Below are 288,358 nucleotides of genomic sequence, written 5' to 3' on the forward strand. Positions count from 1 at the left end.
GAAAGAAATATAGGGTGAGGGGGTAAAGGCCCCCGCGTCCAGGGACCACTCCATCCCCTCCTCCCATGTTATTTAATTGCAAGCGTGGCCAACCTGTGCAAATGTGCTTAATTTTTGCAGACTCTCTCCTCTTAAGTGCGTGTGCCTTTCGTTCACCACAATATCTGACCCCATTATTTATTGTAAACCCCCCTCCCCTCCCTCTATTTAACCTGCCCCCCTCCCCCCCCCCCAACTTTTGCCTGGCCCAACCCCCATTCCCCCACCCCCCTTCGTGTTCCCCCCTCCTGCCTAACTAGGCTAGTCCTAGGGGCTATACATGTGACCTTTTTACTCCCTTCCAACCATTCAAAAAAAAGAACCTCTTCACTCACGTACTGACCAAGTGCTTCGTAACACACTTCCAAACTCCTCCCCCCCTCTCCCCCTCCCCCCACCCAATTCCAAAACACCAAAACACTACTCAAAAAATATAAACCTAGTGAGATCACATCCTTCATCCGTGCTTCCATCCAACACGCCCCCCTCTTGCCCTCCCCCCCCGTGCCATCCGCTATATGATGCAAACAAAGCCCAAAAAAAAAAAAAAAAAGGAAAGAAGTAAATAAAATAAAACATAATAATTCAGCCAGTCCTACGTGACCCCTAGCTCTGCAGGGTCATTTTGTTATCTTCAAGCCATTTTGTTGCCCCTGTTGTTGTGTCAAAGAAATGAGTAGCCCCTAGGGCAGTGATGCGCAGGCGTGCCGGATATAGCAGGGCATATTCAATTTTATAGTCCCGTAATTTGTGCTTAATGTCCCTAAATTCGGCCCTACGTTTCTGCAGGTCTGGGGAGTAATCGGGGAAGAATAGGATTTTCGCCCCGTTGTATAGAATGTCCCCTTTCTCTCTAGCCCTGCGCATCAATGTAACCTTGTCTCTGTAGTTCAGAAATTTCATGATTATTGGTCTGGGATATCCTCCTGATGGCGGGGGCCTAGTTGGCACTCTGTGGGCTCTTTCGATAGAGAAAAGGTGAGAAAAGGTTTCGGTACCAAAAATTCCCCTGAGCCACTTCTCTATAAACTCTTCGGGGTGGGGACCCTCGCACCTCTCCGGCAGGCCCACCACCCGCACATTGCCCCTGCGAGACCTATTTTCCATTTCCTCCATCTTAGCTTTATGCAGGTCGATCTGCGTTTTCATTGCCTTAAGCTCTTGCTTCAATGGGAACAGATCGTCTTCAGCCTGGCTCATCCTCTCCTCTAGTGTGGTTGTTCTAGCAGCAGTCCTTTGTAATTCTTGGCTTACTGTACTTACCTCTTCCTTTAACCCCCTCAACTGATCACATAATTCACTTAGGGAGGCTTTACAGGAATTAACAGCACATAAAACATCTTTCAATGTCGGCTCCGCTGTTAAGAGTATATTTAGCTCGGCGGCATTGCTAGTAGCCATTCCTGAGGGTTCACCCGCTAAGCCTTTACTACTCGCGGATTTTATCGTGTGTGATACCGACGACCCTTTTCCTAAGCTCTTCCTGTCCCCAAGGCCCCCCGCGTAGGATTTCTCCTGCTGTTGGAGGGTGCTTTTGGATGGTGATGAGGCAGAGGGGTGCGCAAATTTTTCCAGCTTGGCCGCTGCTGCTGCTGCTGCCTGATTTCCCTTTTCTTTTGATGCACGGGTAATTTGAGAGCTATTGTTCTCCTGTTGCTGCGGCTCCTCTCCCTTTTTTCTAGTCATGGCTTAATGTATAATCCAAAGGGGGATGAGTGTGGGGTTTTAGCGGCTTATCAGATTAACCTTCCCCTTCCCTTTCCCAGGTCAAAGATATTAATACAGTCCCAGTTGTATCTTTCAAGTACTCGGTTGCAAGCAGGGCTAGCACCTAGCCTAGCAGAACGCCTAGTACAGCGGTTGACGGGTGATTCAATATTATCGGACCTTTATTTTCTCTGTCATAAATAGACGTTTGCTATATTTATACTTCCCAACTCCCGCCAGCACCCCCCTCCCCCACAGGGACAAGCCGCTTTTTCATCACCAGATAGAACCCCTCTGCTTCAAGCGGCTATTCAAGAAAAGGGAGAGAAAAAGACCAAAAAAAAAAAAAGAAACAGTCTGTCTCCTTTATAATCAAAGCACTCGGTACCTTAATACTGCCAGGCTATCTGGGCAGTGCAGGGACGTTCCCCACTGATTACTCCCGCCGCTGTTTAGCAAGCGCCGTCAGAGCCACTAGCGTCGGATCCGTCGCCCCGGCAACCCTCCGATCACGGCCGGCGTTACACACTCTCCTCGCCGCTCCAGGGAGGGGGGTCACTGGGGGATCGCTGGCGGCACTTATCTTATGGGCTCCGGTGGCATATACAGCCTGAGCTGAGATGAGGGGAGCCAGGCAGCTAAACAATCTTTGCAGCCGGCGAGAGAGCTTCTGGTTGGGCTAGAGCCATAGGGCTGGTGCGGATAGTCACGGAGGCTTCAGGCCAGAGGGAGGCCGCTAACACCGCCTCTCACTCCGGCATCCGGTCACGCCCCCACCACCATACAATGCTCCGGTTTCGCGAGGGAAAATTATTAATTGGGCCCAGTTTGGATATTTTCACTTAGGGGTGTACTCACTTTTGTTGCCAGCAGTTTAGACATTAATGGCTGTGTGTTGAGTTATTTTGAGGGGACAGCAAATTTACACTGTTACACAAAGTGAACACTCACTACATTGTAGCAAAGTGTCATTTCTTAAGTGTTGTCACATGAAAAGATATAACAAAATATTTACAAAAATGTGAGGGGTGTACTCACTTTTGTGAGATACATACATATATAATTGTTTTTTCTTTTTTTTTAAATTAATGTGGGGGGGGGGTGGAAATAATTTAATGATGACGAGCATATGTTTATTGGAAATATATTATATTTTCCCTTTTATAGTTTATATTGCTGGTAGGCAAAAAATATGTTGCTTCATCTTTTGAAACTGTTTTCAAAAATGTTAAAAGATTGTTTTTCCATTAATGTGAGAATATTTTCATATTTCTGCATACAAATTCTACCGCTTTCATGTCTGTCTTTAAGTCTTTGTCCTAATTACAAAACAAGCACTGAGTAGTGCACATTTTAGTAATGACACATCATTAATCATCAGATGAAAGAGAAAAGGTCTCTAATTAAGTGGCCTTAAGGGACATCACAATTAATTGTTTTCATGTTGAACAGGACCAGGTTGATTTTAACCTGCTGTTTAAAGATGCACAAAATCAAACAGTTCCATTTGGAATGCGTCATGTCACCCGAAGATACGTCCCCAAACATTTAACTGCATTTTTTATAGAGCATTACGTGATCAGTTTTGTTATCTGTGCATTTAATTACACACCTGAAGACATCAATCTCACCTAAACTGGACTTCAAATTAATAGTTAGGTAACATATAATCTAGTTTACTTGGGGAAACTTGCTTAGAATAATGTTAGATGGGGAACTTTAGCTGACATTGACAAGTATACACTGCTAAAAGTTTGGGAGTTTTGTGGTCTGATGGTGGCCAAAACATGTTTTGGTTTTTTCTTTATCTGATTCAGTGGCGTATCATCCATGGGTGCAAAGTGTGCAGTGCACATGGGCCCCAAACAAAGGGGAATGGGGCCCACTGTGCTCTCACACCCTCTACACCCATGGATAGTGGTTCATGGAGATGCAGCCGCGTCTGTCACTTCCATCTCTCTGACTCCTGTCATGGGATCTGTGGGCCTCCATTCTCAGACACACACAGATCCTGTTGGCTCAAGCTGGGGGCAGATACTGCTTCCCTGGGGGGCGGGGCACTGATGTCATCCACTGGAGCCCGGTGGAATCACATATGCCAGCCTGAGAGAGATGTGCCTGAGCCTGGTGAGGTCTGTGAATTTGAGTGGGGGAGACTGTGCAGATGAGCTGGAGAGGGCAAGAAACACTGAGGTTGGGGAGGGATGTGAGGCAGTGGATGGGGGGTACTGTAAAGCCAGAGGATGAGGGAAGTGTGAAGCCCAGAGGATGAGGGGAGTGTGAAGCCCAGAGGATGAGGGGAGTGTGAAGCCCAAAGGATGAGGGGAGTGTGAAGCCCAGAGGATGAGGGGAGTGTGAAGCCCAGAGGATGAGGGGAGTGTGAAGCCAGAGGATGAGGGGAGTGGGAAGCCCGAGGATGGGGGTACTGCGAAGCCTAAGGATGGGAGGACTGTGAATGAGGGGGGACTGTGAAGCCAGAAGTTGATGGGGTGAATCCTGAGGATGGGAGGGACTGTGAAACCTGAGAATGGGTGGGCTGTGAAGACTGAGGATGGGGGGTACTGTGGAACTTGAGGATGGGAGGAAACTGTGAAGCCTGAGGATAGGGGGACTGTGAATGAGGGGGGACTGTGAAGCTATAAGATGAGGGGGTGAAGCCTGAGGATGGGAAGGACTGTGAAACCTGAGAATGCGGGGCTATAAAGACTGAGGATGGGGGGACTGTGAAGACTGAGGATGGGGAGGACTGTGAACCTAGAGGATGGGGAGAAACTGTGAAGCCTGAGGATGGGGGAAACTGTGAAGCCCGAGGACGGGGGAAACTGTGAAGCCTGAGGATGGGGGAAACTGTGAAGCCTGTGGATGGGGGAACTGTGAAGCCTGAAGATGGAAGGGACTGTGAATGAAGGAGGACTGTGAAGCCTGGAGATGAGGGGGGGACTGAGAAGGTTGAGGATGGGGTAGGAATGTGAATGAGAGGGAACTGCAAATTCTGAACATGGGGGGTTGTGCAGACATACTCATTCCTGCGTTATCTACTCGATATTGTACATTACATACATCTCACAGGCCCCCAGATATTGCTCCTCCCCCCATGTAAATGAGTAACAGGTATGTAGCGCACCCCCTAAGGAGCCACAGATGAACTGGATCCCCCACTCCTGCACAGTCAGGCACATCAAATTCTTACAGGAACTCCAGAGTTTGAGAACAGTCTTTGTTTTTGTTATTAATTGTGGGTTAATAACTTGTATAGGGATAGGAGGTTATGGGATGCCCACTTGACTTCATCAAAACTTCAGCAACAACTTCAGGGACATTTTCCTATATACAGTCTCCTGTACTTTCCTTCTGCACACACTTGCTTGCTGGCTCCAGCTGAATCACTGTTAGTTGATTTGACAGGCTCTCGGTCTGATTTAGCTATGACCCTTTACAGGCAGGAACTCATAGCCCCTTACAGATTACAGTGAACAGCTTGCACTTCTCTTCTGTGGCCACTGATCCCAGAACCACCTCTTCAGGCACTGCCAACCCACCTGGCTTTAGCTGCCCCTTTCAATAGCCCTCCAGGCTAACTTCTCCACATCAGTCCTCCAGACTGACTTTTCACCAGCCCACCCGACCGATTTTCACCAGTCCACCCGGCTGACTCTCAGGAGATCTCCCGAGGAAGGATGAAGACTTAAGCACACCGCTGTCTTCAGGGAGAATGGCTACATGTGGCAATCCCCCCCCTTGTTAGTCCCCAGTAGTGCTGATATACTCACGCTGTCCCCATTTGCTCCCGTGCCACCAGGAAGGGCTTCCTTCTGTGTGTTATGGCAGGACCCCCCCCAGATTAGGGGGCACCCCTGAGGGTCACCGACAGCCTCCTTAGCACTGTATCTCCATCTTCCACCTGACTGCCCCTGCTGGCATGGCCCATGTCTATTTATGGAGTGGTCTCAGCCTCCTTCCAGCCAGCCTCTGGGGATTGGCTGAGGCTCCATAAATATTAAAGGCAGCTCCTCCTAACCTCCACCCACTAATTCTAGAAGATTCTCTAACCTTCTAGACTAGGGGGAGGCCCTAGAGAGATGCCAGTATGAGTCACCTAACCCGGCACTCTAGTAAACCCTGACCTAGATTCCATAGCTAAGGGTTAGCCCTGAGCTAAACTAAATTTACCTACTCTACACTCTTATGCCCCGTACACACGGTCGGACATTGATCGGACATTCCGACAACAAAATCCTAGGATTTTTTTCCGATGGATGTTGGCTCAAACTTGTTTTGCGTACACACGGTCGCACAAAGTTCTTGGAATTTCCGATCGCCGAGAACGCGGTGACGTCAACCACGTACGACGAGACTAGAAAAGGCCATTTCAGAACCAAGCGCGGCACCCTTTGGGCTCCTTTTGCTAATCTCGTGTTAGTAAAAGTTTGGTGAGAGACGATTCGCGCTTTTTCAGACTCATGGCTTTCAGATCATTTTCTGCGGTTCAGTTTGTGCTTGTGGGTTTGTATCTGCTCTTCAGTGTGTGCAAGCAAGCTACGCGTGACTTTCATTAGTCATTGTGTTCTTGTTCGTTCGTTGCTGTTTTTCAGGTAGCTCTTCACAGGCCTTGCTGTTCTTCAGTGCGTTCTGTTACTTCGTTCTGAGCAGCCGACCATTTTCTAGCCATGTTGTTTATACGTACTACTCGTAGAGTTTGTGCTGTGCGGGGGCTTGGTTTTGGGGTCCTGACCTTGACACAAGTCCAGTCCATGAACAGGGTGGGGAGGAGTTCATGGACCAAGAATTGGTTGCTTCAGCGTGACCAGTTCTGTCATATGCCATTGCTCCGTGAGATCCGTGAGAATAATCCTGATGATTTCAGGAACTTTCTCTGGATGACGGGCCCGTATTTCACCGTTTGTTGGCTTTGCTGACCCCTTATATTAGCAGGCAGGATACCTGCATGAGGCAAGCCATCACTCCGGAGCAGAGGCTCGTCGCCACCCTGCGGTACTTGGCGACGGGGAGAAGCCTGCAGGACTTGAAGTTCTCGACAGGCATCTCCCCCTAGGTTCTGGGGATCATTATCCCAGAGACCTGTTCTGTCATCATCCAGGTCCTGCAGAAGGAGTATATTAAGGTAAGATTTTTATCCTTTAATATCACATTTTATTGTATATAATGTTTGATAATATATTGTATTTATTTCCTCATTCCCTAATTACCATGATTGGAATATGCTGTGAATGTCCCCTTTGTCCTCATTCATTCAGACATGAGTATTTAGGAACTGTGTTTGATATTGCATTCAGATGGGGTGAAGTCACCCCAGGAAAAGCCAAATTTTGAAGATGCACACCAATTTACGAATGTCAACATGTGCTAGCTGCCATCACGGGGGATCAAGGGACATGTTTTGGGGGAGCAACCCCTTCCTCTCAGCTACTTTATTATTGAGGAAGGGGTTGCACCCCCAAAACGCGTCCATTGATCTCCCGTGATGGCATATAGCACATATTGACACACTGTGTGCATCCTCAAAATTTGGCTTTTCTAAAAATCGCTAAAACATTTTTAACATTGTAGCACACAAAAAAACCAAGGGATTTGGAGGGGTTTTAAACTCTCCCCAAAACATCAATGATGTTATTATTTTTTTGAATAACATCATTGATGTTTTTCTTGAGGGTTTCCAATGCTAAATTACACCCCATGATCTCCCCGATCAGGATCTGTGCACTTTCCAAGGTGAAAGGCCCTGGAGAGTGAAAGGCCATGATCTCCCCGATCAGGATCTGTGCACTTTCCAAGGTGAAAGGCCCTGGATCCACAACATCACGATCACCTAAAAAGAGAGAAACCAAAAAAAACCCAGGTATTATAAATATGCCGGCATCCATCTCTTACCTGAGCCTGTGGTCGCAGACACTCACCTGTTGTGGTGCCTATTTCCACCATGTCTTCCTCCTCCTGCTCTGCTTGTGTTGGGGTATTTCCCCTTCTTCCCGAGGTGGGGGGTCTCTGGTCTCCTCGGATGAGTGGTGTCCTCCGAGTCTTTTCTCCCCTATGTAAAACAAAAATGGTATACTTAGCACACAGATATTTGATGGCAGAACTATAAAGATGAAACATTGCTTGGAAGTGGTGTACAATTGTCTATTTTTGCAGAGTTCCAAGACGTAGAATTTTTAGTGTCCTTTGTTAAGCTTCAATACTTTACCTGTTTTGTACAAGCTTCACAGATGGAGACCCCCATATAGTATCCACTGGAGCACCTGTGTGGGCCCCCTAATATAAAGGGTGTTCTTGTGTCCCACAATAGTGCTCCAGCGTCCAGATGTGAAAACAGCTGCTGAGTGTCCTCTCCTTACACAGAATCTAGTTTGCATTTCATTCTAGTAACAAACCCATCTACACAACCAAATATTTTCATACAAGTAGGCCCTAAAAAATGTGGGCAAATGCATATGGCCAAAACAATGGTGTTTTACAGGCCGAAAGAAAAATTTTTGATACGAACTAATAATGTGCCCATGAACATGAAAGTTGCCATTTTAAACTGTACAACACTTAAGAAAAGCACATGGAGCAGCACAAACGTAATAAAGACAAAAAGAATAGGAACACAGCACAACTACTTACTTTTTTGCAGCACTCTCTAGATCTTTCTGTACTGCTCGGGCTCTCTTAATTTCAGGTCCGACCACCGCTTCCTGAGCTGATCTTTCGATCGTCGTACCCCGAAATTCCGGTGCAGAATTTTGACCACTTTCGCCATGATCTTGGCCTTTCTGATATTGGGGTTGGAGTAAGGTCCATACTTTCCATCATAGTCGGCCTTCTTCAGGATGTCGACCATCTCCAACATCTCACCAAAGGACATATTTGAGGCCTTAAATTGTCTCCTTCTGGATCGGGACCTTTCTGGATCCGAGCTTTCCTCCTCCTCCTCCTCATTGCTCTGACTCCGCCATATGCTCTTCACCCACTGCGCCGAACAAAAAGGGGCGGGGAATAGACTAGAAAGAACGTCAGGGGTGGGCGCAGTGTGTATAAAGCGTAACACGCGTGCGTAGTACGTACGATCTGTGAGCGGAGGAAGGAGTATCGGAGGCGCCGATCGTGATAACGAAGGTAAGAGCCAAACTTGGGCCTATACTGCTTCTAGATTGAGGCCTATATTGTAACTAGATTAGGAGAGTTTTGCCTGTCATTAGGGTTTGTCTTGTGTTGCAGTGAAAATGGATATCTTGAAAGATACCGACTTTATGGCAATCTTCATAGATATGTTCAGGGAGCTGCCTTGTCTTTGGGAGATAAACCACCCACATTATAAGAACCAAACAAAGAGGAAGGCAGTACTGGATCAATTGCTGGAATTTGTGAAGACGGTGATCCCCACGGCAGACATGACCTATTTGAAGATCCTAATTGGTGGCCTGAGGAGCACTTACCTAAGGGAGCACAAGAAGGTCCAGGATTCCCAGAGATCCGGAGTAGCAGATGCCATCTATGTCCCCAGGATGTGGTACTATGACAGGCTGCAATTTATGGCAGGCCAGACTGAACCCAGGTCATCACTCTCCAGTCTTCCTTCCACGCTTCCTTCCCCCCCCAGCTGAGGCTTCTGACGCCCAACCTGGGCCTTCCAGGCAGCAACATGTGGAGGAGCCCAGCTTGAGCCAGGTATAGAATTCCTCCAAATATTTCTGCTTGTCCAATCAATGATATTAACTAGATGTTAGTTTGGAGTACTAATTTATGATTGTGATTGATGATGCAAAAAGTAAAACCATGTCCCTTTTTCATACACAGGGAAGTCTCAGCCAGGAGGTGGCCAGGCCAAGCAGGCTGCCTGATATCCAGGTCCCTCCCAGCCACCTGCAAAGAGAAAGTGGCAGGAAGAGGAGTACCCTGGAGGAGGCTGCCATAGGCCTCTTTTGGAAGGCTACAGAGGCCCTGACAGCCCCCCACACTGTGGAGGAGGACTTTGCTGGCATAATTGCCTGCAAAATGCAGCGCATGGAGGAGGGCCAACAACTCATGTGTGAGTCCTTAATGTTGGAAGCTTTCAATAAGGGGTTGAGGGGCCAATTAACATCTGCTACCCACATTTGTGACCTCACACATGGTCCTTCTCCTCCTCCCGGTCCTACTACTCCTCCTCCTGCTCCAGGTCCTACTAGTCCTCCTCCTCCTCCAGGTCCTACTCCTCCTGCCACATCTCTAACAGCAGAGCCACAGCCAGGAAGGAAGCGTGGAAAGAAGACCAGAAAGTGATGACCCTGGGTCCAGTCTGGTCTGGCAAAAGATGCAGGCTCTTGTAGTACCACAGCCTGGGGACACAGATGTCATCTGCTGCTTTCCGGATCTCGGGGACTTCTGGACCAGACTGCACTCCCTAAGGACTCCTCAGGCCACCAATTTTGATGTTAAAGAATTGATGTCTGCCCTGGGGGTCCAAATCTTTGCCAATTTCTGCTGTTTCTCCAGCGTTGCCTCCCTGTTTGTTTGGTTCTGAGCCCTTAATAAAGGAATTTTTGTTTCAATTATGCTGGCCTATGTGTTTTTTCCTTCAAAAAGGACAGTTTGTTTGTAAGGATTCAGGTACAATTCTAAAGTACAATGTGAAATTAACAAGAAACACCAACACCAAGCAATCTCCTTGAGATTAAATAATACAAGATATCAATGGTGTTGTGGTAACTTGACACACAAAACACACACAAAAATATTCTGGAGTAAAACTAAAAATAAAATAAAACAAAGATCAGCCTTAAAAAAAAATACAAACCTAAAAACAAAAAAAAAAATATGCCTTAAAATAAAAAAAAAAATAAAACAACACAAAAATCATTTTGTCAGATGTGACAAATCAAAATATATTGAGGGAATCCGGATAAATAATAAAGAAAGAAGTTTGTGAGAAGTCTGTGTGAATATGAGCAGCAAAACGACTTCATTATTCTCACATTATAAAGAAGAGAGTGCGCTGTATTAAACCATTTTTAACATTGCACCGTGACGAAAGTGTTGTATCCATTGCGAACGCTAATTTTACCAGACTGAGTGGTTCCGTCTCGGAATTTCTTTTGAGCATGCGTGGCACATTGTGCGTCGGAACTGGCCACACACGGTCGGAATTGACGCGATCGGATTTTGCTGTCGGAAAATTTTATAGCCTGCTCTCAAACTTTGTGTGTCGAAAAATCCGATGGAAAATGTCCGATGGAGCCCACACACGGTCGGAATTTCCGACAACACGCTCTGATCGGACATTATCCATCAGAAAATCCGACCGTGTATACGGGGCATAACACTACTTCTAGCACACAATAGAGGGTGCTACATGTACATAGTAACCCTACTCATTAAAAAATACAATAATATAAACACAATGACAGTTTTTGATAAGTCGCACTAAAAATGAACATTCCCATTTTAATCCCACATCCCAGTTACTAAAGCTCACAGAATGGATAAAAAGAGAGCTGTATTAATTTAGGACAGATACATTACTTCAGTGATCTTTGAAGAATAAATGCAGCACATGAAATGTCCGGTAAACAAAACCAGAAAGTAGTGATGTGGGAAGTTGTGAGTTCTGGATCATCTACAGATTTGGACAGAGTGCTATGTTTATTTTAATGGATTTTTTTAGTTGCAATGCCTTTTCATCATGCTTTTTAAAGTATAAGTGGAAAATAGGTCTAAAGTTGTTCAAAAAGCCATTTGTTTTATTAATCTTTGAATAGAGTAATGAAGGTCTACAACCTTTACATGCAAAAAGATGTGCATTTATTTTTTTAAAGGTGAACTTATCCTTTAAAGTGGCTGTAAAGTCACAAGGTTTTTTACCTTCATGCATTGTATGATGCATGAAGGGTCGTGGGTCGGGAGCATGCCTTCTTGGGTGCCACACAGCAAGCTGCTTGCTCTGGGGGCACCCAGCAGGAGGGAGGGGCCAGGAGCACCGAAGAGGGCCCTGAAAATAGAAACTACTGCACATAGCAGGTAAGTATGACATGTTTATTATTAAAAAAAACAAAAACACAAGACTTTAGTATTCAGTTGTGAGCAGAACAGGAATGGAAGTGAAATCTTCCAACAACGAGACTTGTTGCAGTGACATCCTCTAAGAGGGGACCTTCCTTCCTTTAGAGAGATTTCCTTTGAAATTCTTGTTGTTCCTATGGGACAGGACATCAAAGGGAATCTCCCAAATAGGACACAAAAAGTAAAAAATGGAGATTAAACCCTTTCCTACTCTATTCAAAAAAAAAAAAAAAAATTCACTCACAATCATCTCTAGGGTTTACAGAGAATAGTCTGAAAAAGATAAAATATCCAGTGAGCGCCGGTTGTATGGATGAAAATGCCTTGTTGATGTTAGAGGAGAATGGGCCGACTGGTTTGAGATGATAGAAATGCAACAGTTACATCCAAGGTATGCAGAATACCATCTGTGAATGCACAAAACATGGATCCTTAAAGAAAATTGGCTAAAGCAGCAGAAGACCACTCCGGGCGCCACTCCTGTCAACTAAGAACAGGAAACTGAGGCTACAATTCGCACAGGCTCACCAAAATTGGGCAATAGAAGATTGGAAAAATGTTGCCTGGTCTGATGAGTCTCGATTTCAGCTGTGACATTCAGATGGTAGGGTCAGAATTTGGCGTAAACAGCATGAAAGCATGGATCCATCCTGCCTTGTATTAATGGTTCAGGCTGCTGGTGGTGGGGTAATGGTGTGGGGGCAGTGGCGTAGCGTGGGTTGTCAGCGCCCAGGGCAAGGCAAGTAATTTGCGCCCCCTAACCTGCGGACAAATTCGCACTCCCTGAGTCCCTTCCCTTCCTACAATAATACTGACCTACCTGACCACTAATCTGATTCCTATACTGACCACTACACTAACCTCTACACTGATCTACATGATTCCTATACTGACCACTACACACTGACCACTACACACTAACCTACCTGATTCCTATACTGACCACTACACTATACAATACACTGACCTATCTCATTCCTATACTGACCCTTACACTGACCTACCTGATTCCTACATCGACCACTACACTACACACTGACCTACCTGATTCCTATACTGACCACTACACTACACACCACACCAACCTACCCGATTCCTACATCGACCACAACACTATACAATCCACTATAAACTGACCACTACACTACACACCACACCAACCTACCTGATTTCTATACTGACCACTACACTATACTACTACACTACCCACTACACAATACACTATCCACTGACCACTACACACCACACTGACCACTACACTAAACACCACACACTGACCTACCTGATTCCTATACTGACCACTACACTATACTACTACACAATACACTACACTATCCACATAGTTACATAGTTACATAGTAGGTGAGGTTGAAAAAAGACACAAGTCCATCAAGTCCAACCTATGTGTGTGATTATATGTCAGTCTTACATTGTATATCCCTGTATGTTGCGGTCATTCAGGTGCTTATCTAATAGTTTCTTGAAGCTATCAATGCTCCCTGCTGAGACCACCGCCTGTGGAAGGGAATTCCACATTCTTGCCGCTCTTACAGTAAAGAACCCGCTACGTAGTTTAAGGTTAAACCTCTTTTCTTCTAATTGTAATGAGTGGCCAAAAGTCTTATTAAACTCTCTTCTGCGAAAAAGTTTATCCCTATTGTGGGGTCACCAGTAGGGATGAGCCGAACACCCCCCGGTTCGGTTCGCACCAGAACCCGCGAACGGACCGAAAGTTCGCACGAACGTTAGAACCCCATTGACGTCTATGGGACTCGAACGTTCGAAATCAAAAGTGCTCATTTTAAAGGCTAATTTGCATGGTATTGTCCTAAAAAGGGTTTGGGGACCCGGGTCCTACCCCAGGGGACATGTATCAATGCAAAAAAAACTTTTAAAAACGGCCGTTTTTTCGGGAGCAGTGATTTTAATGATGCTTAAAGTAAAAAAAAAAAAGTGAAATATTCCTTTAAATATCGTACCTGGGGGGTGTCTATAGTATGCCTGTAAAGTGACGCGTGTTTCCCATGTTTAGAACAGTCCCTGCACCAAATGTCATTTTTAAAGGAAAAAATCTCATTTAAAACTGCTTGCGGGTTTAATGTCATGTCGGGTCATGGCAATATGGATGAAAATCAGTGAGACAAACGGCATGGGTACCCCCCAGTCCATTACCAGTCCCTTTGGGTCTTGTATGGATATTAAGGGGAACCCCGCACCCAAATTAAAATAAGGAAAGGTGTGGGGCCACCAGGCCCTATATACTCTGAACAGCAGTATACAGGCGGTGCAAACAAGACAGGGACTGTAGGTTTGTTGTTAAGTAGAATCTGTTTGTAATTTTGAACATTTTTAACGTGTTTAGCTCCAGCCAAAAAATCTTTTCTAAGCTTTTTGGAAAACATAGGGAAGGGTTATCACCCCTGTGACATTTGTTTTGCTGTCTTTCCTCCTCTTCAGAAGATTTCACCTCACTTTTTTGTCCCAATGAAAAATGTTTTTTGAAAATTTGGGTTTTTTTGTGGAACAAGGATTGGAAAGCATCAGTGGAAAGGAGAACTTGTTTTCCCATATTAACTCTTACAGGAGAGAATTTCCCTTCCTAGGGGTAGATTTCATCTCACTTCCTGTTGTCTCCTTCCGTTTGCAAGTAGGAGTCGTTTGTAAGTTAGATGTTTGAAAGTAGGGTCCTGCCCTATATACTCAGCAGAAATTTGGGCCTTAGGTGTTGCTGTGGCCACAACACTGTAAGCCCTCACAGGGCCCTGCTGTGAAATATTAGATCAAGAATTGTAATTACATGCCCCTGTTGAACAGGAGCTGAAAAATTAGGCCTTAGGCACTGGTGCTGGTGCCACAACACTGCAACCCCTCACAGACACTCTAGTTGGAACGCAGGAACGAGCCCTGCTGCAAATTATTGCTTCAAAAATTGTAATTACACGCCCCTGTTAGACAGGGGCAGAAAAATTGGGCCTTAGGCACTGGTGCTGGTGCCACAACACTGCAACCCCTCACAGACACTCTAGTTGGAACGCAGGAACGAGCCCTGCTGCAAATTATTGCTTCAAAAATTGTAATTACACGCCCCTGTTAGACAGGGGCAGAAAAATTGGGCCTTAGGCACTGGTGCTGGTGCCACAACACTGCAACCCCTCACAGACACTCTAGTTGGAACGCAGGAACGAGCCCTGCTGCAAAGTATTGCATCAAAAATTGTAATTACACGCCCCTGTTAGACAGGGGCAGAAAAATTGGGCCTTAGGCACTGGTGCTGGTGCCACAACACTGCAACAAGCTATCAGCGTGATGATTGAGGAGGAAGAGGATAATTACTCAGGGATAGTCACTCAGCATCAGCATAGGCAGTCTTTGAAGGGATCTGAGATTTCAAAAAAAATTATTCGGTTACATCAGCATCAGGTGCTTGGTAGCTGGTGGTGATCCAAGACTCATTCATTTTTATGAAGGTCAGCCGATCGACCGAGTCGGTGGACAGACGCACCCTGTGATCGGTTACCACGCCTCCAGCAGCACTGAATGTGCGTTCCGAAAGAACGCTGGATGCAGGACAGGCCAGTAGCTCAATTGCATACTGTGCAAGCTCTGGCCAGTGATCCATCCTCAAGACCCAGTAACCCAGAGGATTTTCGGTGGGAAAGGTGTCCAAGTCTGATCTTGCCCCTAGGTATTCCTGCACCATGTAAAACAGACGCTGGCGATGGTTGCTGGAACCGATCATACCTTGGGGCTGCGGACCAAAAAATTGTCTGAACGCATCGGTCAGACGGCCACCTTCTCCACCGCTCCTTCTTTGACTGACCGAAGCCTCAGCAACACGTTGTCCAGAAACAGGAGTTTGTAACCTCCCAGTCTCTGGGAACGCGTTGCACAGATCTTTCTGCAAGGCCTCCCGAAGATGTTTCATCCTCTGCTCCCTCTGCGATGGCAAGATAAGGTCCGCAACCTTACCCTTGTAACGTGGATCAAGGAGGGTTGCCAGCCAGTATTGGTCCTTCTCCTTGATACCACGAATACGAGGATCCTTACGCAGGCTTTGCAGGATCAGGGAGGCCATGCAGCGTAGGTTTGCTGAGGCATTCGGTCCGGAGTCCTCTGGGTCACTAAGAACGACATGGTCCGCAGCCACCTCCTCCCAGCCACGTACAAGTCCATGTGTTTCTTGGGACTGATCCCTTAAAGACTGCTGCTGATGCTGAGTGCCAGGCTCCACCTCCATACTGACACAATCTTCCTCCTCCTCCTCTTCCTCCTCGTCCTCTTCCTGTGTGATCGGCGGGCACGCAGGAACACTGTCTGGATAAAGGGGGCCTTGAGAGCTAAGGAAGTCCTCCTCTTCCTGCCTCTGTTCTGCCTCAAGTGCCCTGTCCATTATTCCACGCAGCGTGTGCTCCAACAGGTGGACAAGGGGGACAGTGTCACTGATGCATGCACTGTCACTGCTCACCATCCTCGTGGCCTCCTCGAATGGTGACAGGACAGTGCATGCATCCCTGATCATGGCCCACTGGCGTGGGGAAAAAAAACCAAGCTCCCCTGACCCTGTCCTGGTGCCATAGTCGCACAGGTACTCATTTATGGCCCTCTGCTGCGTGTGCAGCCGCTGCAGCATGGCCAACGTTGAGTTCCACCTGGTGGGCATGTCACAGATTAGGCGGTTCTTGGGCAGGTTAAACTCCTTTTGGAGGTCCGTCAGCCGAGCACTGGCATTATATGACCGGCGGAAATGCACACAGACTTTCCTGGCCTGCCTCAGGACATCCTGTAAGCCCGGGTACCTGCCCAAGAACCGCTGCACCACCAAGTTAAGGACGTGAGCCAAACAGGGCACATGGGTCATTTGTCCCTGTCGGAGGGCAGAGAGGAGGTTGGTGCCATTGTCGCAAACCACCATTCCTGCCTTAAGTTGGCGTGGCGTCAACCACCTCTGAACCTGCCCCTGCAGAGCTGACAGAACCTCTGCCCCAGTGTGGCTCCTGTCCCCCAAGCACACCAGCTCAAGCACCGCATGGCATCTTTTGGCCTGCGTACTTGCGTAGCCCCTTGAACGCCTACGGAGCACCGCTGGTTCCGAGGAAGAGGCCATGGAGGAAGAAGAAGAGGAGGGGGTGGAGGAGAGAGGTGTGTCACAATCAGCATTTTGGAGGCGTGGTGGCGGAACAACCTCCAACACTACTGCACCTTGTCCTGCATCCTTCCCAGCTGCCAGCAGAGTCACCCAATGCGCCGTGAAACTTAGGTAACGTCCCTGTCCATGCCTGCTGGACCATGAGTCAGCGGTAATATGCACCTTACCGCTGACCGCCCTGTCCAGCGAGGCATGGACATTGCCTTCCACATGCCGGTAGAGAGCCGGAATCGCCTTCCGTGAGAAAAAGTGGCGTTTGGGTACCTGCCACTGAGGAACCGCACATTCCACAAACTCACGGAAGGGGGCAGAGTCTACCAACTGAAAAGGCAGCAGTTGAAGTGCTAGCAATTTTGCCAAGCTAGCATTCAACCGCTGGGCATGTGGATGGCTGGGAGCAAACTTCTTTCGGCGGTGCAGCAGCTGGGGCAGGGAAATTTGCCTGGTACAATCTGACGTCGGTGTACCAAAAGCAGATTGCCCACAAGTACTTGGCTGTGACACACCTAATTCTACACCTTCATTCCTCTCACTGCAGGTCTCAGAGAGGACTGAAGGTCTAGTGGGGTTGGAAATCTCAGCTGATGAGGAGCAAGGAGAGATCCTCTTTGTTCTTTGGTGTGGGTCTTTTAGATACGCTTGCCAACGAACTGCATGGCAGGTCAACATATGTCTGGTCAAGCATGTGGTACCCAAGCGGGAGATATTTTGGCCACGCGAGATACGCTTGAGACATATGTTGCAAATAGCAGCGGTGCGATCTGATGCACTCGTCTCAAAAAAGGCCCACACCAAAGAACTTTTTGAATAACGCGCAGAGACTGCAGCGCCCTGCACATGTGGAGCTTTGGGGTGTGATGCAGTCAATGTGCTGCCCTTAGGCTGGCCCCTGGAGGGCATCCTGCCTCGTTGGTGATGTGCTGCCGCCTCCTCCTCCTCCTCCTCCTCCTCCTCCTCCTCCTCCTCTCTCCTATCAGGCACCCACGTTGAGTCAGTGACCTCATCATCCCCTCCCTCCTCATCACTGGAGCAAACCTGGCAGTATGCTGCAGCAGGGGGAGCATGACTGCCAGATTGCTGTCCTTCTTGGGCACCCCCTCTGTCCGCGCTCATGTTACTGCCTTCATCGAGCTCAGTATCGTCATCAGAGCCTTCCAAACACTGGGCATCCTCCTGGAGCATGTACCCAACACTGTGGTCAAACAGTTCGAGGGAATCCTCATGAGGACATGGTGGAGCTAGGGAAGGAGTCACTGATGACATTGAGCTGAGGGAAGAGGCCGCTGCTTTGCCAGACAAAGCACCCTGGGCATGGGTGAGAGAGGATGAGGAGGATGAGGACGGCTTGGTCATCCACTCGACCAAGTCTTCCGCATGTTGCGGCTCAACATGGCCAGCTGCCGAAAAAAAGGCCAAGCGTGTCCCATGGCCACGTGCTGATGAGGATGCACCGTCTCCACGACCAGCACTAGACACAGAGCCTGCTTGCCCTCTCTTATTGGCTTGTGACTGTCTGCCTCTCCTTCTTGGCCTTCCAGACATACTAATGGCCTGTAGCTGCACTAAGCTGGGATAGAACACCTGTAATTTTCTTCAAGTAGCTTTATATACTGTAACCAGACAAGCCTGCCTGTCAGTAGGAAGATAAGAGGAACGGATCTAGCTGAACACTGTGAGCAGGACGCACTGTACTAAATGTAAATAGTCTAGCTGCCTGACCGTGGTACTAATAGGATCAAATAGAACACCTGTAATTTTCTTCAGGTAGCTTTATATACTGTAACCAGACAAGCCTGCCTGTCATTAGGAAGATAACAGGAACGGATCTAGCTGTACACTGTGAGCAGGACGCACTGTACTAAATGTAAATAGTCTAGCTGCCTGACCGTGGTACTAATAGGATCAAATAGAACACCTGTAATTTTCTTCAGGTAGCTTTATATACTGTAACCAGACAAGCCTGCCTGTCAGTAGGAAGATAACAGGAACGGATCTAGCTGTACACTGTGAGCAGGACGCACTGTACTAAATGTAAATAGTCTAGCTGCCTGACCGTGGTACTAATAGGATCAAATAGAACACCTGTAATTTTCTTCAGGTAGCTTTATATACTGTAACCAGACAAGCCTGCCTGTCAGTAGGAAGATAACAGGAACGGATCTAGCTGTACACTGTGAGCAGGACGCACTGTACTAAATGTAAATAGTCTAGCTGCCTGACCGTGGTACTAATAGGATCAAATAGAACACCTGTAATTTTCTTCAGGTAGCTTTATATACTGTAACCAGACAAGCCTGCCTGTCAGTAGGAAGATAACAGGAACGGATCTAGCTGTACACTGTGAGCAGGACGCACTGTACTAAATGTAAATAGTCTAGCTGCCTGACCGTGGTACTAATAGGATCAAATAGAACACCTGTAATTTTCTTCAGGTAGCTTTATATACTGTAACCAGACAAGCCTGCCGGTCAGTAGGAATTTAACAGGAACGGATCTAGCTGAACACTGTGAGCAGGACGCACTGCATTAAATGTAAATAGTCTAGATAGAAGATAACAGGAACAGATCTAGCTAAACTGAATACAGTGTATATATATATATGCAACACCTGGGATGCATATATATACACAATACACTGTAAGTGCAGCTAACTGACTGACTGTTCTGCCTAATCTATCTAACTCAAATCAAATGACACTGTCTCTCTCTCTCTCTATCTCTCAGCACACCGGAACACACACTACACAGGGCCGCCGTGCAGGCGGCCTTATATAGTGTGGGGTGTGTACTAAATCCCCTGAGCCATAATTGGCCAAAGCCACCCTGGCTTTGGCCAATTACAGCTCTCTCTACTGACAGCGCTGTGATTGGCCAAGCATGCGGGTCATAGTGCATGCTTGGCCAATCATCAGCCAGCAATGCACTGCGATGCCGCAGTGAATTATGGGCCGTGACGCGCCACACGAATTTAGCGCGAACGGCCCATAACGTTCGCAATTCGGCGAACGATCGAACAGCCGATGTTCGAGTCGAACATGGGTTCGACTCGAACACGAAGCTCATCCCTAGTCACCAGTACAGTATTTGTAAATTGAAATCATATCCCCTCTCAAGCGTCTATTCTCCAGAGAGAATAAGTTCAGTGCTCGCAACCTTTCCTCATAACTAAGATCCTCCAGACCCTTTATTAGCTTTGTTGCCCTTCTTTGTGCTCGCTCCATTTCCAGTACATCCTTCCTGAGGACTGGTGCCCAGAACTAGACACCATACTCCAGGTGCGGCCGGACCAGAGCCTTGTAGAGTGGGAGAATTATTGTTTTATCTCTTGCGTTGATCCCACTGACCACTACACTACACACCACACTGACCACTACACACCACACCAAACTAACCTACCCGATTCCTATACTGACCACTACTCTACACTACACACCACACTGACCACTACACACTAACCACTACACTACAAGCTGACCACTACACACCACACTGATCACTACACACCACACACTGACCACACTACACACCACACACTGACCACTACACACTGACCAGACTACACACCACTAACCACTACACACCACTAACCACTACACTACACACTGACCACTACACTACACACCACTACACTACACTACACATTGACCACACTACACTACACACTGACCAATACACAATGACCACACTACACACTAACCACTACACTACACACCACACTGACCACTACACACCACTACACTACACACTGACCACACTACACACTGAGCACACTACACTACACACTGACTACACTACACTACACACTGACCACACTACACACCACACTGACCACTACACTACACACTGACCACACTACACTACACACTGACCACACTACACACTGACCACTACACTACACACCACACTGACCATTACACACCACTACACTACACACTGACCACTACACACTGACCACACTACACTACACACTGACCACACTACACACTGACCACACTACACTACACTACACACTGACCACACTAGACTACACACCACACTGACCACTACACTACACACTGACCACTACACAATACACTACCCTATACACTAACTTTCTGGCTGTTCCCTCTCACCATACCATATCTTCACCCCCCGGGCCGAGTGAGTGTCTTACCTTTTTTTCTTCCATCTGCTCTGCCTCTGCACCGTCGACTGTCACACTGCCTGCCCCAGCGGGGACATGATGATCAGTGACCCGGGCCAGAGAGGAGGAGAAGACAGCGACCGCAGACTGCCTGCCGCGACGGGGACATGATTGGTGACCCGGGCTGGAGAGGAGGAGCAGGAGAAGATGGCGGCCACAGCGAAGGCCAGCTCCGCTCCCCGCGATTGAGGACAGGCCAGCCACACCTGCCGTACATGACCCCTTTCGCCCAATCACAGGGAGCCAGGGGCCGGCCTGAGAATTAACATGGCGGCCGGAGCGCGGGGTCACAGAAAATAGAATTTAGATGTATGCCACTGTGTGGGGGAATATTTTCTTGGTACACTTTGGGCCCCTTAATACCAATTGAGCATCGTTTAAACGCCATGGCCTACCTGAGTATTGTTGTTGACCATATCCATCCCTTTATGACTACAGTGTACCCATCTTCTGAAGGCTACTTCGAGCAGGATAATGTACCATGTCACAAAGCTCAAATCATCTCAAACTGGTTTCTTGAACATGACAATGAGTTCACTGTACTCCAATGGCCTCCACAGTCACCAGATCTCAATCCAATAGAACATCTTTAGGATATGGTGAAATGAGAGATTCGCATCATGGATGTGCAGGCGATAAATTTGCAGCAACTGTGTGATGTTATCGTGTCAATATGGACCAAAATCTCTGAGGAATGTTTTCCAACACCTTGTTGAATCTATGCCACAAAGAATGAAGGCAGTTCTGGGGGGGGTCCAGCCCGGTATTAGCAAGATGTATCCAATAAAGTGGCCGGTGAGTATATGTCCTCAGTCCCCATTGAATGTACTTGCTGCCCATTTCCTCTGTCATTTACACCCATTATAGCCTATGGAATCAAAGTTCGCATGAGCCAAATTAAAGAGGATGTTGGCTGCACTTCCTTTCTAGTTGGGGCAGTGTACAGCTGCCTCTGGTCCTGAGGTTTGACCATTTTTACTCTTTAAGGATATGAATGTATGAATGATCATATAAAGTAAATCTTCCAAAAATATATTTCAAGTTTCTGTTGATCTTTAAAAGAGTATTCAAATTTCAACAACACTGGCATTTTCTTCCCTTTAAAAAAAAGCTTTACATTTTACTGTGAAAAATCATATTGTTTTTATTAACAGAATGAAAAAGTTGCTCATAATAAAGAAACCTTTATTACTTTAACCTGAAGTTTCCACTACATGAAAAATCTTTATTAAAGTATTGGAAAGAAGTCATCAACAGGACGGATGGTTTTAAGTTACTGAAGGTTGTAGCCTATGAACAACTGGAGAGATAAAAGAGGACAAGAGATGCTGAACGCTGAGTAGGAAGTATCAGCTTTTCAAATATAAATTTGAAGCAGGGGATTATCAGTGGGAAGAGACTATGGAATTTCCTGAGAGATGATTTGGGTTTTTCTTTAAAAACACTTTGAACAGATGATTTGTCTTTGGGGAGAAGCACCAGCAGATACACTAGACACTGGCTGTTGTCAAAATGAGTCACAGATGGACAAAATAAAATATACTTGGGAAATATTCAATCACAAAAGGCTAAATAGAAATAATTTATTAATTTTGTTTTTTTTTTAATTTTTGTACCCTTTATTAGACATTTTTTTTTTCCTTTTTTTTTTCTACAAAACAATTACACATAAACACTTTACAACCACCAACAATTACAGTTATGCCCTGTACACACGGTCGGTTTTTCCAATGGAAAAAGTGCGATCGGATTGTGTTGTTGGAAATTCCGATGGTGTGTGGGCTCCATCGGACTTTTTCTGTCGGAATTTCCGATATAAAAGGAATATAAAATTTTCCGACAACAAAATCCGATCGTTTAAATTCTGATCGTGTGTACACAAATCCGACGCACAAAGTGCCACGCATGCTCAGAATAAGTTTAGAGAAAGCTATTGGCTACTGCCCCATTTATAGTCCCAATGTACGTGTTTTCCGTCACCGCGTTCAGAACGATCGGATTTTCCGACAACTTTGTGCGACCATGTGTATGCAAGACAAGTTTTGCCCAAAATCCGTCGGAAAAAATCCAATGGATTTTGTTGTCCGATCGTGTGTACAGGGCATTACAGTTTTGATTGTCTCCACCTATCATAATAATTCCCATACACCCCTAGTGCATTATAAAATATATATATATATATATATATATATATATATATATATATATATATACACACACACACACACACACACACACACACATACCTTGTGTATATACATATACATGTATATATATATATATATATATATATATATATATATACATACACATATATAATACATATACACATACACACACATACATACATACACACTATATCTCACACACATACACTATACACACACTCAAAAGAAAAAACAAATACAATTTTGTTTTACCATCATTGTGCAGAACGTGTTGCAACGGTGTTGATAGTTAAAAGGCAAATCTGGAATTTTATGAAACTACATATAAAACATGGATTAAATTGTAGAATTTAATGTTTTTCTTCAGCAGTGCCCACATACTACATGAAACTATGTAAAAAAAATGTTATACAGGCATACCCCACTTTTAAGTACACAATGGGGTTTTTTTACTAAAGCTGGAAAGTGCAAAATCAGGCTCACTTCTGCATAGAAACCAATGAGCTTCTAACCCCAGCTTGTTCAATTAAGTTTTGGTAATAAATAAAACCTAGAATCTCATTGGTTACTATGCAGAAGTGAGCCTGATTTTGCACTTTCCAGCTTTAGCAAATAAACCCCATTGTGTACTTAAAAGTGGGGTATGCCTGTAGGTTCCATCGGCCCACTATTATTAAACAGGAACATGTTCTGCTCTGGTTTAGCCAGATTCACATTAACCCAACATCTGAAATGAGTGCCATTGACCCTCTACCCCAAATATATCCCTATTGGGTTACCTTTCTTAGTAGTGGGGTTTGCATGGCCAATTGACCCTGAGAGCTCTACCAATGATAGAATAGCTATCAGTAGGAACACCCTTTCGAAGCCAAGACAAAAGGGGTCTCATGCTCTAGGCTTGTTATTGGCAAATTGGTTTAAAAACCACATTCTATAAAAAGTATAAAGCCAAAATCAGAAGACCACCCAGAGGTGTGGGGGGCTAGATTCTCCCTCCCTTTATTTTTTCTCTCCTATTTTAAATTAAAAGAAAAAAGGTGATGCGGTTACTGCACACCATAGTGTATGAGGCAACAAGCTTCTATTCAGTTGGTCTGCCTGACTTTGTCAAACCAGGCCATTATATTGGCTTAGGTCTTCTCTGAAGGATTGCTCAGATGTTTCTTTTATGGATGGTGTTAAAGCCTTTGCCATTGTACTTCAGTCCCCCAGTTTGATCATAATGTTGCCAATGCTATGTGTGACCTCTGTACTGTAATATCTTGTTAAATAAAGAACAAAAGAAAAAAAAAGCCGGAGAGCACTGTGGCATCATGGATTAAATATGGCTATAAATGTTCTGACACTTACCAGCCATTAAAGGAGGGTGAACCCTCAAAGCAACCCAAACACATTTTTTTAACCTACATGTCAGCTCCACCTGTATTGCATCTGCTTCCATTTCCTGTAGGGCCAGTTCACACCAGAACGCAGCCCGGGAAAGGTGCGTCCCATGCACATTTTCCGTACCAAATGCACAGCTTTTCCAATCTGCTGCAGGTGGCAATACATTGTTAACGGCACACCCCAAACACAGAGTGCAAATGCAGTGCGTTTGCAGGCACCAGATTGCATGGTAATGCAGTGCCATGCGATTTGGTGTGGCGCTTTTTTCAAAAGTAGCACATACACTACTTTCTGACTTTTTGTGTGATCCAATGTTATTTCAGCCCATTAAAATGAATGGCCTAGAAATCACTCTGCGGGAGAATGCACAGGAATGCACATTGTGTTCCTGTGCGATTGTAATGTAAACTGGCCCATAAAGTTAGCATAAGAGCCTAGCTCAGAACTGTCCCCGATTTCAAGGGACTGTCCCTGATTTGGAACAAGTCGCTCTTTACTCCTCATTTGTCCCTCATTTTGCTCTGATCTATATAATTGTAAATAAAATACACTATTTATCTTTCACAAAGTGTTTCCCAGTGCTAAACCTCTCATCCAATTTCTAAATTTCTGCATTTGTAAGTTCCAAAAGCCAGTATAAAGGAATAGTAGTGGTAAAAAAGCACTTAGTATGTGACACTTTTGGTTAGGGGCATGTGTGCGCGACACCAGAAACCTGGCTGTGCTGTGGGTAAACACAGCAGATATTGATCACCGGGTGCTGGATAATGGACTACCGCCGGCACCTGCCGATCATCATGAATTCACACAGGACAGGGCTCTGCCTATGTAAACAAGGCAAAGCCCTGTTCTGTCAGTGGGGAAGTAATAGATTTTATTTCCTCGCAAAGTAGGGAATAAAATCTGTTATTTACTTTAGTGAAAGCACCACACAAAGTACACATAAACACTGGCTAGGCACACATTTAACCCTCTAATTGTCCTAGCTGTTTAACCCCTTCCTGACCAGTGTCATTAGTACAGTGACAGTGCATATTTTTTAGCACTGATCACTGTATTAATGTCACTGTTTCCCAAAAAGTGTCAAAAGTGTCAACATAAAAAGGCTTGGACGTCCACGGAAGACAACAGTGGTGGATGACTGCAGGATCCTCTCTATGGTAAAGAAAAACCCATTCACAACATCCAGATAAGTGAAGCACACTCTCCAGGAGGTGGGCGTATCATTGTCAAAGTCTACAACCAAGAGAAGACTTCATGAGAGCAAATACAGAGGAATAGAAAAGCCAGATTAGAATTTGCCAAAAAGCATCTAAAAAAGCCAGACCAGTTCTTGAAAAGCATTCTTTGGGCAGATAAAACTAAGATTAATCTGTACCAGAATGACGGGAAGAAAAAAGTGTGGAGAAGGCACCGGACAGCTCATGATCCAAAGCACACAATGCCATCTGTAAAACATGGTGGAACTTGCAGTGTGATGGCAAGGGCATGCATGGCTTCCAGTGGCACTGGGTCATTGGTGTTTATTGATGATGTGACAGAAGACAGAAGCAGTCTGATGAATTCTGCAGTGTTTAGAGACATACTGTCAGCCCAGATTCAGCCAGATGCAGCAAAGTTGATTGGACGGCGTTTCACAGTACAGATGGAAATCATCCAAAACACACTGCAAAAGCAACCCAGGAGCTTTTAAAGGGAAAGAAGTGGAATATTCTGCAATGGCCGAGTCAATCACCTGATCTCAACCCAATTGAGCATGCATTTCACTTGCTGAAGGCAAAACTAAAGACCCACAAACAAAGAACAACTGAAGACAGCTGCAGTTAGAGTCTGGCAAAGCATCAGAAAGGAGAAAACCCAGTCTTTGGTAATGTCCATGGGTTCCAGACTTCAGGCAGACATTGCCAGTAAATGATTCTCAACAAAGTATTAAAAATCAACATTTTATTTATGATTATATTAATTTGTCCAATTACATTTGAGCCCCTGAAAATAGAGGGGGGGACTGTGTATAAAAATGGTTGCAGTTCCTAAAATTTGTACTTGATATTTATGTTCAACCCCTTGAATTAAAGCTGAAAGTCTGCACTTCAAATTAATTTGGATTGATTTGTTATAATTTTATTCTGGTGGCATAAATTGTATGAAAATTGTGTCTGTGTCCAAATACAGTTGTGCTCATAAGTTTACATATCCTGGAGCATTTATGATTTCTTGGCCATTTCAAATGTGCAGTTCATGCAAGACAGCCTGAGAATTTACAGGAACTGGAGGCTTTTTGCCAAGGGGAACGGGCAGCTTTACCATCTGAGAAGATAAAGAGCCTCATCCACAAATACCACAAAAGACTTCAAGCTGTCATTGATGTTAAAGGGGGCAATACACGGTATTAAGAACTGGGGTATGTAAACTTTTGATCAGGGTCATTTCGGTAGTTTCCGTTGTGATCATGATTTAAAAAGAGTAAACACAGTTGATTGATAATTAATGGCTTCAGCCAAACACTAACCATGAGTGAAAGAAAAGTTTTCGTGTTATCATTCATATTCTCTGAAAAATGACCAAGAAATCATAAATTCTGCCAGGGTATGTAAACTTATGAGCACAACTGTATATATGGACCTAACTGTATATCCCATAGTTTGTAGACGCTATAACTTTTGCGCAAACCAATCAATTTACGGTTATTAGGATTTTTTTTTTTTACCAAAAATATGTAGCAGAATAATCACTGGCCTAAATTTATGAAGAAATTAGATTTTTTTCAATTTTTTTTTATTGGATATGTTTCATAGCAAAAAGTAAAAAATATTGTTTTTTTTCTAAATTGTTGGTCTTTTTTTTGTTTACAGTGCAAGAAATCAACATAGTGGTGATCAAATACCACCAAAAGAAAGCTCTATTTGTGGGAAAAAAAGGACACACATTTTATTCGGGTACAGTGTCGCACGACCATGCAATTGTTAGTAAACTAACGTAGTGCTGTTTAACAAAAATGTCCTGGTCATGAAGGGGGATAAATGTGTGGTTAATTAATCATTTTTTTGTATAATTCTCCTTCAAGGAGGCGTGGCACGGGGGTGTCCTATGCCTACATACATTTGCTAATGGTGTCCCTCATTCCCATCTGAAAATGTTGGGGAGGTATGCAAGTCAGTGATCCCCGGTTCAAATGTATTGTAGGCATGATGTTTACCTGTCAAAGCCTTGCTTGTATAGACATCCTAAAGCTCTAATGCCCCGTACACACGGTCGGATTTTCCGACGGAAAATGTGTGATAGGACCTTGTCAGAAATTCCGACCGTGTGTGGGCTCCATCACACATTTTCCATCAAAATTTCCGACACACAAAGTTTGAGAGCTTGCTATAAAATTTTCCGACAACAAAATCCGTTGTCAGAAATTCTGATCGTGTGTACACAAATCCGACGCACAAAGTGCCACGCATGCTCAGAATAAATTAAGAGACGAAAGCTATTGGCTACTGCCCCGTTTATAGTCCCGACGTACGTGTTTTACGTCACCGCCTTCAGAACGATCGATCAATTTTCCGACAACTTTGTGTGATCGTGTGTATGCAAGACAAGTTTGAGCCAACATCCATCGGAAAAAATCCATGGATTTTGTTGTCGGAATGTCCGATCAATGTCCGACCGTGTGTACAGGGCATAAGACTGTCTAAGCAGTCCCAGTGCTGTCACTCAAGTGACACTCTATTGTACTTCCCCATGCCTTGCTCCCCTGGCTGCTACAGTACATAAAAAGTTAACTAGTTGCGACCAGCTGCTGTTATACGGCGGCAGGTTGGCTCCCCTGTGCGAATCGCCATAGTTGTATGGTGGGCACTTTAAGGGCTATAGGGGGCGCCCGCGGCGTGACCCTGGAGCCAATGCACATGGCTGGCGGCCGCGATGTCCGCCGGCCACCAGCGATCGTTTCTCAGAGAGCCAGAACGGGGATCTGTCAATGTAAACAGACAGATCCCCATTCTGACAGGGGAGTAGAGAGAGATCTGCTGTTCCTAGTGATCAGGAACAGCGATCTCTCTCCTCTCTCTCCTCCTTCAGTCACTACACTCCCCCCACAGTTAGAAAACACCTCTCTAGGGAACACTTAACATCTTAATTGCCCCCTAGTGTTAACCCCTTCCCTGCCAGTGACATTTATACAGTAATCGGTGGCTATTTTTAGCTCTGATCGCTATATAATTGTCAATGGTCTCTAAGAAAGTGCCAAAAGTGTCCGATCTGTCCGGTGCAATGTCGCAGTCCCGCTAAAAATCTCTGATCACCGCCATTACTAATAAAAGAAAAAATAATTAATTAATATTCCATAAATATATCCCCTATTTTGTAGATGCTATAACTTTTGTGCAAACCAATCAATATACACTTTTTGCAATTTTTTTTTACCAAAAAATATGTAGAATACATATTGGCCTAAACTGATGAAGAAATTTTTTTTTTCTTTTTTGGGGGGTATTTATTATAGCAAAAAGTAAAAAATATTGTTTGTTTTTTTTTCCAAATTATCACTCTCTTTGTGTTTATAGCGTAAAAAATAAAAACCACAAAGGTGATCAAATACCACCAAAAGAAAGCTCTATTTGTGGGAAGAAAAAAGGACCTCAATTTTGTTTGGGTACAATGTCGCATGACCGCACAATTGGCAGTTAAAGACGATGCAGTGCCGTATCGCAAAAAATGGCCTGGTCATTAAGGAGGAAAATCTACCGGTCCTTAAGCGGTTAAACAGTGGTTCCAGGGAAAAGGTGAAAGCATTTGGTAAGCTACGAATTTTATCCAGTAAACAACATAACTGTGCTTAAATCAGAAAAGGTCACACCAATAATATTTCTCTGCTGCAGGACAATATCCTGGGACAGAATTCTGTGTATGTACATTCTTTGAAGTATCTGCAATTCTGTTCAAGTCCATGCATTTGGTAGCAATGATGTTGTGGACTGTGTATGTTACAGTGGCATAGAACTGGAGTGTGTAGGTCTAAAACGTGACCTTTAATAAGTGTCAGCAGTCTTCCTAACATTGGGAACTTTACCTTTCCGGTTTCATAGTGTAGTCATATTTGCACTGCGAACAAAGAACAGTTCGAGGTTGTAGTTCACCATCTAGTGGACAAACTGTAATCATACACCTAACTGTGTTAAGCAACATGTCATAATTATTGCACTGCATATTTGGCCTCAGTCACTGAATGTTAAAATATGTTTGCATGTCTTACTTTGAAATATTTTTAATTCCTTTTTTCCCCATTTAAATTATATTCACTAAAATCTTAGCATTACACTTACATCATTTTTTTGTACATGCAAAATGGATGCACAAATGTATGTGCAAATGTGTGCTCTTGCAAATAAATGCACATGCATCATGTGCATTTTTGTAGTTGAGTCATTAGTTTGTTTCAGGTGCTAAAGGGAATTTGTAAGTGCAAAAAAAAAGTAGCAGCTGGAGATAAAGGAAGTTAAAGGGTAACTCCAATTTAGTGGGAAAAATATAGCAAATGGAAAAAAAATAATATAAAGTATACAATTGCGACACAAGTCGTATTATTAAACCTTAGCATACTGCGCTAAATATCTCATTCCCCTTTAATTAATGATTTGATGTTGCTGTATTCAACTACAAATACCTATGCCACATGTCTGTGTTGCTCACAGGTTGCATAAATCACCCCTACAATGTATACATATCAACCAAAACAAATCACTCTTTTTACATATAAAGTACTACAGTGCATATACAAGTCATAGTGTAATTAAATGTTATTAAAAATTACCTTTTTTCTTTTCAATCCGCAGCGCTGTCATTTTATGTGAAATGCAATGCAATTTGGCAAACTGGAAGCGTTCTGCACACAGATGGTGTACAGAACGCCTGCAGAAATTTAATTTCTTGCTTCTGTGATTGGTTCACTGATTTTCCCAGAAGTCTACATTAAGATACAAGTTAGATTTCTGGCATCCTCTGCAACAAAAATGTAATTTTGGTGGGTGACATGCTCCCAAAGGAAAATCATATATAAATTGATGCAGACCTTGCCACTTTCCTCATTGGATCCATGCAAGTGCAGCAGCCGATTATTATGAAACCACTCCCATTTGCATTTACTTTCATAATGGACACATACAAACAGCTATTTCTTCAGAATACCAAAAGGTAGGAATCTGCAACAAAGTTTATTAAAAAATGTTTTTTTTTTCTCAACAAAAGTGGAGTTACTCTTTAGGAATAGCCAGGTGGCTCAATCTGTTTCCCAGCAAGTTAATTTCACTATTAAATTAAATTACCTTGAATATTTTTGTTATATTCCCAGATGAAACAAGGAGGGCAATGCAGCATGGACACACATTCTTCATATGCAAAATGTTAGACTCTTTTAGAATAAAAAACATGAAAACAAATTGTATTTTTTTTTTTTTACTATTGTTTCCATCATTTTCTTTCCAAATGACCATGCATTCTGTCATTCTAGCACATGAAAGTGTGTAAAACAGCCCCGTTTTCGTGGCAAGTTGTTGCCAGTGGAATGTGCACAACTTTGTGTTATATCGCTGCATGCCAGTACCATTAGGTTAGGCTAGAAATCATGCAAAATTTTTAATACATACAAAATGTATGTAGTTTAATTAATAAATTAGGAGGATTAACTGCTTGATGACAAGGAGCAGATTATACATTAGGGATCAAGACTTGTTATCTGCTCTTGTCTATTTCTTACATGTTCAAGACCTAGCAAGCAAGTTCTGTTTAGATGTATGTTTTTCAGAAATCATGATTCTATATATAAAAATGTATATATATATATATATATATATATATATATATATATATATATATATATAAATGCTGCAACCATATGCCATTATTCTTCTATATATTGGGTTGCCGGTGTTCTGCCGAGAAAGTTACGCTCGGCGGATAAGTTCCCCCCTCTACTGCGCAGGTGCTGCGCCTGCGCAGTAGGATCCGGCGGAAATAGCCTAAGTGAAAATCAGCTGTACACGGCGCCTGTAAGAGGGCCCCTCGCGTGCTCGCTTCGCTCGCCACGCTTTGGGCACGGCCTCGCTTCGCTTGGCTCTTTTAGATTCCCCCTCTAGGTCCACTTGGATGGTGGGGAAGGAACCTGGACCTAGGGCGCAGGCGCCGTGTACAGCTGATTAAAGCGTTTGAGCTTCGGCTATCTCCGGCGGCTGACAGTAGTTCGTACTGCGCAGGCGCTGCGCCTGCGCAGTACAGGGGGGAACTTATCCGCCGAGGGAACTTTCTCGGCAAGACACCGGCACTTTGTTTACATTCAGGCATGCTATCTACCTTGTTTGTTTTGAAATATACAGGTATATTATACATAAATTATATCATACTGTGTTATAATATATAATTTTAGTACAGCTCCTGCAGTGTATTATATTATAACAGTCTCCAGCACACTTTTAAGCTAGCCTGCAAAAAAAACAAAAAAACAAAACTAACTAATCAGCATACATTTACAAATACATGTGGAAGCCACATTGCCATGTCAAGACACCTCTGGTAAATGTGATCCCTGACTCTGAACTGAGTTTCCCAACTATGGAAACACATGTAGCAAAGCAAATGTTTTCAAACTGCAGTGTGGCTTTCATACGTATTTGCAAATGTATGCAACGAAGTAAACTGAATATTTGAAACAGACTAGTTGGTGTTTAACCACTTGGCCAATGTGCTATAGCTGATATACGTCTCTCCAGTTCTGGGATAGCGTCCCGGGATGTCCTCCTGTAAACGTGTTCCCTGCACGCCCCCTGGAGTGCGCATTGGGAAGTGTCTCCAATCGCTGTGTCCCTTGGGCACAGCGGATCACAGATCGCGTAAAAGAACCAATCACAGCGGCCCTTTACCCTGTGATCAGCTGTGTCCAATCACAGCTGGTCGCATGTGAACAGTGTTACCATGTTATCGGCTCTCTTCTCCTCAAACCGAGACTGTGTATGAGGAAAGGAGAGCCAATCTGACAGGGCACAGTGAGTACAGCATTTACATAATCCGGGCACTGATCATCAGTGCAGTCCCATCAGTAAATACCCCCAAAAGAAAGCTCTATCTGTCTAGAAAAAAATGATAAAAATTTAATTTGGGTACAGTGTTGCATGACCACGTAATTGTCATTCAAAGTGTGACAGCGCTGAAAGCTGAAAATTGGCCTGGACAAGAAGGGGGTGAAAGTGACCAGTTAAATAGAGAGTTAGATAAAGATAGCTACTTCTTTATAGTAGTATTATTTGCAGTTATGGTGGGAGTTTTTCTGTTTTTTTTTTTTCTTTTTATTTGCAATCGTTTTGTTCAATGTATCAAGCTGCTTGCAACAATTCATCAACAAATGTTTACATATTTTGGCAATATTCCAACAAAAATGTTTTTTGTTTTTTTTTTTTCGCCCTTTTATCAAACATTTAGCTGGTTATGTTTATTATTTTGTTAGGTTATCTGTATTCTCTCAGTTTGACTAACTTTCCCATTTACTGCGACCTCAACATCACAATTTTCCATTTATAAATTTGCTGAAGAAAAATTTAATGAAATAGTTTTGCCGCAAGATAAAAGCAAGTTTTACAATCTTTATAATGAGTTCCCCTAATAAGGAAAAAGGCTGGATATTTGGATTTTATCCACAGGAGGGAGCTCTTTTATTATTATCAAAAGCCAGAACTTGATGTAGAAAAGATAATACAAACCTATTGGCTGTGCAAGTACTTAGAATTCCAGTTTATTAGGAATTGCGCTTCCTTTGTCCTTACAAATCCCATTTCTAACTGTATTTCTATTTTAGAAAAAATACACACATTGGTATATATAATTTTCCTTTTTTTACTACTTACACATGAAGAAGAAGACAAAAACTGCAAGTGCTCATTCACACTACCTGCACTGCGGTAACCCACGGTAAAATGTGCAGTTTAAGGTTGGGTTCACACTGGAGAACACAGGGGCTCACAGCAGGAGTCCGGTGCGTCTCCATGCACAGTTTCAGATTTGATTTCAGCCCAAATTTTTGCCTGAATTCGGACCTGAAACGGACCAAATGATGCACAGGACTTCTGTGCAATTCACACCGGTGCCGCTGCAGAGATGTGTGAACCGGCTCCATAGAGAACCAGTCACACTCTCCTGCTATGTCAATTGTATGCGGGGGAAAACCTGAATCCAATTCGCACTGGTGTGAACCCAGCCTCAGTCTCTGCAATCCCATTTTTTGTTGATGACACCTCCAACACACATCATGAACACACTTGCATAGCTATGCACCATAACACATGATGTTTGCTGTGGTGTGCTGCAAAAAAAAAAAAAAAAACACAGTATGAATTTTCTTTTTCATGCAATAAAATACATTGGATTTATTATGCTGTACTGAAAAACGTAAACCATTAAACCTAAATCCACTGCAAAAATGCACGTGAACAGGCAGCAGCTTCAGCTGCCCACAGTTAAAATGGATGCCGGCACATACAGAATCACAGTATGCATACCTCCCAACGTTTTGAGATGGGAATGAGGGACACCTACTAGAAAATGTATGTGGGCATAGGACACGCCCCTGCCACGCCCCTTAAAGGGGACATAACCAAAAAAAAGGGTAAAATAAATCCACAAGTGATTTTTTTTACCACCAATATTCCTTTATATTAGCTTTTAAAATTGACAAATGCAGCAATTTAGAATTTGGATGAAGAGTTTAGCACTGGCAAACACTTTTTGAAAGATAAAAAGTCCTTTTTTATATACAACTATATAGATCAGACCAAAATGAGGGACAAATGAGGAGGAAAGAGGGACAGAGGGACATTGTTCCAAATCAGGGACAGTCCCTCGAAATCAGGGACAGTTGGGAGCTATGCAGTATATACAAAATAATATGCAAAGTGGTTGGAGGGAAGCTTCAGAATGGCAAAGATGTTTTTATTACAAATTATGTGAGCAGACTGCAGTTACTCTTTCAGTACTCTGCAGTTTTACGTCGGCTGTTTTGAAGGAGGATATCATTGTTATGGCAGCAGCTAGCTGACATAACCCCAGTATCCTCTTCTTCAGTGGGCGGTCCGCTACAAGATAAAAGTGGTCTCTGTGACGGATTTGCCGCAAGATCACTTTTATTGGTGGCGGAAGGGGGCAGCCCTCCCGCCACACTCCGGTGCCTTCCCTTGCTTACCGGAGCCATCGGCAGCGGCGGAGGCAATGGCGTGTTGTCTTCTGTTAGGTATGGAGATGAGTGAGGAGAAGATGGCCCCACCCATCTCCATCCAATTGCTGGACGGAAGTGACATAAAAACGTTTTAAATTACATTTTTTTTTATTGCATTTTAGTGTAAATATGAGATCTGAGGTCTTTTTGACACCAGATCTCATATTTAAGAGGACCTGTCATGCTTTTTTTCTATTACAAGGGATATTTACATTCCTTGTAATAGGAATAAAATTGACATTTTTTTTTTTAAACTGTGTAAAAATAAAAAAATAAAAGGTAAAATAAATAAGAAAAAAAAAATTTAAACGTGCCCCGTCCTGACGAGCTTGCATGCAGAAGTGAACGCATACGTGAGTAGCGTCCGCATATGAAAACGGTGTTCAAGCCACACATGTGAGGTATCGCCGCGATTGGTAGAGCAAGAGCAATAATTCTAGCCCTAGATCTCCTCTGTAACTCAAAACATGCAACCTGTAGAATTTTTTAAACATCACCCATGGAGATTTTTAAGGGTAAAAGTTTGTCGCCATTCCACGAGCGGGTGCAATTTTGAAGTATGACATGTTGGGTATCAATTTACTTGGCGTAACATTATCTTTTACAATATTTAAAAAGATGGGCTCACTTTACTGTTGTCTTATTTTTTAATTCAAAAAAGTGTATTTTTTCCAAAAAAAAAGTGCACTTGTAAGACCGCTGCGCAAATATGGTGTGACAGAAAGTATTGCAACGACCGCCATTTTATTCTCTAGGGTGTTAGAAAAAATGTATAATGTGTGGGGGTTCTAAGTAATTTTCTAGCAAAAAAAATGCTTTTAACTTGTAAACAACAAATCTCAGAAAGAGGCTCGGTCCTTAAGTGGTTTATGTAGGGAATGCATTAAGGTTAAAACGGTTTAGGTTTAGAACCACTTTAATACTGTTGGTGTTTTATTCATAAGAGGTTTTTGCTTGATGGTTGCAGCTAATTGTAAAAACGTGCATGAGATTTTATTTATTAATAGCATTAAAATACATTACAGCTCATTCATTTTGAATTGGCTGTCTAACAAAGAGCACTGCAACGCAGCTCAATGCACAAAAGCTGCCGCACATTGCATTCTGGTGTGAATAAGCCCCTTAATGCTTTTCCCATATTGATTTTCGTTTAATGTATAAGGTTAAGCCCATATCATTCAGACTTGACCTTTACTGCAAATGTCAGGCAGTCCGATCTACATGTGGTGCGGTTTGTTTACAGAGCGGCTACATTTTTAATGAAAAAAATCCAGCCTCCCCCTCTCCCTAGCTCTTAACTTAATCTAAGTTAAAACCTCCCAGTTAGATGCGTTTTTGGGTTTTTTTTGGTGTTTGGATTTCCCCCCGAAGCCCCTTTGGAAATGAATGGGAAATGAATGGTCACAGGCATAACAACATGCAACGATGCATCAAACGTATCACACATAGGTGTAGACAGGCCCTAATGCCAAATTGATCACCGCCTGTTCTTAAAGCTGGTGTACTTGGATCTCGGGTCTACATTTGGATGCATGTGAAATGCAATGTTTAATTTGACCTGAAACTTGTAAAGCAATGTACAAATTTAAAATGACTCACAAAATCAAAAACATTAAAACAGAAGTAACCCCAAAAGAATCTTCACATCCAAGACATACACTATATTGTCAAAAGTATTGGGACGCCTGCCTTTACACACACATGAACTTTAATGGCATCTCAGTCTTAACCCTCGTACACACGATCGGACTTTCTGACAACAAAACCGTGGAATTTTGTCCGAAGGATGTTGGCTCAAACTTGTCTTGCATACACACGGTCACACAAATGTTGGCCAACAATTATGAACATAGTGACGTACTACGTGGTTTTTCAGCTCTTTAGCGCCACCCTTTGGGCTCCCTCGGCTAATTTCGTGTTAGTAAAAGTTTGGTAAGTGTTGATTCGCGCTTTTCTTTTCGTGTTTTTCATTTATCGCTTTTCATTTCGTGCTTCTCAGTTTCTGAATGGCTGTTCGTCAACCAGACATGTTGCGGAATCGGAGGAGATAACGTGTTATTTATTCTTTGCCTTGGAGTTATTGCTTTGACATTATTTTTTTGGTTGAATCATGATTTAATTTGGTAAATTTTCTATATTTTGCATGTCTATTTTTTTTTAAATGCACAATAAAATAATTCTGTAGAATAATACTTGGCTATGTGTTTTACTTCAAATGACAGTTTGGGAGTAGGCAGTTACATTTTAAAAATACAATGTAAAATTAACAAGCAACACCAACATAGTTGTATCTTTGATCTTAAAAACTACGGGATAATGGTGTTGTGGTAACTTGCACAAATTTAAAAAAAAAATAATAATAACATTATTCTTGATATCACAAGAAAAAAGCCTTTGAAAATTCATTTGCAATAACTCCATCAGTATCACCAGCAAAGCAGCTTCATTATTATCTCATTAAGGAAGAAAAGAATGTGCGCTGCATTTGGAGATTTCATAATTTGCCGCGTCACGAATGTTAATTCTCCATTACAAATGCTAGTTTACAAGACCGACCGCTTCTGTTTCCGAGCATGCATGTTTGTAATTTGGACTTTTGTCCGACAGACTTGTGTACACGCGCTCGGAAAGTCCAACAACACACATTTGTTGGCGGAAAATTTGAGAACATGCTAGCCAACATTTGTTGGTGGAAAGTCCAACAAATGTCCGATGGAGCATACACATGGTTGGACTTACCGCCAACAAGCTCACATCAAACATTTCCCGTCTGGAAATCTGATCATGTGTACAGGGCATTAGTCTGTAGGGTTCAATATTGAGTTGTCCCACCCTTTGCAGCTATAACAGCTTCAACTCTTCTGGAAGGCTGTCCACAAGGTTTAGAAGTGTGTCTATGGGAATGTTTGACCATTCTTCTAGAAGGGCATTTGTGAGGTCAGGCACTGATGTTGGATGAGAAGGCCTGGCTCGCAGTCTCCACTCTAATTCATCCCAAAGGTGTTCTATCGGGTTGAGGTCAGGACTTTGTGCAGGCCAGTCAAGTTCTTCCACCCCAAACTCGCTCATCCATGTCTTTATGGACCTTGCTTTGTGCACTGGTCCAAATCATTTGGTGGAGGGGGGATTATGGTCTGGGGTTTTTTTTGGGGGGTTGAGCTTGGCCCCTTAGTTCCAGTGAAGGGAACTCTTAAGGCGTCAGCATACCAAGACATTTTGGACAATTTCATGGTCCCAATTTTGTGGGAACAGTTTGGGAATGGCTCCTTCCTGTTCCAACATGACTGCACACCAGTGCACAAACAAGGTCCATAAAGATATGGATGAGCGAGTTTGGGATGGAGGAACATGACTGGCCTGCACAGAGTCCTGACCTCAACCTGATAGAACACCTTTGAGATGAATTTGTGTGGAGACTGCGAGCCAGGCCTTCTTGTCCAATATCAATTGGGCTTCTGCGCTTCTTGAAGAATGGTCAAACAGTGGAAAAAAGTGGAAAAAGAGTGGGAAATATAAAAGATCCTTCGGGTGGCTTTACTCAACCCGATTCTACAAATGGGCATTGGGACAGGTAAATCTAATGGGATTGATTTACTAAATGCAAATAGGCTGTTCTCTTTGCAAAGGAATGTTCCCTTCTCTTAGTGAATGTGGTGAAATTTCATTTGCAAATAATACCTAATCGTGTGCAAGAAAAATACAAGAAATTGTATTTTTGCTTGCAAACGATTGGATGATGGAAGTCAGCAGAGTTTAACTTTTTTTCACTAAGCTAAGGGTAAATTCCCTTGCAAAGTGAACAGCCTATTTGCCTTTAGTAAACCAACCCTAATGTGTCTTGTTTTACAGGTGCATTGGCTTTTTATTTTTGAATTTAGTGACAAAACGTTTTAATCATGTACTAACTTTGGTTTTCTACGCTTTATGATCAAATAAAAGCAGCAAGTTCTAATAATAAAAGCAGCTCAAAAGCTTTGAAAGGCTAATGTATATAGGCTTTTGAGATCAGAAACAAAACATCTATGTAAAATGTCATATACTATAAGTGTAATGTGAAATGCTGATTTAAAAATAATTTTATATTTTTAAAACTTCAATCTCTCATTAAAATAATTATCATTGCAAAAATACTTGATGATCCTTCCATGAAGGTCCTTGTTCAGGAAATTCCTGTTATAGGGTGACGACACTCTGTCTCTGATGTCACCCTGTCACATGGGTATCCAATGGAGATTTCAATGGCTGGTTCAACACACATTACATGGAAATGGTCCACTATTGTTATCATCAGGACACTCGTGAGAAAACAAGTATTTAAAGTGGAACTTCACCCAAATGGGGAAGTTCCGCTTGTTTGCATCCTCTCCCTCTCTGCTGCCTCATTTGGCACTTTTGGTGGGGGGGGAGGGGGTACCTGGTTTTGACAGGTACCCGCTCCTACTTCCAGTCATTAAACTGTGGTGAAAGGAGGGGGGCTGTACTTCCGACTCATATCTACGCAGTTTTTTGACTGGAAGTGGGAGCGGATACCTGTCAAAACCAGGAACCCACTCCCTCCTCCTCCCCAAAAAGTGCCAAATGTGGCAGCGGAGGGGGAGAAGATGCACACAAGCAGAACTTCTCCTTTTGGGTGAAGTTCCACTTTAATTACTTGTTTTCACATGGGTGTCCTTCTGGGACACAGCACAGGTCCCAGGAGACTACCGGACCATTCATAAGGCACAGTGCGGCTCGCGCATGGGCAGTAGGAACCTGCTGTGAAGCCATAAGGCTTCACTGCCTGTTTCCCTTACTTGAGATTCCGGCACCTGTACCCGAAGCCAATTGAAGATTCGGCTTGGGCGAGGACATTGCTGGATCCCTGGACAGGTAAGTGTCCCTAAAATTAAGACCCCTTTCACACCGAGGGCGTTTTGCAGGCGCTATAGAGTTAAAAATAGTGCCTGCAATCTGCCCTCAAACAGCTGCAGCATTGTCTCCAGTGTGAATGCCCTCGGGCTTTCACACTGGAGCGCTGCGCTGGCAGACGTCAGAAAAAGTCCTGCCAGCAGCTTCTTTGGAGCGGTGAAGGAGCGGTGTGTTTACTGCTCCTCCACCGCTGCTCCCCATTGAAATCAATGGGGCAGCGCTGGGATACCGCCGGCAAAACGCTGCTATTGCGGCGCATTGCGGCGCATTTCGGGTGGTTTTAACCCTTTCTCGGCCACTAGCGGGCCGAAATGCGCCACAAATCCAACGGTAAAACGCCGCTATAAATAGCGGCGTTCTACCACCGACGCTATGGGCAGCTCGGTATAAAAGGGGTCTAAAAGTCAGCAGCTACAATATTTGTAGCTGCTAACCTTTCATTTTTTTTGGGGGGGAGCCTGGAGCTCCTCTTTAACTAAAAAAAGGCAAATGTTTATGACACACACGACTATAGCGAACTAAATGTTATTCAGTTAGACCCCTTTTACACTGAGCTCACAAAAACCTATTTCCATTAAAATCAATGAATGCTTTCACACTGGGGCAGTGAAAAAATGCCCCTCTCCATTGAAATGAATGGAGAGCTCTTCAAAGGCGCCTGAAAAGCTCTTCAAAAGCACTCAGTGTTTTACTGGGAGTTTAGAAGCGCCTCAGTGTGAAAGGGGCCTTAAGGTTAATATCTACTTTACTTAGAGCCCTTTCACACTGACAGCGTGGGGGCGTCGGCGGTAAAGCACTGCTAGTTTTAGCGGCACTTTACCGTCATCTTAGAAGCGCTTTTCAGCCGCTAGCGGGGCACTTTTAATTCCCGCTAGATTGCTGAATAAAGTGTTAAAAGAGCTCACAAAGTGCCGCTGTCGAGGCGCTTCGGCAGCGCTGCCCATTGACTTCAATGGGCAGGGGCGCTTTAGGAGCGGTGTATACACTGCTCCTAAAGCACCCCAAAGATGCTGCTTGCAGGACTTTTTCTAGTGTCCTGCCAGCACAGTGCCCCAGTGTGAAAGCACTCTGGCTTTTACACTGGGATTGCAGATGAGGCATTTTTCAGGCGCTTTATAGGCGCTATTTTTAGAGCTAAAGCGCCTGAAAAACGCCTCCAGTGTGAAAGGGGTCTTAAAGTGATTGTAAGACTGACAATTCAGTTTTAAATAGAAATGGAAGGCAAAACATTTGTGTATAGATATAAAAAAAAAGTATAAATAATTTTTTTTCCCTTTTTATAAGAGATCACATTCCTTCTGTTTTCAGCTGCATAAGAGCTGGGGGAGGAGAAAAAACAGTACACTGATCTTCCCAGGGAATGGCTGCGTAGGGGGTGGGGGCATGTCAGGATAAGTCTGATCTTTGGAGGAGAGCAGGCTGAGGTGCCAGCACAGCTAGAGAATTGACCATGCTGTGTCCTCCTGCTTAGCATGGTCAGTTTTTAATAGGAAAGCAGAGAGAGAACACCAGATATTTCACACAAAGGAAGCAATACAAAGAGAACAGATTACTTTTTCATGCACGTACAGCAGGCACATATCAGGAATATGAAATGTTGGGTTTATATACTCTTTAATGCCAGGCATCTCTCACTAAGCATATTGTATTATAATGAAAAAGTCATCATCCTTCCTTTGTCTCTGCTAGAACTGTGTGTTGCGTGATGCATTTAATCATACCATAAACTGGTTACATTCCACTCAAAAGATATTTTAAAAAAATAAAACACAATTTTTTTATCTGTTACATTTTAACCTATAGGAAGGGGCAAGTGCATGCTCTTTGTTTCTGATTTGTTTCTTTATTGTTATGTATATAGACTGAGTATGGCAGTACATTACTCACATCCCCCCAACACATGGAGCTACAAAGAAAATAATGAAAAGCATCTGGAGTCAAGAAATCTATAACCATCTCCATTGCTGATTAGCTGCCAGTGCATGCTAAGATCTGATTGTTCTGTACAAAATCACCATCAGAACTCCACATGATGCTTTATTCACCTGATATTACAGAAGGACCCTGTTTCTGAACAAAAGATTTTCCTTCATTTGTAAAGGAAGAGAGTTGATTATTTCTCCAAAAATGACCTAATAATAATTTTGTTTCTGAGGCAAAAAAAAATACAAAATTTGAAGCACCCCTTCCTTCCGAGCTCACGCACAGAAGCGAACGATTACATAAGTCACACCCGCATATGTAAATGGTGTTTAAACCACACATGTGAGGTATCGCCGCGATCGTTAGAGCAAGAGCAATAATTCTAGCCCTAGACCTCCTTTGTAACTTAACAACCTGTAAAAAAAATGTAAAGCACCGCCTATGAGGATTTTTAAGTACCGTAATTTGTCGCTATTTCACAAGCGTGCGCAATTTTGAAGCATGTTAGGCATCTATTTACTCAGCGTACCAACATCTTTCACCTTATACCAAAAATATGGGGCTACTGTAACTTTACTGATTTTATTTTTTTTTATTCATTAAAGTGTATTTCTTTCAAAGACATTGCGTTTAAAAGACTGATGCGCAAATACAGGGTGACATAAAATATTGCAATGACCGCCATTTTATTCTCTAGGGCAGTGGTTCTCAACTCCTGTCCTCAGGACCCACTAACAGGCCAGGTTTGCAAGATAACTGAAATACATCACAGGTGATATCATTTGCTGCTCAGTGATTGCAGTATTCTAGTCTGCATCTCCCCAAGGTAATACTTAAAATCTGGCCTGTTGGTGGGTCTTGAGGACTGGAGTTGAGAACCACTGCTCTAGGGTCTCTGCTAAAAAAAATAATGTATGGGGGGTTCTAAGTCATTTTCTAGCAAAAAATACAGTTTTTTACGTGTAAACAACAAATGTCAGAAAAAGGCCCAGTCAGCAGCAAGTGGCTAGAGAACAGAAGAACCAATTATAACTAGATACTCCTCAGGGGGTAGCGCCAGAAGTCTTTTTTTTTTTTAGTCCTGTGAGAGGCTGCCCACTGACATCATGGGTAAGAGATCTCACCAGACCTCTTATTTGCCTACCAAACACAGCAGAACAGCTTCTACCACTAGACGATGAGAGGCAGACTCGGAAATTAGATTAATGTCATGATTTATGGTGTCTGAACAATTTAAAATCTAAAAGGCTGCAGATGGCAAAATATGCATGAAATTGGAACATAGATAATGTGTATACTTGCTCAGCTCACCTTTATTTGAAGGTTAGTTATATCAATATTTAATTGTTGAATATAGTCACATTGTATATATCATTTCATACAATAACTACCGGAATGGCATACTCCCACATGCTGTTGCTTAAAGATCATGAACTATTTCAGGAACAGCATAAATAACTAAGTTTGGAATGTTTTATAGTGCACTTGTCATTTATTGCTTTCTTAAAACACTACATAAAGGATTTAACAGAGCTGAAATAATATGCCTTTGCTTACTCTAACATGTATTTACTTTGATTTATGTTATAATGTTTAGAGATGACAGTTACCTGGAGGTGTAACTGAAACACTGCAATACCTCCTCCATACTGCTCCTCAGCTTTGCAACTTGACAGCAGGGACAAAATAGCTAATCCGTTGCTGGGGGTTAGTCCATAAATAGTGATTTTACTATTCATTCACTGTTCCTGCTTGACACTGTTCACACTTATTTATCTTTTACATCCATGCTTTTGCTTTAACCCACAGACAAGCTCAATACTGTGATGATAGGTTTCTCATAGTGACCAACAACAGATCCTAAACAGAACTGATCCTTGACACTACAGTTCCTTGAAAAAGTATTCATACCCCTTCACATTTTTCATATTTTGTCATGTTACAACCAAAAATTTAAATGTATTTTATTGGAATTTTATGTGATATACCAACACAAAGTGGCGCATAATTGTAAAGTGGAAGGAAAATGATTAATGGTTTTCAACTGGTTTTACAAATAAATATGTGAAAAGTGTGGCGTGCATTTGTATTCAGCCCCCCTGAGGCAATACTTTGTAGAACCACCTTTCACTGCAATTACAGCTGCAAGTCTTTTTAGGTATGTCTCCACTAGCTTTGCACATCTAGCTGTATGCTTAGGGTCGTTGTCTTGCTGGAAGGTGAACCTCCGCCCCAGTCTCATGTCTTTTGCAGACTCTAATGGGGCATACACACGGTCAGACTTTTCGTCTACAAAAGTCCAACGGACGCCGACGGACTAAAGCTGGCTGGTAATCCGAGCGTGTGTGGGCTTCCCCGGACTTTCAGCTGACTTTTTCAGCCTCAAATCTGACGGACTTTAGATTTGGAACATGCTTCAAATCTTTACGTCGTAACTACGACGGACCCCGAAATCCGCTCGTCTGTGTGCTAGTCCGACGGACAAAAACCCACGCTAGGGCAGCTATTGGCTACTGGCTATGAACTTCCTTATTTTAGTCTGGTGTACGTCATCACGTACGAATCCGTCGGACTTTTGTGTGGTCGTGTGTAGGCAAGTCCGTTCGTTAGAAAGTCTGCCACAAGTCCGCCGCAAGTCCGCCGAAAGTCCGCCGGAAGTCTGTCGGACAGGCTGTCGGACTTTTGTAGACGAAAAGTCCGACCGTGTGTATGCCCCATAACAGGTTTTCTTCTAAGATTGCCCCGTATTTGGCTCCATCCAACTTCCCATCAACTCTGACCAGCTTCTCCATTCCTGCTGAAGAAAAACACACCCACAACATGATGCTGCCGCCACCATATTTCATGGTGGAGATGGTTTGTTCAGGATAATGTGCAGCGTTAGTTTTCTGCCACACAGCATTTTGCTTTTAGGCCAGAAAGTTACATTTTAATCTCATCTGACCAGAGCACCTTCTTCGACATGTTTGCTGTGTACCCCACATGGCTTCTCGCAAACTGCAAATGGGACTTCTTATGGCTTTCTTTCAACAATGGCTTTCTTCTTGCCACTCTTCTATAAAGGCCAGATTTGTGGAGTGCACGACTAATAGTTGTTCTGTGGAAAGATTCTCCCACCTGAGCTGTGGATCTCTGCAGCTTCTCCGGAATTCCAGAATTACCATGGGCCTCTTGGCTGCTTCTCTGATGAATGCCCGGCCTGTCAGTTTAGGTGGACAGTCATGTCTTGGTAGGTTTGCAGTTGTGCCATATTCTTTCCATTTGTGGGTGATGGATTGAACAGTGCTCCATGAGATGTTCAAAGCTTGGGATATTTTTTTATAACCTAACCCTGCTTTAATGGGGCATACACACGGTCGGACTTTTCGTCTACAAAAGTCCGACAGCCTGTCCGACAGACTTCCGGCGGACTTTCGGCGGACTTGCGGCGGACTTGTGGCAGACTTTCTAACGAACGGACTTGCCTACACACGACCACACAAAAGTCCGACGGATTCGTACGTGATGACGTACACCAGACTAAAATAAGGAAGTTCATAGCCAGTAGCCAATAGCTGCCCTAGCGTGGGTTTTTGTCCGTCGAACTAGCACACAGACGAGCGGATTTCGGGGTCCGTCGTAGTTACGACGTAAAGATTTGAAGCATGTTCCAAATCTAAAGTCCGTCAGATTTGAGGCTGAAAAAGTCAGCTGAAAGTCCGGGGAAGCCCACACACGCTCGGATTACCAGCCAGCTTTAGTCCGTCGGCGTCCGTTGGACTTTTGTAGACGAAAAGTCTGACCGTGTGTATGCCCCATAACTTTCTCCACAACTTTATCCCTAACCTGTCTGGTGTGTTCCTCTGCTTTTGTGAAGCTGTTTGTTCACTAAGGTTCTCTAACAAATCTATGAGGGCTCCACAGAACAGCTGCATTTATACTGAGATTAAATAAAACACAGGTGGACTCTATTTACTAATTAGGTGACCTCTGAAGGCAATTGGTTCCACTAGATTTTAGATAGGGGTATCAGAGTAAAGGGGGCTGAATACAAATGCACAATACACTTTTTAGATATTTATTTTTAAAAAATGTTGAAAACAAATTTTGAAACATTTTCCTTCCACTTCACAATTATTTGCCACTTTTTTTTTTGGTTTATCTATAAAATCCCAATAAAATACATGTACGTTTTTGGTTGTAACATGACAAAATGTGGAAAATTGCAAGGGGTGTGAATACTCTTTCAAGGCACTGTATCTCCGCACCGGGACAAGGTCATCCAGTAGTACCTACAGTAAAGATGGGAAAATGTTTCCTTTTGCCATCCCACCACCCCACAGCCCCCCTCCTATCAGACCCCCAAATGGGAAGAGGATGGGGTCAATAGTGGCACACAACAAAATGTTTGTAATGTTTCTGGTACACTGCAGCAAACTGAAAAGTTTAAGATCGGTGCATAAACACTAATTTAACAATAGCGGGAAAAAAAATGTCCCTGGGTTGGTGGTGTCACTGAAATTAAAAAAATGTCCCTGAGCTGGTGGTGTCACTGGAAGGAAAAAATGTCCTGAAGTTGGTGGTGTCACTGAGAAGCAAAAAATGTCCCTGCATTAATGGTGTAACTGAACAGAAATATGCCCCCGCATCGGTAGTGTCACTGAAAGGAGAATATGTCTCTGTGTTGGTGATGTCATACCACCAACCCTTCTGGATTCACCGGGACCATCCCGGGAGTTTAAATAAATCTCCTCAGCATCACGGAGGCCGTACATCTCCTCCCTCCTCCCCCTCCTTCCTCCTCAAAGGCCAATAGGATGGCTTCTCCTTTCGGCCAATCGGGAAACGGCTCTCATGACCCACTTCCTGATTGGATGGGAGAAGAATCATTGTGACAATAGCGAATATTCATTCCCCGAGCCCACCCTTTTTTGAAGCCTATTAGAGCCTCTGGCTCTAATCGCGTGCTTAAAAAAAAAAAAAACACTCATTGAAATCCATGTGTCTGGCACCCTGCATGTAGATTAGGGGGCCGGATGCACAGATAGGGGGGCAGCGCCCCTAATGGGCAGATCGCCACTGGCTGAAACCCTGAACCTATTTCCACCTTTTTCTCCAATTTTAAACAAGGACAATACCTTGCATATGTGTGGTTCCAAGATTACATAAGCAACTCCAAACCCTGAATTACATCATTCCAAATTGAACACCCAATGCTACCCATAAGAAGCTGTTACTCTAATGAGGAAGAAACAGAATGTAAGGAACCTACATGGTTGCATAGCAATAAAGAAAGTAGATTGACCACCTGTCATGAATACAAATCCACACTACACATCTCCGATCTAAAAAACTGCACACTAAAATCAATGGCAGTGAAATATCACAAATTTGGAATAATTCTTGTAGATGACTTGTAGGTTGTCAGAACATTGCACCAAACTTGTCACCATAATCAAAGAAAAAATGTAATTGTTAATTGTGGTTGCCTGAAATATAAATCAATGCATATTTAACCATATCAACCACAAAAAGGCCAAAAAAGAACCTTTTCCGCTGCTACTGTTTTTAATAGATCCACCGTCACCAAAGGGTCTATGCATGAATCGTTCACTGTACAAATGTGAAAAACCTCTGTACCGTCTATTTTCTGTCATGTGGATAGTTCTTATATTGTCAGTGGCATCCAGTAGCTGTAATGCGTTTTTTTCCTCTAAATACCTCTTTCAGGAAACAAACACTTTATGGAGACTAGATGAAGCTGACGATATAGGAACTACACGCAATACATACAATACAGAGGGGTTTTGTTCTGACTATGCGAATGTTTGTCACATTCATATAGTGAATAGAGACTTTTTTCTACAGAGACTCCTAAGCATTACCATTTTTTTAGCTCTTGAGATTAAAATCTACTTTTATTATTAAGCACAGGAGACACATTTTCCCGCTGTAAATTACAAGTGGGTACAGGAGATTAGGAGAAAGAAAACCTATTAACTGTATTAGGAAGTGGACCAGTATCTCTTTCAAAACCTGACGTTATTCAAGCTTAGATACTCAGACCAAAATCAGCAGTGTCAATCAAGACCAGTTACAGTAGAACTTTAAAAGGCAAACGATAGGGGTACAGACAGCAATAAAAAAAACCAACAGATGTGCAAAGCCCTCTCCATGCTCTCCAAAAACTAAAAAAAAAAATGTTTGCCTTTAAATATACTTTAACTTGTCTATAGCTTTGTGACTTATTTTTTAGACTAGGTTTTGATGTGTGGCAGCCCTTGCCTCTCCTTGTATAACAGTGTAAGTTTGCTGTCCCCTCAAAATAACTCAACATACAGCCATTAATGTCTAAACCGCTGGCAACAAAAGTGAGTACACCCCTAAATGAAAATGTCCAAATTGGGTCCAAGGTGTCAATATTTTGTGTGGCCACCATTATTTTCCAGCACTGCCTTAACCCTCTTGGGCATGGAGTTCACCAGAGCTTCACAGGTTGCCACTGGAGTCCTCTTACACTCTTCCATGACAACATCACGGTGGATGTTAGAGACCTTGCGCTCCTCCATCTTCCATTTGAGGATGCCCCACAGATGCTCAATAGGGTTTAGGTCTGGAGAGTGGAGACCTGCTTGGCCAGTCCATCACCTTTACCCTCAGCTTCTTTAGCAAGGTAGTAGTCGTCTTGGAGGTGTGTTTGGGGTTGTTATCATGTTGGAATACTGCCCTGTGGCCCAGTCTCCGAAGGGAGGGGATCATGCTCTGCTTCAGTATGTCACAGTACACGTTGGCATTCATGGTTCCCTCAATGAACTGTAACTCCCCAGTGTCGGCAGCACTCATGCAGCCCCAGACCATGACACTCCCACCACCATGCTTGACTGTAGGCAAGACACACTGGTCTTTGTACTCTTCACCTGGTTGCCGCCACACATGCTTGACACCATCTGAACCAAATTAGTTTATCTTGGTCTCATCAGCCCACATGACATTGTTCCAGTAATCTATGTCCTTACTGTTTGCTTGCTTCAACCTCTGTAGCAATGCTGGCAGCACTCATACGTCTATTTCCCAAAGACAACCTCTGGATATGAGGCTGAGCATGTGCGCTCAACATCTTTGGTCAACTATGGCGAGGCCTGTTCTGAGTGGAACCTGTCCTGTTAAACCGCTGTATGATCTTGGCCACCGTGCTGCAGCTCAGTTTTAGGGTCTCGGCAATCTTCTATAGCCTAGACCATATTTATGTAGAGCAACAATTCTTTTTTTTCAGATCCTCAGAGAGTTCTTTGCCATGAGGTGCCATGTTGAACTTCCAGAAATCAGTATGAGAGATTGAAAGTGATAACACCAAATTTAACATGCCTGCTCCCCATTCACACCTGAGACCTTGTAACACTAACAAATCACATGACATCGGGGAGGGAAAATGGCTAATTGGGCTCAATTTGGACATTTTCACTTAGGAGTATACTCACTTTTGTTGCCAGCGGTTTAGACATTAATGGCTATGTGTTGAGTTATTTTAAGTGGACAGCAAATTTTCACTGTTATACAAGCTGTACACTCACTACTTTATATTGTAGTGTATATTGTAGTGTCATTTCTTCAGTATTGTTACATGAAAAAATATAATTAAATATTTACAAAACTGTGAGGGGTGTACTTACTTTTGTGAGATACTGTGTGTTTGTGTGTGTATATATATATATATATATATATATATATATAATATATATATATATATATATATAGATCCTTCTGCCATGATTTGCACCCTGAACGTTTTCCTTTACCTTCCTCTTAGCCACACTCCTCTCTGCACCATTCTCCCGCCCTTCTATCCACCACCATTTCCCTCTCTGGTCACTATCCTTTTTTCTATCAATGCCTACTCTACTTTTCTATGATCTTTGCCTCCGTACCTTCTCTCCTTTACTCGTCTGTCATCGATCAAAGTCCACTGCCATTTCCTCCACACACAGCTCCCAGCCTGTGTATACATTGCATCTCAATGCTGGGGTGGGAGATGTTCATCCTTCTAGTCTCCTCCTCATCTTCTCTCATGGGGCACATCAGAGTCAAGGAGGAGCCTAGGGGAAGCTTCCCCAACTCTGTTTGACTAGCATGATAGACGGCAAGGGATGATGCGAGTGCCGACGACTGAAGCAGGGCAGGGGTAGGTGTCCTGCGCTAGCAACGCCACTGGTGCCCACCCCTCCACATTACACCACGTTCCCTCTCTACCCACCCCTTGTCCCTGCCCTGGGACATGTGTCCCCGTCCCACTGGGCAAATGCTCAGCATGCCCTGTGGTCAGTCCGGGCCTGGCTGCCCCACAGTAAATGCAACCGCATTCACTGCACACAGTTTCAGGGCAGTATATGACATGCCACCATTTACTTTAATAGGTATAATTATGGGGTATAATTTATTTGTGCCATGGCATATGTACAACGCCATCTGGCTGCCTTTGCAGCTTAATTGGCAGTGGGGAGGGGAGTGTAAAACACAGCTCACCCACTTATTTTTAGCACCCCTGACTGCAAGTATATAGAGCCCTAAGAGCAAACTATGAATATACACAGGTGTGCATTCTTTGTTCTCTACTGTTACATTAATTAACATTCTCACAGCACACAGCATTGTGTTTGAAAATGTAAACAGGTGTATCGTTATTACAAAGTGTGTATGTATGACAGACTACAGTATTTGACAATCTTCTTGAATATGAAATTCAGTTTTGGGCACCAACTGAACTGGACAGAAAGCAGAGAAGGACATGAAGGACCTCAACTGCAGGAAAGTTAAATTAACTGAATTTATTTTCTCTTGAACTGAATATTAAGTGACTATGAACCCCTTGTATAAATATACAGTATATAGACAAATATAAAATGAATTGGTTAAGTGTACCAAAAAAAGCTACAAAAGTGTCCGCAACTGGAAAAGAGGAGGTTTAACCACTTGACCTCTGGAAGATTTACCCCCCTCATGACCAGGCGATACGGCACTGCATTACTTTAACGGACAATTGCGCAGGCAACGCTGTACCAAAATAACAGTTATGTCATTTATTTTCACACATATTTGTGTGAGCTTTCTTTTGGTGGTATTTGATTACCACTGCGTTTTTTATTTTTTACTCTATAAACAAAAAAAAAAGACACAATTTTGAAGAAAAAAAAAAAAAAAAATATTTTTTACTTTCCGCTATAAAACATATCCAATAAAAAAAATAATTAAAATCTAATTTATTTATAAATTTAGGCCAATGTGTAATCCCAATAAGCCTGTATTAATTGATTTGCGCAACAGTTATAGCATCTACAAACTAGGGTATATACAGTATCTCACAAAAGCGAGTTCACCCCTCACATTTTTGTAAATATTTTATTATATCTTTTGATGTGACAACACTGAAGAAATGACACTTTGCTACAATGTAAAGTAGTGAGTGTACAGCTTGTATAACAGGGTACATTTGCTGTCCCCTCAAAATAACTCAACACACAGCCATTAATCTAAACCGCTGGCAAAAGTGAGTACACCCCTAAGTGAAAATGTCCAAATTGGACCCAAAGTGTCAATATTTTGTGTGGTCACCATTATTTTCCAGCACTGCCTTAACCCTCTTGGGCATGGAGTTTACTAGAGCTTCACGGGTTGCCACTGGAGTCCTCTTCCACTCCTCCATGACGACATCAGGGAGCTGGTGGATGTTAGAGACTTTGTGCTCCTCCACCTTCTGTTTGAGGATGCTCCACAGGCCTGGAGACAGGTTTAGGCCTGGAGACACGCTTGGCCAGTCCTTCACCTTTACCCTCAGCTTCTTTAGCAAGGCAGTGGTCGTCTTGGAGGTGTTTTTGGGATCGTTATCATGTTGCAATACTGCCCTGCGGCACAGTCTACGAAGGGAGGGGGTCATGCTCTGCTTCAGTATGTCACAGTACATTCATGGTTCCCTCAATGAACTGTAGCTCCCCCAGTGCCGGCAGCACTCATGCAGCCCCAGACCATGACACTCCCACCACCAAGCTTGAATGTAGGCAAGACACACTTGACTTTGTACTCCTCACCTGGTTGCCGCTTGACACCATCTGAACCAAGTAAGTTTATCTTGGTCTCATCAGACCACAGGACATGGTTCCAGTAATCCATGTCCTTAGTCTGCTCGTCTTCAGCAAACTGTTTGCGGGCTTTCTTTAGAAGAAGCTTCCTTCTGAGACAACAGCCATGCAGACCAATTTGATGCAGTATGTATGCAGTGCATATGGTCTGAGCACTGACAGGCTGACTGGCTGCACTCAAACGTCTATTTCCCAAAGACTACATCTGGATATGACGCTGAGCCCATACACTCAACTTCTTTGGTCGACCATGGGGAAGCCTGTTCTGAGTGGACTGTATCTGTCCTGTTAAACCGCTTTATGGTCTTGGCCACCATGCTGCAGCTCAGTTTCAGGGTCTTGGCAATCTTCTTATAACCTAGGCCATCTTTATGTACAGCAATTATATTTTTTTTTCAGATCCTCAGAGAGTTCTTTGCTATGGGGTACCATGTTGAACTTCCAATGACCAGTATGAGAGAGTGAAAGTGATTACACCAAATTTAACACATCTGCTCCCTATTCACACCTGAGACCTTGTAACACTAACGAGTCACATGACACCGGGGAAGAAAAATAGCTAATGGGGCCCAATTTGGACATTTTCACATGGGGGTGTACTTACTTTTGTTGCCAGCGGTTTAGACATTAATGGCTGTGTGTTGAGTTATTTTGAGGGGAGAGCAAATTTACACTGTTTTACAAGCTGTACACTCACTACTTTACATTGTAGCAAAGTGTAATTTCTTCAGTGTTGTCACATGAAAAGATAATAACATATTTACAAAAATGTGAGGGGTGTACTCACTTTTGTGAGAGATTGTATACTGTAATTTTTTTTTTTATACTAGTAATAGCGGTAATCAGCAACTTTTAGCTGGACTGCGATATTGCAGCAGACAATCGAACACTAACTGACGCTTTTGACACTTTGTGGGACCCAGTGACACTAATACAGTGATCGGTGCTGCAAATATGTACTGTCACTGTACTAAGAACACTGGCTGGGAAGGGGTTAAACATCTAGGGCAATCAAAGGGTTCAATGTGTGCTTAGCCAGTGTTTTTGTGTAAATCGTGTGCTGCTTTTACTAATGGAAGTGATGGATTTCATCCCCTGCTTTGCAGGGACACAAAATCACTTCCATCACTTTCCCCTTGTCAGAACAGAACTCTGCCTTGTTTACATATGCAGAGTTCCGCCCTGTGTCTCTGCCCAACGATCGGTGGGTGCTGGCGGACATCCATTTCCTGGCACCCACAGATTGGCTTCTGCTGTGAGTAATTACAGGGGAATTAAATAAAATTGTTGGGACTTTATATGAGACAAACGGCTGCTACAGAGTTCGAATGTCTCCATCCCTAAATCATAGCGAAAAGAGAGGAGGAAGGGGAATAGTGGGACTTTGTATGAAGCACAAAACCAGAACCAATTGAATCAATGGTAGATACTATTTAATGGTGCACATGGATACATGTGGGACAATAAATAACATATAAGTAACATAATAAATGCACATAAATGTATACATAAACACATGCTATCTTTTATCCCATCACCCAATCTATGGTGAGTCATTCACCTGTTTCTACTTTACACTCATGTTCTGGTCTGTTTTTCTTCCGTTTGGTAATGGCTTTCATATATTCACCAATTATTTATTGTGTACTCACTTTGCTAATACACTTTATTTACAATTTTTCCACAGAAGCCTTATGGGCCCAATGTAACGAGCCCCTGCTCACTCGGTTCCACTCTCCCGACACTCCTCTGCTGCTATAGAATCAGATTGCAGATCGCAACGTCTGATCAGTCATCCGAGATTTGAACTACAGCTATGTGCCATTCGAATCCAGTTGTGATAGCTCAGAACAAACACCAGGCAGGCTGTATGTAAGTTCAAACAGGGATCTCTTTTATTGAAAGGAATACAGGCTCTTTTATACAGTAAAAGAGGAGGTGCCTACCTGCTCATATACCTGCTCATATTACTCTGAACATACACCTGTGATCAGAAACCTAATTAACATGGGCTAATTAACTAATCCCTTTAGACAGCCTAGATGACTCAGTCATGACCTTTAGGCCAGACTGGCCGACTTGTAGCTCAGAAAACCCAATCAACATTATCACAAATCAACACAGAACTCTTCTTCACACAATATCAGAGTTAATTAACACAAACAACAATGGGGATCTAATGACTCTTAGATCCCATACTAGACTTATTTACAATAAACACATTCTAGCAGGCAACAGACAGACAGGTGGCTGGAATTGACATCAGCATCTCCTAACAGTATTTGTCCCAGCATTATGAATCAGACACTATTTCTAATATGGCAAATCCAGGGTCCCCAGAGTCTGTGTGTCCTGGGGGACCAGGACCCGAATTCACCATAATACCACCTCAAGGGTCCCCAGGCATACAGCTCACAAAGAGCACCGTTCCCCCAAATGCCAGGGCCCATAATCGGTCGGCAAGAGGCTTGCATTCAGTCCCCTCCAAAAGCCTCTATCACGGGTGAGTCTGTCACAGGCCCCTATTCAGCACTTATTACAACCACAGTTACTTATTGGAGACAACATCTCTATTGATGCTCACTTCTTGTTCTCTGTTCACTGCTGTGCTGCCGCAGTTACTGTCACCTCATTTTCTGTGGTGTTCCTATGGTGCTTCCAGCTACTAATACTACCCATGTTGTTGAATACTGTAGCTTACTTATAGGTAGGGATGAGCCCGTTGTTCGAGTCGATCGTAAGTTTGACTCGAACATTGGGTGTTCGCCCGTTCGCCGAATTTAAAACATTATGGGGCATTGGGGGGAAATTCGAGTGCCCGTGGAACACCCCACAGTGAACGCCGAGACCGTCAATCCACTGCAAGATCACAGTGGATTGATGGCTGCTGATTGGCCAAATCATGCACCTGACCTGCATGCTTTGGCCAATCACTGCACGCTCTGCTGTAAGAGCCATGGCTGCCTTTGGCCAATCATGGCTCAGTCCACGTCCCACACTATGTTAGGCTGCTTACATAGTGGCCGTACATAGTTTTATGAATGAGAGCAGCAAAATTACATTTGTAAATGAAAAAAATGTAATTTAAAACTGCTAAAACTTATTTTGGGGGGACCTCCACATAATTTTGTTTTCAATTTTGGTTCGGGGTTCCCCTTAATATTCATACCAGACCCAAAGGGCCTGGTAATGGACTGGGGGGAGAACCCATGCTGTTTTTTTCAATGATTTTTTATCTATATTGCCGGGATCCGACAATACATTACAGCCGCGAGCAGTTTTAAATTACATTTTTTCCTTTACAAATGTCATTTTGCTGTAGTACTGTTATAAACATGGGAAAGATGCACTACTTTACAGGCAGACAAAGGACACCCCCAGGCATGATATTTAAAGGAATATTTTATTTTTATTGTTTCACTTTAAGCATTATTAAAATCACTGCTCCTGAAAATAACTGACGTTTTTAAAACTTTTTTTTTGCATTGATACATGTCCCCTGGGGCAGGACCAGTGTCCCCAAACACTTTTTATGGCAATAACATGCATAAAAGCCTTTAAAATTAGCACTTTTGATCTTTCATGCTCATGTCCTATAGTAACGGTGTTTGCGTGTTCGCACAAATTTTTGGCCTGTTCACAAGTTCTGGTGCAAACCAAACCGTGGGGTGTTCGCCTCATCCCTACTTATATGTAAGAGTGTTGGGATTTAGATGTAGTTCCCCCTCTTCCTGCTATTTTTAGTTACTATATTATTTGGTATTTATATTTTATTACAGACATACATTTACTCCTGATGAGTGGAAGTTATCCATAAAACATGTGTAGAGCTTTTTATCAATGTATTGTCACAGCTACCATGCGTCTGCTATGAGACTACCTGGAAGAAATTTAAATCAATTTTAAATTATCGTGTGTGCAATCAATCATGTCTATATGCAAGCTTGGGCTACATTTGATACATTTTTAATATATATTATGTACTATGTAGGAACACCTTTGCGTGTGTATACATTTATGTGTATTTATTATGTTACTTTTTATCTGTTATATATATATATACACATATATTAATGAAAGCCATAACCAAACGGAAGAAAAACAGACCAGAACATGAGTGTAAAGTAGAAACAGGTGAATGACTCACCATAGATGGGGTGATGGGATAAAAGATAGCATGAGTGTATGTATACATTTATGAGTATTTATTATGTTACTTATATGTTATTTATTGTCCCACGTGCATCCATGTGCACCATTAAATAGTATGTACCATTGATTCAATTGGTTCTGGTGTTGTGCTTCATACAAAGTCCCCCCCATTCCCCCATTCCCCTACCCCCTCTATTTTCTCTAATCACAGGAGAAGTGGTGCGCCCCCTAGGCAGAAGGGCACAATCATGTATATATAGATATATATATCTATATATACGTGATTCTATACAGAACGGCCGCCCTGTAGCAGTATATCTGCTATGGGAGGGTCGGGAAGTGGTTAACTGCGAGCCATGGAAAAGGTTCTTTACTGTAAAATTGTGATAATGTGGAATATTCTTCACCACAAACTTGTTTTAGAAGCTACATTAGATTGTTGCTTTCCAAAAAGGACAAAATAAAGGTCAAGTGACTTTAATCATTATCACTACTAGTTTATTAGCTGCTTTGGGAGTCTCATCTGAGGGAAATAGTGAAAGCATGACCTGCTGGATGTACTTGAGGACTGAAATTAATAAAAACAGACCAACATTTCTGAAAATACACAGCAGAGGTCAACAGAGGTCAAAAATCATTTTCTTTTCTTTTAAAATAAACTGGATAACAACGGATTCTTGTGCTCCTCTTGATTCTTTGAGGTTGGAAATTATAAACAATTGGACATATGTCTTTTAAAAAACGAATTATGCAACCAAGGGTTCTTTGAGGTAAACATGATGGACATATGTCTTTTTTCAAACCTAATTGTGTAATAAATGCTTTACTTATTATTATTTGATAGGAAAATATGGAACATCAAAAAGCTGGAGAAGAGTGTAAGCCCCTGTGATTTTAGCCTAGGATTTCATACATGATCTGTCTATAATAAAAAAAAAAAACTATCTACACCTTGGCATAACTTTGACCATATGGGAAGATTTTTAATCAATTCTGTAAACAATATTTTGTGTTATTTTAATCTGACTACATTACCAGTTCATTTAATTATTTCATCACTTTTAATTTAAATTACCCATTCATTGTACAAATAAACTCTGTCATTCTATATTAACCACACATTTCACGCGTGTATGTAGCCAACATACCTCATTAGCATAATAAGAGAGATAATTACAGAACCTTAAAGTGATTTGTATCTGCATCCCAATTATATATATGTTGTGCCAGTGATTTTGCGTTTGGCTCAGTGGCTTGATTAGATGACTGATCATAAGGTTACCCACGTAACATATGTCTAGAAGATCTGTTAACCTGTTAAAAAACACTCCCAATTTAGACTATAATACAGATAAATAGATAAATAAAGGAAAAAATCATTAAAAGAGTACTAAAGTTACTAATGAAATATCACCTCATGGCAGTTCATTGTTCTCATGAAATATACACTATATTACCAAAAGTATATGGACGCCTGGCTTTACACACACATGAACTTTAATGGCACCCCAGTCTTAGTCCGTAGGGTTTAATATTGAGTTGGTCCACCCTTTGCAGCTATAACAGCTACAACTCTTCTCTCTTTTGGGAAGGCTGTCTACAAGGTTTAGGAGTGTGTCTATGGAAATGTTTGGCCATTCTTCCAGAAGTGCATTTGTGAGGTCAGGCACTGAAGTGGAATAGAAGGCTTGGCTCACAGTCTCTGCTCTAATTCATCCCAAAGGTGTTCTATCGGGTTGAGGTCAGGACTCTCTGCAGGCCAGTCAAGTTCCTCCACCCCAAACCCACTCATCCATGTCTTTATGGACCTTGTTTGTGCACTGGTGTGCAGTCATGTTGGAACAGGAAGGGGTCATCCCCAAACTGTTCCCACAATGTTGGTAGCATGAAATTGTCCAAAATGTCTTGGTATGCTGACGCCTTGAGAGTTCTCTTCAATGGAATAATGGGGCCAAGCCCAACCCCTGAAGAACAACCCCACACCATAATCCCCCCGCCACCAAATGATTTGGAACAGTGCACAAAGCAAAGTCCATAAAGACATGGATGAGCGAGTTTGGGGTGGAGGAACTTGACTGGCCTGCACGGGTCCTGACCTCAACCAACAACTTTGGGATGAATAAAAGCGGAGACTGCGAGCCAGGCCTTCTCGTCCATATAAGTGCCTGACCTCACAAATGGGCTTCTGGAAGCATGGTCAATCATTCCCATAGACACACTCCTAAACCTCATGGACAGCCTTCCCAGAAGAGTTGTAGCTGTTCTAGCTGCAAAGGGTGTGGCTACTACTGTTGTTCTTCTGAGCTCAAGTGAGGCCTATGGATCCAAAGGAGCTTAATTGATTTTTATACCCAGTGTGGATGCAGGAGCGTTGGGTGGACCCAGGGGAGGATCCCTCGACTGGCCAAAGTGCAGGCCCTCCCATATCAGTGTTTGAGGACCTGGGAAATGGCCCAACTAAAGGTGACAGCTGGCGACCTACAGGAAGAAAGTTTGTGCAAGGATTGTGAGAGTTGCCAAGAAGGAGGAAGTACTGGCAAAGTTAAGGTTTGACTTTAAGCATAAAAAACTTGCTACTGACCGGCTTCACAGTTCTAAGAGAAAGCAGATGTGGCCTGAGTTAATGGCTTTGGAGGCTAAAGTGGAGAGGCAGAGTTTGCTGGTGGGCAGGCTGAAGGAAACCAGTGGAGCTTTCAAAGAAAAATATAATAATGAGGATCGGTTCCGTGCAATGCTCAGAGGGCTCATGGAGGCCAGTGGAGAACAGGCATCATCAGAGCATAAGAAACCACCGTCAGTATCCTGGAAAAATGTTTCTGTGGTAATGGATCAAATTTCTTCCCAGCACGCTGGAAAATCTTTGCATCCTGCACCAAATGCTGATATGCTTGTAGAAAGTGGTGAAAGTTCTGACAAGCAGGCTGGGATTGATTTAACTAACAGTCGAATGATTTAACCGGCAGTGTGCCATCAGGTCCAGAAAAATCTGTGCCCTTATCCCCACAACAGCCTATGGAGCAAAGTGACCCATCTGAGCCTGTGGCAGGATCAGGTATGCTAAAATTTATTACGGAGATGGAATTACCTTTACATGGTTGCAAGTTTTCCCTGTTGGGTGTCGCCGAGGATGAAGAAGAGGATAATGATGTTGCCCCAAAGCCATTAAAGTGAAAGATGAAGGAAAAAGCTATTTTTGTTTATGATTTACCTGTGCGGCAAAATTGAGATGTAATTCCTCCGGATGGTGCAGCAGAGGGCAGTGGAGAGCAATCTTATCTGGCTGAGGCTCCCACCTGTGTGCAGCCAGTCAGTGAAGGGTGTGCAGACTCTGCTGTGAAGAGTGTTGATAAGGACATCGCAATTGTGGGTAACCCTTTAGGTACTGGTAATGAAATAAGAATTACCAAAGGTAATGTAAATTATGTTTCTGTGTCAGGAGCTTCTGATCCATCTGTTTCTGATAATAATGTTGTTTCTACCTTATCTAAAGAGGGGTCTGTAACTAAAAGTGATGTGCAGGATGTTGCAAGGAGTGTGGTTATTTCCTATGCTGCAGCGGTGGCTGCACCCATCCTGGGGGTGAGTAGGGTCAGTTATTCTGCGGTCACAAGAGGTGATGTCAATGAAGGTTAAGCCAATCTGACACCATCAGGTAGCTCTTTTAAATGCTGCAATGTGGTCCAATTGAGGTGGACTGCAGAAGGCCCCCCTCCAAATAGGAGAGATGTGGTGGACCATATTCTGGGAATGGGTTTATTTTTATTTATTTATTTCAGGTACTTATATAGCGCCGTCAATTTACGCAGCGCTTTACATATACATTGTACATTCACATCAGTCCCTACTCTCAAGGAGCTTACAATCTAAGGTCCCTAACTCACATTCATACATACTAGGGACAATTTACACAAGATCCAATTAACCTACCAACATGTCTTTGGAGTGTGGGAGGAAACAGGAGTACCCGGAGGAAACCCACGCAGGCACAGGGAGAACATGCAAACTCCAGGCAGGTAGTGTCGTGGTTGGGATTCGAACCAGCAACCCTTGTTACTGCTAGGCGAGAGTGCTACCCACTACACCACTGTGCCGCCCTTCATTGAGAAGGAGATTTTTGCCCTTATCAGCCTAATTGGGTCATACGAGTATGACCTCTCCTTTGTCAAGGCGGAAGGATTAGATGTCTTTTGGGAGAGGTATGAGCAGAGGTGGAAGGAGTCCCCAAGATGGGCAGATTTATCATCCAAAGCAGTCTCTCGCCAGCCGTTATACAAAAATGGCAGCGTTTTAGTCAGTGGCGGTGCGTCCATAGAGGGCGCAGGAGTGCCGCCCTCTCTATCCTTCACCCGTCAATCTCCAATAGATAAATTCATGCATTGCATGAATCTATCTTTTGTCACCGCTGCCGCCCCCTATTCAGGTGTCCAGCCCCTTGTCGGGCACCGGGCATCTGAATTACAGCGGCGGGGGTGTTTTTGGAAGTGCCTGATTAGAGCCGTCAGCTCTAATAGGCATACTGATTAGAGCCATGGGTTCTAATAGGCTTCCAAATTTGTAAACAGCGGACGCACTGCTGTGCGTTCACTGTTTACACAGTGTTGTGTTAGGAAATCAAATAAATTGCTTCCCTAACACTGACCTGCCCCTCACCCAATCAGGTGCACCGGGTCTGGTTACCTGTCACTTGATTAGCTGAAGTGACAGACGCTGTGATTGAATGCCTATCAAGCATCCAATCATAGCAGAAGAGGATGGGAGAAGAGACTTGGAGGGAGCGTGGAGGACAGCACTGACCCGAGGCAGGTAATTGCCGGGCGGGGGGGCACACTGGCAGCATTTGATGGGACAAACTGGCAGCAGTTGATGGGGCACACTGGCGGCTATTGATGGGGCACACTGGCAGCAATTGATGGGGCACACTGGCGGCAATTGATGGGGCACACTGGCGGCAATTGATGGGGCAAACTGGCGGCAATTGATGGGGCACACTGGCGGCATTTGATGGGGCACACTGGCGGCAATTGATGGTTACAGTAGCTGCGTTTGATGGCACAGTGGTCGCAATTTATGGGTACAGTGGCTGCGCTTGATGGGCACAGTGGCTTTGTTTGATAGCACAGTGGCTGCGTTTGATGGGCACAGTGGCTGCGTTTGATGGCACAGTGGCTGCGTTTGATGGCAGAGTGGCTGCGTTTGATGGGCACAGTGGCTGTGTTTGATGGGCACAGTGGCGGCAATTGATGGGCACAGTAGCTGCGTTTGATGGGCACATTGAGGCTGCAATTGATGGGGTTTTTTTTTTCAGTTTGTTTGCGCCCCCCCAAAATTTTGAGCACCAGCCGCCACTGGTTTTAGTAAGTAATGAGTCCATTCCTGCTGGGGATCTGGTGGTGTGGTTGGGGAGATATGCGTATGTCCAAGCCCCCTTGAGGAAAGTTGTAGATGATAGGGGGATATGGACGAGAGGATGGACAGTGTTAGTAAAACACAGGTAATGTTGTTAAAGCAGAGTTCCGCCTAGGAAAAAAAAATTTCAAGTCAGCAGCTACAAATGCTATAGCTGCTGATTTTAATATAAGGACACTGACCTGTCCAGGGAGCCCACGATGTCAGCACCCCAGCCAATCTTCGGATCGACTTCTAAATGCTGCTGCCGCCATTCCTGGTAAGGGAATCAGGCAGTGAAGACTTTTCATTTCACTCCTGGTTCCCTACTGCGCATGCGCAAGTCGCTCTGCGCGTTCTGAATGGTCCCTGCTGTCTTCTGGGACCTGTGTGTCTCCCAGAAGACAGCGGGGGGGGGGGGGGGGAGGAGAGGCTGGATAAATACCTGGATTTGACAGGTATCTGCCCCCCCTGAAAAGGTGCCAAATGTGAAACCGGGGGGGGGGGATCCGATCAGTGGAAGTTCCATTTCTAGGTGGAACTCCACTTTAACCACTTCAATACCAGGCACTTAGACACCTTCCCGCCCAGACCAATTTTCAGCTTTCAGCGCTGTCGCAATTGGAATGACAATTGCGCGGTCATACAACACTGTACTCAAACACATTTTTTATCATTTTGTTCCCACAAATAGAGCTTTCTTTTGGTGGTATTTGATCACCTCTGCGGTTTTTATTTCTTGCGCAACAGATAAAAAAAGACCGAAAATTTAAAAAAAAACACGTTTTTCTTTGTTTCTGTTAAAAATTTTTGTAAATAAGTACGTTTTCTTCTTCAATGATGGGCACTGATATGGCTGCACTGACGGGCACTGATACGGCGGCACTGATGGGCACCGATGAGGTTGCACTGATGAGGTGGCACTGACGGGCACTGATGATGGGCACTGATAGGCGACACTGATGGGCACTGATAGGTGGCACTGGTATGCGGCACTGATGGGCACACATAGGTGGCACCGATGGGCACTCATAGGCGGCACTGATGGGCACTCGTAGGTGGCATTGATGGGTACTTATGGGTGGCACTGATGGGTACTTATGGGTGGCACTGATAGGTGGCACGGATGGGCGCTGATGGGCACTGATAGGTGGGAACTGATAGGCACAGATGGGCACTGACAGGTGGCACTAATGGACACTGATGGGTGGCACTGATGACACTGATTGGTGGCACTGATGCCCCTAAGGGTGGCATTGCTGGGCATCACTGCAATATACTGGTGCCAATCAGTGCCCATTTGTGGGAACTGATTGGCACAGATTGGGCACTGACTGGGCACATTGGGCACATGTGGATGGCCATGGGGTACATACCTGGCCATCCACATGTTGCCCCTCACCCTGGTGGTCCTAGTGGTGATCCCTGGTGGTCCAGTGTGGTGATCTGAGGGGGGGCTGCGCTGATAAACAATTAGCGCAGACCCCCCTGTCAGGACAGCCGCCGATCGGCTCTCCTCTACTCGCGTCTGTCAGACGCTAGTGAGGAAAAGCCTATCAACAGCTCTTCCTATTGACATAGTGATCAGCCGTGATTGGACACGGCTGATCACGTGGTAAAGAGCCTCTGCCGGAGGCTCTTTACCAAGATCGGTGGAGCGGTGTGTCAGACTGACACACCGCTCCACCGATCGCCGCGATGCGCGCCCCCGCGGGCACGCGGCGGCATGTTATCCTGCTGGACATCATATGACGCCCAGTCAGGATAACTGAACCACCGCCCGGCCGTCAATCTGGTATGGGCCGGGTGGGAAGTGGTTAAGCACATCCCTTCACCTGCCTTTATAGGTCATGACCGGATAATTACTTTTTGTGCAGAACAACTAAAAAACTGTCATCGCTGTGGTGAAAAGGGGCATTTTTCAAGCTCATGTTCTGTGCAGAAATGTTCCCTCTGTCAGGGCTCAGGGTGTGTTGCAAATGACTGCAATAGTATTCGATGTAATCTCTGTAACAGATTAGATCACCCCTGTAGCCTTTGCCCTGGAGTCTACCATAATCAACCGGAGGTGGTGGAAGAGCTGCTGAAGATGAAGGAGGAGGAGGAAAATAGGGGGCAAAAAGGGGTTGGTGGGGCTGTTTCAGCTATTCCTGAGGCCCCCCCCAGGTGTCAGTTTCCAAATCTGCATCAGGGCCCTCCGTAAGACCTCTAGTGGAGGTTCTAAGGTGGAGAAGGGGAAAGTTGCCACTGCTAGTTATGTACATGAGGCCTTTCAGGGTAATGCTTCATCAGGGGAGGAGGGAGAGTGAACCAAGGTGGGGAGAAGGGGAAATAAGATAGTCCTATCCTCAGTCTCCTCGGTTCCATCCTTAGAGGTAGATGATCTACCTTATCTGAGGGGGAGTAGGAGTCTTCTAAATCCTTGTCTCAGATGGGGGAGGATGGGGTAGAGGGTTCTCTAAAGAGGTCAGGGTCTCCAGTTAGGGGGGAGGTAGCTCAGGCTAAGAAACGCCTACCTCAATCACTCTGATGGCAGTTCCCACTCTGATAAAGGTGCCAATGATTAATGTTGCCAGCATAAAATCTGTAAGGGCTCGTAATACAGCCTTATTTTTGCTCAGTAAGATGGATGCTGATATTTTATTTTTGCAGCTAAATAGCTTTGCAGATGTCCACCTGGCAAAGAGGGAGTGGAGGCGTGGGCCCTCCTTCTGGTCTCTTGCGACTGAGCCTTACAGCAGAGTTGCAGTGCTTTTTACTGGCATGGTAACGTGTCGGCGGGTTATCGAGGTAGAGATTGGAAGCTGTGTGGTCGTGGACATCTCTATGAAGGGGCATGATATACGTTTTAATAAATATTTATGGACCACAATCTAGGTGGAACAGGAAATGCCTCTTTACAAAGATTAAGCCTATCCGTTTTACATCTCTACAAGTTGTCTTTGGAGGTGATTTTAACACTGGGCCCAAAGACAGAAAAGGCTCTACTGACAGCCTGAGATGTGATAGCATCTTTCTTGATATGATAGACAGGGAAGCAGGTCTGGAAGATGTGCATATTAAGCATTGCCCAGACAGCACGGGTTAGACATTTAAGCGAGGCGGCTGTGAGAACAGGATAGATCGTTGTTGTTTTTTTAAGGGGGCTCTGCCTTTTCAGCTCCTGAGTGTTGTATAGTAGAGTTCTCTGATCACTTTATGCTGTCTGTTATTCTCAATGCTTCAGATATGCCACCTAAAGAAAGGGGTATTTGGAGGATGAATTAGGCTCTGCTGGGTGACAAGGAGGCAAGACAATCTTTTGAGGATTTTTTTCAGGCTCAGGTAACCATCCTCGATTTCTGCAGCAGTAAGTCAGAGTGGTGGGAGCTTGCCAAAAGCCGGATCAGTGGGTTTTTCAAGGCCATAGGAAAAAAGAAACACCTTGGTAAGTACATTGCCTACCAGCAGCTACGGAGAAAACGTGATAGCCTTGTTTCAAGTGGTGGAGATTCAGGGGCAATCTCTGAGGTGAAACTTCTCCTTAGGAACTATCAGTATGATCGGTACGCTTCTTTGGTTTTGGATAGGGCCTACGGGAATAATCACTCGTCCGACCCATATCAGAACTGCAAACAAAGCACAGCAGTTAAGACAGTTGTTGGGTTAAGGAATAGTACAGGCTCTTTAACGAAATCCAGGTCAGGGATCCTGGAGGTCTTGAGGTCTTTTTATGTGTATCTTCTGGGGGAGAAGTTCCTTGATCGGGCAAAGATGTCAAGTTTTCTGCACTCTACACCAGGTCTGGGAAATGACATTCCGCTGGCAAGTTTGCAGAGGGAAATCACAGCAGAAGAAGTAGTCAAAGCTATAGACGGTCTAGCTATTAAGAAAACACCTGGGCCAGATGGAATGATGGCTGAATTTTATAAGACTTTCAAATCCAGCTTGGCATCTTATCTTGTGGAGGTATTTAACGGTTGCCTGCAAGAGAGTTTGCTCCCTCCCTCCATGAGACAATCTGTTGTGATTCTGTTGTCAAAAGGCAAATGTAGCAAGGTCCCAGTCCTCCTTTGGTCTAATGAGAACCTCCAGGGCCAGAGATAGCTGACATCCTTCTGTATATGGTGGGTTGTGAGGTATAGTGGGTGCAAGGTGATTAAAGTCATTAGGCGCCAGACACTTCTTGAATGCAAAAGAGATTTTTATTTCTCTTAACAAACTTTTTGGGGAAAAGAGGGTTAGGGCCAGAACACCCTTAAGTAGTTGCAAGTTCAAGTGGGAGACTCTGAGACAGCCATGCAGGGAAAGACATCCAGCCAGACGCCACATCTGCACATGCAGGAATGCTGTCTCTTATGGTAACAGTCTTTAACAGATCCTAACACAAAACATAACAGTTGCTTTCACTTCTACTACAGTTTCTCCTTGTAGTTCTTCAGCCCACTGAGCTCCTGGTCTCTCACTAGACCTGCTGATTCACTGCCACTGAATCCCTTGAGCTCCTCCAATCTTCACGGTGGTATGTTCCTCAAGCTTCACAACCATTTCTCCACTGGCCTGCTCGGTCCCTAGCTTGACACACAAGGCTGCTCTGCAAGAGTCACCTCTGCTGGCTGGGTCCCTGGCTTGATACCCACTGAAGTTTCCCGATTCTTCACCATCCCTGGTTGGTGAGAATGCTGTTCCGGTACTTGCTTCCGTTACTTACTGTGGTCCCTGGTAATAAGATGGTTGCTCCCTTAGTGGTGACAGCTTCCTTTCTACCTCCGACCACGAAGATTCCTACCTTTCTGTATGTCAGCTTTGTTTGCATCTTACCAGAGTCCTTCTATACCAGGATTTATAGTTGTTTCTTTTAATTGTTTTAGGAGAACAGGCTGAATCCTGTGAAGCAGAATGTGACCCATCTAGGCGGAAGGGTGGCCTAGGGGTGGTCTTCTCTCTGATGTTTTTGAAACATAATTTTGCGAAAAAAGACTGAAATATAGCCTTGGGACTTTAAATGAGGTGGGAGAGATTGGCACACGTGCACACAAACTGCAATAAAAATTGATTTATTGATACAGAGGCTGTATAAACAAATGGGAACAACAATGAATGTGCGTTACCCGGCATAGTGGCCTAGTTAACAGCATAGGTAAAAAACAAATACAATTACACTGCAATTAGTTTGTACATCCATAAAAAGTAGCAAGATCCATAATAACATTAAAACTAATGAATGCATATACATCATCTAACATGTAAAGGTACACATGCATGAGTTGAGACAGTATATGAACAAATGGATCGGGGCAGAAAAGGTGGTTGGCAAGTGAGGTCAGTGATATAAAGACCTCATACTCACCACTCAACTGGGCTGGGTCACCAAAACACTGGATGTCACTGGAGATCCTGACTGACTCACCTCATTTAAAGTCCCAGGGCTATATTTCCCTCTTTTTTCGCAGTTTTTAGGGATGGAGGTGTTAGAGGGGCCTCTCCAGACCATAACTCCCCTTTCTCTCAAATTACCCGGGTGGCAGACACCCATTAGCCCACAATTTGGTCTGCTTTGACCATTTATTCACGTTCACTTTTACATCCAGCCAGCATCGGGACCCACTCCTGGGCTGGCTTGGCCCCTTTTCACTGTGCTCTGCCTGATGGTGGCTTTGCACTTCCGGTATCGGGAGCTGCAACATGCACAGGGGAGGTACTTCTGACCTCCCGCTGTCCTCATCTGTCCCTCGGGGGGGGGTTTGGCCACCTGCATGTCGGCGTGATGTTCTCCACGCCCACTCTATGATGTCCTCTGACCTCACATTCTGTGGGCTGTGTGGAACATCCCGGATGGACGAGGGGTTGTTGCTATGCAAACCTGGTCCTGACGGCCGGCATCCTATATGTTTGTCCGTCACCATCTGTACATGACGCTGGGGGTGGAGTTTCCGGATCCGCCTTGAGTATATCTGGATGCTCGGCGTGGCTGCAGCCTGCATTTGTGTTCTGATGGTCTATCGTGACGGTTAGGTCTGGGAGTGTTTATCACACATGTTTGGAACTTGCTCAATACATTCAGGTAACACTGTTTTTCTTTTTCCATCCATTCTATACCCGCTGTGTAGGTGATTCCTTCTCATCATACACAATACCAATTTTCCATCATTGTCGGTCCAAACATTCCTTCATACACAATTTAGGTTCGTTTATACTATATTTTTTGTTTTCTTTTTGTTTTTACCTACTTGTGATGACTTCTTTTCCGCTGCGGTTCCGGTTGCAATGCCCCCTCAGCTCCCGAACCGGCATTGCTCGTTGCCACCATCCTGACATCCAGTGTTTTGGTGACCCAGTCCAGTTGAGTGGTGAGTATGATGTCTTTATGTCACTGACCTCACTTGCCAACCACCTTTTCTGCCCCGATCCATTTAGTGATTTACATATACTCACTACTTTAATATTTCTGTTATAGAAAAACCCAGTATGCATCTGCCCCTGATGAGCGAGAAGACACTCGCGAAACGCGTAGGGAACCATCGATGCTACCCGCATGCCCATTCTGCTGGGTATCCGCAGTTGGCCATACCATGTTCATACACTGTCTCAACTCATGCATGTGTACCTTTACTTGTTAGATGATGTATATGCATTCATTGGTTTTAACATTATTATGGATCTTGCTACTTCTTATGGATGTACAAACTAATTGCAGTGTAATTGTATTTGTTTTTTACCTATGCTGTTAACTAGGCCACTATGCCGGGTAACGCACATTAATTGTTGTTCCCATTTGTTTATACAGCCTCTGTATCAATTAATCAATTGTTATTGCAGTTTGTGTGCAAGTGTGCCAATCTCTCTCTCACCTCATTTAAAGTCCCAGGGCTATATTTCCCTCTTTTTTCGCAGTTTTTAGGGATGGAGGTGTTAGAGGGGTCTCTCCAGACCATAACTCCCCTTTCTCTTGAAACATAATTTTGGTAACATGCTAGCAGAGAGATGACCTGGAAGGGTAGGTATTTTCCAGATCTGGTTTAGGTCTTTTCTGGGCTGTTGGGAGAGTGGCGGGCCAGTGAAAAGCCTAAGGGTCAAGCATGGTAACCTCCTGGCTTATGTTGCCTCGTGGCTGAAAATTCTTAGATGGTGGCATGTAACAGCGGAGCATATCGGGTCCCTCCCTAGGAGACTCCTAGGTGATAATATCGTGGGTACTGTCTTTCATGTGCCACTGGCCTTAGGGGATTGCCCAGGTCATATTATGAGGTAGGATTTATGTTTGATAAATTCTGAGCGAATTCCCTTGAAGTTTAGGGATCAGGCCTGGCTCGCTTTTCACGGTAAGCTCTATGTGAGGGAGAATGTGATGTGCCTCTCTTTGGACAACTGTGGTTGTCCGAGAGCAGAGTGTCAGGGTGAAGTGGAAACCATCTTTGCCCTTTCGATGTAGAAGTCTATAAAAAGGGAGGGCTCTGATGTAATGATGTGTAGAATGTTGAAGATGTCCCTGCTTTTTAGTTAAAATATATATATATATATATATATATATATATATATATATATATATATATATATATATATATATATATATATATATATATATATATATATATATATATATATATATATAATTTATTTATTTATTATGTATACTTACAAAAAGTAAATATTTAAAACTTTTTTATTTTTGTAAAAAAAAAAAAAAAAGAGTTAAGATGTGTTTCTTGTTTGCAAGATTTTCAAAAAAAAGAAATTGCAAACTCAATATTGAACCCTACAGGCTAAGACTGGGATGCCATTAAATTTCATGTGCGTGTAAAGGCAGGCGTCACAATACTTTTGGTAATATAGTGTATATGAATCCAGATCTCGGACATTTGTCTTTTCTCATTGTTCTGGCCTAGGTAGGGCTGCCAATGTCCTCATCCTTCTGCTCCAGCCGTGGCAGGGCTGCCAATGTCCTCATCCTCCTTAACCAGCCTTGGCAGGTCTGCCAATGCCTTTATCCTCCTGCTCCAGCCTGGAAATGGCTGCCAATCTCTTTATCCTCCTTCTTTCGCCTAGGCAGGGCCACCACTAACCTTATCCTCCTACCTCAGCTTGGACAGTGCTATTGTATTGTTGTTATTGTTATCCTCTTGCTCCAGCCTAGGAAGAAGCAACATCTCCATGCCCTTAGCAGCCATCAAGTTATGTTATATGGTGCAAAGTTCTGCCAACAATCATTTAGAATGGGGCCTGCCAATTTCTATGCCAAACTAAGCCAAATTCCTTATCATAGCTAAGCATGCAAAGCTGACAACTTAAAGTGTAACTAACGCCTTTATTTTTTTGTTTCATATTGAGTTCAAGTACTGAAACCACTATCAGATTATTACTGTTTGTGTCTCCGTCTCCATTCTAGTCCTGGTGATCTTTCTTTTTGACCACTGTGGAGGAAACTTATGAAAAACTGATGAAAAAATTTACATTTTACAGTTGTCATAACAGGAATAGAGGGGAAATCTTATAATGGGGACACCTGTTCCGATCAACCCAACTGTCTAATAGATTTACCTTTGGAGAGATGTGCTTATTTCCTGTTGTATCTTAGTGGAAAAGGAGAAACCCCCCAAAAGGAACTGGGACTTTAATGGCAACAATTATACAAAAATACAAATTTTATTAAATATACATATATACAAAAGTGTCATACCACTAAAAAATTAGATGACAATAATGATGAATTCCCATGAGGTCCAGACAGCTCGACGTGCTTCAGGACACAAACGTCCCTTCGTCAGGGGCAAAAAGTCAGGAAGGAATCACACTGTGTAAAGATCAAATACATAAATGAAAAACAGTAATTACAAAAAATTATTTGCATGTTAGGACATACAGCATGAAAATGACAAAAAGGCATACCCTGAATGGTCACCGTGTAGTTACACTGCTGGACTGGGGGCAAAAAAACGGCATTTGCAGATATGCACTAAGGATGTCACAAGGACATAGATGTACCGAATGGGCCACCAGTCATCTGCATAAATCCCACATTGAGGCAGCAAAGCGTGGCATATAAATGAAGATAATTCTCCGAATCTCTTAAGAGAACGCTCCAACGTGCACAATCTGTCAAACAATTAAAAAAAATAAAAATATATGAAAAGACAGTATTTCTATATATATGGACATTATACCAAACTGTACCCTGTCCATAAAGAGCTTAGACCCTTCTATAATGCATCGTGCCTTGATGTGATCCACAGTGGGAGTGGGGCAGAGGAGTCACGGTAGTCACAGGCAAAAAGATGTCTATCACTGCTCCAAGGTTAGAGGTGAATCTAAGAGAGTATATAAGAACCAAAAATATCTCATAGTAACCAAACATTTTAAGTACAGATTATGTCAGAGGGATTCCTCCTCTACAGACATAGGATCTGCCAGAAGTAAAAAGAGAGAATTGCAAAACAGGAGCTTAATGGAGCAGACATACCTTGAAGAGTATTGTTGGGCATAAAGTAGCTCACTCCATGCGGGCCTCGGAGTGTCAAATACATGCTCCCGCCGTCATAGCAGTGACAGGGCATGTACAGATTTGATGGATCCCCACCACAGAGATCATGCAAGCCTGAACAAACTCCTCTCGGGGTCAGGAACAGCTGGTCTTTGAGTAGAGACAGACTTCCCTCCACGCCTGGTAGTTGAAATTTCAGAGGCGGCAATCAGGAACACTCTCATCAATTAGCTGCTCCAGCAAGACCACTCATAGCAGAAAATAGTATATTTTAAAAGAAAAAGAGGCGCTTCATTGTGCAGTAGTTTAAAATGCTTTAATCCATGAATGGACAACTGACATCAAAGCATTGGCAGGGTAAAACACTGTAGCAATTAAAAAACACAGCCGACGCCGAAGCCGATCAGCTGAGAGTGTGGTGACGTCAGGTCCTCTGGCTCCACCCCACCTCTTTGTTTACCGGTTGTCAAAGCAACCGCTGTGCACTCTCCTTCGGCAGTCTTGTTTACACGCTCGAGCTGTTAGAACACTGATGCCTTCATGCTGTACGTCGCCCTTCCAACTGGGTGGCGTTATACCCGTTGCCATGTTTACGTGGTGCGCAGTGATGTTCTTACGCCGAACCCCGCCCCCTCCAGCTGACGCCTGTCTTTATAAGGCTGGCGTCAGCTGTACATGCCCTGTCACTGCTATGACGGCGGGAGCATGTATTTGACACTCCGAGGCCCGCATAGAGTGAGCTACTTTATGCCCAAAAATACTCTTCAAGGTATGTCTGCTCCATTAAGCTCCTGTTTTGCTATTCTCTCTTTTTACTTCTGGCAGATCCTATGTCTGTAGAGGATGAATCCCTCTGACATAATCTGTACTTAAAATGTTTGGTTACTATGAGATATTTTTGGTTCTTATATACTCTCATAGATTCACCTCTAAACTTGGAGCAGTGATATACATCTTTTTGCCTGTGACTACTGTGGCTCCTCTGCCCCACTCCCACTGTGGATCACATCAAGGTACGATGCGTTATAGAAGGGTCTAAGCTCTTTATGGACAGGGTACAGTCTGGTATAATGTCCATATATACAGAAGTACTGTCTTTTCATATATATATATATATATATATATATATATATATATATATATATATATATATATATATTTTTTTTTTTATTATTGTTTGCCAGATTGTGCACGTTGGAGCGTTCTGTTAAGAGATTCCGAGAATTATCTTCATTTATACGCCACGCTTTGCTGCCTCAATGTGGGATTTGTGCGGATGACTGGTGGCCCATTCGGTACATCTATGTCCTTGTGACATCCTTGGTGCATATCTGCAAATGCCGTTTTTTTGCCCCCAGTCCAGCAGTGTAACTACACGATGACCATTCAGGGTATGCCTTTTTGTCATTTTCATGCTGTATGTCCTAACATGCAAATAATTTTTTGTAATTACTGTTTTTCATTTATGTATTTGATCTTTACACAGTGTGATTCCTTCCTGACTTTTTTCCCCTGACGAAGGGACGTTTTTGTCCTGAAACGCGTTGGGCTGTCTGGACCTCATGGGAATTCATTGTTATTGTCATCTAATTTTTTAGTGGTTTGACACTTTTGTATATATATACAGTCAGGTCCATAAATATTGGGACATTGACACAATTCTAATCTTTTTGGATCTATACACCACCATAATGGATTTGAAATGAAACGAACAAGATGCGCTTTAACTGCAGACTTTCAGCTTTAATTTGAGTGTATTTACATCCAAATCAGGTGAATGGTGTAGGAATTACAACAGTTTGTATATGTGCCTCAAACTTTTTAAGGGACCAAAAGTAATGGGACAGATTAACAATCATCCATCAAACTTTCACTTTTTAATACTTGGTTGCAAATACTTTGCAGTCAATTCCAGCCTGAAGTCTGGAACACATAGACATCACCAGACTCTGGGTTTCATCTCTGGTGATGCTCTGCCAGGCCTCTACTGCAACTGTCTTCAGTTCCTTCTTGTTCTTGGGGCATTTTCCCTTCAGTTTTGTCTTCAGCAAGTGAAATGCATGCTCAGTCAGATTCAGGTCAGTTGATTGACTTGGCCATTGCATAACATTCCACTTCTTTCTCTTAAAAAAACTCTTTGGTTGCTTTCGCAGTATGCTTGGGGTCATTGTCCATCTGCACTGTGAAGCACCGTCCAATGAGTTCTGAAGCATTTTGCTGAATATGAGTAGATAATATTGCCCAAAATACTTAGGAATTCATCCTGCTGCTTTTGTCAGCAGTCACATCATCAATAAATACAAGAGAACCAGTTCCATTGGCAGCCATACATGCCCACGCCATAACACTACTACCACCATGCTTCACTGATGAGGTGGTATGCTTTGGATCATGAGCAGTTCCTTTCCTTCTCCATACTCTTCTCTTCCCATCACTCTGGTACAAGTCGATCCTGGTCTCATCTGTCCATAGGATTTTGTTCCAGAACTGTGAAGGCTTTTTTAGATGTTGTTTGGCAAACTCTAATCTGGCCTTCCTGTTTTTGAGGCTCACCAACGGTTTACATCTTGTGGTGAACCCTCTGTATTCACTCTGGTGAAGCCTTCTCTTGATTGTTGACTTTGACACACATACACTTACCTCCTGGAGAGTGTTCTTAATCTGGCCAACTTGTGAAGGGTGTTTTCTTCACCAGGGAAAGAATTCTTCGGTCATCCACCACAGTTGTTTTCCATGGTCTTCCGGGTCTTTTGGTGTTTCTGAGCTCACCGGTGCGTTCTTTCTTTTTAAGGATGTTTCAAACAGTTGATTTGGCCACACCTAATGTAATGACAGCTCTTTGGATCTCGTATTGAGAGTCCTCACAGGACCGAGCAACGCTGATCAGCGGAGCTGCACTGGCTGACAGCATAATCAGCACACTTGCGGTAGTAGTAGCAGCAGGTGTTTCATCCTCCTGCACACTACTGGTTAACTCACTCTCTCCCCACTTTCCTGAGTAAGACAAAGTGTCCGAGAAGAGTTCTGATAGTCCATTAGACGGAATGTCAGAATCTGAGATGGTCGAACACTCTTCGGCCGGGAGATAATTTCGCTTGGCTCGCGCCTTGACTGGCACCTCTATGACATCCCCCTTCACGGCCACTGGTATAACTTTCCCCACAGGCACACCATGCTCACTTCTCGCTGACTTACCCAGCCCCCTGTGCTTTTCTCTCGGATGGCTCAGACATCAGAGTGAGTAGTTGGGCTCAAACTCAGCCTCTAGGAGCGATCAGTGCGCTGCGTCCTGGGGTAGTCGTTGCAGCAAGGGTGACAGCCTCCTGAACAACTTGGGTGACAACCCATGGGCTCGGGGCATCGCACTCCGATGGGATGGCAACATTCTTATCAAAATGGACTTGTAGGATCTGTGGAGGTAGAGTTGGAGGGACAACCTCAAACAAATGCTCTTCACAGTGTCCACAGACAATCCAAGGCCTCAACTGCGTAGTCAGGCCAGAACATTTTCCACAAATCAGTCCTAGAGACTCATAGCCTCCATCTGTATACAGGGCAAGCTCGCCCTGCGGTGTGTACCACACTCCGGTGTCAGTCAGGACAGGTTTTTCCGTAACTTGGACCCAAATAGGCACTCAGTGCATACTTTTGCCAATCCGCAATCTCACTCAGGAACTGCAGCATCTCCTTCATTAACCCACAATCAGATGCACGTGGCAGCACTTCCTTATCCTCCTCTGCAGAGTGGGGACTCCCCCCCTGCCAACGGATTGGTGCGAAGGATTTTTGGGAACTGTGGCACCCACCTTTTTCCAGCTGCGGCGCTCCAAAACTGTAATGGAGACCATTTTTGAGCCTGTATTAACCCCCACTGCGCTGGTGCGAAGTGTCAAAAGACCAGGCTGATCTTCTCCCTCGAGCAATGAGACTTGATGGTTCTTCCCTACATTGATAGTACACACAACAACACAGTCTATAAGAAGGGTAAATGTTACTTACCACCTTCCCACAGAGCTAGATGAAATCCCAATGGAGCTGAAGCCGGTTGCTATGGGCGACTGCTGCAAGGACTACGCCTTAGCCCCATGTCAAATGTAGCAAAGTCTTTAGCCTCTTCAAGTTTAATGAGGACCTCTAAAGCCAAAGATGACATCCTTCAATATGTAGTAGGTTGTGAGGCATAGTGGATGCAAAGATGGTGAAAGTAATTGGGTGCCAAACACTTCTTGGATGTAAAAGAGGTTTTATTTCTCTTAACAGTCCTTTTTGTATTTTTGGGGGAAAGAGGGTTAGGGCCAGGACACCCTTAAGTAGTTGTAGTTTCAAACTGGCATACTCCAAGACTTCAGTAGGAGGACAGCCGTGCAGGGAAAGGCCCCAGTAAGGCGCCACATCTGCACATGCAGGAATGCTGTCTCCTATGGCAACAGTCTTCACATTTCCTAACTCAAACGTAACAGTTCCATCAGCTTCACTGCTTCTTGTAGTTCTTCAACACTGAGCTCCCAGTCTCTCACTAGACCCACTGATTCCCTGACTATGAATCCCGTGAGCTCCTATAATCTTTGCGGTGGTATCTCCCTCGAGCGTCACCCATGCTTCCCTGCTGGGTCCCTAGCTTGGCACTTCAAATACTTCTCAAGTTTCACCCCCACTGACCAGCTCGGTCCCTGGCTTGACACACAAGGCTGCTCTGCAAGCGTCACCTCCACTGGTTGGGTCCCTGACTTGATCACCACCTGAAGTTTCCTGATTCTCCACTGTGCCCGTTCGGTGAGAATACTGCTCTGGCGCTTGCTTCAGTTTCTCAGTGTGGTCCCTGGTAAAGGTGGTTGGTCCCTTAGTGGCGACAGCACCCCTTCTACCTCCGTCCACGACAGGTTCTCCGCCCGGCGGAACCGTCACTTTTGGTTGGACTGCAAGCCACAATCCCAACCCTGTACTGCCCTTTTACTTCTGGATAGATCCTCACACAGCCTGGCAGCCAGATGCCCCCAAAATAGGCCCGATCTCCAGCCTAACAGCCCGGGGCATTTGACACATGTCCACCCAGACAGCCATCCAGGTGGCACAGAACAGATCACCTGACTCCACCCAAATATATAGGTATTCCCAGCAGGCCAAGGGATTCAAGAAAACCCCTGCCCATTGGCTGAGATACCCCATATACCCATTAAGCTGACCTTGGGTTGTGCTTCTCATATTTAGTACCACCAAGTACCCGGCCACCTAGTGGTAGAAGAGAAAAGTGCAACAAGGCCAAACTTAAGGAGAAATCAATGGATCTCTATCAATCAACAAAAATAACTTACTCCTGGTAAGTAAATTTGTGAGGAGCTCCCTGCCTAAGCTACAGGGTGCTACATCAGTCATCTCAGAGTTTATTTAACCACACCACCTACCACCTTTAAACCATGCCCATTATTTAGTGCACTCTAAACCACGCCCACTTTTCACTTACTGTGCGCGCCGCATTTCTTCATTTGCCGGTGCCTGGGGCCCACTCTTGATCTTGCACATGGGCCCACTCATTTCATGATACGCCCTTGCCCCCATGAATACTAAGCCCACAGCATTAAGCTTTCTTCACCATGTCACAGGACTTGCAGTTAAGAGTCAGAAGGATCAAGGTGCTTTCTATAGCATACCAGTCTCTTTCCGATGTCAGTTCAATAGCTCTGGCCAGCTGGGCATTCTCCCTTATGACATCTATTCCCAGGTCCCACTATCACTCACATTTAGAAGACTCTATCCAGGCCTTTTAGGCCATCTGCGCCACACTACAGGACCCGCAGAAGAAGATCAGGGGTAACCAAGGCGACTACAGCTGTCCCCACACAATCTGTGCCACCTCTCCATGGAATTTAGCCCTGCACAGGGATCTTTAGATAAGCTTAGTACAGGATTATATCTGCTCAGAATGGTGATAGAAGGGGAGGGGTGGCTCACACACAGGAGCTGACGGAGTGAGGAAGAGGGTAAGGGGAGAGAGGAGTGCTGCAAGCTAAAGGAGGCACGTAAACTGACCACGGCAATCAGGGTTTAGCAGCTATGATTGCCGCGGTCAGAACACATGGGGACAAAGGAACTGGCAGGATCAACCAGGTTTTTTATAGTTTTGAATAATTACACTGCACAAGCATATGCAGTTTACCATGCTTTAAAGGAACGGGATCATTTTTATTTTTTAGGGTTAAAACTACTTTAATGCAAACACATGTTCACAATCTCTTATCACCATGAACCACGAGAGTAAGACTCTATCAAAATCTGGCTGGCTTCTAAATATTTCTATCATACATCAGACAGAACTATAGCCATCTGTGAAGATGATTATTCACTTCCATAAACATTATTTTATGTATACCATAGTGTACCATAGTCTATACTAGCCTTTCTTAAACAGAGTTCCTTCTAAGGCCTATAGGCATTCCTTGAGCAGTGGTGGATTGATCTCCCACTTGACAATCCATATGTAGTCCTGGTACTGACGTCACAACTGGGACAGTGACCACTGGGTCAGTGGTATTTAACAGTGACCATCAATGTAGGGGGGCACTGCACTGATCACCAATGTAAGGGGCATTCTACCTACTGACTGCCAGTGTAAGGGCCCCTCAGCCACCGAGCACCAATTGACTCTACTGCTGCTATGATTATTACTGAAAATAATAGTTATATAGGGCAAGAAGTGTTAAAAAATATTCTGCTCTGTGTGTTAAAATCGACATGTACCCCACATTCTATTATTTGCTCTTATATTTATAACTTGCCTATCACATTAATGTTCCAAAAGCTGTAGATATAAAAATTTTCAGCAAAAATTCCTTGAGATTTTAAAATTATTTTGAGGTTCCACTGTGGTAAAAGGGTGAGAAATTCTGGTCTATCTTATATAAAGCTTGACAATTCCTTCATTATGGCTTAGATGCCTTCCTCTTTTTTTTTTCTCTCTCTCTTTCTCCCTGTATAATTTGCTAACCAATAAAAAAATAAATAAAAAAATGATTTTTTTGACAAATTACTGTTTGTAACACTATCTGTGAAAAACTGTCAGCTGGTCTTTTGTGATAAGGAGTATGAAATGCTAGCGATAAACAGAAGATAAATCATTTGACTACTGTATGTGACTGTACCTAGTCATGTGCACATATACACAAACTAAATATGGTGGCTTTAACTCCTCTATAGCCAAGATGTGGATAACATTAATTACCTTCGACTCATAGATGGGTGGTCTAGCCAAATCTTACTCCGTTACACACAAAGGGGTAGGGTAGGTACACACCAAGGGGTAGGGTAGGATTTATGGGTGCACACTTGCAAGTGGCTTTGTAAACCCCTGTGAAAAGAGGTAATATAGGGGTATATACTTACCTGTCCTCCGATCTTTGCTTTCTTGAAGCTAAGCCAGGTGATGACTCTTCCACATCTAACTTACCTGGAAGTGTCAGCTGGTTCCCTGACATGTGTTATGGTGCCACTTGCCAGCAGCTACATCACTACAGGAAACAGTAGTGGTGAAGAGCAAAGATCAGAAACACTGGTGGTGAGACGGATTACTAAATTTACGTACAGTATGTCATGGGGTACTTAAATAAGTGTAGCATTGGGTTGGATTCTCTAAATCCTACCCAGCAGTGCTGAGAATAAACAGCAGCAAGGACATGTTTTTCTCTTCTCTCCTGTTCCTAGCAGCCTTGATGTAGGAGGACTTCTGACTGGCTACTGGTCATGCTAAGCCCCACCCACCACAGGAAAAAGAGCAGAATACCCTTGGGGGGGGGGTTGAGAAAAGTCTCCAGGGACATGGAGGGGGGTGGGGGGGGGCTGGCTAAGGACGTGCGGAGAAGTGACCCTCTGTGCTTCAGAGGCATATGTGTGTGTCCCAGGAAGGGTCATTAGAGACTGATGCCTTGCTTATTGCTGTGTGCAGCCTGGCCTGAAAGTTCCAGGAGCCCAGTGCTGCTGTGCTGTGAGCAGTGTCCTGTGTAGGGCATTGTTATTACCTAGAGGTGCTTCAGAATCTTTACAGGTTGGAGAGGTAAGCTCAGGACTGTGGACCACATTTAGCCTGGGACCCTGTCCTATTCCATGACCACCCTGAATGGGAGATCAATCTTATGCCGCGTACACACGATCAGACATTCCGACAACAAATGTTCGATAGGAGCTTGTTGTCGGAAATTCCGACCGTGTGTAGGCTCCTTCAGACATTTTTTGTCGGAATTTCCGACAACAAAAATTTGAGAGCTGGTTCTCAAATTTTCCGTCAACAAAATCCATTGTCGTAAATTTTGATCGTGTGTACACAGTTCCGACGCACTAAATTCCGCGCATGCTCGGAATCAAGCAGAAGAGCCGCACTGGCTATTGAACTTCCTTTTTCTAGTCCCGTCGAACATGTTGTACATCACCACGTTCTTGCCGTTCGGAATTTCCGACAACATTTGTGCGACCGTGTGTATGCAAGACAAGTTTGAGCCAACATCCATTGGAAATAAATCACAGGATTTCGTTGTCGGAATGTCCGATCATGTGTATGCAGCATTTAGACTGAACAGTGACCAGAAGAACCCCACCATATTTTTGGATTGATGAGAGGTTTCTTGGTCACCTTGTTTAAATACAGCTGTTGTTGAATGTTGCTGCCTGAGGGGAATGTTGCTCCTATCTACCCTGGCAGTACAGACACTCCCACTGGGGAGTAAGCGCACCACTGTAAGGACCCCAACATCTGCAGGACTTTATTTAGTATCCCACTGGCCAGCAGTAGACAGATTTTTTTTTAGTTAGACTACACTGCTGTTGATATTGTCGCCATTTCTGTTATTGATGAAACATCCTTGTCTCTTTACTTCTGCCTGTTTAATTCTAACTCAAGGGGAACAATGGGCAAGAGAATACTCTGACTTGGAACACATGTAAATCTGTACTGGTACTACTGTTACTCATTGTTTTTTAACCAATCTTTCCTTTCCAACATTTCCCTCTTGTTAATAAAGTCCATTTAAAATGCAATACAGGTGTGTCTGTGTTTTAAGGTCCAAGTGTCATCACTGCTGCATGGCAGAGGGACTTTTACTAAGGCAGCCTACATTTTGAAGTATAAACATTGCAGCTTTCTTGCAGTTTTTTTAAATGAAAATAAAAAGGGCATAATTTAGTTGCAAAAAAAACACAATTTTGTACTCTGCATATTAGGTCCAAAATTACTTTTTGGAGAAACAGCCTACCTGCCTGCTATACACATGTAAACAGAAATCCAAGCTAGAGATGAGTGAATTATTAAAAAAAAAATCTGTACTTCCAGGAATTCAGTGAATACTGAGTGAAATCACTGATTTAGTAAAGAAATACACTTCATATTACAGAAACACCTAAAAAGTACTATTATTCCTTATTAGGTTGCTGATGTCACAAGGTATAGGCATTATACCCCTAATAAGCTCCGCTAACCTTAAAAATAGGATCCCCCCATTGGAACCCACTAGATGGCTAGAGATGACGCATAGGAGCAAAGAGCTCACAATGCTAATAAAGCATGGGCTTCCTATTTGGGGAGGAGTACCTGCTGTCACTCTTGAAATACCTCAATAAGAGCCATTTTTGAGCCACTCAACCAGCTCTCTTGAACAAATCTTATTTACGGGCAAAGTGAAAAGTTGCTTCCCAGTAACCCTGAGCAAGAGACCATAATACACTGCAACAGGCACAAATCAGTTTGTTCATTCCCAATGAACACAATTGATGCAAAAACAACAAATAATGTACTAAAGAAATAGGTCCCAATACCGAATGGCACAATGAAAAAAAATCTACAGTAAAGTAAGAAACAAAATCAGTGTTGACTATTCAAGAACAGGATCAAAAACACTTGAAAGACATCTGTCATGGAAAACATGGGGGATCAGCATTACTGAGCAACAAAGGATATTTGTTGAAATCTTGATATATAGAGAATAGTAGGAGTGGATGTACATATATATACACCAAAATGTACCTTTATTTATACAGTATGCATATTTATGTGTACAGTATATGTTTATATTTCATGTATATGTATATTTATTTATGTTTTACATTTATGCACAGTAGATGTTTTTAAGCATGTTGTCAGGGTTAATTGATGAATTGATGACTTCCTTACAAAGAAAATATTGATTTAGATATTGTCTTTATACCCAAGTATTTATATTTCCACATGGTTGGGGTAGGGGGTTATGCTATTTTAAAATAATTGTGGTAAAATAATTACAGCAGCATATCATCATGTAATGTGCCCTCAGTGTCTAAAAAGCCTAATTGCACCGCTCAGCAAAAAATTAAGTTCCCAAAAAAACATATATATAGAACACATACAGTATGTCACAAAAGTGAATACACCCCTCACATTTTTGTAAATATTTTATTATATCTTTTCATGTGACAACACTGAAGCAATTAACACTTTACCACAATGTAAAATTAGTGAGTGTACAGCTTGTATAACATTGTAAATTTGCTGTCACCTCAAAATAACTCAACACACAGCCATTAAAGTCTAAACCGTTAGCAAAAAAAGTGAGTACACCCCTAGGTGAAAATGTCCAAATTGGGCCCAATTAGCCATTTTCCCTCCCCGGTGTTATGTGACTCATTAGTGTTACGGTCTCAGGTGTGAATGGGGAGCAGGTGTGTTAAATTTGGTGTTATCACTCTCACTCTCTCATACTGGTCACTGGGAGTTCAACATGGCACTTCATGGCAAAGAACTCCCTGAGGATCTGAAAAAAAGAATTGTTGCTCTACATAAAGATCACATAGGCTATAAGAAGATGGTCAAGACCCCGAAACTGAGCTACAGCACGGTGGCCAAGACCATACAGCGGTTTAACAGGACAGGTGCCACTCAGAACAGGCCTCGCCATGGTCGATCAAATAAGTTGAGTGCACGTGCTCAGCGTCATATCCAGAGGTTATCTTTGGGAAATAGAGGTATGAGTGCTGCCAGCATTGAGGCAGAGGTTGAAGGGGTGGGGGGGTCAGCCTGTCAGTGCTCAAACCATACGCTGCACTCTGCATGAAATTGGTCTGCATGGCTGTCATCCCTGAAGGAAGCCTCTTCTAAAGATAATGCACAAGAAAGCCTGCAAACAGTTTGCTGAAGACAAGCAGACTAAGGACATGGATTACTGGAACCATGTCTTGTGGTCTGATGAGACCAAGATAAACTTATTTGGTTCAGATGGTGTCAAGCATGTGTGGCGGCAACCAGGTAAGGAGTACAAAGACAAGTTTGTCTTGACTACAGTCAAGCATGGTGGTGGGAGTGTCATGGTCTGGGGCTGCATGAGTGCTGCCTGCACTGGGAAGCTACAGTTCATTGAGGGAACCATGACTGCCGACATGTACTGTGACATACTGAAGCAGAGCATGATCTCCTCCCTGGGCTGAGACTGGGCTGCAGGGCAGCATTTCAACATGATAATGACCCCAAACACACCTCCAAGACGACCACTGCCTTGCTAAAGAAGCTGAGGGTAAAGTGATGGACTGGCCAAGCATGTTTCCAGACCTAAACCCTATTGAGCATCTGTGGGGCATCCTCAAATGGAAGGTGGTGGAGCCCAAGGTCTCTAACATCCACCAGCTCCGTGATGTCATCATGGAGGAATGGAAGAGGACTTCAGTGGCAACCTGTGAAGCTCTTGTGAACTCTATGCCCAAGGGGGTTAAGGCAGTGCTGGAAAATAATGGTGGCCACATAAAATATTGACACTTTGGGTCTAATTTGGACATTTTCACTTGGCTGTGTGTTGAGTTATTTTGAGGGGACAGCAAATGTACACTGTTATACAAGCTGTAAACTCACCACTTTACTTTGAAGCAAAGTGTCATTTGTTTTGTGTTGTCATATAAAAAGATATAATAAAATACTTAAAAAATGCGAGGGGTTTACTCACTTTTGTGAGATACTGTATATTTAATGTATATGACACAAGTCTATGTACATAAAATCAGCCACTAAATAAAACAAAAATATACACATAAGTAAAAAAAGTCCTTAGTCCATATAGGCAAAGTTCCAATACTCAAAGCAGCGCTCCAATCAAAACACACGTCACTTCTGGTCACACTCTGATGCATTCCATCATCAGGACTTTGGACGGGAACAGAGACGCTCAGAGCATGACATTACAGCAACCAAAAGTGTCGTGTGCGTGTCACTACCAGGAAGGAACAGCCAGATACTTTCAATGCAGTGGATGGCAGAAGGCATTCCATACCGATTGGTGATAACACACAGTTTGATTATTCAACCAAATGCCTGTTACCATTTATGTTGTGTAAGTGTATTTTTAAAGGGGGGGTCATCTTGAATAAACTTATAAAATGGTATCACGCTATGTGGAGCCTTTTTTTACATGATTAAACCACCCTGATTGATGAGCTGTTTGAGAAAACCAGACCAAGCGGGAGACACCTGGTGTGTTCAAGGCTTTTGAATTACATCCCTTTGGTGAGTGTAAACCCCTAGGGGAGTGTGTTTCATGTGGTGTGGACTCTAGTGGATGGTATATGCCTATCAACCAATGAGTAGAATCCTTCACCTATCAATTGAACTGTCTCATCACCTATCAACATACTACCGATTTCTTATATGTTTTTACATGTTAATGCTGGTCATACTTAATTTATTTGATTGGAGCGCTGCTTTGAGTATTTGAGTTGCCTATATGGACTAAGGACTTTTTTTCTTACGTGTATATGTAATGTGCCCTGCTGCCTCCCATGTAATGTGCCCTGCTGAGTCCCCCATGTAATATGCACTGTTGCCTCCATGTAATTTGCCCTTCTGCCCCAATGTAATGTGCCCTGCCGCCCCCCCCATCTAATGTGCTCTGCTCCCCACCCCCCATGTAATGTGCTCTGGTGTCCCCTCTGTACTTTGCCCTCCTTCTCCCCTGTGCTCTGCCTGATAAACCCCTTTGCTCTGCCCTGCTGACCTTCTATGTTCTGCCCTGTTGCCCCCCTGTACCCTTCTTATCTCAACTTTGACCTAGAATGTGAAGCACAAGCCTCACATTTAAAACTGTAGGTAAGTTGCATATTTATTCTATTATTTAATGCTTTTTCTAAAAATAATTGTTGTTATATCAACAGCTCGCTGATCACACCAATGTTCTGTTAGCTGTAGCTCTGAACGCTATAGCAGGGGTTCCCTTAGATCTCAAACTTTTTGCCAAGGGTTCCTCCAAGGTAAAAAGGTTGGGAAACCCTGCACTATATTGTACATTACAGACTCCTGCACTATATACACTATATTGTACATTACAGACACCTGCGCTATAAACACTATATTGTACATTACACACTCCTCCTGCACCATATACACTATATTTTATGTAGCGCTGGGATTTTTGCTATCTAATGCTATGTAAGTATGTAATGCTATTAGATTAGTGTGTGGCTCCCTCTATTGTCCAGCTTATCTCTGTGAAATAAGACTTTGTTTACACATCAGAACATGCTGTAATGTGCAGGAAGTGACTTAAAGGTTTACCTGGAAAAGACTTACTTACCCACAGTGCCTCACTTACCTACCTATGAGGCCAAGTTAAAGAACTGCATGCTGGGTAGTGAAATAAAAGGCCTAGCGCGACCATGCTTTTTCTCTTCTTCCCGGGACGTGTGACCTGCCTGTGGGGACCAGTGTGGGAGTGTTTAGAAGAGCGCGGCCTGCTTGGCGCAGAACGAAGTTGATGCCACCAGAGAGGTGTTGGACACAGTGTGCTGGAGGCATGTGTGATTGGGTCGGAGGATCCAGGGAGCCCGAAGGAGCCTAACGGCAGCTATAGTTCAATGGACAGAGCAGTGCGGTGTACTGGAGCCCACTGGGCGCGGGACTGAGATCGCGGAGACTTGGCAGTACAGCTGTCCGGGCCTGGTATGGTGAGAGGGCTGTTGCCCAAGATTTATATAGAGCACTAACACGGTATAGACTAATAGCGAAGTGTTGCTGAGACCTGTAGTCCTACGAAACAGTCTCAGTCAAATAGACTGTGTTTAACCAGGCCTCAAAGACTGTACTCCACTAGACATTAACTGATGGTCCGGTTGCATTCTCACAGAAGAAAGTTACAAGTGTGTTGCATAATTGAGTTCACCGTTATTTACCACTTTATATTACTTTGTCATCTGTTCACTCACTGGAATACAAATACTGCAGTATAATATGGCTAGCTGAAGAAAGAAGAAAAGAGACTATACCATTAATTGTAAGGCATTGTGTTTCCGTTACATGCTCTAGGAGCTGCATTGCAACGCAGGGGGAGCTCTTGAGCATTTATACTGTATTGTATTGTGTTTTCTAGCACAAGATAGTGTGCTGCAAGTCCAGTGTGTGTTTGCGTGGTCGCACTGGAAGTGGGAAGGTGCCCAGTGTCAAGGTCTTACCACCCTGAGAACTAGTCCCACTTGGAGGCGCGCCTGCATGCATCATTCAGGTAATCTTTTAGTGACAATTATTTACATGCACCTAGTTTATTATTGTCCTGAAATTGTGTACCAGGATTGTTATTGTAATTACTGTATTAAAACCAGTTTTCAGTAAACTTACAGTCTGGTTAAAATATAACTGGTGTGAGGCTTTGTTCATTCTAATAGCAGGTGGAACAACGGATACCCAGTTTATAATAGAGGTACAATATATGGTTATTCCTTGTTATTGGGTTTCACACCAACACTGTTACACAGCTGTGTCAGGTGGGTTGAGCCAATTCATTGGGGGTGGAAAAAGAGTACAGGCCCGATTAATTACCAGCAGCTCCTTTGGGGGTAAGTGCTACATTTACATTACAAACTTCTCCTGCCCTGTATAAACCAGTGGTCATCAACCCTGTCCTCAGGGCCCACTAACAGGCCAGGTTTTATGTATTACCTTGGGGAGATGCAGACTAGAATACTGCAATCACTGAGCAGCAAATTATATCACCTGTGATGTATTTCAGTTATCTTGCAAACCTGGCCTGTTAGTGGGCCCTGAGGACAGGAGTTGATGACCGCTGGTATACACTATACTGTACATTACAGACTCCTGCACTTTATACACTATATTGTACATTATATAAGTATGACCAAAGTGTTCATTGTCTTAACAGTTTAAGCCAATCCCACTGTGGCCACACCCACTTTTCACCACAGTGTGCTGCTCTACATGAACATCTCTGACACAATGGAAACCATGCCCATTCATTACTGCAGCTCACTATGCACACCACATTTTGTTTATTTTTTATCAAGCAATGGGGCCCACAAATCTTGCACACAGGCCCACTAATTTCATGGAACACCCATGTGTTGTTATGTTATATTAGTTACAAATGGTGCTTAGTAGTACCAAAGTACAGCTCAGAAAAAAAAATTCTTATAGTTTAGATCCTCTGTCAGGTTTTTATTGAGATTTGTATCCCCATTGGGTAGATTTTCATGTGAACTCCTGTATTCGAAATAATGCATTTTAAACATCTACATACCAGATAAGATGGAGGAAAAAAGTAAACTTTTTAACTGGTGGCTGGAATGTTCTAGCAGTTGCTAAACAAAGATAACAGATAAAATGATGTCCTCAGATGCCTTGTGAAAAAACACATTTTCTAACTTACAGTCTAAACAGAACAGTGACATTAATAGAGAAGAAATTAACCTTGAGTATTCTCTTTATATTACACATGCATGTTTATGAAAAAGCATTTAAAACTTTTGACCGAGAAAAAATTCCATACAGTGACCCTGGATGATTTTACAGAAGCACAAAATTCAATGCGTATAAAAGCTAGGTTTAACTATCTAGTATCTGGCACATATATTATCAGGTTTGTTTCACAGAATGGAACAGACTTGGTTTGTAATTATAAGCAAACACATCTTGTGAAATCATTATTTTGCAAAAAACTGTTTCAATTGGTTTTAAAGATGAATTTGGGGATAATTTAAAAACTACCCTTGCAGTGCCTAGGGTACCAGTAAGAAGCAGTTTTACATATCTTTTTCCTCTTTCCCCGGCAGCCAGCACTTTTGTCTTCCCTCAGATGCTCTGGTTGGTGAAGGAACTAATGCCGCGTACACACGGTCGGACTTCTTGGCTACAAAAGTCCGACGGCCCGTCCGACAGACTTTCGACGGACTTGCTGCGGACTTGCTGCGGACTTTCTAACGAACGGACTTGCCTACATACGATCACACAAAAGTCCGACAGCCTAGTACGCGGTGACGTACACCAAGTCCGACGAGACTATAAAACAGAAGTTCAATAGCCCGTACGACACCCTTTGGGCTCCTTCTGCTAATCTCGTGTTTATCTCGTGTTTATCTCGTGTTAGCAGAAGTTTGGTGAGAGACGATTCGAGCTTGCGAGACTCGTATTTTTCAGTTTGTTTTAACTGTTGTTCAGTCTGTGCTTGTGAGGTTTGTATCTGCTTTTCAGTGCGTTTGGTCAGTTGGCATTGAACAATCTTTGTTTTATTGTCCGCTCGTTGCTGATTTTCAGGTCGCTCTACACAGGCCTTGCTGTTCTTCAGTGCGTTCTGTTAAGTGCGTTCTGACCAGCCGACCGTTTTCAAGCCATGTTACCTGTACGGACTCGTCGCAGAGCTCGTGCATTGCATGTGCTTGGTGCTGTAGTTTATTCTTCAGCCCAAGACCAGTCCATGAACAGGGCGAGGAGGAGTTCATGGACGAAGAATTGGTTGCTCCAGCGTGACCAATTCTGTCACATGCCATTTGTCCGTGAGATCCATGAGAATAATCCTGAGGATTTCAGGAACTTTCTCCGGATGACGGACCCCGTTTTTGACCATTTGGTGGCTTTGCTCACCCCTTATATCAGCAGACAGGATACCTGCATGAGGCAAGCCATCACTCTGGAGCAGGGGCTAGTCGCCACGTTGCGGTACTTGGCGACAGGGAGAAGCCTGCAGGACCTTAAGTTCCCGACAGGAATCTCCCCCCAGGCTCTGGGGATCATTATCCCAGAGACCTGTTCTGCCATCATTCAGGTCCTGCAGAAGGAGTATATTAAGGTAAGAATTTTATCCTTTATTAGCATCACATGTTATTTTATTTAATGTTTGATAATGTAATGTATTTCTTAACTCAAACACTACTTACCATCATTGCAATATAGTGTGAATGTCCCCTTTTTGTCCTCATGCATGCTGTAATTTTTTCATGTTCTTTTTTGTCCTGCATGTATATTTGCCTTCACTAACCTCCCCACTCACTTTGAATGTATTTTGTTAGCTGCATTGTAGTTTTTTTACCCTAAACTCCATCCAAATGGTGTGTGTGTCATTAACTCGATTTCCAATCCCCCCCCCTAAACTCCATCCAAATAGTGTGTGTCATTAACTCGATTTCCAATCCCCCCCTCTAAACTCCATCCAAATAGTGTGTGTGTCATTAACTCGATTTCCAATCCCCTCCACCCCCCTAAACTCCATCCAAATAGTGTGTGTGTCATTAACTCGATTTCCAATCCCCTCCCACCCCCTAAACTCCATCCAAATAGTGTGTGTGTCATTAACTTGATTTCCAATCCCCCCCCTAAACTCCATCCAAATAGTGCGTGTGTCATTAACTCGATTTCCAATCCCCCCCCCAACTCCATCCAAATAGTGTGTGTGTCATTAACTCGATTTCCAATCCCCTCCCCCCTAAACTCCATCTAAATAGTGTGTGTGTCATTAACTCGATTTTCAATCCCCCCCCCCCAAACTCCATCCAAATAGTGTGTGTGTCATTAACTCGATTTCCAATCCCCCCCCCCCCAAACTCCATCCAAATAGTGTGTGTGTCATTAACTCGATTTCCAATCCCCTCCCCCCCTAAACTCCATCCAAATAGTGTTTGTGTCATTAACTCGATTTCCAATCCCTTCCCCCCCTAAACTCCATTCAAATAGTGCGTGTGTCATTAACTCGATTTCCAATCCCCTCCCCCCTAATAATTTGCTATAATGTTCTGTGGTGTTGATTTTAAAAAAGCAAATATATGTTGCACTTTGCAAAATGCATTTGCACTCTGCAAGTGCATTTGCTCCAGGGCTTTAGTAAATGAGCAGAAGTTCTGCTGATTTCCATCATCCAATCATGTGCAAGCAACAAAGTGTTTGGATTAATTGCCCTTGCATGTGATTGGGTACTCCTTGCAACATGAAGCCTTTTTACCTTACCTTATTTACTAAGCTGTGGAGCAACTGCACTTGCAGAGTGCAACAACTGCACTTTTCAAACTGCACAGTCTTGTAGCTTTTAGTCAATCAAACCCTGCGTGTCCTTAAACTTAATTTCTAATTTCACCTCCCCCTAAAATGTAATAAAGTGCCATCAGAGGGGGTGAGCAATCTGATAAGTGTGCCTTTCCATATTATTTATTAAAGAAGATTTCAATTATTTAATGTTATACTGATGCTGGGCAATATTGTTTTAAGTGTAATGTTCTTGCAATGTTCTTTTCAAAATTACTGATTTTTGGTTTCCTGCTTGATTCCCCAGTTTCCTTCAACGCCACAGGAATGGCAGACTGTGGCATCCCATTTTGCCACCCGTTGGGACTTTCCCAACTGTGGAGGGGCTATAGATGGGAAACATGTCCACATCGTGCCACCACCCCATTCGGGGTCATACTATTTTAATTATAAGGGGTTCCATAGTATTGTCTTAACCACTTCAGCCCCGGAAGGATTTACCCCCTTCCTGACCAGAGCACTTTTTACAATTTGGCACTGCGTCGCTTTAACTGCTAATTGCGCGGTCATGCAATGCTGTACCCAAACGAAATTTGCGTCCTTTTCTTCCCACAAATAGAGCTTTCTTTTGATGGTATTTGATCACCTCTGCCGTTTTTATTTTTTGCGCTATAAACGGAAAAAGACCGAAAATTTTGAAAAAAAATGATATTTTCTACTTTTTATTATAAAAAAAATCCAATAAACTCAATTTTAGTCATACATTTAGGCCAAAATGTATTCGGCCACATGTCTTTGGTAAAAAAAATGTCAATAAGCGTATATTTATTGGTTTGCGCAAAAGTTATAGCGTCTACAAACTAGGGTACATTTTCTGGAATTTACACAGCTTTTATTTTATGACTGCCTATGTCATTTCATGAGGTGCTAAAATGGCAGGGCAGTACAAAACCCCCCCAAATGACCCCATTTTGGAAAGTAGACACCCCAAGGAAATTGCTGAGAGGCATGTTGCACCCATTGAATATTTATTTTTTTTGTCCCAAGTGATTGAATAATGACAAAAAAAAAAAAAAATTACAAAAAGTTGTCACTAAATGATATATTGCTCACACAGGCCATGCGCATATGTGGAATTGCACCCCAAAATACATTTAGCTGCTTCTCCTGAGTACGGGGATACCACATGTGTGGGACTTTTTGGGAGCCTAGCCGCGTACGGGGCCCCGAAAACCAAGCACCGCCTTCAGGATTTCAAAGGGCATACATTTTTGATTTCACTCCTCACTACCTATCACAGTTTTGAAGGCCATAAAATGCCAAGATGGCACAAAACCCCCCCAAATGACCCCATTTTGGAAAGTAGACACCCCAAGCTATTTGCTGAGAGGCATGTTGAGTCCATGGAATATTTTATTTTTTGACACAAGTTGCGGGAATGTGACAATTTTTTTTTTTTTTGCACTAAGTTGTCACTAAATGATATATTGCTCACACAGGCCATGGGCATATGTGGAATTGCACCCCAAAATACATTCTGCTGATTCTCCTGAGTACGGGGATACCACATGTGTGGGACTTTTTGGGAGCCTAGCCGCGTACGGGGCCCCGAAAACCCAGCACCGCCTTCAGGATTTCTAAGGGCGTAAAGTTGTGATTTCACTCCTCACTACCTATCACATTTTTGAAGGCCATAAAATGCCCAGATGGCACAAAACCCCCCCAAATGACCCCATTTTGGAAAGTAGACACCCCAAGCTATTTGCTGAGAGGCATGTTGAGTCCATGGAATATTTTATATTTTGACACAAGTTGCGGGAAAGTGACAATTTTTTTTTTTTTTGCACAAAGTTGTCACAAAATGATATATTGCTCAAACATGCCATGGGCATATGTGGAATTACACCCCAAAATACATTCTGCTGCTTCTCCTGAGTACGGGGATACCACATGTGTGGGACTTTTTGGGAGCCTAGCCGCGTACGGAGCCCCGAAAACCAAGCACCGCCTTCAGGATTTCTAAGGGCATAAATTTTTGATTTCACTCCTCACTACCTATCACAGTTTTGAAGGCCATAAAATGCCAAGATGGCACAAAACCCCCCCAAATGACCCCATTTTGGAAAGTAGACACCCCAAGCTATTTGCTGAGAGGCATGGTGAGTATTTTGCAGCTCTCATTTGTTTTTGAAAATGAAGAAAGACAAGAAAAACATATTTTTTTTTTCTTTTTTCAAATTTCAAAACTTTGTGACAAAAAGTGAGGTCTGCAAAATACTCACTATACCTCTCAGCAAATAGCTTTGGGTGTCTATTTTCCAAAATGGGGTCATTTGGGGGGGGTTTGTGCCATCTGGGCATTCCATGGCCTCCGAAACTGTGATAGGCAGTGAAGAGTGAAATCAAAAATTTACGCCCTTAGAAAGCCTGAAGGCGGTGCTTGGTTTACGGGGTCCCGTACGCCGCTAGGCTCCCAAAAAGTCTCACACATGTGGTATCCCCGTACTCAGGAGAAGCAACAGAATGCATTTTGGGGTGTAATTTCACATATTCCCATGGCATGTTTGAGCAATATATCATTTAGTGACAACTTTGTGCAAAAAAAAAAAAAAAAATTGTCTTTTTCCCGCAACTTGTGTCACAATATAAAATATTCCATGGACTCGACATGCCTCTCAGCAAATAGCTTGGGGTGTCTACTTTCCAAAATGGGGTCATTTGGGGGGGGTTTGAACTGTCCTGGCATTTTATGCACAACATTTAGAATCTTATGTCACACATCACCCACTCTTCTAACCACTTGAAGACAAAGCCCTTTCTGACACTTTTTGTTTACATGAAAAAATTATTTTTTTTTGCAAGAAAATTACTTTGAACCCCCAAACATTATATATTTTTTTAAAGCAAATGCCCTACAGATTAAAATGGTGGGTGTTTCATTTTTTTTTTTCACACAGTATTTGCGCAGCGATTTTTCAAACGCATTTTTTGGGGAAAAAACACACTTTTTAAAATTTTAATGCACTAAAACACACTATATTGCCCAAATGTTTGATGAAATAAAAAAGATGATCATAGGCCGAGTACATGGATACCAAACATGACATGCTTTAAATTTGCGCACAAACGTGCAGTGGCGACAAACTAAATACATTTTTAAAAGCCTTTAAAAGCCTTTACAGGTTACCACTTTAGATTTACAGAGGAGGTCTACTGCTAAAATTACTGCCCTCGATCTGACCTTCGCGGTGATACCTCACATGCATGGGGTAATTGCTGTTTACATTTGACGCCAGACCGACGCTTGCGTTCCCTTTGCGCGAGAGCAGGGGGGAACAGGGGTGCTTTTTTTTTTTTTTTTTTTTTTTTCTTTATTAATTTTTTAATTTTTTTTCTTATTTTTAAACTGTTCCTTTCATTTTTATTTTTTTTTTTATCATTTTTATTGTTATCTCAGGGAATGTAAATATCCCCTATGATAGCAATAGGTAGTGACAGGTACTCTTTTTTGAAAAAATTGGGGTCTATTAGACCCTAGATCTCTCCTCTGCCCTCAAAGCATCTGACCACACCAAGATCGGTGTGATAAAATGCTTTCCCAATTTCCCAATGGCGCTGTTTACATCCGGCGAAATCTAAGTCATGAAATGCTCGTAGCTTCCGGTTTCTTAGGCCATAGAGATGATTGGAGCCATTCTGGTCTCTGATCAGCTCTATGGTCAGCTGGCCGAATCACCGGCTGCATTCTCAGGTTCCCTGTTGGGCCAGGAGAGCCAGAGAAAACCATGGAAGACGGTGGGGGGGATCCCTCCCACTGCTTGTAAAAGCAGTCTAGAGGCTAATTAGCCGCTAGGATTGCTTTTACATGAAAGCCGACCGCTGGCTGAAAAGAATGATACCAAGATGATACCTAAACCTGCAGGCATCATTCTGGTATAACCATTCAAAGTCCAGCAACATACCAGTACGTTGCTGGTCCTTGTATTGTAAACTTTTTTTTCATGCAGCCTGTGGGCTGAACGAAAAAAAGATATTGATCGGTGGGTATGCCCACCATTAGAATACCTCCCTTCATCCGCCCACTTCTAATGATGGGCATACATGCACCATTTATATATGCCGAAGCATGGGGGCATCCTCCCGCAAAAGGCAGGAGCAAATCGCTCCTCCACCCACTGCTGCCCCCACGCTTCGGCATATATGCTGAAGTATGTAACTGTGGTGGTGAAATCACCTCCAATAGCGCTGGAGTCACGGCTTTATATATCGTGGGAGCAAACGCTGTTGCTGTCAAGATAAATAAATCCGCGCTGCAACTGAATGGCGTACCTGCTAAGCAAATGATGGTTAACAAAAAAACAAAGTAACATTACAGTATAACAGTAATACTTACCATACCTGCAAAGCAAATACAAAAAAAAACATAGTAAAAAATAAAACATTTAACGCAACCTGTGCCTACCTAAAATATATATATGCCGAAGCATGGGGGCATCCTCCCGCAAAAGGCAGGAGCAAATTGCTCCTCCACCCACTGCTGCCCCCACGCTTCGGCATATATGCTGAAGTATGTAACTGTGGTGGTGAAATCACCTCCGACAGCGCTGGAGTCACGGCTTTATATATCGTGGGAGCAAACGCTGTTGCTGTCAAGATAAATAAATCCGCTCTGCAGCTGAATGGCGTACCTGAAAACAAAAAAGTGGTTAACAATAAAAAAACAAAGTATAAAAAAATTGCATACCTATAAAGCAAACATGATAAAAACATAACAATAAAACATTGCAGTATAGAATGCAGAACAATAGAGAGAGAATAGAGAGAGAGAACAATAAAACGACAACTATTTTTGGTTTTTTTTATTTTATATTTTTTTTGTATTTTTATTTTTTTATTTTTTTTTTTTTTTAAACACTTTTTTTAGTAACTTTAACTTTTAACTGTAACTGTACCAGGTTTGGGTCTCTCAAAATGCGATGGCATCTTGGGAGACCCTGTGTTAGTGTGTCTAGTCTGTGCCGTGCTGAACCCTACGCTAATACTCCACTAGTGTATGATAGCGTTCAAAACATTCACCAATGCATAGACCAGGATTGTCAGGACAGGAGGGACAATAATACCGAGTGTCACGCCTAAATCCGCGCTTGCTGCAGACACGACATCTTTTTTGGGGGGCTCGTTGGGTAGGGGTACTCGGGAGGACATAAGGAAAATGCCTCCCATGCAGCCGGCTTACTGCATCTGGTTGGGGAAGGTGAGGTGGAGCACCGTCTGGATACAGAAGGGCTCTGACGATCTCTTCCTGGAATTTAAGGAAGGATCCAGTCCGTCCTGAAGCTCTGTATAGCACATGAGCATTCAGCAAAGCCAATTGAAATAAATAAACAGACACTTTTTTGTACCAGCGTCTGGCCTTACGGGCAATTAGGTACGGCGCCAACAACTGGTCGTTGAGGTCCACCCCTCCCATATTAAGGTTGTATTCGTGGACACAGAGGGGTTTCTCCACAACACCAGTCGCCGTAGTAATTTGGGTCGTCGTGTCTGCATGAAGGGAGGTAAGAACGAAAACATTCTTATTGTCCCTCCACTTCATAGCGAGCAAATTATTATACTGCAAGCAGGCTCTCTCCCCCAGCCTAAGAAGGGACTCTACAAGCCGCTGGGGAAAGCCCCGGCGATTAGGTCGCACAGTGCCACATGCTCCAATCTGATGATCAAACAAGTGACTAAAAAGTGGCACGCTCGTATAATAATTGTCCACGTACAAGAGGTACCCCTTTCCGAATAAGGGTGACACCAAGTCCCACACTATCTTGCCAGCGCTTCCTATGTAGTCAGGGCAGTTTATCGGCTCTACGTGACTATCTTTGCCCTCGTAAACCATAAATCTACATGTATAGCCTGTGGCCCTGTCACAGAGCTTATACATCTTGACCCCGTATCTGGCACGCTTGCTGGGAAGGTACTGTTTGAAGGACAAGCGGCCAGAAAACTTAATCAGGGACTCATCAACGCAGACAACTTTATGGGGGGTAAACAAGTCTGCAAAACGTTGGTTGAAGTGGTTTACGAGGGGCCGAATTTTGTAGAGCCGATCGTATGCAGGGTCTCCACGAGGACGACAGAGTTCATTGTCGTTGAAGTGCATGAACCGCAAAATCTGCTCGTATCGTGCCCTGGCCATGGAGGCAGAGAACACGGGCATATGGTGAATTGGGTCAGTGGACCAATATGACCGCAACTCACTCTTTTTGGTTATGCCCATGAGGAGGGAAAGGCCCAGAAAGATCTTAAATTCGGAGACCGTAATTGGTCTCCAATCTCTGGCAAGGGAGGACTGGGGAATAGTGGCGATGTGTTGACCAGCGTACAAATTGCTTTGGTCCACAATAGATCTATAGAGATCTTCGGTGAAAAACAGCGAATAAAAATCCAGTGGCGTAAAGTCAACTGTTTCCACCTGAATTCTGGGTTGGCCAGTGAAAGGGGGAAGTACGGGTGCTGCAGAAGTGGTGGGTTCCCAATTCGGATTGGCGAATGCAGCAGGAAGGGCACTATGGGCACGACGGGCCTGTGTTCGTCTTCTTGGTGGCAGCGGGATGCTCGCCAGCTTGAACTGCACTTATGGGACTCGCCACGTCACCACGTGATACTGCAGTGCTGGATGTACGACCAGGGTGTACTAGGCCGCTGGTGCTTGCCAGTTCACCAGAAGGAGTAGCGGCACTAGTACTTCTCTGCTCCATACGAGAGCCCTGCGGTTCTTGCACTTCAAGGACAGAAGAAGTTCGGGGTCTGGTACGCCTGACCCTAGCAGGGACCACAACTCCGTCGTCAGAGCTATCTGTCATGGAGCCGTTGTCCTCTACAGGTTCGTATTCTGAGCCCGAACTTGACAGATGAGTGACTTCCTCTTCACTATCTGTCATGCTCAGAAACGTGTAGGCCTCTTCACTAGTGTACCTTCGATTTGCCATTTTGGCCTCTAAATTTAGGGGTACACTAGTGAGACTCACAGGCAAAAAAGCTCCTGACTGTTAGCGACTGATTCAAAACGCTACCAAAAAACTGTTAGCGATCGCAGGGATCAGGCCTGACTCTGCGAACGCTGCAGTTATGTGTGCTTAGTGTTTTGTAAGTGTCAGTTATCGATCGATACTGCACTTGGGTGGGCTGGGCAGGGCTGGGCCGAGGAGCAAAACGCAGGTGCTAGCAGGTATCTGGGCTGATCCCGCTAACACTGCGTTTCAGGGAACCCTAAACTGCTGGGGAGTATAGATCTGATCGGATCAGATATCGATCCGTTCAGATACTATAGCACTAAGGGAGGTGTATGCTGCATGCGTGGGTTTTAGCGGTACTGGCGCTAACCTGACACTGCCTGGGGCGACGCAGACCTAAGCTGACCCTAAAAATGTAATTTATATCACCGCCGGGCAATTAGGGGGTTAAACCTTTATAGGGTAATAAACAGCGGGTGCCCTAAAACTATAATAAACTGTAATAAACTGTAATAAACTACAAAAAACAAACTAGCTAACCAGCGTCACCCGTAACACTTATACGGTGATCGCTGGTGAAAGGGTTAACTAGGGGGCAATCAAGGGGTTAAAACCTTTAGCGGGTAGTATATGGGGGTCCCTGTCGCTATAAAACACTGACAGCGAACCTATATACTTACCTCCCTAACTAACTTCACCTGTGTCACTAATACAGCGATCAGAAAAACGATCGCTTAGCGACACTGGCGACGGGGGTAATCAAGGGGTTAACTTTTATTAGGGGGGGTTAGGGGGGTACCCTGGACCTAAGGGGGGGTACCCTAGACCTAAAGGGGGCTAACCTAACTGCCCTAACACTTCTAACTGACACAAACTGACACCAATGCAAAAAAAAAAAAAAACTGCTATTGGTGACAGAGTGACAGGGGGTACAGGGGGGTGATCGGGGGGTGACAGGGGGGTGAAAAGTGTGCCTGCGTGTTCTACTGTAAGTGTAGTGTTGGTGCACTTACTTGGATGTCTTCTCTCCTCGGCGTCGGATCAAAAAGACCGACTCGAGGAGAGATGACATCACTTCCTTTCCCTCTGTTTACATTACAGAGGGAAAGGAAGCATTTTCATTCGCCGGGAGCGATCGGGAGGGGGTGGCCAACAATGGATGGCCTCCCCCTCACCTCTCATCGCCCGCGAACGAGAGCCGACCGCCTATGGCACCGGGGGGGGGTCCGATCGGACCCCCCACCCGCGGGAGGCAGATCATGTACAGGTACGTGATTCTGCCTGCCCGTGCCATTCTGCCGCCGTATATATGCGTTAGGCGGTCGGCAAGTGGTTAATGGCGGTGGTGTCGGCACAATATGACTTTCTGTATGTGGACGTGGGGAAGAATGGCCGGATGGAGGATGGAGGAGTATTTGCCCAGACAGAGTTCTACCAAGGTCTCCAGAGTGGTGGCCTGGGATTGCCACCTGATGCGGATAACGTGGAAGGACTCCCCTTTGTCTTCATAGCAGATGAAGCCTTCGCTCTGAGCAAGCACCTCATGAGGCCATTCCCCCAAAGGACCCTCACCCCGGAGAGGAGGGTTTTTAATTTCCGGCTGGCCAGAGTAAGAAGGGTTGTTGAGAATGCTTTTGGGATTCTGGCCAGCCGGTTCCGCCTTTTTCAGACATCGATAAACCTTGCAGAATACAAACTTAATTACATAATTTTAGCGTGCTGCATCCTGCACAACTTTTTGAACAAACATTCCCCAAATTATATTTTGCCAGTTGGGCCTGAGGCCGGACTTATTTTTAGTGACAATCTGATGGGCCCGGATACTGTCTGTACTGGCTTGGCCCCCCAAAGTGCCCGTCAAGTTCGTGATCAATATGTAGATTATTTTATGGGTAGGGGGGCCATTGCAATGCCCCAGAATATTTAATTTGTCAAAATAAAAAATCTTGATCAAATCTTGAATTATATTTATTGCTTGCCTTTCTTTTTGGCTTTCTCCTAGGTTATCGTAGAGCACTTGTAGTGCCAAGTGTATTTTCATTTATTAAATAAGCACCATTGTCACTGTAAGCAACTATTTTAACTTTAAACAAACTGATACTGAGCATTGAAAGAAGAAACCACACATTTTGTTAATTACTACACAGATTTTTTAATATTCGGTGTACATTCCCTTATGAGTTTGTTAAAATTTTTGATAGTCAAAAATATATCTATATTTAGACATTTTTAACAATATAATTAGGTCCTTTTTTTCTTACAATATTTTCTTTTCTTTTTGAACAAACAGGCCTCTTTTTTTTTTTAAAAACAGGCCTCTAATTTTTTTTTTTTTTTTTAAACAGGCCTCTATTTTTTTTAAATTTTTTTATTTTATAGAAACAGGCCTCAATTTTTTTAAAAAAAAAACAGGCCTTTATTTTTTTTATGTTTTTTATTTTATAAAAACAGGCCTCTATTTTTTTTTTTTTTTTTTTTTTGGGAAAACAGGCATATCATTTTTACAAGAGAGAAAAGAATGCCCAGAATGGGGTCAGCAAACAAGGAAATGAAGAACATGATCGTTTTTTTTTGGTTGAAAAAGGGCATTTAGATTCTCCCCAAAACATCGATCATGTTCTTCATTTCCTGCTGCATACGGTCCAGCTGATGCCGCATTAAATCAATCTCCACATTCCAGGCCATTATCTGACCAATTAGTCGTTGTGCACTGTCTGTGCTAAAATGTTCACCCAGACCTAAAATTGAATGAAAAAAAGATGTGTTTAGAAATATGCAGCCATACATAGATTACCTTACCATAAGCTGGTGTCTCAGACACTAACCTGGTGGGGTGCTCATACTTCTGAAACATCCTTGGGGGTGGCGCTGTTGCTTGATTCAAGCACAACCAGATCACCTAAAATAGAGTAGAAAATGTTATTTACAAAATATGCAGCCATACATAGATTACCGTAAGCTGGTGTGTCAGACACTCACCTGGTGGGGTGCCCATGTCGGCCACCTCTCCTTCCTCTTCAGTGGGGCTTGGGCTGATTTCCCAATTATGGTGTTGCGGTTGGGGGGGACTGGGTTCATCTTGTCTTTTCTCCCCTATGTGAATGAAAAAAAATATATACTTAGCACACAGATATTTTAGTACATAGTAATCTTAAAACATTGTAGTGAAGTGGTGTACAAATTGTCTGTTTTTCTGTAGAGTTCCTAGTTTAATACATTTTTCCAATTTCTAAAGACATATCTAGATATATCTAGTTATATATATATATATATATATATATATATATATATATGTATATATATATATATATGTGTATGTATGTATGTGTGTATATAGATAGATAGATAGATAGATAGATAGATAGATAGATAGATAGATAGATAGATAGATAGATAGATAGATAGATAGATAGATAGATAGATAGATAGATAGATAGATAGATAGATAGATAGATAGATAGATAGATATAGAGAGAGAGAGAGATTAAATATAGATAGATACATTAATAAAAGATATAGGTCTGTATATATGTAATGAGGTTTATTAAGATCGTTTCAAGCGATATCAACTCGTACATTAAAGAAAAGCACATGGAGCAGTATACAAGGTAATAAACAGAATATGAACACACGACAAGTACTTACTTTTTTTCAGCACTTTACGGATCCGTCTGTACTGATCCGGCTCCCGGAGTTTGAGGTCGGACCATCTTTTCCTAATCTGATCTTTTGAGCGCTGTACCCCAAAAGAAAGATGTAATGTCTTCACCACCTTCGCCATTATTTTGGCTTTTCTAAAATTAGGCCGAGTGTACGGTCCATACTTCCCATCATAGTCATTTTTTCTCAGATTTGCCACCATTTCCACCATCTTTTTAAAGGGCATATTGGAGGCCTTAAATCTCTATTTCCCAGATCGGGATGTTTCACACATGCGCAGTGTATAAAGAGAGGTATTACGCATGTGTCGTACGTACGTTCTGTGAGTAAAGACAAGGGGCTGAAAATATGTGTAAAGAAAAAGAACGTCGGGGCGGGCAAAGCAGGCGGAATTTTACGCATGCGCAGTGTATAAAACGTTATTAAATGATAGTGGACCGGGACGCTAGAAAACGAAGGTAATTTTAAATTTTGAAATTTGGTAAAAACTTTATAGCAAGCAGCCTATATGGCTTGACAGATTGATGAGGCCTATGCTTTGATAAGATGATGAGGGTTTAGCAGAAATACTGTATAAGTGTTTTTTGTCTTGTGTCTTTATCTTATACAGAAATTATGAATGCAAAATTTAAGGAGCCTGAATTTCTGTCGGCTTTTATCGATCAATACAGAGAGATGAGAAATCTGTGGGAGGTCAAACACCCTCAATATTATCTTAAGCATGTAAGGAAGTCAACGCTGGAGAGACTTTTGACATTTGTCCAGACGTACATCCCAGAAGCAACGATGGAGATGTTGTTATCGAAAATTGGGATCTTGAGGAACATGTATAAGAGGGAGCATAACAAGATCCAGAATTCCCTGAGATCAGGAGCATCAGCAGATAATGTATATGTACCAAGGCTGTGGTACTACAATAAACTACGTTTTCTTGATGACCAGACTGAAGCCAGGGCATCACTTTCAACCCTTCCCTCCACCCTTCCCCAACGCTGTATCCTGTCCTAGGCCAACAAGGCCCAGGCCTAGGGCAGCATCTTGCAGGGGGGCAGCACAGAAAGAGTCCCCGCCAGCTTGCGCTACACTGTTAGTGTAGCGCTAGTCTTATGGGGCGGACTGGGCTGAGAGGCAAATTAGTCTAAATCAGCCGCGCTGCTTCCGCTATGCAGGCAGCCGGCATTCCGCCACTGGGGGGGGGGCGCTTCTAATTTTTACTGTCCTATCATCCTGGACCACAAACCTTCCTCATTGAGCTATATGTTTTCTGCTGCACCATTGGCATGGTTATATTTTCTTAGTCCTCTCCATAAAATTATCAGAAATTTGTGCTTAAAGTAGAACTATAGCCAACACTTTTTTTTTTCATCTTGGATAGAGTAAGGGAGGGTTACAGCCCCTGTCAGGTTATTTTTTTTTTTTTTACCATCCCTGTCCCATTGCAGAGATTTCCCTTCACCTCCCGCCCCATAGCCAAACAGGAAGTGAGAGGAAATCTATGCAAATTAAGGGAATCCATTGCCCCCCAGGCCCTCAGAACTAGTGTCCCCACTCAAAAATTTCAGGGCAGGTCTTAAACAGCAAGGGGTGTGGCCTTGACAGGAAGGGGTGGGTCATATTTAAATTAGGGGGTTTACAAATTTAGTCAGGCCTAAGGCAGCACAAAACCTAAATACACTACTACCCTTCCCTCCACCCTTCCATGCACTCTTCCATGCACCCTTCCCTCCACCCCAGCAGAGGCTGATGAGGACCAAGCTGGGTCTTCCATCCTGGAAGAACCGGATGTGACTATCTGGAGTCAGGTAAATTAATTTCAAAAATATTTACTGTCCTAATATTAATGATGTTAACTAGATGTTATAATTGATTAAAATAATTTTCTCCTAAAAATGATGTATACATATCAATTGACAGTAGTGGCCAAATATGTTTGTCACCTGCTTTAAAAAATTATGGTGTCTGATTTCTAGACTCTTTTATTAATAGATGTATTAACACTGAATTTGCAAGTCATGAGAAGCAAATTGGGTGTCATTGATGAACCAAAAACAAACAACTAAAACTATGTCCCTTTTTTATACACAGGATGAGGTCAGCCAGGAGGAAAGTGGGGAAAGTTGCAGGCAGGATGAGGCCGGGCCCAGGAACAGCCAGGAGGTGGCAGGACCCTGTGTCATCCTGGAGGAGGCCGGACCCAGTGTCATCCTGGAGGAGGCCGGACCCAGTGTCATCCAGGAGGAGGCAGGACCCAGTGTCATCCTGGAGGAGGCTGGACCCAGTGTAATCCAGGAGGCAGGACCCAGTGTCATCCTGGAGGAGGCCGGACCCAGTGTCAGGCAGAAGGTGGCTGGGCCCAGTAGGAGCCTGACCCAATCCCAAGTGGCTCCCCTCCGCCTTCCTACAAAAAGGGCCAGGAAGGGGACGGTGACACAGGAGGCATCCCTGTGCCTCATGCGAGAGGCCACCAATTTTTTGAAGAGCCCCCCCGAAGCTGAAGAGGCCTATGGGTGCTATTTAGCCAGCAGGCTACTTCAAATGGAGTGGGGCCAACGCCTCATTTGTGAAAAACTGTTTGCTGAAATGATACACAAGGGGCTGAACGGCGAGCTAACTGCCAACACGCAAATAAATGAGGCAGCCCCCCTCCTCCTCCTCCTACTCCTCCTGCCACAACTCAACCACCAGAGCCACAGCCTCCAAGGAAGGCTGCAGGGAAGGCTGCAGGGAAGGGGGCAGGGCAGCGTTGAGGGAAGGCTGCAGGGAAGAGAAGAAAGTGATGACCTGGGTTCAGTCTGGTCTTGCAGAAGACGCAGGCTGTTGTAGTACCACAGTCTGGGGACATCTATATCATCTGCTGCTGCTGTTGATCTCTGGGATTCCTGGACCAGATTGTGCGCCCTCTTATATGGACTCCTCAAGATCCCAATTTTCTTGTCCACAGACTTTTGCCAGCGTTGACTTCCTCTTTATTTTCTTTTTACCATAAATAAATGGATATTTTAGTTTATGAAAAGACTTTATGTGTTTTAATTAACATAATTGATTTAGAGACAATGTCAAATTAACAAGGGACAACAATCTCCTTGAGGTTGCAAAAACACCACAAAAAAAAAAAAAATGTTCTAGTGGTAACTTTAAAAAAACAAAAAAATATATACATAACCAAAAAAGGTTCTTTGTGTTAACTTTATATACAAAGAAAAAATCCAAATACAAAAAAAAAATGGTTCTTTGTGGTAACTTAAACCAAACAAAATTAAAACAAAAAAAAAGAAAAGAAAAATGTATTTGTGTTCAATTTAAGAACTACAAAAAAAAAATGGTTCTTTTTGTTAATTTTAAAAACCCAAAAACGAAAAAAAAATTAGATCAAGATAAAATAATTTCGACAATAATCATAAAAAAATTTCTGGATAAAATCTAAAATAAAAGATGACCCCTCCCCCCCCCCAAAAAAAGTGTAAAAATTAGTATTAGTATGGAGATATGGCTTTTAAAAAAAATACTATATCATTTATGAGATCAAAGAGAAAAAGAATCTAGAAATCAGTTTGGGAGAACTCTGTGTGAATAGGAACAGCAAAACATCTTCATTCTTATAGCATTATTAAAGAAGACATTAAATGCGCTGCATTCAACGATCACAGAATTTGCAGCGTGAGGAATGTGCTACCTACAATACGAACACTAGTTTTACTAGACCGAGTGCTTCCGTTTAGTTTTTGCTTCTGAGCATGCGTCGTTTTTTTGTCCGACAAACTAGCATACAGACGAGCGGATTTCTGGGTCCGGCGGAGTTACGATGTAAAGATTTGAAGCATGTTCCAAATCTAAAGTCCGTCAGATTTGCGGCTGGAAAAGTCCGCTGAAAGTCCGGAGAAGCCCACACACGATCGGATTGTCCGCCGGACTTGATCAGTCGGCGTCCATTGGACTTTTGTAGCCGAAAAGTCCGACCATGTGTACGCGGCATTACTGTGTCCTCTGTTACATTGCAGGACTGTTGGTCCTACATTGTGCATGATAAATTCAGAGTGCAGCCAATGGACGGAGCAATGAAGATAATCAGCTTCAATGGAATGGTTGCATTGGAGAGGAGGAAGCCTACAGGAGCAAGGTATAAGATAAGTAAAATAGTTTTTTAATGGTACCCTAGAGAAAAATGAACATTTCATTTCTGCAGTGTGGGGCTGCCCCACTGCAAGGGTAGTTATTTATTTATTTATTTATTCCCAGAGTTTAGCTGGGATTTTGTAAAGCCAAAATAATTAACAACTATTTCACTCTATATTTGCCTGATTTGGGGACTTGACAAGCTCCCTTTAGACTATGACTAAGATGTTCTTGAAGCCTCAGTTGGGTCTTCTTACCCATTACATGGAATAATCAGCAGGACTCAGGTACTTAGCCACTTTTCGAATATAAAACCATTGACTTTCCCCAGAACCAAATTTTACATGGCAGAAAGACTGCTTCCCTATATTGTATTAATGCCAAATATTTTTTCCCATCTTCAGTGGAACTATATTCATCCAATGTAATCCTGTCTAAATATTGCAACACAGGTAGTCTAAATAGAAGGGTTATGCTTTGGGAGCCAAAGGTTGTGTGCCTGCATGGTTTAGTAGTGAAAATTTAACCCTCAGTCTCCCTGATTTAACCATTGCACGCATTCTTTAGGGTCAAAATATATATCCGGCATAATAAAGTGGGTTTTTTTGGGCCACATGTGACCCTCACTCTTTCTTTGCAGCTCAGTATTTGCTTAGTGGTATAAGCATTTTAGCTGAAAAGGGGTCCATCTGATCCCCAGTTGACAAAAGCTACCCTTCCATGTGTAACTTTGCTGCCTAATACTTCAAGAAATTATTTATGACTTCTTTTTTTGGTACAGCATGTAAATTGCAGTTGATACTTATATAGTTAATTAACATTTTTTATCTGTTATTGCCCGGGTTCGTATTGTATCACCATTTGGAGATAAACAACGTCTATGCCATGCTATGACTTTTCTGTTTATTAAAGCGGGTTCCACTTAAATTTTTAATTTAATCTAACCCCCTTCAGTTAATTGCATAGATGTTCAAATGCCGCACAAAAAATTTTTTTATAGCTGTAATTACCTTTATATTGTACTTTATTGTGGCACTTCCTGTCTCTCCTCCCATGGGAGTAGGCGTGTTTATTGCCTTTTCCCGGCGCCGCACTGTCTCCTGGGAGCTTAGTGTCAGGCTTCCCAAGATTCAGTGCGGGAATAATGATCATGCGCCTGAATAAGCTGTGAATGAACAGCATTCACCGCATCCAGGAAATCAATGCTTGTGGGCTTCACATGCCCACAAGCAAGATAGAAACAGCCAGCATCACATTTTTTAAGTTCAGTACGAAAACAGACAGAGGCGGAAATATTACACCCAAACTGTGAGTATTATTTTGGGATTAGAAAAGTGTCTCAATGACCTAAAAAAAAAAAAAAAAGATTGGTCGCCGGACTCCCACTTTAAATGTTAGGGTTATTTGCTATGTAAATGATTTCTCAAGGACAAACTGAAGTGTACTGTAATAATTGTTTTGATATGCTTCCTACTTTGCAGTAAAAACTTTTTGATATAAAAAAAAGCAAAAAAAAATGTTTTATCTGAAATGTGGCCCTTGAAGATTTGCTCCACATACTTCAGCCCAATATTAAATTTTTTTTTTTTTCATGATAAAAATATTTTTTTTTTATGACACTATTATTATTATTTTTAATGTATAAGTAGAGGGTCATAGGCATCATGCTGCTCAGACTCATTATTTTACACAATTTAAATTAGCGCCGCTATCTCTATCTGTACACATGTGAGAGGTATAGTTTTGGGATTCTGATCAATTTACATATTTATTTAAGTGGCAGCTTTTTTCACTGTACACTGTGTATGTACACACATTTTGTATTCATTTACACATCTTTTATACAGCTTTGCACTTTTCTTTGGCGCAGTGGAGTAAGAGAGATTCAGGGGCGGTTTATTTGTATATCTCTTGCTACAAACTATTTATTTACCACCTGCAGCCATGGATGCCATTAATTGTCTGTCTAACAGATATCTTCTCCGCCAATCAGATAATTACTGATGGCGAGAAGGATGTCTCAGGGTCTTTAAAGAAGTTGGAAAATCTTTTGGAGAAACAAGTTAAAACTTGGTGGGATATTTTCACGTTTGAACATTTAGCAAAGGAGAATCTCATTTTTAGAAGCCTGAGATGGGAGGTGTCCCCTCAGGATGGTCGTACTGAATAAGTATATGGATGAATGGCTTGAAGTAATTTCTATTCATTGACTACTGATGATATATTACTATTTCCCTTTTTTTAGACTCATTTGCAGCCATCCATATTTTTTATTAATGGGATCAGATTTTGTTTCAGTCATGGTTTGTCCTATACAGCTGTATGATAGTATCATGACTAATATATATAGCTTATATTTTAAACTAGACAAATTCATTATCTCCTGTTGAAATGTTCATTTTAATGTAATAATATTTTTGCATTTTTACTGGTTGCTTTTCCACATTAGCACTGTAACTAATGGTGGATTATAGGTTAGGATATGTCATATGTCATATATATGGTAATTCTGGATGCAGCATTCTAACTTCACACCGTAAAAATGTTTATGATCCAATATTTTATTCAGTCTTTGTACCTGTGCTTCACGGTCAAGGGGACACGACATGTGAGCATGTGCAGAGCAGGAGGTCACATGACTGATGATGATCACATGACTGATCATAGATAGTATATAAGGATTGATGAACCGTCCGTGTAGCCAATCCCATTTGAAGAAGTCTTTTTGACGAAACATGTCTTGGGCATGGTTACACGGCTTTCCATCGCACTGACATTAGACGCCGCTGTCTGAGGAGGACTACACCGATCGGATGGCTGGGCCTTAGAAGGTTTGGTGAGAGATACACCAGATCATACTTTAGGTCCGCTGTGACCGCGGTGCACTGTTGGATCACTGATCCTGTTGCTTGCTGTGCTTGCTGTGGATTTTTTAAAGGCTTTTATGTTTCAGTTTAAAAGTGAGTGTAACCATTGAAGTGTGTTTGGAGTGATTTTAATAAATCTGTCAAAATGGTATCACGCTATGTGGAGCACTTTATTCATTTTTTCAAATATGGTGCTGGCTTGATTGGAGTCACGGTTCATCACATGCAACCCAGGTGTGGTTCAATTGCTGTTTTGCCGAACACGAGAATGGGAGGCTATACAATCTGGTAAGTGCGCTCTTCAGAGGGAGTGGTGTCACTATCACGGTGGTGTGGTGGAAAAGTAGAAGATTTTTCACACAAGAAGATTGAAAAACAACTGTTGAGCTTGATCATTCATTTCTTGTAATTTTACATTATAGGATGCAGCAAAGTCTTTAATTTGAGCTTCATCTCCAGGTTCCTGCTTTCCAAACTGATTGCAGGGAAACCCGAGGATGTGTAAACCTCTCTCAGCATATTTGGCGTGAATTTCTACAAGCTAAGTGTAGTTTACAGGTGTTTTTTCCTCATTTAGATGCTACATTGACAATGACTCACACATAGCCCCTGTATTTCTCCAGGGAAACTACATTGCCATCGATGTCAGTAGCAGAAAATTCATAAATGGTCTTCGCACTCTTCCAGTCATCCACCTGGGCACACATAGTTCTATAGTGACACTTTTCACTGGGTGTTAAAAAAAATTTTTTTTTTCATGATAAAAATAATTTTTTTCACAACACTATTATTATTATTTTTATGTATAAGTAGAGGGTCATAGGCATCATGCTGCTCTGACTCATTATTTTACACAATTTATATTAGCGCCGCTGTCTCTATCTGTACACATGTGAGAGGTATAGTTTTGAGATTCTGATCATTTTACGTATTTATTTAAGTGGCAGCTTTTTTCACTGTACATTATTGCCCCGTACACACGGTCGGACTTTGTTTGGACATTCCGACAACAAAATCCTAGGATTTTTTCCGACGGATGTTGGCTCAAACTTGTCTTGCATACACACGGTCACACAAAGTTGTCGGAAAATCCGATCGTTCTGAACGCGGTGACCTAAAACACGTACGTCGGGACTATAAACGGGGAAGTGGCCAATAGCTTTCATCTCTTTATTTATTCTGAGCATGCGTGGCACTTTGTCCACACAATTGGAATTTCCGACAACGGATTTTGTTGTCGGAAAATTTTATAGCCTGCTCTCAAACGTTGTGTGTCGGAAAATCCGATGGAAAATGTGTGATGGAGCCTACACACGGTTGGAATTTCCAACAACAAGGTCCTATCACACATTTTCCGTCGGAAAATCCGACCGTGTGTATGGGGCATAAGTATGTACACACATTTTGTATTCATTTACACATCTTTTATACAGCTTTGCACTTTTCTTTGGCACAGTGGAGTAAGAGAGATTCAGGGGTGGTTTATTTGTATATCTCTTGCTACAAACTTCTGTGGATGTAGGCTGCCTCAAATCCTTCTGTCTCTTCACATAATCCCAGACATGTTCTTCTTTAATCTGACAATAGCTCTTAATGACATTGGTTGTATGTTTGGGGTCATTGTCAAGCTACAGAATAAATTTGGGGCCAATCACATGCCTCCCTGATGGTTTTGTTGCCTCACAACCTGGAATTAACATGGATTGTTTGAGTATTTACATCATTTAATTTACAGAACATGCCCACAACTTTGAAGATGTTTTTTTTTTTTTTATTATTGTGAAGCAAACAACAAATAAAAAAGTCAATGTGCATAACTATTTCACCCCCCCCCCCTAAAGTCAATACTTTGTAGAGCCACCTTTTGCGGCTATCACAGCTCCAAGTCACTTTGGATAAGTCTCTATTAGCTTGCCACATCTTACCACTGGGATTTTTGCCCATTCCTCCTTGCAAAACTGCTCCAGCTCCTTCAAGTTGGATGGTTTGCGCTTGTGTACAGCAATCTTTAAGTTTGACAACAGATTTTCTATTGGATTGAGGTCTGGGCTTTGTCTAGGCCATTCCAACACATTTACATGTTTCCCCTTAAACCACTCAAGTGTTGCTTTAGCAGTGTGTTTGGGGTCCTTGTCCTGCTGAAAGGTGAACCTCCATCCTAGCCTAAAATCACACACAGAGTGGTACTGGTTTTGCTCAAGAACATCCCTGTATTTAGCACCATCCATCTTTCTCTCAACTCTGACCAGTTTCCCAGTCCCGACTGCTGAAAAACATCCCCACAGCATGATGCTGCCACCACCATGTTTCACTGTGGGGATGGTGTTCTTTGGATGATGTGATGTGTTGGGTTTGCGCCAGACATAGCGTTTTCTTTGATGGCCAAAAAGTTCAATTTTAGTCTCATCAGACCAGAGCACCCTCCTCCATACATTTTGGGAGTCTGCCACATGCCTTTTCGCAAACTCAAAACGTGCCATTTTTTTTTTTGCTAAAAGTAATGGCTTTCTTCTGGCCACTCTGCCATAAAGCCCAACTCTATGGAGCGTACGGCTTATTGTCGTCCTATGTACAGATACTCCAGTCTCTGCTGTGGAACTCTGCAGCTCCTCCAGGGTTACCTTAGGACTGTGCTGCCTCTCTGATTAATGCCTTCCTTGCTCGGTCCGTGAGTTTTGGTGTGTGGTCGTCTCTTGGCAGGTTTGCTGTTGTGCTATGTTCTTTCCATTTGGTTATGATAGAGTTGATGGTGCTCCTAGGGATCATCAAAGATTTGGATATTTTTTTATAACCTAACCCTGACTTGTACTTCTCAACAACATTGTCCTTTACTTGTTTAGAGAGTTCCTTGGTCTTCATGGCAGTGTTTGGTTAGTGGTGCCTCTAGCTTAAGTGTTGCAGCCTCTGGGGCTTTTCAAAAAGGTGTGTATATGTAATGACAGATCATGTGACCCTTAGATTGCACACAGGTGGACATCATTTCACTAATTATGTGACTTTTGAAGGTAATTGCTTGCACCAGAGCTTTTTATGGGCTTCATAACAAAGGGGGTGAATACATACGCACATTTTCAGTTTTTAATTTCTGAAAAATAGTTTGTTGTATATATTTTTCTAATTTTACTTCACCAACTTAGACTATTGTGTTCTTATACATCACATATAACTCAGATTAAAAAAACATTGAACTAAAGGCTGTAATGTAACAAAATAGGTAAAAAGCCGGGGGGGGGGGGGGAGTGAATACTTTTGCAAGGCACTTTATCTTCCCGTAGTTTTCACTATTGAGGACACTATTAATCCTGACCAAATCTCCAATTCAATTTGCAGAAATGCAGCCCCAAACTTGCAAGGAACCTTCACCATGCTTCACTGTTGCCTACGGGACACATTCACATCTATGCTTTTTCAGCCGCTGTGTATTTGGAAAGGGTCAAGGACTTTTAACGCAAAACGGTGCTTTTTTGGTTCAATATACTTCAATGGAGAAGCTGCAGAAAAGCATGTAATTCGTTTGTGCAGCAATTTTTGTTTTTTAATCTGCCCAATAGCAAATTGGCCAAAAAAATTTGCAAAAACACAAATTGCAGCAAAATCACGTGCGCAAAAATCAAAATGCACAGCAAAAAGCACTGCAGAAACAGATCAAAAGCAAACTGCATAGGTGTGTACCGAGCCTTATGCTGGCCACATGGATCAATATAGTCAGTATATCTCCTCTAATAGTATATACAGTATATCTCTTCTGTCCGTTATTCTCAGAGTGGATTAGATATTTTGCTTCCGAACCATATAGTTGGTTATTTATATTTACCACTGCATAGAGATATTTAAGAATAAATTGCCTTTTTTTTAAAAACTTTACATATTAACTAAATTATACACCACACTTTTTTCTAAGGTTATTAACCGATTAATCAAAACAATAATCGGCCAACTAATCGATTATGAAAATAATCGTTAGTTGCAGCCCTAGTTTTAACCCTCCTACGCAGCTTTCAGTTATAGACTTTGACCTATATATGAAATATTATATATATATATATATATATATATATATATATATATATATATATATATATATATATATATATATATATATATATATATATATATATATATATATATATATATATATATATATATATATATGATATACAAATATCATACACCCGATTCTACAAAATCCCTGACTTAGTGCAAGTGTACAAAGTGTGCAAGTGTAAGAATTGATGCTGGCTTGAAGCCAAAAGGAAGTCACTTTGTATTTTGTAAACTGATAAAAATAAAATATATATTTTTGAAAGCATTCTAACATTCTTAGGATCTATGTGGTTTGACTCCTGCCCAGCGGCCCTGAAATTCTGGGTCTGTAAAATAGTGCTGAACCATGAGTGCCTTCAGTGCACCTTTACATGCAAGTCTTTAGGAATGGGAAAATCAAGGCTATGGCACTGGTTTGCTCTCAAAATAACTTGTTTTCTGGATTTAAAGCATAAATGAAAGGCAAAACATTGTTTTTTTTGTTTTGGATAGAGTGGATTAGAACACATGTCAGGTTTTTACTGCTGTCTTGTGTCTCCATTAAGGAGATTCACTCTCTCTGTTTGTCCTGTTTACTGTTATCACGTAGAGTAAAAGTGGAAGAAATTCTGGAATTTTAGGTTATCAACATAACAGAGGGGAATTCTTCCCATGCAGACACTAGTTATGGTGACCCTGGTGAATGATAACCAGGGATTCCCTCTTTTTGGAAGGATCTCCTCCCACTTTCTGTTTTGGATATGGGATAGGAAGTGAAGAGAAATCTCCACAATGGGACACAGATGGCAACAACATTACAGGGGTCATAACATTTCTTACTTTATCCAAAATGAAAAAAAGTTTAGGTCTACTTTAATAAATCCAATGTTTATGTTCTTCTTTTTTTATGTTTTGCAACATAAGGATTGAGGCAGCATATGTTCAAACATATGTATGGAGTCTCATGGTGAGAGTGTTTGTTTGTAGAAAGTCAAAATAAAAAATAAATAAAAAAAGAAGAAGAAAAGTAGACAATTTAAAGGAAACCTGTCAGGGTAACAATATAAGAGCTATAAATGCTGCCTTGGTTTTCAAACCTGCAGGCATTGGAGCTGTAATCTGTGCTTCACCATTTAGTCCAGCCTTGCTCAACTTTTTTAACACAAATAAACCCTTGAAAAAATTTACCATCTCAGGGAACCCCTTCTGAAAATGGCTATATCTACAATTCATAATACATTAGTGTGATGGTCAGTGGGAGGAATGCTCTTTACATTTGTGGTCATTGGGAAGAATTACCCCCTTGCCGATAGCTAAAAAGATCATTGGTGTCAGTGGGAACTTATCTGGGGGGCAGAAATTGCTCATTGCTCAAGGAACCCCTAGCAAACTTTGAAGGAACCCCAGGGCTCCATTGAATCCTGGCTGAAAAACCCTGATCTAGTCTGTCTCTGACCTGACATAACATTGTGATTAGGAGTTTAAAACGGCCAGCATGCTTGTTCCAGGTCAGAGGTTCACTACTTGTAGCACCTCCCTGACCCCTAGAAGCATGATGGTACCCCCAGAGACAGGGATGAGCCATTTCACCTCAGGGTGTAAATTACTTAGTGGGGTGTGAACACATGGGCACCAGTCACTTTAAGTAAGATGAAAACAAAAAAGAGGTTTATTAATTCACACTAAAACTCCAAAGAGAGAGGGCAATGGCACAAGACACCCATGAACTAAAAAGGGAACAAAAGTACTCATAGTATTAACAGAAAAAGAACCTTTTTTTTTTTTTCTTTTTTAGGTTTTCATGTAAAAAACAAGTAAAACAGAAAACAGAAAAAGAATACAACAAAACAAGACAGTAGCGGTTGGTGTGTTACCCATGCAGGAGCAAATAAATGAGCACAAATGAAATATACCAGAGAAATGTGAGCAACACAATATTAAATGTGGTGCGACTTCACAACGTGCAACTTTTAGGTGTCTATACATGACATACTGTCGGAGAAAATGCAACTCATATGACGATGGTTGGCCCAGTGAATAGCTATACATTCAGGAAGGCATCAACCAATAACTTATTAAGTAATAACTATGAAGAGGTAGTAGGGTCCGCTAACCATTTGGACCACGCTTTATCATCCTTTTCAGGACAACCACACTTGGTGTGGCCACACGTTATGGCCTTTCTAGCATAAAAGAGGAGGCGACTGAACAAGGTTTTTTCCACCCTAGTAGGAATAAGATTATCAACTAGACCCAATAAACAAATTTCAATTGCTAGGGAAACTGGGGTCGATGTAAAGGCCTTAATGATGATCACCACATCTGACCAGATCGAGCAGGGCAAGTTCAGAAGATATGTGAGAAATCTCTCTGGGACTGACCAAACCTCCAGCACTCCAAAAAGGAAAAGGGGGGGAATATAAACATTAACAATCACATATCGATGACTCCATAATGTAAATACCATGATAGCATACTTTCCCTGGGGGTCCATATGAATTGATTCAACCACACACTCTAGCAAAGATGAAGTAAGTGGCATGGTATGCCTTTTGAACCCACGGCATTTTCAAAGCCAACAATTTGCTGCCCATAAGATAAGTTTCTTTAGTATTAATATGTGGGAAGTGTGGGACTTCAAATACTGGAAAAGCAAGGCCCCCATAAATTTGGAGCTTAGTCCACAGATGTTCCATGAAAGGACTTTTCACTGTTTACACATTTCACTGTTTAAATTAGAAAAAAACGGAATCACGCTGTAAATACCTTAAATGTTGAGTGAATATCTAGTGCAGTGTTTCTCAACTCCAGTCCTCAAGGCGCCCCAACAGGTCATGTTTTCAGGATTTCCCTCAGATGAAATGGCCGTGGTAATTACTAAGGAAGTAAAACTGATCAAATCATCTGTGCAAAATAATGGAAATCCTGAAAAAATGACCTGTTGGGGCGCCTTGAGGACTGGAGTTGAGAAACACTGATCTAGTGAAACCACATCAAGTTGATGGGGTAAAAAATCCCATCAATGCACTATATTGTGTGAATAAAATTCTACACGAGCACGGGTAGAATCAACAAAAATTCCATACATGTGAATGTAAAAAATAAACTCATAAAGATCTCAATGATTAATAATTTGAAACCAAATACAATACAAAAAGTCTCTCAGTGATTAAGTGAAAAAGTCCACCTGTGCAAAACAACAAAAGCTGTATAAAGTCCACACAGAAGAGAATCTTCAATTGTTGAATAGCAAAGCAAATTGTGATCCACCACCAGTATGGAAGGGGTTACTCCTTACCAGACATATATGATCTCCCATTACAGAGGATCATAGAAGACATGTCAGCTGTGTTGGTAAGTGGAAATCCCGTGCTGAGCTGCTGAACTCCAGCTGTGCCTCAGACCATCATGGGGGCCAGATCGGTGCCAGGTTTATAATAACATGAAAAAAAGTAGAAAACTCAGATCGTGTAAAAACCTTTTGACTTTTATTCTAAAAATGACAAAAACACACTTACATAAGCAATCGATAGTCAAGCCTTAAGTCCGTTGTGTCGGCCAAACACATATGGACAGACCCGTCTCTCTGGAGAACACACACAGACTGGAGGTGACGCCAGTGCGTCGTCCTGCTCTGCCCTACGCGTTTCGTGATAGGTCACGTCATCCAGGGGCACGGGCGGTGCGCTGCGTCACCTCCCTAAATACAGGAACCTAGTACCAAGCCTCGCTCTGAGCCGCAGTCCACCAATGAGCTACCGAGTAGCCCGATATGGAACGCGGAACTAGATCAAGATGGCAAATGCAAATAGATGGATAGTGTCACCACTAATTGGCATAACAGTGCATCAGAAGAAGTACGGTTTGATGCAATAGAACATCTCCCACACCTCCAGTGCACTGTCTGTCTCACAAAGCTTGAATAAAAGCTATGGACTGCCCATAATTGTTAAACCAGCACAAATTAGACCAAAGGCATCGCATATTGGTGATAAACCTAGAAATGCCTACGATCTTAACAACATTTTTAAACCTTATTGTTAAAATATTATATAGTTACAGAAAAGCTCTGGTATATATAACAAAGACATAACAAAACTGCCAGAGGATATTGGAAGATACATGTATTTGTCAATCGCAACTCTAAAACGGGGTGCCATTGACATAATAAAGCGGTAAAGACCGCATACTATGCATCATTCATATTGACATTAGCTAACCTCCGTCTAATATGTGAGCATGCAAATAACCAGTGGCTCTCACTGATCTAATAATACTAAATATGTACATACCACTTCGATCCTAAAAAATAAACTAAAACCGGAAGTGAAGAAATTAAAACTACTGGGGCCACAAACACAACGAGAATCACTGCCATCTGCTGGTGAGATCACAAAATGCACAGTGAAACTAACATTGTGCATGGGATAAACCCACTGAATTAAAAAGTTGTTTTTTTCTTTATAAAATTAAAATGAATAACACACTCCCAACTTTTATATGGAGACCCAAACCAAAAATAAAAAAGGGGAGAGAAAAATTGATGTCACAAATATGTGAAATCTGAAATAGGCCTCAAAAGCGATAATCAAAAAGCAGCCTCAGGGGTTCCAACATTAATGTCAAGGGGGACCCATGATGGTCTGAGGCATAGCCGGAGTTCAGCAGCTCAGCACGGGATTTCCACTTACCAACACAGCTGACATGTCTTCTATGATCCTCTGCAATGGGGGATCATATATGTCTGGTAAGGAGTAATCCCTTCCATACTGGTGGTGGATCACAATTTGCTTTGCTATTCAACAATTGAAGATTCTCTTCTGTGTGGACTTTATACAGCTTTTGTTGTTTTGCACGGGTGGACTTTTTCACTTAATCACTGAGAGACTTTTTGTATTGTATTTGGTTTCGAATTATTAATCATTGAAATCTTTATGAGTTTATTTTTTACATTCACATGTATGGAATTTTTGTTGATTCTACCAGTGCTCATGTAGAATTTTATTCACACAATATAGGGCATTGATGGGATTTTTTACCCCATCAACTTGATGTGGTTTCACTAGATATTCACTCAACATTTAAGGTATTTACAGCGCGATTCAGGTTTTTTCTAATTTATTTGATGTATGTGTGTCATATATTTTGAATTGCTGCTTTTACAGTCATAGTTCACGTTGTATTCTTATCATTTACTTTTTAGCGCGGTTTTATATTTCCTTTTTTTCCACTGTTTAAATTCACCATAAGAGGAACACAAAAAATGTGAGAAAACCTACCAAGAAGGTCACATCTGCGGTACACTTTAGTTGACTTAAGATAATTTTATTGTAGAAAAAAGCACCATATTTATTGTAGAAAAAAGCATATATTGTAAATGAAAAACAAAACATTTGATGAAAACCTTCCAAAACCGTATTAAAAGGACAACGTTGTCATTAAAAAGAAATTGCAGCGGCAGGCGTGGCCAGTGACGGAAGTGGATGGCCGCACTATAGAAGAGCTCTGAGAACCGAGTCTCCCTGAAGCAGCTCAACACTATTTATAGCATACCTGATAGCACAGCTCAGCAGGGGAGACACGGAGGAAGCAGCTAGTGATGAACGGAAAAAGGAAAAACAAAGATAAGCCCCGTAAATTAAGCACATTCCTCAGCCTGGCCGGGACTCCAGAGAAGCAGCATGGTGCAGGCCCCTCCCACTCACAGCACAGCATAGGAATGCAAGCCAATCAGTGTGAAGGAGGAGGGAGGGGGGAGAGAGCACATTCCAATGTGCAGCCTCACAGCTCTGACCCAGCTAATGCAGATATCAACAGTCCACTGAGGCAAAGAAGAAGAATTTCTGATGCTGAAAGTTATGTAAGTGACTCTTACCCTAATGTAAATACTACATTCGCAAACAATCCTTATAATGAAATGTTTAATGCATTCCCCACTTTTGGCCAGTCGATAGTTGACACACATCTCAAGGAAATGCTATTATCCTTAAGGTAAGCTCTCCAACAAGATATGCTATCCTTTTTGCAAAAATCCAAGATGGAAATGGATGCTTTGGGAGAAAGGGTAGACTATGTTGAGCAAAAAAGGAATAATTTTACTGAAGCCCACAATGGCCTAGTGGATTCACACATAGATCTGGAGGATGAAATTAAACATCTAAAGTAGAAGGTTTCCGATTTAGATGACAGATCCAGACGCAACAATATCAAATTTAGGGGAATCCTTGAAAATATAAAAAAATTCAGATTTGAAGCAATTTTTATGCCAAATGATGTCTGATCTGATACCTACAATATCTCCTCAAGAGCTAGTAATAGATAGAGCACACAGGCTGCGTAAGCTCTCTCACATATCGGAAAAGTTGCCCAGGGATGTAATTGCGAAAATAAATTTTTACCATGTGAAAGATCATTTGATGCAACTTGCGAGACAACGTCTACATTCTCCACTACCATAACCTTAATCAGGCATTCAGCTATACTCAGATTTGTCACAAGCAACAATTTTGGCCTGAAAAAATTTGAATTCAATAACCAAAATCCTCCGCAATCATAACATTGTGTATAAATGGTGGTTTCCCACTAAACTGTTCATAGAGAGGGATAGCATCTCCTACTCTATTTATTTGCTGGAAGAAGGGCTGAAGTACCTCAAAATGGGGATTATTACCAAAAGAAGGTGATATTAATTTGGAGAAACCCCCTCTGGCGAAAATAGCACCACAATGGCAAATTAGCCATGGATAAAGGGCACCTATACTGGCATACTCTCCTGCTCCTAACCTGACCAACTTCATAGTCAATATGGAGTACTATACCATTATGTCCTCAGGTATACCATTTTCTTAGGGAACTCGTTAAAATAGTATCCCAAAGATTTAATTTTCCCCTGAATTGCAAGTACTAACATAATAGTACACAGGAGTTGTTCACAACTCCTCCTTGTTTTTACAGTTTTTTTTTACAGTTTTTCTTCTTTTGTGTTAAGAATTTGGTTTTGCTTTACCTTCATGGACTTAGCTATATGGTTCTCTCCAACATTCCACTACTAAATGCATAACCTCACTGGAATTATCTGCTATATCCTAAGAATAGCAACGCAACACTTTGCCATCTATTGATTTCACATTAATGGGACTTAAACTACTATCATTAAAGGCAAAAGGGTTTAACAGTCCCCACAAACAGAAAGCTCTTTGGACTGATGCCTTAAAGTTTCGAAGTGACATAGTATGTGTCCAGGAATCACATTTTGCTAAAAACAATTCACCAAAGTTCACTCACAACAAATATCCACATATTTTCTACTCAGACAATCACAAAAAGAAACAAGGATTAATTATTGCAGTAAGAGACACCGTAACATTCAAGATGCTGAATTTATAAACAGACAACCACGGAAGATTTATTATGTTAGTGGCTACCATAGACAACATAACATATACAATTGCCAATGTCTATGCACCCAACACACATCCTAACCGATTCTTGCAGAAAATATTGAAGAAAATACGTAAAATGCAAAAAGGTAACAATATCATATGTGGTGACTTTAATGCCCCTATGGAACCAAATATTGATACGACCAAGAAGAACCACACCACCAGATTGGTGATCTTTTTTTTCAAGAAGGCTTGTATGACTCCTGGAGGTGTCTTCACTCCACTGAAAGCCATTATATATTCTTTTCCAATGCACATAAAACCTACTCTAGAATTGATTTTTTTCATCACAGACAAAACTCTCTTACAAAAAACAGTAGACACCAAAATTCATAACATTACTTGGTCAGACCATGCGCCAATTACATTAGAAATACAGGTGGACCAGCAATGCAACAACACATTTCTATGGAGAAATAATACTTATATTTTATCACAAGAGAAGCACATGTCTGTGATGAAAGAAAAGCTACAGGAGTTCTTTATGGTAAATGATAATAAATCTGTGTCGAGCATTACTCTTTGGTGTGCCCACAAAGCCTACATTAGAGGTTTGCTAATTCAACTAGCCTCTAGGGAGAATAAGAGGAAAGCTACCACTATAGATAAACTAATGAGGGATATTAAAACCCTAGAAAATGATCATAAAAAGCCACCTAATGACTCATAGTTTTTACACCAACTTAACTGTAGAAACGCATTAAGAGCTACTCTAGTAACTAACCACGATAAATATTTTAAGAAACTAAAACTTAACTTTTATTCACAAGGTAACAGAGCAGGGAAGTTGCTAGCCTCCCAACTTCGAAAACGTCAAAGGGAAAAAATCAAAGGTAAAATTCACACAATGGTCCATCATAACAATTGAAGGGTCATTTACAAGATATAGCCAAGATATAGCGGACAACTTCTCAGATTATTATGGACTCCTCTATAATCTAAAAGAGGATAAGAATACTTCCCAACCTTCACCGGAGGACATAACAACATTTCTAAATAATATCAATCTCCCAAAGATTGATGCTGCTACCCTTGATAATCTAAGTAAGCCAACAACAGAACAGGAAATATCAAAGGCCATTAAAGAAATCCCAATTAATGAGCCACCAGGTATCGACGGCCAATCAATCAGTCAATCAATCAATACAGAAGTTTGGAAACCATAGTTCGCCATAAACGGGGACAATCGGGAAGCAGAATTCAAGGCACTATTGTGAGCAAACTCTGCCGACGGTAAGAGGTTTGACCAATTGTTATGATGGTCAGAAATATAGAAACATCCTATGCATTAAGGTGAAAAAACACCTGGCAGTGACCGGACCCCCAGCCCCCCAGTTTTATTTACCTGAGCTCTGGAACTTGACCCGGGGGGGAGGGGGATGCGCTGTCCCTCTGCCCGAGGTTCTCGGCTCTTGATTGGATAGATTGATAGCAGCGCAGCCATTGGCTCCCGCTGCTGTCAATAAAATCCAATGATGCGGGCACCGGGGGGGGGCGGGGCTGAGTCATACATTTGGCGGCTATGGATGCTGAATGCTGGACTCCGGAGCGCGCCTGCAAGGTAACCCCCCTCAGGGGAGCACTTCTCCTAGGGGGTTATCTGATGTGGGGAGGAGCCGCGAGAGCCACCGGGGGGACCCCAGAAGATGAGGTTTGGAGCCACTCTGTGCAAAACCAGCTGCACAGTGGAGGTAAGTATGATATGTTTGTTATTTAAAAAAAAACAAAAAACGATCCCTTACAATCACTTTAAGTGGAATACAATGAGACATTTTCGAGAACCGGTCAACCATCGTAAGGATAACTGTGTTGGGTAACTCCACAATGAAATCCATGGACAGGTGGGTCCAGGGTCTCTCTCCATTGGGTATGGGTTGTAGGAGGCCCACTGGAAGGTGTCATGGAGTCTTACTCTGAGCACACACAGAACAGGCAGCTATGAAGGCAGTTACATGAGCTCACAAGGTTTCTCAGGAGGAGCATGAACCTGAGCAGCAAGAATTTTGTCACCTAAAGGAGAAGTGAGATTGGTGCGAACCGTAGCCAGAATATGATCAGGAGGAAACACGGGAACCGGAACCGACTCCATCTTGAAAGTGGAGGAAAATTGTTGTGACAAAGCGTCAACTAGAAACTAGAAAAGAAAAGAGCCCATCGCTCTCTTCTGGAAGAGAGGCATTTAGCCTCAGACAAGAATGTGAGATTCTTATGATCAGTAAGAATGAGAACCAACACAGTGGTGCCTTCGAGGAGATGTTTCCATTCCTTCAGGGCTAAAATGATCGCTAACAGCTCTCTGTCCCCAAACTCGTAATTGCACTTTGCAGGTGACAATTTCTTGGAAAAGTAGTCACAAGGATGCATAGCGCTCTCAGAGGTAGGACATTGAGACAGAAGGGAGCCAACTCCAGTCTCGGAAGCATCAACCTCAAGGATAAAAGGTAGTGTAGGATCAAGATGTGCCAACACAGGAGCAGAAACAAAGGCAGCCTTGAGACTCTCAAAGGCCTTATTATACTCCAGAGACCAACACTGTGGGTTACCGTCCTTTCTGGTCATATCAGTCAGGGGCTTGACCAGAGACAAGAAGTTACAAATACAATTCCAATAATAGTTGTTAAAGCCAAGAAACGCTGCAGAGGACGTAAGCCCATGGGTCAGGGCCACTGTAGGACTGCTGAAAGTTTCTCTGGGTCCATCGAAAAACCAGCAGTGGGAATTACATAACCCAGGACCTGTTCACGATGGAATTCGCACTTCTCCAATTTGCAAATGAGATTGTTCTCTCCTAAGCCTCGTATACACGATCGGACTTACCGACAGAAAATGTTCGATGACAGGCTGTCGGCAGTAAATCTGACCATGTGTATGCTCCATCGAACAATTGTTGTTGATTGATTTTTGGCGGACAAATGTTGGTTAGCATATTTTCAAATTTTCCGCAAATGTGTGTTGTCGAATTTTCTGAGCATGCGTACACAAGTCCGTCGGACAAAAGTCCAAAGTACAAACACGCATGCTCGGAAGCAAGGACCAGCCAGAAGCGGTCGGTCTTGTAAACTAGCGCTCATAATAGAGAATTAACATTCGTGACTTGGCAAATTGTGAAATCTTGAAATGCAGCGCACAATTCTCCTCTTCTTATATATATCAAATCAAATCATTATTCAACCAAAAAAAAATAATTTCAAAGCAATAACTCCAAAGCCAATAATAAATAACATGTTATCTCCTCCAATTCCGCAACGTGGCTGGTTGACGAACGGCCGTTCAGAAACGAACTGAAAAGCGCAAACTGAAAAGTGCGAAATGAAAAGTGTGAAATGAAAAGCACAAAATGAAAAGTACGAATCAACACTCACCAAACTTCTAGACACAAAAAAGAGACAGAGGAAAGTGCACCAAAAATGAGCCACGTCCATAAATCATTGAGGATACAAAATAAGGTAGTACTGAGTATTACCAGGGAGGCGGACTTTTCAGGCTAAGAAACAGTGGAGAAGATATAGCAGTATAAAAAATATAAATTTATTGAAAAATACAAATATCTAAAAAACAATGACAATTATAACATATAGCATCTATGATTATTGTGCAGTGAGCCCTTGTATGTCCTCACCAAACTTCTACTAACACGAAATTAGCAGAAGGAGCCCAAAGGATGGCGCTAAGGAGCTGAAAAACAATGTATTACATCACTATGTTCGTATTTGTTGGCCAATAGTTGTGTGGCCATGTGTATGCAAGAAAATTTGGGCCAACGCCCTTCGGACAAAATTCCACAGTTTTGTTGGCGAACAATCTGATCATGTGTACGAGGCTTTCGTTTCTGAAGCACATGACAGACATCTGTGTGGTGGCTCTCCAGGGACGAAAATATGAGGATATCGTCGAGATAAACCACCACACATAACTGCAACAAATCTTGGAGGACATTGTTAATAAATTCCTGGAAAACTGCCGGGGCGTTACAAAGGCCAAAAGGCATTACGAGGTAGTCATAATGGCCTGTTCTGGTATTAAATGCAGTTTTCCACTCGTCGCCCTCCTTAATCCTCATGAGATTGTATGCCCCTCTCAAATCAAGCTTAGTGAAAACTTACATCATTACAAGGTCTGTTTACCACTCTTCTTCTTCACAAAGAAGAAACCAACACCAGCAGGAGACGAGGATTTGTGGATGAAACCTCGAGAAAGTGTGTCTGCAACATACTCCTCCATGGCCTTATCCTCCAAGACTGACAAAGACATCGCTAAAGTCGCGGTACTCCTCCGGCAGGGAGGAGAGTGAAGAGGTGCACAGGACCTTGGCTACCTTCTGGAAGCATGTCTTACTGCATTGTGGCGACCAGGAGAGAACCTCAGCAAGGAGCCAATCAAAAGAGGGGTTGTGCCTCTGTAACCAAGGATAACCAACAACCAGCGGAAACTTAGGTGAGGAAATAACTTGTAATTGGATTATCTCATGGTGAAGAGCCCCTACAGCCATGGGCAATGGAACAGTCTCATGAGTCACATGGGCAGGTTGTAGAGGTCTCCTGTCAAGACCCGTCAAGACCTTCAATGGCAAGTGGAGTGTCACGCAGCTGCAGTGGAATTGAGTGCTTCAATACAAAAGCAGCATCAATGGACAGGCCTGCAGCCCCAGAGTAGATTAGAGCCTGTATCTCGACGGACGACTGAGCCCAAGAAAGAGTAACCAAAACCAGGGGCTTATCCTTCTGGATAACTGGGGACGAAATAATGCCACTTAAGGTCTGTCCGTGACAGGGCCTCAAGGTTCGGGCGTTCCCTGGACTGGTAGGACAAGACCTGCCTTGCCACAATAAAGGCACAATCTCTCCCTCCTCCTAAGGGTTCTCTCATCCGCAGAGAGACGCATGAAGCCCAAGTGCATGGGTTCATCTTCACTGACCAACTAGATACCAGGAGGCATGGGAGGTGAGGGAGGCAAGGGTGGGACTGCAAAGCTCTGAGACAAATATACAGGAGGCTTCAACAAGCGCTCCTTAAAAGAGAGTCTGGAGTCCATGAGGATGGCAAACGTGATCAACTCCAGCTCAGTGGGTATATCTTGTGCTGCTATCTCATCCTTGATGGTATCCAAGAGACCATGAGAAAAAGCAGCCACGAGGGCCTCATTGTTCCAAGCAACCTCTGCTGCCAGAATACGGAATTCAATGGCGTAATCGGCTACATGTTCTCATACTCTGATGGACATGAGGCACTTGGCAGCAGAAGCAGATCATGCAGGAACGTCAAATACCCTTTTAAAGGAAGCCACAAACTCAGGGTAACTCAAGACAACAAGTTTTTGTGTCTCCCATAGGGGGTTTGCCCAGGCCAAGGCTCTCCCAGAAAGCAAAGATATCACAAAACCTACTTTGCTTCTGTCCGTGGGAAACGCCTAGGGCAGTATCTCAAAGTATATCTCAACCTGGTTGAGAAACCCTTTGCATTGGACTGGATTGCCCCAAATCGCTGGGGAAGCAGAGCAGAACCAGACATACCTCTTATAGAGGTAATACTCAAGGCAGGTGCCTGCACAGAGACTGGAGCAGCAGCAGCGATGGCCTGCAAGACAGGCTGTACCGGAGCAGCCACAGTGGAAGTATCCAGGTGAGCCGTGCGATTCAGGAGTGTTTGTAATGCCATGGCAAACTGATCCATGTGGTGATCCTGCTCATCCAATTGGAAAAAATATTAACAACAAGTGGATTGACGGCATCTTCTGAATTCATGGCCTTCGCCTACTGTCAGAAACCATGAATCAGATGAGACAGAAGTACAGTTAAATCTCACTTGTTTAATAATAATAAAAAAAGGTAAACAGAGTAAACGTAGTCAAAACATAGCCAGAGTTCAGGAACTGGAACGGATAGTCAGACAAGCCAAAATGTCAGGGAGCCAGAGATGAGCGTAGTAGAACAGAAAGCAGGATCTGGAGACAGAAAGAATGTCAGCCAAGCATGTGTTTAACAGGAACACAGGAGAGCATCTCTTGAGATGTGATCAAGGAGAAGGCAGAGATCATCTGGGCTGGATGGCTTAAGTAGGCAGGACTGGCAAGCAGGATATCATCAACAGGTGAGTCACTGTGGAGAGATAGGAGCTGGCAATTAGCCGACAGCTGAGCGGCCAGGTCAGAGAAGGAAGCGCTGAGCCCAGCCCTGACAGGAATGCCTGCTTACCAGATACACTGGACCTTTACAAGGCCAGTAGCGCTTGTGGCTGATTACCCTGCCAGGGCCTTTAGGCTGTAATCTGGCTTGAGATCTATGGTCCTGCGAACGATCTTTCTCTTTACCTCTTTTCTCCAGTGTATAAGGATGTCCCATTCAAAGAAAGTAAAGAGAGCTCCACATCATGTGAATCCAAAAATTTATTGGTTAAAAAGATTATTTCCCATATAAGATGGAATAGTAAAAACACCGTCCGGTAAAAAAACCAGCAACCTCGCTTCCGGGACTCGTGAGTCGCGATGATGTCAGCATGAAGTCCGCCCTACTAGTTTCGTCAAAGATTGACGTTGTACTGGGGCAGCGTACTGCATTATTGCCTTTTATACATACAGTAAATTCAAAATCAAGCCTCGTTCTGATACCTGAGAGCTCAGTAGGGCGTCAAGCCTCACTTTCACATCGATAGACTTCATTGGATATCGAGCCTCCTTTTGAGGTTAAGCTGGACACCTATGGTATTTTCTACATTAATTTGATTCCCTATCATTAAATTTATAAAGAACAAAAATTTGATTTATAAAGAGCAAAAATTAAAATTAAACATTCCACAAAGTTGTACATCAGAATCATCCTGAGGGATATGGTTAATCACACAAGAGATACTTTTAAATTTTAAAATGTTAAAATAAAGGTAAAAAAGATGAATAAAAATACCTTAGTCCAAACTTTAAACATCATGAAATAAATAATGAACTAGAGAGTTTTTATGTTCCACAAACTTATACGCATCTGCAAATGGAAACATAATAACCTTTGATTCAGTATAATTCCTTTTGATTTGAAGCGGGATAAACACCCTCCTGGGGTCCAGATAATACCTCAAAAGTGTACATTATAATACATACATTTATATGTCCCAAAACCTGGTCAGAAATATTTCTATTACATTGGCACAATGAGACAAATTTAATCGATATGTTACATTTCATCTACAGGTGGTATTACTCTAAAGGTAACTCCCAGTGTCTATTAACTATGAATAGTCAACAAAGGCATTGACATCTACATCCACATTAAGGCCCAAAGGGAAAAAATGTCCAACCTTAAAAATCCATTTCATTTCGAGCTGTGAGATCCCCCTGACTAATGAGCCACCCCTCAATGTCATATGCCCATAAATATGGGTGTTCTTAGGATCTTTTTTGTGTACCAACGCATAGTTTGACACTGAATGTTTCGGAAAGCCCTTCCTAATGTTGTTAATGTGTTTGTTTAGCCTCGCCTGTAGGGCCCGCTTCGTCCTGCCCACATACTGGAGTCCACACAGGCATTGTAACAAACCACCCCAGGTATTAAAAGATTTTATCTTAAAAGTACGTGAAGAGCTGGTGGCTGTAGACTCCATAATATTTCTATGTCAGCAGCCATTAATAGCAGACACTTGGCATCTCCTACACTGATAGAATCCAAAATGATTCTGAAAAAGGGAATGGGTTTCGATGGTGGATTCAAAACACTAGGAGCAATTTTATCTTTAAGTGAAGGGACCTCTCTAAACACTACTTTGGGTCTCAAAGGTAAAGGGGGTCTAAGAACTTTAACATTACACAAAATGTGCCAATGCTTGTGAATACGTTTTTTTTATCCTCCAATGCTGTGTCGAATAACTTGTAATAAAAGGTAGAAATGATTCTTTCTTACCCTCTGTCTCTACCCTAGGTATTTGTGTCTTTAACAGTAAACTCCTATAGGTCTGCGCAATCTGATCAACTATTCCCTTAAGTGAATTTGCCTCATAACCTTTATCCACAAATCTCTTAGTAAGTACCCCCCCCCCCTGTACTTTGAATTCTTCTATTTCGGTGCAATTCCATCTCAGCCTTGTGTATTGTCCCTTAGGAACTGCTTTTAGCCAAGTTTCTTGATGCCAGCTGTCTAGGGGAATGTAAGCATTCCTATCAGTGGGTTTAGTTTTATTTTAATTTTTAATTTAATTTTAATTTTCATTCATTAATCTTTTATTTTGGAAGCGCGGTTTTTCTCCCATATACCTTTTTTTGCTTTTGATATGCAACTAACTGCTGCTAGTCTATCCCTGTATCAATATGGATATTTTTGAGTACAGAGCTGCTCGCGTAGTAAATATGGATGGAGTCTTTGAGATTACTAATAATAATAAAAGTGATATTGGTGGTTTATTTATGAGATTAAAAATCTTGCCACTTCGGAGATACACACCTTATGGGATATTGCATTTTTGGAAAGGTATATCCAGGGGACTATGGTTCCTTGTAGTTTGAGATGGGATGTGTGTCCTTAAAAGGGTGAGACAGATCTAGATGCATGGTTTAAATATTTTAAGGAAACAGGGGTGAAATTCCTTGATTTTCTCGTTCAGAGGAAAAGGGATAAATTAGTACATCTTGATGAGGAGAATAGACAAATAAAAGAGAAACGAATCCCCTACAAAGGAAGTGAAGAGTACAGAGAACGCTAACAGAATTTACATAAACATCTTGAGAAGGAAGAGAGAGAGCAAAAAATGTAAGAAAATAAAAAATTTAATAGGGACACAGGGGACTACCAAGCAGGGTATGTTTTCGAATGGCAAAAGAAACTTGTCATCGAACAACAAGAGAGGGAAAATCAGCTGCGTGGAGAGAACACTCAGGGTAATAACAGTATGGACACCACTAGGGGGGACATCAAACTCTCAATGTACCCCTAAAACCCGACTACACCCTGCAAGGAGGGTTTCATACAGATCGCCCGTAAGGGAGAGTAACTTACCTGTGACCAATCACCATCAAGGCAAATCCCCATATAGGCCCCCGTATAGGAGACAAGGTGGAGGGGGGATGAATCCCAATGGCAATTGGCATCAAGGGAAACAGGGATATCCATCCACACATCCTCAGTACAGCAGACCTTTGAACTGTCAATATGGTGTTCCAATATAATGATGGGAATGCACACAGAGAGAAATCTGTATGGAGAACAGCAGGGGGAATTATGGCCCACCACATCAAAATGAATAAAGGGAACAGAATCATTGGGGTTTTCCATGATCCAATCAAGGGGTCAAAAGACCCATAGAACAAAGAGAGGAACTAGAGGGGGGAGGCGAGTACAGTCAAAAAAAGAAACAAACATAAAAGGGGACGGAAGTTATAATTTACGTAAACAAACCCTCTCAGATACTGAAATTAAAATTTTAGACAAGGGTTTGAAGTTTGCCCCTCCATGTGGGTTAAATAAATTCCGCAAAGTGAATATCAAACGCTATTTGCTCTCCAACCCTATCAAAGAAAACAGGATAATATCAGTAGATGTTCAGCATTCAAATTTGTCTAATGCCTATTTATTTAACCCTCTGGGGGGTCTGGCCCCTGCTCTTAAAGTATTCCGGGATGTGGTGCTTATGGATTTTGATGCAATTAAAGTACAGAATGTTAAAATGCAAAGGGATTTGGAACAAGGATTAGATAAGCTCTGTACTAATAAAGAATTGTTCATCCGCCCCGCTGAAAAAGGGGGGGTTGTGATATTGGACAAAAGGGATTACATCACAGAAATGGAACAAATTTTGGGTGATAGGGAGACCTACACACCATTGAGGAAGTATCCGATCAGAGAGTACAAACTTAAATTAGAAAAAAATATCTCCAAAGGTTTCAAAGAAGGTATACTAAATAAGTGCTCCACGTACACCTGTAATATACTACTTATCCAAGGTTCACAAAAGTTTGACTTGCCCCCTGGGATGTCCGAGAGTGAGTGGGATTGACTCAGTGACGTCCAGGGTTGGCAAGTATATTGACTGTTATTTGCAGCCCTTGGTTCAAGGAATGCCATCATATATCAAGGACACACGGCACATTATCAATATTCTGTCCAATTGTCATGCAAAGACAGGGATGTGGCTTGTGTTGGCTGATGTAACCTCACTGTGCACAATTATACCCCACGCAATGGGCTTATCAGCGGTGAGATACTTTTTGGACAAGGATTCAGGTCTTTCCAGAAAACAGCAATGGAATTGCTTGGCTTTGCAGCATCCTATAATTATATTTGGTGGGAGAATCAGTTTTTCCACCAGGATAGGGATGTCGCTATGGGCGTTAAATATGCCCCTAGTTTGGCCAATCTTTTTATGGCTAAATGGGAGGAGGATGTTGTCTATGCCTATCATAGACCAGAATTTGTCCTGTGGTCAAGGTACATAGACGACATCCTCCTCCTATGGGATGGAGATGGTGATAGTCTGAGAGCCCTTATGGAATCCCTCAATAACAATAACAGGATAAAAATGGAATCGGATGGGTTAATTACTTCAACTTTTTTTAAACCCACCGATAGGAATGCTTACATTCCTCTAGACAGCTGCCATCACGAAACTTGGCTAAAAGCAGTTCCTAAGGGACAATACACAAGGCTGAGACGGAATTGCACCAAAATAGAAGAATTCAAAGTACAGGCGGGGGGTACTTACTAAGAGATTTGTGGATAAAGGTTATGTGGCAAATTCACTTAAGGGAATAGTTGATTGAGCAGACCGTTTACTGTTAAAGACACAAATACCTAGGGTAGAGACAGAGGGTAAGAAAGAACCATTTCTACCTTTTATTATAAGTTATTCGACACAGCATTGGAGGATAAAAAACAAATTCAGAAGCATTGGCACATTTTGTGTAATGATAAAGATCTTAGACGCTCTTTACCTTTGAGACCAGCTCAGCAGATGGACAGGGGATGTTCCGGAGACATAAACGTAAGCCAGGCCAAGGTCATACACAGGAAGATCAGCAGATGGGGTAAGGAGCACAGGACAGGGAGAGGATGGATGGATCAGACTGCAGGCAGGGATGCAAGGTAACAGGTGGGACAGGATAGGGATCGGGACAGGGAGACAGGATCAGATACACAGGTCACAGGTTCAGGGCACAGGAACAGGTTCAGAATCAGGATCAGATCACAAGCTAGCAGGTCAGGGCGCAAGGAAGAAACCAAGGCAAACATGTGATTGCTTGCCGGGTATTTATAGGCCTGTGATTGGCCTCAAGTAACACCTGATTGTAGGAGGTACTGTCTGCTCCATACTGCCAGGATCCATCCGCTGGTGGATGCCAGATATTACCAGCGGATGACAGATATTACCAGCGGATGGAACATTTCCTGAAAGGTCCCTTCACTTAAAGATAAAATTGCTCCTAGTGTTTTGAATCCACCATCGAAACCCATTGCCTTTTTTCAGAATCTTTTTGGATTATATCAGTGTAGGAAATGTCAAGTGTGTGCTATTAATGGCTGCCGACATAGAAATATTAGGGAGTTTACAGCCACCAGCTCTTCACGTACATTTAAGATAAAACCTTTTATTACCTGTTCCACAACTGGGGTGGTTTATTTGTTACAATGCCCGTGTGGACTCCAGTATTCTGGGCAGGCCTAAGCGGGCCCTACAGGTGAGACTAAACAAACACATTAACATTAGGAAGGGCTTTCTTAAACTTTCAGTGTCGAAACATTATGCGTTGGTATGCAATAAAGATCCAAAGAACACCATATTTATGGGTATTGACAGATACAGTTTACCACGGAGGGTGGCTCATTAGTAAGGGGGATCTCACAGCTCGAAATAAAATGGATTTTCAAGGTTGGATGTTTTTTCCCTTTGGGCCTCAATGTGGATGTAGATGTCAATGCCTTGGTAGACAATTCATAGTCAATAGACACTGGGAGTTACCTTTAGAGTAATACCACCTGTAGATGAAATGTAACATTTCGACTAAATTTGCCTCATTGTGCAAATGTAATAGAAATATTTCTGACCAGGTTTTGGGACATATATTGTATGTATCATAATGTACACTTTTGAGGTATTATCTGGACCCCAGGAGGGTATTTATCCCGCTTCAAATCAAAAGGAATTATACTGAATCAAAGGTTATTATGTTTCCATTTGCAGATGCGTATACGTTCTCTAGTTCATTATTTATTTCATGATGTTTAAAGTTTGGACTAAGGTATTTTTATTCATCTTTTTTACCTTTATTTTAACATTTTAAAATTTAAAATTTAAAAGTATCTCTTGTGTGATTAACCATATCCCTCAGGATGATTCTGATGTACAACTTTGTGGAGATGTGCAATATGCAGTGCTTCCTGTAGAGGTCAGTAGTGGAGTGTCCATTGGTGGACATTCTGCTTACTTCCAAGTCTAATTATGCAAGATTTTTGGACATTCTGCTCACTTCCGGGTCTAATTATGCAAGATTTTTCTTTAATGTTCGACTTTGGAAGTGACATAGTTGCTAGACAATTGTAAAAAAATGTTTGCTCTCTTAAATGTTTTGTTTAATTTTTGCTCTTTATAAATCTAATTTTTGCTCTTTATAAATTTAATGATAGGGAATCTCATTAATGTAGAAAATACCATAGGTGTCCAGCTTAACCTCAAAAAGAGGGTCGATATCCAATGAAGTCTATCGATGTGAAAGTGAGGCTTGACGCCCTACTGAGCTCTCTGGTATCAGAACGAGGCTTGGTTTTGAATTTATGTATAAAAGTACGTCGCCCGTGCCCCAGGACAACGTCAAACTTTGACTAAACTAGTAGGGCGGACAATGTGCTGACGTCATCGCAACTTACAATTTCCGGAAGCATGGGTGCTCGTTTTTTTAGCAGCCGGTGTTTTTACTATTCCTTCTTGTATGGGAAATAATTTTTTTAACCAATAAATCGTTGTATTCACACGATGTGGAGCTCTCTTTATTTTCTTTGAGTGAGACATCCTTATACACCGGAGAAAATAGGTAAAGAGAAAGATCGTTTGCAAGACCATAGATCTCAAGTCGGATTACAACCTAAAGGCCCTAGCAGGGTAATCAGCCACAAGCGCTACTGACCTTTTAAAAGTCCAGTGTATCTGGTAAGCAGCCATTCCTTATTTTCGGCGGTGGTCTCATATGGTGTCCATTGCACAGGGGTGTGAAGGGGACTGTATTTTGTCTGAGAGTCTACATATGGACTAAAAGCATAAGATTCTGACACTCTTACCTATCACCATATTCTTTAAATCACCCTTTTTTCAACAAGGAGGACGTTTTCAGCACCAGATATTTCATGCTGTACATGATTTTACTTTTCTCTTCTACAATAAGGAGGACTGTTTACCATCAGATATTTATGCTGCAGGTTTTATTAGCATATATTTATGTTGCATATCAGTTGAGCGTGACTCTGTTCTAGAAAATGTCCTGCCTATAAATATATCCCAAAAAAGGTACATGACCCTTAAAAATAAAACGACTTACAATTGGGACGAACCCTTCATTCCCTATGTGGGGATCCAACTTACCTATCCAACAGCTAAATTATACAAAGTAAATCTCCCTAAACTACTAGAAAATATAAATAAGGATCTCCAATCTTTCCATAAAACACAACTCTCCTGGGCAGGCAAAATAGCTTTTAAAATGCAGACCCTCCCCAAAAATGTTTTATTATTTCAGCTTGCTCCCCATCCAGGTGAACAATACATTTTTCAACCAGGTGAATCTAAAGCTTAAAAAAAATTATTTGGAATGATAAAAAACCTAGAGTATCCTTCTCAATTGATACCACTACTATAAAGGTGGAATGGGTCTCCCAGATATTCAACAGTATTACTATGCGTCACTCCCTGATCAAATGAAATTTGGGTTTTCTAATTCAGAGGAGAAACTTTGGATAAATATTGAAAAAGAAGTCACCAAGGGCAATGACATATGAGCATTAGTTATAGCGTATGCTTTGCTTCCTAAAGTCGTAATACCAAAACTCATGACTATTAAATCCACGTTGATAGCTTGGAAACACATATTATCTAAATCAAAAGAACTAGGTGAACTAATTAAAATTCATGTGCCCTTAAGAGTGCTGGACTACTCTAGAGCCTGTATCTCAGTGAATAATTGGATTTTACAGGGATTTAATTACTATGTCAACCTACCCCTAGCCTATAAAGGGTTGGTGCTAAAAAAAAACTTAGACATAGAATCGAGCATTAATATCCCATCTGGAGATACCTACTGAACAAATACACTTGTGATAAGAAAGGACTAGCCTTATTTTATAAACTTTTCTCAGAATTCCCAAAATCTGTTAAAACCAATAATATGCTGAATGGGAAAAGGATCTTTCCCTATCTATTTCTTGGCAACAATGGAATAAGGCCATAATTTTGAGCACTAAGGCATCATCCTGCATTGAACATTGGGCTAATGGCCAAAAGATAATAAACAGATTGTACCTTACACCATATAAACACCCATCACTCTCCCCAACTTGCTGGCAATGCAATGAACAAACTGGTTCCCTTTATCGTATTTTATGGAGTTACAAAAATCTTAGTAGTTTCTGGAAATCAGTTTCAACATTTATTTCTAACCTCACTGGTAATTTACTTCTCCTTACTCCCGCAATGGCCCTTTTAGGAATAAATCTGGATCTTTACTCTTTAGCGTATAGAACAGTAGTAGCAAATGTATTAATAGCAACAAGGCTGAATATAACAAAACTATGGAAATCCAACGAAGCACCAAATTTATCTGATGTTGTTATACAGTTGAATACACAAGCTCAATATGAGTTAATATTAGCGTATAAAAATTACAACACGGTCAAGAAACTATGGCAAATATGGACTAGTCGCCCAGGAGCTTCTACCTCACTCAAAAACATGAGCTGCGGTTCTTAAACCATATTTCAGTATCATTCCAGGAGTAATATGAAGGTCTCACAGTTCTCTCTTTTTCTAATTTCTTGAATTGTTCATGATAATGTTGTCATTATATTAGTTAGCACCTGTTTACAGTTAGAACCCAATAGGGATGTTACTATACTATACTATACTGTTTATGTATGCTTTATTTCCTGAAGGAGTTAAATATAATAGATAAACAGCTCTAAGCAACATCTTCCATACACATTCCTGTTCATGCTCTTTAGTAATGCCTCTGTTGCAATCTTCTGCCCTATGAAATATTCATACCTTAGTTGGGTAAGAAAGTTAAATTCAGTAGCACAAGTCCATATCCCCGGAACCCAGGCTGGGCTCCCACAGGGGTGTTAAGCAGTGGCGGCTCTTTCATAGGGGGCGCATGGGTGACGCCCCCCCAAACTATTGCAAAGAAAAAAAACACATCCTTTTTCAGAGCATACAACAGGGCCAGGTAGGAAAGAGCGATCGCCCAAACCCCTCCTGAACCATACAAGGCCACATGCACTCAACATAGATGGCTGCCTTTGGGGCATGTTGGGCTCAGCCCAATACCAACCACAAAGCACTTTGTACCCACTAGTTTAAAGGGGCTTTCCACATTCCGTAAAGCGCCCTGTCTGCAGCCCCCCACAACCCCAGCCTAGGGTTGTGTGGAAGAGGCCCTTGTCCCAGTGAATATGGGAACAAGGTGGTTGACTTTTGGGGTGCCCAAGCCCCTTCTGCCCCAAGCATCCACCCCCCTTTCATGGGCTGGCTTGCTGTGTGTTTAGCTAGGGGTTTGTTAGTGTTTGGGAGGGGTACAATATTTTTTTTTCGTTCGGGGTTGGATTTTTCACATGGGGGTTCTCATTTTAAGCCTTAACAGACCCAAATTACCTTGTATTGGGGGGGGCAGACTATTTTTTTTTGGGTGTTAAAATCTTGCAGCTGCAATGTAGATTTGTAACTTTCCTCTAAAGCCGTACATCTTTGAAGCAGCATTTTGGATACATGCTACAGATGCACCACTTTACAGGCAGAGTAAGCCCCCCCCCCCAAGCTTTTCAGCAATTTTGCATTTTTAAAGGCACTTCTCCTTGTTTCGTTTTTGTGGTTGTCCAAATTGTTGACATTAATATATGTCCCTTAGGGTGGGCCCTGGGCCCCCATACCCATTTTAAGGCCAATAACTAGAAGAAAAGCCAGCCAAGTGGGGACTAACAAAATGAACAAGTCAGTTCCCATAGACTGCAATGGTATTTGTTGTATAACTTTTGCCCATGTTATGCTCTTTGTATGCCCCCCTGGACCGGGGGGTGTTTGTCCCATCTGTAATTTTGTAGCATGCTGGATGATGTGCTTAATTTTGGACAGGGGGGGTGGGTTATTTTGTGCTATCTGCATTTGGGTCGGTCTGGGCATGCTCAGGGACTTTGCTTTTTTTTCTTCTTTTTGTGTATGAACAGCACTTGGATGTTTCTGGGCATGCTCAGAGAGTGTGTTTTTTGCATTAGTAATTTAAGGACATCCTTAACAGGTGTACCCACTTTGAAGTTCTGTCTCTACATCGGTGAACTTGCATTTTTGTGTGTTTCATGGAGTGTGTGTGTGTGTGTCAAGGGAGTACATTTGGGTGTCCTTATAGAGTTTCTAACACATGTATTTTGTTTGCTATGTCTTTGCAAAACAGATGCATTTTAGAGCAAGTTTTTTTTACTTTGGTTTATTGTATTTTTTTGGGTGGGGGGGATATTTTCCCCTGAAATATTTTTGATGTTGTCAATGTGTGTCGTTTGTAGGTTGTTTCACTTTGATTTAATTGTCTGTGCTGTATTATTTTGCAAAATCTTCCTCAAGATGTTGTGACTAATTAATGTTTAAATCCTTAATAGATGTCCATTTGTGGGCGCACTCCTGTTAACTTCCTCTGCAAAATGGTCAGACCTCAAAACCATATTCTGTTAGTGTCTCAAATTAACATACATGTGTTTTTTGCTTTCCATGTTCTATTCCAAGTCCTGTTTTGTTGACCAATAAAATCTGTAGCAAATTTTTATGTGTTAATTTTCATGCAACAGATTTCCCAGCTGCAGCTTAACTAGGCCGATGGGCGGGCATGGCAAAACAAAAAAAGTCTGATTTGTCTAAAAGTTACTTTCCTGGTGCCTTCATGGTAGCATATGCATGGATTGCGTGTATGCTGCCATGGATAGTCACCAGGAAAAGAAAATTACAGAGCGGTAAGTATGCAATTTTCTATTTTAGCGCAGTGGTTCTCAGCCTCAGTCCTCAAGTACCCCCGACAGAACATGTTTTGGGAATTTATCTTAGCTAAAATAGCTGTCCAAAATACAAAGCCATTGACTGTGATTTAAAGCTCCTGGGCAAGATGAAGGAAAACCTGCAAACATGGCCTGTTGGAGATACTTGAGGACAGGGTTGAGAAGCACTGATTTGGAGCACTGAGCTAAAATTGAGCTCAAGACAATCCTATTCTAATTGTGGGCATTGTGAGGGAAACCAAGCGAGTGTTAGAACCCCTGCTTATCTTTTTTAGGTTGGGCTTTGTGTTCCTTTTCCTAAAATTGGCTTCACTTCCTGTCACATAGCCAAACAGTAATCAATGTCTTTCCTTGGACACACAGGTCAATCTAACTAGTGTTCCCATTAGGCAAATTGCACTGTATCACCTTGTTGTGTACACCCCACATTATTAGGTATTTTATGGTTTATTGAAGGCAAATCCACTCTGCAATACAAGTGTACTCGCTGTAAATCTGAGAGAAAGCACTGGTGATTTTATCATCCAATCATGTAGAAGCAAAGATGTTGATCTTTTATTTTTTTGCATGTCCCTCTCGGATCTCCAGCAAATGCACTTCCATGTGCACTTGTAGTGCAAAGTGGATTTGCCTTTAGTAAATAAACCCCAAAGTCCAAGATACCTAATAATTTGGGGTGTACAGAGCAAAATACTAGAGTGCAATTTACCTAATGGGGAAGCTATTTAAATTGATCTGTGTGTCTCCAAGGAAAGACATTGGTAGGCTTTTACCCTCACTTCCTGTTTGGCTATGTGACAGGAAGTGAATAAATTTGAAGGAGAAAGTGGCAACATTTGTGAGGTGTCTTCACCCTATCAGGGGTGCAGACATCCCCAAAAACTGACAAAACTGACAAGACTTTTAATCCCTCTGTACTCTATCCCCAAGCAAAAATAAGAAAGAATTTCATTTAGTTTAACTTTGCAAAGACACATTCCTAAGTTCAACTGTGATGCATGTCAATGGCCCATTAAGACCTTGTTTAACCGGTTCAATACAGGGCATTTTCACCCCCTTCCTTCTCAGGCCAATTTTTAGTTTTCAGCGCTGTCGCACTTTAAACGACAATTGCGCAGTCGTGCAACATTGTACCCAAAAAAAATTGACGTCATTTTTTCCCCACAAATAGAGCTTTCTTTTGGTGGTATTTGATCACCTCTGCGGTTTTTATTTTTTGCGCTATAAACAAAAGAAGAGCAACAATTTTGAAAAAAACACAATATTTTTTACTTTTTGCTATAATAAATATCCCAATTTTTTTTAAAAAAAACAAATTTTTTCCTCAGTTTCGGCTGATACATATTCTTCTACATATTTTTGGTAAAAAAAAATCGCAATAAGCGTATATTGATTGGTTTGCGCAAAAGTTATAGCGTCTAAAAAATACGGGATAGATTTATGCCATTTTTTTAAAAAAAAAATATGTTTTTTTTTTTTTACTAGTAATAGCGGCGATCGCAATCTTTTTTTCGTGACTGCGACATTATGGCGGACACATCGGACACTTTTGACACATTTTTGGGACCATTCACATTTATACAGCGATCAATGCTATAAAATTACAGGAAGTTACTGCTGCTAATTTCTTCCCACCACCATGCTCCGCTGACTGTTCTCTGAGGAAGAGATGATCCTTATTTGCAAATTAAGAAAAAATTTTTTTTTTTAACATGGGGTGGTGTTTGTTTGGGTCCCTAACACACATTCATACATATTAGGGCCAATTTAGACAGGATCTGATTTACCTACCAGCATGTTTTTAGAGCGTGGGAGGAAACCAGTGTACCTGGAGGAAACCCACACAGGCACAGAGAGAACATGCAAACTTCCAGGCAGATGGTGTTGCAGGCAGGATTCGAACCAGCAACCCTTTTTGCTGCTAGGTGAAAGTGCTAACCACTACACCACTGTGCTGCCCAAATATATATCTATAGATGTGGGTTCTTGTGTCCACCAGCACAGAGAAGTTGGGTAGATGCCACACTCCCAATTTTGGAGGCATAATAATGGTCTAGCACAGTGGTCCTCAAACTACGGCCCTCTAGTTGTTCAGGAACTACAATTCCCATCATGCCTAGTCATGTCTGTGAATGTCAGAGTTTTACAATGCCTCATGGGATGTGTAGTTCCGCAACAGCTGGAGAGTCGTAGTTAGTGAATAACATCTACAGTTTCTCAGATATCTGTCTAATTTATCTGCTACCAAGCCACTGTGCTTTCAGGCTTCGCAGGAGAAGAGGGGGAGGGAGGGGGGTTAGATGTAAGCGTTTGGAATTTCTTAATTTCCTAATCTGCTAGTCACACTTACATATCTAAAATCTTTACAAGAACATTTTATCAGAAGGAACCAATTTGTTTAAATTCAGCCATCTTAGCCCACTGCCACATTCCCCCCTTTAATGCTATTGTAGCAAAAACTTAAGCAGAGACAAAGCATCATATAGCTTCATTATGTACACAAGTGCCCGTTACTATGCCTTTGCATTGGTAATGAGAATACCATAGTAACATTTTGGTGGTCATGGGCCCTACTCTAGTGGTTTTGATACACGGGTCATATGATTTGCCCTCCCCCTTATGGGTCTAGCCAATATCATAACTATGGCTACCAGTAATCTTATTTAAATATTTTTAGTAAACATCATAATCGGTGAATATCCTCAAGTTTTGGCTGTGCGTTGACCAGTCAGTTTCTGGGTGTGTGACTGGAGCAGAGCTGCAGATATCAGATGTGTCCCTTTGTTCTGCCATGCATTGAGCCAGCAGCTTCCAAGGATGTGCTGGGAGCAGAGCTGGAGTTCTTCCCTCTGATTCTTCTGGTCAGTTTTAGGTTTAAGGGGTCTTGAGGGTCTACTGTACTCTGCCAGGAGTCGGTGTGGTAAGCAGCTCACTTTGCCCTGGAGTGGTGTATCCAGGAAATCACCTCAGCCACCTTAATGGCTGTGGGGGTAGAGAGCAGAACAGTGTAAGGACCTCTCCACCTGGGCCCTAAGGGGGTTAGGTTCCACTCTTTTACCCATACTGCATCTCCTGGTGCAAAGGGGTAGACTGAGTTGGACAGACTTATAGGGAGTTTCTACTGAACTCATTTCCCTATGTCCTGCACATTCTCCCCTAGTTTCTGTAATGCCGTGTACACACGGGTGGACTTTTCAGCATCAAAGGTCCGACGGTCTTTCCGACGGACTTTCGACGGACTTTTGATGGACTTCCGACGGACTTTCGAACAAACGGACTTGCCTACACGCGATCACACCAAAGTCCAGCGGATTCGTACCTGATGACGTACGACCGGACTAAAATAAGGAAGTTCAGTAGCCAATAGCTGCCCTAGTGTCGTTTTTCGTCCGTCGGACTAGCATACAGACGAACAGATTTTTCGACCAGACTCGAATCCATCGGAAAGATTTGAAACATGTTTTAAATCTAAAGTCCGTCTGATTTTCAACCGAAAAAGTCCGCTGCAGGTCCGATGAAGCCCACACATGGTCAGATTTGTCCGACGGATTTGTTCCATTGGACCAGTCTGGTCGAAAAGTCCGCCCGTGTGTGCACGGCATTACAGTTCATGGTTCACCACCCCCCTTACCTGGTGTAAATCTCCCTTGATACATTTTATGATGGGTGGGGCCACTTCAAAAGGGGACAGGTTTGTCCTCTAAGTTGAATTAATCCGAATTCTCTGCAAAGCAATGGGCAGCATCAAGGTCCATTCCATTTGGGTTTCCTGATAGAGTTTGGCAAGTTGCAGTTTGAGTGCAGTTCATTCGTTCCACTTTTCCAGAGCTTTGGTGCTGTTGCTAATTCCTGGAGGTACTTGTGAACAAAGGCAGGGCCATCCAGACAGGGGTGCCCTCTCTCCCCTATACTGGATATCCCCACTTTAGAACCTCTCCTCCACTGCATTCGAGCAAACCCGAACATCAAAGGCATAGAAGTACACCAGCGGGAATAGAAGATTGCCGCCTTTGCAGACGATATCCTGCTCTTCCTCTTGTCCCCGCTAACATCCCTTCCCAACCTAATGCCGATTCTAGATAAATTCAAGACTATCTCAAACCTAAAGATTAACTACTCCAAGTCCTTTGCGCTAAACATATCACTACCCCCTACTGTAGTTCAACTTTGTCGGACTAACTTCCCGTTTCGATGGAAAGCGGATACCATCACCTATCTAGGCATACAACTCCCTAGTAACCTTAAAGATCTATACGAAAAAAACTTCCTAGCAGAATTAAAATCTATACAGCAAGATCTCAAAAAGTGGGAGGCCCCCACCATATCATGGTTTGGTAGGGCTGCGATTCTTTTGTCTTTCAAAATCTTTTATTGTTTTTACAAAATAAGAAAAAGCATTACAAAATAGTAAGAAGAACATCAGACTATTACATGGCGTACCCCTAAAGGGGATGCATAAACTGACTATACAAGGTGTAAAAGTCTATCACATAACCTAAACAATATACAGAGCTACTGCAACTCTTCAAAGAATGTGTAGACCGCCACATTTAAGTACAGTTACGTGTAGTGGCCAGAAGAGATTCCTCCGGCACCCCAAAAGGGATCAAGCTGTGCACGGGAGAATCTCAGCAAGCCTCCCCCATCTTATGTTTACCATTTAGCCTCAGGGTCAAGGAAAAGCTTTGAGGTTGCTGTAGCCTGGTCTGCTATCTTTCTAGGGAGAAAATTCCTTCTGGGGTATGGTTTGCACTAAAGTCGGGAGGACTTTTCCTAGTCTCCCTAAAGTGGAGAGCAGAAGAGTAGTGACAAGAAGGGAGAGGAGAGGAGAAGATAGGGGAAAGAGAGGAGAGGGAGAGAGAAGCTAGCCTATCAATGGGAGAGGCCCCCGTCCCCTTTTAAAATACTTGTAATTTTAAGGTTGGACACAAGGTATGAGAAAAATACCAATAAACTGCGCCCATGGTTCCCAGATAGCTTCAAATTGCGCTTTGGTGTCATTTAGAATGCTCGAGAGTTTCTCTTGGGATATTTTATGAGTAGCTGCCTTGAAGGAAACCTTGGGTTGTTTCCATGCTTTGGCAATGGTGAGTTTGGCACCTAGGAGGATAAAGTGTATTAGTTTACGCGACAGTTTTGGTGTTTTGGGTAAGTTGTCATTAGAAGAGCTATGGCTGGGGTTTTTGGGATTTGGATTTTCGTGATTTTTCGAATCAGAGAGAATATCTTGCTCCAGTAGGGCCTCAATCTGGGGCATTCCCACCATATGTGGGCCATTGAGCCCGAGAGCTGACACCCTCGGAAGCACTTGGGGTCTGCTGTTGGGAACATTTTGGACAATTTGTCTGGGGTGAGGTACCATCTGGTAATGACCTTGAGGTTTGATTCAATTAGGGAGATATTCTTAATGCCCTTAAAGGATCTGTTGAAGGAGCTCCTCGATTTATCAACGTCCCAGTTGAGGGAAAGATCACTCTCCCAAGCTAGCATGTAAGAGGTCTTTTGGGATTGAAGGGATAGTGACTGATAGATAATGGAGATCCCTCCTCTCTGTTCCATGGACTGCCCACACCATAATTCGTATGGTGTGAATGTGTGAGGCGTGGATCCCCCCCCCCCCCCCACAAATGTGGCGGAGAAAATGTCTTATTTGGTGAAATCTATAACGCTCAGAATTAGGGATTTCAAGATGATTGAGACAGAACTCAAGAGAAATAGGGCCCTCATTAGTGAAGAAGTGTCCAATTCGATACAATCCCTTGTCCAACCACCATCTGAAGGCTTTGATGTCCAACCCTGGGGCGAAGTCTGGATTGTTGAAGATGTGCGCTAGCGGGTTACACCTCTAGTGGGGTTGTTTCTTAGGTTATCCCAGATTTTGAAAGATTGAGAGAGAGACTGGGAGAGTATTGGGGGACGCTGTCTTGGGGGTACCCAGAGAAGGAAGTCCAGGGTGTAGGATGGGACAGCCTGTCTCTCTATTTGAATCCAGTCTGGTTTCTCTGCCTTAGAGTAGACCGTGGAGAGCTGTGCTAGCCTGGCAGCTTGGTAATGCCAGAAAAGCTGAGGAGACCCTAAACCCCCCTGTGTTCTGGGTAGGAAAAGGGTTCTTTGCTGGATTCTGTGACCTCTACCCCCCCAAATAAATTTGATTACTTTTCTTTGGAATTTGGTCAAGTGTTCCTTATTAATGTTTATTGGAAGGGCCCTGAATAGATAGAGGAGTCTAGGCATCAAAGTCATCTTCACTGCGTGGACTCTCCCAAGCCAGGATACCTCCCCCTTCGACCAATTTCCTAAGTCAGCTTCTAACTTGCGGTAAGTCTGGGGGAAGTTTGTAGAATATAATTGTTCCGTTTTAGCTGTGAGTTTAATTCCTAAGTAATCGATGAAATGGTCGTTCCACTTGAAGTCAAAGGAACTTTGAAGTGCGGATACTGTGTCTGTCTTGAGGGAGATATTTAAGGCAGATGACTTAGAATAGTTTACCTTAAGTCCTGAAATTTTGGAGAACTCCTTCAGGAGTTTGCACAGGTTTGGGAGGGAGGTGGTCGGGGACGTGATGAAAAGGACCATATCGTCTGCAAATAGCCCGCATTTGTGGACTTGGTTCCCACAGGATACTCCAAGGATGTTGGGGTTCGATCTAATTGCTATCGCCAGTGTTTCAGAGGGGAGAGAGGGCAGTCCTGTCTTGTGCCTCTTGCTATTTGGAGGGGTTTGGAGTATTGGTCTTGTAGTCAGATTACCGCTTTCGGATTGGAGTACAGGGATCCCAGGATTCCTAAGAAGCTAGTCCCAAAACCCCACTTCTCCAGAAGAGAGAATAGATAGGGCCATTCGATCGAATCGAAGGCTTTATGTAAGTCTAGCGATAATATCATTCCTTCCTGCTTGGGGCCCCCTTCCCAGTTAGATTGGAGGATGGAGACAATGTCTACCGCTCTCCTAATTTGGTCTGGGCCCTGCCTCCCCAGGATAAAACCCACCTGGTCTTTATGGACATACAGTTTAATAAAGGAAGCAAGACGGTTGGCGGGAATTTTTGTTAGAATTTAAAGGTCGTTATTAAATAGGGAAATGGGCCTATAATTTTCTACTTTTTCATGGTTTTTATTGGGTTTGGGGATTACTGATGTGAACGCCGTGTTCAGATGTGGATCTATTGGGGAACCTGAGTTTTTAGAGTTGAAAAATTTAGCCATATGGGGGGCCAATATGTCACCGAATGTCTTATAGTAGGGGACCGATAGACCGTCCAGGCCTGGGGCTGAGCCAGTCTTATGGCTTTTGTTAACCTCCCTTATCTCCTCCGTGGAGAAGAGTTCGTCCATTAAGTCTTTATGTTCCTTAGAAATAGAGGGCAATTGAAGGTTCTGGAGAAATGAGTCGGTCGAGGGTTCTCTCACCGCTTGGGTGGATTTATAAAGGTTGGAGTAAAAGTCGTGGAAGGCAGTCATGATATTAGTTGGGTTGGCTGTTGGTGGCTGGCCTGCTATACGTAGTTTGGGGAAAGTGAGAGAGGGAAATTTGGGGGTGAGCTTTGCGGCTAACATTGGTCCAATTTTGTCTCTTTGGCAATAAAATTTGGTTCCGCTCCATCTAATATGTTTTTCGGCTTTTGCCGTTAATGCCAGATTGAGCTCAAGTCTGATCGCGTCTAGTTTATCTGTTAATGCCTTAGAAGGGTTTTTCTTGTGGTCAGCTTTCAGGGTTACAAAGGATTGTTCCAATTTTTGAATATCAATCAGTCGTTCCTTCTTTACCTGGGTCGCTAGCCTGATGAGCTCGCCTCGGACGGTAGCCTTGTGGGCTGTCCAAAGGGTTTCGGGAGAAATGTTTTCTACGTCATTTAGTCAAAAGTATTCTTTAATGCCATCTGCTATCATCTTGGTGTGAATTGGGTCACTTAGAAGAGACTTGTTCAGTCTCCAGAAAGAGCCCCTGTTCCCCGTTAGAACATTTCTCAAGGATAGGAGAACCAGTGAGTGGTCCGACCATGCTATGTCTAAGATAGAGACCCTGTTGGCCAGAGGGATAAGGTTTGTAGGAATGAGAATGTGGTCAATCCTGGCCTAAGACTGATGGGGAGAGGAGAAGTGAGTAAAGTCCCTTCATTTGGGGTTCAGTTCCTTCTAAATGTCAACTAAGCCTTGGGAGTGTATTGTTTTCGCTATTCTGGTACTCAGTTTCCTGGGATGTGTCAGCTGGTCTTTGAGGGGTTTGGTTTTGTCAAGACCCTGGTCAAAAGCCACATTGAAGTCTCCCCCCGACATGACCTTGCCCTCTAGAAGGGGGTTGAGAGTAGCAAAGAGGTTTTGGAAGAAAGTGGCTTGACCCCTATTTGGGGCGTAGTATGAGATTATGGAGTATAGTACTCCGTCCAGAGTGCCCTTTAGGAGAATAAACCTGCCCTCTGGGTCTCTGAAGTCCGAGATGTGGTCAAATTTGCTGTTTTTTGAGAGAAGGATTGCTATCCCTTTCGTTTTGTTTGGAGCGTTGGCGAGGAAAAACCTTGAGATCTACTCCTTTGGATATTGGATCAGCCATTGGAACAGAGGGGGGACGACCATCTAACCAGCAGCCACTTACCTTATGATGACGAATATTTGCAGCGAGGGTGCGGAAGGTGAAGATTCGTCCTAAGTCTGTGAGGGTGAGGACTGGCGACAACTCCCGCCGACAGGCTAGAAGAGAAAAAGAGAGTGAATGGGGGGAGATGGACGGTAGAGATTCAAACAAACACAAAAACAGTAACAAGGGTCTTCTAATGAGACCCATGGAGGGCGGCGGTGTGGATGTCCGCCAAATCTCCACTCTTAACCTTCGCCCACCCTGGAGGGGCGAGCGAAGTCTCACTCGAAGAGAACACATTCGGTTCCCCAGGAATGAGAGGAGGCACAAGGGTACCACCCCGGACCCCTGCAATAACATGTGTCTGACTACTAAATTGTGCACAACTTAGTCATGGTTAATTGAATTGACAATAAGAAACCCATATCACAAACCGTGATTACATGAAGAAATATACGGTCTCGTAGAGACTGTGTTTTAGGCCTCCGTCTCTCTGCACCCTCCCGTCCCAACCTCCCCCCCACCAACCAAGCTGAGGGGAAGGGTCAGGAAGGCAGAGAGGATGTGGGGAGACCAGGCAACGGAACTGGCCATAGCAAAATGCGGCCTGAAAAAAGGGTCCGTGAGTAAAAATAAAAACAGAGAGAGAGAGATAAAAATTATGAAATGCAACTATCAGAGAGGCAGCCCTAGATAAATAGACTCATATGTTCAAGTCCCAGAAGAACAGTTCTGGATAGGAGAGAGCTACCGGTTCCTTTATAGAGCGAGACTTTTAGGATTCGAGTTTACGGCAAGAAGTGATGGGGATCCGGAATCTTGCTTCTGGAAGGTATGGGCAACAAAAGGGCTTGCCAAAGCATACGTCTCTCCTCTCTGAGCTTTAGTGACTTGTGGTGTAGAGGCCTTTGGTTTGGAGGTATGTCCTGGAACAGGGGACCAGACCGGTCCGGGAATTGGGGGGATGGAGCTCTAGCTCAGTCAACAGAGGGAACTACTTCCCAAACGGAGATGTCCATAGTAGGACAGAGGGATGATGGGGTCTTGATGGTCAGTTACGGTGGTCTTGCATCCTTGCTCTTCTTAGAGGGACCCTTGTTCCAGAGGGGGGATACAGGGCTGGCCGGAGGGGGGCGTTTGGCCGACCCCGATGATGACGTGGAGAAATCCATGGGTGCTTCCTGAGATATTAAAAACTTCACTCCATCGGTCTCCGTGACTGTGCTCTTCAGTGGCTCTCATCCTACCTATCCCAACGCACCTTCAGTGTCACTTACAATTCTACTTCCTCCACTCCTCTTCCTTTCTCTGTCGGGGTCCCCCAAGGTTCTGTTCTTGGACCTCTTTTATTTTCAATCTACACTTCTTCCCTGGGTCAGCTGATAGCCTCTCACGGCTTTCAATATCATTTCTATGCTGATGACACACAAATCTATCTCTCCACCCCTCAACTCACTCCATCAGTCTCCTCACGCATCACTAACTTACTAACCGACATATCTGTATGGATGTCACACCACTTCCTCAAACTCAACTTGTCCAAAACCGAGCTTATAATATTTCCTCCCCCACGTGCCTCTTCCCCTGACTTCTCTGTGAAGAGCAATGGCAAAACCATCCACCCGTCCCCACATGTCAGGGTGCTAGGTGTTATCCTAGATTCTGAACTCTCCTTTCAGCCCCACATCCAATCACTTTCCAAAGCTTGCCACCTCAACCTCCGCAACATCTCTAAACTACGTCCCTTTCTAACCAGTGAAACTACAAAGCTCCTGATTCACTCCCTGGTTATCTCTCGCCTTGACTACTGCAACTTACTCCTCATTGGCTTACCTTTAAATAGACTATCCCCCCTTCAGTCCATCATGAATGCTGCTGCCAGACTCATCCACCTTACAAACCGATCAGTGTCTGCTACCCCTCTCTGCCAATCCCTCCATTGGCTACCACTCGCCCAACGAATTAAATTCAAAATACTAACAATAAGTTACAAAGCCATCCACAACTGTGCCCCCAGCTACATCACTAACCTAGTCTCAAAATACCAACCTAAACGCCATCTCCGTTCCTCCCAAGATCTCCTGCTCTCTAGCTCCCTCATCACCTCCTCCCATATCCGCCTCCAGGACTTCTCCCGAGCCTCACCCATCCTCTGGAATTCCCTACCCCAATCTGTCAGACTGTCTCCAAATTTATCCACTTTTAGGCGATCCCTGAAGACTTTCCTCTTCAGAGAAGCCTATCCTGCCTCCATCTAACAACTGCATTATTTTCTCCATTAGCTCATCCCCCACAGCTATTACCCTTTTGTATAACTTGACCCTCCCTCCTAGATTGTAAGCTCTAACGAGCAGGGCCCTCTGATTCCTCCTGTATTGAATTGTATTGTACTTGTACTGTCTGCCCTAATGTTGTTGTAAAGCGCTGCGTAAACTGTCGGCGCTATATAAATCCTGTATAATAATAATAATATTAGTTTTAAGGACAGGAACAGTCTTTCACCTTCTGGGAGGTTGGAAAAAGCGCGTGTCTTGCCCTGTATTGAGAACTTCACGGCAAAGGGGAATGACCATCGGTACTTGATGTCCTGTTCCATTAGGACCGTTAGGAGAGGCTTGAGGGCACGTCTTCTTTGTATGGTGGACTGGGCTAAGTCTGCAAACACCTGAATTTGGTGTCCCCTGTGTAGTAGCTTAGGCTTCAAGCGAGATTGTTGCATAACCTCTTCTTTAACCACGTAAAAGTGCGGTTTCACTATTATATCTCTTGGTGTGCCATCTTTTCTGGGGGGTCCTAGAGCCCTGTGTGCTCTGTCTAATTCTAACCATTGCGGCGGGATATTAAAGTCCTGAACCATGAGGGGGATATACGTGAAGGATTCCGGGAGGCCTCTTATTCTGAAATTATATCTCCTGGACCTGTTCTCAAGTTCGTCGATCCTGGAGAGGGCCGTATCTAGTTGTTCTTGAATGGTCTGGATGTGTGCAGCATTTTGGTTGGTTCTGGAGACCGTGTTCTCAATTTTGTCTTCCATCGCTTCAATTCTAGAGCCCAAGCTAGAAGATAGGTCCGATTTAATGGTATTGGTGATCTGGATTGCTGTGTTGCCAATCTTTTCTCTAATAGGGCAGAGAATTTAGTAAAGAGGTCTTCTTGAAGTGCGGAGATGTCCCTGACTGAATAGCCGGGGGATGGATCTACTGTTGAGGGAAGTTGGGAAGGCATGGATGAGGATAAGGCATAGTCCTCCAGCTGCCTGCTGTTCAGGGGCTCTTTGTGGGCCATGGGGGGGGGGCTTGGTGCTGGTGAGGGCCATGAGAGCCTGCCTGGTTCATGCAGGGGCCACCCTGTGCTGCTTGGGCATAAGTCAGGGTCGGGGGAATCAGTACTGGCCTGTTTTCTGGCGCCTTGGGCTGTGTGGCAGCATGAGGCCTGATGGTTTCCATGCCGGCGGCCATCTTGGTACACCCATCCTTCGCCGCCGCATCGAATTGGGGGCCTAGGTCTCGGCGAGCCTGGGGACTGGACATCTCTCCGTGCTCCCCTGATGTTCCTGGTTCCGGGCGGATAGGCATGAGGCTCCTCCGCGGGCTGTATCGGGGGTTGTGCGGCTCGTTCGTCCGGGGTGGTGCAGAGCTCCAGGCTTAGGCGGCCATGTCGGAGCCCTCACGCATGCGCACTCGGGCTCCGATTCTTAAGATGACAGTACTCCCTTGCTTACTGCATAAAGTCAAAACGGTCCCGATCCACTTACCACCCTCTTTTTTTGCTACATACAAGAGGATGTGTAGGGCCTTTCTCTGGGGAACCAAGACGGCGCTCAATCACACCCTCTCATCGGAGCGACCCTGAATGCATTTGATAAAGCGTGCGCGCAATCACGCCTCTTAAGGGAAACCCAGACTTTCCTCCGGGTATGAAACAAGCCTACCTAGCGGCTGAATGGCCATACCCGGAGATGCGGGCTCAACACTTTTTTCTGAGGGGTAGATTCCTTAGCAAGAACTAGCAGCAATCTCAAACACTAAATTGTTTGCCTTCTGGGCCTATCTCCAAATAAAACATTTTCTTGACAACCCCGCGAACAGAGACAACTTTGGGAAGAACCCAACAGTCTTAGAATCACTGTGTACCGGCCCTGCCCCACAGATTCACTTGAGTCACTTGATCTCGGTGCTCTACACCGCAATGTTCGGGGAACCCTATGCTTCTCTGCACTCAGAACACACCTATTGGGAAACCGTACTGGAAAGGGAGATAGAGGAAACCAGCTGGGACCGAATACATCTATATATTCACATGGGCTCCCTCAATGTACACACACAAGAAAACGGGTATAAGATTAAGATGAAATGGTATAGAACGCCAGAAATACTCCACAAGTTTATCCCTGCGGTCTCTGACCGATGTTGGAGATGTGAACGTGGCCCGGGGACCCTTTTCCATATATGGTGGACATGCCCGATGATCCAGCTGTATTGGAGAAGGGTCCACACAGTCATAACTGAGATAACCTCACTCCTCCTGGAGTTCACACCAGCACAATACCTCTTAAACCTCTCCAAAATCCCCCATAAAAGATATTACAAATCAGTGGCCATGCATATGACAAACGCCGCTTCCATATGACATCGCCCCCTTCCATGAAGGAGTGGATACGCCGAATCAACCAAATTACAACGATAGAGGAGCTGATCCATGCCTCACAAGATAGATGCCGCAATTTTCGGCTACTTGGGCTCCTTGGCTTGAGTATCGAAACTCACAACGGTATCAACTACTATCAAAGGAAAACCCTTGACTTTTTTTACTCCCTGGGGCTCAGGCCCCTCGGGTGATGTGAACCCAAAGGGCATTAGACCCTGTACATTATATGCTATGCACGGGGACACCTGGAGAGGGTAGCTGGTGGTTGTTCCCACCCCCTCTCCACATAACCCTTGGGCAGTCTGCACCTCCCCTCGATCCCCCCCCCTCCTTACCCGCCCTTCTACTCTGTCCTTTCTTCTGTTCTTTCTTCCCCCCCCCTTCTACATAAATCCTCTTCTATTAGAGAGCAGGGATGGCGAGACGATCTTGAGTCGGACGCTGTACACCCCCAACTAAAGAGTAATAGTACGACCAAACGCTGCCTTATGCTCCCTTACTGGCCCTCGTCACATAGTACTATCACCAATAAGCCACAGAGCATTGTGGCGCCATCACTCTACCTGGGAAAGGGAGGGAAAGTATTAAAAACCCTGCCATAATCACTAGAAATCATAGGGCTAGTTCCCTACCAAACCGATTAAGGAATGCACAAGAGGGACACTAAATGTTAGTTCATTGGTTTGTAACTGTTTGAATGATAAAAGCCCTGTTATTGTTAAATGCACTAACTTTTGTATGTTCTGAAACATACTTTCTGTATTTCCTATGAATCTTTTCAAAATAAAAAAAAATTTGGGGGGGAAAAAAAAAGGCAGGGCCATTGTCTGAGCCTATAGTGGGGATAATTTCCTGGATCAGGCATTTGACCACTTCCTTTGTAGTTTTAGTCCACCCAGCCTGAATAGATACAAATGGCCACCAGCAAATATTTGTATCCTTCTGAGGGGGGCATGAAATCAACCAATAATACTTCCATTGGTGAGGCTCCTTCAGCTTGTACTCCAGGAGTTGGTACAGGCCCTTGCCTTGGGTTGTTTCGGGCACATTTTACACATTAGCTGGCTGCAGCTTGCACCAGTGTAGGTAGCCAGGGAATATAAAAGTGTCTCTCTAGGGCCTTTTTAATGGCTGTTTTGCCCATGTGTGTTTCCTTGTGGAATTCTGTCACTAAATTGGTTGCTACAGCAGCTGGGATGACAATTCTCCCATCCTGCAGTTGGTACCACCGCTCTTCCCTGTACTTTCCAGGTTCAGTCTCTATTCATTCTTGTTCTGCCTTTGTATAGACCGGATCCCATTCAGAGAGTGGTACTGGGAATAGGGGGCCATAATCTGCTGTGGGGGCCTCTGAAGTGCTGCATCCCTGGCTGCTTGATTTGCTTTTCTATTTCCTCTAGCCACTTGGGAGTCTCCCTTCTGATGGCCTCTACAGTGGATCACTACAACTTCAGAGGGGGCCCATACTGATTCCAAAAGCTCCAGTATTTCTGTCCCATATTTGATGCTCTTCACTCCGGATGTAATAAGTCTTCTTTCCTTATACAGGGCTCCATGAGCATGGAGAGTCAGAAAAGCATACTTAGAGTCATTGACATTCAGGCCTAATCCTGCAGCCAGTTGTAATGCTCTGGTCAATGCGATTAGTTCTGCTTTCTCAGCACAGGTTCCCTGCAGTAAGGCTCCTACCTTTGTCACTGTCTCCTGTGTAGCCACTGCGTAGCCGGCATAGCGGACCCCATCTTTTAGAAAGCTGCTGTCATCAGTGAAGTACTCAACATCTGGCTCTCCCAAGGGACTGTCTTTCAAGTCTGGCCAGCTTGCATAGACTTCATCCATTACCTGGAGGCGGTCATATGCTAGGGGCTAGGGGTCCTGGTGAGGTGGGAAGCAGAGTGGTTGGGTTTTGGGTGTTAACAGTCTCTAAATGGATTCAGGGATTTTCACACAGCATGGCCTGATATTTGACCATTCGGCTGTCAGTGAACCAGTGACTTCCCTTGTAATCCATCAATGTCTGTACTTGGTGTGGGACTCAAACATACGTCTCCTGACAGAGTGACAAATTCTTCAGCACATAACTTCTTTCCAGTTTCAACACATACTTTTCTTCTACCTGCAACATGCACATAAATTTCTTTTCAGTTCAGTAGGTCCATTATGGTAAAAGGGCGTAGACTAGAGTGTAGACTAGAGTCTGGTATCCCCACACAGTCTGTTTCCTTAGGGGCATTTGCATAGCTAAGTTGAAGGACAGGGGGGCAAGAGTCCGATTACTGGCATTGGTATTCTTTGGGGTGGAAGTAGACACTTGACCTGTGCACCTATTGCTTGCTTCCGTTATCCCAGCTTCCATCCTAATTATACTGAGAGTGTCACGACTGGGGGTACCTCTGGGAATGTGTTTGCTGAGATTAGGCATTGACAGAGTCTGAGTATCTGACTGGGGGGGGGGGTAACAGCCTGAGCTTGATTCCCCATTGTACAGGGTGGGGTGTTAGGACCTGTCCTCTACCTATACCCGCCCGGGACCTGTCCTTCCATGTACTGAGGGGGCTATGTATGGGATTTGAACATGTTTCTGTGAGTCAGACCTAACGTGTTTGCAGCCGGTTTATAATTTCTAGGTCAAATGTTCCCTTTGGCCCATAGCAGGGCCAATCTTTTTCACACATTATTTCTAGCCCTTTAGGACTAAGTTTCAGCTTGCAACCTTTGCAGAAACCCTTCCTAAAATTAGCGATCAAACGCTGTAAGGGGGACAAGACTAATGACTGGTTCCCACCTATTATGTAGCCTACAGACACCAAGACAGACACAAAGGGTAGGGTAAGGTTTTGAGAATCCGGTAAGGGGTCCGAAACCTTGACACAAATAGGGTGAATAGGGTCTCCCGGCTGAGAAATGCGCTTACACAGGGTCCACAATCACTTAGTTGCTGAGCAACATCTCATACAGACACAATTCACACCAAACTCTACCACCCAATTATTACTGACTGACTGAGGTCTGCCTGGGATGCGCAATCATCCGATGGGTTTTCCTCGGGAGATGATTAGGCTCCCCTACCCTTGAATATCGTTGCGAGGCCCTGTCTGATGGATATCCCAAATCAAAAAGCATAGATCTCACCTGTTCCTGAAGTTTGGAGCTCTAACTGTTTGTTTCCTGAGTCCGGGTTCAAGACGTCGAGTGTTGTCCCGGAGCAAGCGGCCGAAATGTAGCGCAGCCTCCCAGACAAATGTGGTCCAGTGGTGCCAGAGACAGCGCAGCAATCCAAGACGCCGGCTCCGGTCCAATCCCTGCAGGTCATGGAGAAATGCCCCCTGTCACAGCAGTCACACCTGGTTTCCCGGCCAATGCACCAGAGAAATATAGCGGGATAACTGCTTTGGGAAACCAGTGATAACTCTGGACAACAGACTTAATGAAAAACAAACCTATTTTTATTTTTGCTAGCAAAAGACACTCAGCCCCGGCTCATGCCAAGAAGCCAAATGTGCCCTTATGGGTGATTACCGCATATATATATATGCTGTAACCATGTAACCATATGCTGGATCCTAAAACATCTTGAAAACCTCTAAAAGCTTGTTAGTTAATAACATCTGCAGTTTCTCGGCTAGCTGTCTAATTAATCCGCTACCAAGCCACTGTGCTTCCTGGCTTCCCAGGAGAAGAGGGGGAGGAAGGGAGGTTAGATGCAAGCATTTGGAATTTCTTAACTATCTGCTAGTCACATTTACATGCCTAAAATCTTAGTTAGAACTTTTACAAGTAAAAAATCATTTTATCAGAAGCAACCATTTTGTTCAAATTCAGCCATGTTAGCCCACTGCCACACTATCACTATCACCAGCTTATCTGATTCTGTCCTGGACCCAAAGGGGCTGTTTAACACAGCACACCGCAATGCTTGCCATGTGCATTATAGTGTGGTGGATACATTGCCGCCTACTATAGCTATACACTGGGGTGGCACTCAAAATAAAGGGTAGCACAACACACCACAAAATAAGTTCTGCATTATTGCACCTTGCTGTATTGTGCAGTAAAACACACAAATTACTGAGGGTTACTGAAAAGCAAGTATGAAGCTGGGTTTAAGGAGAGGATTAGGCGGCACAGTGGTGCAGTGGGTAGCACTCTCACCTAGCAGTAAGAAGGGTTGCTGGTTCGAATCCCGACCACGACACTACCTGCCTGGAGTTTGCATGTTCTCCCTGTGTCTGCGTGGGTTTCCTCCGGGTACTCCGGTTTCCTCCCACACTCCAAAGACATGCTGGTAGGTTAATTGGATCCTGTCTAAATTGGCCCTAGTATAGGTATGAATGTGAGTTAGGGACCTTAGATTGTAAGCTCCTTGAGGGTATAGGGACTGATGTGAATGTATAATATATATATGTAAAGCGCTGCGTAAATTGACGGCGCTATATAAGTACCTGAAATAAAATAAATAAATAAATTTTAGTATAACACTAAACAGAGAAAGCGGTAAGGGTTTTGAGCGTATACCACTTATTTACAGTTTCACTTACCTACTATTTCAACAGTTTTACAAAAAAATAAAAATGCAATTGATGCAATTTTAATGAACAAATAGTTGTAATCTACAACTCAATATAGTTTTATCTATATTTTGTAGGAATTTTGGAGATGTTGTTTTATGTGCACTAATAATGATTTTAGTGCAGTTCTATCAAAAGTATTGTTTGAGAAACATTTGTGCAACTGTAATAAGATGTACAAAATCAACAGCATCATCTATTAATTCTAGACACCTGCACTCTCAAAAAATTACAAGGTTTTGGGGGGTATTTTTCAAACTTTCAGAGCTGTAATGTGAAAGCGAAAAAAAATGTAAAAAAGGTTCAAAATAGTAGACAGGGACCAGAAGCAAAAGGGTTAATAGGTAGAACATCTTCTCTTTCTGTATTCATTTTACTATTTTTGTATTTTTCAGTTCACTGAACTCTAGTGCAGTAAAAGACATTACATTTATTGTGCTGAACCCTGCTTACCTAAGTGATTTGGATCCTACATTTTTGCATACATTAAATTTCACCACTTCTCAGAGTAATTTTATGCGAACCTGTAAATTGCAGGCATGTTAACCCCTTCCCATCTGTAATCTGCAGATCATTTTAATGTCTGCACTAAAATGAAATGTTAATCTATATTTCACTTTGTCAGCTAGGAGTGTGCAGTGCTGTGTACTCTTAGCTGTAGTGGCCAGTACAGAACAATGAACAAAAATTTCATAAGAGGAAGGATCAGTTGATTATCTGTTTGTTAATATAGTGCATTCCACTGCCAATTCCGACTGGAGGAAAAAAGGGCGCAAGCTAGAAAATTTTTATCACAACTTAACACAATGTCCAATTTTCATTCAATGTGTACAGTAATCATACAGAAACAAACGTAATTGATGGGCATGGCAGAAAGAGTCACATAACAGGATAGGCCCAACACCCCCCAATTCAGTTCACACCAGAACGCCTCAAACAGGCAAAAAAGTTCTAGCGAACATGCGAACCCTATTAAAGTCTATGGGACACAAACATGAAAAATCAAAAGTCCTCATTTTAAAGGCTTATATGCAAGTTATTGCCATAAAAAGTGTTTGGAGACCCGGGTATTGATCCAGGGGACATGTATCAATGCAAAAAAAAGTTCAGGAGCAGGGATTTTAATAATGCTTAAAGTGAAACAATAAAAATGAAATATTCCTTTAAATATCGTGCCTGGAGGGTCCCCTTAGTCTTCCTGTAAAGTGGCACATCTGTGCGATGTGTAGAACGTGCTTCAGCAATAATGACATTTCTAAAGGGAAAAATGTCATTTAAACTCGCTTGCGGCTGTAATGTATTGCTGGCTCCTGGCAGTATAGATGAAAAATCAATGAAAAAAATGGCGTGGGATCCCCCCAGTCCATACCAGGCCCTTCGGGTCTTGTATGGATTTTAAGGTAAACTGAACGCCAAAATTAAAAAAAATATTGGCATGGGGTCCCCCTCAAAATCCATACCAGACCCTTATCCGAGCATGCAGCCTGGCAGGTCAGGAAAGGGGGGCGATCTAAAGCCCCCCTCCTGAACAATACAAGGCCACATGAGAAAGTATATAATGAAATTATATGTGATCTTGCGCATAAATCTCAGTTAGCAGTGAATGGCTGAGAAAGGTGCTAAAAATAATCGTGTGTGCAGCACAGTCACCAACCAATAATAAAACTTTCCACCAATAAACTCATCTCATATAAAAAAAATGTGCTCACATGTGTAACAGAATAAGAATGATCAATACATAACACAATACATGTGCAAGCTATAAACATCAAGAAAAGGGTGTATAAAATGAATGAAATTGTTCAAAAATTATGTGCAAAACCCCCAATGTATCCAGTGAAAATACTAAATAAAGTTCCAATAAAAAATTCAAATAAAAAATTCCAATGTGTAAAACTTTCAAGAGTCTTCACCAGCAGATGGAAAATAAATAATGTGTTGACCGTGGTTCAAATGATATCCCTTCATTGTGCTCCCATTGCTCTTACCTTGAGGGAATGGATCAAATGCCTTGAACCATTCATAGGAAAATCACCTCGGTGTTGGAGCCCACACTCAATCTGGATAGGGAGTGGATTCTTGATGCAATAGGTGAATATTTCCTCCAGCCCGGTATTCGGATCCACATGTAAAGGAATAGCCTCCAATAGTGTATTACCACAAAAGACAAAATTATTAAAGATAAAATTATGCTTACATCAAACAAATAACGGGTAAGCCAAACAAAGACCAGAAACAGCGTGTTTTCGCCACCTCATACATCACTTCCGGTCCGTGGTGACCACTTCTGGTTCGTGGTAAACTCCCGGTTCACGATGAACGGCTTCTGGTTACGCCTTGCATCTTATGCATTACGTCACACCCTTGTGACTTCCTCAGCTCTGACGTTTCCCAGAAGATTGCAGGAAAAAAGGGGTGATCTTCCTTTTGGTGCCGCAGAGCCCCGGGAGGAAGTGGGAGCGGGATACCTCTAAAAAGAGGGTATCTGCCCCCCCCCCCCAAAAAAAATGACATGCCAAATGTGGCATGTCAGGGGGTCACCTGCACTTAAAGTGGAAGTTCCATTTTTGGGTGGAACTCCACTTTAATCACTTCAATAAACTGTATTATATACTCTGCACTATATACCCTGCACTGTATTATATATACTACACTGACTGCACTATATATTCTCCACTGTATTATATATACTACAATGACTGCACTATATACAGTACTCTGCAATGTATTATATATACTTTATTGATGGCACTATATACTCTCCACTGTATTATATATACTACACTGACTGCATTATATACTCTGAACTGTATACTACATGGACTGCACTATATACTCTGAACTCTATTATATATACTACACTGATTAACTGCACACTACACTAACTAGCTGCCTAATCTGTATTCATTCCCTATATACGGCTGGTGTGTAAGCAGCAGCCTTATATAGTGTGGGGCATGGACATTGGTCAATCATGGCTCTCACAGAACATCGTGCTGTCATTGGCCAAAGCATACAGGTCAGGTGCATGCTTTGGCCAATCAGCAGCTGTCAATGCACTGCAATCTCGCAGTGCATTATGAGGCGCTCTGCGGTGGGCGAACTTCCCGCAAGCACCCCATATGTTCGTTTGTTCTAGGAACAAACAAACACCCGATGTTCAAGTCGGACTTACGTTTGACTTGAACATTGGGACCATCCCTAGTCAAATACACTATATAACTTCCTCTGCTGCTAGGCTAATGTGTAGCTATGTTTGCCTACGTTTGCCTTTGTCATTTGAGAATTTTCATGCAAGTTAATATCATAAAATTGTATCAAACAGTTGATAATCGCCCTGAATGAGAATGGTGCCACATCCCTTAAGACTGGGGTAGGCAACCTGGGGCCCTCCAGCTGTTGCAGAACTACAAGTCCCATCATGCCTCTGGGAGTAATTGCCACCCTTGCAATGCCTCATGGGAAATGTAGTTCCACAACAGCTGGAGGGCCCCAGGTTGCCTACCCCTGCCTTAAGAATTTGCAAATAGAAAGTATATTGGTGGGATTTTAAAGGCATCAAAAAATATGAAAAGTTTATTTACATAGTAATTAAAAACAGGCACAAACTTTAAAAACATATGTCTCTTGTACAATTTCAATCACATATGAGAGTACAAAATACCCCAAAAGAACCACATAGAAGATGCTGGATAGGGGAGTGTACCCCAGAAGTAATCCAACGCATTTCAACTTTCGTTGTCTTCTTTAGGGGGTAATAAAAAAGGAGCAGATTCTACAGGAAATCAATGTATTAACACAATGATATAAAGATATGATTACAGAACTGTACAAAAAATTTTTTTATGTGAGTAAATTTGCATGAGGGGGGGCGGGTACTGGCATGAGCTGACAGGCAGGGAGGGTGAGGGTGAGAGGAGGACAGAGGAGAGGCAAGTAAACTGACTACGGTGTCAGGGCTCAGCAGCCATGATAAACCATGGATCAGCCAGGTATTTTAGATGATACAACGGGCCAAATTACACAGCACAAGCACTGTGCTGTTATTTATTCTTTTTTTTAGGTTAACAAAAGCTTTAAGCTCTGACCAAAAAAAAACTTGGAAGCTGATTGGTTTCTATGCGGAGCGCCACAGATTTTGCACTCTCCAGTTTTATTAAATCAACCCCGCTGTCTGTCAAGCTACTGAGACTTTAAGTTGACCTATCTCACCACAACTGGTTAACTATCTGTGCTTCTATTAGGGGAGCAGAACAACCACCAATATATCCGAAAGACAAAATGGCATATTGGATAACCTGAGAAACTCTTCTAGAGTATTATTCCACTGGTTTATATCAGCAATAGCATTTGCATCTTTGTTGAACCGGCTTTTGAAAGCAGCCAGTGAGGGCTAAACATATCACCCTTCAGACACCTTGCTAGATTGGTAGAATTAAAATGCAATATTTCAGCCATTTTATTTTTGAACAACAAATTTAATTTTAACATTTTAACTGCTATCACAAGGTATGTATTTTTCTCTGCTCTCAGTCATATCCAAAGCAGAGTGCATCCATACGTTAAATGTAATTATTTCCATGGCAACATTTAGAACAATATACTATATATACTGTATATATATATATATATATATATATATATATATATATATATATATTACATTTTAAAAAGCTTTTTGAGTGCAGCAGTCATTGTTTATTGTTTAATGGCACTCTTTTTTTATTTCTAACTGTTACATGAAAGTGACAGACTATTTCAGTGATTATACAAATGCAGTCATTCTCCCTCATCTCCAGGGAACATCCATTAATGTTCCATTGATTACTGACTCACTGCCTGGCCTTAACTCTGGATTTCACAAACGGGGACAATTAACTGCGTGATGAATCCTTCAGCAAGGTATTACAGAAAGTTCTGTGCTGCTCAGAGGTGACACTTTGTAGAAGACTGGGTCAATGTATTCACTGATTTTTTTATTCACTATACAAAAACATGTGATTGTAACTTCAATAAGGGGAATACTGTATGTGGCTTCAATTTTCACCAAAGCACGCATCCCTTCTTTTTCCAAAGTAAATTCATTATCTTATTACATTAATGGGAGCACAGAACAGCACTGCCCAGTACCGTTATAAAATCTTTGCAATTCTTTGAATATATAAACCAAACAATACAGAGGAAATTATTGTGAACAGCAGCTATCGAGGTCAACAGATAATATATGTTTTGAAGGAGCAGTAATAGGAAGGACCATGCTGTAGGTTCAAAGATACATTGCACAGAGGATGGCCTGCAAACAAAATTACTGTCAATTGTTTGGAAATATGGGGTATTTTTCAAGCATTACATTTTATGGATATGTGATTTTTTGTTGTTTTCTTTGGGTGACCTGGAAGTAATTATTCAAATGAGTGAAAAGCATGATGGAAATATTTCAGAAGGGAATAAAATAGATCCCAGAATACCTTGTTCTGCCGCAAAGGAAAAAGGTAAATAGATAACATTTTCCCTTATTTGTATAACTTTAGACCTATACTGTGTTTTCTGTGTGAAATAGAATTTTAAAGGCAAACTATAAAAGAAGAAAAACACTTTTTTTATTTATGTGTGGGATCAGGCACAAATTTTGAGACTAGGGCAGCAACGTTTCAGACATCAGCTTCTCATTGTTTTCAGTGCTTCACTACTTTTCTTCTGTAATGTGTGTAGCCAAGGTCGGTTATTATGCCTATAATCTAGAGACATTTTCTATGTTGGTAATGTGGGGTTGGCTCCCTCTAGTGTTTGCTGGACTCTATGTGTTAATTTACTTTTTCCTGTGTGAGGATGTAGAGCAAAGCATTATGTGATGTGTAGAATGCTGAAGTGACTGTGCCAGCAGAACCGATCTACACTACAAAGAATAGAATGCTGAGTGCACAGAACAGATTGCTGGGAGAGGATATAAAAGGGGCTGGCCCGGCCTAGATCAGCCTCTCTGGATGCCGTTTTGACTCTGCCAGCAGGAGGTCTGTGTGACAGTGAGTTGCTGATGATTTGTGGCCTACACAGCGGGGAGCTGGACAGCTATACCCAGAGGGATCTCTGCGGACAGCATCGCTTCTTCAGTGCAGTGGACCGGAGGGTGTTCCAGGTCATCCAGAGGCGCCTGCAATTCAGATTCTGTGGACTGCGGCATGGCGCGGCGGCTGCCATTATCCAGAGCCAAGATACAGAGAGAGAGTTCTGGCTGGAGTCTTCTCATCATCTGCATCGTTCACAAATCCATCTGAGTTCCAGAGTGGTGAGCGGGCATAGTCCATGTTATAGTTAAGGACATTGCTGTAGACATCACTCAAACAGTTCTGCTGGTTGTCCCACAGAAGTCAAATCTTATGTTATAAAGGACACAGCAAGTAGATACCTATGCTCAGTTCACATTATTGATTCCAGTAGCCATATTTGATGACACCTTTAGGATCATAAAAGAAGGAAGTTATAAAAATACAACAAGGATAAATCAAAGTTTGGCCAAATTTGCTACACTTTGCTATCCCTGATCCCTGATTACTTTACTTACAACATAAAGAGGCTAGCTGAAGATATCTGGATTTCAAGGAATACCTTTTTACACTTTATCATCCTTTTTCCCTCATGTGCCTTAATTGAATTGAACTGCTATAGGGAGCCTTCCTATTTGAATGTAATATTCTTCATACTATTTCTCCACATTCTACGGGATTTACTGGCCTGTGAGTTGAGGAGGCAGAAGGGAGAAATCTGACACATAAGATATAGTATCAGTTGTCTACTCTCCTGTTAACCTGTTCACATAGGTTTAATATTTACAATCAAGGGAACTTTGCACCAATATATTGTGTTTGTTTGATACGTTTAGACAAAATAGCAGTGTGTGCAGGAGTGTTTCTTACTAACTGACAAAGTTGAGATATATATGTATCTTGTGTTTTGATAATACAAATTTGATTTGAACTGTTTTTTTAATACTGTATAAGTCTTTATTTACTACCACAGCTGGTGAGATGACGGAACCCAGGGTGTCAGAGGTAAGGGATTATTTGCAGAGTCGAGATAATCAGTGGGGTACAGAGTCTATTAGCAGCCCATACGGTGGTATAGCTACATGTGTTATCTAGCCATTTGTGGTATAATGATTTTCTTTCCATTATAAGTATTACAAATTTTACATCAATACATACATAAAGATAGCATAGCATAAAAAGTGGTCTGAAGGGCACCTAAATAAAATCTAGCTTTGATGGTTGCTGGTTTTAAAGGGGCTGTAATTTCATAAGCCAATTATCATGGAGAATAAAAGAACTACAAAACCTAATTAAACTAAATTAAACCTAAATTAAACCTAATTAAACCTAAAACCTACAAAAACTAACTATTAAAGAGACCCTGTTAGGTTAAAAACAAATACTGATGAAAGGTAGTGGTATTTTAGTCACCTTCCAATGAAACCTCTCCATCCTGAGCTACACTGTGTGCGTCTATTGACACACATAGTGTGGCTTGGTCCCACCCTGCTCCCTTGTCACTGCATTTGATTGACAGTAGCAGGAGCCAATGACTCCCACTGCTCTCACTGAGTCCAGTGAGGAGAGAGAGAGAGAGCAGTGCTCAGAGAAGCATGGTCTGCCAGGTACAGAGATGAGATGAGCTGGTCACTGTGATGTAGCAGAAACAGGCTGTATGAACTGTAAGGCTGGTGTGCTTGCGGAGTACCAGGTAAGCTTGACAGAGTAGCAACCGGAGACAGAAATGAGAGGCAGGCTGGGTGTCATACATGGTAAGATTAGTTCAGATGATGAGATTGGATAGCCGGTGTCATACACAGGAAGATGGATCTGTAGCAGAGTCGATAAGTTGGCTAGACTGCTGGTTGGAAGCTAAACAGTGGGGACCTTGAGTGGAGAGTGAACAAGTCTTGCTTTTTGACTGCTGGTGATTGCTGGGTTGCATTTTTAGGTTCTTTTTGGGGCTTTTCCTTGTAGCTTTTTAACACCGTTTTCTGACACTTTTTAAACAGCTTTTTTTTCTTTGCTTCCTTCAGTCTACTATTTAAGGGGAGTGGTTAATTGGTCACAGGTGCTTGAGGCCTATATAACCTTGTGCAGAGCTCATTGTGATCCTGCTCATCTTTGAGTCTGCTGGAACTCTGTCCAAGTGGAACTGGTCTAGGTGGTGAGTTAAAAACCAGAGATGAAAACAGGAGGTTATAACAGGGGTCATAGTACCTGTGTAGTGTGAGTACCTGAGTGTTGTCTGAGTAGTGTGTGGATCGTTAGTACTTGTGTATTGTGTACTGTGTATTGTGAGTGCACGTAGGTCTGCGAGTGCACGTAGGTCTGCGAGTACCTGTGTATAGTCTTGTTGAGTACCTGTGTATTGTCTTGTTGAGTATTAGTGTCAGGAAGCTAGTTGTTAGGTAATTTGGACAGGGTATAATCTCCATTCCTCATTAAATGTAATAGGTACGATGCCCGGCTCGTGTGGAGAGGTGACTCGTTGTACATCTTGCAGCTTGTATGCATTCCTTCATCATCCGATCGAGGGTGAATACTGCTGTGCAAAATGTAAGCGCATTGTTTCCCTGGAAGCCCAGGTTCTGAATCTGGGGAAGCAACTGTCAGCACTGAGAAGTCCCTCCATACTAAAGGAGAGCCAGGAACGTACATGCCAGGTGCCGGCTGGGGCCAGCACAGAGGCGGGTGCAGACAAAGAGGTGCAGGCACTAGCAAAGAGTAGATTGGGGACAGTCAGGAAGGGTAGAGGAGGAAGTGCCAGGGAGGCCGATCCAGGGCTGGAGCATCTCAATAAGTATGCTCCATTGAGTGGCATTGGTGAAACCAGTCAGGGACCAGCACTGCTGGAGCTGAGGGACTCTACTAGCTGCCGGGGGGAAGAACTCCTCCAGTGAGAGTAGGGGGGAAGCGAAGGGAAAGGAAAGACAAATTCTGGTGGTGGGGGACTCAATTTTTAGAAGGACAGAGAGGCCAATCTGTAACAAAGACCTTAAGCACTGAACAGTATGTTGTCTACCGGGCGCTCGGGTTCGGCACATCACTGATCTGGTGGACAGATTACTGGGAGGAAGTGGAATCCTTATGGGTAGAGCTCCAAAGGGATGAAGCTAAGAGGAAAATAATACCGGGAGTATGCTATAGGCCACCTAACCTGAGGGAGGAAAGGGAGACAGATCTCCTATCACAATTTGGATTAGCAGCAAGGATGGGAAGTGTTATCATAATGGGGGATATTAACTATCCAGACCTAGACTGGGCGGAGGAAACCGAACATTCATTTAATGCCCCGTACACACGAGTGGAATGTCCGACAGAAAAAGTCCAACGGGAGCTTTTCATCCTATATTCCGATCGTGTGTATGCCTCATCGGTCTTTTTACGTCGAAAATTCTGATGGACCTAGAAAGAGAACATGTTTTAAATATTTCCGACGGAACCAATTCCTATCGGGAAAACCGCTTGTCTGTATGCTGTTCCAACGTACCAAAAAACAACGCATGCTCTGAAGCAAGTACGAGACAGAAGCTATTGGCTACTGGCTATTGAACTTCCTTTTTCTAGTCCCATCGTACATGTTGTACATCACCGCTTTCTTGATGGTCTGACTTTGGTGTGATCGTGTGTATGCAAGACAGTTTCAGCAGAATTCCGTCGGAAAAACCTTCAGAGTTTATATCGACGGGAAAACCGGTCGTGTGTATAGGGCATTAGGCTCGCCAGTTCCTAAATGTCTTGCAGGACAGTTTTATGGTTCAGATGGTAGACGCACCAACTAGAAATAAAGCGTTACTGGATCTACTGATTACCAACAATACAAACCTGATCACGGATGTGGAAATACGGGGCAATTTAGGTAACAGCGATCACATGTCAATTGGCTTCAGTATAAATCACACAAATAGAAAACATAAGGGGAATACAAAGACACTGAATTTCACAAGAGCCAACTTCCCTAAACTACGAGCCTTGCTAGAAGGCATAAATTGGGATAGAACATTAGGAACAAAGAACATGGAGGAGAGATGGGTTTTGTCAGGGTGATAACCGTAGGACGGGTAATTCTGCCAGTATTCCTCATGGTGGCGCCCTTCTGCCTATTTAAGCCTGCTGCTGGTGCATGCTGGTTGCTGGATTATCATCAGCTTCCTGTGTTCCTTGTTCCTGTTGTGATATCTGCTTCCTGTTACTACTCGGCTTGCCTGACTGCTCCAGTATTCCGCCTGCATTGACCCCGGGTTGGACATGACTATTCTTCGGCTCCGCATCTGTACCTTGATCGTCTTCCTGTGTTTGACCCCCGGCTCGGCTACCTTCTCTGTTCCTGATTATCCTGCTTTACCTCACCTTGGACTGATTCCTGTGCTGAATGACCATTGGCCTGGCTCTGACTCCGCTCCTGGTTGCTCCACGGCTCCATACCTGGAATCCCTCCTTGCACGCTTGCCCTTTAACCTTTCCAGCGCACCCCAGCAGCTCCTTGCTATCTGCTACTCAGCAACAGCGCTCTGGCAACCCGTGCACCTTTGGGCACCGTACTCCCTGTCTCACTCCCAGGGTTACGCTGCACTTAGCCGCAAGGGGTGCCCCCTCTGCAATCCGGCCTCACATCCAGGACTCTGACAGGTTTGCTTTAAGAGCACATTAAATAAGGGCATTAGCCAATGCATCCCATTGGGTAATAAATTTAAAAGAGCAAACAAAAGTCCTGGATGGCTTAACTCCAATGTAAAAATGCATATAAAAGCAAAGAAGAAGGCCTTCAAAAAATACATGGTTGAGGGATCATCATCAGCATTCACACTTTATAAAGAATGCAACAAGAAATGTAAGAATGCAATAAGGACGGCTAAGATAGAACATGAAAGACACAGAGCGGAGGAGAGCAAAAAAAATCTTTTTTCTGTAACTTCTTTAATTCTTTAAGCATGTAAATAGTAAAAAAGGGAGGACAGACCACATTGGCCCCTTAAAGAATGAGGAAGGACATCTAGTTACAAAGGATGGGGAGATGGCGAAGGTATTGAATTTATTCTTCTCCTCAGTCTTCACAAGGGAATCGGAGGGCTTCAGTAACCAAAACTGCAGTGTTTATCCTCATGACACATCACAGGAAGCACCTCCATGGTTAACAGAGGACAGAATTAAAATTAGACTTGGAAAACGTAACATGAATAAATCACCAGGACCAGATGGCTTGCACCGGAGGGTACTTAGGGAACTCAGTCAAGTAATTGCCAGACCATTGTTCCTAATTTTTACTGATAGTCTACGGACTGGAATGGTACCAGTTGATTGGAGAAAAGCCAATGTAGCAACAATATTTCAAAAGGGACCAGTTAGCCTAACATCAATAGTAAGTAAACTCTTGGAGGGGATGATAAGGGACTATATACAAGATTTTAGCAATGAGAAAGGTATCTTTAGCAGTAATCAGCATGGATTCATGAAGAATCATTCTTGCCAAACCAATATATTAACCTTCTATGAGGAGGTGAGTTTCCATCTAGATAAAGGAAGGCCCGTAGATGTGGTGTATCTGGACTTTGCAAAAGCATTTGACACAGTTCCCCATAAACGTTTACTGTACAAAATAAGGTCCGTTGGCATGGACCATAGGGTGAGTACATGGATTGAAAACTGGCTACAAGGGCGAGTTCAGAGGATGGTGATAAATGGGGAGTACTAGGAATGGTCAGGAGTGGGTAGTGGGGTTCCCCAGGGTTCTGTGCTAGGACTAATCCTATTTAATTTGTTCATAAACGACCTGGAGGATGGAGTAAACAGTTCAATCTCTGTATTTGCGGACGATACTAAGCTAAGCAGGGCAATAACTTCTCCGCAGGATGTGGAAACCTTGCAAAAAAAATCTGAACAAATTAATGGGGTGGGCAACTACATGGCAAATGAGGTTCAATGTAGAAAAATGTAAAATAATGCATTTGGGTGGCAAAAATATGAATGCAATCTATACACTGGGGGGAGAACCTCTGGGGGAATCTAGGATGGAAAAGGACCTGGGGGTCCTAGTAGATGATAGGCTCAGCAATGGCATGCAATGCCAAGCTGCTGCTAACAAAGCAAACAAAACATTGGCATGCATTAAAAAGGGGATCGATGGGCTGCATTGATGGGCACCAATAGGGCGGAACTGGTGGGCACTGAGAAGTGACACTGAGAGGTGGCACTGATGGGTGGCACTGAAGGGCATTGATAGGTGACACTGGTGGGCACTGAGAAGTGGCTCTAATTGGTGGCACTGATAGGTGGCACTGATAGGTGGCAGTGATGGGTACTGATAGGTGGCAGTGATGGGCACTGATGGGTGGCAGTGATGAGCACTGATGGGTGGCAATAATGGGCACTGATCAGCACTGGTAGGTTACACTAATAGGCAGCACTGCAAGCTGGCACTGATGAGGCACTGATTGGCACCTATCAATGCCCACCACTGGTGGGCATTGATAGGTGGCACTTGTGGGCATTGATAGGTGGCACTCATGGGCATTGATAGGTGGCACTGGTGGGCACTGGCGGGTGGCACTGGCAGGTCGCACTGGCAGGCGGTAATTGTGGGCACAGATTAGGCACATGTGCCTCCTTCCTCTTCGGGACCGATGTCCCTTGCTAGGGTTGCCACATCATCCCTTTAATCCAGGACACACATTAATTACATAGGTTCTGTGGCTGATTAAGGTGGTAATTAAACTCACTTGATGCCTTATCTGCATTAGATCAGCCTCCGAACCTGTGTAATTAATCTGTGTCCTGGATTAAAGGGATGATGTGGCAACCCTATTCCTTGCACATAAGCAGGTGATCAGCTTTTTTTTCTCCTCACGCTGTCAACATGAGAAGAAAAAAAAAAGGATTACCGAGCTTTTGTTTACAACACCTGATCAGCTGTCATTGGCTGACAGGTGAGCACGTGGTAAGGGGTCGGGATCCGCCTCTTACTTGGATCTGTGATCACCTGAGTCTCAGTGACTCGGTGATCACAGCGCGCACACCCTGCAGGGGGCGCTCGGGGAGCGTGCAAAGGGGAGGACGTCATATGACGGCCTCCCAGAAATTCAGGTCCGCGCTGTGGCCATCATTTGGCTATAGCGCAGATGCCTAGTGGTTAAGGAAGAAAGTCATGTGATCTGTTCAGGTTACAAGGAGAAAGTACCGCCCACATTAGTCACACTGTGCACCATAGTGGCCATGATTATCTTGGGCGGGATTGCCAGTCCTTCAGCCATTTCCCTGACAACAGTGCTGGATTAAGCAATTGGGGGATGGGGGGACGTAATAAACAAGGGAGAATATTTTATGTACCACTGCATTTATGATTAAAATATCTCTTCTGCTTGTAAGTATAAAGACTGAACAAAAACTAAACACTTATCATACTCATTTGTTCTGATACAGATCACCAGGACCCCCATAATCTGATATGTCTAATGGAAGACAGTGGACAAGACAAGTAAGTAGTACATGTTTTTTTTTTTCTTTTATAAAACACAACATAGTCAATTTAACTCTACATTTGGTAGTCATACTTGTCACCTGTCCCAAATTTGCTGGGACAGTCATGCTTTTTAGTAAGCTGACCCGCTACAGCTCAATCTGGGGCTTTTTCCCAGGATCAGGGCTGTGGGGACAGTAGCAGTGTCACTGCTTCTAAATGGAGTTTATTTGGTCAGCCTTAATGGTGTCCTCAATGCTGAGAAACATAGATAGATATTTATCCATTATGCCATACCTTCAGGGAGGTGGAGGTGTGATTGGCCCCAGATTTATTCTGCAGCGGGACAATGACCCCAAACATACAGCCAATGTCATTAAGAACTATATTCAGAGTAAAGAAGAACATGGAGCCTTGAAAGTGATGGTTTGGCCCCCACAGGGCCCTGATCTCAACATCAAGTCTGTCAGGGATTACATGAAGAGAGAAGGATTTGAGGCAGCCTACATCCACAGAAGATCTCCTTTTAGTTCTCTAAGATGTTTGGAACAACCTGCCTGCCAAGTTCCTTCAAAAACTGTGTGTATACCTAGAAGAATTGATGCTGGTTTGAAAGCAAGGGGTGATCACATCAAATATTGATTTGATTTGATTTGTATTTCTCTTCTTTTCATTTACTTTCCATTATGATTGAAAAAATGAGCTATTAACACTTCTATTTCTGAAAGCTTTCTTAATTTACAATATTCTTTTCACATACCTGTCTAATACTTTTGCACAGTACTAATATACAGTATCTCACAAAAGTGAGTACACCCCTCACATTTTTGTCATGTGACAACACTGAAGAAAGACACTTTGCTACAATGTAAAATACACCTATGATAAAAATAATAGACCCTTCATTTCTTTGTAAGTGGCAAAACTTGCAAAATTTGGCAGCTTTGCAGGGGATTAAATTGTTATTTGTGTGTACGTGTGTATATATATATATATATATATATATATATATATATATATATTAACACACAGATATAGATATCGATAGATAGATAGAGATATATATATATATATATATATTGTACAGGATGCCAAGGTTGGGTTATGGTCCCTTTAAGGGAAGTGTGGAAGTATTCAGGGGGTCACCCAGGATGGGTGAGGAATTCCTGTGAATAGCCATAATCGGGAGAGGACTGACTCGCAGTTCTTTCTGGGTTAATGGAGAGATATTTGGAACCCAGAATTTCGGAGGCCCTGAAGTTATATTTGGGTGGGAAAGGGCCTTCACCCATGACTACAGGGATTCCAGCACACACAGGTTTAAGAGCCTCCAGGAAACAGCTCTTAAAGACAGGAAGTAGTGTTAGGTGTGGTGAGGAGGAGTTGTATGGAGACACCTGTTTTGGAAAGCTGTGAGCGTGCTGGAGGCTGCTAATCTAGCCAACAAGGACTGCTAAAACCTTGGGGTGAAGACCCATCCATGAACGGTAGGTGCCTTTTTACTTTTTCTTTGTGCTGAAGATAAGCGGACTTTCTTTTGTATTTTTATGCTTGTGTGCTGCTGGAAACCTTACTTCGTTTTTTCCTGCTAAAAATAAAAGCTTCTTTGTTTTAAGTTTACCGGCTTTGCACTGGGTCTTGTAGAGCTACAATCCCCCAAGCTTTATAATATATATACACATATACAATAATTATTTAACCCCCCAGCAGATCTGCAGATTTTGGAAGTTTGCCCACTTACAAAGAAAATAAGGGTCTATAATTTTTATCATAGATGTATTTTAAATGATAGAGACAGAATATCAACCCAAAATCCAGAAAAACACATAATACAAATGCTTTAAATTAAGTTGAAGTTTAGTGAGTAAAATAAGTATTTGATCCCCACTTGTTGGAGAAACCCTTGTTGGCAAGCACAGAGGTAAGATGTTTTTACAGTTGGTTACCAAGTTTGCACACATCTCAGGAGGGATTCTGGTCCACTCTTCTTTACAGATCTTCTTTAAATCCTTAAGGTTTCTTGGCTGTCTCTTGGCAACTCTAAAGTTTCAGCTCCCTCCATTAATTTTCAATAGGATTAAGGTCTGGAGACTGATTAGGCCACTCCATGACCTTAATGTGCCTTTTCTTGAGCCATTTCTTTGTTGCCTTGGTGGTATGTTTTGGGTCATTGTCATGCTGGAAGACCTATCCATGACCCATCTTCAGTGTTTTGGCTGAGGGCAGAAGGTTCTCATCCAAGATTTTACAATACACGGCCCCGTCCATTGGCTCCTCAATGCGGCAAAGTCAGCCTTTACCTTTACCAGGGAAGCAGTCCCAAAGCATCATGTTTCCACCTCCGTGCTTGACTGTAGGGATGGTGTTCTGATGGGCATAGTGAGCATTTTTCTTTCTCCAAACTTGGCGAGTCGAGTTAATGTCAAAGAGCTCAATTGGCCTCATCTGACCACAGCACTTTCTCCCAATCTTTCTCTGAATTATTTAGTTGTTCATAGGCAAGACTGTACATGCGCTTTCTTGAGGAGGGGGGGGGTGTTTGAAGAGAGAAAAAGGCTCAACCTGTTGATTTGATATCCCTCCCTGACCACCTTAACAAATGTCCTTCCCAGCCTGCTTCAACCTACTTTCCTTAACTGACAGACATTCTTGATGACCGGTAAGCAGTAAACCATAGAGCTAGCCATACAACACAATCTGATCATTCATCCTCACATGGTGTCCACTTTTATATCCTCACTTTTCCCATGCACATACCACCTGCCATCATATCTTCTGTAGTACGCTCCTGTGCCTACTACTCTGTCATACATTCCACATTCCTCTCCTGCACAAACAGGCTACAGTGATTCCCTCCTCTCCTGCACACAATACCCACCTGCATAGCTACCACCTTCCTTTCCTGCACATACTGCCATAACCTCCATATTTCTCTCCTATACATACTGCTCATTGTCCTACACTGCTCATTCTTCTCCCCTTATACCCTCCGCATTGGTCCTGCACTTACTGCCGAAAATCCTATTAAAAATAATAATAATAATAAAAATGCCATAAATCTATCCCCTATTTTTTAGAAGCCATAACTTTTGCACAAACCAATCAATATATGCTTTTTGTGATTTTTATTAGCAAAAAATATGTAGAATACATATCAGCCTAAACTGAGGAAAAAGTTTGCTCTTTAAAAAAATAAATTGGGGCTATTTATTACAGCAAAAAGTACAAAATATTGTGTTTTTTTAAAAATTGTCGCTATTTTTTTGTTTATAGCGCAAAAAAAACACAGAGATGACCAAACTGGGGTGCTTTGCAGGCGCTAAAGCGCAAAAAATAGCGCCTGCAAAGCGCCCTGAAAGAGCCGCTACTGTGTCTCCAGTGTGAAAGCCCCGAGGGCTTTCACACTGGTGCGGTGCGCTGGCAGGACGCTGCAAAAAGTCCTGCCAGCAGCAACTTTGGAGCAGTGAAGGAGCAGTGTATACACCGCTCCTTCACTGCTCCTGCCCATCGAAATTAATGGGGCAGCGCGGCTATACCGCTGGCAAAACGCTGTTGCAGCAGTGCTTTGTGGTGGTTTTAACCCTTTCTCGGCCACTAGCAGGGGGTAAAACCGCCCCGCTAACGGCCAAATACTGCCGCTAAAACGACGGTAAAGCTGCGCTAAAAATAGCGCCGTTTTATCGCCGACGCCGCCCCAGTGTGAAAGGGGCCTTAGTGTGCTTGTTTTCAGTGCGGTGTAAATGTTTATGCGATAACATGTGGATATGCTGATATTCTGGAAATGTAAAAAATCAAATAAGTCTCTGAGTAAATGATAAAATAAAACAGCTTGTTAAAATTTGTGTCCACTGGGTTTGAGCTGTTATAGTTTAGTAACAGAGATTAAGCTAATATAAATTAGCTTCTATAGCACACATTTCATATATAACTATGGAGTGTGGCCACCAGATGACGTTATCCAGGGACCCCGCAAATTGATCCAGAGGGCAGAGAGACAGATGTTACTGCATATGCTTGTTGGCACTGGTACAGACGAATTGGAGAAGGCAGGGGCTAAGTCATTGCGGCAATATTATTAATTTATCTTTGTGATACTGTGTGGGGGCCATTTACTATAGCGACAATATGCAATCCCGCAGTCCATGAAAATAGCACCCAATTAAAGCCAATTAGGACTTCAACTCATAGAAACTGGCAAGTGGAAATCGCTCTATTGCCTGGGGAACATGCCTGTCAGATCGCATATGTGGGACTAGTTGAAGTCAATGGGGCTCGAACCTGCAAAATCCAAAGTCCACACTGAAGGCTTGTGTTATTTGCCATAAAAAGTGTATGGGGACCTGGGTACTGCCCCAGGGGACATGTATCAATTGAAAAAAAAGTTTTTAAATTGCCATTTTTTCAGGAGCAGTGATTTTAATAATGCTTGAAGTGAAACAATAAAAATTAAAGATTCCTTTAAATATCAAGCCTGGGGGGGGGGGCTGGGGTCCCCTTAGTCTACTTGTAAACTGGAGCATCTGGACAATGTGTTTTACAGTGCCACAGCAAAATGACATTTCTAAAAGGAAAACATTTCATTTAAAATTGCTCGCAGCTGTAATGTATCCCAGCTCCTGGTAATATAGATTAAAAAATGAGGGAAAAAAAGCGATGTGCCAGAATTTTAAAAAAATTGACGTAGGGTCCCCCCAAAGTCCATACCAGACCCTTATCCGAGCATGCACCCTGGAGGACAGGATAGGGGGGAACGAGCAAGCACCCCCCCTCCCAGAACCATAGCAGGCCACATACCCTCAACATGGGGAGGGTGCTTTGGGGTCCCATTACATTGTACCCCTTGCAATTCACCAAAAAAGTAGTGTATTGTGACAAAAGACAATAGCCAGTTTTTGACAATTCCTTTATTAAAAATGTATTCTTCTTCCCCACTTTTTCCTCCTTCTTCCTCCAGTCTTCTCCTTCTTCCTCTGGCTTCTCCTTCCCCTGCTTCGTCCTGCGTTCTTCTTCCTTAACCGCCGCTCCCATCACCACTGAAGATTCAAAAGACTAACCTCCTCCTCCCATGCTGCGATGGGGCTGGTCACATCATTCCGAGACCCCGCCCCTTGTGACTTCACCACCTGGGTAATAATGGGTCCGTGATTTCACAAGGGGGCGGGGTCCCTGGATGATGTCATCTGGTGGCCACGCCCCATAGTTATATTTGAAATGTGCACTAAGGAAGCAGAAGAATTGGCTGGCCACAGCATCAGAGGAGGGTCATTTTTTTTATGCTCAGCGGCGGCAGAGGAAAAAGAATGGAGGACGAAGCAGGGGAAGAAGAAGCTGGAGGAAGGAGAAGACCGGAGGAAGTAGGAGAAAAAAAATCGGTGAAGAAGAATACATTTTTAATAAAATAATTGTCAAGAATATATTTTTAATTGTCTAAAACTGGCTATTGTCTCTTGTCACATTACACCACTTTTTTGGTGAATGGGTAGGGGGTACAATGTACCCCCTACCCATTCACATGGGGGGGCGGGTTCTGGGGGGCCCCCTTGTTAAAGGGGGATTCCAGATTCTGATAAGCCCCCTGCCCGCAGACCCCAAAAACCACTGGGCAAGGGTTGTAGGGAAGAGACCCTTGTCCCCATCAACATGGGGACAAGGTGTTTTAGGATGGGACCCCAAAGCACTCTCCCCATGTTGAGGGCATGTTGCCTGGTATGGTTCAGGAGGGGGGTGTGCTCGCACATCCCCACCATCCTGTCCTTTAGGCTGCATGCTCGGATAAGGGTCTGGTATGGATAAGTTCATAGCAGACCCAAAGGGCCTGGTATGTACTGAGGGAGGATCCTACACTGTTTTTTTACTTGATTTTTGAATAGCCGGATTTTTGGAATTCCATACCATAATATTATTGAATAATTACATACCATTGCATGCATTTGAAGAGTTAAAATTATGGAATAAACCAAACTTATGTACATCGGCTAATTATGCTTCTAAGAACAATGCACGTTTTCAGGAGGTGATACCATCGGTGGGATTCGAACCCATGCCTTGAACCTTTGAAGGTAGCAGGTCATATCGCTACGTTACGGAGCATAGCATGATCATACGTTGAAAATACAAGTACAATTACTAATGTTTGATTATTTTCATTCTATTCAATAATGTTTTTCATTTGAGGCATTAATATTATGGTAACAACCATGCTCATGTGGCATTGGCTATTAGGCATTCACCTATTGTCAGCAGATGCTGCTGATTAAGATGTAAGCTTTGCGTTTTTTAGCTGGTTGTTAAGTAAGGGGCCCGGGAAGCCAGCCGCCGCATCCTTAACAACCAATGAGTCCTCAGCTGTCAGCAGGGTGAATGTAAAAAAAAAAAAAAAACTTGCCCCCAAAAAAAGAAAAAAAACATCATGGGGTCCCCTCAGGTCCATACCAGGCCCTTTGGGTCTAATATGTATTCAGAAGGGACCCCCCACATGCCAACATTTAAAAAAAAAAAAATGGTGTGGGGCCCCCCCTCTGGGTCTGGTATATATTTTAGGGGGAACACCAAATCCAAGAAAATTGCTGTGGGGTTCCCCCAAAATCCATACCAGGCCCTTAACCGAGCATGCAGCCTGGAGGTCAGGATGGGGGGGACGAGCGAACGCCCCCCCCCCTCCTAAATGGTACCAGGCCACATGCCCTCAGCATGGGGTCCCCCATGGTCCCCCCAAAGCACCTTGTCCACATGTTGATGGGGACAAGGGCCTCTTCCTGACAACCCTGGCCGGTGGTTGTCGGGGGCCACGGGTGGGGGGCTTGTCAGAATCTGGAAGCCCCCTTTAACAGGAGGGCTCCAGCCTCCAGGCCCCCCTTTAACAGGAGGGCCTGGAGGCCCCCCTGTTAAAGGGGGCTTTCAGATTCTGATAAGCCCCCGCCCACAGACCCTGACAATCACCGAGCCAGGGTTGTCAGCAAGAGGCCCTTGTCCCCATCAACATGGGGACAAGGTGCTTAATTATTTCTTAATTTCATGTTCATTTAGTTGACATATTTAATGGCTTACCTAGTTCACAAAATAATTTAGTAGAGCCCTGAATTTTAGCTTTGGAGCAGGGGTTTTTTTTTTTTTTTTTTTTTTTTTTTGGGGGGGGGCTTTTCTTCCCCCTCCCCCCATTACACCTTCTACTTAAGGACTTGCAGAATATTTAATACCGATTTTTAGGGGTATGAATTATTTGCACTTATAAAATATGTATTTCAAGTCTGCAAAAGTCAAACAAAGCAAAAAACAATCAACTTTTTATTTCAACATTAGTATATACATTCATGGGCGTCCACAGAACTTTTTTCAGGGGGGGCATCATTTTAAGGTCACCCATGCTCTGCCCCTTTTGGATAATGTCATGAAGGGGAAGGGCTTAGTCATTATCACATAAAGTGCAGGCATGTGCCCATTATATGCAGCCTTACTGTGCCCATCAATTGCTGCCTCATTGTACCCATCAAATGTGGCCTGTACAGTACCGAGGGTGTACAGTATGTGTATATAGAGGGGGTGGATGGTATTAGTATATACAGGAAGGAAGGTGGGTGTATATAGCTGTATACAGGTCAGATGATGTATATATGCAGTCAGTGATGATGGAGGAAGGTCTCTATATACAGGAAGGAAGGTGGGTATATACAGCTACCTGTATATAGAGACCTTCCTCCATCATCACTGACTGCAGATATACATCATCTGTCCTGTATACAGCTATATATACAGGACAGATGATGTATATCTACAGTCAGTGATGATGGAGGAATACAGGAAGGAAGATGAGTGTATATAGCTGTATACAGGACAGATGATATGATCTTTCCTATATCTGGCACCCCCCTTCACTGATCATACCTGTATGCACTCAGCTGCCCACCTCATCTGTATATATGTCAGGCCCCAACACACACAGCTCTGCTCCTCCCCCCCTGTACACAATGTACACAAACAGCCTTCTCCCTTCACTTGTACTCACAGCCGCCACTTGTAAGGTGGTCTTCCTTCTCCCAATTCCTGTTTCCACATGTCCCTGTGAAAATATAACAGGCAGCAAAGCAAACACAAGGGGAGTACATACAGGAAGCAGCCAGAGGTGGCAGTAAAGAGCTCTGTAAGCTCAACGACACAGATCTGCAGCAGCTGTGAAGCCAACTCCCACAAACACAGAGCCAGCACAGCTATAGATGCAGCAGACCCTTACCGATTCCAGAGGGGCTCACTCACCCCCCTTGCCCCTACCTGCGGATGCCCATGTAAACATTTGTTACATATACAGTGGAACCTTGCGTTTTGAAAGACAAGCAACTTTTTATAAAAAATCCTGACTCGGTTTGCAAGTGTTGTCTCACAAAACGAGCAGAATTCAAGCTAATGTGGTGTGCAGTACCGCATTTGGCCAGAGGTGCGGGGGCGCCGGTGACACTAGGAATGGTTCTGAGCCGTTTGGAAATACTTAGAATCACTCGGAAATATTCGCAAACACTCGGAAATACTCCGTTCCCAAGTGTTTGAGAGCCTTTCTGAGGGTTTCCGAGTTTAGCCGAGCTGTCCCAGAGTATTTCCGAGGCTCTCCGGTGCCCCCCCACCTCTGGCCACATGCGGTATTACATGCAATAGAAGTCAATGCAGGACGAATTATCTTCGTTTCCATTGACTTCTATGGGGAAACTCGCTTTGATATGCGAGTGCTATGGATTACAAGCATTCTCCTGGAATGGATTATGCTCGTAATCCAAGGTTCCACTGTACTTGGGCCAAACAAAAAAAAAAGGCATGGGAATGATGCTCCAGCATTTGACAATAGTTAGAAGGGCCCTGGTCACCTGCTCAAAAAAGCTTACAATCTACAAGTGTAGGACACTAAAAATTATACACATTAACCACTTCAGCCCCGGAAGGATTTACCCCCTTCCTGACCAGAGTACTTTTTACAATTTGGCACTGCGTCGCTTTAACTGCTAATTGCGCAGTCATGCAATGCTGTACCCAAGCGAAATTTGCGTCCTTTTCTTCCCACAAATAGAGCTTTCTTTTGATGGTATTTGATCACCTCTGCTGTTTTTATTTTTTGCGCTATACACGGAAAAAGACCGAAATTTAAAAAAAAAAATGATATTATCTACTTTTTGTTATAAAAAAAATCCAATAAACTCAATTTTAGTCATACATTTAGGCCAAAATGTATTCGGCCACATGTCTTTGGTAAAAAAATGTCAATAAGTGTATATTTATTGGTTTGCGCAAAAGTTATAGCGCCTACAAACTAGGGTACATTTTCTGGAATTTACACAGCCTTTAATTTATGACTGCCTATGTCATTTCTTGAGGTGCTAAAATGGCAGGGCAGTACAAAACCCCCACAAATGACCCCATTTTGGAAAGTAAACACCCCAAGGAAATTGCTGAGAGGCATGTTGAGCCCATTGAATATTCATTTTTTTTGTCCCAAGTGATTGAATAATGACAACAACAAAAAAAATTACAAAAAGTTGTCACTAAATGATATATTGCTCTCACAGGCCATGGGCATATGTGGAATTGCACCCCAAAATATATTCAGCTCCTTCTCCTGAGTACGGGGATACCACATGTGTGGGACTTTTTGGGAGCGTAGCCGCGTACGGGGCCCCGAAAACCAATCACTGCCTTCAGGATTTCTAAGGGCGTAAATTTTTGATTTTACTCCTCACTACCTATCACAGTTTTGAAGGCCATAAAATGCCCAGATGGCATAACCCCCCCCCCCCAATGACCCCATTTTGGAAAGTAGACACCCCAAGCTATTTGCTGAGAGGCATGGTGAGTATTTTGCAGCTCTCATTTGTTTTTGAAAATGAAGAAAGACAAGAAAAAAAATTTTTTTTCTTTTTTCAATTTTCAAAACTTTGTGACAAAAAGTGATGTTTGCAAAATACTCACTATACCTCTCAGCAAATAGCTTGGGGTGTCTACTTTCCAAAATGGGGTCATTTGGGGGGGGGGGGGGGTTGCCACCTGGGCATTCCATGGCCTCCGAAACTGTGATAGGCAGTGAAGAGTGAAATCAAAAATTTACGCCCTTAGAAAGCCTGAAGGCGGTGCTTGGTTTTCGGGGTCCAGTGCGCGGCTAGGCTCCCAAAAAGTACCACACATGTGGTATCCCCATACTCAGGAGAAGCAACAGAATGTATTTTGGGGTGTAATTTCACATATTCCCATGGCATGTTTGAGCAATATATCATTTAGTGACAACTTTGTGCAAAAAAAAAAAAAAAAATTTGTCTCTTTCCCGCAACTTGTGTCACAATATAAAATATTCCATGGACTCGACATGCCTCTAAGCAAATAGCTTGGGGTGTCTACTTTCCAAAATGGGGTCATTTGGGGGAGTTTTGAACTGTCGTGGCATTTTATGCACAACATTTAGAAGCTTATGTCACACATCACCCACTCTTCTAACCACTTGAAGACAAAGCCCTTTCTGACACTTTTTGATTACATGAAAAAAATTTTTTTTTTTTGCAAGAAAATTACTTTGAACCCCCAAACATTATATATTTTTTTTAAAGCAAATGCCCTACAGATTAAAATGGTGGGTGTTTCATTTTTTTTTTTTTTCACACAGTATTTGCGCAGCGATTTTTCAAACGCATTTTTTGGGGAAAATACACACTTTTTTAAATTTTAATGCACTAAAACACACTATATTGCCCAAATGTTTGATGAAATAAAAAAGATGATCTTAGGCCGAGTACATGGATACCAAACATGACATGCTTTAAAATTGCGCACAAACGTGCAGTGGCAACAAAATTAATACATTTTTAAAAGCCTTTAAAAGCCTTTACAGGTTACCACTTTAGATTTACAGAGGGGGTCTACTGCTAAAATTACTGCCCTCGATCTGGCCTTCGCGGTGATACCTCACATGCATGGTGCAATTGCTGTTTACATTTGACGCCGGACCGACGCTTGCGTTCGCCTTAGCGCGAGAGCAGGGGGGGACAGGGGTGCTTTTTTTTTTTTTTTTCTTTATTATTTTTTTGCTTTTTTATCTTATTTTTAAACTGTTCCTTTCATTTTTTTTTTTTTAAATCATTTTTATTGTTATCTCAGGGAATGTAAATATCCCCTATGATAGCAATAGGTAGTGACAGGTACTCTTTTTTTTGAAAAAATTGGGGTCTATTAGACCCTAGATTTCTCCTCTGCCCTCAAATCATCTGACCACACCAAGATCGGTGTGATAAAATGCTTCCCCAATTTCCCAATGGCGCTGTTTACATCCGACGAAATCTAAGTCATAAAATGCTCATAGCTTCCGGTTTCTTAGGCCATAGAGATGTTTGGAGCCACTCTGGTCTCTGATCAGCTCTATGGTCACCTGGCTAAATCACCGTCTGCATTCTCAGGTTCCCTGTTGAGACAGGAGAGCTAGAGAAAAACACTGAAGACGGTGGGGGGGGCATTCCCTCCCACTGCTTGTAAAAGCAGTCTAGAGGCTAATTAGCTGCTAGGATTGTTTTTACATGAAAGCCGACCACTGGCTGAAAAGAATGATACCAAGATGATACCTAAACCTGCAGGCATCATTCTGGTATAACCACTCAAAGTCGTGAATGGCGTACCTGAAGACAAAAAAATGGTTAACAATAAAGCACAGTAAACGGTAAAGTATAAAAAATTGCATACCTGAAAAGCAAACTTGATAAAACATAATAACAATAAAACATTGCAGAATAGAATACAGTAAAAAAGAGCAGAACAATAGAGAGAGAATAGAGAGAGAGAGAACAATAAAACGCCAACTATTTTTTTTTTTATTTTATATTTTTGTTTGTGTTTTTTTTTGGTTTTTTTTTGTTTTTTTTTGTTTTTTTTTTACACTTTTTTTTGTAACTGTAACTTTTATAACTGTAACCCGTTCCAGGTTCAGGTCTCTCAAAATGCGATGGCATCTTGGGAGACCCTGTGAAAGTGTGCCTAGTCTGTGCAATGCTGTACCCTATGCTAATACTCAACTAGTGTATGGTAGCGTTCAAAACATTCACCAATGCAAAGACCAGGATTGTCAGGACAGGAGGGACAATAATAGCAGGTGTCATGCCTATATCTGCGCTTGCTGCAGACACGACATCTTTTTTGGGGGGGTTCGCTGGGTAGGGGTACTCGGGAGGACATAAAGAAAATGCCTCTCATGCAGCTGACTGCATTTGGTTGGGGATGTGAATGGGGGAAGTACGGGCGCTGCAGAAGTGGTGGGTTCCCAATTAGGATTGGCGAATGCAGCAGGAAGGGCATTATGGGCACGACGGGCCTGTGTTTGTCTTCTTCTTGTTGGCAGAGGGACACTACTTGTGCTTGCCACCTCACCAGCTTGAACTGCACTTATGGGACTCGCCACGTCACCAAGTGTTACTGCAGTGCTGGTTTGACTATGACCGGGGTGTACTAGGCTGCTGACGCTTGCCAGTTCACCAAAACGCTACCAAAAAAACTGTTAGCGATCACAGGGATCAGGCCTGACTCTGCGAACGCTGCAGTTATGCGGTTAGTGTTTTGTAAGTGACAGAGATTGATCGATACTGCACTTGGGAGGGCTGGGCCGGGTGGAGGGGCAAAACGCAGGTGCTAGCAGGTATCTGGGCTGATCCCGCTAACACTGCGTTTTTGGGAACCCTAAACTGCTGGGGACGCTAGTATAAATCTGATCGGATCAGATATTGATCCGTACAGATACTATACCACTAAGGGAGGCGTATGCTGCGTGCGTGGGTGTTAACGGTACTGGCGCTAATCTGACGCTGCCTGGGGCGATGCATATCACCGGCGGGTGATCAGGGGCCTAAACCTTTATTCAGTAATAAACGGCGGGTGCCCTGACACTATAAAAAATAAACGAACTAACCAGCGTCACCCGTAACGGTTATACGGTGATCAGAAAGGGTTAACTAGGGGGCAATCAAGGGGTTAAAACCTTTATTAGATAGTATATGGGGGTCCCTGTCGCTATAAAACGCTGACGGCGAACCTAAATGTTTACCTCCCTAACTAGCGTCACCAGTGACACTAATACAGCGATCAGAAAAATGATCATTTAGCGACACTGGTGACGGGGGGTGATCAAGGGGTTAAATCTTTATTAGGGGGGTACCCTAGACCTAAAGGGGGCTAACACTCACTGCCCTAACACACTAACTGTCACAAACTGACACCATGCAATAATCAGGAAAAAAAAAAAACTGCTTGGTGTCAGTGTTACAGGGGGGGGAGGGGTGATTGGGGGGTGATCGGGGGGCGATTGGGGGGGGATCGGGGGTGTAAAGTATGCCTGGCATGTTCTACTGTGAGGTGTAGTGTTGTGCACTCACTCAGATGTCTTCTCTCCTCGGCGTCGGAACGGAAACTGCCGAGCCAAGGAGAGATGACATCACATCACAGAGGCAGGGGACGATTCTCATTGGCTGGGATCGGACCCCCCGCCCGCGGGAAGGCAATCACGTACCAGGTACGTGATTTTGCCTGCCCGTGCCATTCTGCCACAGTATATCTGCGTTAGGCGGTCGGCAAGTGGTTAAACAAATCACATTAGAAATGCAGGGATACAAATCAAGCTAATAACAAGCATGACTAAACTTTTTTTGATCAGAAGTCCTCTCCCCAAACCCCAAAAAAGTTACATGGCAGAATTATCATAAGCAAAAAAACACAAAAACACACACACAGCAGGAATCAATTCGCAGGAACATTCCGTTTTATCTCAAACATTACATAGCAGTTGTAAGTCTAAAGCCTCATACACACGATAGGACTTTGTACAAACTTTCCCTTGGATTTTTGTACAAAGGGTGTTGGCCATAAGTTTGTATTGCATACACACGGCAAAACTTTTTCAGCCAACTTTCACCAAATCACGTGGTTTTTCAGCTCTTTACCACCACCCTTTGGTCAACTTCTGTATTGTTGTCTGATATTGTGTCAATCTCACCGCTTTTATCGGCGAGATTGACACTTTGCGAGCCGGGTTCACACTGGTGCAGGGATCCAACTTGGATCCCCGCCAATGCCAAGCACTGTGTTTGGTATGAATCTTGAGGGGGAACTCCACGCTAAATTTTAAATAAAAAAACGGCATGGGTTCCCCTCCAGGGGCATTCCAGGACTTTAGGTCTGGTATGCATTTTAAGGGGAACCCCTATGCCGAAAAAATAGCGTGGGGGTCCCCCCAAAATCCATACCAGACCCTTATCCGAGCACGCAGTCCGGCTGGTCAGGAAAGGGGGTGGGGACGAGCGAGCCCCCCCCTCCTGAACTGTACCAGGCCGCATGCCCTCAACGACGCAGAAGTCCGAACCACTGTTAGCAAAAGAGCAGCAGAAGATAGCGGAAGAGCCGTCAGAAGAACCGGACACCGGGAGAAGAGGCCAGAGAGAGCGGAGAAGAATCGGACACCGGGAGAAGACGCCGGAGAGAGCGGAGAAGAACCGGACACCGGGAGAAGACGCCGGAGAGAGCGGAGAAGAACCGGACACCGGGAGAAGAGGCCGGAGATACCCCCGAAGTCGGAAGAAGACTCCTGAAGCTGCCTAATAAATTAAAGAGCCTTAGTGGGGTGTGCAGGGTTAGGAATTATGCAAACCCCCCCCCCCCAAAAAAAAAAACCCACGTCTATTTGTAACCCAATATACACTTTTTTTTTTTTTTTTTTTATAGTCTCAGTAAACGGACAACAGCACAAATATATTGTCAGTACTTAGTGACTGCCTCTTCCACATCATATGACCACCAAACAAATTAACAATAATACACAGCACATTTTATCCACTTAAGAAATGAGCCTCTTTCTGAGATTTGGTGTTTAGAATTTAAAAACGTTTTTTTTTGCTAGAAAATTATTTAGGAAAAAAAAAAAAAAAAAAAATATATATATATATATATATATATATATATATATATATATATATATATATATATATATATATATATATATATATATATATATATATATGTGTGTGTGTTTGGGGGTTCTAACATCCTAGAGAATAAAATGGCGGTCGTTGCGATACTTTCTGTCACACCGCATTTGCGCAGCGGTCTTACAAGCACACTTTCTTTTTTAATTAAAAAATAAGACACCAGTGACGTTAGCCCATTTTTTTTTTAAATGTGAAAGATAATGTTATACCAAGTAAATTAATACCCAACATGTCACGCTTCAAAATTGCGCCCGCTCGTGGAATGGCGACAAACTTTTACCCTTAAAAATCTCCATAGGCAACGTTTAAAAAATACTACAGGTTGCATGTTTTGAGTTACAGAGGAAGTCTAGGGCTAAAATTATTGCTCTCACTCTAACAATTGCGGTGATACTTTCATGTGTGGTTTGAACACCGTTTTCATATAACGCTGCTCACGTATGCGTTTGCTTCTGCATGCGAGCTCGGTGGAGCAGGGCGCGTTTAAAACATTTTTTTATTATTTATTTATTTTACCTTTTTATTTTTTATTTTTACACTATTCTTTAAAAAAAAGTCACTTTTATTCCTATTACAAGGAATGTAAAAATCTCTGATAATAGAAAAAAAGCATGACAGGACCTCTTAAATATGAGATCTGGGGTCAAAAAGATCTCAGATCCTATATTTACACTAAAATGAAATAAAAAAATTAAAATAAAAATGAAATGCAATTTGAAAAAAAAATAAAAAATTTCAAAACCTCACTTCCGCCCTGCAATGGTATGAAGACAGGTGGGGGCCATCTTCCCCTCACTCATCTCTATACCACACACAGAAGAGGACCCGATTGCCTCTGTCGCTACTGACTGCTCCGGTAAGCAGCGGAGGGCAGCAAAGGGCACAGGAGCGCGGCGGGAGGGGGGGCCTCTCCCACCGCCGATAAAAGTGATCTTGCACAGCAGATCCTCCTCAGAGAACACTTTTATCTGAAAGCAGACCGCACACTGAAGAAGAGGATACCGGGGTTATGGCTGCTATCTGCTGCCCTAACGATATCCCTCTTTAAAGTACAGACATATAATGACGGCGGGAGGTCCATAAGTGGTTAAAAATCATGCAAATATATCTTTCACATAACAATGTACAATCATTCATGATCTACAATCCAGGATTAAACAATAAACCGATATCCATCTTATTAGTTAGTATATTCCCTCCTAGATCTGTCTTCACCCAAATTCTCATATGCATCTTGACAGGTATCCTCAGACTAAAAAGAAGCATTGTATTGACCACTAGCCACAAAATCCTGGAGAATGAATATATCACTGACCTGTAAATTCAGCAACTTCTGTAACATCCACAGTGATCGTCTTCAAACCCACTTCACCGCAGTATTCAGGCTTTACCTGTATTCTCATAGAATTTTACAAACGCATCGAACTCTTCAACATGGTAACATCCTTTATTGGCTCCATCTTTATTTGGCCTCACATTTATCCAGGGGTCCCCCTAGAAGAGGGGCCCCTAGAACACACTCGAACCCAAAGCCTAGGCATACATTACACCCGCTCTTGAGTCAGGAGGCTGAGAAGCCATCTTTGTACAAAGAATTCAGGTCTGTTCTTAGGCTCCTGCAAAGAAAAATTCAGGCCTGTTCTTAGGTCAAACGCCCGCCACAAATGCAGGGCTTTAAATAAACTAACAAGCTTGCTCACCTCCACCCACCCAGTAAAGGACAATTGATTCTGTCAGCATTGATATCCATGGGCAGGGTAAAAGGGGAAATTACAACTTTGTGAGGGGTGTTTCACACAAACTGGTGTCAAAGCGCATTTGTCATTCATCATAAGCATACAACATTAAAATGTGTGCAGCCCAACCAGACTCAACCAGACCCCATGAGTAATCCTGACTAAAGTCATCGCACTTTAAAGAGGGACGGTAATATCTTACCTTCCAGGATCTCAGAGACTTCAAAGACAGTCTAACCTAACTTGTGACAACTTAACTGATTAACCTGATGTGGGTTTCTCCCTCCCCCTTCCCCCTGAATGTTCATGAGGGGGAGGCAGAAACTCCCAAGAAGTGGTTTTTGCTCCCACCACGCTCACGTTTTTCTCTTTTTTTTTTTTCTGCCTGCTTGTTTCTCACCACATCCAGATCCAGGTCTCTACCTTTATTTTTAATTCTAGTTGGCGGGGAGGCGAGTCTGGAGCGGTTGCACTGCTCCTCTAACTGTCCTCAGGGACTGTTCTACACCCACTACGTTTGGGGTTGTTTTTTGGGAAAAGAGTTACAGTAAGTGGGTCACTGTACCTTCTTCCTGCAAAGGGGTTGGGGTTTTCTTTAGGCTGCTTTAGAATTGTTTGATACATTTTTCTGTTCCATGTTTTTGACTTGCCATGTCTTCTCTTCTCAGGACCTCTCCACACCACCTCTCCCTCTCACTCCTCTTCTTTTTTTTCCGGGTCACCTAGAGGCTCATCTACACGATCTAACCTCCATTCACGGAAGCTTTGGACAGAATATGCTAAGAACCAACACCGGCCTCCACAGGTCAGGATAAGATCCCTATGGTTGATGCGTTTGTCCCACTCTCTGATCCATGCCTGCTGACAGAACCATATCTGTCCCCCCTCTGTATAGCCACCCATAACTCCCAAGTTAAAAGACGGAAGCTATTCAGACACTATCAATCACAAAAGATTGATATCCTTTTGCTACAAGAAATCCATTTCCCTTCCACCTATAATCCATCCTTCTTACATAGCAACTACCCCCAGTTCTATCTCTCTAACGCAGGGAACAAAACAAAAAGGTATAGCCATATGTTTTTCTAAAAACCTTAAATTCTCCCCTTTGGATACCATCAGAGACCCAGCAGGTAGATACTGTACCTATTAGTAAAAGGCGCCATAGACGGCAAAACTTACTCGCTTCTTTCCTATTACACTCCAAATAAAGGCTAAGCAACCTTCTTCGCCTCCATGATGTCTATACTTGGTCCACATTTAGAGGGGAAGACAATTCTGGGAGAAGACACAAATCTTGCATTTGACCACTCACTGACAAATCTGGAAATGGTCTCCGCTCGGATGAAAAAGCCCTTAAAATAGAGCACTAATATTGACATCTGGAGGGAACTTAATCCCCGGTCTAAAGACTATACCCACTACTCTGCTCCACACAAGATCTACACCAGGATAGATGACATCTTTCTTCAATCTTAAAACATACCAATGGCCACAAAAGCTATTATTAGGGACACACCATTATCTGACCACTCTATGGTCCTTCTATACCTACAACAAACACCCAACCCCAATAAAAAATTCACATGGCTTCTCAATGAAGCTCTTTTAAGTGACCCAGTTCAATGCTCAATCCTCACAAAGGACATTCAGGAATTTTTCCAATTAAACGACAAGGATTCCATATCTCCAGAAACCTTGTGGGCTGCCCATAAGGTAGTAACAAGAGGGAAGATTATACAAACCACATCTTGGCTCAAACGCGAATGCAGGGCAACCATTAACAAACTCAGTACAGAGTTCCACTCATTGAGCAAAACCCATAAACGCAACCCTACTAGAGAGTCCTTAGAGCCTCTTGAATCGGCCCAGACAGCCTTACACCTAGCCCTAACCACAGAAGTGGAGAAATACCTCAGTGTTAGGAACAATTAAATCAGGCCGAGACGGAAGTACAGTTAAATCACACTTGTTTAATAATAAAACTAAAAAGAACAAACATAGTCAAAACATAGCCAAAGTTCAGTAACAAGAGCGGATAGTCAGCCCAGCCAGAAGTCAGGGATCAATGTAGTGGAACAGCAAGCAGGATCTGGAGCCAGAAGGGAGTAAGCAAAGCAAGTCTTGAACAGGATCGCAGGAGAGTGTCTCAGTTTCTGTGATGTTGACCAAAGCGAAGGCAGAGCTCCTCTGGACTGGACGGCTTAAGTAGGCAGGACTGACAAGCAGGATATTATTAACTGCTGAGTAACTGTGGAGAGATAGGAGCTGGCAATTAGCTGACAGCTGAGCAGCTAGCTCAGAGAAGGAAGGGCTGAGCCCTGACAGTACCCCCTCCTCAACGACCGATCCCCCTCGGAGGACCACCAGGCTTAAGGGGAAAACATCTATGGAAATCAAGGAAGAGGACAGGAGCATGCAAGTCTGAGGATGAGACCCAAGAGTGTTCCTCCGGACCGTACTCTTTCCAATGTACCAGGTACTGTATGCACCCATGAAACCTACGGGAGTCAACAATGGACTGTACTTCATACTCCTCATGGTTCTCAACCTGTACAGGGTGAGGACGTGGCACCGAGGTGTTAAAGCGGTTGCAGACCAAAGGTTTTATTAAGGAGACCTGAAATACATTTGAAATATGCATATTAGAAGGAAGTAGACATGTGCAGGATAAAAAAATTTGTTTAGTTTAGTTTAGTTTCGATTCGTTATTTAACTAAATTCGTTTAGTTAAATTAGTTGCATTTGTTACATTCGTTTTCGGGATTCGTTTAGTTTCATATTCGAATTTGAAAAAATTCGACCGCATTCGAAAAAATTTGACGAATTTGAAAAAGTAAACTATATATAACCATTATGCAAAATTCGAATTTCATATAGAATGAAATCGAATTCCAATAGAAAAGATAAGAATAGAATAGAAAATAAAAATAGCATAGAAAAACAATAGAACAGAATAGAAAAAAATATAATATATTCTATTCTAATCTTTTCTATTCAAATTCGAATTCATTCTGTACCAAATTCCAATTCCGGAAGATGTTTTGTTATATATTTCTATATAACCATTTTCCAAAATTTGAATTTCATATAGAATGAATTTGCATTCAGATAGAAAAATTGAAAAGAATAGAAAAGAATAGCATAGAGAAACCATAGACCAGCATAGAAAAAAATTATATATATATATATGTATATATATATATATATATATATATATATATATATATATATATATATATATATATATATATATATATATATATATATATATATATATCCAAATTTGGATGCTTACGAATTTCCAAATAATGAAAAATTTGTCCGAATTTCGTTTCGGAACGAAACAGAATGCACATGTCTAGAAGGAAGGTCTAATGGGTAAGCCACTTGGTTAATCCTGTGAAGAATATGGAAAGGTCCAATAAACTGAGGTGCAAACTTCAGTGAAGGAATACAAAGTCGGAGGTTGCGAGATGACAGCCAGACCCTGTCCCCAACCTGATAGGAAGGCGCAGGCAGGTGTCTGGGGTCAGCATGGAGTCTGTACCTATCATTAGCATGTCACAAAGCCTCCTGGACTTGTGCCCAAGTGGAACGTAGACCACGGAGATGCTCCTCTAACGCATGAATACTCTATGGAACAAACGAGTCAGGCAACAGGCAAACCATAATTCGCCATAAACGGGGACAAGCGGGAAGCAGAATTCAAGGCACTGTTGTGAGCAAACTGCCCACGGTAATAGGTCTGACTGGTTGTTATGATGGTCAGAAATATAGCAACGTAGGAATTGCACCAAGGACTGATTGGCTCGTTCTGTGGCTCCATTAGACTGCGGGTGATACGCAGAGGAGAAAGCAAGCTGAATTCCCAACTATGCACAAAAGGCTCACCAGAACCAGGGCACAAACTGACTACCCCTGTCCAAGACAATCACCTTCGGTAGTCCATGTAAGTGAAAGATCTCCCGAGCAAAAATGGAAGCCAGTTCCTTAGAAGTGGGCAACTTCTTAAGTGGAATACAATGACACATCTTTGAGAACCGGTCAACCACCATAAGGATAAATGTGTTGCCATGGGAGTTGGGTAACTCCACAGTGAAATCCATAGACAGGTGGGTCCAGGGCCTCTCTCCATTGGGTATGGGTTGTAGGAGGCCCACTGGAAGGTGTTGTGGAGTCTTACTTTGAGCACACATGGAACAGGCAGTTACATCAGCACATAGACTAGGCCACCAGACTTGTTGGGAAACGACGGAAGTGGAGGAAAATAGTCGTGACAAGGTTGTGGTCCAATCACAGCCGGTCACATGTACTGTCCACGTGCATGGCGCACGTGCACGCCCCTAGGGCTCACGCAGAGCGGCAATGGGGACGAGGCTTGTCACCCTGACACAGCCCAACCCCGATCGCAGTAAAGAGCCAGTGACATTGGCTCTTTACCACGTGACCAGCTGTGTCCAATCTCAGTCGGTCACAGAATGTCAACAAACCGCGGTAACGAGATGTTACTGGGTTCTCCTCCTCACACACCGATCGTGTGTGAGAAGCAGATTGTAATAACATCTCGTCACCAGCCATCAAAGTACCTGTCATCACCCATCAAAGTACCTGTCACAGCCCATCTGAGTACCCGAGTACCTGAGTACCTGTCTCAGTTTATCTGAGTACCCGAGTACCTGAGTACCTGTCACAGTCCATCTGAGTACCTGTCACAGTCCATCTGAGTACCTGAATACCTGTCACAGCCCATCTGAGTACCTGTCACCACCCATCAGAGTACCCGAGTACCAGTCACCAGGGCATCAGAGTACCCGAGTACCTGTCACCAGGCCATCAGTGTACCCAAGTACATGTCACCAGACCATCAGAGTACCCGAGTACCTGTCACCAGCCCATGCCTCATAGAATATACGTTGGGGTGTTTGCTTTCCAAAATGGGGTCATTTTGTGGGTAATTTCACTGTTCTGGTGCTCAAGGACCTTCAAAAGTGTGATAGGTAGGAATTAAATAAGATGTGTAATTTATGCTCTTAGAACGCCTGAAGGTACTACTTCAATGTTGGGCCTCTGTATGTGGCCAGGCTGTGTAAAAGTCTTACACATGTGGTATCGCCATACTCAGGACGAGTAGCAGAATGTGTTTTGAGGTGTAATTTTTGCTATATACATGCTATGTGTTAGAAATATCTTTGACAACTATAAATTGACAACTTTGTGTAAAAAAAAAAAAAAAAAAAAAAAAAAAAAAAAAATTTCATTTTCTTTCCATGTTTTCTGAAGACTTGTGTAAAAAAATTAACCATTCAAAATACTCATAATGCTTCATAGAATATACGTTGGGGTGTTTGTTTTCCAAAATGGGGTCATTTTGTGGGTAAATCCATTGTCCTGGTGCTCCAGGGCCTTCAAAAGTGTAATAGGTCGTTAGGAAATTAGAGGTGTAATTTATGCTCCTAGAACGCCTGACGGTGCTCCCTGCATGTTGGGCCTCTGTATGTGGCCAGGCTGGGTAAAAGTCTCACACATGTGGTATCACCATACTCAGGAGGAGTAGCAGGATGTATTTTGGGGTGTAATTGGAAGAATGCATATGCTGTGTGTGAGAAATAACTTGTTATTATAACAATTTTGTGAAAAAAAATCTTAATTTTCCCAAGAATTGTGGGAAAAAATTACAACTTCAAAAAACTCACCATGCCTCTTACTAAATACCTTTTGACTGTCTACTTTTCAAAAAGGGGTCATTTGGGGGGTCTTTGTACTTCCCTGACATTTCAGAGCCTCAAGAAATTAGATCGTCAGTGCATCAGGTGTGATCAATTTTCAATGATTTGCACCAAAGCTTGTAGACTCTAAAACTTTCACAGAGACTAAATAATATCCACCAATTTGGGTTATTTTTACCAAAAGAGATGTAGCAGTATAAATTTTGTCCCAAATTTATGAACACAAATGACTTATTTGCAAAATTTTATCATAGAAATTATAAAAAGTGCTTTTTTCAAAATGTATGCTCTTTTTTCACTTATGTTGCAAAAAATAAAAACCCAATGGTGATTAAGTACCACCAAAAGAAAGCTCTATTTGTATGAAAAAAAATTATATGCAACACTGTGTACAGTGTTGCATGACTGAGTAATTGGCATTCAAAGTGTGAGAGCGCTGAAAGCTAAAAATTGGTCTGGGCAGGAAGGGTGTATAAATGTCCTGTATTGAAGTGGTTAATTCACTGAGGTCGGGTTCTCCCCTGGATAAAGCTCTAAATTTAGCATATATCTCAGTTTTACCCAAACCTGGTAAGGATCCGAGCGTAGTTCGCAATTATCGCCCAATCTCTTTAATTAACGACCTAAAAATTTTGCCAAAAATTTTAGCTAATAGACTACCATCCTGTATCACTCAATATGTTCATAAAGACCAGACGGGCTTTATCCCGGGGAGACAGGGACCTGACCAGATAAGAAGGGCCATAGACATAATCTTCCTGCTCAACTCCCAGTGGGATTGCAGTCCTCCTCAGGAAGGCTTTTTGCTGTCAGTTGACCTCCAAAAGGCCTTTGACACAGTCACATGGCCTTACCTGTTTAATGTGCTGGAAAGATGGGGCTTTGGCCCCAATTTTCTGGGACTACTCCACTCCCTGTACTCTAATCCAAGCACACAGGTAAGACTCCAAGGCTGCTACTCAGATCCCCTTAACATTGAAAAAGGCACCAGGCAAGGTTGCCCGCTCTCTCCCCTCTTATTTGCTGTAGCTAACGAGACCTTGGCCATCGCGATCAGAACCAGCCCTGACATCAAAGGAGTACTCTGTGGACCCCAGGGACACAAATGTGCTTTGTTCGTAGATGATCTCTTATTATTTGTTACCTCCCCTTATCTTGAATCCCAACATTTTCTCTTTACTTAAAAAATTTCCAAATACCTCTGGTCTTCAGGTTAATGTATCGAAATCCTTAGCATTAAACATCACAATACCCTCTAATTTACTTGAAAGTTTAGATGACCACTTCCCACTTACCTGGTGCTCCTCCTAAATCCCATATTTAGGCGTCAATTTAACCTCCAATATAGACTCATTATATTCCTCTAACTACCCGGCCATATTCCACAAACTACTTAATAAACACAAAAAAAGTTCATCAAATATCAGTGATAAAGTCCATCAAAGACAGTGATATATCTTCCTTCCAACTTCCACCACACCCAGGTAGGAAGGTGTTCAACACTAATAGGCCCCATTTAAGATTTTACCGCAGGTTTATCGATGATATCCTATTCATTTGGGAGGGCTCGAGAGATTCTGTGGAGGAATTTTTAGAATACCTGAATAATAATACAAACAATATTAAATTAGAGTATCAAATTAGTGAGAGAACCATTAACTTTTTAGATGTTACTATAGAAAAAGAGTGTAACAGTTTGAGGACTAAGGTATACTTTAAACTGACGGACCGCAACAGTTACCTTTCCATTAGAAGCGGCCATCATCCGGCCTGGATAAGGAACATACCGGAAGGACAGATGTTGCGGGTCCGTCGAAATTGCACACAGTTGGATGACTACCTGGAGCAAGCGAATGTCCTTAAGGAGAAATTCATACAAAAGGGATATAATAATGAGAAGCTGGTGGAAATAATTCAGGAGGTGGTGGAGATCCCTAGGGAACAATGCCTAGAGAAAAAAGATCCTCAAGTACGTGACAACCAACACCAATTCAGTTTTGTTTTGGGCTTTCATTGCCAGTATAGGGAAATAGAAAGTATTTTCAGAAAATACTGTTATATCCTTTGTAAGGACAGACATCTAGGTGAAATATTACCAACACAACCGAAGTTCATCTATAGGAAAGCACCTAATATAGGGATAAGATAGTGAGGAAAATTCTGGACCCACCAGATTACAGTTCTCTGAGATTCGACTTCAAGGGCTTCTATTGCTGTAGGAAATGCATTTGTTGCAGAACAGTACGAACTAGTAATAGAGGTATAACAAGTGTCACGAATAGAGATGGAGAGACATTTGCGATTAAGGAATTTAGTACATGCACCACCACTCATGTGGTATACTTGATGTGGTGCCCTTGTGGCCTATTTTATGTAGGAAGAACCAAAAGACAACTGAAGGTTCGTATTAGTGAACATCTGGCCAATATAAAAAATGGTTACAAATACCATAGTGTATCATTGCACTTCAAGGAGAAACATCAACAAGATCCATCCTTGCTGCAATTTTGTGGAATCAATGTGGTGCATCCATCTTGGAGAGGATCCAATAGGATCAGAGATCTGTCACGGAGGGAAACGGAATGGATATTTCTTTTTAAAAGTTTGACCCCTAGGGGACTTAACATTGAATTAGACTTGAATTGTTTTATCAATGATTTTTAATTTGATGAGCGACGGAATATGATTAACAGGTTAATGGTGAAGAGGTATGGCTTGAGACATCCACCTGTTAGACTATATGGTATAGCTCCTGCCCACATAGGAGAGATCGTAGAAGATTTTAGTAAAGCACTGTCACTTTATGGTGGGATATTATGTACTCCACTTGGGATGATATAGCTATTATACAGAAGTGGAGTCCAATCCCCATGAAGTGCATTTAGATGTGTTTAGCGCTTTGCACCATTTGAGTATTGGTGTAAAGTGGTGAGAAAACATGTTAATACAGAAATTAGAGATATGTTAATTTCAGCTCCAAATAGATGGGGATATAGTGATAACACTACAGCTGGCACCTACCAGTGGTTGCTCTAGTTTAACCTTAGGTGACTATATAACCCACGACATACAATGTGCCATACAGGTGATGTGGGGCTGGGTGAACTATGTACATATGTCCGAGCTTGAGTGGATTGCTTTGGACATATGGATTAACGATCACAGTCATATGGAATTAATCTTTATTTTATTTTTATTCTATCTTTCATTAATTTTAGTTGATAGGGTAATGCATTCTAACCATTCATCAATAAAGTCCTTTTTGGGGACATTTTAAACGGATTTTATTATATTAAACTTTGATAGATATGGGGATTTGTTATAACATTTTAATGTTTTATGATTATTATTAATTTTTTGATTATTATTAACTTTTTAATTATGGTGAAGAAACACTCCTAGAGTAAAAAGTTGAAAGGCTATAGCATTCAGGGTTCAGGGAATATATTCAGAATGAACAATGGATGACGCTGTTATTAGTTGTTGGATAGTCGCTGTATATAAAATACATGAGGTTATACCTAGTCTGAGAAGTAAAGGTCATTTATATTGCATTCAATGTGTCTATTACACAATGAATCCTAATAACAGGGGTGCATTGCGCTCACGGAGACACGAGCAATGCGCAGGTGCGACGTACGCACATTGCGCAGGTGCGGTGAGCGATCTCCTTTCTAAGAGGAGGCTATATAAGAGTTGACTGACAACCCGGGCGGCCTATCCCATGAATAAGTCACAGGCGTGACGAAACATGTCGGGGCGTGGCCGAGTGACGGTGAACACCAGGAACGAGTGACGTGGAGTGAGACGAACATCGCGGTTGAGCCTATCAGGAGAGGGGACCTGACCAAGTGGTGGGGCGAACGAGGAGTGGGTGAGATAAGCGAGCAGACGCCTGCACAGATCGGGTCCGCCGTGACCGCAACCCCTAGAGAGTGTTATACAAGTTGGGGTGCTGTGCTGTGCAGTTGAACACAGTTTGCTGTGGAAATTTCACATTGCGTTTCTTTGATTTTAAAAGTGTGAGTTTAACCTTTGAAGATTTGGCTTGTGTGTTGTTCAATAAACTAGTTGTACGAATTACACTATTGGAGCTTTTCTTTTATTCACATGTGGAACGAATTGTCTATATATATTTGGAGGGCTGGTTCATCACCATTATCTTTTCTGTTTGGGAACATTAAAGTGGGGTTCCACCCAAAAAACAAAAATACCTGTAAAAATTCTAAAAAAACAAAACAAAAAAAATTTGGATATTTTTTTTTTTCACTTACCTCTAAATGCCTGTTGCTAGGTGGTCCCTCGTAGTCTGCCTGTTCCTTTGCCTGGGCTGGTGACATCACTTCCCCCCAGGCACAGGAAGGGCTCCGCTCTGCTCCCTCCCTCCTGTCAATCATCTGGGACCCAATACAGGTCCCAGGTGATTGAGCGGCCAATCACGGTGCGTGGCGCCGCTCGCGCATGCGCAGTGGGTGCCAGGCTGTGAAGCCACAGCCCGGCGCCCACAGTTGAAATGCCGGCGCCGACGAGCGGGGCTTCGATCCCCCGCATCGCTGGACCCAGGGACAGGTAAGTGTCCAATTAAAAGTCAGCAGCTGCAGTATTTGTAGCTGCTGACTTTTAATTTTTTTTTTTTTTTTGACGGCCCCCCTGGGTGGAACTCCTCTTTAAGCACTAAAGTCTTACACGCAAGTGGGGGCAATTGGAGTCAGTGAGTGAGTTTTTCATCGGGAGTGGGTCCACTCAACACCTGGGTGTGGTGGAAGTTGGAAGGAAGATATATCACTGTCTTTGATGGACTTTATCCCTGATATTTGATGAACTTTTTTTTGTGTTTATTAAGTAGATTTTTTACGATTCACATTGGTATATTAATTTTTTGAATGTGACATTGCACTTTCTAACTTGTTATATGATCTTCACTTATCACTTGGTGTTCACCTTATACATATTTGAAGATATATGTGTATGTATATAGTTCACTGTATATTTATATAAAGGTATATGTATTTTTATAATTTATATTCAGATTTGTTTATACTTTATCTTGTGCTTAATCAGCCACGGTAAAAGTATAGCACATTGTGTGAATTGAGCGCCACTGTTTTATTCAACGTATGGTTTAACACTGGTTTACACGTTTTAGAAGAAAACACTATAGAGTTAAATTTTATTTAAAGTGGCAGCTATAGCTTAGGTTTTTTTTTGTATCAACACGTATCACATAATATTAATAACCTATTGTGTGTATACTCCGAGGCGCAGTGGTGGTAAACAAGGTATAGGTGGGCAGTAATACTTTGGGGACCATTTTGATGGTGTGATATTCCACAAACTGTTGTCAGACCTCTCTACATGGTTTAAACATAACCTCTCATGGCTAGGCCGCATTAACGCTATCAAAATGACACTCCTACCATGCCTAATATATCTTTTCAGATCACTACCCATCCCAATCAGGAAACTGCTTAACTTCCAATCCAAAATTTTGAATTTGAATTTATCTGGTGACCTAGAGGCAGGAGGTGCTCTAAAAATATCCTGTTCAGACTTAAAACGCAAGGAGGACATCATTTGGTGGTACTACCAAGCAGCTCAACTCGCCCAGATCTCTATCGCATACTCACAGGACTCGAAACAGGACTGGGTGTTAATGAAGAGGCAACCTGTTCCCCACCACACAATCGATTTTCTAAACTCAGACCTCCTATCCTAGCTCCTACCCTGTCCCACTCTCTGGCCCTGTGTGACCAGATGCACAAACATCCCTCATTAATCTCAGCCCTACGCCCTCTAACGCATTTGTTCCACAATCCCAATTTCCCCCAGGAATGAACATCTTGGCTTTTTGTTGGTGGCTTAACAAAGGTTTAATTAGAATAGGGAACTTCTTCACTTCTACAGGCCCCATTTCACTTGCATTCTGCATGAGCAAACTGGAGATGCCCACTTCAGAAAAATTCAGATATACATAAATACTCCATTTTCTTCAATCCATCTTGCCTAATAAGCCCAAACCTCCTAGGGTCATGGCTTATGAATCATGGTGCTTGAACATCACGGATCAGAGGGGGGGGGGGGTATCCATCATTTACTCCTCATCAGCTTCATCTCTGTCCAAACCTTCCTATGCCCAAACATGGGAAAATGACCTCAATATAGAATGGTATCCAGAAAAATGGAATGCCTGCTTCCAACGCTCCTTTAAAGGTATACTGAATATTTCCTTGATTGAGGCCAGCCTCAAAATATATACACGCTGGTATAGGGTTCCCTATCTCCTCGCCAAGATCTACCCAGATGCTTCCCCGCTGTGTTTAGAGACTGCCACCACATGGGCAGAATGTTCCACATATGGTGGACCTGCCCACCAATATGAAGCTTTTGGAATAACATTTTCTCTCTAATACACAAGGTAACGAATACACAGGTTGTATAGAAGACACCGGGGAGCAAGAAATCTTGCTGATTAATTGGGGATCAAATACTTATTTCGCTCATTAAAATGCAAATCAATTTATAACTTTTTTGAAATGCGTTTTTCTGGATATTTTTGTTATTTTGTTGTCTCTCACTGTTAAAATAAACCGACCATTAAAATGATAGACTGATCATTTCTTTCTCAGTGGGCAAACGTACAAAATCAGCAGGGGACCAAATACTTTTTTCCCTCACTGTAGATACACGAAGGGCAACGCAAGGTCAGATTATGGGTATATGGGATATCTCAGCCAATGGTCAGCGGTTTTCTTGAATCCCTTGGCCTGCTGTGAGAGCCTATATATTTGGATGGAGTCAGGTGATCTATGTTCTGTGCCACTTGGACGTCTGTCTGGGTGGACGTGTGTCATATTGCCTGGGCTGCTAGGCCGGAGATGGGGCCTATCCCGGGCACATCTGGCTGCTAGGCTGTCTGAAGGCCTATCCAGGAGCAAGAGAGCAGCGCAGGGTTGGGACTGCGGCTTGCAGTCAAACCAGAAGTGACGGTTCCGCGGGCCAGAGGACCTGTCATGGTCAGGGGTAGAGGGGAAGCTGTTGCCAGTAAGGGACTATCCGCCTAATTACTGGGGACCACAGTGAGTAACTGAAGCAAGTACCGAAGCAGCATTCTCACCAACTGGGGATGGTGAAGAATTGGGAAACTTCAATGGGTATCAAGCCAGGGTGCAGAGCAGCCTTGTGTGTCAAGCCAGGGACCGAGGAAGGCCAAAGGGGGGGAACTTTGAGAGGTATCTAGAGTGCCAGGCTAAGGACCCAGCAGAGAAGCGGGGGTGATGCTTGAGGAAGATACCACTGTGAAGACTGGAAGAGCTCAAGGGATTCAGTGGCAGTGAATCAGTGGGTCTAGTGAGAGACTGTACTGAAGAACTACAAGGAGTGATTGTAGTGAAAGTGAAGAAAATGTTAAGCCTTGTGTTTGGAACTGTTAAAGACTGTTGCCATAGGAGACAGCATTCCTACACATGCACATGTGGCGTCTTGCTGGATGCCTTTCCCTGCATGGCTGTCCTCCTATTAAAGTCTCGCTGTCTGACAATTAATCTTGCAACTACTTAAGGGTGTCCTGGCCCTAACCCTCTCTCCCCCAAAAAGAGGTTTGTTAAGAGAAATAAACCCTCTTTTGCATCCAAGAAGTAGCTGGAGTCCAATAACTTTAACAACTCTCCACCCACCATGCCTCACAACCCACTACATACTAAAAGATGTCAGCTGTTCCTGGCCCTGGAGGTTCACATTAGATCAAAGGAGGCCTGGGACCTTGCTACATTTGGCACCCAACGTGGGGCTAAGGCATTATCTCTGCAGCCATCGCCCTTAGCAACCGGCCTCAGCTTCATTGGGATTTCGTCTGGCTCCATGGGAGGGTGGCAAGTAATCTTTACACTTCTATTGGACTGTGATGTCGTGTGTACTACCAATGTGGGGAAGAACCATCAAGTCTCGCTGCTCAGGGGAGAGGATCAGCCAAGTCGTTTGACACTTCCCGCCAGTGCTGTGAGGGTTAATACAGACTCCAAAATGGACTCCAGTACAGTTTTGGTGCACCGCAGCATGAAGAAGGCAGGCGCCACAGTTCTCAGAGAACATTTGCACCAATCTGTTGGCAGGGGGAGAAGTTCACACTCTGCAGAGGAGGATAAGGAAGTGCTACCATGTGTGTCTGATTGTGGGTTGAATAGAAAGATGGCGCAGTTCATGAGTGAGAGAGGGAATTGGAGAAAGTATGCTCCGGGTGTTTGTTTCGGTCCGAGTGACACTAAACCTGTCCTGACTAGGAATCAGCCGAACACCCCCCGGTTCGGTTCGCACCAGAACCTGCGAACGGACCAAAAATTTGAACGAACTTTAGAACCCCATTGACGTCTATGGGACTCGAACGTTCAAAATCAAAAGTGCTCATTTCAAAGGCTAATTTGCATGGTATTGTCCTAAAAAGGGTTTGGGGACCCGGGTCCTGCCCCAGGGGACATATATCAATGCAAAAAAAACTTTTAAAAACAGCCGTTTTTTCGGGAGCAGTGATTTTAATGATGCTTAAAGTAAAAAAAAAAAAAAAAGTGAAATATTCCTTTAAATATTGTACCTGGGGGGTGTCTATAGTATGCCTGTAAAGTGGTGCGTGTTTCCTGTGCTTAGAACAGTCCCTGCACAAAATGTTATTTTTAAAGGAAAAAAAGTCATTTAAAACTGCTTGCGGCTTTATTGTAATGTCGGGCCCTGGCAATATGGATGAAAATCAGTGAGACAAACGGCATGGGTACCCCTAAGTCCATTAACAGGCCCTTTGGGTCTTGTATGGATATTAAGGGGAACCCCCCCAGATTAAAAAAGGAAAGGTGTGGGGCCCCTAGTCCCTATATACTCTGAACAGCAGTATACAGGCGGTGCAAACAAGACAGGGACTGTAGGTTTGTTGTTAAGTAGAATCTGTTTGTAATCTTGAACTGGTACATTTTTAACGTGTTTAGCTCCAGCCAAAAAATCTATTTTAAGCTTTTTGGAAAACCTAGGGAAGGGTTATCACCCCTGTGACATTTGTTTTGCTGTCTGTGCTCCTCTTCAGAAGATTTCACCTCACTTTTTGTCCCAATGACAAATGTTGTTTGAAAATATGGGGTTTTTGTGAAACAAGGATTGGTGATAAAGCATCAGTGGAAAGGAGAAAAGTTTTTCCCATATTAACTCTTACAGGAGAGAATTTCCCTTCCTAAGGGTAGATTTCATCTCACTTCCTGTTGTCTCTTTCCGTTTGCAAGTAGGAGTCATTTGTAAGTTGGATGTTTGAAAGTAGGGGCCTGCCCTATATACTCAGCAGAAATTTGGGCCTTAGGTGTTGTTGTGGCCACAACACTGTAAGCCCTCACAGGGCCCTGCTGTGAAATATGAGATCAAGAATTGTAATTACATGCCCCTGTTGAACAGGGGCAGAAAAATTGGGCCTTTGGTGGTGGTGGTGGTGGTGGTGCCACAACACTGTAAATCCTCACAGATACTCTTGGTGGGTGCAGAAACGAGCCCTGCTGTGAAATATTAGATCAAAAATTCTAATTGCATGTCCCTGTTGAACAGGGGCTGAAAAATTGGGCCTTAGGCACTGGTGCTGGTGCCACAACACTGCAACCCCTCACAGATATTCTAGTTGGTGCGCAGGAACTAGCCCTGCTGCAAAGAATTGCATGAAAAATTGTAATTACATGCACCTGTTTAAACGGGCGGAAAAATTGGGCCTTAGGCACTGATGGCGGGACTGGCGGTGCCCAGAACCAAAAATGTTCTTACAAGCTATCATCATGATCATTGAGGAGGAAGAGGATAATTACTCAGTATAACAGGATAGTCACTCAGCATCAGCATAGGCAGTCTTTGAAGGGATCTGACATTTCAAAAAAATGTATTCGGTTACATCAGCATCAGGTGCTTGGTAGCTGGTGGTGATCCAAGACTGATTCATTTTTATGAAGGTCAGTCAATCGACCGAGTCGGTGGACAGACGCACCCTGTGATCGGTTACAAAGCCTCCAGCAACACTGAATGTGCATTCCGAAAGAACGCTGGATGCAGGACAGGCCAGTAGCTCAATTGCATACTGTGCAAGCTATGGCCAGTGATCTATCCTCAAGACCCAGTAACCTAGAGGATTTTCGGTGGAAAAGGTGTCCAAGTCAGATCTTGCCGCTAGGTATTCCTGCACCATGTAAAACAGACTGAACGTATCGGTCAGATGGCCACCTTCTCCACCGCTCCTTCTTTGACTGACCGAAGCCTCAGCAACACATTGTCCAGAAACAGGAGTTTGTAACCTCCCAGTCTCTGGGAACGCGTTGCACAGATCTTTCTGCAAGGCCTCCCGAAGATGTTTCATCCTCTGCTTCCTCCGCGATGGCAAGATAAGGTCCGCAACCTTACCCTTGTAACATGGATCAAGGAGGGTTGCCAGCCAGTATTGTTCCTTCTCCTTGATACCACGAATACGAGGATCCTTCCACAGGCTTTGCAGGATCAGGGAGGCTATGCAGCGTAGGTTTGTTGAGGCATTCGGTCCGGAGTCCTCTGGGTCACTAAGAACGACATGATCCGCAGCCACCTCCTCCCAGCCACGTACAAGTCCATGTGTTTCTTGGGACTGTAAATGATCCCTTAAAGACTGCTGCTGATGCTGAGTGCCAGGCTCCACCTCCATACTGACACAATCCTCCTCCTCCTCTTCCTGTGTGATCAGCAGGCACGCAGGAACAGTGTCTGGATAAGGGGGGCCTTAAGAGCTAAGGAAGTCCTCCTCTTCCTGCCTCTGTTCTGCCTCAAGTGCCCTGTCCATTATTCCACGCAGCGTGTGCTCCAACAGGTGGACAAGGGGGACAGTGTCACTGATGCATGCACTGTCACTGCTCACCATCCTCATGGCCTCCTCAAATGGTGACAGGACAGTGCATGCATGGCCCACTAGCATGGGGAAAAAAACAAGCTCCCCTGACCCTGTCCAGGTGCCATAGTCGCACAGGTACTCATTGATGGCCCTCTGCTGCATGTGCAGCCACTGCAGCATGGCCAACGTTTAGTTCCACCTGGTGGGCATGTCACAGTTTAGGCGGTTCTTGGGCAGGTTAAATTCCTTTTGGAGGTCTGCCAGCCGAGCACTGGCATTATATGACCGGTGGAAATGCACACAGACTTTCCTGGCCTGCCTCAGGACATCCTATAAGCCCGGGTACCTGCCCAAGAACCGCTGAATCACCAAGTTAAGGACGTGAGCCAAACAGGGCACATGGGTCATTTGTCCCTGTCGGAGGGCGGAGAGAAGGTTGGTGCCTATGTCGCAAACCACCATTCCTGCCTTAATTTGGAGTGGCATCAACCACCTCTGAACCTGCCCCTGCAGAGCTGACAGAACCTCTGCCCCAGTGTGGCTCCTGTCCCCCAAGCACACCAGCTCAAGCACTGCATGGCATCTTTTGGCCTGCATACTTGAGTAGCCCCTTGAACGCCTACGGAGCACTGTTGGTTCCGAGGACAAAGCACAGGAAGAGGCTATGGAGGAATAAAAAGAGGAGGGGGTGGAGGAGAGAGGTGTGTCAGAATCATTAGTAGTGGCATTTTGCAGGCATGGTGGCGGAACAACCTCCAACACTACTGTACCTTGTCCTGCATCCTTCCCAGCTGCTAGCCCAGTCACCCAATGCGCCGTGAAACTTGGGTAACGTCCCTGTCCATGCCTGCTGGACCATGAGTCAGCGGTAATATGCACCTTACCGCTGACCGCCCTGTCCAGCGAGGCATGGACATCGCCTTCCACATGCCGGTAGAGAGCTGGAATCGCCTTCCGTGGGAAAAAGTGGCGTTTGGGTACCTGCCACTGAGGAACCGCACATTCCACAAACTCACGGAACGGGGCAGTTTCTACCAACTGAAAAGGTAGCAGTTGAAGTGCTAGCAATTTTGCCAAGCTAGCATTCAACCGCTGGGCATGTGGATGGCTGGGAGCAAACTTCTTTCGGCGGTGCAGCAGCTGGGGAAGGGAAATTTGCCTGGTACAATCTGACGTCGGTGTAGCGAAAGCAGATTGCTCACAAGTACTTGGCTGTGACACACCTAATTCTACACCTTCATTCCTCTCAGTGCAGGTCTCAGAGAGGACTGAAGGTATAGTGGGGTTGGAGATCTCAGCTGATGAGGAGCAAGGAGAGGTCCTCTTTGTTCTTTGGTGTGGGACTTTTAGATACGCTTGCCAAGGAACTGCATGGCAGATCAACATATGTCTGGTCAAGCATGTGGCGCCCAAGCGGGAGATGTTTTGGCCACGCGAGATACGCTTGAGACATATGTTGCAAATAGCAGTGGTGCGATCTGATGCACTCGTCTCAAAAAAGGCCCACACCAAAGAACTTTTGGAATAATGCGCAGAGACAGCAGCGCCCTGCACATGCGGAGCTTTGTGGTGTGATGCAGTCAGTGTGCTGCCCTTAGGTTGGCCCTTGGAGGGCATCCCGCCTCGTTGGTGATGTGCCTCCTGCTCCTCCTCCTCCTCCTCGTTGAGTCAGTAACCTCATCATCCCCTCCCTCATCACTGGAGCAAACCTGGCAGTATGCTGCAGCAGGAGGAGCATGACTGCCAGATTGCTGTCCTTCTTGTGCACCCCCTCTGTCCGGGCTCACGTTACTGCCTTCATCTAGCTCAGTATCATCATCAGAGCCTTCTAAACGCTGGGCGTCCTCCTGGAGCATGTACCCAACACTGTGGTCAAACAGTTCGAGGGACTCCTTAGGAGGACATGGTAGGGCTAGGGAAGGAGTCACTGATGCCATTAAGACGAGGGAAGAGGCCGCTGCAGCTGCTTTGCCAGACAAAGTACCCTGAGCATGGGTGAGAGAGGATGAGGAGAATGAGGACGGCTTGGTCATCCACTCGTCCAAGTCTTCCACATGTTGCAGCTCAACACAGCCAGCTGCCGAAAAAAAAGGCCAAGCGTGTCCCATGGCCACGTGCTGATGAGGATGCACCGTCTCCACGACCAGCACTGTTGCCTGTAGACACAGAGCCTGCTTGCCCTCTTTTATTGGCTTGTGACTGTCTGCCTCTCCTTGTTGGCCTTCCAGACATACTAATGGCCTGCAGTGAGATGTAGCTTCACTAAGCTGGGAGATTATATATATATATATATATATATATATATATATATATATATATATATATATATATATACTGCAGCTAGCAAAATCAACTGCCTGCCTGTAGTATGAGAACACCACCAATCTTCTACAGGTAGCTTTAGATGAACACTGTGCAGAGGTCGCACTACACTAACTTGTAGCTTTAGCTGAACACTGTGCAGAGGATGCACTACACCACCAACCTTCTACAGGTAGCTTTAGCTGAACACTGTGAAGAGGACGCACTACACTAACGTTAAAATAATGTAGCTGCCTGCGGTAGTGATAGGATCAGGAAAACACCACCAACCTTCTACAGATAGCTTTAGCTGAACACTGTGCAGAGGATGCACTACACTAACGTTAAAATAATGTAGCTGCCTGTGGTAGTGATAGGATCAGGAAAACACCAATAGCCCCCCTACCTGCAAAGTACTCCAGATATTTTTGTCTGACTTCGCAAGCGCTTTGGGGGGGCAAGCCAGGACAGCCAGCTTCAAGTGCCATCAGGGTTGCTTGATCTGGAAATCAGGCCTCAGGCCCAACTGAGGCCACACAGTTCGTAGCATTTTTACGTAGGAAATTATGCAAAATGCAGTAGTCAAGCACTATATGGTTGAGTTTATATTCTGCCATGTGTATGGGTGTTAGAAATAGGCGGAACCGGCTGGCCATTATGCCAAAAGCATTCTCCACCACTCTTCTGGCTCTGGCCAGCCAGTAGTTAAAAACCCTCTGCTCTGGGGTGAAGGTCCTCATCGGGAATGGCCTCATCAGATGGTCTCCCAGCCCAAACGCTTCATCAGCAACAAACACAAACGGTAGACCAGCCACGTTATCTTCCGCAGGTGGCAAGCCCAAGCCACCATTCTGCAGCCGTCTGTAAAACTCCTTCTGGGCAATGACTCCACCATCCGACATCCAGCCATTCTTCCCCACGTCCACATACAGGAACTGGTATGTCGCCGACACCAAAGCTACCATCACTATACTATTAATCCCCTTGTAATTATAATAGTATGACCCTGAGTTGGAGGGTGGGACGATGTGGATGTGTTTCCCATCGATTGTCGCTCTGCAGTTGGGAAAGTCCCACCGCTATCTGCCATTCCTGTGAGGTTGAAGGAAACTCTGGAGTCAACCAAAAAAAAAAGAGTACTTTTGCACATTGCAAGCAGATTAGACACAAACATTCCTGGCCAACATCAGTATAACATTGATTTTAAGTAGTATTTAAAGACAAAAGTATAAGGTCCACTTATCACATTCCTCACACCCGCTGATGGCCCGTTGTAAATATTTTATGTTGGTGGCGGGGGGAGATGTTTTGGACAGGTAACCCTCTCCACATCATTGAGAGCTGAATGCATAAATAATGTGTGTTACTTTGGCCAGCCCCTCCTTACTTACACTATTGGCAGCCCACTGGACAGGTAAGAAGTTTCATAATACAAAAATATGAATACACACTGTCCAAATTGAAGCACAATTTTATATTCTGCAATTACCTATCAAGATAATAGGAGAACAAAACTTTAAACAGTACCATTTGAAAGTATTCAGGCAGGCACATGCACTACATGCTTTGGTGAATTCATCCATAAATCTGACCACAAAAGAGGTAGGTATAGTGTGTATGGGTTTGGCAAAGTCAGCAGAGGATTGGTACTGGTTGACTTAGCGATTGGGGAGGTGGGAAGGTTCCAAATGAGTTTGGGCCCCCCAAAAAAAGCCTCTTGCACTATGCATGAATTTAAGGACAAAAATAAAATGTGTACACATTTTAGGGGGTGTTTAGGGTAAAGCACTACAATGGAGCTGACAAAATACATTGTTAAGTGACTAGGCTAGGTGTGTATGGGCCCAGGATAGCATGCTAGGGAGGTTAGTGAAGGCAAATATGCATGAAGGACAAAAAAGGAGTGTAAGGAGATTCCATATTACATTACATTATTGATTAATTGATTAATTGTTGATTTTCACTCTGTTTATGATATGTTCAGGGTTTTGCTTTAATAATCAGATTTTGCTTCAATAATCAGAAACATATCTTAGTATATTTTTGATTAAGATCAGACTGTCCTGTGATTTACTGAAATATCTCATATATGTCTTTTCCTCTTTTTCTGTGTTTATTTGAGGAAACATCTGCTTGTGGTTTTGTCTCTGTATTTTTTAAAGAAGCTGCGGTTGTCCAGCAGACAAGTGACAGAGGATGAGGAATGTTTTGACCTATTAACTTGAACTACAGGGGTCACCCTTTTTGATATCACAAGATGTAGACACTATTAATGTTTAGAAAATCACAAGATTGGGATATGTTTGGAAATTACCGAATATGCTAATATGTATTATCATTTTGATTGGCCCCCAAATTGTGGGCAGAGTCTTGTAAAGACAGCATAAAAAAGCGAATCTAAAAATAAAGACTTGTAATCATTTTCAGCATACCTATGTGTGTATGTGTCTTTGATTAACCGCCGGCGAGGACCTCCACTGAGCCACATCCCCAAGAGCCTAGGCCACAAGGAGAAGACGGGCGCCTAACAGTTTTTGGTACCAGGAAGTGGTGGGGTGTTTTGAACAGGTAAAGTCATTTTTAACTCCTTTTTTACCTATTTTTGGTAACTGGTGTTGATGCTTACCTTGTTCAAATAACCTTGTATATCCACCCACTTACATAACTGTGCCTTCGCAACGGACTAAGGCTGGTCCCTTGGAGGGTTAAAGGGCTCGCAGAGGTTTTTTTTTGGGTTTTTTATAGTCTGACTAGGTTGGTCTGACTGCTGTGTTGAGTAGATATATGTGTGTTTAAAACTCGGGAAGTATAGAATACGCCCGTAGTATAAGGAGTGGCTAAGTGGACGCCCAATTTTTGGGGAAAATATTGAAAAGTGCACTTATTATAACATGTTCATATAATGTAACTTTATCTTGCCACTGTATATATAAGATTTTGCTTGTTTTCTTGCTTGTTTTTTCTTTTAGGTACCACCGTAAGTATTTAGAGTGTATAGAGAATTAGAGAATTAGAGATAAGTGTATGATAATATATGTGTATGACAACTGAATGTAAAGTACTGTATTAATTTAGAGGATTTTTTTGTTAAGATATTGTATTACACATATATGTACTAAATGAACGACCTAAGACAGGAGCCTGACTGTAGTGAGATAGCGCCCGCCTGCCCACATTGCACCTTTGGTTTACTGTTCCTTAATGTTGACAGGACATGGATCCTGCTTACCACTAAGCCAAATATAAAACAAAGTATGTAACTAAAGCCCTTACACCAAAACCTGTAAACTCACCCGCCCTATCACCCGAAGCACCCCCCCCTTATGTGATGGTTAAACAGGAGGATGGAACATTGGGTCCATGTCTTCAGCTGTATCCATCTCTGGATCCAGCAGTATTAGCTACCATGATATATAGTGCAGCTGATCAGGCACAGGTTACACGATGGGAAAACGAAAGTAGAAACAGGGAAGAGGAAGTCCGGGTAGAAGGTATACGTAGGAGGGAAGAAGAGAGGATTAGGAAGTTGGAAAAGGAAGAAAGGGATGGAATGTCCCTGGAAAAGGGAGAAGAGGAAGGAGTCAGGAAGTTAAGCCCCAAGGAAAAGGAATGGGAGGAGAAACAGAAAGAATTTAATAAAAGACAGCAGGAAGAGGAAGAAAGGATACAAAGGAAAAGGGAAGATTTAGAGGCATATGAGAGGAAACTAGAGAAAGAAGCAAGAAGGATTAAGGAGGCCAAGGAAAAGATAATTTCACAGCCATCCACCACACTCAGAAGCCAAACAAAACCGGCCATAAGCCAGAAACCCCCACAGGAGGAAAGGGAGCAGGGTGAATCCTCTACTGAGGAAAGAGAAATAGACATGGAACAGGAAAGTCTAGGTGCCGCCTTTAAAGCACCACTCATGCATATAGGGGAGACGGTAGTCCATATTCCCCTACCCCTAGGCACACTGTCAAAAATAAAGGAGTTATGCCCCAGCCCAAAGAAAAGCCCTAGGGAGGCTGGAGCTTTCCTTGCAAAATACAGTGCAGGGACAAGCCTGGATAAAGAAGATATAGCAGGGATCCTTAGTATAGTTGACCCTGACAGCCCAGAAGGGCATCCCGTAGATGCCTTATGGACAGCCCACATAGAAGAAGATAAAGATTGGGTATCTTTTTGGAAAGGTATGGGGAATCATTGGTCTACCATATACAAGGGTTCATCTGCACTTCAGGAACTTGTCCTAGCAAAACAGGGACCGAAGGAAAAGTTCTATGAATTTTGTACCCGGGTATATGGTCTGTGGAAAGCAGTAGATAACGCCAACCCCCAGTTGTTCACCACCACCATTATGGCTGGTGGCGATACGAAGGTGACACAGTTGCTTAAATTCACTAATCCAAAGTGGGCAGAACAACCCCCAGATGAATTTATGAAGGATGCTAGGTCACGAGAAACATCAGGGGTATTTGAGCAGAAGGGTGGCATTTTTCCCTCCCTGACACCAACCCAGACTCTGCCAACTGGTGGGACTCCGCCCACCCACATAATGACAATGCAACCTTATCCACCAATGCAATCTTATTCCCCAAATCAGGGTTACCCACCAGACCAGGGGTGCTTTAACTGTGGGGAACTGGGGCACTGGAAGTCCCAATGTCCCTACAGAATTAGAACAAACGCCCAGAGAGGGAGGGGTAGGAATCTTAACACCACCCCCCGTCGCCTTCAGGATATCAGGTATCCTCACCCACCACAACCCCAACCACCCCAACCACAACCCCAATACCAGCCTCAGCCTAACAGACCACCCCCACGCATTCCGATGCAGTGGCCATCCGCTCGGCGGACGCCACAATAGGGATGCCAAGAGTACGTCCCGTCCCTCAGCCTTGTGTGTTACAATCCATCATGGAAAAGTCTTCCGCAGGTACTATTGCGGGTAGACAATCACCTGATATGTCTATTGTTGGATTCAGGGGCTACATTCAGTAGTTTGAATGATGCCATATATGACACACCGCACTGCACTGAGGGAAACTCTATTGGTATAAATGGGACATCAATTACCCACCCCATCACTCCACCATTGCCCGTGGCTACTCCAGAAGGGCAGGAACTGTGTACCCAGAGTTTTGCTGTCCTTGTGGATTGTCCAGTATCTTTAATGGGGAGGGACCTACTCTCAAAACTGAATATCACCATTAAATTTGACAGAGGGGGCTCCCTCACTGCCAGCTCACCGTTCTGTGATTTACATGCTCCAAAGAGACACACTTTCAGGGGACTCTTTGCATCATTACCACCCACTCTAGAAACACATGCTATATGGGCAGACAACAAAGGGAGTGTGGGTTTTATTAACTGTACACCTTACACACCACAAATGCGTCCAGACGCTGAAGTACAATATCACAAGCAGTACCCCCTGCCACTTGAAAAAATTGAAGGCATCACACCATTAATCAATGATTACATAGCAAAAGGGATTTTAAAACACATTATAAGCCCCTGGAATACACCAATCTACCCTGTGAAAAAGGCAAATGGGGAGTGGAGGCTTGTACAGGACCTAAGGGCCGTGAACAAGCAGGTTATACCTCTGCCACCTTTGGTAGCAGATATTTCTTTCATCTTTTTGAAAATACCTGCTGATTCCCTTTGCTACACAGTAGTAGACCTGGCAAATGCATTTTTTAGCATCCCGATCGATGAAGGGGTATTGCCCATGTTTTCATTCTCATGGGGGAGGGGAAAGCAGTTGACCTGGTCAAGATTACCTCAGGGGTATGTGGACAGTCCAGCAGCCTTCTCCATGGTCCTTAATGAGACAATTAAGTCATGGACTGCTGAGCGCGGGTCGGTACTAATACAGTATGTGGACGACTTGCTCCTGTGCAGTCGATCTGCTGAAGATTGTGCGGTCGATTCCACATCTCTGTTACATCACCTGGCCAGGTCTGGCCACCTAGCATCGCGGAAGAAGATACAATGGTGTCAAAGTCAGGTAGAATGCCTGGGATGCATTCTGAAGGAGGGAACCAGGCTGGTATCCCCCAAACGTGCCGCAGCCCTGCAGGCTCTCAGTCCTCCAAGAGACAAAGCAACTTTGCTCTCATTCTTGGGCGCAATCGTATATTGCCGCCAATGGATCCCAGATTGTTCATATTATGATGGCATTCTGAGGGAGGCTACCTTGTCCACCGCCCCAAAGACAGTAGATTGGACAACAGAAAGGCTCTGTGCTTTTCAGGCCTTGTTAAAAAGTCTGACTCAGGCCCCCGCCCTGGGATTGATAGAATATGGCAAGCCCTTTCAATTATACTGTGTGGTATCGGGAAATTCTTTTGCTGCGGTTTTGACACAGCAACATGGAACCGGGTACCGACCAGTCTCCTATCTCTCAAAAAAGTTGCCTACCCAAGTACAAGGGATGCCATCTTGTCTACAAAACCTTGCTGCTTGTGCTATGGCAGTTCAAGAGGCTAACAAATCAGTATTAGGCCATGAACTGACTCTCTACACCACTCATTCAGTAACTCACCTCCTGCAGAACATGAACACACAGCATATGACAGCACAGAGGCTTAGTGGGTATGAGATCACACTTCTGAATACTGATAACCTCACTCTCAAACACGCACCACCAAGTAATCCCACTGTCCGTCTTTTGCACTCTTTGCTCAGGTTACCGCGAGACCCTGATCAGAAGCACAATTGTGTTGAACAGGTTGCAGCAATAACCAGCCCTCGCCCAGATCTCACTGACATTCCCCTACCAGGGGTACAGGACGTCTTCATAGACGGCAGTTGTACTCGCCCCTCTGATGCAACATTCCTGACAGGGTACGCCATTGTCCAACTCCCTGATGTGGTGTTGGAAGCAAAAGCCTTACCACCCTCCTCGGCACAGGTAGCAGAATTGGAGGCACTCACAAGAGCTTGCATACTTTTCTCTGATGAGGAGGTAAACATCTACACAGATAGTAGGTACGCTTTTGGTGTCACGCACGACTATGGCGTAATATGGGCGAATAGAGGATTTAAAACCGCTGACAACAAGCCAATCGCTAACTCTACACAAATTAAAGCACTCCTGCAAGCGATTCTTCTCCCAAAGAGGATAGCGGTCATCAAGGTAAAAGCACATTCATCGGATAACAGCAGAGTTTCCAAAGGAAACGCTCTGGCAGACAGAGAAGCGAAAAAAGCCGCTGCCCTATACATTGGTCAGCCAGCCCCCACAACAATGTTCTTCAAAGAACATTTTACATCACCCAACTTCAAAACCGTTGTGGCACAAATACAGGGATTAGCTACAGAAGAGGATGTTTCTTTTTGGGTCAAGGATGGCTTGACCAAGGACCAAGAAGGTCTTTGGTCAAAAGAGGGGAAGATATTGGGCATACCAGAATCAAGCAGTGTTCTCATACTTTCCTATCTCCATGGTCCAGGACATATAGGTACCACCGCCCTAACAAACATGTACACAAAGTCTTTCTGCACGAACAACTTAAGTAAACAGGCAAAACTCCTCACCAGCAGTTGTCTAACCTGTGCACAAAACAATGTCCAAGGGAAAAATCATGGATTACATGGCCACCTGCCCCCACCCCTGGGTCCCCTAACAGATTTGCAAATAGACTTCACACACATGCCCAAACAAAGAGGTAATTTGAAATGCCTTTGCGTAATCGTATGCAAATGGTCAGGCTGGATTGAAGGAATTCCATGTACAGGTGAGACTGCCAAAATTGCTGCCAAATGCATACTGAACCATTGGGTTTGTAGGTTCGGAATACCAACGGCCATATGGTCAGACAGAGGGCCTGCCTTCAGCTCCTCTGTTACACAGACTTTAGCTAAACTACTAGGCTTACAGTGGAAACTGCACATCCCTTACCACCCACAAAGTGCAGGAGTAGTGGAAAGAATGAATAGGAACATTAAGGACAAGTTAAAAAAAGCCACGGGGGGCACCATGAAAGGATGGTTGGATTACCTTCCTTCTGTCCTATTTCAGATCAGAACAACACCACATGCTAGAACAAAACTCTCGCCCTTTGAGATTTTGATGGGAGTTCCTGCAAACATAGAGCTGCCCCTCTTAGATCAAAACACTGACATTAACATCTATTCTCAACAGGAAATGTACGTGAAAAATCTGGTAAGTATGCTACAGGATATGAACGAACAAGTCTCTGTCACCTTTTCTCCTCTTTCAACAGAACCTACTCATCCCTTCATCCCAGGAGACAAAGTACTGGTGAAACAACTGGCACACAAAAAGAAGGTTGGACCCATTTTCTCCGGACCTTGGAAAATAGAGAAGGTTTCCAGAACTGCTGTACTGACCGATCTAGGAAACACCTGGATCCACGCCAGCCGGTTAAAGAAGTGTCCACAGCAACCCCAGACCCCTGACCCTCCTCCAGCACCCCAAGACTCCTCTGACCAGGAACAGCGACCAGATTTGAAGGACATTCAAGAAGGCATAAAACGAATCTCTCGGACCAACGAGACGAATCCCCCACCAACAGGAAGAAACAAGAAACAGAACTTTGTATACAGTACCTGACAAAATGATTTCCACCTTTGTGTCAGGAAAAACATTATGCTTCTGGACATGTCTGATTCTGATAGTATTTATACCTACTTGGTAGAATGACCATTTCGATGATATCGAATGGTCAAAGGGAGGATTGTAAGGAGATTCCATATTACATTACATTATTGATTAATTGATTAATTGTTGATTTTCACTCTGTTTATGATATGTTCAGGGTTTTGCTTTAATAATCAGATTTTGCTTCAATAATCAGAAACATATCTTAGTATATTTTTGATTAAGATCAGACTGTCCTGTGATTTACTGAAATATCTCATATATGTCTTTTCCTCTTTTTCTGTGTTTATTTGAGGAAACATCTGCTTGTGGTTTTGTCTCTGTATTTTTTAAAGAAGCTGCGGTTGTCCAGCAGACAAGTGACAGAGGATGAGGAATGTTTTGACCTATTAACTTGAACTACAGGGGTCACCCTTTTTGATATCACAAGATGTAGACACTATTAATGTTTAGAAAATCACAAGATTGGGATATGTTTGGAAATTACCGAATATGCTAATATGTATTATCATTTTGATTGGCCCCCAAATTGTGGGCAGAGTCTTGTAAAGACAGCATAAAAAAGCGAATCTAAAAATAAAGACTTGTAATCATTTTCAGCATACCTATGTGTGTATGTGTCTTTGATTAACCGCCGGCGAGGACCTCCACTGAGCCACATCCCCAAGAGCCTAGGCCACAAGGAGAAGACGGGCGCCTAACAGTTTTTAAAACTGTTAGGCGCCCGTCTTCTCCTTGTGGCCTAGGCTCTTGGGGATGTGGCTCAGTGGAGGTCCTCGCCGGCGGTTAATCAAAGACACATACACACATAGGTATGCTGAAAATGATTACAAGTCTTTATTTTTAGATTCGCTTTTTTATGCTGTCTTTACAAGACTCTGCCCACAATTTGGGGGCCAATCAAAATGATAATACATATTAGCATATTCGGTAATTTCCAAACATATCCCAATCTTGTGATTTTCTAAACATTAATAGTGTCTACATCTTGTGATATCAAAAAGGGTGACCCCTGTAGTTCAAGTTAATAGGTCAAAACATTCCTCATCCTCTGTCACTTGTCTGCTGGACAACCGCAGCTTCTTTAAAAAATACAGAGACAAAACCACAAGCAGATGTTTCCTCAAATAAACACAGAAAAAGAGGAAAAGACATATATGAGATATTTCAGTAAATCACAGGACAGTCTGATCTTAATCAAAAATATACTAAGATATGTTTCTGATTATTGAAGCAAAATCTGATTATTAAAGCAAAACCCTGAACATATCATAAACAGAGTGAAAATCAACAATTAATCAATTAATCAATAATGTAATGTAATATGGAATCTCCTTACAAGGAGCATTAAAAGCTTCCAGCATGCATGAAGACAAAGAGAACATTAACAGCATATTACATTCATGGTAATTAGGGAATGATGAAATAAATACAATACATTAGCAAACAATACATACATAGAATGTGATGTTAAAGGATAAAACTTACCTTAATATAGTCCTTCTGCAGGACCTGAAAGATGGCAGAACAGGTCTCTGGAATAATGATCCCCAGAGCCTTGGGGGAGATGCCTGTCGAGAACTTGATGTCCTGCAGACTTCTTCCCGTCGCCAAGTACCTCAAGGTAGCAACTAGCCTTTGTTCTAGAGTGATGGCTTGCCGCATGCAGGTGTCCTGCTTGGTAATATAGGGGACAGCAAAGCCAATGGACGGTGAAAAATGGGGTCCGTCATCCGGAGATAATTCCTGAAATCATCAGGATTATTCTCCTGGATCTCCCGCAACAAAGGCACGTGAGACAGTTGGTCACGCTGGAGCAACTAATTCTTCATCCATGAACTCCTCCTCGCCCTGTTCATGGACTGGACTTGGGTCAAAGTAAGAACCCCAACACCAAGCCCCTGCATAGCACGAACTCTATGACGAGTACGTAACCGCAACATGGCTTCAAAAAGGTCGGCTGGTCAGAACGAACTAACAGAACGCACTGAAAATCAGAAAGGCCTGAGAAGAGCGAGCTGAAAATCTGAAATGAGCAGACAAGAACGCACTGAAAAACAGATACAAACTTACTACATGCACTGAAAGACAGATACGAACCCACAAGCACAAACTGAAGAGCAGTAATGAACTGAAAAGCACAAGGCTGAAAAGCACAATTCGTCTCTCACCAAACTTCTACTAACACGAGATTAGCAGAAGGAGCCCAAAGGGTGGGGCACCGGCTATTGAACTTCCTTTTTATAGTGCCATCGTACGTGTTGTATGTCAGCTCATTCTTGGTGATTGGAATTTCTGACAACATTTGTGCGACCGTGTGTATGCAAGACAAGTTTCAGCCAACATCCGTCGGAAAAAAATCCATGGTTTGGTTGTCGGAAGTTCCGATCATCTGTACGCGGCATAAGTGTTTAGTCAGATTAGGTTGTAATAAATGGGACAATCCCCACCATGCCTGTGAACGATGGAATAAACCATATGTCTGAACTATTTCTAGCATGGTCACCAGGTGTGAGCAGTGCTGACCTGAGTGAACTTTATTCACCTTATGTGCAAAATGTAAGTTGTTGATCAATGGGAAGGAGGTGGCATTCTCCCTTGAGGATGGGACCTGCTTCTTAAAATGTAAATAAAATATTCCATAGGGTGTATTTACACTGCTATGCTGTCTTCGGCTGAGGACAATTGAAAACTGTTTAATCACGTATGTATTTCACCATGTTACCTTAGGATAGGATGCATTTGCATTGCTGTTAATTCTCTCTTTGAGGTGTTGCTGTGTCCGTGTGTCCTCCTTGGCTAAGGGGAGACAGGGATCTAACCTGCCATCAACACTAACCTATATTATCACTGTACATATATTTTAGATAGATAATGAGGAATCAAGGTTGTTGCTTAGGACCACCTTTAAAATTGTACATAGATATTTTTGATATTTTATTGTCCTATATGACTCATCATAGTTTTTTTTATATGATTATTTGACACCTATGTTTATTCATGTGGTACGCCACACATATGTTTATATTTCTATATTGTTAACCCTTTCCTGTTTCCCTACCCATCCCAGGTCAGGACACTCACTCTCAGGCTTGAGAGCTTAAAAAAAAAAAAAAATATATATATATATATATATATATATATATATATATATATATATATATTATTTTCTGCAAACTCCGAGACTTAGTTTTGTAGGCACGGGGAGGATGTAGCACCCTGGAGTTTAGGCAGGGTTGCTCCTCACAAATTTACTTGCCAGGAGTAGTTATCCTGGTTGATTGTTAGAGATCTATTGATTTCTCCCTAAGTTTGGCCTTGTTGCACTTTTCTCTTCTACCACTAGGTGGCCAGGTACTTGGTGGTACTAAATACGAGAAGGGCAATGCAAGGTCAGGTTATGGGTATATGGGGTATCTTAGCAGGGGCAGGGATTTTCTTGAATCCCTTGGCCTGCTGGAAGAGCCTATATATTTGGGTGGAGTCAGGTGATCTATGTTCTGTGCCACCTGGACGTCTGTCTGGATGGATGTGTGTCATATTGCCCGGGCTGCTAGGCCAGAGATGGGGCCTATCCCGGGCACATCTAGCTGCTATGCTGTCTGAGGGCCTATCTAGAAGCAAGAGATAGCAGCGCAGGGTTGGGACTGCCACTTGCAGTCCAATCAGATGTGACGATTCAGCTGGCCGGAGAACCTGTCAAGGTCAGGGGTAGAGGGGAAGCTGTTGCCAGTAAGGGACTATCCGCCTAATTACCGGGGACCACAGTGAGTAACTGAAGCAAGTACCGGAGCAGCATTTTCACCAACCAGGGACGGTGAAGAATCGGAAAACTTCATTGGGTATCAAGCCAGGGAGCCAGCCAGCGGAGGGGACGCTTGCAGAGCACCCTAGTGTATCAAGCAGGGACCAAGCAGGCCAGCGGGGGTGAAGCTTGAGAGGTATCTAGAGTGCCAGGCTAGGGACCCATCAGAGAAGTGGGGGTGACGCTTGAGGAAGATAACCCCGTGCAGAGGAGCTTAAGGGATTCAGTGGCAGTGAATTAGTGGGTCTAGAAAGAGACCGGGAGCTCAGTGTACTGAAGAACTACAAGGAGTGATTGCAGTAAAAGTGAATGAACTGTTAAGCCTTGTGTTTGGAACTATTAAAGACTGTTGCCATAGGAGACAGCATTCCTACACATGCAGATGTGGCATCTTGCCTTTCCCTGCATGGCTGTCCTCCTATTGAAGTCTCCGAGTCTGCCAATTAATCTTGCAACTACCTAAGGTTGTCCTGACCCTAACCCTCTCTCCCCCAAAAAAAGGTTTGTTAAGAGAAATAAACTTTCTTTTGCATCCATGTGCTCAGCCGCACCCCAACCAGCTTGAAGACATTACTAATTCACACGTTCTTACATTTTTCCCCCCAGGGGATTCAGCTTCTATGAGAACAGCCAATAACCAACCAAGTGGAAGTACCATACCTGAGATTGGCCCCCAGTTTTGTAACAATTCAAGTATTCACTGACCACCCAAAGACTCCCTGACTTGCCAAGCTGCTGTGACAATGTTTTCCCTAGTTCATTTGTGTATTAAGGAATACCTCTCTTCAACCCCTGACTCACAATGACCCTAAATCCTAGGGCAGATGGGTGGGAAAAACTTCTTCACAGAACCTTCCTGAATGAATAGCCAGAATCCTTCACATGAATCACCCTTGCAGCTTCACCCTGCCTATCTGAACTTCAGCCTCCAGTCTGGTAAGTCCTACGCACCCTCCACACTGAACTCACATTTTAACTCTTTTCTGCCCTGTTCCCCCCTTTAGTCTTGCCAAACCTCTGTCTCTTCTTCAGGTCTCACTTTACTTATGACAAGCACAGCTCTTTGAATTCCTCATAAACAAATAGAAAAGAAAAGAAGTACGATTTTTCAGTCCCGGAGTCATCCAAATAGGAGCATCCAAAATGCCAGCAATACATATTTTTTTTTTTTTAAGTTATGGCATGTGAATGAGAACATGTAACGCACTTAACTTAGGTGTTATCCCAGTTTAGCTGCAAAAGTAGAAATACATTTTAAGCTGTGGAAAAGTTTGAATGATGTTTGGCGGGAGACAGCCTTAAGTACTATAGCAAGAGCTGCTTTATTTGTTATTTTATTTCTCTTGGGGAACATTTATTTTTCCTTAATTTTAGCCGTGAGTTGGACTTTAACCACTTGCCAACCAGCCGCCGCAGTTGTACTGCGGCAGAATGGCACAGCTCTGCGAAACGACGTTATGTAACATCGCTACGCCCTGTGGCCACTAGGGGAGCGCTCACCCACGGAGCCGATGCGAGTGCCCGGCAGTCACGATCACTGCCGCGCTTCCGCGATCACTCAGGGCACACTGAGGACCGGGATCTGTGTGTGTAAACACACAGTTTCCGGTTCTCTGAGGGGAGAAGAGACAGTTCGTCTGTTCATACAGACTATGAACAGCTATCTGTCATCTCCCCTACACAGTCCCCTCCCACCTTCAGTTAGAACACACACTAGGGAACACAATTAACCCCTTCTTCGCCCCCTAGTGTTAACCCCTTTCCTGCCAGTGACATTTTTACAGTAATCAATGCATTCTTATAGCACTGATCGCTGTATAAATGCCAATGGTCCCAAAAATGTGTCAAAATTGTCTGACGTGTCCGCCATAATGTCGCAGTCCCAATAAAAATGGCATATCGGCGCCATTACTAGTAAAAAAAAAAAAAAATAATAAAAATGCCATAAAACTATCCCCTATTTTGTAGACCCTATAACTTTTGTGCAAACCAATCAATATACGCTTATTGTGATTTTTTTTTTTTACCAGTAATATGTAGGAGAATACATATCGGCCTAAACTGAGGGGAAAAAAAATGTTTTTTTTTTATATATATTTTTGGGGGATATTTATTATAGCAAAAAGTAAAAAATAATGCGTTTTTTTTTTTTTTCAAAATTGTCACTCTTCTTTTGTTTATAGCGCAAAAAATAAAAACCGCAGAGGTGACCAAATAGCACCAAAAGAAAGCTCTATTTGTGGGAAATAAAGGACATCAATTTTGTTTGGGTGCAACATCGCACGACCATACAATTGTCAGTTAAAGAAACGCAGTGCCCAATTGCAAAAAGTGCTCTGGTCAGGAAGGGGGTAAAATCTTCCGGGGCTGAAGCGGTTAAAGTAGTTGTAAGGTCAGAAGGCATTCTATGTGTTAAGATAAAAAGCCTTCTGTGTCCAGCACCCCAATACTTACCTGAGCCCCATCTCCTTACAGTGATGTCCACGAGTGTCTCTTCCGTCCGAGGCTCTCCCTCCTGATTGGCTGAGACACAGCAGCAGCACCATTGGCTTCCGTTGCTGTCAATCAAAGTCAGTCAGCTAATCAAGAGAGAGATGGGGTGAGGCCAGGCCACAGCTTTGTGTCTGTGTCTGAACTCGGCTTGGGTGCCCCCCAGGGATGTAGCTAAGGAGGGGGTTTTGGGGGTTGAAACCCTTCCCAGAGCATCAGTGCAGAAGTAGTAATGTTATGTGTGCTTCAGCAACTACATCGCCGCACTCGGCAGGCAGACTTACACACGCTGTTGTTGTGTGCTGCCTGAGCCTGCTGTTAGACCGTCCGACCACCGGGGTTGCGCCGGTCCAGGCTGTTGGGCTTGGCTTGGGTTGAGGGAGGCTCTGTCAGCAGGGAGGGGTTCCCGACCCTGCCCTGCCCCGCCCTATGTAGCCTGTATGTGCTAGGAGGTTCGGAGCAGAGAGGGAGCGCTGAGAGTGCTTCCCCTCAGCCGCAGTCTCTGGTCATTTCCTGTAGTCGCAGCCACAGTCCCTGGTCATTTCCTGTAGTCGCAGCCACAGTCTCTGATCATTTCCTGTAGTTGCAGCCGCAGTCTCTGGTCATTCCCTGTAGTCGCAGCCGCAGTCTCTGGTCATTCCCTGTAGTCGCAGCCGCAGTCTCTGGTCATTCCCTGTAGTCGCAGCCGCAGTCTCTGGTCATTCCCTGTAGTCGCAGCCGCAGTCTCTGGTCATTCCCTGTAGTCGCAGCCGCAGTCTCTGGTCATTCCCTGTAGTCGCAGCCGCAGTCTCTGGTCATTTCCTGTAGTCACAGCTGCAGTCTCTGGTCATTCCTTGTAGTCGCAGCCGCAGTCTCTGGTCATTCCCTGTAGTCACAGCCACAGTCTCTGGTCATTTCCTGTGGTCACATCCGCAGTCTCTAGTTATCTCCTGTAAACCATCTGCAGTCTCTGATTATCTGTGCATTTGGCTTGTGGCTGTGGCTACTGTGACATCAATGGGCAAGTTTAATGGCGGCACCATGAAGCTAAGCATGGATGTCATGGCAATGTGTAGTTAACGATGCAGCTGCTATGTTCATTTAGAGCTAGGTGGTCAAGGGGTGGTTCTGTTTAATAATCCCCTTTGAGTCCTCGTTCACATTGACTGCGGATTTGAAATTGTGGAACTTCATCTGAAATCGCATGATTTCAAAGCCACATGTGAGGGTGACTTCAGGTGTGACTTGGAAGACATCTGTGCGGCTTCATGTACAGATGTCTATGCAAGTCGCACCTGAAATCACCATAAGTAGTTCAGGAACTACTTTTTCAAATCAGTGCGGCATTTGAACATGGCCATTGCCAGCAATAGGGTGTGACTTGTCATGTGATTTGACAGGTCAAATCGCACAAGTTGAACGGGAGCTTAGGCCATTCTTATACCCAATCTGGTCATGCCCACTACTCTCTGCGGCACGCTCAACAGAATTTTTTTTTCCAATTGTATCCCAGAAGGGCTGATATTTTGTCACTCTGCTGTAATCTCTAACAACTAATCAATGAGCGGTAATGATAAGCATTAATCTATCACTACCAATCAGTGAGCAGTAATGTGCAGTAACCTCTAGCAGCCAATCAGTGAGCAGTAATGATGTGCAGAACCTTTAGCAACCAATCAGCAAGCAGAGATGATGTGCAGTAACCTCTAGCAACTAATCAGTGCGCCGTAACGTGCGCTGTAACTTATAGCAGCCAGTCAGTGAGCAGCAGTGATACACTGTAACCTATGGCGACCAATCACAATCACTGCCTGATCTGCCACAGTAAACTGATTTTGAAAATGTTTGCCCAGGGTCCATTTAATTTTGAAGAGGGTCCTGGCTCTTGCTGCTCCACCTCCGCACCTCAGTGCCTCAAGGCTCCTTTATATGAGATCATGTCTTCTTGACTTGTCCAGCCCTAGCCACCAGGACAGGAGGCAGCAGAGTGGGAGTGACCGGTACCAACCCACCCACCGGTTCTCTCTATGTCCATTAGTTCCGCCTCCTTGCAGTGCCACTTCCCACCTTTGACTGCCACTTGGGTGAGGAGCTGGACCCTCAAGGGTGCTGTTAGCCACCAGCCTGCCACGTGGACGTAAATGTGGATGATGTTCTGAAGTGCTGCTGCTGCTGTCCGTAGACCCAGTCCACCCTGGGTTACTAGGTGTGTCTCTCTTTCCCTTGTGTCCTCCTCAGTCAGGCTAGCTTAGAATTGCAGTGCTACAGAATTTATTCCAGTCATTCTACTGGTATCTGAGATTGTGGCAACTGCTGGCAAAGTTGGTGATTGAGGGGCTGGACTGAGTCTTCCAAAATTGCTGATGTGTTAGCCTGTTAGGGACATGTAGCGATTTGGGACTGTGGGCAGAATATTGTTGTGATTCTGCCAGCTACCATGCCCGATTCCAAATCACACTGCAATGCTGGCAAAACGCAGCCCATGTGTTTGTGGTCCATTCATTTTTTCTGGCACCACAATGTGGTGTATTTTTGAAGTGATTGTTGAGCGATTCATCACACAACAAGCATCCAGTGTTTTGGTACCACTAAAAATAGATGGAACACAAACACGCATGCTGCGTTTTGCCAGCATTGCAGTGTGATTTGGAATTGCAGGCAGAATCACAGAAATTCTGCTCACGATCCCAAATCGGTACATGTGAACAGTCAGGGCCTAACAGGCTAACACAACAGCAATTATGGAAGACTCGGCCTCAGCATGTTTTATAGGTACAAGGAAGCCCAGGTTTTGTTTAACCGTGTCCCTTAAGACCCTCTCACTATCATGTTTGGCCACACCCACTTTTTTGCAGCAGCGCGCTGTAGGACACTGCTTCCCTGTCATGCCCCTCATTCTCCATGTCAAAAGAAGTTTATTGAGTATACAATGTTATAAAGATACATAAAGTAAGTTTACAAGGATCTATAAAGTAAGCTCATTGTTTTACAGTAGGGTTTATATAGGTAAATATCATGAAATTTCAAATATTAAACATTGGGTTCACGTAAACCTAAATTAAAGATATATATCATTTCCTTAGTTACTTTTGTAGGTATTTAAATGATTTATACCTACTATACATATTGTTTACAAGTAGAGTGTATATAGGTCAAATAAATTCTGATAATGAGCTTTAATCGTAAGGTGGAGAAAAGGAAAGAGAAAGAAGAAAAAGGGTTGAAAGGTAGAGGTATGGTCCACAAGGTTGTCCCGCTCGTCAGTTTATTATTCTTTTTAGTTCTCTTTGAAGCCTTAGAATGGGTGTCTCTGTAAGTCATTTAATCTGTTACCATGGCAACAGGACAGAGTCATTGAAGTTTGACAGGAACTGTTGTTTTATCCAAGGATGCCAAAGTTTTTCAAATTTTGGAATTTGATTTTGATCGATGGCTACCATCTTAGCATGGGACATTGTATTATTCATTCTGTGAATTGTTTCTGCTAGTACCAATGTAGGAGATTTCCATGCCTTGGCCACTGTTTGTTTTGCAGCCGTTATTAGTTGGATCATAAGTTTGAATTGAGAGAGTGTTAACCATTCCGGTTTTAGATTAAGTTAAATATGGATCTGGTTGTATTATTTTTTTAAATATTTTAGATGCAATCACGAAGACTTCCTTCCAGAAGGTTTGGATTACTGGGCATGTCCACCATATGTGTAAATATGTGCCTATTTCTGGGCATCCTCGAAAACAAAGAGCTGAGGTATTAGGTGAATATTTTGCCACTCTAGCGGGTACAAGGTACCAGCGAGTTAGGACTTTATAATTTGTCTCCAGTGCTAAGATGTTGGGTGAAGATGACTTAGATGTGAGCCATATGTTAGACCAGTCCGTGTCTTCTAAAGTTCGTCCCAGGTCCTCCTCCCACCTCTGAACGTAAGAGGGTCTATTAAGATTTGCTACTCCATATAATTGATTATAAAGTGATGAAATTGTACCTTTAGCAAATGGATCTTTTGTACAGATTGATTCAAAAATGGATAATTGGGATAATGGTGTATCCCCCTTTAGGAATGGTGTATAGAAATTTTTGATTTGGAGATATCTAAATATCTCAGAGTTTGGTAGATCATATTTTTCTCTAAGCGATGGGAATGAAAGGAATGATTTAGATGCTATGAAGTCATTTAGTGTCTGAATGCCTGATGTTGTCCAAGCTTTAAAAGAATTTGGGTAGATCCATGCCGGATAAAAGGCCGGATTTCTGATAAAAGAAAGGAGAGGATTGTGTGGAGATTGTAACTGATATTTGGTTTTTAGTTTATCCCAGAGAGATAAGAAGTGTTTAGTTATGGGATTATGAATTTTAAAGCGGTCTTTAGGATCAAGCCATAATAAATTTGATATTAATAGAGGGTCATTTTCTGAAGCCTCTATAAATACCCATAATGGGATTTCCTGTTTTGCATGGTATTTGGACAGACTGGCCAAATGTGCTGCTCTGTAGTAGTTAGTAAAATTAGGGTATCCCAGGCCTCCTTTATTTTTGGGAAGATGTAGTGTGTGTATAGGTATACGTGGTTTAGAAGAGCCCCATATAAACGAAGTTGCTCTTTTTTGTACTATTCTCAAAAAATAGGAAGGAATTGGAATAGGGAGGACTCTGAATAGATAAAGCAATTTGGGTAGAATAGTCATTTTGATTGCATTAATCTTCCCTATCCAGGATAAAGGAAGTTGCGACCATTGTTTTATTAGATTTGTGATCTGTCTTAATACAGGAGGATAATTGGTTGAGAATAAGTCAGAATGAGATGCTGTTAAATGAATTCCAAGATATGGGATCGATTTTTCTGCCCATGTGAATGGGAGTGCAGCCCTAGCCGGGATCAATTCCATGTTTGTGAGTGAAATATTAAGCACTAGGCATTTCTTAGGATTAATCATAAGGCCGGATAGGGCTGCAAACCCATCAAGAGCTGGTATTAAGTTAGGACCAGAGACCTGTGGTGATGATAGAAAAAGTAATATATCGTCTGCAAATATACATAATTTGTGTGTAATACCTCCTACTTCAATGCCAGTTATAGTTTGGTTTGTTCTGATGTATTGGGCCATGGGTTCGAGTATAAGGGCAAATAATAAGGGAGATAATGGGCAACCCTGTCGGGTACCTCTTTCGATATTAAAGGCTTCAGATTTGTATCCAGCATATTTTATATAGGCTTTGGGTTTATTATATAATGCTTTGATCCATGTTAAAAAGTGGGGTCCAAAACCCCATTTTTGTAATGAATATTGCATATATTGCCAGGATACTGTGTCAAATGCCCTCTTAATATCGAGAGATAGAAAACCTAAAGGGATTTTCCGTTTTTTAGCAATATGTGCCAATAACACTGCCCTGCGTATATTATCGCCTGCCTGTCTATTTGGCATGAAGCCTACTTGATCTCTATGTATTAATTTTCCTATAATGCTATTAAGGCGTTTTGCTATTATTTTTGCTAATAATTTAATATCGAGGTTTAACAGAGAGATAGGCCGATAATTCACACAGGAAGTATCATCAGAAAGGGGTTTTGGGATCATACAAACAATTGCCATTAGTGTTTCTTGCCGAAAAGAATGTCCATCTAGAAGTTTGTTAAAAGTTTCAGTGAGAATGGGAGAGAGTATTTCTGAGAATGTTTTATAGTATAAAGCCGAGTAGCCGTCTGGGCCTGGTCTTTTGTTAAGTTTTAGGTCTTTTATGGCGTTAGCAACTTCATCTATAGTTATAGGCTCATCCAAACTGCTTTTTTGATTCTGAGATAACTCAGGTAAGGTTATTTTTTGAGAAGAAGGATTCAGCCTCTGTAGGATTAAATTCATTGTTTGTCTTGTATAAAGTTGCGAGATGTGAGTGAAATTTATGGACTATTTTAACTGGATTACAAGTGTAAACATTTTTTGATAATTTCAAACGTATTGGTTTGAAAGATTTATTAGTTGAATTTAATGCCCGAGCCAAATATGTACCTGGTTTGTTTGTATTCATGTAGAAATTGTGTTTGGAGCGTTTGAGGGATTTATCAACTGACTCAGTGAGAAATAGATCGTATTCCAATCTAGATTTTTCCAGATGAGATTTTGTACTCTGAGATGGATTATCTTGAAATGATATGTGGGCTGCATTAAAATTGAGTTCTAGTTTTTTTGCTAGATTTTTGCGTTCCCGTTTAAATAGTGCCATTTGTCTTTGTATTGTACCACGCAAGACAGGCTTATGAGCTTCCTACAGTGTTATTGGGGAGATGTCTGTTGTATTATTAATTGATATGTATTCCTTTAAAGCTTGTTCAATGGCCATCTGATGTAGTGGGTGTTTGAGCATTATGTCCGGTAAGTACCACGTTGGGTCATGCGCTTTTGGTATGGCTGAGGCTATAGTAGTGTATACTGCATTATGGTCAGACCACGGAATCGGAATTATATCTGATGCAATAATTTCTGGTATCATTCCTATTGTTAGAAAAATATGATCTATTCTGGTGAAGGTTTGATGAGGGTGCGAGAAATAAGTGAATTTCTTTTTCATTGGGTTACTTTCTCTCCACGAATCTACCAGATTGTATTTGGAAAGAAGTTGAGAAAAAGGTAATCTAGAGGTTATTTTGGATGGTGTAAAAGGTGATTTATCTAGAAATGGGAGGAGGACCTGGTTCGAATCCCCACACATTATCACTGTTCCTATTTTGTGTGTATTAATCACTTGTAATATATGTGAGAGGAATGGTGTAGGTTGTTTGTTAGGAGCGTAGTAGGAAATCACAGTGATTGCTGTATCCATTATATAACCCATGAGTATCAGGTATCTACCTTCTGGGTCTTTAATTTCTGATGATAAGGTGAATGGTGTGGATCGGTGAAATGCAATTAGAGTTCCCCTTTGCTTGGTACAGGCAGAAGCCGTGTAAATTTGTTGATAAAAAGGAGAAATATATTTTGGAGTAGAATCTTTGGTGAAGTGTGTTTCTTGGAGGCATACTATGTGAGCCTTCTTGTTATGGAAAGTACGGAAGGCTTTGGTCCTTTTTTGAGGGACATTTATTCCCTGAACATTCAGGGAAAGTATATTCAGTGGTGCCATGGCAATAGATCAAATAGTTTTGACTTACTTTTTGTTATGCAGAGCTGACTGCGCAGATCAACCTGTGTGGACTGAAGAGATGAATAGATAGAAAAGAAACCAGTGAATTCTGGAGTAAAGAGTAAACAAAAAACATATGAGATTAGATGATACATTGTATAAATTATTTTTTGCAAGTAATCACAATTTACCCGTGAAAGAGAATAAATATCTCTCTCAGGGGAATAAGTGCCTTCGTCACACTCCCACATAATATGGTTGGGAGAATGAGGAGGGCTAATGGGGGTACACGGATCTTCCGCTTACAGGAGAGAAGTGCTATGTCAAAAGACATCAAAATGATGTTTCATTAATTGGAGTGCAGAATATAGTTTTTGTTGAAATTATGTATTCCAGGGTGGTTGTATATGGTTAGTCTTGCCCTAGGCTAAATAATTCAGTTAGAAAGGTACTGTTAATAACTTTGGTATTGATGAAGATAGTTTGAATTATTTTGGGATTTTAACCCTTTTAGAGTAAACAATTACATATTTTAATCATACGTAACTGTTTAGATATGTTAACTCATAAAATTGAGGTTGTATTGCTTCAGATTAGAATAAACAAAAACATAATTCTAGGAACTAGTTAGGTAATAATATATTTGTTTTAAGAAAAGAAAGAAAAAGCTTCCATTACTTCTGGATTATTGAACATATTTGTCCTAAAAAGTAATAAATCTATTGTTATTACCTGATAATATATAACTGAACAAGAATTTCCTTATTTCACTTATATATTCTAAGGCTATATGAATCAGAAGTAATAAGAAATATAACTGGAATGTAACATGATCCCACACAGTGTGTGACTATCAGAATGCAGTTACATTCAGTTATAAATATAGGTTTTTTTATAGAGAACCATCTCTTAGTATAATAAATGAAGAGATATCAGGAATTAGGATGTCAGTCCATTGAATCTTCTTGGTCCATGGATGATGTGGCATAACGGCCTCTTTTGTGAGAATGATGATTCCCATTTTGTTCTGAAATTTTCTGGGTGCTGCCTGAAGGTGAAGATGATGCCATTCTTCTGCGTGTGGGAGTGTTGCTGCTTGTGGGTTCTGTCAGATTTAATTTTAAAAGGGTTTGTTGTAGTTCATCTGCTGATCTGCTTCTGTAAATTGTACCTTGGTAGCTAAATCTGACTGAAAAGGGGAAGCCCCATTGATACATAATGTTGTGGCGTTGCAGTTCCATTAGTTGGGGTTTCATGGATCGTCTTTTAGTAATAGTAAGTTGGGATAGGTCAGCAAAAATTTGATAATTGTGTCCTTGAAAATTAAGTTCCTTTTTTTCTCTTGCAGCAATTAGTATTTGTTCTTTCGTTCTGTAATAATGAAATTTTGTGATTATATCACGTGGGGGTCCATCTTTCTTTTTGGCTGTGAGGGCTCTGTGTACTCTGTCCAGTTCTAAACGTTCAATAGGGATATCTGGCTTTAGTTCTTGTAATAGAGCAGTAATAGTAGATTGCAGGTCTGTCACAGTTTCAGGTATTCCCCTTATGCGTAAGTTTGAACGTCTGGCTCTATTTTCGTAATCTTCGAGCTTAGTTTGAAGTATTAAATTCTCCTTTTTTAATTGTTCCAATTCTGTTATATTTTCTTGGGTTGTAATTTCAATTTCATCCATTTTTATTTCTAAGGCTGCGGTGCGGTTTCCCAGCTCTCTTATTTCTTTGGTTAGGCTTTTTGTTATTTGGTCTGAGGTTTGTTTTAAAGCCTTATGAAGCATCTTTTCAAATTGTAATAATATTACTGGGGATACTGAGGAGGCTTGTGGAGAAGTTTGTGAGAGGATTTGTTCTGTATCTGACTCAAATGGAGAGTCTTGCTGTGACATTTTCTGTCTGTGAGAGCGCCCTGATACTGTATCTTGTGAGGTGACTGGAGCTGCTTCAGCTGCAGTGAGTGCCTGTGAACTCTTTGTGAGGTGATTTTTATTTCTGCCACGGTTTCCTCCCAGTACCATATTTCCTGCCCAAACTTTCACAGTTTGTTCCCTGGGGCAAAAAGGTTCAAATGGATACCTTTTGAGCCTGCAGGCTCCGCTTTGTCCTTCTCTTCTCTCCTCAGCGGTGTGGAGCTCTAACAATGCATGTCTGCTCTGCTAGGCTCCGCCTCCTGCCCTCATGCCCCTCATTCTCACACTCAAAAGTTTATAGATATGTTCTGTATGTATGGACTCTGCACAGTACCGCTTCTCTTGTCTAGTATGCTGGGTAACAAAAAATCAGTGGGTGTGCTGCATTCCACAAGATGGTGCCCTTTGCACCTGCCCAGTAAGATTGGCTATTACAGTGCACCACCCTGTGATAAGCATTCCAATGGCAAGAGCACTGATCTGTCATGTTTTTTTGTTGTTTTTCAATAGCCAACCTCACTGGACAATGTTCATAAAAACTGGAAGAAGGCAAAACTGAAATCAGGTTCAATTTTCAAGAGGATCTGAGAAAATAGAATTAAGGATGTGATTGCTTACTGTGAGCAACACATAGCTTTTCCTTTTTCCAGTCTTTATGAATTTGGCACAATTTGTTTTATTTAAAAATACTTTTACTTAGTACCTGCTTCTGAACCTCCCCCCCCCCCCCCCCCCAGCAAAAAATTATCTACGGCCCTGGTGCCCCCATAGCAAGCCACTTGCTGTGGGGGTACCCAACAGGAGGGAGGGGCCAGGAGCACAGAAAAGGGCCCTGAGAAGAGGAGGATCCAGGCTGCTCTGTGCAAATACACTGTCACAGAGCAGGTAAGTATAACATATTTGTTATTTTTATTGAGAAAAAACAAGACTTTACAATCACTTTAAATACATGGGGGATTTTTAAGCTGCATTATATACTGGGTTGCTGTGTCATATTCTAAAGCTTGGGTCGAGTCCTGAAAGGTTAACAACCCTTTTCCTGTTCCTACGAATTAAGACAATTAATAAAATGGCTCCTGCATTTTATATATGCATCCTGATTTCTATAGTGAAGGATGTGAGTTAAAAGTATGTGCAGCATAGGAAATTGGCCATTAAACACGAAATTCAATTACTTCATTCTGTTTGGAATTACTAAATGAGTAAATCCTTGAATTAATGTTGCTAGGATTCTAGAAGGTGGTTGTGTCCATGACCCATTTTGCTCATAGCAATATGTTCCCACACACATTCCCATGGCCCTTACAAACTGCTTTAGCTCCCTTCACCTATACCGTGGTCAGCAAACAGAAATCACAGAATGTGAGCAAAATCAAATTCATACATCCATGTACCTGGATTTCATGCTTTATGGTTTTGGAGAGAGATCTGCATACTATTGGTGCAGAGGTGAATAATTGGATCAATAAAGTAAATATTCATCTGATAAAGGGATATTTAGGGTGGCACTAAACAATATTTATCCAAAAACGAGTCCATATACATCCACTACTTGATAACCTTGTGATCTATTTTTCTACCTCCTTGTATCATCCTTCATGAGTTCCTCTCTCCCCTCACTTCTGTTTATTTGAAATGAGCAGTGCATGTTAGTTGCGGTCATATGCACTGCTCTATGCACAATACAAATCCCATAGTTCATAGAGTCCTAATTAATATTGGGAGTGAGCAGGAGAGGGAGGCTCCTACATACAGTGGGACCATGAGGAACGATCAAAGTCACCCTGTAACAAGAAGCTGGATTACAGCAACAAACAAAAAGAATTTGGGGGATTTGGAGGAGGCTGAGAACATAGAGAAGTAGAAAGAAGTTAAGAATACATACTTCAATAGTATTTTTTTTCAAAGTTTAGTGTCACCTAAATGTCTTAGTTTAGGAGTTAGGTAGAGGTGGTGTTGGGCTTAGGGCCTAATGCCATGTACACACAATCGGAATTTCCGTCAGAAAAAACTTGGATGGTTTTTCCGACAAAATTCCGCTCAAGCTTGCCCTGCATACACACGGTCACACAAAAGTTCTCTGAACTTTCGACTGTCAAGAACGCGGTGACGTACAACACTACGACAAGCCAAGAAAATGAAGTTCAATGCTTCCGAGCATGCGTCAAATTGTTTCCGAGCATGCGTGATTTTTTGCGTGTCCGAATTGCATACAGACGAACGCATTTTTGGATAGGAACTTTTCCCAACCGAAAAATAGAGAACATGCTCTCAATCTTTTGCTGGCTGGAATTCCGCCAGCAAAAGACCGATGGAGCATACACACGGTCACATTTTCCAACAAAAAGCTCTTATTGGAGTTTGTTTTTGAAGGATGGAAAAAAGGAAGGGAGGAAATAAATAATTGGTTATTGCACCCTCCTAACCTGTTCTATCAATTTATGGTTGAAACAAATGGCTTGGCACAAGTCCTGCTTTTTTTTTTTTTTTTTTTTTTTTAAGCCTGAGTGCTTTCACATTGGAGTGGTGCACTTCCAGGATGGTAAAAAAAGTTCTGCAAGCCGCATCTGTGCAGCGCTGTAGGCGCTCCTAAAGCGCCCCTGCCCATTGAAAACAATGGGGCAGCTCTGCCCCATTGTTTTTGGCCGCTAGCACGGGTAAAAACCGCCCCACTAGCGACCGATTAGCGCCACTAAAACAACGGTAAAGCAGTGTTAAAAATAGCGCCACTTAACCGCCGACGCCCGCCCGCCCCAGTGTGAAAGTAGCCAGAAGTAAAGCTATAGGCAAAACTTTTTTCATTTTGGGTAGAGTTAGGATAGGCTATAACCCCCTGTCAGCTTTTTTTTTTTTTTTGCCATCTGTGTCCCATTGCAAAGATTTTTCTTTACTTCCTGCTCAATAGCCAAACAGGAAGTGAGAAGAAATCTCTGCAAACAAGTGAATTCCTTGATGACCCCCAGATATCTACAGTTCACTGTATATTAGTGTGATGGGCACTGGCAAGACTGCTCCTTGCATATGTGGTCATGGGGAAGAATGCCCCCTTATATTGATGGTAAGTGGGAAGAATGCTCCTTACACTTGTGGTCATTGGGAAGAATGCTCCTTACTTTGGGTGGTCAATGGGAAGAATGCTCCCTACATTGTTGGTCAGTATATAAAATGCTCCCTACATTGGTCAATGTTCCTTACATGTCCACTGGAAAGAGTGCTCCTTACATTGTTGGTTGGTGGGAAGAATTCTCCTTAAATTTGTGGTCATTGGGAGGACAGGTGCTCTTTACATTGGTGGTCAGGGTGTGCACTGCTTTTTACATTTATGGTCATTGGAAGATTGCCTCCCCCCCACCCCATCCTTATAAATAGCTAAAAAGATCACTGTTGTCAGCGGTTATTCATCTAATGCCGTGTACACACAGGTGGACTTTACGACTAGACTGGTCCAACGGAACTAATCTGTCGGACAATCCGACCGTGTGTGGGCTTCATTGGACCTGCAGCGGACTTTTTCGGTCGAAAATCAGAGGGACTTTAGATTTGGAACATGTTTCAAATCTTTCCGCCGAAACTCCGCCGGACCCAGTTCCTATCGAGAAATCCGCTCGTCTGTATGCTAGTCCAACAGACGAAAACCAACACTAGGGCAGCTATTGGCTACTAGTTATGAACTTCTTTATTTTAGTCCGGTCATACGTCATCACGTACGAATCCTTTGGACTTTGGTGTGATTGTGTGTAGCAAAGTCCGCCGGAAGTCCGTCAAAAGTCTGTTAAAAGTCCGTCGGAAAGACCGCCGGACCTTTGATGCCGTAAAGTCCGCCCGTGTGTACATGGCATAAGAGGCAGAAGTTCCTCATTGTTCATGGAGGAATGCTAGGGCTCCAAAGGAACCTGGTTGAGAAAAGCTGTCTTATGTGAGAAAGGCAGAGATGCGCACTCTTCCCTCTGTCCCAGCAGCTGCAGCCACTGTCACCCAAGACACATGAACAACATGACAATACATTTAACCAATGCACATCATTAGGATCAGGCTAGTATAACAATTGTTTAACTCCCCTTTAGAAATATGTTTGATTGTTGCTTTGAATATGTGAAGGAAATCTTTGCTCTCCATCCACTGCTTTGCTGTTTACCGGAGGGGTTGATAATCATCAGAGACCTGATGAATCAGTGTATTCCTTTCTAAGAACTAGAGCTAATGCCCGATGGCTATCAGTTTGATCCAAATCTTCCCTGAAAGGTAGAATCTGAATGGTGACTAATTTTTGGAAAGTAGCTAAAAAGGGGCATATAATGGAAACTCTACTCCTCCAGTGTTTTTACAGAGCAAATCCTATAATTCATTCTGTCAGGTGAATATCTGCATAAAAGAGAACTGGTAAAAAGTGCTTTAAAGGACCACTTAGCAGTCCATCGTGTCATTCTCAACAGTGAAGCAGCAAACCCCATTAACGGAATGCCTGCTTTTAATAAGAAAGAGGTCATAAAGTCAATATATTTCCTTGACAATTGGCCACCTATGCTGAATTTACACTTAAGCAAGAACATGTTTATTTGATTTTGGAGCAATTTTTGCACACATAGGGGGTTATTTACAAAAGGCAAATCCACTTTGTACTACAAGTGCACTTGGAAGTGCAGTCGCTGTAGATCTGAGGAGAAGTTCTGAAATGAGCTCTGCTGATTTTATCACCCAGTCACGTGCAAGCTAAAATTATGTTTTATATTTTCCTTGATTGTCCCCCTTAGATCTACAGCGACTGCACTTCCAAAGTGGATTTGCCTTTCGTAAATAACCCCTATAGTTACATAGTTAGTCCGGTTGAAAAAAGAAGCAAGTACATCCAGTTCAACCAATAAAAGGAAAGAAAAAAAAAATTTAAAATGTTTGCATGCTTTTTCATGTATTTTTTTAGGAGTTTTTGTTTTAGCCAATGGAAAGCTTGTACTAGGAGGAGGTGCTCCTTGGAGGTGGTGCAGTTGCCTGGTGCTCCCATTGAAATCCATTGGGACCAAAAATGTACCATCATTGCTCAAAAAAGCTCCTGTACTTTTTCTGAGCAGTGAGCAACATGGCATTATAGAACAAGTAAATCTGGTGTTGAATGTTGAACTTCTGGCAATGTACAAATCCCTCTGATGTGAATAGGGGCTTACTTAGATTGGCTAAAATCATCTAGAGGATTTCAAAAGAACCCTGTTTTAAGGCCCGCTAGAGCTTATGGGATGACAATTCTTGCCTCCTGTGACATCTGTGCTCCAGAAAAGAAGTATTCCTACTTGCATTGAGTTGTCCTAATAAGGAATCATAGAACTTCTTTATCAGACCGTAATGTTATACATTTGCTACACAGGCCAGTGGTGTCATAAAAGGTACGTTGCACAAGAAAGGGTTGTGATCACACGGTGTAGGTATGTCACACGTTGTATGTAGTGCTGTCAAACAGAGTACATGCAGAACAGTTATGTCACACAGGGTACATGCAGGGCCATGATGTCACTCACAAGGGGAAATAGTCGTTCTGATTTGCACATTCTTCACTAGAAATTACTTAGTAGCTTAGCATGAGCATGTCAATACATGTCAATACATCAGATATATAGTATATAGACAATATTACCAATCCCAATACCAAAAGTATTGGGATGTTTGCCTTTACACACACATGAACTTTAATAGTATCCCAGTCTTAATCTGTAGGGTCCAATATTGAGTTGGCCCATCCCTTGCAGCTATAACAGCTTCAACTCTTCTGGGAAGGCCGTCCACAAGGTTTAGGAGTGTGTCCATGGGATGTTTGGTCATTCTTCTAGAAAGGCATTTGCAAGGTCAGGCACTGATATTGGACAAGAAGGCCTGGCTCGCAGTCTCCGCTCTAATTCATCCCAAAGGTGTTCTATTGGGTTAAGGTCAGGACTCTGTGCAGGCCAGTCAATATCCTCCCTCCCAAACTCGCTCATCCGTGTCTTTATGGACCTTGCTTTGTGCACTGGTCCAAAGCACTTGGTGGAGGAGGGACTGTGGTGTGGAGTTGTTTTTCAGGGCTTGGGCTTGGCCCCTTAGTTCCAGCGAAGGGAACTCTTAAGATGTCAGCATACCAAGACATTTTGGACAATTTCATGCTCCCAACTTTGTGGGAACAGTTTGGGGATGGCCCCTTCCTGTTCCAACATGACTGCACACCAGTGCATAAAGCAAGGTCCATAAAGACATAGATGAGCGAGTTTGGGGTGGAGGAACTTGACTGGCTTGCACAGAGTCCTGACCTCAACCCGACAGAACACCTTTGGGATGAATTAGAGAGCAGACTACGAGCCAGGCATTCTCGTCCACATCAGTGCCTAACATCACAAATGTGCTTCTGGAAGAATGGTCACACATTCCCATAGACACACTCCTAAACCTTGTGGACAGCCTTCCCAGAAGAGTTGAAGCTGTTATAGTTGCAAAGGGTGGGCCAACTCAATAACCCCAGTGGGGGTTTCTCTAATGTCATTCTGACAGAGGAGAGCTGAGAAAAAGGAGGCAAGCACAAACTCTGCACATCTATTGTACAGAAGGTTAATAGACCATATCCAGCAATATATATAATTGCTTAAAATGGAAGAGACAATAGTACCCTATGAGTCATTTTTGTGTACAGGTTTAATTAATGATTTAGACACAGAGACAGTAGGTCCTCCTTGTGTAAGATAACATCATTAAAAATATGTTTTTATTTATCCTTCAACGATTAACCATTTTCAGCATTTGAAATTTTCCACCCAGCGCATTCGAGCGCACATGTTTTTTGCTTTGTATAAACTATGATCCCATAGGTGTCAGAAGCTAAGGCTTTCTTTTTTGTAGCCAAGCAACATTAGCATATTTTATGCAAATCCCTCAATAGCCTGAAGAGGTATACATATTAAGAATAATATACCCAATATTCTCCAGTGAAAATACTCTCCAAGGTTAATTTACATTCTGCACGAACACTGAATCAGTGTAGTCTATTGAATTAGAGCTTAGTGCATATTTCACAGGGTTGCATGTTAAACAGAAAGCCAATTCCAGCTCACAATTAAAGAGGACTTGGCACGTGACACGGAAAATGTTACAACTAAAGGTACAGTTCAAAATGAACATTATTTAAAGTGAACCTTTCCATTTCCGCTTGGTTGAGCCGTGATTTTACTGCACCCACTTAAAGGGGTTGTAAAGATAAAAATTTTTTCACCTTAATGCATTCTATGCATTAAGGTGAAAAAACTTTTGACAGTACCGCCGCCCCCAGCCCCCCCGTTTTACTTACCTGACGCCTCGAATCTTCGCTGCTCGTCCTCATTGCAGCTCAGCCTGGTCGCTGATTGGCTGCAGTGGATGGATTGAAAGCAGCGCAGCCATTGGCTCGCGCTGCTGTCAATCACATCCAATGACGCGGTGCGCCGGGGGGCGGGGCCGAGTGATACAGCGAGCGGCTATAGCCGCCGGCTGTATCACGGGGGCGCGCCCGCAAGCACTCACCACCATGCGAGGGAGCTCGCATTAAGGTGGTAAATGCTTGCGGGGAGGAGCTGAAACAGCCGCCGAGGGACCCCAGAAGACCAGGTTCGGGGCCACTCTGTGCAGAACGAGCTGCACAGTGAAGGTAAGTATGATATGTTTGTTATTTTTAAAAAAAAAAAAAAATTACCTTTACAACCCCTTTAAGCTGCAAAGACAGCAGCTAGGGGTGTACATGCAAAGGCAGGCAGAGTGCATTCATTCACCTGAAAGGGGCAGCTCTGCAACCGCGTAGTGTGGGTGTTTAGGGGTTAAAACAGTCAGTGGGCTGACATATCACTTCCTCACCACCTGTTATACACACTCTGAAAAATCATCCACTGCGGATCACTCATCAGATGGCTAACAGTAGTGTAAACTAGCCCTAACTGATTTAGCCAATGTGGAATTTTTTTTAGAAGTCGCTGAGCCCTTATCACCATTTCTAACCACTCCTAGCTGCTAACATATGCAGATAGTAGTGAGACATGACTGTTAAGAGTAGGAGGAGGACCAAGGTATCTTTAACCGCTTGCGGACCGCCCACCGTGGATATACTGTGGCAGGGAGGCCGCTTTGTGCCAGATAAGGTCACTAATACGCTTCTGAAAGAATGGTCAAACATTCCCATAGACACACTCCTAAACCTTGTGGACAGTCTTCCCAGAAGATTTGAAGCTGTTTATAGCTGCAAAAAGTGGGCCAACTGAACATTGAACCCTACGGACTAAGACTGGGATGCCATTAAAGTTCAATTAAAGTGTTACTAAAGGTTCCTTTTTTTTATAAAAAATAACAAACATGCCATACTTACCTAAAAGTATATAAATAAACGTGCATGCGCTGAAAAAACATATATCCCAATAGTTGGGAGGTGCATATATAGTGTAAACCTATACTACAATATTTCAATAATAAAAAAAAAAAAAAAAAATGCTAGTAATATATAAATGATAAAATAAATACAATCCTTATATAAAAATATCCCATAAAGTGCAACATGCAAGAAAACAAAACATATATCATATTTATATTTTTATGTTATTATTGAATATAATGTCAGGGGTATATGTAAAAGTTATATTAATCCTCTGCTAGGAGAGAATTTTTGGTTCCTTTTGTGAAGTTCCTTTGTATTTTTCTGGTTAGACTGCTGCATAACCATACAGAGGAGCTGATTAAAAGTGAACTAGAGGATGATTAATAGTAATATATGTAATTTAAAGGTTGATATATGTATAATAAATGGAAGTGCGAATCAGGAATGCCCAATTATACATATGAAAAGAAATGCACATGTAATGCGGATGTTTTGGATAAAACGTGCGAGCCCATTTTGGGTTAAGTGTGTGCAATCTTGAAAATAAAATGCTAGGAAGGTTTTAAAAGATTTCTTCATATGAAAGAAAAATATTTTTCTAATAAAAAGATTTAAATAAAAAAAATATATATATTTTTATATTTTTTTAATTTTTCTAAATTTTTCTTGTTTTTGAGCTAATTTCTTTCTTCCCTATATAGGGGTGGAGAAAAGTAGTTAGTTTTGATATTTAATAAGCAGTTTTTGAAGAAAAAATAACTGTGTATCAAGTGACCACAGGAAGGGGATGTGGAAATGTCACTTCCTGTGTCTCCTGCCATATGAGTATAAAACATGATATGTCAGCATTCAGTCATGTCTCCGTTCCCAGTGGAAGCCTGTTTAGGGGAAACGCGTCGGGTGGAGCTAGAGGCTGTGACGCCATCACGTTTGTCTGGTCTTTCTCCATGCAGTCAGCCGGTTTGCTCCCGCTCTGCATGTATGCTGATTTTTAGCTAATTTTTATCTGGTTCCCATTTTTTATCTGAGTTCCGTTTGGTGTATACTTGGGAGTTTTTTTGATTTGTAGTTCCTGATGTGCAGTGGAGTGTTGCTGTGAACATTTGCAGTGGAAAAAATAGTTTTAAAGTGACTGTGAAAGAGATTTTGAATAAATCTATAAAACACATTTGCACTATGGAGCCTTTTTCGTTTTATTTCCACTGAGGTGTATCTTCTGTATGGATGAACTAATATTTTGAAACCGGATACATTGTATCAGTGAGGATAGATCTGCCTGTGTATTGGAGCGCAGTGGCTGAGGAAATCTCCCAGGAAAACGCCCAGATCTGCCTGTGAATTGGAGCACAGTGGCTGAGGAAATCTCCCAGGGAAACGCCCAGGTGATAATCTAAGGCCGGCAGGCTAATGCAACATGCTCATCTGATCTCACTAACCTGAGATCCATCTGATCCGGTAAGCGGCCTTTTTTACCATATTTGTGAAAAGGAGGAATATCGGTGTGTCTCTTTCTATAAAGAAGATTGGTGCTAACATTAACCTAGCATATTTCCATCAAGGACTGATCAGTGTTTCTACATCTAAGATGTTCAAGGGGAATAAGTGTCCCACTGATAAACATTTTTAGCACTAATTTGGATATGTATGGTGTTCACCACATTGTTGCGAATTGATAGACACAAGTAACATTGTTACTAGCAACACATGTTTCAGGGTGCTCACTACATTGTTGTGGACTGATTTTCATAAGTAACATTGTAATTAATAACACATGTTTTGTTTCACTGTTGAACACGTGGTGTGATTATAGGATTTAAATGTTCCTAACATAGGAAAATAAGTTAATTTCACGATTTTTTTATATGTCTATAGTAATAACGTTTTTCATGAGCTTTGGCGTATTGAAATGGCTTTAAGTGTGGTATACCAATAGTAGTCATAACATATCGGGATCACTTATATTTAATACACACTAAGATATGATGCGCGCTGGTTACACTATTTACTATTAAGGAGAGAGTTGCAGTAGTCTAGGCGGGAAATAATAAATGAGTGAATAAGTTGCTTTGTGGTGTCATTATTCAGGAAGGGTCAAATTCTGGAGATGTTGCGGAGGTTAAGGCAGCAGGATTTAGCCAGAGGTCAGAGTCAAGGATGACACCCAGCACCCTGGCATGTGTGGAGGGACCAATGGTTGTGCTGTTGATCTTAATGGTAAAGTCATGGGAGGGGGGGGAGGAAATATTACAAGCTCAGTTTTAGAAAGATTGAGTTTGAGAAATTGGTGTGACATCCATACCGAGATGTCATTCAGTAAGTTTGAGATCTATGAGGAGATCGAGGGGGTGAGTTAAGGAGTGGAGAGATAGATCTGGGTGTCATCGGCGTGTTGGAAATCATGGGAGGTTATCAACTGGCCCAGAGAAGAGGTATAGTGCGAGAATAGGAGGGGCCCAAGGACAGAGCCTTGGGGTACCCCAAAAGAGAGAGGAAGAGGAGTAGAGGAGATGGAGTTGTAAGTGACGCTGAAAGTGCGCTGAGATAGGTAGGAGGAGAACCAGGATAAAGCAGAATCACAGAGGCCAAGGAAGTGTAGTTTGCTGAGGAGGAACAGGTGGTCAACTGTGTTCGAAGACAGCAGAGAGGTCTAAGAATATGAGTATGGAGTAATGGCCATTGGTTTTAGCAGTTAGTAGGTCATTGGTGAGTTTTAGTAGGGTAGTAGGGCAGTTTCAGAAGAATGTTGTGGACGGAAGCTGGACTGTACGGGGTCGAGAAGGTTGTTGTCCATGAGGTAGCGACTCACTCAGTCACGGACAAGGCGTTTGATGAGCTTGAAGGCAAAGGGGAGCAGGGAGATGGGTCTTAAGTTACTCAAACAGGTGGGGTCTAGTGAGGGTTTTTAAGTATAGGGGTAACCAGTGCATGTTTGAGCAGGGAAGGAAAGGTGCCGGAGAAGAGGGAGAGATTGAAGATGTGGGTTAGGGAGTTTAGGATAGAGAGGGAAGGTGGTCGCAGTAATTGTAACTAATCCTGGCATCTATCTAGGCGGGTGCTGCACAAGAGCAATTTGGTCATGAATCATACATACAGCATATAGCAAGTTAAGCTCTATAAAAAGATAAGGTGTGAGAGTTAAGCCTCAACACTTAAGCTCTGTGCCAAATGTCGGGTGGCATCGGCTGGTTCAAAAGAAATCGGCTGACATTCCACGACACGGCGGTGTGTAATGCAGCCAGTTCAGCCAGCTTCTGTCAAAGGCGCATGACTCGAAAAGGTCTGCGAATCAGCTGCCGATCAGCGCTCTCAGCCAATGGCATGGCTGAGAGCGCTGACCGGAGTGTTCTGGTGAGAGGGCCATCCCCCTGTCAAAACACAATAGAACAGCAGGGGAGATAGCTGTACTAACATCAGATTGCTAGTACAGCGGCTCTGACCTGAGCTGTCAGGTTTTTTTTTTTCTTCGTTCAGCCCGCTGGGTTGACCAAAAAGAAAGAACTAACAGTGTGTACTAGGCTTAATATAGAGGTTAGATTAACATGTCACTGCAATAAAAGGACAGGAAAGTTGGAAAGAAGCGAATACAAGAACAAAGAAGATACAAGAATATTTAAAAAAAGCAAACTTACCAAAACTAAAAATAGACCAACTAGAAGAATTGGAAAAAAATATTACGCATGAAGAGGTAAAACTGGCATTAAAGGAAACTCCCGTAGGAAAAAGCCCAGGACCAGACGGGTTTACGGTCAAATACTATAAAAAATTTGAAGAACAGCTGACTCCAAAACTATTAGAATATATGAATTCCTTAGGGGAAGATGAAGAAATAAGAAGTGAATCGTTATTAGCTCAATACTACCAAAAGAAGGGAAAGACAAAGTTAACTGCTCAAGCTACAGGCCAATAGCCCTATTGAACGCCGATACGAAGCTGTACTCCAAGATCCTGGCCACTAGGATAAAAAAACTAATCCCACTGTGGATCAACCCGGACCAAACTGGTTTTGTCCCGGGGAGAGAGGGGCGGGACAACAGCCTAAAATCATTATTGATGTTGCACAAGAAGGTGCAGAATGAGACCCCAGTTCTATTCCTGTCATTGGATGCAGAAAAAGCATTTGACAGGGTAGACTGGGGTTTCATGATGGATACATTGCGGCATTTGGGTATCGGGACAAAAATGATGAAGTGGATAACAAATTTGTATAATGGCCCGACAGCAGTCGTAAAAGTAAACGGTAGACTCTCTCCAAAAATTAAGATGCAGAATGGAACACGGCAAGGCTGTCCACTGTCTCCACTATTATATGTACTGGCTTTAGAACTACTATTAGCAACACTCCGCAATAACAAAGAGGTAGAAGGAGCGAAACTAGGAGGAAAAGAGCATAAGATCGCTGCTTACGCGGACGACATCTTGATGTACGTATCCAACCCAAGAGTGTCACTCCCAAACATACTGAAAGAAATTAAAAAATACGGAGAACTGTCAAACTTCAAAATTAATCCAATAAAAACGGAAATATTAAACATAGGTCTAGAGAAAAAGGAAGTTCAGTTTTTACAAAAAGAATTCCCATTCACTTGGGTAAAATAACTAAATTACCTTGGAATTAAAATAACTCCTAGAGTCGAAAATATTTATCAGGCAAACTTTATTCCACTGATCAATGAGGTCAAAGAAGAAATGAAAAAGTTAAGAATACAGCCACTTTCATGGATTGGAAGAATAAATATGTTTAAGATGACGATATTACCTAAAATAAACTACAGATTACAGATGTTACCAGTAAAAATCCCGCAGAGCTTTTTTAAAATAATTAAAACAATCCTGCTAAAATACATATGGCTTAATAAAAAACCAAGAATTAATTACACGCTGATCACAAGGAAAAAGGAGCATGGAGGTCTTGCCGCTCCAGATATAAGTAGGTACTATAAAGCCATAGTTTTAACACGAATGTTAGAGTGGACAAATGAGAAAAATGAAAAAAAATGGGTGGAAATGGAAAACACAATAAGTGGAGCCACACTACATAAGAATATTTGGGTTCCACGGAAATATAGAATATTGGACACCGACACGCACGAAATAACAAAAAATGTATTTAAAATTTGGGACACCATCCACTTAAAGAATGAATGGAAATATAATTCACCACTATTAGCACTCACAGGATCGAATCTCTTCACCCCTGGGAGGGAAATATTTGAAATCCAAGGAATAGGTAACCCATAACTGAAAGATATCACTAGAAATGGTAAAATAAGAACACGAGTAGAAATAGAGGAAAGGAATGGATGGAAGATGAATGAATGGAAGTATACTCAACTAAGGCACCTAGTAAGCACAATACCACACCCACTGAGAGATGAAACCAAATTAACTGCACTGGAAAAGCTATGTAGCAATGAAACACCATTAAAAAACGGAACATCAAAAATTTATAGTATACTGACAGATTTGGAAGCACAAGAAAGACCAGAATATATAAATCAATGGGAAAAAGAAATGAATTTAAAAATAGATAACCAAAAAGTGGAAAAAATGATAGAAATGGGATATAATAAGGCTTGAGACATGAAGACTATAGAAATGAATTATAAACTAGTATCAAGATGGTATATGACCCCAGTAAGAATACACAGATTCCATCAAGATAGAACCTCCTTGTGTTGGAGAAAATGTGGCCAAATAGCAACGATCACACACATATGGTGGGAATGCCCAATAATAATGGAGTACTGGAAGGAAGTGTTAAATAACATAAAAGAAATAACTGGAGAAGAAATAGAACAAAATATTTGGACTTGCCTCTTCCATATCTACAATAAACCTAAGAAACAATATAGAAAATCAATAATACCTAACCTCCTGAATGCGGCCAAGGCCTTAATTCCCAAGAATTGGCTAAAAAGTGGAAAACCAGACATTAGAAACTGGCTAAAGGAAATAGATTATCACTACAAAATGGAAGGAGGAGAGAAAGGGGATAATAGTAGATGGGAAAGTTGGAAAAACTACAAAGTCTCGGATATTTATTTAGATAGGATAAAAGAAAGAATAGGTGCAGAGCCAAGTGGATAAATAAACAACATAAAGGAACGGACCAGACACAGGGGAGGGGGAGGGGGGGGGCGAGGGGGAGGTGGGGAGGGGGGAAATAAAAGGGACTGAGAGAGATTAAGATAATAATAGGGTTTATAATTATAGACGGCGTTTTGTCGTCGGTTGTTAAAATTATTTAAGAATATCCTAGAAGGGAAAAATAATAAAGATGTGACGGAAACAATCCACAGTGATGTGAAAAAGGAGAAGAGATAAAGTTTGACACATAAAGTTGAAATAATGTCTCTCGGAAAACTTTCGCTGAAGTGGATAAAAAAAAAAAAAAAAGATTAACATGTCACATACACCACACCCCAAATACACAGGTGAAATACTCATATGATTGGTTACACATGTCAAACGATTTGTAATTGTGTTTAGGGCTGAAACAATTAATCGATTAATCGACAACTAATTGATTATGAAATTAATCGATTACTATTTTCATAATTGAATAATCGGCCAGTAACATAATGGGGTTAAAAAAAACAAACTAAAATTAGCCCTTTATAGTATGTATACAAAATAATTCTGCGCTGCACGAACAAAGAAACAGAGCAGCTAACACAACCAGCAAGGTATAAAGATGAAAAGATGATAAAATAAGTGTAGCGCTATAAAATGTCCAATACGAAGGCCATTAGGCCAATTAGTTCCAAAAATATATAATGATGAAGAGTCAACCATACATATGACAATAGGTGGTCTTCAAAAAAAGAACATCTGACATCCAGAGTGAAGACAGACACACTCCCACTGAGAGATGAAAAGGCTTACCGGATAAGGTGGACCCAAAGGGGCATACGTCGGGTTGGGTCGGCTAAAGCTTGGGTGGTGAGTGGCTGTACGTGGCCCGGAGAGGTGTTTGTAAATGGTCCCACAAGTTACTGTATCACTCTGAGCCCGGGTTCACACCACAACGGGCTGCGGATCGCACAGGAGCGCTGTGCGTCCCTGTTCCACGTTTCAGGGACGAATCAGGGCCGATTCAATGCCTGAATTCGGCCCTGAAACGCAGCCAAAGACGCACAGCGTTTTTGTGCAGTGCGCACCGCAGCCGCCCCGGAGATATGTGAACTGGCTCCATAGGGAGCCAGTCACATTCTCCTGCTATGCGAATTAGAGGTGCGGAAACGCACCTCTAATTCGCATAGGTGTGAACCCGGGCTTAGTGGTGCCCGAATCTTGAGGGGTGTGGATGGTCCCACGGATGTGGATGGTCCCACGAGTCACGGAGGAATGGAGTATGTGGAACGACCAACCAGTTGTTGTATTCCTCCTCTGCTACCACTTCCAGCAATGTCTCCTCTCTACCTGCTGGAAGTGGTAGCAGAGGAGGAATACAACAACTGGTTGGTCGTTCCACATACTCCATTCCTCCGTGACTCGTGGGACCATCCACGTCCGTGGGACCATCCGTCGGAAATTCCGATCGTGTGTACACAAATCCAATGCACAAAGTGCCACGCATGCTCAGAATAAATTAAGAGACGCAAGCTAAAAAAAGGGACTTTTAACCAAAAAAGCACCGTTTTGCTTTAAAAAAAAAAGTCCCTTTTTGGTTCAATATACTTCAATGGAGAAGCTGCAGAAAAGCATGTAATGCGTTTTTACAGCAATTTGTGTTTTTTAATCTGCCCAACAACAAATTGGTAAAAAAAAAAAAAGCAAAAACGCAAATCGCCACAAAATCACGTGCGCAAAAATCAAAACGCACAGCAAAAAGCACTGCAGGAACAGATTAAAAGCAAACTGCATAGGTGTGTACCGAGCCTTATGCTGACAACGCTGATCAATTTTCAAACAAGAATATTCAGACAAAAAATCTTTGTACATTCGCTGAATAAAAGAATGTTGTTGAAAACCACATACACTGTCTGAAAATTATTTCGTTTATTTTTCACATAAAAAACATTCCATATCATTTCATTTTAAAACCTTATATATAAGCATACTTAAAAAAAAAATTATAATTATAATTATATATATATATATATATATATATATATATATATATATATATATATATATATATATATATACATACATATACATACACACATACATAAAAGGTGACTTCCACCTTTTATAAGTGATGCTGTAACTTCCCCACCCCTTTTTTATTTATTTATGAAGAAGGGAGAGTCGCAACTCTCTACCATCGTTAAATTTCTTCCTTAGTGATATACATAATCCGTGAAGGGGGAAAAAAAAACACACCACACCAAATTACTTTGACCAAGAAGTTTTCTATTCTTTCCAAATTTTCCCGTTACTGTGGTTGAAAATGAACAGCGATTTGACCCCACTAACGATTAGAAAATTGAACGAACGTTCTTAAAATGACATTTTTTTTTTTAAGGCAGACTGTGTTTGTTTGTTTTTTAAATAAAAAAATTTGATCTGAGTCTGATGATATTTACCAGATTTACCCTTTAATAGTATATTACACAGTATATCTCTTCTAATAGTATATACAGTATATCTCTTCTAATAGTATATACACTGTATATCTCTTCTAATAGTATATACTGTATATGTCTTCTAATAGTATATACAGTATATCTCTTCTAATAGTATATACAGTATATCTCTGCTGTCTGTTATTCTCAGAGTGGATTAAAGATTTTGCTCCCTAACCATATAGTTGGTTATTTATATTTACCACTGCATAGAGATATTTACAAATAAATTGCCTTTTTTTAAAACTTTACATATTAACTAAATTACACACAACACTTTTTTTTTTTTAAGATTATTAAATGATTAATTGATTAATCGGCCAACTAATCGATTATGAAAAAAATTGGTTAGTTGCAACCCTAATTGTTATTATTACCCAGTTTTGAAAACTTTGCGACTGCAACATTTGACAGTCTACTCACTTTAGCCCTATGCTGAATTTTATATTGTTCTTCATGCTGTTCGCGGTGGCACTACAACCTCTTGGCTTGTGCAATGACCCTGGATGACAACCATGGAGAGTGGTGACCACTACCTTTTCAAATATCTACATTCTAAAATGGCGCTGTTCAATGCCGACCAAAATTCCGCCTCCTGCAATGTAAGCATAGCCCATCCATACAGTCCTCAGGGGCCTCTGTCATAAACTGAATAGAATCAATGTTCTAGGAATTCAGTGCATGCATTATCAATAGAAGCTCTTGAAAGAATGAAGAGAGCACACTGAGCTACTGAAAGTGATAATGTAGTCACACATACTGAATGCAGTATTCTCCAGGTAAAATGTGAAATAACAGTATCACATAGTTATAGCCCTCAAAAGCAAAGAGCACAATATACTGTAGATGTCACCTGAATTATTACCGTGCTATTAATTGAACTCCTTCTTTTGGAGCTGCAAGCTGAGGAATTACAGTTGCTCTCAGTTTTTTTTTTTTTTTTTATGAAATATAATGAATGTTTTTCATTATTAGAGCTATGAAAGGCATTGAATCATGAACTTTAAAAGTGTGATTTCAGTGGTATTACAATGGACATGTACAATATAATTGAGGACTGTTGTGAAATCACACAGAATGATAAAACAGGGAAGACTTTCTTTCAGGTCAGATTTAGAATAACAAGAATGAAAAATGTTCTCAGTATACTGTATATTCATAGGTTACAGAGAACTATTTTTTGCAATCACTAGGTGGAGCCCTCCAAGCACACACCATTTAGGCTCCATTCACATCTAGGCGATTTAAATTGCGGGCGGAACCGCCACGATTCTGCATCGTGGCAAAACGAGGGACGCATTTGCGATGCCATTACTTCTTAATGACACCCCAATCGCGATAAATCGTGCTTCAATCTTGGCAAATCGCAACGCATGACACTTGTCACTCAAAAAGGAGAAGGAGCTTCTTTTGAGCGGCAGCATCACGCATTGCCGTGATTGCAGCACGATTTATTGCACGACAACCACGGCAAGATTGCACCGCGATTGGGGTGCCATTAAGAAGCAATGGCATCGCAAATGCGTCCCATGTTTTGCCGCAATCCGAATGCAAATCGCCTATGTGGAAATGGAGCCTTAAAGGGTATTTCCACTTTTGCAGCCAAATTGGGATAATACCTTCTTTATATTTGTTACATGTCCCCATTCACATAGTGTAACATCGCAAAAAAAAAAAAAATTGCTGCTTATTGTTTTTTAGATGTTCTCTTCTGGGACTGAGCAAGGAAAATAATTTCAGTTCTCCTTGTTATGAGGAGGTCTGGGAAGCTGCATTTCACAATATTAACCCTATCTGTACTGTGCAGAGCATTTATTGTTTCATCAGTTGTATTAAATTTGAACACTGTTTGTCTTAAAGTGTTAGGCCAGTCATAGATGGTTTAAATCTCGGCCAGTTCCTGCTGAACATTGTATGGACAGGCTGAATGTACCAAGTTGATTGATCAATGAACTTGAGTACAACCAGCCTGTCGGATTTAACTTGCGATTATCGCTAGCAGCTGTTATAGCTGCTAGCAATAAAACCCTGTCTTCTCCCAGCAGGGACAGCATGAGTAGGAATACATAACAAATATATACAGGGTTATTCTCAAATCTAACTGCAAAAATGAAAGTACACTTTAATGCTTATTGATTAAAGTGTTAAGCCTCTTAAGGACTGGAAGGATTTACCCCCTTAATGACCATGCCATTTTTTGGGATACCGCACTGCGTCGCTTTAACTGACAATTGTGCGGTCGTGCGACCTTGCACCCAAACACAATTGATGTCCTTTTTTTCCCCACAAATAGTTTTCTTTTGGTGGTATTTGATCACCTCTGCAGTTTTTATTTTTTACGCTATAAACAAAAAAAAAAAGCGACAATTTTTTTTTACTCTCTGTTATAATAAATATCCCCCAAAAAATATAAAAAAGGCCGATATATAATCGTCTACATATTTTTGGTTAAAAAATCACAATAAGAGTATGTTGATTGGTTTGCGCAAAAGTTATAGCATCTGACGGTGATCTGTGATTTTTTTAGCAGGACTGCGACATTGTGGCGGACAGATCGGACACCTAACTGACATTTTTGACACTTTTTTGGGAACCAGTGACATTATTACTGTAATCAGTGCTAAAAATAGGCCTTGTGATTGTACAAATGACACTGTCAGGGAAGGGGTTAACATCAGGGGCGATCAAGGGGTTAAATGTGTTCCCTGCAGGTGTTTTCTATCTGTATGGGGGATGGGCTGCCTGAGGAAACACAAGTGCGTCTTTCTGCATAGCAGAAAGACAGGATCTGTGATCTCCACTGTCAGAATGGAGATCTGCCTTGTTTACACAGACAGATCCCCGTTCTGTCACTGCGGGGAATGATCGCAGTTGGCCGGCGAACATCGAGTCCGCCCCACCTGCTGATTAGCTCCCCCGCCAGCCAGTGGGCGCACGTGCATGCCCACAAAATAGAGTTCCCGAGCCAACGTACAATGATTCGCAGGAACGAGCCGACCTGCTGCAGTATAATGATCGGGAAGTGGTTAAACATTTTTAAGTGTGACTAACTACCAATTTTTCAATATCAGCCTGCAGTACTGGCAGACTGTAAGTAAGGGTGGGGCAGAATTTGGAGCCCATCAGGCACAACTGCATGCACGTGTGCTGATAGCATGCTGACAGGAGGAGAGAGCACAATAACTAGTGAGAGGGCCTCATCACAGCGATGCTTTCCTGTCTAGGCAATAAACATCTGCCTGTTTTGGATTGAGTTTGTTTAGACTTTAAAGCTCAATTTCGGGCATCAAAATCTTCATTTTTGCCCATGCGCTTTTTCAAAGTCCGAAGTTTCAAAGGGACTTTGAAAAAGTGCATGCGCGCAAAACATGTCGTCAAGGCAACCGAGAAGCTTGCAGGTCACTGCAGCCCACGAGGCAGTAAAGTCTTCACAACCTCCAGAAATGCTGATCGTCCTCTATGTCAGCCATTCCAGCTCTGGTGGTTAACCCTTCAGTCATTGCATAACCCCAGGATACTCCCCAGGATACTCCCATACAGCGGTGAGCAACAACCCAAGCATCTGGCTATACCGGGAGAGAGTAGCGTGAGTCTATCTGCAGCGGTATTTCCTCCCCTTCCCGTCAGCAGACCAGCTGGTCTGGCGTTTCTAACATGTGACACACGGAGCTCGTTTTTCCATCTCCTCGCTGATTGCTGCCTCCTCCTTCCCCTCCAGCACGTCCTGCCATCTCTCACACGCTGGTGAGTGGTTTGTACACTTGGCTACAGCGCAGCAGGGGTATTGGCACCCCCCCCTGCAGCAAGTGTTATCCCCCATATCTGGATGCCGTCAGCCCTTCGTTGCTCTGTGGACTCATGGTGACACTGTAAGCCTGCTCTATTTTTTAGCATTCTCTACTCCTTGTTTGACAACAGGATTGGAATTTATGATTATCATTGAATAAACTAGGTATTCACGTTCAGCTGCCTGTTGTGAGACTGCTTCTTCCACTAACTCATTGAGCGCTGGATTGTTTTGTTTTGTTCTGCTCCATCCATATTCTCCAGCTATGGCTGCCGTCCAGCTGCCCTGGGCTTAGACCCCACACCACTGACTGTGACCCCTTCTTATTCACACATGACCACGTTTTAGCGCTGGTGATATTTGTTGTTTATCCTTTAAGCAGAAGGTTAGCTGGACAAAGCTCTTCAGATCACCAGCTGGTGTCCCCATTACATAGACCCACAGCTGGCTTTCTCTAGCACCCAAGGGGTAGCAAAAGCACAAAGGTCCCCAAGATCTCTCAAGCGTCTGTACTCACCCAAGGTCCAAGGACAGCTGGTTGCCTACTTCCAAGCGACACCCTACTCCATTGATACCAGACCAGACCTTCAGCGCACAGCCCCCCTCAGTCATCTTTCTTTAGTTCCAGGGTCTCAGCATCCAGACCCTCAGATCTCCTACCTAAGGCCGCGCGACAGCAGACATAACAGCAACTTTGCCTGAGAAGCAGCGTTCCCTCCAGGCTGGAATAATCCTCTCTGAGAAAAGACCCTGAGATCAGTGTGCTCACAGAATATATAGATTCTCCCAGCATGCCATCAGAGCCTGTCTCTCTGGGATAAGCCAGGGCTGTACCAATAGTTATGATGCCATCTGCATGCTCCACACCTATCATCCAGAAACTTCTCAAGTTTTCTGGACACCTAGGAAGCTATCACACAGACAGGCAGCAGATGAGCACACTGAGCAGACCTGACTAGCAGAATGCAGCTGCACTGATTACAGTGAGCAAACTATGTTTTTACTTAACAAAGATTAACAGCCACACTGACTACAGTGTGGCAACTAAATTTACCTATCAAAATACACACTAATTCTAACTAAACCTAGCACCTATCTGGGAGGGTGCTATAATACCACTAAGTATAAGTGTACTCTAAAGGATTGGCTTAGTTATGGTACAACATCTCCTAAAAGGTACATCTTTAACTAAACAAAGGGGAAAAGGGTCTCTGGTTAGCAACTGTTAGGGGCAGTCTTTAATCCTGTCGCTTCAGTAGACATGTACGATTCATTCTGTTCTGAAACAAAATTTGGTAGAAATCTTTGTTATTCAGCGATTTGGATGTATCCGAATCTCCAAATCTTAATAGTAATCAATTTCAACAAATCCAAAATAAATTATAACAAAAACAACAAATGTGTATTCATTTATTTCATTTAGGTGATGGAATGCGATAATTTATGCCTTTTGTTAATGTTTGCAGTATCCAAAATAACATAACGACATAAAGAATGATCTGAATTAACTTCCAAAAATACAAATTGATTTCGAACAGTGAATAAATGAAACAAATTTGAATATACAAAATAAATTCCAAAAATGAATCAATTCAACATAATGAATATGATGAAATTAAGTGATTAACTTAACCACCTCAATACAGGGCACTTACACCCCCTTCCTGCCCAAGCCATTTTTCAGTTTTCAGCGCTGTTGCACTTTGAATGACAATTGCGTGGTCATGTTACACTGCACCTTAATTAAATTTTTATCATTTTTTTTCCCCACAAATAGAGCTTTCTTTTGTGGTATTTGATCACCTCTGCGGTTTTTATTTATTGCGCTATAAACAAAAGAAGAGGGACAATTTTGAAAAAACACAATATTTTTTACTTTTTGCTATAATAAATATCCAATTTTTTTTTTTTTTTTTTAACAAATTTTTTCCTCAGTTTAGGCCGATACGTATTCTTCTACATATTTTTGGTAAAAAAAAATTGCGATAAGCGTATACTGATTGGTTTGCGCAAAAGTTATAGCGTCTACTAAATAGGGGATAGATTTATAGCATTTCTATTATTTATTTATTTTTTACTAGTAATGGCGGCGATCTGCAATTTTTATTGTGACTACGATATTGCGGCGGACACATCGGACACTTTTGACACATTTTTGGGACCATTCACATTTATACCGCGATCAATGCTATAAAATTGCATTGATTACTGTGTAAATGTGACTGGCAGGGAAGGGGTTAACACTAGGGGGCGCTCGAGGGGTTAATGTATGACCTAAGGAGGTGATTCTAACTGTGGGGGGAGGGGACTGACTGGGGGAGGTGACCGATCGCTGTCCCTATGTACAAGGGACACGCCATCGGTCTCCTCTCCTCTCTGACAGGACGTGGATCTGTGTTTACATGCACAGATCCACGCTCCTGCTCTGTTACCCGGCAATCGCGGGTGCCCGGCGGACATCGCGGCCGCCGGGCACACGCACCGGGTCCCAAGTGACGCAGCGGGCACGTGCGCGCGCCGCCGGCGGCGCACGCGCGCCCCCTAGTGGCTCGGAAGGGCGAGGACGTCATATGACGTCCTCCCAGAACAACAGAAGCCTCGTCCAGCCGTCATATGACGGTGGGCGGTGGCTTAGTGGTTAACAAATGAATCCGAAATGAAACAAAACAAATGTTTTTGTTGTGCACATCTCTACTCTACAATACTCTCTATTCAGCCGGCTAAACGTTGGGGCCCGGTAACCATTGGCGCTCTTTAAGGCAGACAGCAAAACCTGCAGGCAGTTCTAGAGTGTCAGAGAGGTTCCCTGAACTGATCCAGTACTGGGCACCCTGGGGTATGCCGGCTCGCGCCTGTGCGTGCAGGCGCGCGCACGTGCGTGCCGTTGTGCGGGCACGCATCGGCGCGCGCCCACGAGGTTTAGCGCCAATTGCTCTATTTAAACCATTGATGCACTTTGCTCAGTGCTGTCCGATCTGCAGCTCCCAGTACCTGTGCTTCCTGTTTACCTGTCTGAACGTTTGATCCCCTCTGATACCCGGTTTGTCTATTGGATTCCTCTCTGCTGTCTGCCTGCACCTGACCTCGGCCTGCCTTGGACTTTGAATCTGCCTGCTCCCTTGTACTGCGCTGCCTGCCTGTTGCCAACCCTGCTTGTGACCCGGACTTTGAATTTGCCTGCTCCCTTGTACTGTGCTGACCGCCTTCTTGCCAACCCTGTCTGTGCCTGGACCTGTCTACTCCGCTCCTGCTCTGCATCTGCTGCCTGTGCTTCAGCTTGCCAAGGACCATCAGTCCTCTTACACCTGGATCCTGGGCCTTATCTCTGCAAACCATCCGCCAGGCTCTCATACCATTCTGTGCTCTCATGCCTTCTGTTCATACTACCAGGGGCCGGGAACCAGATACATAAGGGAGACCTACCCCTGCTGTATCAGGTTCGTCAGTCAGGTATCCCAATATTCCAAAATTACAATAAAATACATTTACGTTTTTGGTGGTAACATGACAAAATGTGGAAAATTTCAAAGGGGTATAAATACTTTTTCAAGACACTGTACAGGCACAGCAAACAGGCTCTTGGGTGGCTCAGTCTCTCTCCGTTATGGCACCCTGAAACATGGTCTTCTCACTCTCGCTGCCTCCATTACACTGGCTGTTCCTCCAGAATTTATTGGGGCAATCTTTCCTTTCTCTCCTCCTCTGCAGCAGAGCTTGGTGTAGCTTAAGCCCCATAGCCTCCAATGTACAGTGCTCTTCTTGGTACCACATCTCCAAGTGTCCTCATACAGCCCTTTCTAATTGGTCCCTTGTCAGGAGGGAGGGGGTGTAAGAGCAAGGGGAATAGATCAGGCAGACAAACGGAGCCTGTATCTGCAGCTCACACTATATATCAGTCCAGCACTAATGCCCCACACACACGAGCGGAATGTCCGACAGAAAAAGTCAGACGGAAGCTTTTCATTGTATATTGTGATCGTGTGTAGGCCTCATCGGACTTCTTTTTTAGAAAATTCTTACGGACCTAGAAATAGAACATGTTCTAAATATTTCCGATGGAACCAATTCCTATCTGGAAAAACGCTCGTCTGTATGCTGTTCCGACGGACCAAAAACAACGCATGCTCAGAAGCAAGTACGAGACGGAATCTATTGGCTACTGGCTATTGAACTTCCTTTTGTCTAGTCCCGTCGTATGTGCTGTACGTTACCGCGTTTTTGACGGTCGGACTTTGATTTGACCGTGTGTAGGCAAGACCGCTTGAATGGAATACCGTTGGAGTTCTGTTGGAGAAACCTTCGGAGTTTATTCCGATGGCAAAACCGGTCATGTGTACAGGGCATAAAGGGGACGAGCGTTGAGGTCCACGCACAGCCTCTATCCACCTCCTGGTCACCATCACTGTAGACACTCTGGCGGAGGGAAAGGGGGGGTGGAAAGGAGCAGGAACATGCACACAGCAGCCGCTCCAGCCGCTCTATCACTTCTTGCGGGGGAGGGAGGGTGAGCGGGTGAGTGCAGAGCTGGCAGAGCACCCAGCTACGCAGCCACTACTTAACAGCCCTCTAATCTTTTTCATGAATGAAATTGTTGTATTTTTCTACTGCCTTCTAATGTCCTCCATGAGCTCCAAAACACCTCCTTTTCTCCCTTGCTTCTATTCGTTTGGAACAAGAAGTGCACAGTAGTTGAAGTCATGTACACTGCTCTATGCATACAACAAATCCCATAGTCCATAGACCATAATCCATCTCTGGACCAAACAAGAGAGGTTGGCTACATTTCTACATAAAGTGGAACTATGGAGAATGTTCACAGCAGAAAAAAATAAATGGAAGATTTTTAGGTGGCTGAAAGCAATAGCATACATAAATAGATTTTTTTTTTAGAACCGGAGTTTAGTGTCACCTTAAGTAATGACAGTTGCTGCCAGTTCATATGTGAAGCATCAGTTTTGGGTGGGCTGCTTTTTTAAAGAGATTCTGTTATAAAGCAAAATACCTGTGTGAAAAAACCTTGATGGAAGCTACTGTTCCCAAACTTTCAGTTTGTAGTAAACCTGAAACACTTCTTTAAGATATTGGCCAAGATACAAGCAGGGGTATGGTTGCTTCCATCAAGACCTTTCTATACAGGTGTAAAATGAACACGATAAAATGGATCGCTTATTATTTTTATGTTATTGTTCAAAACAAAAATGTATCAGCTTATATGATAAAACAACCAATGAAAAAACTCCCTGAAAACACTTATCCATGTTTCATTTTGTCAGTTATTTCTTTCATTCTAAGAAAAAAGGAAGATAAAAAAACGCATTGTGGTATTCTGAAAAATAATATGTCAGAAAAAATTATATATTTAACTGTTCAACCCTGAAAGAAAATATATTAAATCACCTTTTAAAATAAAATATGGGAGCTTGGGAAATTCACTTTAGCCATGCAAAATATAATGGATCAAGGTTGTCATGGATACCAGGACAATAACTACTACAATTTGTACACGAATGTAGCTTTTTTTAAAAAAAAGAAAGAAACAGATGTTGTCTAATGCACTTAATGGAGCCCTGCTATTATTTGAAAAAAAAGAATAAAAATACTATCAAGCTTCATAGTATACTTGACCCCTGAAAATTGAAATTTGTCATTAAAGCATTTTTTTTCTTTCCATTTCTTAAATAGCCTTTTAACCACTTTTTTTTATTTATGTTTTTAGTTAGTCTTTTTTCATGGAATTTAATTATACTCTGCTTTCAGTGTAAAAAAAAAAAAAAAAGAAGAGAAATGACACTTACCAGACCAGCCATCCGTGACTCTAATCTTCACCCTCCTGTAGATCTTTGCATGTGACATTTCCTGGTGTGTCAGATGCCTGTGTCCCATGCTGCATGATGGGATTCCACCCACTAGATGCTATGTCTATACTTTTGCCCCCGCAGAGCTGCAGTAATGAAGTGGCAGGCGATTGGAGCCACAGCGCCCACAGGGAGATGTAGATATCCAACTCACTCAGAAGTGTTGGAATCTGAAGCCGGCCATACATTAGTAGAACATTGTTCAAAAATTCTCGTTTTAAGAGCATTTGTTTGATTTCCTAATCGTTATTGTGTTCAAATTGAGTGAATTGAGGTTCATTTCTGACTGCAGTGAGAAAAAAATTTGAAGGAAGAGTATGGAAATTTTTTCTTGAATGAACGAATTGTTAACAGTGTAAAAGTCCATTATTTCAAAATCGAATGTTAAAAGGAAAATTTTTACCGTTTTTTTATACCATTGCTTTTTTAAATTAATTAATTTATTTTTTAAAGACAGAATTGCTTTAAAGGTACACTCCACTCAAGCTAAAATATTTGCCAATGTATTGAAATTTAGACAATACAAAGCCCAGGAATTTTGGTTGGTTTCTCATCTTGATGATGCTTGAGTAGAAGTTTTAATCCCTTCCCTTTCCCTGACCTTTGCTTCTCTCTTATTCCAGCCTAAAGCTGGCCATAGATGGTTTGAATCTTGACCTCCTTAGCAGGGACTGGCCTAAATTTGATTCTTCTACGGCAGGCTGATTGTACCCAAGTCAATCGATCAACTTGGGAACAACCAACATGTCGGATTTTTACATGTGATTATTGCCAAGGGCTATAGCCGCTAGCGATAATCACCCTGTTCACCCGGCAGGGATGGATTCCCGCAGCCCCCTGCCGGGAGAACACAATGGCTCCACGGGTGGGATTCCCCCAGCAACACTGACTGTATTGATGGGGGAATCGAAGGATTTTTGCATTATCTATGGCCTCTCTAACCCTTTCTTCATTCCTTTTTACTGCTTAGTCTTTACTGTTATACCTTATAATGTTTTCCTGCTACCTTCCTTTCTCACGATGTGCAGCCATGTAGATGCACAGATTAGGTTGCACAAATCGCTTGTGTATGTGTTGTCGTTTTCAGAGAATGCAGTCATTCTGTATCTTACATCTGTCACTTTTATTTTTATTTTGTTTTTGGAAACTTCAATAGAAATCAATAAATGAAAAAACAGAAGTTCTGAGAATACCTCATTCCAAGCCAATGATTTTGTAAAGCAGGGGATTATTAACTCCACTCACTTTCCTATGCACACTATTGATCCAGTCTAATTATGTATCTTGATCATTTTGAAATGAATTACTCAAACCCCCTCTTAACCTCGAATATAGCTAAAAGAAAAAAAAAATTGCAAATAGATATGGATCGAACAAAAGGAGTTTGTTTAGTGAAGAATGGCTGGCAAGAGTTGGGAGACCCCCTGGAGGCTTATTAAAGGTAATGCTCAACCTGGCAATTTGAAAATTACATCATATTTTCCTGGATAGCATTTGTTTTAGACTATTAGTATTAGTTGTCCCCCTTGATTCCTCTCTCAATAGAAATTGTATAACATTTTACACCATTTCCCCCCCATTTCCCCTGCAAGAATGTCCAAGGCAGCCCTTCATTAAAAACCTTCATTAACCTCTACAACTATCTTAAATAAAGAATGCAAGGGAAATAACAGAATGGTTAATTACACATATACTGTATGAAGACTAGAAACTTGCTTAGGGGGACTTCCAAATGTTTTAATCAATGATATGACAAATTACAACTCTGACAAAAGTTACGTTTGACCCATATACTCTTGCCTCACAAAGTCATTGCAGCAACCCATAACATTAAAGGGCCAGTAGGAAGGCTTGATTAGCATGAGGAGACATGACCAAATTTAAATTTTAAAGATAATTGCATATAGCCTGACTCATAGACCTGTGCATGAGGTGTGCCGGGTGTGCCTGGTAACACTCTACTCCGGGGGGCGGCGACCCATTAATTGCGGTCTACCCACAAATCGTGGGCAGGTGATGGGTAGACAGTGATCCTTCCTTGCCGACCCCTGAAACCTGCACAGGAGGGGGATGGCATTTATTGAAACCGATCTGTATTTTCCTCCTGCAGCAGCTGAAAGTAGGCTTCTCCCCCACCAGCATTTAACTGCCACAGGAGGAAAATACAGGGGATCGGTACCACTATATGCCGCCCTTCTCCTGCCAGCTGCTGTGGGGGATCATTTTAGAATGGAGAGTGGGAAAGGGGCCAGTAAATATATAACTGGCCCCTCCCTTTTCTGAGTGAACACAGTGAGTGATCGGTACTGATCTCTCACTGTGTTTATTCATAACTGAAGCATAGTAAACTGTGTTTACCCAGAAGAGAATTTATTAGTATTTTGAGAAAACAACTGACACAACCGATGGAGCTTTCACCATGTGTAGGTGAGAAATCTAGCTAAGGCATATGTGCCTTCCACAATCATCTCAGCCAGTGCCCCTATATATATATATGTATATACACAATTGGTATAGAAAAAAAATCACCTCCCTTTAAATTGGTCAAATTTTCTTGCTTTGCAGCCTGAAATTAAGACAGACACATGTTTTGTTTTATCCAGCTGAATTTACTTATAACAAGTTGGAAAAGGGATCACCCCCTCCTAAAAAGACTTGTAAACTCAATCAGATGTAACTAATCACCTTCTCAATGGCACACAAAGCCATTTGACTTTCAACTGTGATCAGCTGGTATAATTTTCATCAGCTCAGCATGAAAATAGCTTTCCTGGAGCATTTCAGTCCCTGATAGTGCAACTGACGTAAACAATCAACTGTGGGTGGCAAGGCACTGTCAAAAGATCTCCGGGATAAAGTTGTGGACAGGCACATCTCAGGAGATGGATACAAAAAAAAAATCTGAAGCTGTATCAATGCCTATGAAGCACAGTGAAGGTTATCATTAAGAAGTGGAAGGTATTTGGTACAACACAGACCCTCCCTAGATCAGGATGCCATTCCAAACTGGATGGGAGAGCCAGGAGGAAACTGGTCAAAGACGCTACCAAGAGGCCCACAGCAACTCTGAAGTAGTTGCAGGAATTTATTGCAAAAAGTGGTCATTGTGTGCATGTGACAACAATATCACAAATTTTCCACAAATGTGGCTTGTATGGGAGGGTTGTAAGAAAAAAAAAAACTCATCAAGAAAGGTCACATGCACTCATGACTGAGCTTTGCCAAAACGCACCTTGAAGATTTTGAGGCCACATGGAAAAAGGTGTTATGGTCAGATGAGATTAAAATTGAATTATTTGGCCTCAACACCAAACGATATATCTGGCGGAAATCCAATACAGCTCACAATCCAAATAACACCAATCCTTCAGTAAAGCATGGAGGTGGTAATATCCTGTTATGGGGGTGTTTCTATGCAGCAGGGACTAGAGCACTTGTCAGGACAGAAAAAAATGGATGGGGCAAAATACTGTCAAATTTTTGAGAAAAATCTGCTGCCCTCTGTTACAAAGTTGTCAATGGAAAGAAGGTTTAGCTTCCAACATGACAATGACCCAAAGCACACACCATCGCCAAACACACAGCTTTATATTATTCCATATTCCAAAAAATTGACTCTTCTGTCTTAATAATTCACATAAAGATAAAGTATTGCCCTTGAACAGCCTCCAAAGCAATTCAGGCATTTAGGGCTCTTTTACACAGGTGTTGAAAATAGGCGGTTGGGTCATGTTTTTAATGCTTCCTGAACACCTATCAATGCCACACAGAATTGTTTGAACAGGGAGGGGATGGAGGTGTTCACACTGCAGTGTTAAGCCTCGTACACACGATCGGACTTTCCGACAACAAAACCGTGGAATTTTGATTGAAGGGTGTTGGCTCCAACATGTCTTGCATACACACGGTCACACAAATGTTGGCCAACAATTACAATTGTAGTGACGTACAAGACGTACGACGAGCCGATAAAAAGGAAGTTCAATAGTCATGTGCCACCCTTTGGGCTCCTTCTGCTAATCTCGTGTTTATCTCGTGTTAGTAGAAGTTTGGTGAGTGATGATTTGCGCTTTTCAACCTTTTCAGCCTTGTGCTTTTCAGTTTGTTTCTGCTTTTTAGGTTGTGCTTGTTAGTTCATATCTGTTTTTCAGTGCGTGCTTGTCAGGTCATTTCTGTTTTTCAGTGCGTTCTATTTATAGTTCGCTTTTGATTTTCCGTGCGTGCTTGTCCGGTCGTTTCTGATTTTCAGGTCGTGCTTGTCAGGTCCTTTCTGATTTTCAGTGCATTCTGTCAGTTCATTCTGCGCAGCCGTTCGTTTACTAGCCATGTGGCGTTCTCGTTGGGCTGTTGTTGGGCTTGGTGTTATTGCTTTGACCCAAGTCCGGTCCATGAACAGGGGGAGGAGGAGTTCTTGGACCAAGAATTGGTTGCTTAATTGTGACCAATTCTGTCATATGCCTTTGCTGTGGGAGCTCCAGGAGAATAATCCCTGATGAGGGCAAAAAGGAACTAAAAAATATGTAACTCAATTGAGTATATGTAAGACATAAAAACAAAAACAAGCAGCAGCATGAAGTGGGATACACACAAGAAATAAAGCCCCATACACACTATCAGATTTTCTGCTGATTTTGTCTTCAGATTTACCAAAACCATGAAGTGCAAGGGTCTGCCTGATTGCATACAAATTGAAACTCCTAAGGTTTGACCTCATATTATATGGTTTTGGTAAATCTGAAGGAAAAAATCAGCAGAAAATCTGATAGTGTGTATGGGGCTTAACTTAGAATAGAGAAGCTGTGCTAAAAAGTCTTGATCGATCAAATCAAAACATGTAAAAGTCCATATTAGATCACTTTAGCTTCTTGATGTCACCACAGTGTGATTAACACAAACAGGAGAGTAATGTAAACCTGCTTACCAGATGGCAAGCATAAAGGGCAGGTGGCTATGACCCAGCCATGGCCTTTAGGTTGCAGATGTCAAAAACCGGTTCCAGCAGACTGGATCATGCAAGTCTCTCCCTCTCCCTGTCTATGGAGTCCGTCTTTGTTCAGGTAAATGCCCCAGAAAAAAGAGGACTGACCATAGCGTAATACAGCCTATGATATTTTATTTATAAAAAGAGATAATGCACTTACATCTGTGAAGAATTTCACATACAGTATCTTACAAAAGTGAGTACACCCCTCACATTTTTGTAATTTTTTTATTATACCTTTTCATGTGACAACACTGAAGAAATGACACTTTGCTACAATGTAAAGTAGTGAGTGTACAGCTTGTATAACAGTGTAAATTTGCTGTCCCCTCAAAATAACAACACACAGCCATTAATGTCTAAACCGCTGGCAACAAAAGTGAGTACACTCCTAAGTGAAAATGTCCAAATTGGGCCCAAAGTGTCAATATTTTGTGTGGCCACCATTATTTTCCAGCACTGCCTTAACCCTCTTGGGCATGGAGTTCACCAGAGCTTCACAGGTTGCCACTGGAGTCCTCTTCCACTCCTCCATGACGACATCACGGAGCTGGTGGATGTTAGAGACCTTACGCTCCTCCACCTTCCATTTGAGGATGCCCCACAGATGCTCAATAGGGTTTAGTTTTGGAGACATGCTTGGCCAGTCCATCACCTTTACCCTTAGCTTCTTTAGCAAGGCAATGGTCATCTTGGAGGTGTGTTTGGGGTCGTTACCATGTTGGAATACTGCCCTGCGGCCCAGTCTCTGAAGGAAAGAGATTATGCTCTGCTTCAGTATGTCACAGTACATGTTGGTATTCATGGTTCCCTCAATGAACTGTAGCTCCCCAGTGCTGGCAGCACTTATGCAGCCCCAGACCATGACACTCCCACCACCATGCTTGACTATAGGCAAGACATACTTGTCTTTGTACTCCTCACCTGGTTGCCGCCACACACGCTTGACACCATCTGAACAAAATACGTTTATCTTGGTCTCATCAGACAACAGGTCATGGTTCCAGTAATTCATGTGCTTAGTCTGCTTGTCTTCAGCAAACTATTAATGGGCTTTCTTGTGCATCATCTTAAGAAGAGGCTTACTTCTGGGATGACAGCATTGCAGACCAATTTGATGCAGTGTGCGGCGTATGGTCTGAGCACTGACAGGCTGACCCCCCACCCCTTCAACCTCTGCAGCAATTCTGGCAGCACTCATACATCTATTTCCCAAAGACAACCTCTGGATATGATGCTGAGCACAGGCACTCAACTTCTTTGGTCAACCATGGCGAGGCCTGTTCTGAGTGGAACCTGTCCTGGTAAACCGCGGTTTGGTCTTGGCCACCATGCTGCAGCTCAGTTTCAGGGTCTTGGCAATCTTCTTATAGCCTAGGCCAGGGGTCCTCAAACTATGGCCCGCGGGCCGAATCCGGCCCTCCAGCGTTTTTTATCCGGCCCGCGCACTGCCCCTTTAACATCGCAGCACTCCCCCTGCCCTCTGCTACTTTTATCACACAGGACGGGAAACATGACAGGTCTGGACAAAGGACCTTTTGTGTTAAGAAGCAGGTGATTGGTTACTAGGCATCGGGGCGGTCCCAGGAATCAATCACCTGCCTTTCACTTGCAAAGTCCCACCCTTTGTCCGGACCTACCATGCTTTGTGTCTCGGTGATACAGGTAACAGAGGGGAGTGGGAGTGCTGTGATATTATACAAGGGGCGGCAGTGTGATATGGGGGGAGTCTGTGATATGGGGGGATCTGTGATATGGGGGGGATCTGTGATGGGGGATTTGTGATATGGGGGAGTCTGTGATATGGGGGGGAGTCTGTGATATGGGGGGGAGTCTGTGATATGGGGGGGAGTCTGTGATATGGGGGAGTCTGTGATATGGGGGGAGATCTGTGATATGGGGGGATCTGTGATATGGGGGAGTCTGTGATATGGGGGGATCTGTGATATGGGGGGGTCTGTGATATGGAGGGATCTGTGATATATGGGGGGGGGGTCTGTGATCTGGGGGATCTGGGATGGGGGAGTCTGTGATATGGGGAGATCTGTGATATGGGGAGATCTGTGATATGGGGGGATCTGTGATGGGGAGTCTGTTATGGGGAGATCTGTGATGGCGGAGTCTGTTATGGGGGAGTCTGTGATATGGGGGATCTGTGATGGGGGAGTCTGTGATATCGGGGATCTGTGATGGGGGAGCCTGTTATGGGGGAGTCTGTGATATGGGGGATCTGTGATGGCGGAGTCTGTTATGGGGGGATCTGTGATGGTGGAGTCTGTAATGGGGGGGTCTGTGATATGGGGGGATCTGTGATGGCGGAGTCTGTTATGGGGGAGTCTGTGATATGGGGGATCTGTGATGGGGGAGTCTGTGATATCGGGGATCTGTGATGGGGGAGCCTGTTATGGGGGAGTCTGTGATATGGGGGATCTGTGATGGCGGAGTCTGTTATGGGGGGATCTGTGATGGTGGAGTCTGTTAAAGGGGGATCTGTGATGGGGGAATCTGTTATGGGGGGGTTTTGTGATGGCGGAGTCTGTTATGGGGGGATCTGTGATGGGGGAGTCTGTTATGGGGGAGTCTGTTATGGGGGGGTCTGTGATATGGGGGGACTGTGATATGGGGGGATCTGTGATGGCGGAGTCTGTTATGGGGAAAGTCTGTGATGGAGCGTCTGTTATGGGGGTATCTGTGATGGGGGAAGTATGTGATATGGGGGAGTCTGTTATGGGGGGAATCTGTTATGTGGGGCTTTGGAATTGAGAGGAGTTTGTGTTGGGGGGCTTTGTGATAGGGGATCTGTCATGGGGGGGCTTTGTTATGGGGTGAGTCTGTGATGGGGAGGGGGGGGTCTGTGATTGGGAGTGGTTCTGTAATGAGGGGAGTCTGTGAAATACTGATAACTTCATATTGATTACAATTGTTCTTTATTTTAAATATTGTACTGTTTTTTTTTTTTCCTGTTTTTTTTTGCACTACAAATAAGATGTGTGCATAGGAATTAGTTCATATTTTTTTTAACTATAGTGCGGCCCCCCAACAGTCTAAGGGACCGTGAACTGGCCCCCTGTCTAAAAAGTTTGAGGACCCCTGGCCTAGGCCATCTTTATGTAGAGCAACAATACTTTTTTTTCAGATCAAATAAAATATCATAGGATGTATTAGGCTATGGTCAGTCTTCTTTTTTCTGGAGCATTTACCTGAGCAAAGACGGACTCCATAGATGGGGAGAGGGAGAGACTTGCACGATCCAGTCTGCTGGAACCGGTTTTTTACATCTGCAAGCTAAAGGCTGCAGCTGGCTTATAGCCACCTGCCCTTTATGCTTGCCATCTGGTAAGCAGGTTTAGATTACGGTGATTGGGCACTCTCCTGTTTGTGTTAATCACATTGTGGTGACATCAAGAAGCTAAAGTGATCTAATATGGACTTTTATATTTTTTGATTTGATCGATCGAGACATATTAGCGCAGCTACTCTATTCTAAATAATCCTGATGATTTCAGGAATTACCTCCGGATGTTGGACCCTGTCTTTCACCGTCTATTGGCTTTGCTATCCCCTTATATTACGAAGCAGTACACCTGCATGCGGCAAGCCATCTCTCCTGAGCAAAGGCTCGTCGCCACCTTGCGATACTTGGCGGCGGGGAGAAGTCTCCAGGACCTGAAGCTTACTACTGGGCTCTCCCCCCAGGCTCTGGGAATCATTATTCCAGAGACCTGTTCTGCCATCATTCAAGTCCTGCAGAAGTATTTTATTCAGGTAAGTTTTATCCTTTAACATCACATTCTATGTATTTAATGTTTGCTAATGTATCGTATTAATTTCTTCATTCCATAATTACCATGATTGTATTATGCTGTGAATGTCCTCTTTGTCCTCATGCATGCTGTAAGCTTTTAATGCTCCTTTTTTGTCCTTCATGCATATTTGCCTTCACTAACCTCCCCAGCATGCTATCCTGGGCCCATACACACCTAGCCTAGTAACTTAATGTTTTTTGTCAGCTACATTTTAGTGCTTACCCTAAACAGCCCCTAAAATGTGTCCAAATGTTATTGTTGGCCTTAAATTCAGGCAGAGTGCAAGAGGCTATTTTTGTGGGGCCCAAACTCATTTGGAACCCTTCTTCGCCCCCAACCACTAAGTCAACCGATACCAATACTATATCTGCTGTTTAAAGTTTTGTTCTCCTATTATCTTGATAGGGAATTGCAGAATGTAAAAATGTGCTTCAATTTGGACAGTGTGTATTCATATTTTTGGATTATGACACTTCTTACCTGTCCAGTGGGCTGCCAATAGTGTAAGTAAGGAGGGGCTGGCCAAAGTAGTACACATTATTTATGAATAAAGTGAGTGGTGATTGCGCTGTGATAAAAAGGGGAAGGGGGGAAGAGGAAGGGGAAGGGGTTAGCTCAAATGTATAGAGAGGTGAGTAAAAAAAAAAATGTATTTGAAAAAGTATAATAAGCATGAGGGCTAGTATCATACTAGCACATGAAAAATATTGTAAATACTGAAACAAAAGAAAAGAAAGTTCTCAGTGCAAAAGGGCTAGTATCATACTAACACAGTGAACAGTGAACAGTCCCACCATTTATTTATTTACTTGGAGTCACTAATAAGAATTTGCTGAGTTACCACATATGTGCTAGTATGATACTAGCCCTCTTGCACTGAGATTCCTTTTTTTTTTCGTTTCAGTATTTACATTATTTTTTATGTGCTAGTATGATATTAGCCCTCATGCACATGGACTTTTTTTGATTTATATATTTTTATTTGGTTCAATATATATATATAATTTTTTTTTTTGTACCCACACTGTATTTGTCACTCATTTTATAGCTTTTTATACGTTTTAGGCAATTTTGTTTCCTCAGTCCATTCGGATTTAGTGCCCATGAGACCGCACTTTATTACATTTCATTATACTGTTATATTTTGTATAATTTTGTCATTTTGCCTTTTTGGAACTGTTGATTCATTGTTTGAGCACTTTGTACTACTAGGTGGTGGCATTGTTCACCATTTATTTATTTACTTGGAGTCACCAATAAGTATTTGCTGAGTTACCACATATGTGCTAGTATGATACTAGCCCTTTTGCACTGAGATTTTTCTTCTAATAAGTATTTGCTGAGTTACCACATATGTGCTAGTATGATACTAGCCCTTTTGCACTGAGAACTTTCTTTTCTTTTGTTTCAGTATTTACAATATTTTTCATGTGCTAGTATGATACTAGCCCTCATGCTTATTATACTTTTTTAAATATTTTTTTTTATTTTTTCACTCACCTCTCTATACATTTGAGCTAGCCCCTTCCCCTTCCTCTTCCCCCCTTCCCATTTTTATCACATGGCAGACTGTGGCTTCCCAGTTTCTCCACCAGTGGGACTTTCCCAATTGTGGTGGTGCTATCGATGGGAAGCACGCAAGGATTGTCCCACCACTCAACTCGGGGTCGTGCTACTAGAATTACAAGGGGTTTAGTAGTATAGTGATGTTGGCAGTGGTGATGGCCAATTATGAGTTCATCTACCTGGACATTGGAAAGAACGGCCGGAACTCTGACGGAGGAGTGATCGCCCAGACGGAGTTTTACCGGCGTCTACAAAATGGCACCTTGGGGTTGCCACCTCCGGAGGAGAATGTTGAGGGCCTCAATTTCGTATTTGTTGTGGATGAGGCCTTTGCTCTGGGGGAACATCTCATGAGGCCGTTCCCCATGAGGAACATGACACCAGAGCAGAGTGTTTTTAATTACTGGCTATCACGTGACAGAAGAGAATGATAAAGAATGCCTTTGGCATAATGTCAAGCCGGTTCAGGATCTTCCTCACGTCCATCAACCTGGCCGAATATAAAACTAAACCACATTGTGTCGAGCTGCTGCATTTTCCCAGTGCACTATATGCGAGGAAATAATTCTTCAGGCCCTAAACAAGGGGACTAGGGGCGAACTAACCCCTCAAACGCATCTGTGTGAGTTGGACCATGCTCCTCCACCACCAACAACACAGCCACCACAGCAGCATGGAAAGAAGCGTGGAAGGAAGTGTTGAAAGTGATGGCCTGGGTTCAGTGTGGTCTGGCAAAAAACGCAGGCTGTTGGAAGACCACAGCCTCGGGACATATAGGTCAGCTACTGCTGCTTCCAATCTCTCAGAGTCCTGGACCATATTGTGCTCCCTATTAAATGGACTCCTCAGGTTACCAATTTGGACAGACAAATAATTAATGTATGCCCTGAGGTACAAAGGCTTCACCAATTCCAACTGTTTCTCCATCGTTGCCTTCCTCTTTATTTTGATATGACCTTGTGCTCCCTATTGAATTAAAATTTTTTGTTTTGACAAATACTTGGCTATGTGTTTTACTTCAAAAAGGACAGTTTGTTTTTGAGTAGGCAGGTACATTTCTAAAATGCAATGTCAAATTAACAAGGGACACAAACAGAGTTGTACCTTTGAGGTTAAAAAATACAAGATAATAATGGTGTTGTGGTAACTTGACACACTAAAAAACATTATTCTGGAGATCACTAGGAAAAAAAAACACAACAAAAATATTATTCTGGAGATCACTAGAAAAAAAAGAAATACGTTTGTCAGAACTCATTATAAAGAAGAAGAGAATGCACTGCATTGAGAGATTCCATAACTTGCCGCGTGACTAATGTCTCCATTACGAAAGCTTGTTTTACAAGACCGAGCGCTTCCGGCTATTACTTGATTCTAAACATGCGTGTTTGTACTTTGGACTTTTGTCTGATGGACCTGTGTACACACGATCGGAAAGTCGGTGGAAAATTTGAGAACATGCTAGCCAACATTTGTTGGTGTAAAGTCTGACAACAATTGTCTGATGGAGCATACGCATAGTTGGTCTTACCGCCAACGAGCTCAAATCTAAAATTTCCTGTCGGAAAATCCGATCGCGTGTACCGGCCTTAAGCATTGCGGCGAGGAAAAAATAATGGTGACTGCAAAGTTTGGCAGGCGTTGACACTTTGCATCTGTCTCCTTTCACTTCTACGCACCACAATCGCACCTTATACGCACTGTAAACACACCTATGGTGTTTAACTACTTCAGTACCAGGCGCTTACACCCCTTTCCTGCCCAAGCCAATTTTCATCTTTCAGCGCTGTCGCTGTTTAAATGACAATTGTGCCGTCATGCTACACTGTACCCAAACATATAATTTTGTTCCCACAAATAGAGCTTTCTTTTGGTGGTATTTGATCACCTCCTGCGGTTTTTATTTTTTGCTAAAAAAATAAAAAAGACCTAAAATTTTGAAAAAAAAAGTTTTTCTTTTCTGTTATAAAATTTTGTAAATAAGTAAGTTTTCTCCTTCACTGATAAGGCGGCACTGACGGGCACTGATAAGGCTGCAATGATGAGGTGGCACCAATGAGGTGGCACTGATGGGCACTGACGATAGGCACTGATATTCGGCACTGATGGGTGGCACTGATATGCAGCACTGATGGGCATTGATAGGAGGCACTGATGGGCACTCATGGGTGGCACTGATGGGCACTGATAGGCGGCACTGAAAGGCTGCACTGATGGGTAATTATGGGTGGCACTGATAGGCGTCACTGCTGGGCAGTGATAGGTGGCACTGATGGGCACTGATATGCGGCACTGATAGATGGCATTGATAGGCATCACCGATGGCACTGGCAGGCATTGGGGATGGGCACTGATTGGCAGCTGCCTGGGCACTGATTGGCATCCCCTGGTGGTCTAGGGTGGCATACCTGGTGGTCCAGTGTGGTGGCAATCCCTGGTGGTCCTGGGTGGGCATCTGAGGGGGGGCTGCGCAGATAAACAATCAGCACAGACCCCTCCAGGAGAGCAGCTGATCAGCTCTCCTCTACTGTCTGTCAGACGCGAGTGAGGAAAAGCTGATCAACGGCTCTTCCTGTTTACATCATGATCAGTCGCGATTGGACACGTCTGATCACGTGGTAAAGAGCCTCCGTCAGAGCCTCTTTACCGAGATCGGTGTAGCGGTGTGTCAGAATGACACACTGCACCAACAATCACCACAATGTTTGCCCCCCACGGGCGCGCGAGAGCGGTCGTTCTGGAGGGCCATCATATGACGCCCACCCAGAACCAGAGCCAAGCCACCCAGCAGTCTTTGACGGCCGGTGGGCGGGTAGTGGTTAAAGTGCGTTTATGGTGCGGTTGCAAAGTTGCCTTTTAAAAAAAAATAAATAACACACGGGGCATTTAGGAAGTGTTGCCTGACACAACATGAACACCTGTACAACACAACATAAATGCTAATTAAAGCTATAGGTGAGTTAATGTGCTTTTAGGCTGCCTTAAAATTTAACGCAAGTGTGAAAGAGCCCTAAGTCAATCATAAGGTGCAGCAAGCCATCCAGTGTGTCCGAATGGTATTTCACAGCAAACTCAAAGAAATGAAAAAAGTATAGACAGCGTATATGCATAAACACTAGCTATCTGGCATTTTCCAAAATTGTTAAAAAATGGCTGTCAGCATATATATTTAGTGCTTACCTACAACCTTTTCATTGAAGAGTTATAGTAACCTGTCATCTTCTTAAACTGTGATAAACATATGGATAAAATTAAGTCTGACATAATGTACTTAATAATACAAGATTATAATCAGAACACATCTCCCCTTTGTAATGTAAGGAATACAGGGTATGGTCTGGACTTGCTGCTTCTAGTGCTTTTATCGGTTATAGACCACAGTAGTAATAAAAAAAATAAAAAAATATATATATATATATATATTAGTTATGATTTGTTGATTGTCATTTCATATGGATTTATGAATGCACATTTAGGCATAAAGGCTGATAGGAGCTGTCTTTAAATCAATCTTATAATATAGTTATAATATATAATACAGTAGATTCAGCTTGACAAATGCCATTTGAAAGTACTTCAAAATTTATTTTGCTTTTAACATTCAATTTTGGAACAAATGGACTTTACTAAACAAAATATCACATACACTGTTAGAAATTCCTTTGTTTTAAGAAAACATTTCCATCCTGACCTTTCTAATTGTTACTGTGGTCAATAACAAATGTCATTTTAACTCTATTAAATGATTAGAAAATTGAAAAAAAATTTTTTTTACTACAATTCTGCATCAAAAGAGGCTATCTTATGGGGCATTTAAAGGCACAATACCCATGAGTATCCCTGAACCAGTAAGAGGTACTAATGAAGACCCCCTAGACTACACCTATATTGAGGTGAGAGTTCTGAGAGCACATAGCACAGTGGCACAAAGTGTATGAAGAGATCAGGCACTCCACTGAGAAACATACAATAAGGATTTACTTATGAACTATTTTTTCTCAATATTTTTTTCTCACTGTTTGTATCACAAGTATTGGACTTTATCTGAGCTTTATGCAATACTGCATCACAGGAATGTTAATTTATTTTTTTATACTGCAAGTTTGTATGTTTTAATCACCAAGCTGGATAAGGATTTGTCATTTAAGTTTATTTTTTTATGTTTTTATTTATTTAATTTTTTTCATTGGTATTTATATTTTTATAATAGTATAAATGGATTGGATACGAATTTAGTAGTGAAACAGTATTACACAAACCACTGCTTTTGGTATTTTGGAATTGTTTTAACTTGAAAACACAATTTGGAGTAGTGCGACATCTACATTGTCACTTAATGTGGGAAAATATATTGATGTCAGCAGCAGCTTCAGGCTGGGTTTACACCATCACCGCATCTGGCCCACAGCAGGGTCCGATTTCAGCCTGAATTTTGGGCTGAATTCATACCTGAAATGGACCAAAAGACGCACAGAAGTTTTTGTGCAAAATGCACCGGACCCGCTGCGGAGATATGTGAACTGGCTACACAGAGAGCCGGTCAAAATCTCCTGCTATTGTGAACCTGCATCCAATTCGCAATAATGTGAACTCAGCCTTAGACCAACACTAGATTATAGATTCACCTCAAAACATCATATATTTAATCAGGTGGCGTAAGAGTAACACAGTTAACAATTTTAACCAGTTTTATTTTTTTCACATCAAGGATAATATGTCCTTATATTACTGGATTTCTTTGTGGTTCTTATTTTTCCGTGTCTCCAAATTTAAGTGCGTTGTGTGTTTTATCCTCAATATAAGCCGCATTTGAGTGTGGATCCTGCTTGATTAGAGTGCTGAGCTAAGTTCCTACACTTGTTTCATGTTTCCTGCGTGGCTGGAGTGCTGTAATTGTGCCCCTGTTGCTTAATGAAGAATTTCCTGAATCATTTGCATAGTGATGAGATGTCCTGCATTACAATTTTTAAATGCAAAAAATAAATACAGGAATTGTGCACACATGCCATGGGATTATATCCTTCAACTGAACATTTTTATTCCTAATTCAAGTATTCAAGAGATAACAGTTCCAGGACAAATTCTGACATCCATTAGTCAGTCTGCCTACTTTTGCTTTTCAGGCGATTCCTAGGCAGATATACCACTCTACTTACTAGCATTACAGTTCTCAACTAGCCTCTACAGAGTTGAGAATAATGTGTTCCCAGAGCAAACACTCAGAATGGGCTTTCAGCTGTGCATTCCTAATACCCTGCAGCAATGCCCAAGAGCAAAACAATTCAAAAATGTTCAGTGAGCTTTCCTTTTCAGCTGTCCTTGTACTCTAATGCATAAAACAGGAAAAAAAAGTGTTCAATATACAGTACTGTGCAAAAGTGTTAGGCAGGTGTAAAGAAATACTATAAAGTAAGAATGCTTTCAAAAATATATTTTAATTGTTTATTTTTATTAATTTACAAAATGAAAAGTGAGTGAACAGAAGAGAAATCTAAATCAAATCAATATTTGGGATGACTACCCTTTGGCTTCAAACCAGCATCAGTTCTTACGCTTGCACACTTTGTACACTTGCACAAAGTCAGGGATTTTGTAGGATTAGAGTCAGGTGTATAATAACCAATTACACCAAGCATGTGCTAATGATTATCAGTTTAATAGGTAGGTTGAAACAGTAATTAACTGAAACAGAAACAGATGTGTAGGAAGCGTAAAACTGGATGAGAAAACAGCCAAACTCTACTACTTAGGTGAGGTTGTTGAAGACAGTTTCATGTCACTGGTCATACACCATGGCAAGGCTAAGCATAGCAACAATACACAAGTTGCATCAAGGTGCATACTGCATCAGCAAGGTCTCTCCCAGGCAAAGATTTTAAAGCATACAGGGGTTTCAAGATGTGCTGTTCAATCTCTTTTGAAGAAGCGCAAAGAAATGGGCAAGGTTGAGGACCATAGAAGCAGTGGTCGGCCAAGGAAACTTATTGCAGCATGCTTACTTCCCTTTAACATTCAAAGATGTCCAGCAGTGCCATCAGCATAGAACTGGTGGAAACAAGTGGGACCCAGGTACACCCGTCTACTGTCTAGAGAAGTCTGTCCAGAAGTGGTCTTCATGGAAGAATTGAAACTATGTAACTAATTGGGACCAACAAAGCCATAACTCAGAAACAGAAACAAGGCAAAGCGACTCAACTATGCATGAAAACATAGGAACTGGGGTGCATAAAAATGGCAGCAGGTGCTCTGGACTGATGAGTGGAAATTTTAAATATTTGGCTGTGCCGGGGGCAGTTTGTTCAGTGAAGGGCTGGAAAGCAGTGCAATAATGAGTGTCTGCAGGCAACAGTGAAGTAGTCAGACCATGAATCAGACAGACTGAAGTACAGTTATATCTCACTTGTTTAATAATAAAAAAAAAAGGTTAACAGAGTAAACGTAGTCAAAACCTAGCCAGAGTTCAGGAACAGATTGTCAGACAAGCCAAAATGTCAGGGAGCCAGAGATGAGCGTAGTAGAACAGCAAGCAGCATCTGGAGCCAGAAGGAATGTCAGCTAAGCAAGTCTTTAAAGTGGTTGTAAACCCACTAGATTAAGGCTTACCTGTAGGTGCAAGAAATATCTCCCAAACCTAAAAGGTTTAGGAGATATTTGCAGGAAATACGCCATAGACATCGGGCGCAGGCACACTGAGTGTGCCGTTTCTAACAGCGATCACTATCGGCACCAGCGCGATTGCCTGTCGCAATACCCGAAAGTCACTCCGGGATAGATGGTGGCGTCGGAGGAGACGAACGAGGGCTGATGCCGGGGCTTCGATCTCAGGTAAGTAATTCATAAGTATGCTATGCATACTAGCTCATTATGCCTTTGCCTTGCAGGGTGTATTTTTTTTTTTTTTTTTTTTTAGAAGCTTTCCTTCCTCTTTAACAAGAACACAGTATAGCATCTCTAGAGATGCAACCAGGCGAAGGCAGAGATCATTTGGGCTGTACGGCTTAAGTAGGCAGGACTGACACGCAGGATATCATCAACAGGTGAGTCACTGAGGAGAGATAGGAGCTGGCAATTAGCCGACAGCTCAGTGGCCAGCTCAGAGAAGGAAGGGCTGAGCCCAGCCCTGACAGAGGAGGTTCCTTGTAAGTTTGGAGCTGCATTTCTGCAAATGAAGTTGGAGATTTAGTCAGGATCGATGGGGTCATCAATGCTGAGAAATACAGGCATATATTTATCCATCATGCCATACCATCAGGGAGGCCTGTGATTGGCCCCAAATCTATTCTGCAGCAGGACAACGACCCCAAACATACAGCCAATGTCATTAACTATCTTCAGTGTAAAGAAGAACAAGGAGTCCTGGAAATGATCGTTTGTCCCCCACAGTTCCAAAAATCTCGATTATCGCAACCTAACTATAATAAATTATTACAAATCAATTGCACAAATTGGTGCTAACACCACAAAGTGTTTTCACCAAACTCGATAACAGTAAACTTATATCCAGAAATAGTGTAGCGCAACTTCAATTCACTAATACATAGATATAACCACCGTGTAACAAAAACAAAGTGCAACAGTGCATATGTGCAAAATAATGTGCCACAACTTCAATTTCAATCAACTCCCAGAGTCTCAGATGTGCATAGAGGATGATTGCTTATAGAATAGGAACAGAACACACAAGATCTAGTGTTCTCCGTTTCATACAATTTGAATCCATATACTAAAAGTAAAACACTCACATAAAAAGGCTCATGCTCATTCGAGTGCTGAGCTGTGGCAGGGTGAGAGCGGCCATCTCAGCGGCTCGCTGAGAGCCTGAGACTGCCATCATTACAGGCACCTGATGGGATCCAGACTTTGGAAGTCGGGATGACGCGCTGCCTCGACTGATAGCAGTGACGTCAGCGGAGAGCCGACTTCAAACCGCTCTCTGCTGAAAACGGGTCACAGTAGTGCAAAACGAATTTGCACTCCTGTGACCCATGGGAGAAGCCCAGCCTAAAAAGCTCAGGCTGGACTTCTCCTTTACGCAGTGCTGGCTGATGTACACATGTATCGGCTTTACCACTGTAGAGTGAGATGGCTACAAGATGTCAGGTGTCAGGAACCGCCCCACACGCATTATGTCCCATGTTCCACAGGGTAGGAGAACACTAGATCTTGTGTGTTCTGTTCCTATTCTATATGCCATCATCCTCTATGCACATCATGGCCTCCGAAACTGTGATAGGTAGTGAAGAGTGAAATCACCATTTTACGCCCTTAGAAAGCCTGAAGGCGGTGCTTGGTTTTCCGGGTCCTCTACACGGCTAGGCTACCAAAAAGTGTCACACATGAGAAGCAGCAGAATTTATTTCGGGGTGTAATTTCACATATGCCCATGGCATGTTGGAGCAATATATCATTTAGTGACAACTTTGTGCAAAAAAAAAAAAGTTTGTAATTTTCCTGCAACTTGTGGAAAAATATAAAATGTTCCATGGACACAACATGCCTCTCAGCAAATAGCTTGGGGTGTCTGCTTTCCTAAATGGGGTCATTTGGGGGGGGGGCTTGTACTGCCCTGCCATTTTAGCACCTCAAGAAATGAGATAGGCAGTCATAAACTAAAAGCTGCGTAAATTCCAGAAAATGTACCCTACTTTGGCAAGGCCTGTTCTGAGTGGAACCTGTCCTGTTAAACCGCTGTATGGTCTTGGCCGCCGTGCTGCAGCTCAGTTTCGGGGTCTTTGTAATCTTCTTATAGCCTAGGCCATCTTTATGTAGAGCAACAATTCTTTTTTTTCATAACCTTTAGAGAGTTCTTTGCCATGAGGTGCCATGTTGAACTTCCAGTGACCAGTATGAGAGAGTGGGAGTGATAACACCAAATTTAACGCACCTGCTCCCCCTTCACACCTGAGACCTTGTAACACTAATGAGTCATGACACCGGGGAGGGAAAATGGCTAATTGGGCCCTATTTGAACATTTTCACTTAAGGGTGTACTCACTTTTGTTGCCAGCGGTTTAGACATTAATGGCTGTGTGTTGTGTTATTTTAGGGGGACAGCAAGTTTACACTGTTATACAAACTGTACACTCGCTACTTTACATTGTAGTAAAGTGTAATTTCTTCAGTGTTGTCACTTGAAAAGATATAATAAAATATTTACAAAAATGTGAGGGGTGTACACACTTTTGTGAGATACTGTATGTTGGTGTCCCTTGTCAATTTTACATTGTATTTTTTAAAATGTAACTGCCTACTCCCAAACTGTCATTTGAAGTAAAACACATAGTCAAGTATTATTTTACACAATTATTTTATTGTGCATTAAAAAAAAAAAAATTAGACAAGACATGCATGGAGCAGAGGAGGAACGGAATAGGCGTAGTTCATACATGACAGGGTGAGAGGAGAACCGGTCATTAAGGGGTTAACATTTTTAAGTAATAGGCAGTTACCTTATTGGCTTAGAGTAGGGTGTGGCAGGGTGGGGCCAGTAGCCAGTTGCCTGGAGGGGAAGGTCCCAGGACACTTGCTGTGGGATAACCATCAGAAGAGCATCCTGCTGACTTTGTTCTTGCGATCTAAAAAAAAAAAAAAAAAGAAGAAAAGATAGGCAAATGAGTGATTTGGAGCGTCTGATGGCTCAGCTTAGGGCTGCGGTGGCTATCCATGGCCCAGACTGGGTCCAGAGCCAGGTGACAGCTTCTACAGGGGGTCCACCAGAGCCCCCCGCAAGTGGGGCATTCAGCACCACGTGATCGGAGGTCTCGCCCCCCGGAGCGATTTAGCCCAGATCGGGCCCTCAGGGCTCAGCGCCGGCTAGGGAGCCCACCAGTGGACCCTCGAGGCCTCCTCTGCTAAGCGTACGCCAGCTTCTGCTTGGGGTAGTCCTGGGAGGAATCCCCATCTCAGGCGGAGCCCAAGGGAAGGTGACACTCACCGCTGCAAGGCTACCGTCGCCTCAACCATCGTCTGGATACAGGAGCATGTGGCTGCATCTACTGGCGAGGTACCAGACGGTGGTGCGGCCCGGCGTGGGAGAGCTACATCTGCAGGCATCGGCCTGTCCCCAGGCATGGCAGGCGGCCCGTTCCGTGGAAGAGACGTACGGCGGGGAAGTCGGGCATGTCTGTCCTTGGTGCCAGGAAGTCACAGATTACCTCTGGGTCCCGGTCGGGTCCTGGGAGAGATGATGGTGAGGAGTGCGGTGAGGCGAGCGGGAGGCGGAACTCCAGCGCGGCTCGGGGGATGCCTCAGAGCAATGGACGGATGTCTCAGCAGGATTCTTCTGCTGTGGTGGAAGAAAGGAGCCGAACGGGGGTCGGAAGGGACTGCAGACCTGACGATCGGCGCTCGGAAAGGGAAGGGAGCAGTGAGGAGAATGGAGAGCTGGAGGAGGAGAGCCATGCTGCATCCAGGGATTCCGGATCTGCGGCTGGGGGGCCCCTCGGTCCTGTGCAGCCTGGTGAGTACCCTTCTAATGGGACAATGTCTTCTCTGCCTTTTCTTCTTCTGCCAGGGAGGGGTCAGGGGTTAGAGGTCAAGGGTCACAGGGGTCAGGGGGGCCGAGGCTTTCTGGGGTGAGTGGTAGTGAATTGTTGTCATGTTTGTGGGACTTGCTGGGTAGATTAGAGGGCTCGGTTAGGGACGGGGCTCCGGTGACGGCGTGGGACCCGCAGGGGATGGCAGCACAGGGGATGGCAGCACAGAGGACATCCCTCGCGCCAGTGGTGCAGGTTGGGTCGGCAGCTGGCACGCAGACGGAGAGTGCCGAGCTTGGCCCAATAGCAATGGCAGGGAATGAGAAGGCAGTGGATAAGACAGCAGATCATGTGCAGTTGGCGGATTCGGCGAATGCGGCAGGGAAGGAGAAGGAAGCGGACAAGACGGTGGATCAGGTAAGGTTGGCGGATTCGGCGAAGTGTGAGTTATACGTTTGCTTCGAGGGACCGCTTGGTGCTCATCTTAAACAGGAAGTGCATGACAAAATCTGGAAAGGGGAGTATTTGGAAATATTTTCCCTTCTCCCCTTAGAAAAGTTCAATTTGGATCGGATTAAACCGGACGAGAGCAAGAAGGAGGAGGAGGAGCGACGGAGATATCGGCTGATCCCACGTATGTTTGCCAATTGGTTGCAGGCATTTGCCATTCTGGCCTGTGTAATCGGAGAAAAGGCGCCGGATAATTGTTCGGCTCTTTTCTGCTATTTGGATGCGATTGGTGAGGCATATAGGGTGTATGGCGGTACAGCATGGCTTCGTTATGATGAGCAATTCCACCAGCGGAAAGCCATCAGGTCATCTATTCGTTGGGATCATAAGGATATCGGCTTATGGATAAAATTGATGACTTCTGCCAGGGCGGGTACTTCGTTTTTTCCAGGAGGGGCTGGCGGGACTTCTACCTCTGGTGCGCCTGCTGCTAGGAAAAAGGGGTTGTGTTGGCAGTTTAACGAAGGGTCTTGCCGTTTCGGTAACTCCTGTCTTTTCAAGCACGAATGCTCAGGATGTGGGGGCAGCCATTCACTCTCACGTTGTCTCAAGCAGGGTAAAAAACACTGGGGACTCCTCTGGAAAGAGGGTCAACTCCGGTGAGGGTGGAAAGGATGGTTCCTTTTCTAAATAGTTACCCTGATCGGGAGGCGGCTCGGCTCCTGGAAGCGGGTTTTAGGGCGGGTTTTCATATTCCATGCAGTTTAAATGCTGTTCCCTCATTGGCGAAGAATTTACGTTCAGCGATGCTTCACCCGGAAGTGGTTTCAGAGAAACTTTTTAAAGAGGTGGCTCTGGGGCGCATGAGTGGCCCCTTTTCATCTCCACCGTTTCCGGGTTTGGTTGTCTCGCCGTTGGGGGTGGTCCCGAAGAAAGACCCCAGGAAATTCAGGATGATAAATCACCTTTCTTATCCTAAGGGAGCCTCTGTTAACGATGGCATTGATCCGCTTGCATGCGTGGTTACATATACATCGTTTGATGCGGCTATTTCATGGGTGTGTCGATATGGCCACGGTTCCCTATTAGCTAAAACGGATGTGGAAACAGCTTTCTGGCTGCTTCCGGTTCATCCCGACAGTATACATTTGTTGGGCTGTCACTGGCAGGGATCGTACTTTGTCGATCAATGTTTACCAATGGGTTGCTCAATTTCATGTGCCCTGTTTGAGACTTTTAGCTCTTTTGTTGAGTGGGTGGTGCAGGATGTGAACTCTGTCATCCATTATCTGGATGACTTCCTTTGCATCAGGCCTTCGGATTCTTGGATTTGTGCAATTCTTTTGGGGACCTTGCAGCATATATCCCAATGTTTCGGTATTCCTTTAGCCCCTGACAAGACAGAGGGTCCCAGGGCGGAATTGTTTTTTCTTGGCATTACGATTGATTCATTGGCTATGGAATGCCGGTTGCCGTTAGATAAAATGGTGGAGCTAAGAAGGGAGGTCAAAGAGTCTTTTGGTCGACGGAAATTGCAGTTGAGGGGATTGCAGTCATTATTAGGTAAGCTGAATTTTGCTTGTCGGATCATTCCGATGGGCAGGATTTTCAGTCGCCAACTGGCGGCAGCAACTTCAGGTGCTAGTGCACCAAGGCACTATATTCGGTTGACTGGAGAGCTCCGGGCCGACCTTCAAGTTTGGGATCTATTTTTAGAGTCTTATAATGGACGTTTCCTCTGGATGGAGGGGCCAGTGAGCAACGCAGACTTTGTTTTGTTTACCGATGCAGCTGGTTATGGTGCGTTTTTTCAGGGAAAATGGGGTGCGGAAGGGTGGCCAGAGGAATGGCATTCGGCTGGCTTTCTCAAAAATCTGGTTCTGTTCGAACTATTTCCAATTGTCCTGGCGGTTGAGATATGGGGGGAGGCCTTTCGCAATAAAAAGGTTCACTTTCACTGTGATAATATGGGAGTGGTGTCAGCGATTAACTCTATATCTGCCTCTTCTCCACCAGTGGTGCGCCTTTTGCGTCATTTGGTTTTGCTCCGTCTTCGCTTAAATACTTTTATTTATGCTGTACACATTCCTGGAGTTTGCAACAAAGTGGCAGATGCCTTATCTCGATTTCAGTGGGACGAGTTTCGCATGTTGGCACCGGAAGCAGAGCAGCATGGGATGCCTTGTCCCTGAGGGCTTTGGATGATCGCTTTGGAGTCGCCACTGGACTGATTCGGGATTCATTAAGTACTGCAACCTGGGAGGCGTACTCGAGGGCAAGGAGGGAATGGATTTTCTTGCTGGAGGAGGTAGGCACTGGGGGAGCGGAGGTTTTTTGGTTGGTCCTTTATTTTGTGAGTCGCAGTTTTGAGAGGGGTCTATCGGCTTCTGCGGTGGACCAGAAATTGGCCGGCCTGGCCTTTTGTTTCAAATTGCTGGAAGTACAGGATTGTACTAAAGCGTTTGTGATACGACAGGCCATGAGAGGGTATCGTAAGGGTCGCCGAGTGATTGATTTACGGCGCCCTGTGTCTTTTCCTGTTTTATAGGCCATATTGAGTCAGTTACGTGCGGTCTGTTCGGCCTCGTATGAACAGACATTGTTTCAGGCGCATTTTTGGTTGCCTTTTTTGGGGCTCTTCGCATTAGCGAACTGGTCAGTCCTTCCAAACGGGTAGCTGGGGGATTGATGGTAGAAGACGTGGCTTGTTCCGCTTCCTCAGTTAGGATCTGGATTTGGCGATCCAAGACTGACCAGAGTGGTAAAGGCTTGCTGGTACGGATTTTTGGAGGGTAATGGTCCCCCATTTTGCCCGGTGCTTGCCTTGGAACAATTTTTGCGGGTTCGACCGCGGACCGGCGGTGCTCTGTTTATACATGCAGATGGCTCGTGTTTACCAAACTTTCAGTTTATAGCTGTCTTCTGTAGATGCCTGGCGGCAGCTGGGTTTAATCCTCTTGAATATGCTTCTCACTCCTTTCGTATTGGGGCGGCCACTGAGGCATCTCGGTGGGGACTGGATGAGAAAATTGTTAGGCGCATTGGTAGGTGGGAGTCTAACCGATTTCAGTTTGTATGTTAGGCCACATTTGTTATAAGAAAAAGTTTATGTGGATGGGGTTTCTTCCTTTTTCCTGTACTGTCGTTTTTTGTATTGTTTGTCTATTTCCTGTTGTGGTGCACTGTGTTTGTTTTTCCTTTTCAGATGCTCATAGATGCCTCGTTTGGATAATGAGACATTCTTTTGTGTTTTGGGGGGCTAGGAGGGCAGAAGTTTGACACAATGGCAGGCAGTTGGGTCTTAATTGGGAGTTGGGTAACGTACTTTGGATAGGGGTCCCAGGTATGCTATGGGGCCGGGTAGTCCCGGAGGTCTCTCATTTTGCCAGGTTGGATAAGTCACCCGATATTTTTATTCTTCATGTGGGAGGAAACGATTTGGCCATCCGCTCTGGGAGGGAGCTATCAGGATGTGAAGTTTGATTTTCTTTGACTTCGCACTGAGTTCCCTGGTATGCTCATTATCTGGTCTGATATTGTGGCTCGTACAGTCTGGCGAATGGCCAGATCGGTCGAAAAAATCAATAAGGCAAGGATTAAAGTGAATAAAGAAATAAGGAGGTTTATTGTTCGTAATGGGGGATTGGTTATTCGCCACTTGGATTTGGAGACGGACACCTGGCAGTTTCTTAGGGGTGATGGTGTCTACCTTAATGCAGTTGGGACTGATCTATGGCTGCTAGATTTGGAGGATGGGCTACAATGAGTTGTTCGGGTGTGGAGGGGCGCTCAAGTGTAAGGCATTACTCTTGGAGCGCGGTGGTGGTTGGGGTCCTTGATGGAGGTCTATTCAGGGTTATTGGAAAATGGTGGGGATACATCTGAGGTATGGAATCCTCAAGTGGGTACGGTACGACGCATATCAGTGTTAAGACCGGTGGGTGTCTGAGGTCAGCTGGTTTAGGCTCCGAGCCGACATTTGCGGCTGGGGTCGCAGCCCAGCTATCTGGTGCCTCAGACACAAAATAATTTTTGCAAGATGGCACCTCCAATCTTGATAGCTGGATAAGTCAGTTATGTTTAGGTTATGTTTATAGAAAGTATATGTTTAATAAATAGGCCGTGTTCGGCCATTTTAACTCCACATATGTCTTGTGTGGTCATTAATTTAATTAATGGGGGAAAAGGGGAGGGAGCAGGTTGGTATTGCAGTGGTGGTATAGTAGCAGGTGAGGTCTTACCTACCCTAGTCATGCTATCTACCAATAGAACTTAACCATAAAGTGCATTCAATGCATTCAAAAATATAGAAAATATACCAAATCAAATCATTATTCAACCCAAAAAATAATGTCAAAGCAATAACTCCAAGGCCAATAATAAATAACACGTTATCTCCTCCGATTCAGCAACATGTCTGCTTGACGAACGGCCGTGCAGAAACGAACTGAAAAGCGCTAAATGAAAAACGCGCCCCTCAATAGAGCTCCAATCTGCTCGGTGCGGCGGGGTGTGTGATAGCAGCCAGCGGTGCGGGGTCACTGTGTCGGCAAAGAATTTTACAGCCCCTTCATCCTAGGCGCTGCCTGCCCCACCTAATGGTAATGCCGGCCCTGACTGCAGCGTAATAAACTGAGGCAAAAAGGAAGTCTGGACAGCTGCACTCTGGGAATATAGCCTTTATTAGTAAAAAGTCCAACAGATACAAACCACAGCAAAAAAAAAAACGAACTGGCGCGTTTCACTCTTAACAGTGCTTAGTCATAGCATATGCAGCGTCATAAACTGACAACTTGTGAGTTCCGTCTCCCAGTTTAAGATCTGCTATAGAGGCACTACAAAAGGATGCCATCAAGTCAAATTGAAGCACTTGCACTGTTTGCATTAAAAATGTAATGATGCATTAATAAATACAGATCTAAATGTATTTTTGTATTTTATATCTACCTAGAGTGCAGATTCAAAAGAGATGTATGGGCAAAGCTTTTTTGACTATATTTCTCTTCTGGGTCACAGCAAAACTCCCAACTGTCCCTAATTTCGAGGGACTGTCGCTGATTTGGAACAAAGTCTCTCTGTCCTCCTCATTTGTCCCTCATTTTGGTCTGATCTGTATAGTTGTATATAAAATGGACTATTTATCTTTCAAAAAGTTTTTCCCGGTGCTAAACCTTTCATTCGATTTCTAAATTGCTGCATTTGTAAATTTCAAAAGCCAATATAAAGGAATAGTGGTAAAAAAAAAAAGAAAATTTCTGGGTTTGATCAATCATTTTTTTGTATAATTCTCCTTTAATCCTTTCGCCTCCGATGTACGGACCTAACAGCGGGGGTATCACACACTGCCGCCGAACGCTCGCACACACCCCAGTAATTACTGTATTAGACACCATTTTTCATTTTTTTTTTTTTTGTTTAAGCTTTCCGTACAGTAATGAAGAGTTAAAACTTCCTGTCCCAGAGACAAATCTTCCGCCATTTTTTTTTTTTTAAGTCAACAGCTACAAATACTGCAGCTGCTGACTTTTAAAATATGGACACTTACCTGTCCAGGGCACCCGCGATGTCGGCACCCGAAGCCGATCTGTCCCTCGGATCTCGGGTGGAGGCGCCGCCATCTTCCGTAAGGGAATCAGGAAGTGAAGCCTTGCACCTTCACAGCCTGGTTCCCTACTGTGCATGCGCGAGTCGTGCTGCGCAATCCCACTGGTCCCCGTTGTCTTCTGGAACCTGTGTGTCTCCCAGAAGATGGGGGGGGGGGGGTGGAGGATACTGCGGCTATCTATGCCTGGAAGTAGGAGCAAATACCTGGATTAGACAGATATCTTCTCCCCCCTCCCCACTGAAAGGTGCCAAATGTGACACCGGAGGGGGGGAGGATTCTGAAAAGCGGAAGTTCCATTTTTGGGTGGAACTCCGCTTTAGCAGCATATTAGAGAAAATCTCTTATAAGTGAGGGAAATTCCCCTCTTAGACAGCTGTCACTGGAAGAGATGTCCCTATTGGGAAGATTTTCCCTTACCTCTTGTTCTGGGAACAACTCTAAAATTTTGGATTTCCTCTTGCTTTCCTTCTTAGTGACGTTGGTCATCGGTACGAACAGAGGGGTGAATCTCCCCAAAAGGGGTTCTAGTGATTCTAAAGACTATATTTTTACTTACCTGCTATGTGTGATATTGCACAGAGCAGTCCCTTACCTCTTCTTTGGTGGTCACCAGCCAGCACTGTCCACTTATTCCCATGGGTGCCCCCATAGCAAGCCTGTGCAGGCGTGCTTCCGAGCCAGGCTGTTTGCATCCATACATACACATAGCGCTGGTAAGCCACGCCCCTCGCTCTCTCCTCATAGGAGTTTGACTGATAACAGCGGGAGCATCTGGATCTCACTGCTACCTGTGTCTCCTGTGAGGGCAGGAAGTAGAGGAGTGGTGGATCATTGAGAGGAGTCAGGTAAGTATTTAGGGATGGGAGGAATAGTTAGTGGGCCATTTTTTACCTTTAATTAAGGGAATGCATTAAGGTTAAAAAAAAGAGTGAGGCCCCTTTCACAAGGGCTGTCCGATCAGGTCCACCTGTCAGTTTTTCAGGCGGACCTGATCGGACCCTCAATTCTCTTCTATGGAGCAGACACATGTCCGCTGACACCCACCACCATCCGATTCGATCCTATCTGCCAAAAACAGACGGGTGGTGGTCCTATTCCCCATCTGTCTGGCGGATCAGATCCGATAGCATTGGATGGTAAAGGACAGGTGATCCGTTTCCGTCAGGTTGCCCCATAGAGGAGAGTAGGACTGTGTCCGTGTCTGCTATGCATAATGGAGTGGACACGGACCTGTCATCTGCCTGCTCAGTGGGAATCAGCGGAGAGATCCCCCATTGAGCAAGCGGATTTCACTTAGCGGAGGTGCCCACGTGAAAGGGGCCTAAAGTGGGGTACACACTATAGGATAATCGTCCGAACGATCATCCAGTTTTCCTTGATGTTTCACAGCAAATTGGAACCAATGAACGAAAATTTGTACAAAAATTCTCGAACGGCAAAATTTGAAAATTCTTTGGACAAAAATTTTCTTAGGGCCAGTTCACACCATAGAGACGCAGTCTGGATGCGTTCCAGATGCTTTTCTGCATGCACATTTTTGATGCATTTTTGATGCATTTCATTGCATTTTTCGTGCATTTTTGATGCAGTCTGGTGCATTTTTTTCCCCTCTTTTTTCTTAACCTTAAATAGGGACATGTGTGTTCCAGTGCGGTTTTTGGTGCATTTAGGTGCTTTCCAGTGCGTTTTTAAAGTGTTTTACAGCATTACAGGAAAAATGCAGTATGTTCTACTTTTTTTTCTGGAACTGGAACACACTGGAACTGCAAGCACTGGTGTGAACTATGCCATTGAAAATCATATAACCTGCTTTCCATGCATTTTTGATGCTGAAAAAAAAACGCACTGGACTGCACATGGTGTGAACTGGCCCTTATAGTGTGTACGAGCCTTTAAACTTTAGAACCACTTATAAAAAAAAAAAAAAAAAAAAAAAAAAATTCTTGCCTAAAGATATGTTTTAACGGGTAACAGAATGTGTACAGAAAGCCCCCCAGAAAAATAACTTTCTGCATGTGTGATTGGCTAACTAATTTTTAACAAAAGTCTACACTAAGATTAAAGATTAAGGCATCCCTTGCACAAAATTTTTTATTTTTGGTAAGATATTTTTAACAGGAAATCACGTGTAAAGGGATTCAGACCCAGCAATTTGCCTCATTAGTGACCTGCCGGTGCACAGCTGATTGATAATTATGAAGCCACTCCCATTAGACTCACTTCCCATCATGGATACAGACAAACACACAGGGATTTCTTCTAAATGATAAAAGTTAGGAATCTGCAACAAAGTTTGTTAAAATTCCTGCAATGTACATAAATTATGCAGAGGGGAGTGTTTTTTTTTTTTTTCTCAATAAAAGTGGAGTTACGCTTTAAGTTATGTTTTCATACAACTGACCTGCCGGAAAAGATCTTGATATTGGCTTGATATCGGATACCTATGTGCACCTTAGTCTGCTGCCGAATGGTTGTATGGTCTGTGGGAGCAGGTGCAGGAAAACAGCAAGCCATAATTCTTCTGAGCAAGCTTTAGTCCTGGCTGAGACAACTGATCACTGGTTATTATATGTAATTATAGGTTAATTCCGATCAGTCTCTACTGAAATGACATGCAAGTGTGCTTTCATTAAATTAGATCTTTGCATCTCAATTACTGAAACACTGTTTTATTTCCATGACATTTATTTATTTGCTTTCAGATATATTAGATAAACATTGCTTATTTCAGGAAATGAATACATTCTGATGTGCCTCTGACACATTGCTTACAAATCATTCAAGCAATATAGACCCTCTGTTTTATTAGCACAATTAGAAATGAACTGTGTGAAGACTGTGTGCTTGTTTCAGAATATGTAGATTAATATTTATATCATGTATTCATTATGGGATAATGTGCCATGTATTCTTCCAGAATTGTTATTACAAATCGAGCTAACATCACAACAGAAAATCACATACACGTCTAAGGCATTTATATAATTATATATTAAAAAAAAATAAAATATATAATATATAGCTATATAAAAATAATGATGGGTGTGTGTATAGTATATAAATACATGTATAATTATGTGGCACAAGGTTTAACAAGATGTTTTTTTCAAGATGCCTATAATCTTGCAAAAATAGTTTAGTACATTTAGGTTCACCTTTTGTAAAAAAAAAAATAAAAATAAAAAATAAGGGCTCAATGCACGCTATAAAGCTTAAAAAAAAAAAAAAATGCTGTATGAAAAATGCTCATAATAGCATTTTTGTGTCAGCTTTTTGCAGCAGTTAGGAGCATTCAGCTTTTTTCTGCTGAAAAATGGCTCCCAAAATCTTTAAAAAAAAAAAAAAAAAAGATTTTTTTTTTCTGCTTCTAGAAGCTGAAGCCTCAAAAATGCTTCTAGATTAAAATAGCCTGCATGGACACATAGGATAACATTATTTGCTGCTAGAAGCAGAAAAAAAATGCCCAAAAGCTGCTGCTAGGAAGGAACTTTTTTTTTTTTTTTTTTTTTTTTTTTTTTTTTTTTTAGCTAGTGCGCATGGAATGGAGCCTTATTATTTATAATACGGGTGTAATATGTAACATCTTACAAAATGTTTAAATCCTTTAAAGGCATTTTGAAAAATCAACTCGGGACTTGAAGGCTGTTTTCTCATTTCGGAATACATAGATTAACATTTATTGTATATCATGTGTTCATTATGGGCTCACACAGGGTTTGCACATTGGATGAGTGCAGGACTACAAAGCATAGATTTTGAGTGGAGAAAATTGCCTTTGCACCCTCCTCCGGATGTTGGCATTTCCAGATGTGGTTCTGTAGTTTTGAGATTTCCAAGTGCCTTGGGAGGGAAGAAATCTCCATCCCAGTGTTCAGGTGTTGTGGACAACCATCAGACCCCATTCACACAGGGGCAACACGACTTGCAGGTCGCCTCAGCGAGGCGACCTGCAAACGAATGCCCGGGCGACTTGCAAAACGACTTCTGCATAGAAGTCTATGCAAGTCGCCCCAAGTCGCCCCCGAAGTCGTACAGGAACCTTTTTCTAAGTCGGAGCGACTTGCGTCGCTCCCCTTAGAACGGCTCCATGGTACAGAACGGGAGGCGACTTGTCAGGCGACTAGGTCGCCTGACAAGTCGTCCCTGTGTGAATGGGGTCTTAGGGTGTGTGCACACAAACCTTATAACGATGGTCTGTTTAGAGTTGCAGGTGGAGAGGTGTGGAGTTGCTGTCACTGAATCTCTGTGTGGAGAGAAGCCCTTCCACTTGAGTTGGGCTTTGTTGGAGTCCACCAGCTCATCAGATAATCTGTCTGCTGAACCCCGCTGAACAGGCGGATGGCTGGTCCGTGTCTGCTCCGCTTACGCAGAGCGGACACAGACACACCCTGCTCTCCTCTATGGGTGGTCAAATGTAAACGGACCATCTGTACATTTACACTCAACTACCATCTGATGCGATCCACCAGACAGATGGGGAATGGCTCTCCATCTGTCTGTTTTTATCAGATAGGATTGGATTAGGTGTCACTGGGTTTAAAAGGACTGATGTCAGTTTATACCCTCCACTCCATAGAGGAGACTGAATGGTCCAATTAGGGCCACCTGAAAAACTGAAGGCAGGCTTGATCGGTCCGCTAGTGTGAAAGGGGCCTAAGTTGCTGTGTGCATTAGTGATTGTAAGGGTAAGTTTTTTTTTTTTTTTTTTTTTTATAACAAACATATCATATTTACCTCTACTGTGCAGCTAGTTTTGCACAGAGTGGGCCCGAACCTGCTCTTCTGGGGTCCCCGGCGGATCTCGTGGCTTCTTCCCGCATCAGATAACTAAGCAGTAAATGGGTGATCACTCCTCTGGGATTTTGTCTCTATTGCTTGGGAATTCTGTTATTAATTGTTTACAGGAGGATGTGATATCATCAGTAACAAGGCCCATGTCAGACATAAACCTGGCTTGTGCAGTTTAAGTGACCAATTAGTACTGAAAGAAGGACCTTATGGAGCATGTGTATCAGATGGCAATAGATCCTCCAAGATGTGTTAAAAAACTGTTTGAAGCTTGTAAAGTACACTGCTTTCTCAGTACATCAGGCTGGATATCAACATATTGGGCACCAGAGTGGGCATGATAGTAGTATCCTTGGATATCATTAATGGTGAGTTTGTTACTATATGAACTGCTTTAATTATGAGTTGTAGGAGTTTAATTTTTACAATTGAATGTAAATCATGGGTGTGGGATTAAGGCATCAGGTTTTCTGTGGCTATAGGTTCTGATAAGTAAACCTGACATCATCTTTAATGCTAGATCAGTGTTTCTCAAACTGTCTAAGAGCTTGTTCAATATTGAGGTTGGAAGGGTTGGTAAAAAAACGTGGTTGAGCGTTGTTTTTAGCACCTCTCGACTGCTCTCCCTTCAGTTGCAGAGGCAGCGGCTGGGGTTGTACACATACTGCAACTGCAGCAGGAGTTATACTAACTGTTGGGTTCAGCAGGTATTACCACGCACCAAAGGCAACTCATTCAGGTGAATGGGGTCATTCTGCAACCATTTACGGCACAGTGGTGCTGCATTTTTGGGTTAAAGCAGGTTGTGAGGAGGTGACATATTGCCTGTCAAATGCCTCTGACAACCCGAGCATGGAGCACTTTTCAGATGAGCAGCAGTCCTTGCTGCTATTGTGAACAAGCCCTAAAAAGGCAGTTTGGCTAGCTTAGAAAATCTTACATACATCATAGATTAGGGGTCAACATTAAAAGTAACGTATAGACATACTGTACACACACACACTATTTTACCAAAAGTATTGGGACGCCTGCCTTTATACACACACGAATTTTAATGGCATCCCAGTCTTAGTCCGTAGGGTTCAATACTGAGTTGGCCCACTCTTTGCAGCTATAACAGCTTCAACTCTCCTGGGAAGGCTGTCCACTAGGTTTAGAAATGTGTCTATGGGAATGTTTGACCATTCTTCCAGAAGCGCATTTGAGAGGTCAGGCACTGATGTGGACGAGAAGGCCTGGCATTCAGTCTCCGCTCAAATTCATTCCACGGGTATTCTATCAGATGGGGATCAGGACTCCATAAGGGTCCCTAAAGACATGGATGAGCGAGTTTAGGGTGGAGGAACCTAACTGGCCTGCACAGAGTCCTGACCTCAACCCGATAGAACGCCTTTGGGATGAATTTGAGCGGAGACTGCAAGCCAGGCCTTCTCGTCCAACATCAATGCCTGGCCTTACAAATGCGCTTCTGGAAGCTTGGTCAAACATTCCCATAGATACACTTCTAAACCTTATGGATAGCCTTCCCAGAAGAGTTAAAAGCTGTTACAGCTGCAAAGGGTGGGCCAACTCAGTATTGAACCCTATGGACTAAGACTGGAATGAGTGTAAAGGCAGGCTTCCCAATATTTTGGCAATATAGTGCAGATCAGAGAGAGGACTAATCGCTGTGTGTGTGACCAGATGGTGAGCTGCAATATCACTGGGACTGGTGAGCTGCTGCTGTGGGAATTTACTATCTGCTGATAGAGAGACTGAGCCCTTTAGGAACTGACTATACAGACACCTAGTAGCTGTATGTACTCTCGGCAGCCTTGACTGGGACTATTCTCATGTGTACCAACAATACAACTGGGCCCAAACATTAGCTGGCTGCAGAGTTAGCACTAAAGACTGTCCCAGTGCAGCTGTTACACAGTAACCTTCACCTATTGCTTATGCTAAGAGGTACCTCTCAGCGGACATTGCATCATGTCTGACTGTGTCTGAACCTACTTTCTGTGTGCTCATTTATATTAAAATCACCATTTATTCTAATCCGCACCAATACACTGAGTTCATCATTTACCAATAAATGTTTTTCTGTGTCTATTTGCTGATACTAAGGACTCTTTCACACGGGACGGGTCCATGATGATCCGCCCCGTGAACATCCGCTTGCTCAGCGGGGATCACTCCGTCGATCCACGCTCAGCAGGCAGATGACAGGACCATCGCTGCACACTCTCCCCTATGGGGGATCGGATGACGATGGACCGTAGAGTCTGTCGTCACACGATCCGAAAACAGATGGAGAAGTAGGTTTTTCCTCCGTTACACTTTTTTGGATCGGAGCGGGACGGATGTCATAGAGGTCTATGGAGGGTCCGTTCAGGTCCGCTTAAAAAACTGACAGGCGGACCTGAACGGATCGTTCGTCTGAAAGAGGCCTCAGGCTCGGTTCACACTAGGACGACTTGTCAGGTGACCTAGGTCGCCTGACAAGTAGCGTCCCGTTCAGTACAATGGAACCGTTCTAATCGGAGCAACGCAAGTCGCTCCGACTTAGAAAAAGGTTCCTGTACGACTTTGGGGGCGACTTGGGGCGACTTGCATAGACTTCTATACAGAAGTTGTTTTGCAAGTCGCCCGGGCAGTCGTGTGCAGGTCGCCTCGGTGAGGCGACCTGCAAGTCGTGCCGCCTCTGGTGTGAACCGAGGCTAACTCTCAGCCAAGTTAAAGGTATTTGTACTCATGTTCTTATAAGTGCTTGCAGTGACTTTGATTTAACCAGGTGTGTCAGAGAGGCTAAAGACCCATACACACTATCAGATTTTCTGTTGATTTTTTTTGTCTTCAGATTTACCAAAAACATATAATATGAGGTCAAACGTTAGGAGTTTCAATTTGTATGCAATCAGGCAGGCCTTTGCACTACATGGTTTAGGTAAATTTGAAGACAAAAATCAGCAGAAAATCTGATAGTGTGTATGGGGCTTTATATGTTTTTGTTTGTTTTTGGAGTCGAGTCACAGAACAGAGAACCGAAATTACCAAGCAGCAGTGCTACTCATACATACACACACAAATGTACAGTACATATAGCATTTTTGTAAAAATGCAGATTTACTGTACGTTTATCTGCACTGCTGATTGAACTGTTTGTTTAACCACTTACGGACCACCGCATGCCGATATACGTCCTAACTTTGAAGAGGAATATCGTTGTTATGGCAGCATCCAGCTGCCATAACCCCGGTATCCTCTTCTTCGGCTGGCGGTCCGCTTTCAGATAAATAAGGTCTCTGAGGCGGATTAGCTGCGAGATCACTTTTATCGGCAGCGGGAGAGGGCCCCCACGCCGTGCTCCGATGCTCTCCGTCGCTTCCCTTGCTGGGAATGGAGACGAGTGAGGGGAAGATGGTCTCCATACCATTGCAGGGTGGAAGTGATGTCAAAACATCACTTCCGCCAATAGCTCTTAAAGGGCCATTTTTAATTTTTTTATTTTTTTTTGTAAATATGAGATCTGAGGTCTTTTTGACCCCAGATCTCATATTTAAGAGGTCCTGTCATGCTTTTTTTCTATTACAAAGGATGTTTACATTCTTTGTAATATGAATAAAATTGACACATTTTTTTTTTATTCTTTAAAGAACAGTGTGAAATAAAAAGTAAAATAAATAAGAAATTTACGTGAAAAGCACCCGCATATGAAAACTGTGTTCAAACCACACATGTGAGGTATCGCCACGATCGGTAGAGCGAGAGCAATAATTCTAGCCCTAGACCTCCTCTCTAACTCAAAACATGCAACCTGTAGAATTTTTTTAAATGTCGCCAATGGAGATTTTTAAGGGTAAATGTTTGTCGCCATTCCACGAGCGGGCACAATTTTGAAGCGTGACACATCGGGTATCAGTTTACTGGGCGTAACATTATCTTTCACAATATAAAAAAAATTGG

Source organism: Aquarana catesbeiana, linkage group LG01 (assembly GCF_042186555.1).
Source record: "Aquarana catesbeiana isolate 2022-GZ linkage group LG01, ASM4218655v1, whole genome shotgun sequence".
In the NCBI taxonomy this organism is placed as follows: domain Eukaryota; kingdom Metazoa; phylum Chordata; class Amphibia; order Anura; family Ranidae; genus Aquarana; species Aquarana catesbeiana.